The sequence below is a fragment of the Trichosurus vulpecula genome, chromosome 1 (genome assembly GCF_011100635.1).
Source record: "Trichosurus vulpecula isolate mTriVul1 chromosome 1, mTriVul1.pri, whole genome shotgun sequence".
Lineage (NCBI taxonomy): Eukaryota > Metazoa > Chordata > Mammalia > Diprotodontia > Phalangeridae > Trichosurus > Trichosurus vulpecula.
In genome coordinates, this window is record NC_050573.1 from 912413 (window position 1) to 1185000 (window position 272588).

Consider the following 272588-nt stretch of genomic DNA (forward strand, 5'->3'; position numbering starts at 1 on the left):
CTTTGTCTGGGGTTCTACTGACACGACCTGCTTTAGGGTGATTGTTTCCTCCACCCCCACCTGAATCCTTGAGAAACTTCCCAGTGACCCAGCTATTCCCCTAAGCTAACACTATTCGTTTTTCTGCATCCAAATGTCTCAGAAAAGATGCCAAGAAATGTTGCTTCCTCTTTCTCCTCCCACTGACTTCTCAGTCCCTAGCAATCTGGCTTCCAACCATACCACTCACTTGGAACCATGCAATCGGAGGTCATCAGTACCAACAACAGCTGAGAAAGCACATGTTGTCTGGTCCTCACAACAGCCCTAGGAGGTGCCCCTAGAAGCTTAATACCAGTGGATATTCCTGGACAGGGTAGAGTTGGCTGGGCAGAACTCAGTCTCTTCCTTTTCCTCCACGCTGCTGGTTAGGGAAGACACAGATGATCTTCTCAAATTTCACAATCCAAGAGAATGTTAGAGATACAATGCAATTTTAGAAATACAGAAACAATAAACTTCAGATGGCATAAATTGCATTTCCAGATTACCACATATAGAAATTATTCAACTTACTACTTTCGATATTCAAAAACCACTTCAAAATTAACAATTACATTAAATCAGAGAGAGATAATAATAATGTTGTGTCTAACGTACACCAGACGTTATGTTAAGCATTTTATGGTCATTATCATTTTGATCCCATAACAACCATCATTATTATTTTCCCTTTACAAATCAGGAAACACGTCAAACAGAGATAAAATACAGTTTTGCAATTGGAACAAAGGTGAGAAAAAAAGTAAACAACTATAAGCTACATACAGAATAAAACAGGAAATAATTAACAGAGTAGATGAACTGGGATTAAGAGGAGTTGGAAAAGCCTTCTTGTAGGAGGTGGGATTTTAGTTGGGACTTAAAGGAAGCCCGGGAGTTCAGTAGTCAAAGTGGAAGACATAAAGCATTCCAGTTATGAGGGCCAGACAGAGAGAATGCCAGGAGCCTAGACAAAGAAGTGTGAAGTTACCTACAGCAGAAGCTGATTTCACAGTGGTGACAATTCTGGGAGGCAGAGTTTAGGGAATGCTAACCAAAGTCCAAATCCATCTACCTCGCTCTTCCCCCACAACTGCAGAAGTTACTGAGCCTAAGGTGGTCTTGCAGCTGCTGGGGACAGAGTGGGCAGAATGCATAGGACCTGGATGACATTTCCAAGCTTTGCCAAAAAGGATGGCCTACAAAGGTATCCAGGGGGCACAGGACTGTCATGATACTGTCAGTCTGTGAATTTCTGTCCTTCTCCTCCTTTTCACCAGGTGGGGAAGGGTGATTTAAGTGTTCCCTGCAGTTCTCCTGCATTCTCTTGTTAAACCTGAAAATTTGGTTGAAGGAAACAACAGAGCTAGGTGATAGAAAAATCCATGTTGTTTATTATTTTCCCTTAAAGCATAGCAGAGCTAGCTTACTTGTACGTACAAGGAGTCAGAGTATAAACTCTGGCTGCCTAAACAAAGCAATGAGAAAACTTATATACGTTATTTCAGCAGAGCTAGCAAGCCTGTATGACCTCATTTTTATGACCCCCATGTATGTTAACCATGATACAACAAGAGGATTTTCCTTAATGGAATAGATTGTAAATACAACAAATTAGATAGTTGACAAAGTGTCAATTGGAATTACAACCCCAGGATCTCTGTGTTTAATTGGCCATTAACATTCCACAACATAGTATATGCCCATAAAATATTAAGATAAGGAAAAGTCACATAATTCAAGATAGTGTCTGGGGTCAAGGTTTTCACCCTTAATGGCCATGGACAGAGCAAGGAATGCTCCATCTGGATTTTGTTGATATAAGATAGAGATATCTCTGAGCTTACTCAGAGAACAAAGAGACTGTTAGGATCAGGCTTTTCTTCTGGTTAAGAAGTTCAGGCCCTGAGTCTTATTGAAATTACAAAAATGATATAAAATAGTATAATATTTTCCACACTCTTCTCCTAATCTGATCTGGGAGGAGAGGAGTTTGTTTTAGCTGCTCTAACTTTTACTGCAGCCCTGGCTCAGTCAGACACAGGACAACAATGGTGAAAGATCTCAATGATTGTGACTCAATTAAACTTCACCTTTTGCTCACATCTTAAAAACTTTTTGCACTTAAATCTAAGGGAAAATATTCCCTCTTAACTCTGCAGAGGGAGTGGGGAATGATGAGGGATCAGCATTGGGAGGGGGTTTCAGCAAGAGTGTGCTCCTGGAGTGATTTTACAGTCTCATGAGTTCTCTCTCAAAAATCCAACTAAAGTTTCCAATCTTTTAGTGATTACTCCCAGAATCTGCTAAAATGTTTCAGCTTGTGTGGGATGGATTTTACGAATCCAAAAATTAACAACAGAGGCATCTCAAGGTGAAAGTAGAAAGGAAAATTTATTACGATCCTGCAGGAAAGGGCAACCCGGACATTGAGAGGACTGGGGGTCCTCTCAGTGTCAGAGCACGCTGGACACAGAAAATTGGGGTGTTTATATAGGTCCCTAACCGCAATTCCCCCTCCCAACCTCCTTCCTCTCAGCTTGCAGACGTAAGCTTTGAGGGTACAATCTAGACGCGATAAATCTACCCAGGGACAATGGCAAGGAACAAACAGTATGGTTATTTTTACAAGCAGGTGACAGTCATAAACTTCCCACCATCCTTGTTTCATTCTACTATCAATCTCAAGGTAGTAATTCTGTCTTAAATGACAATGACGATTAAACAAACAGTTCGGTTATCGGTGACAGGCAGGAATTAGTTGTTAGTTACCTCATCTTCACATCTGTGGCTATGGCGGATATCCCCAGTATCCTTACACCTTGCCTCCCATCATTCTTATACCTAACTAATCTTGCACATCTATATTGCACCTGGCTTTTCGGCTTTTCATCCATTCTTCCCCAAATGGAGGTTCTCTTATCTTGGGGTCAATGTACAGGGGGTGAGTATCCTGTGTCTTATCCTTATCCTCAGAGAATTTTATGGTTGCTGACTTATTCACCTCAACCCTTCTTTCTTTCAGGCCTCTCGCCATTAGGTAAATACACAGGACCTGTTCTTAACCTCGAGGGCCTTATGGTCACTAGCTAGGCTTGTGGAAAGGAAAATATCTAAGTAGAGAAATGGGACTCACTATCCTACTTATTTCTATTTATCTAATTTGTTCCCTTTTATGAGAGGTCTTCACTCATCCCACACAGACCCTCCTCTTTTATTTGCTCAATGAAGACCTCTCACGCCGATCTTGATGTATTTTCTCCTAGAGCCTAATTAGCCTATTTAGGATATAAATTGGGGTTCTACACCCTCGGCTCCCATCTTGAGCCCAAGTAGCTGGTCTATAAGTTTGAATGATCCTTTCTGGGGTTCACTCATTACCCCTTTAAGTAAGTATGGGAAGGACTGATTGACACATTGATAAATCAAAGGGGCAGTCCCCTTTATCAATACAGATACAGATACCCAAAAGAAAATAATGATGCAATTGTCCCTTTAAGATTCAAAAAGTCTTTTCCTATACAGCTGTCTGGCATCATCAATGAAGTCCTCTGGCCCTTGGTATTTGTTCCACCCGTCTCCTGTCAGCATCTTCTTCTTCTTCTTGTCTTCTTGTAGGAACCAGCTTTCTTCCATTCACCTACAAAAGTTACCTCAACACAACTTTGAGTTATCATTTCTATAACCTTTTAGTCATGCCATGTTTCCTTGATGACATTTACAAAATAAACCACAAACCATTCCTTTAACATGACTAATTGTAACAAAACTTTAGACAAGCTTGATGTTAACCAAATAATATTCTCACAAGCACTTGATCTACTCCTTCTTTCTTCCAAGAAATTAAAAGACCCCAACTTCTACAAGACCTTATACAAGGCCCTTATAAACTACCCTTAATTTATATGGGACCACACACAGGAACACTAGTCCCAGTCCTATAGTAACCTAAGATGTTCCTTAATCAATTATTTTAATAAATCTGTTACTGTACTTACAAAACTTTCTGATTATAGAAATTTGCCACCAAGAGATTAGGAACTTATAGTCTAGTTTCCTGTCAACTCCAGGTAGAAGTTATGTCAAACTGCAAGCTGCATTAAGCCAGGCTCAAAGTCTGCCAAGCTTCAGCTAAGGGATCAAGTCAAGAGGGTCCCACCTCAGCATAGGCTGAACAGTTGCCCTCTTAACTTTACCATGAAATCATACCTGCAGTCCACGCCTGTCCTTCACAGGGCTGCTGCTGCATCATAGATCAGTGGCTCAGACAGCCTTCCTTGATATTCACACCTGGAGTTAGACTCAGAAAAACAGTCAGTTAACAGTCCCATTAAGTCTCTGAATGGCAAGTTTCAACAATCAGTTTCTTGAGGAACATCCTTAAAGTGAGCCTTAAGTAGCTTGCATGCATTTTCTCCCTTGTTCATAAAATCTTCCCATTAAGATTATAAGTTATTGTTCTAACACATTTGCATCAGTTTCCCAGACTCTTCTATTCTCCTCTAACTGTGCCTGATCTGAAAGAATGAGATATTCTTCAAGAACTGAATCATATAAATATGATAGGTTCAAATATTAACTTCATCTTTACATTTTGGACCATGGAATGAATTCAAATTCAAACAACCACATTTAACTTGTTCATCAATGCAAAAATATTCTACAACTTATCTCTCTTGAAGAGACTTACACATTGAAATTCTTTCTCCCAAACTGGAAATGTCTCTGATTTAATTCCAGTAATTAATTACACCATTTGTCTTAATACCCAATTGCTCTTACATGACCTTAAAACATTTAAGGGCCTTACTCCACATAGATACAGAGTAACTTTAAATCCCAACCTTAATCTATGGGATAATGATTCAACCTTACATTTTGTATCTTTATTTTACAAACTTCTAAATTATTCCCATTAATATTTTCAAAGAATATTATCTTTCATATGACTATACAAGAGCACCAATTTACCCAATCATTTGAAATTACTGGATAATTCTTACTTAATATAACTTAGTACAGTCACTCAAGTTTGGTTTTCCATTTTTGAAACTTCAGAGAATTTCAGTTTATATATATATCATCTGTTGTTTTCTATCCCTACCTAAACCTTGTACCTGGTATAAGAATCTTTTAAAAATGAGCTCATCTACCTTTTTAAACTATCAGACAAATACCTTAATAAAGGAGAAATAATCTTGCTTTTACCATTATCTTATACAATTTGTGCAAAAATCCAAATTTAAAATCTATTTATCAAAGCATAAACCAATAATATACATCTGTATATAATTCTTAGAGAAATCAATCTGATCCTGTTAATTTTCTCAAATTTTGCTTTCCTATTTAATTAGACATCTATCACATTACATCTTTGTCTAATCATCTCCTCCTTTTGTAGGATGTTATCTCCATATGATATTTATTTGGGGAAATATAGGTCAAAATTGTAAGCTATTCATTCTTGCATCCCATTGTAGTGACTCAGAGATATTCCAGTATCTATCTATTATCTAACAGATATAGCATTGTTTACAAAACTTCTTGATAACATAAATTTGCTATGAAAGAAAAGAGGGACAATGTCATATATCTTAACAGAAGGAAAGAACTTCCTTAGCTCTGTTTGATTCCAGGCATGAGTCACACCTGACAGACGATCACACAGTCACTAGATGCTGAAAGCAAGGCTTAGGAGTAGTTCTCAACCTGTAGTGCATGTCATTCTACTATTGGCTTTATGGCACCTGTCCCTGTAATCAGAGCTTAAAATAAGAGTAAATCGAAGTCCCATAGAATCTTAAATAGCAAATGAATGTCCTTCAGATAGTACTGTCCCAAATTTCATTGAGCTAATAATTATCATATCAATGTACATATCTTTTCTGTCTCCTAAAATACTTCCTCATATTTTCTCAACATAACAACTATGTAGGGGACAGGAAGGGCTTGAATAACTCCCATTTGTCCCCAAACCTTCTTACATGCCTTTTGTATTTCCAATCAAACCTTTATTTATCTTTTCCAAATCTCTCAAACCCATTATTCAGCTTTCCTTTAGGTTTCAACCATAAGACAAAATAGCTCATAAATTAGTACTTCTTACTGACATAACTGTCTATACTGGAATCCCATTCCAGCTTCCTATACAAAACAAAGAGGTTAATGACCAACCTCACAGGCTGATGGATTTATGTCCCTGCTTACTCATTCTGGAGGAAAGGGACACTTTTAGGAATTAAATCTTATACACATTGGTAAGCTCTAACTTGCTTAAAGTCACAAAAATACTTTTCATCCTGATGTTAAAAAGAATACTCACTAAACTTTTCTGAAGAAAATTATTTGGAAAGTTTTAAAATGATAACATCTCTGTTTTTTCTTTCCTTAAAGCAAATTAACCCTTAAACATTAGAATTCATTAACTAAGTTGGTGGAAGATGTCCTCATTCTCAAATATTTATACAGAATTCCTAGATATTATAAAGTTCCTTAGTTAAAAAGATGTTGCAATGTGGAGGACACTTAGTTTCTTAAGTTAAGAACATACCCAATTAAATTAGCCTTATCTTTGTTTCAGTTAAACCTCAATTTCAATTCTTAATATAACAACATCCAGATTATAAGAGGAATTGGTTTTTTTTTTTCTAACAACATAGGTCAAATCAAATCTGGAGTCATAATCACTAGTGTTAACATTTTAATTTCTAAGGCCCAATACTCTTAGCATTGTAAAGATTATAAAATCACATTTCTTAACAGTTTATAATGTATCCTGAATTGACTGAAATTGCAAGAGGAGATTCTTGTTTAAACAGGGCCTGTATAAATACTTGATCTATAGCAAAAACAATTTTAACTGAACTTCCTTTTAGATAAAGACAAACTTGGATTTCTTAGGTTATAGCAATTGTCCAGCTTCTTAACCTAATACAATTCTAAAAAATTTCAGATTATAGAAACATCAATCTTATTACCAACACATGGAGATTTAAAAGTAATATTACTTGCTCATAACCAGATATAACAGTTTCAAACTATCACATTTTTATCATACCCTTTTTAAAGACCAATTCATATACATGACAAAATTTAGACCTCACAAGGGTTTCTCAAATTTACAGCTTAAGAGAACTATAAAAATACAATTTAGAAATAAGGTGACTTCAATTACGTTTTCAGATTATCACATATAGAAATTATTAATCCAATTACTTCTGGTATTTATATATATTAATACGTTAATATATATAAATACATACATTAATACATCAATACCTTAAATATTAGCTTTAGCCAAATTAAAATGCCCCATGAATTTGAGAGAGGTATGGCCACGTCCCTTTGTGTGGCGGCAAGAACTTGGGGGCTTGAGAGGAGAGGTTCCTCTGCTTGCCTCCCCCCTTTTCCCAATCAGAGGAGGATAATCTCAAATTCCTTACCATTACTTTCTTCCCTTATCTGATCCAAGATGGGAATCTGCTAAAAGGTTTTAGCTGCTCTAACTTTTATCGCAGCCCTGGCTCGGTCAGAGACAGGACAACTAACTTTCACCTGGGTGAATTTCACTTCTGTGTTCACTCCTTAAAAACCTTCTTTATCCAATCAGGAGTAACACATTTCCCTTAAATCTGAGGGAAAAGTTTCCCACTCTCTTTCTTATTTCTCTCCACCCCAAACTTGGCCAGAACTTGGAATGGAGGGAAAAAGAAAGAGCACTTTTCCTACAACTTCCCAAAAGTTTCCAAAACTTTTACTCTCAAAACCTCTATTCACACTGTCCATGCAAATAGATTATATCTTCCTGACACTTCTCTTACTCTCTTTAATGAGTGACTGTTCAGTCTCTCAACCTGTTTCCTTTTCTCCCCAGCCTTCCAGGGACCTTTCTTTTGTTAATTACTTCCTTTTCAACTTCCCTTTTCCACCTAAAAATACTTTTCTCTCTCTTTCTCCCCCTCCCACTCTCTGATGCTGCCTGCTGCCACAGTCAGAGAGGAAGGGGAAAGAAAGGGCTGCACTCTTAGAGATAACACACTCTCTTCACACAGAAACACAGACAGATACAGAGAGAAATCCACAGAAAGAATCCAAAAGCTCGGGGGGGATTGCCAGACATCCCCAGATTCCTTTCTTTTCTCTTTTTCTATCCCAGCATCTCTAAGCCTACTCCCAGAGAGCTACCTTCAGGGATATTAGCTGTCTTACACTGTTCCTTTCTCAAGACTTCCCAAAGTCTTATCGGGGGGACAGGGACCCTACAGACACCAACTGTCTAGGTGCTCCCTCTCTCGTCCACCCCACCCCGGGGGACAGGGACTCTACAGACACCAACTGTCTAGTTTCTCCCTCTCTCGTCCCCTCCCGGTCACCCAAGGCCCCATTGCCCTGGGCCGTGTGCACACCACTTACGGACCGATCAGCAACCCAGCTTCCTCAGCTGTCTCTGCAGTCTCTGCAATCTTCGCTAGCACAATCAGGAGTTCCGTTCTATTTCGTCTCTACTTTCTCCGAGTTCCTCTCTTCGAGATCTTTTGTCCTGCCAGGAAGAGCTCTCCCCCAGCGAAACCCCAGGGCCTCCGGAAAAACGGAGTGGGTACCCTGCCCCCAGGGGTCGCGACGGGACAGCTTCCTCCCAGGCGAGGACTAAATCTCGGTGGGACCTCCAACTGTGTGGGATGGATTTTACGAATCCAAAAATTAACAACAGAGGCATCTCAAGGTGAAAGTAGAAAGGAAAATTTATTACGATCCTGCAGGAAAGGGCAACCCGGACATCGAGAGGACTGGGGGTCCTCTCAGTGTCAGAGCGCACTGGACACAGAAAATTGGGGTGTTTATATAGGTCCCTAACCGCAATTCCCCCTCCCAACCTCCTTCCTCTCAGCTTGCAGACGTAAGCTTTGAGGGTACAATCTGGACACGATAAATCTACCCAGGGACAATGGCAAGGAACAAACAGTATGGTTATTTTTACAAGCAGGAGACAGTCATAAACTTCCCACCATCCTTGTTTCATTCTACTATCAATCTCAAGGTAGTAAATCTGTCTTAAATGACAATGACGATTAAACAAACAGTTCGGTTATCGGTGACAGGCAGGAATTAGTTGTTAGTTACCTCATCTTCACATCTGTGGCTATGGTGGATATCCCCAGTATCCTTACACCTTGCCTCCCATCATTCTTATACCTAACTAATCTTGCACATCTATATTGCACCTGGCTTTTCGGCTTTTCATCCATTCTTCCCCAAATGGAGGTTCTCTTATCTTGGGGTCAATGTACAGGGGGTGAGTATCCTGTGTCTTATCCTTATCCTCAGAGAATTTTATGGTTGCTGACTTATTCACCTCAACCCTTCTTTCTTTCAGGCCTCTCGCCATTAGGTAAATACACAGGACCTGTTCTTAACCTCGGGGGCCTTATGGTCACTAGCTAGGCTTGTGGAAAGGAAAATATCTAAGTAGAGAAATGGGACTCACTATCCTACTTATTTCTATTTATCTAATTTGTTCCCTTTTATGAGAGGTCTTCACTCGTCCCACACAAGCTCTATTTTTTTTGTACATCCGGTTGGCCAGACCAGACATTACAAAAAAAGAGGCTCTGTTTCCCTAACTGCAGCCTTAGAGATCTCTGGCTGCCTGAGTTTCCGATTTTACCAAAGTATAGACATTTCACAGCACACGCTCTCACACAGACAATTAACAAACAATTAACAAAACAAATACACACTGGGCTCAGAGTTTAAACAACAGAAAATTAGAAGCTTCATGAACTGGCTATTAGCACCCCTATAGTCTTTGGGGAAGCCTTGGCATTCCTGATTTTTCTGACTTTCCATATCCTATCCCTTAGGAAGGGGGAAAGGGGAGATGGAGGAGTGTTATACCAGAAGCGAGTGAGACACACCACAGAGTATAAGTTTTAAGTGGAGAATTTATTAGCCGGCGGCCATTGGGGTACTGCACCACAGATCAATGGCCACGTTTGAAGCGACAGGGTAGTATATATAGGGAATTTACATGCCAGGTCACAGGATGGTCTGGGGGTACAGGAACAAAGGCCCTGACAGATCACAGGTAATCGTTAAGTGGGATAACCTTATCTATTGACATTCCTTGGAGGAGTCACAGAGCCCAGGGATGTTTGCTAGACTCCAAAAGGTCTGAGTCCACTCTTTAGTATGCAAAACTGGGGTTTGTAGTTAGGGGCTGGGGGCAGGGTTTTTTTTTTCTAGCAATAGCTGGCTACTTAAGTATCACAGGAGGACTAGGGCGGGTAAGGTGAGGAGTAAGGATAAAATGCATTTGTCCTCCCCATAATCAGAGCCTTTAAGGGAAGAAAGCAGGAATAGGGCAGAAGGCAAAAACAGAGCCCTTAAGGGAAAGGGGGAAAGGTGGGGGGAAGGAAGAGAGAAGGCAAGAGTAGCAGAACCGAGTTACCTCCCTCTCCTGTTAGAGTAGGTACTGGGAGGCAGAGGGGGAGCAGGTAACCTCGAAGTGCAGTTTTTCTCCCCCAGATCCAGGGCTTCCAAGGGAAAGAGGAGAGGGAGGGAATGAGGAATAGCGTGGAGGGAGTGGAGGACCGGTTGGACTTCTAATTCTAGTTTTTGATTGATCCATAGCCATTTTTTTCTTTTTCTCTTTTTTTTTTCTCTTTTTTTTTTTCCTCCAAAGGGGACCTAATTAATCCAAAGTGAGTGATTTAACTCGAGTTGGTCCCTGTTTTTTTTTTTTCTTAGATCTGGATCCTCAAAGGGGACCTAATTAATACAAAGCCAGCAATTTCACTCAAGTTGGTCCCTGTCCCTAAGGCTAGTTTAAAGGGAATTTTCGGACTTCAACCAATTTTGTGGGAGTCCTTTTCGGAAGCTGGGAGTGGAGACAACTTACCCCTGATCTTGTCAAGGCCAAAATTCCAGGAAAAATGAATCCTATGACGCCTGAAGTGTTGGCAAGGTTGGGCTGCATTGTCCCATTTCCATCATTTCCACCTGAAGTTCACAGCACCATAATTGTTAAACCTGAAAGTTTGTTGAAGGAAACAACAGGTAGGTGATAGGAAAATTCATATTGCTTATATTTATTCATTCATTCATTCCCTTTGTGGAAAATATTATACTATTTTATATCATTTTTAATTTCAAGTAGACCCAGAGCCTGATTTAATGAGTAACTGGATGAAGATCCAGGACCTGGGCTTCTTTGTTCTCTCTAAAAGTTTGCTCAGGCAATACCCTTACCTCTATCAACAAGGCCGGATCATTAAGGACATTACCCTAACCCCGAGAGAGATTACCTTGCTTAATATTCCACAGGTATATACTATGTTATGGAATGTAATGAGACACAGAGACGCTGGGCTGTAGTTTCAACTGACTTTTGTCAACATCCTTTACAACTCTATTCCATTAAGGAAAATCCTCTTCTTGTATCATGGTTAAATATACATGGGGGTCATAAAAATGAGGTCATACAGGCTTGCTAGCTCTGCTAAAATAATGTATATAAGTTTTCTCATTGCTTTGTTCAGCCAGCCAGAGTTTATACTCTGACTCCTTGTGTTGTACCAGAAGCGAGCGAGACACACCACAGAGTATAAGTTTTAAGTGGAGAATTTATTAGCCGGCGGCCATCGGGGTACGGCACCACAAATCAATGGCAAATGTGTTGGGGTGATAGCTTGGCTTATATAGGATATGGGGGTACAGAGTAGGGGGAAGAGGAACAAAGGTCCTGGCTGATCAAAAGATTCAGTCAGGTTATCGTACTAGTGGGATAATCTCATTTACATTCCTTGGTGGAGTCACAGAGTCCCAGGGATATCTCCCAGGAAGGGTCTGTCAAGTTATCTCTCAGTGGGATGGTCCTATCTATTGACATTCCAGGAAGGAACCAAGGAGTCTCAGGGATATCTGCTAGATAGGATCTGCCAGGTTATCTCTCAGTGGGATGGTCCTATCTATTGACATTCCAGGAAGGAGTCACCGGATCCTAGGGGGCTTGCTAAATGCCAAAGATATCTAAGTCCATACTTTCTGGGGGTACTTGTCAATAGCTAGGGGTTTCTCAGGGGTTCCTAATTTTCCTTGTATTACACTTGTACGTACAAGTAAGCTAGCTTCGCTATGCTTTAAGGGAAAATAATAAACAACATGGATTTTTCTATCACCTAGCTCTGTTGTTTCCTTCAACCAAATTTTCAGGTTTAACACCTTTAAACTTAGCGGATACATGCATGCATGGGGGCCAGACTAAGTCTGACTCCGATGCTCTATTTTTCTAATTGACTCTGTTTTGGATTCTCCACACCTTCTGGCTCTCCCTCGGACTGGAGGACTGGAGGGCTGAAGGCCAGGCACTAATCTCCTCACCAGGCCTTCCTTCAAAGGGAGCTCAGAACTTTGCCTGTAACTCTCCATTTCCCATCACCCACTCTGCTTGGCTTCTGCTCCACCAAACACCCTGCCTCTATCCTAGGTGCTCCTGTAGGAGCCTCCTTTTTCAGCTTCCTTTTGTGTCTGGTCTTCCCCCATTCAGTTGTAAGTTCCTTGAGGGCAGGACTGTCTTTCTCTTTCTTATTTGTATCCCCAGCACTTAGTGCAGTGCCTGGCATATACTTAGTACTTAACAAATGTCTATTGGATTGAGCTGAGTTGAGTTGAAAGATGTGAGACTGGAGGTCAAAAGAAAGGTCAGGGCAAGAATGGCAGATTTGAGAGTCATTAGCCGAAAGATGGGCATTCAGTCCATGGGAGCTGATCTCATTGTCTCCTAGAGGGAGAAGAGCAGAGGGCCCATGACAGAGCCTGAGGGACACACACATCCTTAGAAGGCCTGGTCTGGAAGAGGGTCCAGCAGTGGAGCCCAAGGGGGAGTAGTCAGAGAGGGAGGAGGAGGACCAGGAAATGTTAGGGGTGTTCCTGAAAACCCAGAGGGAGGAAAGTGTCCAGGAGGAGAGTGCCCAACAGTGTCCAAGGCTACAAAGAGGCCAAGGAGAATGAGGATGGGGAGAAAACCATGGGTTTGGGCAGCTAAGAGCAGTTTGGATGGAATGATTAAGTTGGAAGCTAGATTGTAAGGGGTTAAGAAAAGAGTGAGAGGAGAGACAGTGGAGGCACCAGTGTACTACATGGAGTGCTCAAAGAATTTAGCTACAAAAGAAGAGGCACAGGACACTAAATAGTGAGGATGGAAGGGTCAAGGGAGGAGTTCTGAGATTGAGGAAGATGTGGGCATGTTTGTAGGCAGTAGGGAAGGGTCAAATAGAGAGGAAGAGATTGAAGGCAGATGACAGAGAGGAGCAGACAGAGGGGACAGTATGTTGGAGGAGACAATGGAAGGGGATCCCCTGAGCAGGTGGAGGGGTGGCCTTGATCAGGAGTGAGGCCCCCTCATCATGGGACTCAGGGGTGAGGAAGACAAGCAGGGCAGAAGGCCCCTGATGATAAAAGCGGAGAAAGAGGTGGAAAGGAGGCTAAGGTTAGCGCTAGTTGCACAAAGGAGGTCACTGGGGGAGAGAGAACTTAATTTGAAAGTATTATGTGGAGAATGTGTGTAGCCAAGGGGGGGGGTGCTTCCTGACGCCTATCCCTGAACACCCTTTTCTCCCTCAATGGAATCCACATGGAATTCTTTGGAGGTGCAGCTCTACTGGGTGGGCCTTCCACTCCTGGGCCAGGCCCCTCTACTGCTGCTGACTCTGGGGAAGAAGAGGATACCAGCTGTTGCCTGGCAGCTCCTCAGTGCCCATGGGGGCTTAGTTCCTACTGGGTTAAGCTGCTCAGGTGCCACCCTGAAGCCTGTGCAGACTGCACAATGCCCACAAGGTGGCTGTCTGAGCATGGCCATCTCCCCTTTGCGGCTGAGCCACCTCCTGGCTCTGGGGGCTCCTGCTTCTGACTCCAGTTAATGGTGGGTGTGTTGGCAACCAAAAATGGGCTCCTTAGCACTTAGTCAACAAATGCCCTTGACTAGTTTGGCTTTTTCCCCTGAACTGAATACTGTTTGTATGTTGGACTGGAGTAAGCTTGTCGGCCCCTTCACCTTGCTTCCCTTGCTTAAGCTGATGGAAAGAACCTGTGCTTTCCCGGTCAACCCCTTCACCTTGCTTAAGCTGATGGAAAGAACCTGTGCTTTCCTGGTCAACCCCTTCACCTTGCTTAAGCAGATTGAAAGAACCTGTGCTTTCCCCGGCGTACCTTACACCCCCGCAGAAGCCGGATGGTTAAAAGCAACTCCCATTGGAGCCAGAGGCTGCTATAGCTACGGCCACAGCCACAGCTGAAGCAGGAGCTGCCAGTGGCAGAGCTGACCTACGGGAGGAAGCTGAACAAGGACTTCAGGCCAGTAGGTAATCTTTTTACCATAGAGGAGGAAGCATGATTTTGCTTTACGCAATCATGCTTCTCTGTAGCCTCCTGGTTACTCTTTCAAGGTGTACTTATTGGGCCTGGAAGCTTTTGATCAATATATCAAAATGGGGTTGCTGGTTCATGGGTTGGTTACTGTGGAGCCTAAATATATGTTTTGATTCTTCTGCCTTCTACTTTGAGAGTTTCTTATATCCGGCGGTTCCAAACCTTTCAGACATGTTTATGATCCTCTTTGAGATTATAAACTCTGCCCTCCTAATGCAGTGGGCCCTTTGTCTTCCAACCCACGTGGCCTTGAAATCCTTGCCCAAAGATCAGGAAAGAATAAGCACAAAAGAAATAGGGGCCATGAGGAGACTTTCAAAAAGGGGGAAAGAACCTCTTTGTACAAAAATGTTTCTAGCAGCTCTTTTTGTCGTTGCCAAGAATCAGAAGTTGAAGGGACACCTGTCCATTAGGGAATGGCCAAACAAATTGTGATGTCTTTGATCCAACAATATCACTTTTAGGTCTCTAGACCAAAGAGATCATCAAAAAGGGAAAAGGACTCACATGTAGAAAAATGTTTATAGCAGCTCTTTTTGTGGTGGCCAAGAATTGGAAAGTGAGGGGATGCCCATCCATTGGGCAATGGCTGAACAAGCTGTGGCACATGTATATTACATGTGAAATACTATTATGCTGTAAGAAATGGTGAGCAGGATGCTTTCAGAAAAACTGGGAAAGACTTAAATGAACTGATACAAAGGAAAGTGAGCAGAACCAGGAGAACATTGTATATAGTAACAGCAACATTGTAACAATGATCAACTATGAATGACTTAGATATTCTTAGATATTAGATACAATGATCCAAGACCATCCCAAAGGACCAGTGAGGAGACATGCTTTCCACCTCCAGAGAAAGAACTGATATTGTCCGAACACAGACTGAAGCTTGCTGTTTTTCTCTCTTTCTCTCTTTCTTCCTTCCTTCCCTCCTTCCTTCCCTCCTTCCTTCCCTCCTTCCTTCCCTCCTTCCTTCCCTCCTTCCTTCCCTCCTTCCTTCCCTCCTTCCTTCCCTCCTTCCTTCCCTCCTTCCTTCCCTCCTTTCTTCCTTCTTTTCTTCTTTCCTTTCTTGTCTTCTTGCACAAAATGACTAATATGGAAATGTTTTACATGATTGCACATGTATAACCTATATTAGATTGCTTATCATCTCAGAGAGAGGGGAGGAAGAGAGTGGAACTAGAATTTGGAACTCAAACTTTTTAAAAAGGAAAAATTGTTTTTATTTGTAATAGGGGGAAAATAGAATATTATTTAAAAAAGAGATAGTGGACTGCTTCTCCCTCCTCCCCAGCAGCTCAGATCAGTCCTGCCCCCTCCCCAAAAGAAGGCAAAGGGTTGAATGGGAGGGAAAGCCAAACCTTGGGACTCACGGTTAGTTTCTGGTCAGCTGCTCCTGAGGCATCAGCTAATAGCCCCAATAGCCAAGCAGGGAACTCTTCACCATCATAATGCCAGTTGTCTCAGCCATGAAGGTTTGGGAGCTGCCCTAAGACCAGTTTTCCATGCTGTTCTTTGGAGGCTAGGAGCAGATGGGGGATTGTCTGCTCAGGCTCCAAGGATGAGGATCTCTTCGGGCAGCCTGGCCATATCATAATCAAACTGCAGAGTCTGAGCCCTGGATGGGGTCCTCACCATGACTAGCTGGACCCAGGGTCAGCCATCTTCTGGCTCCCAATCTGTCAGCTGCCCCTTTCATGGTAGGACAGCTCTGATTAGAGTGGGAAGCTTTTCCTGAGTGAAGCCTAAATTGGCCAACTTTCCAGCCATCTTTTCCGCTTCTGGGACCAAACAGAAGTCTGATCTGCCTCTCGGTGGTTGTTCAGTTACTTTCAGTCACGTCTAACTCTGTTTCCTTGGCAGAGAAGCTGGAGTAGTTTGCCATCTCCTTCTGCAGCGCATTTTATAGATGAGGAAACTGGGGGCAGTAGGGTTAACTGACTCGCCAGGGTCACACAGGAACTGAGTGTCTGAGATTGTGTTGAACTTCCTGACTCCAGACCAGGTGCTCTCTGCTCACTATGGCGCCACCTCGTGGCCTGTCTCTCACATAACAGACTTTAAATACTTGAACACTATTATCCTGCCTCCCCATCCTTCTATTCTCTAGGCTAAACATGCCAGTTCTGTCGATCCTATCATGAACTCAAAGACATTCACCATCCTGACTGCCCTTCACTGGACACCCTCCAGTTTATGAACGTCCTTCCTAAACTGTGATGCCCCAAACTGACCAGAGATCCGAGGGCCAAGGACAGAGGACAGAGCATTCCCCTTCTCATTCCTGGAATGTGAGCCTTTCTTGCTACAGTCCAAGGTGACAGGGTTTTTTTGGCTTCCATATTGACCTGCTAGTTCTTGTTGAGCTTGTGGTCCACTCATACCCCTACATCCTTTTTGAGAAAACTGCTGTTATCCTTGTCTACCTCAACTTGTACTTGTAAAGGTGATCTTTTGTGCAAGAACTTGCATTTATCCATTTTAAATTTCACTTAATTAGACTGAGCCCAAAGCTCTAGCCCAGGGGTGGGGAACCTGTGGCTTCAAGGCCATACGTGGACCTCTAGGTCCTCCAGTACGGCCTTTGGACTAAGTCCAAGTTGTACAGACCAAATCCTTTTAGTTCAGTCAAAGGGCTACATTTGAGGACCTAGAGGGCCTTGAGACTGCAGGTTCCCCACCCCTGCATCTGTCAAGAGCCCTTTGGATCTGGACTCTGCCATCTAATCTGTCAGCTCTCTCTGCTCCCAGCTTTGGGTCATCTGCCAATGAGATGAGTATGCTCTTTACGCCTTCAGCCACATCATTGAGAACAGGCCAAACAGAGATCCCTGAAGTGCAGTGACCGCAGCGAACCATTAGCAGACATTCTGAGTTGGCCAGGTGATTGTCTGGTTTCCATCTTCCCTACGAGGATAGGGAGAGCATGCTGGTCAGGCACTTGGCTGAAACCTGGGTAAGCTCTAACCACACCCTCCTTCCTTCCCCTTCTCCCTAATTTAGTGATCCTGGCCAAAAGGAAGTGGGGTTGGTCTGGCCCCAGCTATCAGCCATAGAGAAGGCTGGCTCTGGGCAATCACTGCCTCCCTTTCTAGACATTTGGCAACCATCCCTTTATTCTCTGATCCTGACGCCCAAGGAGGATGCACTTTGGATACGTATTGAATGACAAGGTCAGCAATGACCAGGGAGTGACTGGGATGTTCCCATGACCGCTGCTCCCCAGATGAAGGTTTCAGGGCACGTGTGGTCATCCCATGTGACACGAGGCACCTCAGGGGCTCGCATGCAACCAGCCAGAGACCAACAGTCCCTACAAACAGGGACTCCCTTCTGGCCTTGACAAGCGAGAGTGACATATGTGATGTGCCCAGCAGGTGTGCTCAAGTCAGCCACCCAGTGGTCTCCTCAAGGTCTGTCATTCAGGCACCCAAGGTTCTCTCTGATCCTCCTGTGGCAGCCCACTCCCCAAGAGTTGGGTAAGAAAGAAAGGACCCCTCACTCCTTAATGCTACATCCTGAATTCTAGCCTCAAAGGTGAGAGAAAAATATTGTTCAAGAATACAAAAACCCAAGAAATCTCTGATTCTGCCCCTCCCTTGCCTCTGGGCTGCCAAGTTCAGGTCCCATCCCTCAAAGTCAGGTCAAGTCAACAAGCATTGATTAAGTACCTACTGTGTGTCAAGCACTGGGGAGACAGAGAAAGGAAAAACTAGCCCCTGCCTTTAAACGGATTGCAGTCTAATGGGGGAGACAGCCTATAAACAGCTGTGTCCATACAAGGGAGACTCAGGGTCAAGGGAAGGGGGTTTCCCAGGAGGAAGCATTAGCAGTGGGGGTGGGAGTGAGGGCAGCCTCCTGCAAGAGGTGGGATTGGAGCTAATTATAGCTATAATCCTATAAGAAGAGAAGACAGAGCCATTTGCACAGGACTCTCACTCTTGGTGGCATTTGGAGACTCCTGGGCAGCTGTAGCTAAGAAGCCCTCCAGCTCCTAAACCCGGATGCTGAGACTTTGTTAAACTCTGGTAACTATGTATTGGGATTTGAATCAGACAAGGTCTGTCTGTCAATGTTTGTACTTTGTATTTTGTTGTGAAGTTCAGGGTGCTGGCTTTTCCCCCTGAACTAAGTGAATGATATTTGTATGCAGGGTTAAAGTAAGCTTGTCAACCCCTTAACGTTGTTTTCCTTAGTAAAGCAGATCAAAAGAACCTGGGCTCTTGAAGCATGCTGGTAGCATTCTTGTTGCTGGGCTTGTGTTGGTCTTTCACCCCCCAAAACCACTGCTAGCCGGATTGTTGAAACACTTCTCTTCTTATAGCATTTCAGACATCATCAAACGTCATCTGAATAACCAGAATTTAGGCTCCTATGATTGGCTCTTGAGTTAGCACCTCCCCTTAGTACCCTGGGAGCTTCACACCGGCATAGGCTTAGCACCTAAGAGAGGTTTGGGCCTGGGGCTTAGCACCTAATAAGACTCAATGAAATACACTGAATTACTCAAAGGAAACAAAAGCCAAACTCTTCAAGGGCATTTGGTTGAACGAGAGCTAAGAGCCCATTTTGCTTACCAACACATAAGGAAAGCAAAATTAAGGGATTAACAATCTTATTTAATCCAACATATACATATAAACTCCCTTAGTTCAGGAGGAAAAGCCAGCAACCTGAACTTCAGAGCAAATACAAACAAGTTACAAACATACACAATGTAAATAGAGCAGATCACAATTCATAGGTACCAAGAAACCATCAACATCTGGGTTGAGGAGCTGGGAGGCTCTTAGATGGGCTGCCCAGAGTCCTGCGCCAACACTCCTGCAGGAGTGAGAACTTCAAGGGAGAATGCCAACCTCTGGGTTTATATATCTTGTTCAAGGTGACCTAAAAGTGTCACAAAAATGCAACTTAAACCCACATGGTCTTGTAATATCAGTTAAGTTGGGACTTTTTTTTTACTGTTTTAGAATGAAAAATTAATTGTCTTTGATTGAGCCTTACTAGGTGCAAAGCCCCAGGCCCAAACCCCTGTCTACTAGGTGCTAAGCCTATGTGGGCGTTAAGCCCTCAGGGTCCTAAGGGGAGTTGCTAAGACCAGAGCCAATAGTAGGAGCTTAAGTTCTGGTTGCTCAGATGACATTTGATGGTGGCTAAAGAGTGTATACAAAGAGAGAACAGAGCTGTTTGGGGCAGGGGGTATGCTCTCACTCTCAGAAAAGCAATGATGTGGAGACTCTGGGCAGCTGTATTTAAGAGCCCTCCAGCTTATGAACCCAGATGTTGATGCCTTCTTGTATAGCAGATCAAAAGGACCTGTGTCGGCAGCATTCTTGTTGTTGGGCTTGTGTTGGTCATTCACCCCTACAGCAGCTGCTAGCCGAAATGCTGAGACAGGTGTAAAAGCTTCTGATATCACAAACATGTCACTCAAACCCAAGTAAACCAGGCTTTCCCTTGAGGCAAGGAGGTCGTCAAGGACTCCTAATTTAATCAAGGAAACAAAGGCCAAACTCTTCAAAGACACCCCTACGTTATCTCACATTTTTTTTAGCCTTTCACCTTTGTGGCTAAAAGCATTGAAAGGGCTACCTACAATCAATGCCTCCACTTTCTCTCTTCCCTCTCTCTTCTTAATCCCTTGCAATATGGTTTCTGACTTCATCCTTCGAAATGTGCCCCCAAAAAGCCAGCGAGACCTGGATATAAATTTGGATGTGGATTTATTCAAGCGCACCACTGTTCGGAGTAAAGACTCAAATGGAACAGCCCGAGCAGGGGCAGGGACAGGGTACTTAAAGGGAAAGAACACAATTTGATTTCCGTGGAGATGGGAATAGAGATGGGAACACAAACAGTGGGACAAGCTGGGGCAGGATTATTTCCGTGGAGAAGGGAACACAAACGGTGGGGTCCATGGAAATGGGAGTACAAACAGTGGGGTGAGCTGGGGCAAGATGTAGAAACTTGAGGAGGGGCAGGGCGTAATATTCCCCACTTTTTTTTCAAAGTGTGTGTAACCAGAATGGCCTTTGTTTTCTTTGGGTGGCTCAGTTTACCTCATTGCGCCTTGCTGGGTCTGCTGCTCCTCTTCCGGGGCAGGAAGCCCAGAGACCATGCCAGGAAGCAGAGAACTTCCTGTGTGATGAGTCATGGGGCTGGCTGAGGGGAGGTGTTAACTCCAGAGCCATGCCCTATTGGGTGTTAATCTAGTCTACGCTAGGGGGAGGGGCCAACTCAAGAACAATCGGCCCTGGTCATTCAGGCAGCGCTTGATGATGTCAAAAACTCTATAAGAGGGGAGAGGACAGCTTGAAGAGCTCTCTTTCCTTTTCCAGTTGGCTTGGGAGCAGTGGTGAGTGTGACTCTGGGCCAGCCCTTGCCCTCGGGCTGAGCCCAGATGTTGGTAACTATGAATTGTATTGGGTCTGTCTGTTGATATTTGTAATTTGTTTGTATTTTGGTTTTGAGGTTCGGGGTGATGGTTCTTTTGCCCCGAACTAAATGAATGTTCTGAACCTCAGGGTGCTGGCTTTTTCCCCTGAAGTAAGTGAATGAATCTGCATTTGGTCTGTCTCTTGATGCTTGTCTGTATGCTCCCATGAACTAACTGAATGCTAACTGAATGCTGGCATTTTTCCCCTAAACTAAATGAATGTTGTCTGTATGCTAACTGAATGCTGGATTAAAGTAAGCTGGTCAACCCCTTTACCGTGCTCTCCTTGTTTAAGCAGATAAAAAGAACCTGTGCTTTCCCAGCAGCCTCCTGGGTGTTGGCTGTGGGGGGATCTTACACCCCCACAGAAGCTGCTAGCCGTATTCATAAAACAGTGTGTCAATTCCTTGACACATTCTCAGGGGATCTGTCACAAGAATCAGGGGGACTGGGATTTATTCTCTCCAAAATTATAAGTGGTCTCTTAGCTGTCGATGCCAATGGCTTTTTCTCCTTCTTCATTCTCCTTGACCTCTCTCCTCCTGGATACTTTCTTCTCTCTAGCCTTCTGGAGAACCTTCAACAAATTGAACATGGGGGTCGAGAGAGGGTGAGTGGTGGAGGAAGACAGCTCCATTGGATCTGGCAGCAGATCATTAGTCATCTGGAGGAACGAAAGACCAAGAACATCGAGGGAAGGCGGCCTAGCAGTACTAGTTACAAAGCAATTTGATAAGGAATAGAGAGATGGAGATACACACAGAAGCAAATGAGCAATATGACCTAGTGTTTTATAAACCCAAAAGCCTCAGATGTTGGGGCAGGAGTGCACTCTTTGGCAAAAACTGAGGGGAAAACTGGAAAGCAGTATGATGGAAAGCAAGCATAGATCAGCATCTCACACTATACACCAAGACAAGGTCCAGATGGGTGCATGATTTAGACATAAAGGCTGAGAGTACAAGCAAATTAGGATAGCAAGGAATAGTTTACCTGTCAGATCTGTGGAGAAGGGAAGAATTTATGACCAAACAAGAGATAGAACATTATGAAATGCAAAATGGATAATTTTGATTACATTAAATTAAAAGGGTTTTGCACAAACAAAGTCAGTGCAACCAAGATTAGAAGGGAAGCAGAAAGCTGGGAAACAATTTTTACAGCCAGTGTATCTGATAAAGGCCTCATTTCTAAAATATATAGAGAACTGAGTCAAATTTATAAGAATACAAGTCATTCCCCAAATGAGAAATGGTCAAAGGATATGAACAGGTAGTTTTCAGAGGAAGAAATTAAAGCTATCTATAGTCATATGAAAAAATGCTCTAAATCACTATTGATTAGAGAAATGCAAACTAAAACAACTCACCTATCAGACTGGCTAACATGACAAAACAGGAAAATGATAAATGTTGGAGAAGATGTGGGAAAATGGGAACACTAATGCATTGTTGGTGGAATTGTGAACAGATCCAACCATTCTGGAAAGCAATTTAGGACTATGCCCAAAGGGCTATAGAACTGTGCTTATCCTTTGACCCAGTGATACCATTTTAAGGTCTGAATCCCAAAGAGATCATAAAAATGGGAAAAGGACCCACATGTACAAAAATATTTATAGCACCTCTTTTTGTGGTCGCAAAGAATTGGAAGTTGAGGGAATGGCCATCCATTGCAGAATGGCTGAACAAGCTGTGGTATATGATGTTTCAACAATCCAGCTAGCAGCTGTTGTGCGGGTGTAAGACCAACCCAAGCCCAACAACAAGAACGCTACCAGCACGCTTCAAAAGCACAGGTTCTTTCGATCTGCTTAACTAAGGAAAGCTACGTTAAGGGGTTGACAAGCTTACTTTAACTCAGCATACAAATATCATTCACTTAGTTCAGGGGAAAAGACCAGCACACTGAACTTCAGAGCAAATTACAAACAAATTACAAACATCAACAGACAGACCTTGTCTGATCCAAATCCCAATTCATAGTTACCAGAGTTTAACAAAGTCTCAGCATCCGGGTTTAGGAGCTGGAGGGCTTCTTAGCTACAGCTGCCCAGGAGTCTCCACACACCACCAAGAGAGAGAGCCCTAAACAAATTACAAAAATCAACAGACAGACCAAATACAGATTCATAGTTACCAACATCTAGGTTCAGCCTGGGAGCTCAGAACAAGGGCTGGCCCAGAGTCACACACACCACCACTGCTGTGGGAAAGAGCTCCAAAGAAGAGAAGGCCAACCCCTGGTTTTATATCTTTTTCAGGGTCAGGGGTGAGTCACACATGTGACTCACCCACGTGACCTAAAATCCTCAAAAAAGGCAATTTAATCCCAAACCTATCACTCAAACTCATGTGTAAAACTAGGCCCTCCCCTGAGTTAGCCGCACCTTGGGCCCCACCTTAGTTACCAATCCACACCCACTAAGGTTTTACACCTAATAGGGGTTTGGGCCTGGGGCTTAGCACCTAGTAAGGCTCAATGAATTACTCAAAAAGGAACAAAAGCCAAACTATTCAAGGGCACTTGTTGAACTAAGTGCTAAGAGCCCATTTTGCATACCAACACATACGAATGTAATGAAATTCTATTGTTCCATGGGAAATGATGAGCAGGCCAGGAAAACCTGGAAAGACTTACATGAACTGATGCTGAGTGAAATGAGCAGAACCAGGAGAACATTGTACACAGTAACAGCCACAGTGTGTGAGGACCAACTTTGTTAGAATTAACTCTTCTCAGCAATACAAGGATTTAAGACCACTCCAAAAGACTCACGATGGAAAATGCCATCCATACCCAGAGCAAGAACTACAGATGGAAGCAGGCTAGTTTCTCTCTCTTTTTCTGTTGTGTTTTTTTCTTTCTTGTGGTTCTTCCCTTTGGTTCTGATTCTTCTTCACAACGTGACTAATGTGGAAATATGTTTAATAGGAATGTACATGTAGAGCCTATATCAGATTGCATGCCCTCTTGGGGAGAGGGGAGGGGAGGGAGGGAGGGGGGAAATTCGAACTCCAAATCTTATAAAAGTGAATGTTGAAAACTAAAAAGAAATAAAGAAATTAATGATTCTCTTCATACCCCCCCCCAAAAATAACCAAGAGGATTCAACATAAAACAATCAATTTCCATTTGAAGAAAGCATATGTAATAAATGCTACACATTGTTTTCAAAGCTGCCCAGTTTTTCTTTGCTTCCTTGCAGGTTTTTTTTTTTGGTTCTCTGCTGTGCACATTTTACTTTGCTTTTCTCTCCACCCCCACCCCCCCACAATTAACCTCAGCTATATAGACAGCTAGATGCACATATACGTAGATAACTATAAGCACACACACACTCATAGCATGCTGTAGCACGCTTATTTGCCCCCGTTCTCTGCTTCTCTGCAGGTGGATGGCACCTTACCTCCTGGGTCCAAGTCTTCCCCTGTTTTCTAAATCAACCAGCTCGTCATATCCTAGACCACAGCAGTATTCCAACCAAATCACACTGAGAGATTATCTAGAAAAGGGTTCTTCGCAGTTCTCTGCATTCCTTCTGTTCTTAGCTACATTGGTTTTGTTTATGCAAGAAAATTTTAATTTAAAATAATCAAAATGATCCATTTTCCCTTCCTCTTGCCTTCCGTAGAAGATCTGATAGGGCTCAGTCTCCTTCCTTTACATTTTTTCCCTTAGCTTCTTTAAATTCTTGACCTTTTGTTCTTCCAAATGCATTGAATAATAGAGCAGTTGGGTAAACTTGTCATTCTTATCATAACGGCTTTCCCTACCCCTAAACAGTAAATATTACCGTGGGCCGCCCTTCGGAGTTGGTTTTCAGAAGGGCCTCAGAGCTGGCAGGCGAGAGCGATGTGGGACCCTGGGTCGGAGGAGCCCAAGAGAGCGGACCCAGCTGGTCAAGGCCCTGCTCCATGGATCTACAAGCCCGGTCCCAGGGTCCCCCCGGGAGATGCTGCACCAGGAATGTCCCGGTGCCTGGGGCCAAGGAGCTGTCTTTGCCCCTAGGGAAAGGACAAGGGGGCGGACGCTCAGCCTCCCAGGGGCCCCGCCCCCTCGGCCAGGCCCCACCCCAACTCCTACAGCCCCAGCCTAGGCCGCTGTCACCTCCGGGCGGGCCCTGTCCTGGTCCCTCGAACCCCGCCATGCCCCGCGGAAGCCGCAGCACTGCCGCGCCTGCCCCATCGGGCAGGTGAGCCCCAGGGGCGGGGCGGGGAGCGGCCTGGGGGGAGGAAGGGCTCGGGGTTGGGCGGTCGCGGCAGCACAGCCAGGTCATGGTCAAGGTCATCGCTGCTGGGCGTGGTGGGGAGAAAGGGAGAGGGGTCGTCCCCTTCAACTTCCCTCCCTCCGCAGCCGCCTGATTCCCCCGACGGCCCCAGCTGCGGCCCCGGCCCACGCCCCGAGGAGCGGGCAGCCAGGCCTCCTGTCCCAGATGGCATCCACGGCGGCGGGCGTGGCCGTGGGCTCGGCTGTAGGCCACGTGGTGGGCAGTGCCCTGACCGGGGTCCTCAGCGGGGGCAGCAGCCCCCAGCCAGAGCCGACCCCCCGCCCGGCCCAGGTGAGTGTGAGGGAGCCTAGGCTGGGGCCCCCCAGAGGCGCTGGGTGGAGGGGTGGAGGAGGACGAGCCGCTGACCCGCCCCTCCATCCGGAAGAGGGGTGGTGCAGAGAGGGCAGGGAACCTGGCCCAAGGTCACACAACTGGCCCAGGCCAAAGGGGCCAAACCCGGTGCCCCTGGAGCATCCTTCTTGGTTCTGTTAGAGGCCAGTCCCAAGGCGGTGGGGGAGGAAGCAGCGAGAAGGGGGGGAGGGGAGGGTCTGCCTAATGACCCCCAGAGTGCCCCCTGTTTCTGCAGCAGTGTCTGAAAGGGGTGCCCAGGACAGCCACTGCTGCCACCGACTCTGGGCTTATGGGATCTCATCTGAGCCTCACCCAAACCCTGGGAGGTAGGGGCTATCGTGAAGCCCATTGTACAGCTGTGGGAACCGAGGCATAGAGAGACACAAACCGCCACCCCCCTCCCGCCCCAAACGCACACGCACTGGGGCTGGAAAGTACCCGAGCCAGGATTTGGCCTCCCAAGTCCGCTACGCCTCTTAAACCCTGGAGCAGCCCTCCTCTTTTTCAGATAGCAAAACTGAGGGAGGCCAGAGAAGGGCCACTGGGAGGCAGTGCAGGACCGGGCCAGGATTGCACCACAGCTCCTCAGTCCGGTGGTGAGCGCTGCAAAGCCCAGAAAGCCTGAGGTGCTGGAGGAACCAGGGGCCCCGCAAGGTCCCAACTCCCTCTAGGTGGCGCCATAGAGCGCCGGACTTGGAGTCCTCTAGACTCCTCTTCCTGAGTTCAAATTTGACACTTAGTAGCTATGTGACTGGGCAAGTCACTTCACCCTGTTGGCCTCAGTTTCCTCGTCTGTCAGAGGAAAGGGAAACTGCAAACCACTCCAGAAACGGGGTCACGGAGAGTCAGCCACGACTGAAAGCGCTCCCGCTCCAGGGCCCTTTTGGGGAGGGGGGAGCTGGCCAGAAGAGAAGCCACCTGCATGCCCCTGGGGAGCTGTCATGGAGGGGGCAAAGCGGGGGTAGCGGGGACGGGGCCAAGCCAACAAGCATTGATGAAGCACCTACTGTGTGCTGCACCCCGAGCTGGGTGCTGGGGAGGAAGGCAGAACACACACCCTGCTCCCAGTCTGAGGGGGAGGTGTGGAGGAGACCCAGGTAGAGAGGGCAGAAGGGCCTTAAGGGGAATGTGGAAAGGTGAAGCAAGGAGGTGGACTTGAGGAGGGTGAACAGCCTGGGCAAAGCCTGAGAGGTGGCACATGGAGGGACCTCTGAGCAGAGGCTGGGGAGTGGGGGAGGGCTGTCCACCGTCGGGGCTGTTGCTGGGGGGAGGGGCAGCTCCCTTCCCTCTCTGAGTTTGTCTCCCTGTGGCTCCCCAGGCCCCCCAGGCATCACCATCAGCCCCTTCAAGGCCCTGCTACTATGAAATCAAGCAGTTCCTGGACTGTTCTACCAGCCAGAATGAGCTGACCCTGTGTGAGGGCTTCAGTGAGGCCCTGAAGCAGTGTCAGCATAGCTATGGTGAGAAGGGAGAGGACTGGAGAGATGGGGCTAGGGGCGGGGGAGGAGATACAGGGCCTGGGCCTGGGCCTGTAGCTGGAGCTAAGGCTGGGGCTAGGCCTGGACCTGGGCTTGGGGTAGTACGGACAGGGGTGGCAAACCCTCAGCAGCCAGATGAAGATAGGGAGGTCAGCATGGCCCCAAAGCTCCCCCTCTCCTGCGGGCTCTTCTCCTCGCAGGCCTAACCACACTTCTGTGAAGCCAGACGCCGCAGCCCGCCGTGGGGGTCCCGCTCTGCCAACACCTCCATTGCCCATAGCAGGAGATCGGCTGACGGGAGTCAGTCTTCTTTGGAGATGTTCTTGGGAAGGACACTTGGGAAAGGGACTATGTCCAATTAAACAGGGGTCTCTTGTCCTTCATCTGTGTCTGGCTTTATCTGGCCCATCGAGGACCTCCTCACTGTGCTCACAGTCACCTTCAGGACCCCACCACAGGGCCCACATCAGGGGAGGGGCCCAGGGCCACCTGCTTCATGCCCTCTCAGGAGGCCGTCCTTGGAAAACACAAGCTGCTGCTCGCTGAGCTTTTTGGGAAGATGGCCATGGCTGGCCCAGCCTCCCTGACCAGGGCCTCACCATCCCCCACCCCAGCCCTCCCCACCATTCCTGAGTGCCATCTTTACCCTTTGAGTGGCTGTGGGTGCGGGGCTCCTCAGGCATAGCCCTGGACAGGGTGGGCACTCAGGCCCCAGGGGTAGGTACTACTATAAAGTCCTGTCCACTCCTGTGCCCCCCACATAGTGACAGCAGAATGGAGAGCAGCTTCAGAAAGCTGGGCCTTGGGCTGTCCTATGGGGGTCATTTTGGGGAGTCCTGGGGCTCACTGGCTCAGGGCCCTTTTGCGGCATGTGGCAAAATGAGCAGAGAGAAGTCTGAAACAATTCGTCGGGGTTGGCCCCATGCCTCACAGGCTCTGCCTCCTGTCTCTGCCCAAGCTGCCTGCCCACCTGGGGGCCACCCCCTGGCCAGAGGGTGGAGGTTGGCAGGTGGGGCCAAGGTCCCCGGAGGGACTGCCCGCTCTTTGCTCTGCTATGCCCTTATGAACTGATGGCTGCCCTCTGCTTCTCCTGGGTCTTCAGCCCTCCCCTGTTCCTACCTCCGAATCCCACCTAACTGGGACTTTCACTTCAGTCTGATCCATTTCAGCCAATGTTTATAAAGGACCCACCTCCCGTAGTGCACCATATTGGACACAACCACCAACCTGCCAGGGTCAGCTAAGGCAAGGTGATCGAAGATGGAAGGAGGGATGAGCGGAGGAATAGAGCTGTAAGGAGGAGGAAGCACTGGAGCTTAGAGAAGGGAAGAGGGAAGGGAGGGGGGGAGGGAGGAAAGGAAGGAAGGGAGGGAGGAAGGAGAGAGGGAGGAGGGAAGGGAGGAAGGGAGGGAAGAGGGAAGGAAGGAGGGAGGAAAGAACAAAGGGAGGGAGGGGAAGGAAAGGAGGGAGGGAGGAAAGAGGGAGGGAGGAAAGGAAGGAAGGGAGGGAGGAAGGAGATAGGGAGGAGGGAAGGAGGAAGGAAGGAAGGGAGGGAAGGAAGGAGGGAGGAAAGAACAAAGCGAGGGAGGAGAAGGAAAGGAGGGAGGGAGGGAAGAGAGAGGGAGAGAAGAAGGAAGAGAGGGAGGGAGGAGAAGGAAGGAAGGAAGGGAGGGAGGAGGGAAGGAAGGAGAGAGGGAGGAGGGTAGGAAGGAGAGGAGAGGCACAGACATGGGGCTGTGCTGTGAGCCTTGCTCTGAGAAGCCAGAGTCCTGGGTTCCAGAGCCACCCTGTTCCCACCTCACTAGGACTCAGAGGGTCTCACTGGGTGTCAAATGTTCCCCCTTGCTCTTAGGTAGTACCTCATTAAGGGCACAGTAGGATCCTAGCTTCAGAGGGTGGTCTCATCATTCCCTTCTCTGCCAGCCCCAATCTTCTCCCAGGTCCTTCCCACTTCAGCCAGGGGCTAGCTGGGCCCAGGCCTGGTGCCCAAGGGAGGAGGGGGTGAAGAACAGGGATTGTAGCCAGCCATCTGGGGGCCAGCCTCTGGTAGAAGGTGGTGAGCTTTGCACCCCGGGACAAGAGGCTCTCGAGGGACCCTCAGAGTTCTGCTTGCCCAACCCCCAGGCATCGAGATCAAAGGAGGAAGCCTGGAGAGGGCAGGGAATGGCCCAAGGTCACCCAGACCTAAATAAAGTAGCTGCCCTCTCAGGCCAGGACAGGCACTCTGCTTCTCCAGCCTCTACTCTACATGGGCCTTCCATGAGGGACTCCCCAGTGAACGGGCAGTGGGGGCAGCCTGAGGCCATGGCTAAGTCCAACCTAGGAGCTGAAATGGGGTGGGTACTGGGGGCTGGGAGGGCAGGTGGTGCCAGGGGTCAAGGGCAGGGGTGAGGCTAGGGCCAGCTCAGGATCATTCTGAGTCCTCACTGGGCCTGAGGCTAGGGCAAGACCGGGTGAGTCTGCCAGCGCCATCATTGGGGTCCAGGTGGCATCGAGCCTCTACTAAGACTCAGGCTTAGGGGTTCAGGGGTTCAGGGGCCAGAGTCCTCCTCAGGGCGGGTTTCTGCTCCGTCTGGGTCTGAAGACCACATGGAGTTTGGAGGCCCCAGCGGTTGAGGCTCGTCTGGGCCAGGACTCAGGGCTCCGTCAGGGGCTGCTCAGTCAGGACCAGGGCCTAGTTAGGCTGCCCAGGGCAGGGTTAGCCCGACATTTGGCAGCCACAGGGATTCAGAAGGCCCTCGGGAGTCATGTGGGGCAAAGATGGAGCCGAGAGGACTTGGTCCCATTGGCACAGCTGGTGAAACAGCAAAGTTGGGGCTTGTTCTAGGCTCTCCCTGCCCCCCACAAACTGGGCATCTCTTCCCCTGGGCTGCCTCCTTCTAAGGCACACTGGGCAGACACTCCCCTTTGCCCCAGGGTCCTCCTGGTCCCTCCCCACCCTGTGCCCTCACCTGTCCCATCTGGGACATCAGTCCAACTTCAGTTTCCCTTCCATGAATGGCCCAAGCCCCCAGCCCTGGCTTCTTTCTGGCTGGCACCTGCTGCTGCCTGGTTCCTGGCAAGAGGGCCCTATCTGGTGCCTGGGCACCTCTAGCTTCCTGGCTGCCAGGAGCTCAGGTCAGGTAGGAAGTGGCTGAGCCCAGGGCACAGCAGGGGCCCAGGTATGGGCTAGGGTAACTGGGGGGACATGCTAGCATTCTGGGACAAGCCAAGGTGGGGGGTGACCAGCAGGCCTTCTAAAGGGCCCAGTGTTTGCTCCTGGAAAGGGCAAAGGCCTGGAAGCCACAATGAAGCCCAGACATGGTGCCAGGCCTGGGTCCTGGTGCCAGTGGTGCCCACAATGACCCTCAGACACAGTGCCAGCCCCAGTCCTGGTGCCCATGATGACCTTCAGATGTGGTGCTAGGCCTGAATCCTGGTGCCCATGATCACCCTCAGAAGTGGTGCCCACAATGACCCTCAGACCTTGTGCCAGCCCCAGTCCTGGTGCCCACTATGACCCTCAGACATGGTGCCAGGCCTAGGTCCTGATGCCTATGATCACCCTCAGATATGGTGCCAGCCCCGGTCCCGGTGCCCCAATGACCTTCAGACATGGTGCCAGGCCTGGGATCTGGTGCCCATGATCACCCTCAGATATAATACCAGTGGTGCCCACAATGACCCTCAGACATGGTGCCAGCTCCAGGTCCTGAGGCCCATGATGACCTTCAGACGTGTCCTAGGCCCAGATCCTGTTGCCCCCAGTGACCCTTGGACATCGAGCAAGGCTTGGGTCCTTGAGGCCCATTCCGTTAAGGCCCAGAGAGTTCAGAGGAAGGAAGCTTCAGGACCCAGGGGAGACAAAGAGGGCTGAGGCCAGGCCTCCCTCCCTCCCTCTGGGTCCTGGTGGGGCTGCATTGAAGGGGGGGGGGGCCCAGTCTGGAAGATGGGTCCAACTCATTTATTGCCTGAATCAGCAGCTTGTGGCAGAAACAGAACCAGGGAGACCCTGCCCTGCCCTGCCCCTCATCCCTGTGATGAGTCCTCAGAGTCCACGAGTTCTAGGGCCCCTGCCCAGCCCAGCGGCTGCCCCTAGGCCTAGCTCAGTCAGTAACCAGCAGGCACACCCCCCTTGCGGGAGTCTGAGGCAGCCGCCCAACCGTCGGGGGTGCTCACGATTGCCTGAACCACAGCAATGAAGTCCTTGGTGGTCTGGGTATTGTGATTCCGGGCCCTGAGCTCAGGCCCCACAGCCTGGAACAGAGAAGGCCAGCTTGAGCCTGGCAGGATGAGGGCCCAGGCAGGTGCATCATGGATCCCCACCCCCACCCCCACCTCCCAACACACCCAATTCACAGAGGAGGACCTTGGGGCCAGGGTTGGAGGGAGGAGATGTGACCTGTCCCAGGCCCCCACCTGTCTTTGCCTGTCTGCCTGCCTGTCTTTGTCCTTGTCTCTCTCTCTGTCTCTTTGTCTCTCTGTGTGTCTCTGTCTCTCCTTCCTCTCTCTCTCTCCTCTCTCTCTCCCCATCTCTCTCTTCTTTGCCTGTCTCTCTCTGTCTCTTTCTCTCCACACCCCCCTCCCCTATCTTGAACGGTACCCAAGGGCTCTCTGGGGCCCAGCTGGACTTGGCAGGTCCCTCCCTCCCCTGCAGCGCCCCTTCCCTGACACACCTTTTCTAACTGCTCCTCCAGGGTCGTGGTGTTGGGAAGAAGCTGGTTGTGAAGCCGAGGCTCTTCCACAGCTCTCTTCACGTCGTAGCCGAACCAAAGGTGGCTGATGATGGCCTGGGGAGGGAGGGGCAAATGCAGGTGGAGGGGAGGCCTCAGGTCCAGGGCGCCTTACTGGGGGATGGCCACACAGGGGCTGCAGCGCATCGCTGCCTTGTGGGCTTCCCTAATTGGACACAATCTGACAGCGGTGCCCATGCAGGGTTCCAGGAGTGGTGAGTGGCCTCCCATCCCCCACCCATGGGCTGTCCTGGCGCCTGGTAGATGAGGACCATCTGGGGTCCATGGAGAGGGCCATCATTCCACCTCATCTTAGTAAGGACAGGAGGGGCCTGAGGGCTGCTCCCTGGAAGCGAGCTCGGTTCGGCCCCACGGGCACACCCAGGAGGAACGGTCAGGCTTCCCAGCCATTTGTCCCGTCCAGAAGTAGGAGGGCATGAGCTCCATGGGAGGCTTCCAAACAAACATGGGTTGTGTGCTTTCTCACTGCCTTTCCTCTTGGGAACCAGAGGCAGAGCCCAGGTCAGAGGAGGGCAGAGGCAGTGGGATGGCCTCTCACCTCCTGGTCCCACTACAGCTCCCTCGGGCTCCTTCGGCAGCACCCCCACCCCATCCCCGCCCCTGCTGCTGACCCCGGCCTACTTCAGACAAACCACTGACTGCGCACCTCATTATCGCAGGCCTCTGCAGAGAATTAAGCCCTGCTTTCCTCATCAAATCTCTGCAGATGGCTTCTGCCCTCTGGTGAGGCTGGGTCATCCCCAAATAAGCCGAGCTTAGCCTCTGTAGCTCTCTCCAAGGTGCTGATCCCCGGGGCCCACCACCACACTGAGCCTGAGCCATTTACTGCCACCGTTCCCATTTGGCTGAAGCATTCTGGGCCCATCCAACTGGATGCCCACCCCACCCCCTCTCTGCTTCCTCCTGAAAATCAGAGCAAGAAGCTTTGCCAAATGCTTGGCTAGAATCTGCACATCACTCCCCCCATCTCTCTGCCTCCAGGCCTGGCAGAAGAGGAAGCCCTGGGCGTGGGAAGGGCCTGAGAAGCACAGGGTAGGCATGTGCAGGAGGCATGGGAGGGCACAGGTAGGCTATGGGGCTTCCTGTAGCCTGAGCTCTATCGGCTCCCTTGGACACCAAGCCCTGCTGACCCTCACTCTCATACCCTCCGGTATCCAGTCCCACATTCTCTGTCTTCTGCACAGATCTGGCCACATCCCTCCTCTGCTCAAAACCTTTCGATGGCACCCTACTGCTGAGAGAGCCTGGCATTCAAGGCCCCATCTCAGGTCACTCCTTCCCACACTCCCGGCATTCCAGGGCACCTGGACCACCCCTGAGCTGTGGTGGTCAGGGACAGGGCCCCCTTCCTGCTTTTGTTGGGGCAAGTGGGGATAAGGAGCAGGATGGACAGGGGGCCACAAGCCCACACAGCGAGTCCCTGTCCAAGAATCCATCTGGGGTCGTGAATGTGGGGCTTCAAGGGAGCCAGGAATCACTCCCACACACCAGCCCCCACCTGCCTCACCCACTGCCAGGATTGCCTACCAAGGCTGTGGCTGTGGTGATCTGGGTGCCCCCGGATGCGCCAACCACCATCCTGGTCTTCTTGTGCTTGTCCACCACGATCGTGGGGCACATGGAAGAAAGAGGCTGTTTGCCTGCAGGCCACAGACATGCGGTACATGTCACAGACGTGGTCTCATGTGAATGCTGCACACGTCACAGAACTGTGACCACACATAGGTGTGTCCTGTATACATACATGCACACCCCCTCCTGTATGCACACACCCCTCACACTCACTCACCTGCACCCCAGACACATTCACATACACATGCACACCCTCATACTCACCTGCCCCTGCACCCCCCACACACACATACACATACACACCCTCATACTCGCCTGCCCCTGTACCCCCACACATGCCCTCACACTTACCTGCACCCACACCCCCCACACACATACACACACACAAAATCTCATACTCACCCACCCCTGCACCCCCCCCACATACACACACGTACACAAAACCTCACACTCACCTGCCCCTGCACCCCCACACACACATACACACACCCATGCACACCCTCACACTCACCTGCCCCTGCACCCCCACACACGCCCTCACACTCACCTGCACTCACACCCTCCCACACACATACCCGCCCCTACACCCCGCCCCCCCCCCCCACACACGCACCCTCAACCCAGTCAGACACTGACTCAGGACAAATCATTCCCCCTCTCCCTCCCTCCACCTCTTCCACCCAGGTCCCTAGCAGCCCCATCAGGCTGTTCTTGCTGCCTCCCTCCCTGTCCCACCCAGGGGCACCTGGTGTGATGAAGTTGGCTGGGGATGGGGGGAGCCCAAACTGGTTGATGATGTTGGGGGAGCTGAAGTCGTCCATCTCATCATTGAACACAATGCCACTGCTCTGGGACAGAATCTTGGAGCCAAAGCTTCAAAGGCAGCGGGGAAACAGAGAGGCTGCTGGGGGATGACCCAGCCCCGCACAACCCGCCGAGTCCTCGCCCAGCCTCAGCCCTGTCCTACAGAAGAGGCCCAGCCTAGCCCATGCCCATCCAAGCTGGGTCAGCCCAGGCCCCACAAAGGACTTACTTTAGGGCCCCACCCTGTGCCCAGCTCAGGCCCCCATAGATGACTTTGGGGCCCCAGCCTATTCTAGAGCAAGCCTCCCCACCATGGATGTCCCCAGCGCCTACTAGAGATTGATGGTGCTGGTAGCAGACACAGCAGAGCCATCCTCGGCCACCACGGACAGGTGAGACGTGCCCCCATCACTGGGTGTGAAGTACTCCGGCTCATAATACTCAGTCTCATGTGTCTGGTTGTCTGTGATCCGAGCCCGGAGCTGGTTGGCAAAGTACTCGGAGGTCATGTTCTGGATCACCTGCCGGAACGGTCCTGAAGTGAGGGGCAGGAAGGCCAGGCAACTGCCGGCAAGAGGCCAGAGACCAGGGAGCCACCCTCTGTCAACCAGAGGCCAGGGAGCCGCTGTTCTCTATCAGCCAGAGGCTGGGGAGCTGAGGCCAGGGAGCTGCTGCTCTCTATCAGCCAGGGGCCAGGGAACTGAGGCCAGGGAGCCACCCTCCATCAACCAGAAGCCAGGGAGGTGCTGCTCTCTATCAGCCAGAGGCAAGGAAGCCACTGCTTTCTATCAGCCAGAGGCGGCCAGGGAGCTGCCATCCATCTGCCAGCCCCTCATCAATGACACCCACCACAAGCTAGCCCATGGCTCAGCCTGAATAAAGAGAAGAAGGCAGGACAGCTCAGTGGTCAGCAGGGAAGGGCAAGCTGGCACGATGGATAGAGAGCTTGGCCCAGAGCCTGTTGTCAGCCTGGTGACCCTGAGGAAGTCACTGCCCTCTCAGTGGCTTGAAGATCTCTTGGCAACATCCCACCAGCTCCGAGGCTGGGGGAGGAAAGTACTTTGTGGACAGGAGCAACTTCAGCCTTCCCAGAGGCAGGAAGGCTCATGGCCAGGATGGCTCCACTGCACTCAGAGGCCCAGCTCTGCCACGGGTCAGCTTTAGAACCCACGCTCTCCCAGCCCCACGTGAGGGTGATGGGGGCAGGGGGAAGCCCCTGTGCTCCTGGGGCAGACCCTCCTCCCCTGTCCTGCTCCCCAACCTTCCACCTGGCTGTGCCCCAACCAAGTACCTTCCCTCCTTCGTCTCCAAGGTTGGGGCTGACCTCTCAGGCTGACACCCAACACCCTCCCCCAATCTCCTCCACCAGCCGTCGACCCTTTCACCATCTTGTTTCACATTCCAGTCAGACTGGCGGGGTAGCTGCTCCCTGAACTTGACCCTCCATCTCCCACCTCCATGCCTTTGCCCTGCCTGGGCTTCCCTCCTTCAACAGCAGGTACATCAGGTCCAAGCACCATCTACAGAACACATCATGTCCCTCCTCTCACATAAGCCACAGGACAACCCAGGGCTCAGTAAGGGTTGTGATTGACCCAAGGTCACACAGCCAGCTCCAGGAGCGGGATTCAAATCCTGGGTGCCCCCCCCCAGCCCTCCTAGGCCTCACTGCTGCTCTCCAGGGCTCCTCCCATCAGGGAGCCCAGGCATCTTACCCCAGACACATTCACAAACTTGGGGTCCCCCAGGAGCGTCCTCTTGGCATAGGCAAAGCGGAAAGCTTCCACAATGCGGTGGTAGGTCAGGCCCTTCTGCTCCAGCGTGCTCACACTTGCCTCTGAGAAGTTGTACCCTGGTCCAGGGAGAGGTGGCAAAGTTAGCTCAGGACAGGATGGCTATCCCCCATCTCCCCCGACATGGTGCCTGGGCCTGAGGAGGAGGAGGGGTCAGCCCTGACTGAGCCCCAGCCCATCCTGTGGGCCAGATGACTGGGTAGGAGAAGCTGCTGGCATCTGGGGCTCAGGGGTGGAGGGCCAGGGCAGGAGAGTGGTTGGCACGGCCTTGGTCGGCAGCCCTGGCAGCAGAAGGGGTGGGTGGGTCCAGGGTCTTTGCTGGTGGCTGGACTTCCCCTCCCCCACTCCATGCCCTACTCCCATGTGTGCAGAAGTCCTTCGCCTGGCCTGCCGCAGTCCCTCAGTGGGGCCAGTCCAGGATGGTGCTGGGTAGCAGGGGCTGCTCACCCTTGAGGATATTCAGGATGAGGCTAAGCACAGGGCCACTCAGGGGTGCACTGGGCGTGTAGACAATGTAGTCACCCAGGCTGAAGTTCAGGGGGTTCTCGATCACCTCAGCCCGGTAGCTGTTCAGGTCCTCCAGACTCAGGATCCCGCCTGGGCAGGGAACAGAGAAGCCACATCTCCATTGATGCCTACAGTTGTGAATCACCAGGGGGTTCTAGCAGCATTAGCCTAAAGGAGGTGAATGTATGTGTGTATGGGGGGGGGGTCATCTTCCAAGGATGGGGGGGAATCCCTTTTCTTCTTCTTAGCAAGCAGAGCTGTTCCAAAGAAGAATGGGCTGGATTGGAAGGCAGTGAGCTCCCCGTCCAGCAGAGTCTGCAGGATTGTCTGTGTGGGGTCCCAGGAGATCTCAGCATTGGGCAGGGAATTCAGACTGGGACATCTTGTCCAGCACATGCTGAGTAAAAACTCCCTCTTCAAAGTTTCTAAGTGCTCAGAGACCAGCCTCTTCAAGAGAGATCTCCGGGGAGGGTATGGCGGTGGCCACCACCTCTGGAGGTGGCTTCTTCCACTCTGGGATGACTCTGATGGGCGGCATCCAATCTCATTTGGCTTCTGCCCCAGCACCAAACTGAGCAGCCTGGTCCTTCCTCCACAGGGCAGCCCTTGAGGGGTGTGGTGACAGCTCTGCGCCCCCTGGGGGGGGGTCTTCTCTTTTCTAGACACCCTCCCATGCAGCATGGCCAGGAGGCCCTTCTCTGAACAGGCTGCAGCTCACCCCTGCCCTTCCTAACACTGAAGACCTGTTGTGTCTCTTGGCCTCGGAGGGATTCCTGGGAAACCCAAAGCCTTCCCTCAGGCCCCCGTAGAGTCCCTAACTCCTCGCCCACCTCAGCCTCACCTGCTGCCTGCACATCTCGGACAATCTGTTGGGCCAGACTCCCATTGTAGAAGGCGTCCGCCCCCTCCCAGGCCAGCGTCTCATAGGTCATCGCCAGCTGGGGCATCTTCACGATCTCGCCTTGTTGCAGTATCTTCCCATCCCGACAAAACACTCTGCTGTGATTTGAGGAGGTGGGAACAGAGGAAGATCGCCTGTTACCTTAGAAGGGGGATGGCAGCTACCCTGATTGTTAGTGCCAGCAAAGACAGTGGGCCCAAACCAGACACTGAAGAGATGCCCCCCAGCTTAGAGAGGGGCTGTCAGGGTAGATGGCTGGGACCCCAAGGCTCCTCCAGGAACCAGAGCTGGGGCTGGCAGAGGGGATTCAGCTGGAGAGACTGGCTACGGGGCGGGGGGGGGCTCAACCCAGGACCTTCCAAGGAGTCTCTAGCACCCAGGAGCCAGGGAGCCAGACAGCAGGGGCCGGGCTAGCTAGAAACCCCAACGTTCGATCTGGCAGCAGCCAGTAGCATTTCCCATGAGCAACTGTTAACAGCACCTTGAAAGGGCGGTGATAGGGCTTACCAGAGATCAGGGAGGCTCTCAATGGTCTCCCGCCTGTTGATCAGGGCGTTAGCCAGGCCCTTGCCCACCGGGAAGCCATAGCGGGCCAGCTGGATGCTGGGCTGGAACAGGCGGGACCAAGGCAGCTTTCCATGCCGCTGGTGGGCCAGCTCATAGCCACGGATCTCCCCGGGGACAGCCACGGACAGGCCTCCTGGGTTGGGAGGGGCAAACCAGAGCAGCATTCAAAGAGCCTTTAATACCAGGACAGCTGGATGGGGGGGGATGGGGACCAAAGCCATGAAAGTCTGGATCCCGCACCAGGCCGCCCCTGCAAGGGTGGCCCTCCTCCAGGATCCTCTCTCCTGGCTAGGTTTTTGGGACACCCCCAGGTTCTGTCCTGGCTCTCCTCCTTCCTCTCTGGCTGCTCCTTCTTGGGCTCTGTCCTCCTCCAGGCCAGGCCCTCTGTCCTTGGCTGTTCCCCAGGCTCCCAGCGACCCCCCCCCCCCACTCTCCTCCTCCCTCTCTGGCCAACTTCACTGGGTGACCTCCTCACCTCCCATGAATTGAATGACCTTCACCATGCCCCCACCTCTCTGCTGACCTCCATCTCCAATCTCCAGCTGCCTCGATGTCCGTCCAGTGGACACCTGATACCCAACATGTCCAAAACCAAACTTGTCCACTTTGCCACCAAGCCCTTCCATCTTCCAAACTTCCCTAGGACTGCCGAGGGCACCACCATCCCATCCTCCCAGTCAAACCAAGTCACCTGGCACCTATTATGTGCCAGGCACCATGCCAAGGCAAAAGACAGTCAGGTGCTCATAGTCTAATGGGGGAAGGGGCTAACAAGCTGGGAGATGGAGATAAGGGGAGAGAGAGAGAGAGAGAGAGAGAGAGAGAGAGAGCATTCCAGGCAGGGGGCACAGCAAGGAAAAATGCCTGGAGGCAGGAGATGGCTGGAGTATCTTGTGTGAGGATTAGCCAGGAGGCCAGGGCCACTGGGCCAGAGAGGATAAAGTAAAGAAGACTGGAAAGGGGCGGGGCCACAGGGAGGGGTCGAGGCTTTGAAGGCCAAGCAAAGGAGATTACAGTTCATCCAGAGGTGATGGAGAGCCACTGGAGATTACTGAGTGAGGGTGGGGAGCCCTATGGCCACCCCTCATTCTCTCACCTTGCCTCCCCCAGCTCCAAGCTGTTGCCAGTTATTTAGATGTAAACCTTGTTAACGTTTCTCCATTAAGCCCCCTCCTCTCCTCTGACCCTGCCCCAACCTGGTGCAGCCCCTCCTCCTCCCCCTCCCCCCCTACTGGGGGTGGGGTCTGCCTGCCCAGTCTCTCACCCCATCAGTCCACCCTCCATTCAGCACCAAAGGGATTTTCCTAAAGCACATGTCAGACCGCATCACCCCCTACTCAATAACCTCCTGGGGCTCCCTGTGGCCTCCAGAGTCAAATGCAAAATCCTCTGCATGGCGTTCAAAGCCCTCTCCTACCTTTTCAGCTGTTACTCCATTATTCCATTAGTGACCCTGTGAATGTTGCTGACATTGGATGCTCATGCCCCACCCCCACGCCTCTCCTAGGCCTCATAAAATCCTTAGTTTCGTTCAAGACTGCTCCAATGCCACTCTCTACACATGGCCTCTCCTGATGCCCCTTCTACTCACACCTTCTCTCCAAAATCCCTCTGCAAGGAAGGGAGCCCTCCACCCAATACTGGAGGCCCAGGAGGGGGTGTGGCTCGGTAGATATAACCCTGGACCCAGAGTTAAGAAGACCCGAGTTCAAATTCAGTTTGAGACTCTTACCAACTGTGTTTCTTCATCTGTAACATGGGGATAATAACAGCACCTACCTCTCCTCAAATGAGACACCTTAACAAACCTTAAAGCTCTCCAGAAATGCCTGCTACTATTCTTATCCTAATGATGTTTCTATGCCCTGACCTCGCACTCATGAACAGTAGCAGCAGGAGTACCAGCCCATGGGATCATTATGGAGGAGCCCCGCTCCCAGTGTAGCACCCCTTCTTGCCTACCCCTCCACAGGGGCTGCCACTCTCAGGGTTTGACAGTGAGCCTGTGGCTATCGCTCATGAGCTCCCACCAGCGTGCTTCCCACTAACAATAAGCTAGTAGATACAATTAGCTCTTAGCAAAGGCATTTAATAAGGCAGCAGAGGAAAAGCAGTAGCTATCAAACATTTCCCCCTAAACCTGGGGGTGCATTCTCCCACAGATACATATGATGTCCATGGGAAGGATGAGCTCAGACTAAAAGTACAACAGTGGTGAGTCACTTGTGTAGGAAACACATGTGGCAAAGGTTCTACAGAACCCGGAAACCTTTTTCCCTTTGTAGAATCTTCATGGCGGGCTCCCAGGCTCTGTTCCTCTCCAGAACTGGCTCTCTTCTCTGCTGTCAGGGTCCTAATCCAGAAAGCTACTTTGTCCCTCAAGTGACTGTCTCTCTGTATCCTTGTTCATCTAGAGCAGGGGGTCTTAACCTGGGTTCTGTGAAATTTTTTTTTTAAATGTCTGATTACATTTGGTGTCCTTTATAACTCTGTGTATTTTATTTTCTACATTTAAAAACGTGATTCTGAGAAGGGGTTCTTAGGTTTCACCAGAATGACTCCCAAGGGGTCTAGGACACAAAAAATGTAAAGGCCCCTGTGTGTGTCCCTGCTCCCCACTGGATACAGCAGCGCTCCTTCAAAGCCACCTGGCTGCCATGGGGTGGGAGAAGAAATGCCCTCTTCTTTCCCTTCCCCAACTCCTGCAGGGCCCCCATTCCCACTCAAGCTCAAAATTCATCTGAGTCCTAATTAGTCAAAGCTCTCTGAGACTCAGTCCCATAATGTCTGTCTTTGCTCAACCTTGTGGAAAATATTATACTATTTTATATCATTTCTAATTTCAACCAGACCCAGAGCCTGAATTAATGAGTAACTGGATGAAGATCCAGGACCTGGGCTTCTTTGTTCTCTCTAAAAGTTTGCTCAGGAAATACCCTTACCTCTGTCAGCAAGGCCAGATTAGACTGACCTAAGGACATTCTCACCCCTGTTAGCCATTAAGGGATGAGACCCTAATCCCAAGAGAGACTATCTTGCTTAATATTAACTGACCTTTGTCAACATTCCTTACAACCCTATTCCATTAAGGAAAATCCTCTTCTTGTATCATGGTTAAACATACATGGGGGTCATAAAAATGAGGTCATACAGGCTTGCTAGCTCTGCTAAAATAATGTATATAAGTTTTCTCATTGCTTTGTTCAGCCAGCCAGAGTTTATACTCTGACTCCTTGTACGTACAAGTAAGCTAGCTCCGCTATGCTTTAAGGGAAAATAATAAACAACATGGATTTTCGTATCACCTAGCTCTGTTGTTTCCTTCAACCAAACTTTCAGGTTTAACAACCTCATTCAAGGCCATAGACATATCTTTGGAGCTGCCCACCACAGGGTGGCATCCCAGGGCTGCTGTGACTACATTGCCTGAGCGGGGGCACAGAGGTGGAGGAATCCCTTCCAGACCCTTCTATATGGACAGAGCTCCTCAGTGTGTACACAGCAGGTGCTTAATGCATGCTCGTTCATTTGAACTGAGCTGAATGTAACTGGTAGGCACAGTTGGCATTTCTGGTGAATCACTGTCTTTGGTCTCTTTCATTCTGTTTCCTTCTTTGTACAAGGAATGGTCTCTGCTGGAGGGCCAGGAAGAGGATCATAGACCCAAAGGAAGAGGATGGAAAAACCAAAGGTGTCCATACAGAAGGGTTCAAGAGCTTCAAAGTCTCCACAGTGAGTATGTGTGTGCGGGTGTGTACTGTGGTGTACACTGTGTTCCTGTGAGTGTGTATGTGTGTGCATCTGTGTGTGTACATGTGGTATGAAGTGTGTTCCTGTGAGTGTGCACACGTGTGTGCATTTGTATGTGTGCACGTGTGAGTATGCATGGTGTACACTATGAGTGAGTGTGTACGTGTGTGCATCTGTGTGTGTACATGTGGTGTGCAGTGTGTTCCTGTGAGTGTGCAGTGTGTGCACTTGTGAGTGTGCGTGCACATACGTGGCATGCTGCTTTGTATGTGCACATATGTATCATGCATGTGCATGTACACATGTGCGCACATATATGTGCGGATCCCCTCGTGCTGGGAGCACAGACTTTGCTATCTGGGGTTCTCTTCGCCCTCAGCCTGACAATCCCTCTCGACTCAGGCCCCCTCTGCTGCTCTTGAGTTCTCCCTCCCCCCAGGACCCTGGGCACACCAGGACAGTCCATCCACACCACCTCACTCACCGCTCTGGGACTGCTCTGAGGTATTAAACATGTTGGCAAATGCGAGTCTTGGGGCCACCTCTCTGGCGTTGATGATTTCGGCTTTTCCTAGCAAGACGGAGCAGAGGGAGTTAGCCCTGGGGAAGCCCTTCTGTCCCAAGTGGCACCATCCTGTGCCTCATTTTCCCCATTTGTTAAGCAATGGGCCAGGCCTTCATCTGGAGATGCCCGCTGGTCTCCCGGAGCCGCCCCCTTCAAACTCACCGGTGCTGCTGTTGTAAATGGTGAAGAAGAGACCCCCGCCAATGCCCATGCTGTGTGCATTCATGAGCCCCACGCAGAGGAGAGCTGCAATGGCCCCATCCACCGCCGAGCCGCCTTCCTGCAGCGCATCCCTGCACAGCCGCCAGAGGACCGGGTCAGAGCCTGAACCCCACCCCCCCACCAGGCTCCCCCTCCTCACCAGCAAGCGCCCTCACCGCCCCCACCCCCACCCCAGGGAGCAGTGCAATGTCAGCACGAAAACAGGGGCAGAGACCCTTCAGGACCAGGGGCTCAAAACCAAACTCCCCCTAAAGGTGGGCAGCCCCAACCCCCAGCCTGACACTCGAGAGGCTAGAAGACCAGGCTCATGGGCCTGAGGGCAGACCTGGCACCATCTAGAAAGGCTCAGCCTGAGGGAGAGAGAGGCCACCCCGACACAGACCTGACATGTGGCCCCTGGACAATGCCCCAAGAGCCCCTGGCTCTGCCGGCAGAGGCTCCCGGGGGCGGCCGCGAGCTCATCTCCACACACGCTGCTCAGTGGGACAGGAGAGGGCCCCTGCCACCTCGGAATGCCAAGTAGCCATCGCTAGCCTCCAGAGCGCTTTCAGGTGGGCAAAGCCCAGGGAACTTCAACAACTCGGGGGCGGGGAGGGGGAGGGGCGATCAGCATCCTCATTTACAGGCGAGGAAGCTGAGGCAGACCGAAGTGGGCCGATTCGCCCAGAGTCACACAGCTAGTGCCTGCCGGCGACAGGATTCGAACTCGTGTCTTGCTGACTACGGGTGCCCCATTGCTTCCTAAGTTACAATGATGAAGCGCCCAGAGACAGACAAAGGGACAAAAGTGAGGAAGATCGCTCCGGGCGGAGTTTAACGAAGTCAAGCAGTCACCACAGCTTGGTGGCCACAAAAGGAGGCAATGGGCTTCCACCCGCCCCGCCCCCGTGGCTGCAGCAGCCAAGCCTACGAGCTCATCTGCCAAATGGTGGGGAGGGGGGCGGGGCTGGGGCGGGACTAAGGGAATCAGGAGTGTGATGGACAAGGAGTTCCGAGAAGCATGAGAAGATTGCTACGAATGGAGACAGAGCCGATAAGCAGTGACCGCCATGGGGATGCGGTCAGGGAGCGCCCAGGAGGTCCGGGGCAGCAGATCATGTTCCTTCCACCGCAGAGAGGTGGGGGGCTGCTGGAACAGAATGTGGCATACGCAGAGGGGGGTCACCACACTCAAAGTTGCAGCTTCTGCTCTTTTTTGTGAGGGCAGTTCAGTGGGGAGGAGCCCTCCCCATCCCACATGAGCTCTCAGTGCAGAATCGGGGTCTGGCCCTGCCTGTGGGGCTGATCATTCAGTAGCTGGGCACAGACCCAGCCAGGCAGCAAGAAAGAGGGAGGTCAGAGGGCAGCCTGGACCAGGCCCCCAGGTCTTGAGAGGATCTCCAGTGGAAGATCAGGGGGGCAGGATGAGAGGGTCCCTGGGTGAAAGGACCTGAATGAGCCTCAGCCTGCAGGGTCGGAAGGAGTGTGCACCTTAGGGAGCTCATGGATCCTTCCAAATACCATTAAGGGAGACCCACCGGACAATGGTGCTGCCCTCCAGGAGGGTTCACCTCCTCTGTTAGGGGACCTTGCACAGATTGGACCAGCCCCGGGGGCATGGCCATTCAGAAGGGCTCAGCCTCACCACCGGAGTAGAGATGCTTCCCACCCAGCCCAGGCCAGGCAGGTAGAGGGACAACCCCCTGGGCTCAGCCTTCTGGGAGGTGCAGCGCTGGACCTGAAAGACCTGGGCAGGTCACCCCACCTCTCTGAGCCTCAGCTTCTTCAATTGTAAAATGAGGTTGCTAGACCTGCCTCCTTGCCGCCCTGGCCATGGCAGCTCTCAGAGCTCACCTTCCACTCCCCAGAAGGGCAGCCACAGATTCAAGAGGGAGGCCCGTCTCAGGACGTCCCATGATGCCATGATCGCCAAAGCATCCCAAGGGCCCAGAACCACCTGGTTCTGCCACATACATGACACCAAGGATGGGATGGGCCATGTGTGGCCCCTGGACTCCTCTGCCTTCCTTCAGTGGAGCGTTAGAGGCCCCAGAGGAAGAAGCAAAACGTGCTGTGTGGACTCCATGGCAAAGTCCCAGGCAAATGTGCACAAGTCACCTGGGTATGAAGGGCTGCAATCTGATTCAGTAGAAGGAATGTCCACACAGGGGAGATCCCAGACCCAAGTTAATGTCCCCAGGAACATAGATGGAATGGCTGCTTCCTTTCAAAAGGACATTGCAGCAGGAATTTGGTTTGATCTGAGGCCACTAAACATAAACTCTCTGAGCCCAAGATCAGTTTCGCTTTTCCAGAAATTTGTATGCCTGGTGCCTACCAGAGCATTTGGCACACAGTTGGTGCTTAATAAATGCTTGCTGGTCTAGTGACTAATTTGGACCAAGATAGTAAATGATCCCAAAATGGTGAATCCAAAGCCCAAAGAGACAGAGAGAAACAGAAAGGGACAGAGGGATGGGAGAGAGGGACAGAGGGGGGACAGAGAGACAGAGGGATGGGAGAGAGGGACAGGGGTGGGACAGAGGGATGGGAGAGAGGGACAGAGGAGGGACAGAGGGGGGACAGAGAGAGAGACAGAGGGATGGGAGAGAGGGACCTGGGCCACAGAGAGAGAGACAGAGGGAGGGACAGAGAGACGGATGGGAGAGAGGGACAGAGGGGAGGACAGAGAGACAGAGGGATAGGAGAGAGGGACAGAGGCAGGGCAGAGAGAGAAATGGACAGAGGGATGGGAGAGAGGGACAGGGGGGACAGAGAAAGAGAAATGGACAGAGGGATGGGAGAGAGGGACAGAGGGGGGGCAGAGAGAGGGGGGTGTCAGACAGGGACAGACCAGGAGGGTCAGGCAAGGACAGCCCAGGGTGGGGGGGTGTCAGACAGACATAGACAGGCAGTCCTCCCAGCCCCAACCCCAGGCATCAGGAAGTAATGGGAGCCATGGGACCATCAGCTTGCCCAGAGTGGAGAGCCAAGAGCCCGCCCCAGCCCCCTACTCCACGTCCCCCAGTCACTGGCAGCCTCAGGAGATCCCAGCACCAGCTTCCAGGTGGGCCACAAGGTCATCTAGTCCACTGGCCCTTAGTGAGCTTCACATCAGGAGCCCAACCCCAAGGTATAATCATTGAGGAAGCCCATTCCACAGAAGAGAAAACTGAGGCAGCCCAGAGAGCAGGAAGGACTTGTCCAGAGGCCCCATTGAGTTTGCTTGGGCTGAGCATCAGCTCCTGTCAGTCTCTGCACTGATGCCAGGTGGTTCGATGAGCCGAGGCAGAGGAACGCGGAGGGGCCAGGGCCTGGCCTGGAGAGGGGCCGAGGCCCTGCTGGGAGAGGGGCTAGATGCCAGCCTGGAATCCCCAGGATGGGAAGCTGGCCCACAGCTGGGTGCAGGGGGACCTCGCCCAGCTGGCCTCAGGCTCACAGACTCACCTCCCAATCTCAGAGCACTTCTCAGCATCGGCTGCCACAACGGCTCCCCTGTAGATGTGGGAAGACTCTTGGCTGCCCCAAGGGTGCAGGCTGAGCCCCAGGATCAGGGCCACAGTGATAACAGCAATGACCAGGAGGACCAGCCCCACCACAAGCTTCTTCTTCATTGTTCTGGGGGGACATAGTGGGAAGCCGGGGCTGGGATCAGCAGAGGGGAGAGGGAGGACACGTGGCTGCCACCCTGGTCCTGCTGGGGTCAGGGTGGGGCTCTGGGCCTGGAGCCACAGGAGCATCCCCAAGTCAGGGAGAGCCCTTAGGAGGTGGGGCTGGAAGCAGCAGGGGAGGGGGGGCACAAGACAGGGGGCCCCCAGCCAGCCCCCCATGGGGGGACTTACCAGCAACTTGGGCCAAGCTCCAAGCCTGACTGGAAGTCTCAGGGTAGAGGGTTCAGAAAATTCAGCCCACACTGCCGCTGAGGGCTGAGAGCTTCTGACCACCTTTGTGCCCTGACTCAGCTCTGGAGACCCCCTGCTTGGCCCCTGAGGGCAGAATCCCGGGCGTACTGGGGTACCTGGTCCTGCAAAGACAGAGAGACAGCACTGGGTGGATGGAGCCCCCAGGCCTGCAGTGGGACGGGTGGGGATGGGGGGTATTCGTGAGCACCTGTCCCACACCCAGGTCCTTCCTTCCCCGAGGATATAGAGCCGTCCCCTCCCAGTTCCCAGAGAGGAGACAGACCTGGGCCCTGGGCCCCCAAGGCTTGCTGCCCCAGCACCCTCTCCCCACTCCCCATATGTCCTGACACCCCCCCCCCACTCGTGGCCTTCTCTGTCTGCCAGCAGCATCAAAGAAAGTTAGAGAGAAAAGAGCAGGCTGAAGCCCCGGAGGCTGGTGCTCTCCAGGGGCCCCTGCAGCTCTGTGGTAAGGCCCAGGGCACCTGGCCCATGAAGTGAGGGGCGGGGCCCCCACCTAGCAGAGAAGAGCATGTACCAGGGCACAGGGGCCAGGGAAGGGGAGGAGAGGACACCATGTGATGGCATGGATGGGGCTCCCTCTGGGAGGCTGGACCTGAGGTGAGAAACAGCCTGGGTGGTAGGAGCACCACTCTGGGACCACCAGGAGGGTGCTTGGGGGGGCCTCTTCATCCTGGAGCCTTCAGCACCCTCCCCCTTCCTCAGCCAACACCACACCTGGCAGCCCCACCCCCAACCTTTCTATGACAAAGAGATCACTCAAGGTCAGCAATCCCCTCCTGGGGCAGCGCTGACCCCCAGACTACCCCACCCCAGGCCAGATAATGCCCAGACTGACCACAGCCTTCCTCCCAGAGTAGGGTCGGCCAGCCGACCACTCCACAGGTGCAGATCTCAAGCAAGGGCAAGGTCAGCTGGAGCAGGCCAGGCATGATCTGGGCGTTGAGGAGCCTGACCGGGGGCCTGACTTCAGGGACCCACAGGGGAAAAAGCAGCTCTCCCCTGCTGGGCATTTAAAGCCAAGCCCCTTGCCAGCCTCCTTCACTTCACAGTCCAGCCACACTGACCTTGCTGTTCCGCATCCCTGACGCTCCATCTCCAGCCTCTGAACCTTTGTCCAGGCTGTCCCTCCTTCAGCTCCCAGAACCCCTCACTGGCTTCCCAGCTCACCTCCTGCCTGAGGCCTCTGATGCCTCCCCCACCTCCAGTTACGCTGTCCTCTCTGCATCTCTGGGTCTCCTTCTTCCCTTTCTGTTCACAAGTTGTTTGTCTGACCCTGGAGGGCTGGGGCTACTCCCTTAACCTTGGAGGGGGAGAGTAGGGGTCTAGACAGGCCATGATTCACTGGGCCTGAGGCCCAGGTCCCTCCTTCCCCAACAAAGATCGGTCCCATCAGCCCCTGGGGATAAGGGGATGGGGAGGCAGCCAAGCCTGCCCACTCCCACTGAGGCCCACGGGCACTTTACCCAGATGTCCAGCAGCCAGGGGTCTGGGTCTTTGCCCACCAATCTCTGCTTCTGTCTGGGGCACAGAATAGGAAAGCAACTTGACCCCCAGAGGAGGTGCCCTGGAGAAGAGAGGACTGGCCTCTGTGAAGAAGAGACCCCCAAGGCAGGACCAGGAGCAGCAAAAGCTGGGAGGGTACAGGAGGGCAGAAAGAGCTTTCTAAGGATGTCACAGGGTAGAAGGAGCTACTTCCAGAGGTGGTGAGCTCCCCGTTTTTGGAGGGATCCAAAGACAGGGGAGATGCCTCCTTGCTAGGGACTCCAGGGCCACTTGCATGGGGGGTTCAGGCAGGCCTCCAGGCTGAGTGCCTCCCACCCTGGGCAGCCCCATCTGTCATGGTGGGAAACATGAGGCTTGGGGCCCAGATCTCATACTGACTTTCCCTGGAGGCCCATGGCCTCTGGCCTCAGCTCCTTCATCTGCCCCTCCTCAATAGACTCCCTATTAATTCCAGATCCAACCCAAAACGGCTCTGGTCGCTCTTCAAAGTCCTTCCCAACTTGGGCCCCTCCAACCTTCCCAGCCCGGCATAATAACCTCACCTCATGCTTGCCAGAGTCTGTTCCTCTGGGCATAACCAGGCCTTTGCACTGACTGGTCCCTGTGCCCGGCATGCCCCGCCTCTTACAATCCCCAGCAGGCTCAGCTCGGGGCCATCTCAGATATGAAAAGTTTTCCAGTCCTCCCAGAAACGCCAGGCACTTGTGCTCCCCCTAAAACACTCTCCTGTATCCATGTTGTATGTTACTATGTGTGTTTAGGCATGCGCACACACACATACATCCGTGCTGTGTGTAAGCACGTTGAAGGCAGGGCCCTTTGGAACCTCGGGGCTCGAGCATCATCTGGCACACAGTAGGTGTTTAAGAGAGGCTGGTGGGTGGAAGGCTTGGCTGATGCCTTCTGCCTCTACACTCGAGGGTTTCAACAAGCCTGTGCATGTCTCCCCCTGGCAGGCAGGGCCCTGGTCCCCAGAGGAGATGCCACCCCCTCCCCTTCCTTCCAGGCTTCACCGATGAGCGTCAGGACCCCCGCACACCCAGCTCCAGCCCTGGCTTTGGCTTGGGGATCCAGTCTCTGCTTCCTGCTCAGGGCCACAGCCACACATTGGAAGGGGGGAGATCTGCCTCCCCCATCCCCCGCTCCAGATCACCCGCCCTGCCCCCACCCACCAGATGTTGCCAGGAGTGCAGCTGGGGCTCCCTGCAGACACACATCCTCCACCACTCCAGAAAGATCTAAGGAGGGAGGGGGAGGGGAAGGGGGGCTCAGGGAGCAAGCAGGCCACTTCCCTTTCCCACCCAAAGGTTTGGAGAAGGCTCTCAGGATAGAGTCCTTGGAGATGGGCACGGAGGCTCAGAGGCCAGTGACTGGCCCAGGAGCCTACAGCCAGGTCTCTTGCCTCCCAGCCCAGCTGAAACAACAGAGGCACTTACCCAGATCTTGGGAAGTAGGTGGGCTCGGGGCCACCCTGGGGACCCCCTTCCTCAGGGAGAGAACCTGGTCTGCTGCAGTCTGTGGAGAGGGAGGGGTGGGAGTGAACGGAGCATCACTTGGGGTGTAGCAGAGTGAGAGGAGCCAGGCCTGGCCCTGCAGAGAAGGAAGCCTGTCGCTTTGGGGAAGACTGAACCTCGTTGTCCCAGAGCCCAGCCCATAGGGGAGGGGAGGGACCCCAGGAGCTGGGAAAGGCTCCACAGGATATGGCCCAGTAGAGACTCAGCTAAGCCTCCTGGGGCCTGAACGTCCAGCCCAGAAGCATCCCCAAGGGGTCTGTCCGCTGCTCAGCCTCCAAGCTCACCCCAGGGGAGGAGTCAAAGGGAGAGGGGGCCGTTCTCAGTCCATACCGCCTGACTTCTGACACTCCAGGACACATACACATTCACGCTCTCCCAGCACTTTGTCTGAAATGCCCTCATTACACTCAGAGACACCTTAACCTCAGATCAGAGCCCCAGACCAGAGCCCTCGGGGAAAGGAAGCCAAGCCCCTGCTCAGCCCACCCTTGGGGCCTCAGAGATTGACCCAGGGGACATCCTGGCCTGTTGACCCCAAAATCTCCTTTGGGGCTCAGGCCATATGAATATCTCGCTTAGAGTTTCACAATATAAGTGCCTTCCTCAGAATGAAAGGTCACCTCAAAAAACAAAACCATAGGAACGCAGACAGATGGAGGACATCTTTCCCAACTCCAGCTAGGGGAACGATTGGAAGCAAGCAATGGGGGGTGGGGAGATGGGGAGAGGGAGAGGGAGAGAAGTGGGGAGAGAGAGATGGAGGGAGGGAGGGGGAGAGAGAGAGGGAGGGAGAAAGAGAGAGCGACAGAGAGACAGAGATGAGGGGGGAGAGGGAGAGAAGGGGAGGGAAGAGGAAGATGGAGGGAGAGAGAGGGTAGGGGAGAGAGAGATGGAGGGAGAGAGGGAGGGAGAGGGAGGAGGGGATGGGGAGAGAGATGGAGGGGGAGAGGGAGAGAGAGAAGGAGGGAGGGAGAGAGAGAAGGAAGGGGAGAGAGACAGAGACAGAGTGGGGGTAGAGGGGGGGGAAGGGGAGAGAAAGATGGAGGGGGAGGGGGGAGGAGGAGACAGGATGAAGGTGGGGTGGGGCTATCAATCCCAGGTCTGGAGTCAGGAGGACCTGAGTTCAAATCCAGTCTCAGGCACTTTCTAGGTGGGGTGACCCTGGGCAAATCACTTTATCCTGTTTGCGTTGGTTTGGTCATCTATAAAATGTGCTGGAGAAGGAAATGGCAAACCCTTCCAATATCCAACAGAGACACACCCAGGGTCACCCAGAAAGCCAGATTGGAACGCAAGTCTTCCTGGCTCCTGGCCCAGAGCGCTACCTCTTGATCTCTCCGAGGAGATGACAGAAGAGGCCATTTCGGTGACGTGACGGGGGAAAGCTTCTGTCCATCAAGTCAGTGCCGCCGAGAAAGGGCGGACTGTGACCTGGCAATGAATCTTTCCATCAGCTCTCTGACGAAGAGAATCGCTGATACCCAGATGGGGGAGAAACAACTGGCTAACATCCTGATCCCTTCCCCAAGGGCTCCTTGGTCATAGGGGAGGAGCAAACACCTCTCCCCAAAAGACCTGCCGCTAGTCCGTGCCAATGACGGAGGGTCTGAAGGACGCTAGGCGCACCAACGAGCCTCCCCCCACCTCTTCTCTCTCTCTCCTTCTCCTCCACCTCTCCTTCTTCCCCACCTTTCCCTCTTCCCCTCCCCTCTTTCCTCCTCCCCTCCCTTCCCCACCCTTCCCCTGCTCCCTCATCCCCTCTTTTTCAGTTCAGGCACCAACATAGCTTTCACTGATTTTGCTGAGCCACTTGCATCCAGTTTTCCTTTGTTAGAAGGGACAGTTTGCCTCCTGGGGGAGGCATTGGTGCAATCATTGGTAAAATAAAAGATGATCCAGATAAAGATGGTCCAGATATACAGACAGAGGGGGTCCTGATATAAGCCCTCCTGGCGCCTGCTGGATGACTGGGGAAGGACATGAGCCCCAGGTGGGTCGGCAGTCTTGGGTCCTTGCCAGAAGGCAAGACAGACAGGTGTGGGGTGAGGGCAGAGTGAGCAGCCTCCGGGTGCCCCTTGTCCTGGGCTCATCTATCACATGGGCTCATAGTGACAAAGCGCTCAGCCTGCACGGTGCCAGGCACAATATAGGTGCTTAATCAGTGCTCCTGGCCCGTCTATGGGCTCAGAGTGACAAAGCAGTCAGTCTGCACAGTGCCAGGCACACAGTAGGTGCTTAATCAATGCTCCCTTCCCCCATCAAACCTAGGAGCAGCTGGGGCTGCAGAGGCTGACCAGCGCCTCCCTTCCTGGTCCAAAGAAGGTGATGGATGGCCAAGCCCTGGGTCACCCAACAATCGATGAAGCTCTGAGGAAGGCCACGGAGATCTCTGACCTCCAATGGGCCCTCATCAGCATTCCCTTGCAAGCCAGAAGTTTCCCCTTGCCCCATCCTCTCAGCCTCTTTGCCTACCCCTCTGGCAGGCTCTATCTAAAGTCTGCCTCCTCCAGGAAGGCCAGCTCTGAGGGGAGGGAGCCAGGGATCCCCCCAGAACTTTGGGCTGCCCGGGCCTGGCCCTCCCCTGCTGACCAATGTTGTCTCTGGACTCCACAGAAGGAAAGGGTCTGCCTGGGGCGGGGCTAGGGTCAGCTTAGGCTGGAAGGCTCTGGAGAAGCCAGTGAGACCAACACTCAGGAGAGTCAGGATTTGAACTCTAGGAGTCCTCAGATCCTTGCTCTTTCACAGGAACAGGTTGGACTCAGTGCCCACTGAGGGCCCATTAAGCTCAGACTCTCGCCATTGCTTGGAGGCATAGGTCTCTCCTGCCCCTGCCTCCCACCTTGGGACCTCTCTGACTGACTTCCCTCCCCCCTCACTTCCTCCTCTTCCTCTTCACTGTCCTTTTGTGTACTTTGTTTTAGATTGGAAGCTCCTGAGGGCAGGGACTGTCTATTTTTTCGAATTCGTGTCTCCAATCCAGAACATCTTAGGCCCTTAATAAATGTGTGTTGAGCATCATCTATTGGCTTGGAGACAGCTCCAGAGCCTGACCCTGGCTTGAGGGCCCTGTTCTTGAGGAGGGACCACAAACCCAGAACAGGAAAGGCTGAAGGACACAATGGGAAACTGATCTGGAGGGGCAGAGGAAGCCAGTCAGTAGCATGGGCACGATTGAAAGCTGAGCCCCAGGAAGGTGACCATGCCCCCACCCTCCAAGCACTGAGAATGGGGACCACAGAGACTGAGGCCTCAGGAATCCTACGAATCTCAGCTCTTAAGAATGTTCTGGAAAGCCAAGGGGCAGCGGGCAGTAGGGGAGCTCCCAACAGCGGGCTGGACTCACCACCCCGAAAGTAGTGGGCATCACAAGAATGGATGCCACCCAGGAGAGGGATTGGCCCCAGGGCCTGGGGAGGGGAGGACTGCCAACTAGGTGGGGGCAGAGCTGCCACCCCACAAGGACACTAGGTACAGATAAGAGAGTACAAGATGCCAGGACACCCTGCTCCAAGTAGCAGCAGATGGCAGCCAGCTTGCTGGGGGACAGGCTGAGATAGTCTGGAAGATTCAGATCAACAGCCCTGGGGAACAAGAGGGCAGGAGGTAGGCAGGGTGAGGCGGGGTCAGCATAGCCGACAGGATGGGGGGTGCAGCTGGAGGGGTGCAGGGCAGGGCAGATGTGGTGGGACTGGCAGCCGCTGCCCTCCTGCCCAGCCAGTGCCAAGAGGAGCCTCGAGGCAGGAAAGAATGTGGGCTCAGTCAGTTCTGGACTTCCCAATCTGGATGCATCAAATCACTGTCCTCTGGACCTTGGGGGTCAAGGGAAGGGAGTGGGCAGAAGACCAGGCTTGCAGAGCCCCCGGCACACAGACTGCAAGTTTGGAGAGGGATGTCTACCTGTGCTGTCTTTTGGTGGGCCCAAAGGAAGCCGCCACCAGCTGGATGCTTGGCAAGATGTGGAGTCAACCACCAGGGCTCAGATGGGCTGGCTACCCCCAAGCATCCTTTGGAGTTGGCTATGGGGGTGGTTTCTTAGATGCTCAGGCACTCTTTGGGACTTCTGAGACCACTCACTAGGTGGGCCAAATAGTCACCAACATGACAGCCTACCACACAGTTGGGGCCAGCACTCTACAGGTTGGACTGGTGTCTGCCAGAGGTCCCTCCAACCCTGAGAGGGAAGCCTGTAGGGGTCAAGCCAGCTGGCAGACTGGACAAAATTCTGGGATTAAGTCCAAGACTGAGAGAAAGAAAGGCGCCTATCCATCACAACAGCCACAGCAGCTGGTGCCCTTCTGCCCAGGGAAGATAACTCTACCAGCTGAGGAGTCCAGGTGGAACAGCAAGATCCTCACTACCATGGCTAGGGATGGGGAGATATCTAGGAAAATGACTCTGACCCAAAGCAGAGAAGGCAGCAGAACCAGGAGGCCAAGACTCACAAACTGAAAATGGGGTCACAATGATCAAGCTGGGTTAGACGAGGAAATGAGCCTAACTTTCTCCTTGGCAGAGGTGGTGGTGGGGAGGGCTATGGCCTTGGACGGCACATGCTACTGAGCCATTGCCAGGGAGCACCACAGTGCCCAGAACCACTGGCCCTAGAGTCCCAAAGACCTAAGTTCATGTTTGACCTCAGGCATTCAACCAGCTGGGCAAACCCTGGATGGTCTTCTGTCTGCTTCAGTTTCCCCATCATTGTTGCTTGTCCTTTGTTTTCAAAGACATCATGAGGTGATGGCCCCTTTCTGCTCCAGAGTCTTCAAGGTCCAGTGCAGGACAAGAATCAAGCTGACTGGCTATGGCGCAGGATACAATGGATGACCTCAGTGTCTTCCACGTCTGACCAAGCTCTAAGTGCTCCACTGCGCCTGCTTCAGCCGCCTTCATGGCCATTCGACAAATTGTTCTCATCTTCCCATTCTGCCAGGGGAAGTCTTCACATCCCCGACCCACCAACAGATTTGAGGCCTGTGGGTTATGTTCCACCTGGTTTAGCTCGTCTGCCACAGTGGTTTACCAAGGGGTGGCTACTGTGCATGCTGCAGCTTCTTGGAGCCACAGGTGAGAGTCGAGTGAGAGGTGGACACCAAAGGTGGATAAGCAGCCCTCACCCAGGTGGCCACTTCCTTGAACATCTCATATACTCTATCCCTAAATTCATTTCCTCATCTATAAAATGTAAATCAATAATAGCACCTACCTCCCAGGGCTGTTGGGAGGTTCAAATGAGCTGTGCGTAAAGCACTAGAGAAAGGCCAGCTCTTTTTACTATCGAACTTTTTCCCCTCTCTCTTATTTACTCTTTGCTCCAAGGGAGGGCTCTCTGGGGTGAGGAAGCAGGGGAGTCTTGGGTGGAAAGGAAGGTGAGGTGAAATTTTCCAAAGAAATGTACAGAAGATGGGAACCAGGCAGGAATGGAGGATGAATAAATACAAAAATATGGCAAAGCTATGTACAAATAACCACTCCTTATCTATCTTGGACACCACAAACTGGAAGTCCAGTAAACCTCTCAAACTCAACATGTCCAAAACAGAACTCATTATCTTCCCCTCTAGAAACTCCCCCACTCCTACTTTCCCTCCTGCTGTGAAGGCCATTGCCATCCTTCCAGACTTTCAGGCTCCCAGTCTCAGGGTCATCCTGGACTCCTCACTCTCTCACCCTCATATCCAATATGGTGTCAAGGCCTGTTGATTTCACCTCTGCAGCATCTCTGGTCCATTTCACCTCTGCACCATCACTGGTGGATTTCACCTCTGCACCATCTCTTGTCAATTCTTTCCTTCCTTCCTTCCTTCCTTTTCTTCCTGCAGCACCTCTGGCCCATTTCACCTCTGCAGCATCTCTGGTCCATTTCTCCTGTGCAGCATCTCCAGTTCATTTCACCTCTGCACCATCTCCTGTCAACTTCTTTCTTTCTTTCTTTCTTTCGTCCTTCCTTCCTTCCTTCCTTCCTTCCTTCATTCCTTCCTTCCTTTCCTTTCTTGCCGCACCTCTGGCCCATTTCACCTCTGCAGCATCTCTGGTCCATTTCACCTCTGCACCATCTCTGGTGGATTTCACCTCTGCACCATCTCTTGTCAATTCTTTCCTTCCTTCCTTCCTTCCTTCCTTCCTTCCTTCCTTCCTTCCTTCCTTCCTTCCTTTTCTTCTTGCAGCATCTCTGGTCCATTTCTCCTGTGGAGCATCTCCGGTTCATTTCACCTCTGCACCATCTCCTGTCAACTTCTTTCTTTCTTTCTCTTTCTTTCTTTCTTTCTTTCTTTCTTCCTTCCTTCCTTCCTTTCCTTTCTTGCCGCACCTCTGGTCAATTTCACCTTTGTGGCATCTCTGGTCGATTTCACCTCTTCAACATCTGTTTCAACAATCCGGCTAGCAGCTGTCATGGGGGTGTAAAACCAACAACAACCAGCTCACAGAACGCTGCAAGCCCAGGTTCTTTTGATCTGCTTTACCAAATAGCTCTTACTATTGTCCCTGGTCTTAGCACATCCCTTCATCGGCCCCACCTGGAGCCCCACCTTAGTTACCAATTCACACCCACATAGGCGTAGCACCTAATAAGACTCAATCAAAGACACTGAATTAATCAAAGGAAACAAAGGCCAAACTCTTCAAGGGCACCTGGTTAAATAAGTGCTAAGAGCCCATCTTGATCCCCAATACATCATCTTAGATTTCACCTCTATAGCATCTCTCCAATATGCTTTCTCCCTTCTGACCCTACCCCAACCCTGGTGGACACCCTCATCACTTCATACCTGGACTGTTGCAATAGCCTGCCTTGAGTCTTTCCCTACTCCAGTCCATCTTCTGTGGAGCAGTCCAGATGATCTTGCTCAAATGCAGCAGTTCTAGATGCTTCAGGGGCTTTCCCCTTCCCTTTGGGACTGAATGCAGACTCCTGACTTAATGGCATATAAAGTCCTTCCTCACCTGGCCCCTTCCTACCTTTCCAAACATATTCCTCTAGCCTTCACACCATCTCTCTTCCAACCAAACTGGCCTTTCTGCTGTTCTGTTCTCAGAATATCACCTCCTGCCTCCATGTCTGAGACTCCATTTGGGGCCTCCCTAGTGGTTGACACCTCTCTCACCACCATCAGAGTCACTCGGCAAAGACTATTTCCTCAGTCAGGTCTAGAGGCAAAGCAGTGGGTGGAGGGGGAGGGGTTGGCCAGGGCTAATCTCACTCTGGCTTCGGTCTCTGCATCCCCACTCCCTAGCTTGCTGGCTGCACGGCATCCTATGGAGGAGGAGAGCAGGAAGCAGACCCTTACCCAAAAAGCCTTCTCTGTCTGCCCTTCCTCTAACTCCAAGCTGCCATGAATATGACAAAGTGGCGGGGGTGGGGGGAGGCAGAGGGAGTCAGTGGGAAAGAGGCTGAGCCATCCCAGCTCCTTACCCCCAGCACAGGAGGCCAGCACCTACAGACACGGCTGCAGTGCTGGCCCATAGGGTTCTATCTGATCTCCCAAGAGTCACTCCAGAGCCAAAGACAGAACCAGCTCTCTCCTTCCCCACACTGCACCTCCCACCAAAACTGCAAACTGATATTGTTCTCCCACATCCGGAAGCCCAGAGGCACCAAATGCCTTCCTCGGTGTTGCACAGCAATAGGGGGAGGGGTGGAAGAGGGTAGCTAAGGCTCTCTCCCAGGAAAAGTTCCATAAAATCAGAGAGCTTCCCCCTCCATGGAGCACTTCCCCTATAGGATGCCCTTCCCATGCTGGGGATCCCAGGGAGGAGAGCTCTATGTCAGACTCAGCTAAAGGGACCTCCTCCCTTTATAAATGAGGAGCAGGGTGGATGTTGTCCAAGGTCAGGGAGGCAGTAAGTGTCCAAAGCAGGATTTAAAACCGGATCCTACCAGGAAAGCTGAGGATTCCTTCCCAGGGAAAGGGAGCGAGGACATTCTGTACCCGGACTCCAACTCCGGGGGTGCTGGGGCTGTGATACACATCTGGGTGGCACCTGCAGGCAGGTGATGATTAAAGTAATGAGAGCTGGTGAGGTCACCAAGAACAGTCCCTGGTGGGAGTGGGGGCACACCACCCCTCCCCCCATGGAGTGGGCAGGACCTGGAGAAAGATCCAGCCTAGAAGCTGGAAAAGGGATCGTCAGAGAAATAGCAGGAGAGTCAGGAGCTGGACAAGGACAGTGAGAGAAAGAGAAGAGGAGCCAGGAAGGAGCCAGATCATTGAAGCCCAGACAAAACAGAAGCACTGGCCACTGCTTAGAGATCAAGAAGGGCCCAGGAGAGGCCCAAGGATTCACTGCCCACCAACGGGACTGGCTGGGAGAGAGCCTGGGCCCACTGCAGCCAGCTCAAGCCAGCTTTGACACAGAGGGCCAGGGGAGGGTCCACTGCGGTGCTTCCCCTGGAGCACATGTGGGTGGGGGCACTTTGCCAGGCAGCACCCCAGTGCCCCAATTACCCCTCATTAGAACTTGGAACATGCCCTCCATGAGTGAGAAGCCGGCAGAGCCTCTTCCTATACTGGCTGGGCCGCCAAAGCTCCTCACTGGCGCCAGGCTGGGGGCCCCAGATCTGCACCACCCTCCCCAGCAGCCCAAACTCCTGCCAAAGCCTTCTGTGTCTTGGCCATGCTCCTTGCTCCTGCCTCCTCACTAAGTGTGCCCCAAATCCCTCACTGACTGAGCCCCGCTGACTGTCTGTGAGCCCCCCATCCCCCTCTCTGAGTTCCCACTCCCCACTGATCCCCCATGCCCCTCACTGAGCCCTCATCCCCCTCACTGAGCCCCTATCCCCCTCACTGATCCCCATCTCCCTCACTGAGCCCCCATCCCCCTTACTGAGCCCCCATCCCCCTCACTGAACCCCCAATCCCTCGCTGACCCCTCCATCTCCTCACTGAGCCCCCATCCTCAGTTGGAGGAACTGAGCATGTTAGCCTGAAGAGAAGACTCAGATGTGAGAGGAAGCAGGCAGGAGGGTTGGGGAAGAATCCAAAGAGGCTTCCCTGAGGAGGAGGGACCAGCCGTGGTCATGCTTGACTCCAGCAGGCAGAGCCAGGACCTCCAAAGAGACGACTCTAGTTGGGCTTCCCAAAATGGAGCGGGCTGCCTGGGCTGGGGGTGGGCTCCCCCCACTGGGACCACATGGCCGTGGCTTGGATTATTGTAGACAAGCGGGCTCTTGATTTGTGGGCTGGGTGGCCCCGTTCACTCAGGCTCCTTCCACCTCTGCTGTTCTGGGACTCCATCATTCCTGCTTAGACTCTGAGGAATGTGATTTCAGCCCTCTGAAACCCAGGACCAGAGGACACCCAGAAGGTCCCCGAAAGAACTAGCCATGCTTTTCTCTCCGCCCTGCCCCCCACCTCATCCATATTCCTCTCCTGAGCTCTGCATTACCAAGAACACCACCATCTTCCCATTCACAGACTTCACTCTACCTGAGTGAGTGCTAGGGGGCGCCACAGTGGATAGGGTGATGAGCCTGGAGCCAGGAAGAACTGACTTGCTTCACATTTCCTAGCTGTGGGACCCGGTGCAAGTTACTTACCTGGGAAGTTTTCCTGCCTCAGTTTCTCAGCTGTAGAAATGGGGATCATAGCAGCACTGTTAGTCATTAATAGCACTATTCCCTAACGGCTTCCCCATCCCCACATCTAATTGAGTGCTGGGTCACATGACTCACATCCATCTCCTCCTCCGCACTCACTGGTCCCACCCTAGATCGGGCCCTAATTACCTCCATCCTGGAGCAGGTTTCCTGCGCCCAGTCTCTCCCTGCCCCTCCTAGCCAATCTCCTCATGGAGAGTGCTGCTCAGACCCAGATCCGACCTCTGCCCCAAGAAGAATATCCAGTCTCCTCTGTTTGGTTCTAAAGCCGTCTCTAAGCCCTCTCTCTTGCCCAGGCTGGTTACACATTACTTCTTTCACTTACACACACACACACACACACACACACACACACACACACACACACACGTCTCCACATTCCAGGGACATGGGCCTCCTTGATGGTCCTCGTATGAAGCCTTGTCTCCCACCTCCCAACCATCACCCCCACCATGGCTGGAGTGCCCTGCTTCCTCCCACCTATGCCTCTCAGAACCTCTCATTCAGGCTCAGCTCCCGGCCCTGCCCACCTGCCTTCCAGGGCCCCTGTGGCTTCACAGTCCTTAGGGCCCACCCCCCACTTCATATTTGTCTAGTACCTAGTGTCTCCTCCCCAAGGACACTCTCTCCTTCCTCAAGGCTGGATCAGGTGACGCAAGTCCCTTTCGGACCATAGGGAGGGGGCAGAGTGGATATGGTTGACTTAGGCTTTTGACTGAGTGTCTCCTACTGGTTTCAGCACCAGCTGGATGGCCGGACTCCAAGGGTCTCTGTTAATGGGTTCCTGTGGACAGGGCAAAAGGTCTCCAGGGGTGTTCCAGGGTCTGAGCTGTTTAACACACTGATCAGAGACTTGGATAAAAGCCCAGAGGTCACTTCCTCCCAGATTCAGTTTGCAAGAATCCTCCCTCATCCCCCAGCTACCAGTGCCTTACACTCTGAGACCCCAATCCATCCAAGGAACTGTCTGCCGTTCCTTGAGGGCAGGGCCTTCGGAGCTCAGCACAATGTCAGGCACACAGAAAGTATTTGATGAATGCTCAGGGACTGATTGATTGCGTGACAATCAGGATGGAAAAGGCTCTTGACAGGCTGGAGCCTTGAACTGGGTCCAAGAGATCGATGTCAGCCCCATGGCTGGGTCTGAACAAATCAGCTCCATAAAGATCACACTGGGGAGGCAAGGAGAGGCAACACGTGTTCTGAAAATGATCTTGGGGTCAGGGTGGAGTGTCAGCCCAAAAGCTTTGGCTTCTGGGACCAGGGAGGCACCTGGCTGGATGTCCTCAGCCCTGGTCAGCCCTCCTCTGGCTGTTTGGTTCTGACTGCCAGTCATTACTGAGCTGGCCACACTCCCTTCATCACTGGGCATGATCACTGAGGGTCTCCCAGGGCCCCAAGGAAAGTGGCCAGCACCTAGCAGGGGCCTAATATATGCCTGGGGTGAAACAGAGAGATGGTGACTCGCAATCACAGGAACTAAAGGTGTTTCTGAGGTCCATCCCACCTTGAAGGGTCTGGGCCCGAAGCTGGCAGGGGCCTGAAGTCCATGTGGCCCAGGGAGCCCATGGGAAATATTTTGGCAAATGAGTTAGGGGCAGGGTAAGACATTAACTCCAAGTGACCCATTAACACCTACGCAAGGGTGTGAACGTCCCTGCACAGTGCCCTCAGGAGCAGGGAAGGAGGGCAGAGGGCACCAGCCTCCCCAAAGGCTGGTTCATTCCCCCCTTCCACTCCCTCCCTAATCAGACTGTGATCATTAGTCCAGGACTTTGAGGTAAAAGGAGCTGTCTGTCCTGGAGCCTGGGGACAGGGGTGAGGTTGGGGGAGAGACAAAATCTACCCAACAGCATGTTCTCAGACAGAGACAGGATCTCCAAGCACTGGCCCCTGGCACTGACCACTACCCATAGACAGACCTTGACCTTGGACTGGTCGCTGCCCCTTCTCTATTCTGGGCAGTTTCAGTTTTCCCATAGATTACACCTGTAAGATCTCTCTCATCCCTCAGCCTACTCCAATTGCCAGTCTCCAACCCCTCACTCTCCTTCCTTCACAAGCTGGAATGCAGGGTTGGCCAATTCAGCTTCCTTTCTCCTCGGAACCCCTTGTCCTGCCTCCCACCGACAAACTTTGGCCAACTCCAAGCCTGGGTTACTTCCCCACCATGAACCTTAACTATTTCGACTCCTGCACTGAGGAAGTCCACTGCAGCCCAGTGGCCCCAAAGCTGCTCCTTTGGACAGCAGTGCCAAGACTTACCCCCATGCGCTCTGGCTTCCAGGATAGCTCAAAGGTCACTCTTCTCCTCCAGGTTACTCCTGGTGAGCCCTTTCTCAGTCCTCATCCTACTGCCCTCTATGCTGATTTTAGCCCCATCATCAACTTCCTTCATTCCTCCCCCATTTCCTTCCAGAGGCTATTGCCTCCTGGGCCTTCCTGGCCACTGCTCCTGCATGGTTTCCCTCCTTCCTCCCTGACAGCTCCTTCTCAGTCTCCTTTGCCTTCTGGCCTTCCTGCCCCTGCTTCCTCAGTGTGCTCATCCACAAGGCTCCATCCTGGGAGCTCCTTAGCCTTTCCTGGTGACCTCCTCCTCAGCTGCCACAGGCTCACCTCTCACCTCTCATTTCTATGCCCCTGACTCCCTCATTTCCTTATCCAGCCCTAGTCTCACCTGAGCTCCAGCCTTACATTGGCAACTGCCTGATGGACAGCTCCCTTTCCCTGGAGGTCCCAGCAGCATCTCAGGTGCCATACTCATTCTACTGAACCAGCATAAGCCAGGTACTAGTGAAAGAGATGGGGATATACAAAGCCAAAACAAAAAGAAGAAAAAGACAGTCCCCACCCTCCAGGAGCTTCCATTCTACTGGAGAAGTTTACAGTAGGCATTACCTTTCTGCCCAAAGTTGCCCCCACTTCTGCCCAAGACACCACCATCCTCTCCTTGAAATCTCAACCCCAGCTGGATGGTGCAGTGGACGAAGTGTTGGACCTGAAGCAAGGAAGACTTGAGTTCAAATTTGTCCCCAGACACTTACTAGCTGGGTCACTTCACTGTCACTGCCTCAGTTTCCTCATCTGTGAGGCTCAAATAAAAGTGTTTGTCTTAAAGTGCTTAGCACAGTGCCTGGCACATAATAGGCTTGAGCCCTCCCTCCCCATCCAGAAAGATTTCACATTCTGCTACCAGAAAAAGCAGAAACAAAAATTTGCAATATCAAGAGAAACAGAGAAAGTTAAGGTAATATTGTACTTAACCCACAGAAATTAACTAATATCAATTCTAAACAGATGTGCAACAGATGGAATTGTGCCTAATAAAACAAAAAAAAAACCTGAATTGCAAGAAAAAAGATAATAAAGCAATAACTGTTGGAGACTTTAATGTTCCTCTCTCAGAGTTGGACAAATTGAATAGAAAGTTAAATGAATAGGAAAATGTAGAGCTGAGCAAACATTGAAAAAGCTAGAAATCAATGACTTTGACAGGAGCCTGGGTCATACAACCAATGAGATGGTGTACTAGACATTTTCTCCAATCCCCATGACATCTCAAACCTCTCTATAACAGAAATTATGCACCAAAGATAAAGAAACTTCAGCTGTCTTCAGGGTCTAGGACACCCAGAACATAAAAGGTGGTTTACACCTACCCTGAGCTCACTCAACACCCCTTGGACCACCACCCACCACCCTATTTGCAGCAAGATTGTACTACCCCAGCCAGGGACCAACCCACAAGCTTGCAATAAAAACCAACAACACACCCTGGCCCCCTTCCCTCTTTTCAGGTCTGTGGAGAGTCAAGCTTCAGACTAGACAGAGTTCTGTGTTGCAAAAGATCTCACAGGAGAGTGAAGAAACAGAGGAAAAGAGCAGGTCATGTGTCTGGGTTTGAAATAGAGCTCAAGTGCCCCCTCCACCCAGGATTCGGAGACCTCAATTTTAAGAATCAAGAGAGGACCACCAGTTCAGCAGGACCTGACCTGCCAGTGCTGGGCCAGAAAAGTGAGGAACAGAAGGAGCAAGGCAGGCACTGATATTTAGGGGTAGGGGGAGAGTCTGTGCAACACCCCAGCAAGCCTGAGGAAAAGAGCCAAGCATCCAGTTGGAGCCAGTTCTGACCACCCAAAAGTCAGTTGGGGCAAAGGTCTAGGCTGGTGAACTGTTAGATGCCCAACATGGGAGAAAGCTGAGACACTTTGAGATCCAACTCACAGGGAAACCACCATCAGAGGGGAGAGAGTCAGGAAGTAAGCAAAAGAGGAAAATGAGATGGGGGGGAGGGGATAATGAAATTACCAAAGATCTCAGGAAGAAGAAATCTCAAAGACTTTGAACATCAACAGATAAATAAACAGGGAAAATATTAACAGCAGAAGGCATTGTGGCCTCCAGTTCTAGTGAATAAATTCATTGCTGTTCAGTCATGTCTGCCTCTTCTCGACTCCATGGGCCATAGCACACCAGGCCCTTCTGTCCTCCACAATCTCCCGTGGTGTGTCCAAGTTGATGTTCCTTGTTTCTGTGACACTATCTTCCATCTCATCCTCTGCCCTCCCCTTCTCCTTCTGCCTTCAATCTTTCCCAACATCAGGGTCTTTGCCAATGAGTCCCCTCTTCTCATCATGTCACCAAAGTATTTAAGCTTCTGCTTCAGTATTTATTTGATGTTCCAGTGAATAGCCTGAATTAATTTCTGTAAGTATTGACTGATTTGACCTCCTTGCTGTCCAAGGGACTCTCATAAGCCTTCTTTAGCACCACGATTCAAAAATATCGATCCTGCAACTTTCCTTACGATCCAACTCTCGCAGTCATACATTGCTACTGAAAAAACCATAGGTCTGATTATGTGGACCTTCATCAGCAAGGTGATGTCTTTGCTTTTGCTGTCCAGATTTGCCATAGCTTTCCTTCCAAGGAGCAAGCAACTTATAATTTCACAGCTTCGCCTGCCATCTGCAGTGATCTTTGAGCTGATGAATATAAAATCTAACACTGCTTCCATTTCTCCTCCCTCTATTTGTCAGGAAGTGAGGGTAGCAGCTTCTAAGATCTTAGTTTTTTTTTATTTTCTAACATTCATATTTAAAGTTTTGAGTTCCCTCCCTCCCCTCTCCCTCCCTGAGATGATAAGCAATCAGATATAAGAGATACATGTGCAATTATGTAAGACATTTCCATATTAGTGATTCTGTACAAGAAGACTCCAATAAAAGAAAAAATGAAAGAAAGTGAAAAATATCATTCTTCAGGTCTGTATTCAATCAATATCAGCTCTTTCTCTGAAAGTGGGTAATATGTCCTTTAGGATTGTCTTGGATACTTGTATGACTGGGAACAGCTAAGTCATTCATGGTTCTTCATCCAACAATATCACTGTTACTATGAACAACGTTCTCATTGTTCTGTTCGCTTCACTTTGCATCAGTTCATGCAAGTCTTTCCAGGTTTTTTGGAAAACATACTGCTTGTCATTCCGTACTGCACAATAATATTGCATTATATTCATATACCACGGTTTGTTCAGCCATTCCCCAATTGGTGGGTGTCCCTTTGATTTTCAATTGTTAGCCACCACAAAAAGAGCTACTACAAATATTTTCGTACAAATAGGTCCTTTCCCCTATTTTATCTTTTTTTTATATTAGGCTTCAAGCCAGCTGTTATGGCCTCCTCTTTTACCCTCACCAAGAGGCTTCTTAACTCCTCTTCCCTTTCTGCCCTCAGAGTGGTATCATCTGCATATCTGAGACTGTTGCTATTTCTCCCAGAAACCTTAATTCCAGCTTTTTGATTTGACCAGCTTGGCATTTCACATGGTGTATTCTGCATATAAGTTAAATAAGGTGACAATAGACAGCCTTGTCATACTCCTTTTCCAATCTTAAACCAATCAGTTGTTCCATGTTTGGTTCCAATTGTTGCTTCTTGACCCACATACAGGTTCCTCAAGAGACATGTAAGATGATCTGGTACTCCCATCTCTTTGAGGACTTGCCACATTTTGTTGTCATCCACACAATCAAAGGCTTTAGTGGAGTCAATGAAGCAGAAGTAGATGTTTTTTCTGGAACTCCCTTGTTTTCTCCATAATCTAGAGAATGCTGGCAATTTGGTCTTTAGTTCCTTTGCCTCTTTGAAAACCAGCCTGCTCCTCTGGGAATTCTCAGTTCACATACTGCTGAAGGCTAGACTGCAGAATCTTAAGCATAACCTTGCTGGTGTGTGAAATGAGTTTCATTGTTCAGTAATTTGAATATTCCTTGGCATTGCCCTTCTTCAGGATTGGGACATCACTGATCTTTTCCAATCCAGTGGCCACTGGTGAGTTATCCAAACTTGCTGGCATACTGAGTGCAATACTTTAACAGCTTCATCTTTTGGGGTTTTAAACAGCTCAGCTGGAATTCCATCACCTCCACTAGCCTTGCTGTCAGCAATGCTTCCTAAGGCCCACTTGACTTCATTCTCCTGGATGTCTGGTTCTAGATCGGTAACCACACCGTTGTGGTTATTGGGGATGTTAAGATCTTTCTTGTACAGTTCTTTTGTGTATTCTTGCCACTGTCCCTACCATTCTTGTCTTTTATCATGCCCATTTTGCTATGAAGTTTTTTTTCCCTTATTATCTCTAATTTTCTTGAAGAGATCTCTTCTCTTTCCCATTCTGTTGTTTTCTTCTATTTCTTTGCATTGCTCATTTCAGAAAACTTTCTTATCTCTCCTTGCTGTTCTAATACTTTCATTTTGTTATTTGAACCACTCCACTACAACAAGGCAGAGATCTCAGGACAGGGGGAGGTGGGGAACAAATTCAGGAATCTATGGAAAAATACGGAGAAGAAAAAGAGTGATCCATCTGTCTTTGGGACAGAAGACCCTGTGAAATGTGAGGGAACACAGCACCACAACACACTGATCCTGAGTGGCTTAAAGAGGAATGAGAATGAAGGGAGCAGAGTTTCTGGCCTACACAGCAGAAGCAATGAGTAAGACAGAAATACTGGTGTCTGCAATGGAGAGTGCCAAAGGCAAAACAATAGATTGGGAATTTAAATTCACAGAAGGGAAAGACGATCTAAGAAAAGAGAAGTAAAAGACAAGAACATTCAAAGAAAATATGCAAGCCAAATGTAGGGCTCCTGAAGACAGCTTGAGGATCACAGACCTCCCAGAACACAGAAGGACAAAAGACCTTCACACCATCATGAACAAAACATCAGAAGAGAGATGCCCAGAACTCCTGAACATAGAAAAGGAAATTCCAATGGCAAGAAATTTCCAGATGGCCTCCAGGATACAAAGTGATTAAATTTAAAAATTCAGTTCAAGAACAAGTTCTGAAAGCCGTCAGGAGAAGGATCTCCAAAGGCAGGAGAAAGCGCATTGGAACAGCGCAGAATGAGTTTGTGCCCACCAGAAAATGGAGGAGGAGATGGAGTAACGTGTTCTGAAGAGCAGCGGAGCTCAGCAGGCAGCCCAGTAACCAGGGAGAGACTTCTTCCTAAATGTACACTTGGAGACAGGGGTAAAGGTGGAGGTCAGATGGAGACCATGGTGAAGATCTGGGACTGGGGAATTATGGATGGAACCATGCGGCATCCTGCCTACAGGTGAATCAATGTTTTGGGGGACTAAGTTACAAAATGAGAGGGTACATGGAAGGAGGGAGACAAGCAGGCAGATGGAGGGGAGTATGATGTGTCTGGATCGAATCAAGGGATAGCAATAAGAGGAAGGTGATCCCTGTAGTCTCTCAGGAAGAGATAAGCCTCCAGGAGAAGAAAATCATGGGTGGAGGGGAGAGGCCTTGCTTTGGTGGTGGGAAGGGGTTCTACTAATGCGTCATTCTGTGGGTAGAAAGATGTTCTGTGAAGACAGATGAGGGTCCTTGGGTTAGGGAAATTTATTGCTTGAAAATTCTACTTGTCCTACCTTGGAAGGGGGTGGATGTTGGAACTCCTAGAGGCAACTGGGGGGTGCCAGGGCATGGACCCAGGGAGGAGATTTGGAGGCAAATCAGAAAGAAGGTAACCAGGAGCAGGGAATAGATCAGCGGTAGATTGAATAATCCAGAAATGGGAGAAGGGAAAGGGAGTTCTACCATGGGGCAGTGACCTCTCTGTTACTTGCAGAAATTGGCATTGTTCTGGAAGTGAGGGACAATGGAAAAGGGGAATCTGTAGGCAAACCCTACAAGGCAGTGGCAGAAACTGCCTAGAGGAGAGAGCCTAGAATGAGAGAGAGAACAGAGAGAGAGAGAATAAATAATAAAGAGAGTGAGAGAATGAGAGAAATCTTCTCTGGAAAGGGGCACAAAAATGAAATTTTAAAAGCTAATCACAGAATTAGTTGAAGGGGAGGAGAACGAGGAACCTATTAACTGAGAGGAAAAATAGGAGAAGAATTAAATAATGGGATAAAAGCAGAAAAGAAAAAGGAACTAATAAACAAAACTCCAAAGGAAAAGGGACCAAAAAATAGGAGGGGAAAATTAGAGGTGAAGGAAAGAGAGTAAGTGGGAGTAGGGCCATCACAAAAAACATGAAGCTAAAGTAACTGAAAAACTAGTACTGTGTTTATAGCAGAACGGGGGGGAGGGGATCATAATTTGAAAAAAAAAATCAACATTAGAGAAAAATGGAGGAAAACAGAAACCTAACTCTTACAACTTCAAATGTGAATGGTTTAAACAATCCAAGGGAAAAGTGTAACATTAACTAAGAAAGCAAAAACCCTACAGCCTGTTGCTTACAAGAAATACATTTAAAAATAAAGGCATGCACAAAATAAAACTGAGATGATGGGGGAAAAACTTATTATGCATCAAGTGAATCCAAAAAATTGTAATCATGCTATCTGGCAAAGCAAAAACAAGCATTAAAAAAATTAAAAGGGATAAACGAGAGAATTATATTATGCTGAAAGGAACCACAGACAACAAATTAATATTGGTAATAAACTTCTTTGATCCAAATGCCTTATAATCCAAATTCATAAATGAAACACTAACTGAGCTATAAGAAGATATAAACAGTGATGCAAAAATGATGGAAGACTGCAATATCCTTTTCTCAGTTTTGGATAAGTCTAACAAAAAGAGAAACAAAAGGGAAAATACGGAACTGAATGAATTGTGGGAGAAGCTAGAGTTAAAAGACTTATGCTATCTTCTAACTAGAGTTAAACAATTTACAGCATCTTCTAAATGACAGCAAAAGAATATTCATATTTTTCATAACCATATGGAACATTTACAAAAACTGACCATGTTTTATGGCAGAGAGATATAGCAAATAAATGTAAAAAGGCAGAACAACAAATATATCCTTTACAGACTATAATGTAATAAAAATAGCCATTGGTTCAGGGACCACAAACAAAAGATACAGAGCCAAATGGAAACTTAACAATGAAATCTTAAATAATGAGTGAGTCGAACAAATCATAGAAATGATGGATAATTATGTGAAAGAAAATTACAATGATGAAATAGCATGCCAAAATTTCTGGGAGGCAGCTAAAGCAATCCTCAGGGTAAAAAAAAAATCATATCCCTATGAACATACATTAACAAAATAGAAAAGGAGAGGATTAATGAACTGAACATTCATTTTTAAGAATTAGAAAGCCAAAAAATAAACATAAAACAAGCTCAAAGTAGGAGATATTAAAAATATGGAAGAGAAATAGGCAAATTGGAAAGAAAAATCACAGAAATGATAAACAAAACTAAAAGCTGGTTCTTTGAAAAGACCAATAAAAGTGTTAAACCTTTAGCTAATCTGATTAAAAAGAATGGAACAAAAGATAAAATCAATAAAATAGCAAATGAGCAATGTAAAATCATAACAAACCTGGAAAAAATAGAATAATCAGAATAATCACTTACATGCTAACAAAACTTAAAACATAAAAGAAATAGAAAAATACCTTAAAAAAATAAAATACCCAAACTGTGAGAAGACCAAATAGGTCTTAAATAACACAATCTCAGGAAGGGAAATAGATCTAGCTGCAAAGGGGGAAAAAATCTCCTGGTCTCCTGATTAACAGGAGAATTTTATCAAACTTTTTTTTTCTTTTTTGGAGGCATTCAGGGTTAAGTGACTTGCCCAGGGTCACACAGCTAGCAAGTGTCTAGGGGTGAATTTGAACTTAGGTCCTCCTGACTCCAGGCCTGTGTTCTATCCACTATACCACCTAGGTGCCTATTTCATCAAATTTTTAAAGTACCAGTAGTAAACAAATTATTCTCAAAAACTGAGAAAGCAATCACCCTGCCAGAATCCTTTAATGAGATAAATACAGTCCTAATACCTAAATCAGAGAAGATTAAAACATAAAAGGAAAACTATAGGCCAATATAATTAATGACAAAATTTTTAAACAAAATTGGGTAGAATGTAGAAATTTATTCATTATTAATTATGACTGAATGGAATTTATATCAAAGATGCAAGGATAGTTCAACCTTATGAAAACAATCAGCATAATTAATTATATTAAATATCGAAACATCTAAAACCAGATCATTATCAATAGATGAAGAAAAATCCTTTGACAAAGTACAGCACTATTTTATATTAAAAACACTGCAAAGTATAGACATAGACTATTTTTAATATCATAAAAAGCATCTATCTAAAAACAAAAGCAAGCATCATACACCATGGGTATACACTAAAATCTTATCTAATAAATACAGGAGTAAAGCAAGAATGTCCACTATCCCCACTATTATTTGATATAGTTATACTTACTAATTGTGTGACCCTGGCCAAATCACTTAACCTAGCTTGAAGTTTTCTCAACTGTAAAATGGGGAAAACAGCACCTACTTCATAGTGCAGTTGTAAGGATCAGGTAGATATTATTTGTAAAAAGTGCTTTGCAGAGTGACTGGCACATAGGAGGTGCTATATAAATGCTTATTCCCTCCTCTTCTCCTTTTGGAAATGCTAGCAACGATAAGACAAGAGAAAAAAATTAAAGACATGAAGACAGGCAAAGGGGAAATAAAATTATACCCCTTTGCTGATGATATGATGGTTTACTTGGAAAATCCCAGGAAATTAGCAAAGACACTAATTGAGACAATGGCTTCAGTGAAGTTGCAGGCTACAAAACCCCCCAAATCAACAGCATTTCTATATGATAACAAAACATAAAACGCAATAATAGAAAGGCAAGTCTCATTGCAAATAATAACAAAGTGCATGAAATATCCAGAGATCAACTTCCCAAAACACATGAAAGACTTGCATAGATTCAACTACAAAATGCTCCTTAACGAAATAAAGAACAACTTAAATAACTAGAGGAATATTCAGTGCTCATGGCAAGGCTGTGCCAATATAATAAAAGTTACAAAACTGTCTAAATTAATTTATACTTTTAATCCAATACCAATCAAATGACTAAAACTTTACAGATCTTGATAAAATAATAACAAAATTCATTTGGAAAAACAAAAGATCTAGACTATAAAGGGAAATGATGAAAAGAAGTGGGCATGAAGAGGAAATAGCACTTCCAGAGCTCAAACTCTATTATAAAACAGTAGTCATCAAAATCATTTGTAATTGTTGAAAGAACAGAGAGATAGATGAATGGAAGAGACAGGACAAGGGAGATTCAGAAACAACAGAACTCAATAACCCAGTCTTTGATAAAAACAGAAAGCATAAATCACCTAGAAAAAAAATCCTTATTTGTTAAAAACTTCTGGGAAAACTGGAAAGCAGTCTGGCAGAAATGAGACTTGGACCAACATTTCATATACACATTCCTCAATATATTCTAAATGGATATGTGACCTTAATATTAAAGGTCATACTATAAAAAATTAGAATAAAAACAGATCATGCACTTCTCCCAGCTATGGATAAGAGAGATTTTCCTAATCAAACAAAAGACAGAGACGATTACAAAAGATAAAGTAGATACCTTTCGTTATTTGAAACTGAAAAACTTCTAGACAGACAGCATTAACGTATCTAGGACAAGAGGGGAAGTGGCCAAAGGGGAAAGAAATCTTTGTGCCAGATTTTCCAAGAAAGAGAGGGTGTCATCCCCCACCCCCATATGTGGTTGGGAAGTCCTTCCTCCTCACAGCTGCCTTTTAAAATCCAGGATTCCCTTAGCCATGCCCCCATTTAGGGTTTCTTGACCAATATCCTGGAGGGATTTGCCATTTCCTTCTCCAGCTCATTTTAAAGGTGAGGAAACTGAGGCAAACAGGATTAAGCAATTTGCTCAGGGTCACCCAGCTAGTAAGTGGCTGAGGCTGGATTTGAACTCAGGAAGATGAGTCTTCCTGACTCTAGGCCTGGCGCTCTATCCACTGCAGCGCCCTCTAGCTGCCGCTTGATTGAATAAACAGCTTCCCCTAAGACCTAGATCTGGGACCTCCATCTCCTCTCTGAAGTCTTTCCCCAGATGCCCCTTCTTTCAAGAAACCCACCACTCTGGCTCAGGAGGAAGAACAGACTCATTGCTTGTTCTTCCCACTGCCTCCAGACCCTCCACTTGCACAGGGCTTCAACAACCCCTTCTCCTCCGGGGCTCTCTCCCTCCAGGTACATTCTCCCCGTCCTCTTTGGATCCTGGTCTTCACATCATTCTCCCTCTGTCTTCCTCCCCAACCTACAGTTTCCATGCTGATATCCCCTCCAACACCATCCTCACTGTACCTGACACACAGTTGATGCCTAATAAATATTTGTGACTGACTCATGATCTAGGACCTGTACCTTCCCTCCAGTCCAGCCACGTGCAGGGAGGGTCCTGCCCTCAATTTTGTCATTGCCCACAAATATTACTTGTCTGTAAGGCCCAACACATTCCTCTTTGTGACCACAGCTTCTGGTCTATTCAGCTTTCCGTGTCTCACTCCTAAACCCATCCTCACCACGGCTTCTGGTCCCTCCACCCCTCTCCCCTTGGTCAGCACTTCTGAACTTGAATGGCACACGACACCCAATGGCACTACTGGGGATCTTTTGGGCCCTCCATGCTGCCTGTTTTCTGCTTGACTCTCACAACGTTGTTCTAAGTTTCATCTTTTTCCCCTCAAGACACTAACACAACCCCTTCCATCCCCTGTGAGGTCAAGACCTCACCTCATCCTTTCGTAAGGGTAAGATTTCTACCACCACCTGGATTACTATAATCAGGGTAAGAGCATGAAGGAGGAACTTTCCATGCCAGTCTGGGAGTTGGTCGGCCCATCAGAGACAAGCCATTCTATCAGTATCAGCAGGCAACGGTGGGGGCAGGGGAGAGTAAGCCCAGAGAAGGGTGTTCTATTCTCCCACTCCCCACTATTGATCTTGTTATTGACAGAGAGATCCTGGACCAGTAGAAGACAATCCAGCCATGAGCAAAGATACACGTGGAGGACAAACATGAGTGCAGAGAGTGTGCTTCAGAGAGTGTGCCCTGTCATGGTGGAAAGGAGGCCATGTGCTCAAGAAGAAGCACATTCGGAATGATCCACCCGGCAGAGAGCTCCACCTAAGGGTAGCTGCTCAGCAACTCCATGGAGGAAGAAATGACTTCCAGGACCAGGAATTGTATGTTACCTCAGTGACCATGTATACACCACATGTGAGCCTCACTACCATCATACTTTGGTGCTGACCACATGGATTGACTTTAGGGTTGACTTTCCATGGATGCAACACGTATTTGTAAGAGAGTGCTCCCTATGCTTTGGGGGAGGGGGAGGATGTTGTTTACTGACTAGCCTTACTACACCATCTTGGTAAGTGCCTTTGCTAAAAGCTAATTGTCTACTGACTGATAGCTAGGAAGCACACACCAGTGGGGGCTTGTGAGCTACAGTGTCAGGAATGAAGTGCCACAGGGTTACTCCTAGAATCCTGAGAATAAGCAGACACACACACACACACACACACACACACACACACACATACACCCCTTAGGTATAAATTAAGAAGTAACTCCAGAGGGGCTGTTACACTTGACTGAAGTAAGGCCATCCATCTGGCCACCTCCTCCCTAGCTCCTCCACATGGTTTCCCATTCTTTCCCTTGCTTGATCCAGTCTCAGGGGATGAGGTGGCCTTTGTCTTAGCCAAGACTAGTCTCGATATCAGTGCCTCTCATCTCTACCAGGGCTTTGCCTCTTCTACCATTCCCTGTCCCCAGGCCCCCGCAGTTTTCAATCTCTTGTTATCCACTCTTTCCTCCTCTGCCACTCACAAACCACCCAGTCAGGGATTGATCTATTGAGCCCCTAGTCTGTGCCAGGTGCTGTGCTGGGTGCTGGGGATACAAAGAAGGAATGAACCTCTTTCTGACCTCCAGAAGCTTCCCTCTGCCACACCTAGGAGCCCTCCGCCCACCTCCAGCTGGGGCGCCAGAGCTCGTCTCCCCTTCAAAATCAGATCACTGCAGGAAGCCACATCCTAGCTCTTGCTTTCTATTGAATCAGGATTCTCTAGGCCTCGGCTGAAATAGCTCTCTCTCTCTCTCCGTCACTGGAAGAAAATGGCAAAGCACTCCAGCATCCTGGCTAAGAAAACCCCTTAAAACCTGGTCTCAAAGAGTCAGATGTGACCAAACCCATGCCTCCCCGCTCTCCTGGTTCTGCTCCTACTGATCTGCCCACACCTCCTCAGCTTCCTTTGCTGGCTCAGGAGCCACCCGACTGCCTCTTAACCACGAGCACCTCCTAAAGCTCTGTCCCGCCACCGTCTCTCTATGCTCCTCACTTGGTGACCCCGTTAGCTCTCATGGGCTCAATTGGCACCTCTATGCCGGTGACCCTTAGATAAAAGGATAGAGGATAGAGAGATGTGGGGGAAGGAGAGAGGAAGTAGGGACAAAGGAGAGGGGGAGGGAGGAAAAGAAAGAGGAGAAAAGAGAGCAAATGGGGAGGCAAGAGAAGAGAGAGGGGAGGGAAGATGAGGCAAGAGAGGAGGGGGAGAGAAGGGGAGGGAGGGAGGAAAAGAGGAGGGAGAAAAGGGGAGAGGGAGGGAAGGAAGAAGAGATGGGGAGAGAGAAGAGAGGAAGGAAAGGAGAGAAAGAGGGACAGTGAGAGGGCAAGAGAGGGAGGAAGAGAGGCAAACAGAGAGACAGAGAAGAGGAAGAGACAGAGAGAGGAGGGAGAGACAGGGAGACAAAGAGACAAAGACAAAGGCAGAGGCAGAGACAGGCAGAGACAGAGAGGATGAATGTGTAAGTTCTGACCGCAGACCAGGCACTGTGCTAATTGCCGAGGACACGTACCAGCAGGCAGGGGAGCTATGAAGGAAGAATAGAAGGGACGGGGAGCTGGCTGGGAGGCAGAGAAGTCTTAGGAGAGACGATGAATGGGCTACCCTGGTCTCCCTCACACTCTAGCCCCACAACCCCAATGACTTTCTGGGTATCTCCATATGAATGTCCCATGAGCATTTCAAATTCAATATATCCAAAACAGAACTCATGCTCTCATCCTTCCAGCCCATCCCACTAGCCCTCTTGGAAGGTCCAGGGCAGCCTGCCCTCAGGGCTCCCAGCTTTGTTCCCCTGGGTGCTATCACTTGGTGTAACCCAGCTGAGCATCAGTCTCTAGATGCACTGCACTTGGTCGGTCACTGCCAATGTCATCTTCCCAGTCAGACCACCGTCAATCTCCTGCTCCAGACGCTTCAATGGCTCACTATCGCAACCACGATCAAACCCAAATTTTTCTGCTTCTCACCTTTCCAGGCTGATTCCATATTTGCACTCTATTCCAGCACACCTCACCTAATGACAAGGATATTCTCTCTCTTCCTGGAACTCTGTACTTCCTTCAAGGCTCAGCTCAAGTGGGATTTCCTCCCAAAAACCTTTCCAGATCCCCTTCCACCCCCATCAGGTGTCTGGGAGTCCCTTTTTTATGTAGCATCCATTAATAGCGTTTATTAAGTAGCTACTATGTGCCAGCACTGGGCTAGGCTCCAGGGATACAAGGAAGATCAATTGACTCCTCTGCATTTGGCCTATCCTGCCCCCCCACACACATACAAACACACATATACACACAAACACACATAAATAAACATACAAATATACACAGACATACAAACATAAACACACACATATGCACACAAACACACAAATAAACACACAAACACGCAAATACACACAAACACACATACAGACACACAAACACGCAAATACACACAAACACACATACAGACACAGACACACACACACATGGCAGAATGTAAGCTTCTCAGAGGCAGGGAGTGCCTCTATCCCCATCCCGGAACAAGGCCAGACCCAAAGGGCTCATGGCGGGAGGGGAGGACATGACAGACGGGGAGCTTAATGAGCAATGAGGGGATGGCAAAGACTCTCTCTCTGTCCCCACATTGTCTCTTCTAGTCACTTCCTTGCTACATTCCAGGAATCTTGAATTTGGCTGTAGCCCCCAACTTGGCTACTTCCTTCCTGGACCATCCCTGCGCAGGATCTGGGCAGAGACACACACAGAGCCCCCAAATACCAGTGCACACAAGATACCCGGAGACACCCAGGTCCAACACCCCCCCCACACACACACACACACACACACAGCAGATTTCAGCAAAGTCCCCAGCTCCAGGCAGGGGTTTGCATGAGGTGGGGAAGGGGGAAGGTGAGGAGTGGCTGAGCCAGGCCCCCTCCAGGGCCCCCTCCCCAGTCTGGCCTGGCCAGTCCTTCATTCCTGAGGCTGCTGGTCATCAGAAACAACAGACTGTGAGGATCTTTCCAATGGAGCCCAGGCTAAGCACAGGTTCTCAGGGACAGGGCTCAACTCCTCCCTGGGGAAGGGACGAGGCGTCAGTCTCTCCTTCTGTCCTTTGAAAGGAGAGTGAGACAAATAGGAGGGGCCTAGGAGGGGCCCCTCACTGAGCTGAAGAAACCCAGCCGGGAGAAGAGAGGAGTGGAAAGACTGTTGAGCCACTTGCAGTAGCCCGAACCGCAGACTGGGGGAGGAGGCTGGGAAGGCTTGCCCCCAAGCAGCTGGGCTGGCCCAGCGTAAGCTTGGGAATGAGGCACTCAGGGCAGGCAAGACATGGGAGGGGAGGGGAGGGGAGGAGAAGGCAGAAAAGTCAGTAAGAAAGCTGCAAGGACCTATGGAGGGTCGGGGGCAGACACGTAGACCGGTGGGCTGGGGAGGGAAGGCCAGCCAGATGCCCGGAAGGCTGGGATGGCTGAGGGCGCACAGACACCGGTTCGGGTCCTTCGGTGGGAAGGGACGGACTGACCGACTAACCCGCTGCAGAAATGGACGCCCGGGGGACTGAATAAGGAGTGGGCGCCCAGCTAGGCTAGGGGCCCGGGAAGGGACCGACGCACCGAGGGAAGCAGAGAAGAGGAACCTTGTGACCGGCTGCAGGGAGGGGGCCCTTACCTAGGCCAGGCGCCGGGGGCTGGAAGTGACGGACTTAAGCACTAACCGCAGGGCTGGGGCTGGGACTGGGACAGGGGGCGCACAGACTGAGGCCCCGGGAAGGGACCGACGGACGGACGGACGGACAGGAGTCACCTGGGGCTGGCCGCTCACCGTCAGCACCAGGTGCACAGCCCTGGCGTTGCAGCGGAGAAGGTCCTGCCCTAGGCTAGCTCGCTCCCTGGATCCTGCTGGGGCTCCCACTGTGGCAGGCTCCCGTTTTCCGCCTGTCTAGCCTCTCCCGGTGACCGGCGGCCTGCCGGGCTGGATGCCCTCCTGTTCTCCGCCCTGGGGACCAAAGTGCTTCGACAGCTCCGCAGGGGACAGCCAGGTAGCGAGAGGGGCGGAGCGGGGTGGAGTCAGGCCGGCCCCGCCCTGGGGAAGGGGCGAGAAGGTGCTTTCCAGTCCAATGGGGCCCGGAGCGCCTCCTCCGCTTCTGGCTCCACTACTAACCGCCCCCCGCCCCCCGGGGTGATCCAGGACATGGGTGGGCCCCTCCGGGCCACCTGTTTCTTCCTCTGAGTTATGGTGTTTGCTTTGCCAAGGTGTCCCTCTGTGTCTGTAACTGCCTTCAAGGCCTATTCCAAGCTGCTTGTACTCTCACGGATCTTCCCTGACCTTCCCCTCCCCGCCTCCAGGCCCTAGCCAGCCTGCAGGAGAAGGCTGCCTTTCCCTTCCCCCCCCACCCCCAGTCTTGGCCCTGCCTTCGCTCCTCTTCATTCCTCCTTCCAGACATAACTTTGCAAAGATTGACCTGGTGCCATGGGAAGGGGCCTGCCTTTCAGCCTCCAGATGTGGGTTCTAGTGACCTTAGGCCATTTTGAGCCTCAGTTTTCATCTCTGTAAAATGGGCAGATGGACCCTAATGATCTGTCACCAAGGGTCCTCCTAATTCTGCTGTTCTGATGCAGGCCAGGGTGTTAAGGGCACTAGCGTTTGGGAGGGCAGCAGTCCCAGTCAGGGAGGGTTCCTGGGGTCTGAGGGCCAGTCAGAGTCCAGACCCTCGGGAGCAGGGATTCTTCACCTGGAGTCACTGAAACTGCTTTTCAAAATGTCTATTTTGGTAACTCTTCCAATATATTTGGTTTCCTTGGCAATCCTCTGGATTTGAAAACCTGATTCTCAGAGGGGGCCCTTGTAGGTCTCCCGAGTCCAGAGAAAAACCAAGTTTCCCAACACTGCCCTCTGCCACCCCACCCCCTCCAGGCTCCCAAAGGAAGGGAGGGAGGAGGGAGAAGGGAGAGGGAGCCCAGACCACCCTGAGGCCATCCCTTGGAGTCTGGCTGTGAGTAAGGAGGAAACAGGCCAGCTGCCCCACTGAGGCACTGTCCCAGCTCCATCCCAAGCACCCACATGGTCCCAGCTCCATTCCCAAGGGCCCACCTGGTCCCAGCTCCATCCCAAGGGCCTGCCTGGTGCCGGCTCCGTCCCAAGCGCCCATGTGAAGGACTCTGGCCAAGGCAGCGTCTCAGACTGGGCCCCAGGAAGCTGCCAGTCCTAGTCCCTGGAGGGAGGAGGTTGTGGGGAGGGAGTCACTGGGGGCGAGGTACCTGGGCGGCTGGGAAGGGACTTCAGAAAGGAGGAACCTGTGACTGCCAACTGGCCGCTTATCAGCCCAGGCACTTTCGAACAAACCCCCAGTCTATGCATTTTGCTCATTTTGCCCCAGGTTTGGCCTGAAAAGTGGCCAAACCAGCTTCCCCACTTCCCCCACAGGAAGGAAGGCCGAAGGTAGAGGAGGAGAAAGAGGAAGACCCAGCCCCAAGCCCTCAGGCCCCAGGACAGCCCATGGCCCCAGGGGTAGGCCTGGGGAGGGAGGAGATCCCTAAATGACTTCAAGCCAAGGACATGCCAGGGAGACAGATGTCCTCCCTGGGTCTGCGGTCCCACTCTGGGACCATTTGACAAAGAAAGCCTGGAGGCAGAACCCACCAGGGGTCAGCAGGTGTTCTGAAAAAGATCTGGGGTCCCGAGTGGTGCCAGGCACTTAGGTCAATGGTCTTCAGGGTCCGGCTTCCAGAGCCAAGCAGGTGGCATGCCTGCTGGGCTGCCCTTAGTCTGAGCACTCCTGGAAGGCAGGGCCTGGTTTGAGCTCAGCACATTCAGCACCTGGCACATTTGTCCGCTTTGGTGCCTGATGGCTGATGGAGTTACAATGTGCAGAGGCCCTTGCCAACCCTGAAGTGCCAGCTAGTATCATCCATATGGTCAGACCTTGTCAGGAAACCTGGGTTTAACCTCTAGGCACCCCAGTCTAGGGTGGACATTGGGAGGAAAGAGTGTGTCCAGAGGAGGGCGCTCAGGCAGGGGAAGGGCCTGGAAGCCACCTCCCTGAGCATCTCATCTGAGGGCCGTAACTGCAAGGGCCTGCCAAGGTCATCTGTCCCAACCTGCTTAGTGTACAAAGGGAGAAACTGAGGCCCCCAGAGGGAAGTGAAGGGCAGAGCTGGGATCTGAACAATGACAAAGAGGAAAACTGAGGCTATCAACAGGAAATGTGCTGAGCTCCCCTGCCTTCAGAAGATTCCAGCAGAGGCTAGACACCCCTGGACAACAGCAGGCAAGCTTTCAGCTCAAACATTCTGTAGTTTTGAACCCAAGCCTCGTGTCTGAGTAGTGGCTCTGGGTTCTTGTTTGGAGGGAGGTGCTAACCTAACCTGGATACCAGGGAACCAGACTGGTGATCAGAAAGACCTGGGTTCAGATCCTGCCACTGAAAGTTCTCAGAGCCCATGCAAGACACTCAAGGTAACTATGAATATGCTGGTTATGAGACAGCCATCATTCCACCCCACAGAAAAGGCAGAAAACCCCTCAGAATACTAACACTGGCCCCTAAACCTACAAGAGGGTCCCCTTTTGTCCCCTGAGGCCCACATTTCCCAGAGGCCAGCTGGCCTCCAGACTCCTAGTTCCCCCTCCCTACTCCGGGCTTTGGACTTCCCTTGGAAAGGGCTTCTCTGACCTCCCTCCTCCCGCCTCCTCCCCCAATAGCCTGGTGAGCCCCAAACATCCAAACTGCCTTCTAGTCCCACAGCTCTAATCTGGGTGAAATAGCAGGAATGGGGGTTTCTGGGGGGCCATGGTCTCCCTTGGAAGTATTGCAGGATAGACAGGCAACTTGCTCCCCCTGGAACTGCAAAGTCCAAACAACTCAAGAGAATAATGAAGGGCCACGCTTGGGTCTGTGCCTCCCTGTATTATGGGGCTAGACTCCCTTGGAGGGTCAGAAACAGAGACAAGGCCAAGCAGAGGGAGCCACCAAGGAGCTCCCTGCCTTCAGGGAGTTCACAGTCTGCCAGGGGAGACAACATGCAAACAGATCCACCTACAAGATCGAGCTGGAAGCTTGAGCCGCCTCAAGAGTGAGAAGTGGGGTGGCCGGAGAGAAGGCTCCATTCCCAGTCTTTTCTGGTTTGCGCCTTCCTCCTGCTGATCAGTTCCTTCCGGAGTCAGGCCAGCCTTCATTCCCCTCTCAACGCCATTCTTGGTCCCCAGACTTCCAGACTTGCTATCTCATCCTCAATGCCTGAAGCCCTCTCTCCTACTGCTGTTTCCAAAATCTCTGTATCTGCATCTAAAGGCTCCCTTGTCTCTCCTTGAGCCTCACATGGAGCCCTCTCCTTCCCCCACCTGCCATGAGAACCACACTAGCCACACTTCCTACTTCAAGCTCTCTTCTCGCTTCCTCCTCCCCTCACATGCCAATGGCATCTTTCCTCACTTTCTCCCCCTTTACTCCTGATGAAGAAGGGGTCCCTAACCTTGCCAAGGCAACCCTCAGGACTCTTGCTGCCAGGCCCCAGCTCTTCATCCTGAAGCCTCACTCCAGCCCTGAACTTCACACATTAGGGGTGCCCTCTAGCCTTAAGGCCTCCCCCAATAAAGTGATGGCTCCACCCAGACCCTCCATTTAAGGAGAGTGCCCAGGCCCACCAAGGTTCATTCATCTTTAGGCAGCACTCCAGACTTCTCCCCTGCCCCCCACATTTTGTCCCCCCACATGCCTTTGTATCTTCCTTTTATACCTTCCCCCACTAGAATATAAGCTCCTTGGGGGCAGGGCCCATGTCTCGTTTTGCTTGTGTTTGTATCCCCAGCTCCTAGCTAGTGCCCAGCACACAGGAAGCGCCTAATCAATGCTTGTTGGCTGACTCCCTCTAGCTTTGGGGGCCAGTTTTATGATCTTCCCTTGTGCCAAAGTCACTCTGCCAGTTGGATTTTACTTCTGGACCAGAGGTCATTTTTTCCCTCTGCTGCTGGTTTTAGAATCGATTTGTTTTCCAATCTCATCTATTGGGAGCCTTGTGGCCCACCCAAGCATCTATCTATGGTGACACTTGGTACGTGGTCCCCCCAGTGAGAATGCCCCGTGGTTTTTGACTTCTTTGATTGTCTGGGTTGTTACTCCAATGCTGTTTGCTAGGACTGCCTGGATGCTAGATTTGATTACATTGTTTAGTCAGCTGTGTGTTCTTGGGGAATTGGTTAAATATTGGCATCGTGGATGCGATCCTCCCATTATTATTGGCCAGATCTTCTTGCCACTTTAAAAGTATTGATGTGTCAATCAGGGCTTCCTGACACTTGGGAGAGGCCTGTGTATAGAGCTAAGGGTGCTGGGGAAGTCTGGGGAGATCAATGTCATTGAGTTAGGGGACACAAGGCTAGCCCACCTAGGAAGAATTAGGATCAGGTTGAGCCACTATGGATATGCCATGGGAATGCTCAGAACCACGGGAATATATCAGATAGGAAAAAGCTATTGGACTTGAGTTTGTGACACACACACCCCCTCAGCCCTCTGGGTGAGATGGAGGAAGGCTTTAATAAAATGGTGCCTCCAATGAGCCAAGGGAGCAAGGAAGGCTCACGCTTGATAAGCCATTTGGGTCCTCACCTGTTCGAGAGGTTAAGGAAAACCTGGGCCAGCTGCAGCAGACAGCCACCATGCTAGTGATAGGGAGGGAGGCTCTAGGGAGGTCATGGAGAGGATGTGTCCCCTGAGCCTGATGTCACTGTGGCATCAAGACAACAGCCCGATGTCAGGCTCCTTGGGTCACTGGAAAGCAGAGGGATGGACCCAGTTTCCCTGAGTCACACAGTGAAGGCTCTTCTCAGCATGAAGAAGAGAAGGGCCACTGGATGGAGCAGAAAAGCTTCCTCCAGCAGCACCACTCCTCGCACTCCATGCAAACTTTGTGGATGGTCTGAATGTGCAGGGCTTGAGTTGCAATACTCAGTATTCTGAACAGACTGTAATTGGTTCCAATTAGTGCTAACATTCCATTGCCACCCAAAGGGTCTGGACAAAGCAGGGACGGAATATCCATCAGCAGTGTCTTCCACAGCTACTTCCATGTATCTAAAGTACGGGTATTTTTTGTGACTGAATCCTCCAAAGCCAGCACCTCCTAGAAGAAGAAAAGAGATTTTCTTCAACTGTCTCTCTTGGAATGACTGGGACGCAGTGGCTGCTTGTGCTCCACTGTACAGGACATATTCCCAACTTTTACTTGCACCACTGCATGAGGTCCTATGATACCAGGTAGGGAAGAATTCACTAGAATTGCTGATGAGGCCTGGGCTGAACTCTGCCTGTGAATCCCAAGGGCCCACTCTCTTCTCCAATGCCTTTAGCCTGGGTGTGGATTTTTTTCTCCTCATTTGTAACAAAAGTCAAGTCAGTCTCTCTAGTTTTCCCCAAATGATGGTGTATGTGCATCAGGTCCAGGTCCTTTCCAAGGAGACCAGAGCTGTCCTTGGTACTCTCCATTCAGAAGCTTCTTTGTAATTTCTGTATCCCTATGGTTACTGTCCCACCTTATATCTGCCATGAGTCTGACGTGAGTTCCTGGACCATTTGTGTATGGCTTTCCAATGGGTTTGATGTGGATGCAAACAGTGCCCTAAGAGTTAAAATTAACATTAAGAGCTGACTTGGTGAAGCCTCTAGTTTATTCTCTAACCTGAAGGTGCCCTGGAGTCTCTCCCCCTTATCTTGAGTTACAATAAAACTTCCCTCTTATCCTGGACCTCCCTGCCCCCATCCTGGGTCATAGAATTTCCTTGTCTCCCTTATCCATCCTCATCTCTCATCCTTATCTTGCAAGACTTATCCTGTCCCTAAATCTCCAACCCCCAAAAGAAACCGTAAAATCATCCTACAGGCCGTATAGCTTTTTGTCTACACAAGTCTGGTTCCTTCCCTACATCAGAGCCTTTGTTTAGCTCCTTGCTAAATCTCAGATCTGTGTGCTTTTGCATCAATGAAGCTCCCAAGGGCTACAGAGAAGGTCTAAATTCACATTTGAACCTGCTCTCTCAACTCTGACTTTGTCGGGCTATTTTTTATGTCACTGAAAGTATCTGGAATTATCCTCTGTGTATCTCTATGGTATGGACCTCTGTCGGCTGGCATTTCACTTGCTCTTAAACCTACAGACTCTCTACCCATTTAATCTGAGAAGATGGAAACTGAGCAGCCAGAAGAAACCTTCCCCAGTACAGCAACCAATGGTGAATTTGGTAAGTGCCCTGCTGAAGATACAGAGGATAAGCAAGCCTTTAAAAAATCTAGACACACTGCCCAGATGGTTGAACTGCACATTTTGCTTCAAAACAAGAATACTGGAGCAGTGATAGAGAAAGGAGACAAAGATATTAAAGCACTTCGTACAGACTACAATGCCAAGGTTTCAGTCCCAGAGAGCAGTGGCCCCATATTGACTATCAGTGCAGATATTGAAACAATTGGAGAAATTCTGAAGAAAATCATCCCTACCTTGGAAGAGGGCTCGCAGTTGCCATCCCTCACTGCAACCAACCAGCTCCTGCTTGAATCTGATGCTGTAAAACACTTAAGTTGCCAGCACTATAAAGAAAATAACTCTGAATGTGGGTTAAGCCTGTTAGTTCACCAGTCTGGCAGGAGGAATTTCTGGGGTCAAAGGTGCTAAAATCAAAGAACTTCAGGAGGATGCTCAGACAACTATCAAGCTTTTCCAGGAATGCCTTCCTCATTTCACATAGAGTTGTTCTTACTGGTAGAAAGCCAGAGAGGGATGCGGATGCAGAAATAATCTTATATCTGATTCTCCCATCAAAGGACAGGCACAACCCTATGATCCCAGTTTCTATGATGAAATGTATGACTATGGTGGTTTCACAATAATGTTTGATGATTGACAGGGACACCTGTAGGATTTCCCATTCAAGGAAGAGGAGGCATCGATAGAATTGCCCCCTGGTCATGGTAGATGTCCTATGCCCCCATCTAGAAGAGATTATGATGACCTGAGCCCTCGAAAAGGATCCCCACCAATTCCTCCTGGACCTGTGGCAGGGGTGGTAGCAGAGCTTGAAATCTTCCTCTTCCTTCACCACCACCTGGAGGAGGAGATTTTAAGGTTTATGACAGAAGAGGAAGACCTGTTATGATGGCATGGTTGGTTTTAGTGCTGATGAAACTTGGGACTCTGTAATAGATACATGGAGTCCTTCTGAATGGCAGATGGCTTATGGACCACAGGGTGGTTCTAGATGCGATGATTCCTAAGCAGGGGTCTGCGGCTCATAAGGCGATCTCGGTGGGTCCATTATTACGGCACAAGTAACTATTCCCACAGATTTGGCTGGATCTATTATTGGCAATCAAACGAGAACATCACGAATCAGGAGCATCGATCAAAACTGCTGAGCCTTCGGGAGGATCCGAGGATCGAATCATTGGCATTACAGGAACACGGGACCCAATGCAGGATGATGCACGGTATTACTGCCACGCAGTGTGAAGCAGATGTTGAAGGTTCAAAGGCGAGGTCGGTCACTTTTCTTGTTTATGGCGCGAAGCAGCGTCCTGGAAAGTTTTCCTAAGACCAGTGAAGACCTGGAGGAATCCTGCATCTGTTTTTCAATGTGCTTCTGTTAGAAAGCCAAGCTTCAGAGATGTTCCACATTGGAGACGTTGTGAAACCTTCGCTGTTCAACGAATGAAATGTTTTAGCTCCTTACAGAGGGGGAGGGGGAGGGGGAGGGTGTGAAAACCTAACATTGCAATTTTGAAACAGCAGCAGAGAGAGAATTTTATTTTGTCCATTGTTGGTGGTAGAATAATAATAATAATTTCCCCTCCTGTAACTACTATGAACACCTTGCTTTGTGGTTACTGTAATTTGGGAGTGGGGAGGGGGAGAGGGGAGAGGGAGGGCAGGACAGGGGAGAAAGAGGATCAGCAGTCCAGGTGTCCCTGGCTGCCATTCAGAGCAGTGTGCACAATGTATGCTCTTTTGTAAGAAATGTTTTGTGACTTCTTAAATAAATTTAGTGAACCTAAAAATAAATAAACAAAATAAAAGTGTCTAGAAACTCTTCAATACTGGGTGGATTCCTCTTCAAGTTCCTGCTACTGCATATGAATATGGGAGGGGCACAAGGCACAGATTTTACAGACCTGAGACGGCAGCGGGGAGGGGGGTGTTGTCACCAAGAGGCGGAGGCTCGGGCTCATGGCGTGCAAAGAGCTGCAGATGCCGGTGCCTCCTTGGAGAACACAACTAAGAACAAAACTCTGGAATTCATCTGCCCAGAGACAGCAAGAACATAAGTCATAGATTGGTAGCAATGGCTACTCCACAGCTAACCCCAAACATACCCCACGAGGACCCAGAAAGCCTCCAATGTTGCTCAGGTATCGTGGGAGTTTTTCTCAGTGCATGGACTTCCTGCCAGGATTCATTCAGACCAAGGAGAGACTCGGGAAGTACGTTCCAAGTGATGTTGGCTCTGACTGACATTGAGCCGTTCAGCACAACACTTTGCCATCCCTCCAGGGGACCCACAACCAGCGACCAGAACAAAAATGGCAGTGGAGCCACAGTATGGCTTTGGGGGCCTGCCTCCAGTCCTACCAAGAATGATGCCACGGGCTTTACGCCTGCCTGCTGGTGTTTGGGCGTTGCCTTCCTATTGGATTGTGCTTTGGGGTCTCTGAGGACAGAGGAACTGCAGAGATTCGTGACCAGTGCATCTCTAAGTCCAGAGAGGGGGTATGAGAAGCTCATCACCTAGCTTCACCATCAGCTAGCAGAATGCAGAAAGAAATAGATGGCCATCCGGTGCTGGTGGTCCTTGTCAGGCCCTACTCTAAGGTAGCAGAGCCCAGATCTGACATCTTGGCATTTTCGGAACATGCAGGTCCCCAGCCAACGAAAGAGGCCGGGAAGCTTGCCGGTTGACAAAGTGGCACCTGAGAGTGGTGGGGGCCCAGGAAAGACAACTCTTCCCAACCACTTATTGCCAGCTGCTTGAGTTAGTTGGTCTCCCAGATGGGCAGGTTGAGATTGGGAGACGTCTGCCTCAATGGACTCTTTAGAGAAAAATCACCTTCCAGTCATATAAAGACCATGTGACAGATGGTGTGGCATGCCCCAGTAGTCATTCCAGGCAAGGGGAGACAGCTGAATGCGATCCTGCAGCCCAAGCAAGGCCTGCTCTTGGGGACAGACAATTTCCTCATCGCCACAACAGTAACAGTAGCTAACATTCATACGTGGTCACCATGTGCCCCACACTGTGCTGAGCGCTTGGTAGCTATTCTCTCATTTGACTCCATGCCACCTGGGAGGTAGGCCCTACTATGACTGCTGTTTTACAGTTGAGGAAAGTGAGGCAGACAGGGTGAAGTGATTTGGCTAGGGTCACACAGCTAGTAAGTGTCTGCAGCTGGATTTGAACTCAAGTCTTCCTGACTCCAGGCCCAGAATTCTGTGCCCTGTGGTCCCCCCTCCTCCTGCAGCTGCTCTTAGACAATGCTGCTGGCAGCCTGAGCCCTTTTCTATGGCAGACGGGAGTGGACAAGACCAGCCCCTCCCATCCACCAGCACAGGTGCATGGTCAGGGAGGCTTCCTAAGGGTGGGATGGTGTTTTCTCTTGCAACATGAGCCTTGGCTGGAGCCGCCGGGGTTGGCAGTCCCCTGTTCCCAAGTATGCCCCTGCCTCTTGGGTTTGCACTCTGGCTTTGCATAGAGTCCTGTTTGCTTGTTAACTGGCTGAGTTTTCTGTGTGGCCTCTCCTGGTGCTTTTCTACACCACCGTTTCTACACTATTTGCTGTTATTTTAGCCACAAATGTGCCACTGTGGAACATGCTTACATGTTCTGCATGTGACTTGACTTTGGGCCTATGGACTTTGGGAGTCCCTTGGGGGCTGGCTTTGGGTGCTGTACAAATACAGGCACCAGTCCTGGTGGAAGCTGATTTTGCAAGGCACTAAAAAATTCAAACCCTGGGGAGGAATGTCATCACTACAAGGTAAAGGCCACAAAGCTCAGTGGGACTGTAGCTCTTCCCAGTTGGGAAGAGAGAGACCTGAATCACAATTAGACCTGGTGTACATTTACCCTGGAGCCCTCCTCACTAAGGAGCAGGAGCCAGGAGAGAAACAAGCCCTCGGAGAGAGGAGCAAAAGAAGGCAAGCTCTTCCCTGCTGCTCCAGCCTCACTTCCATTTGTGCCTTTCTTAAGTTTACCCTGTTAGCATGCTTCCCAAATGTGATAGTATTTTTCCTAGTCACCTCTGACCCACTCTGTCCTTGTGTTGTCAGGCGACCCTTTGTTTATGGCAGGAGATGCAATGGGAGCCCCCCTGGAGACAAGGACCTTTCCTAGCACAGGGCTGGGAGGGAGCCCAACCCCCAACCCTTTCTCTGGGGGACACAAGCACAATCCGCTTCAAAACACTTCTTCTAAATGTAAAATCACCATGAATTCAGGCCTCAATCTGCCTCATGGACATGAGCCCATGTTCCACAAGGAAGGCTGGAGTAGGCCTCCTACTCCCAATATTGGGCCCCATATCTTCTGGTTTGGGAGCACCCTAGAGATTCTGGTCATGAATAAAGGCATCCCAGAAGCCCCACATAGGAAGGGGCCTGAACAAGAATTCTCATGTGTCCAGCAGCACCCCAGCCTCTGTTCTGAGCCCTCCAGGGAGGGAGAACTCCTACCTCCTCAGACTGCCCCTTCCATGCTGAGACAGCTGGAAGTTTTACGTGAGGTGTTGTATGTGAGGCATACAACAACTAGAACTGCAGGGCCACCCTTCAGGTACATCAAGACAGCCCCTACGTCCTCACATCCCCAGCCTCCTCTTCTGCAGGGCACCTTCAGCTTGGGCTCCCCTGCTCCCACCCTCCTGTGGACCCTTTCTAGCTCATCAGAATTACTCCTCAAATGGGGAGCAATGGGGGGAGCAAATGGGGAACTGAGCAAGCATCTGCCAGCTCCTACTCATAGCTGGGATATCAGGCCTCCTCCTCCTCCTCCCCTTCCTCCTCCTTCTCTTCCTCTTCCTCCTCCTTCCTCCTCCCTCCTCCTCTTCTTCCCTTCACTAGGACCTGGGCTTCTGCCCGACCAGCCCCAGAGCTTAGGCCTAAGCTGTCAGGGACCTGAGGTTTCCTGCCTCCTTGACTCCTGATGTAGCAGCTGCCTTCCTGCATTGTATCACCTGGAGGCCAGCCCTCTGGGGAGAAGCCTCCCTGAGCTCACTGTAGAATCTTCAGCCCCCTGCCAGCTGAGGCTGATCCTTGAATGACAGGCGCAGTCCATGCCTTGGCCTGGGCCAGAGATCTGACTTTCCACTGCCTTAGGCCTGTGGAACCCACCAGGTGGGGAAAGGAAGAGAGCCAGACTTGGTGGAGGCCCCACCCTGTTGACTCATGGGGTTTGTAGGTCCCTAAAGCCCCCACATCTTTTCAGGCAAGCTATGCCTCCACGTGCCACTGATTCACAAGCTACAGCCATGGATCTGAGAGTGGTGGAGGGGACAGGATTGGGGCCGCTGGCCCTGCAAGAGCACAACCCCAGCTCCCCAGCTCTCTCCCTGCCCCCTCCTCCATGCTTGCTGTCTATCTGGCAGCCAGGTCCATCTCCCTCAGCTCCATCCCCTGTCCGTCTCACTGGGCCCCTGAATGGACTAACCGCCTGCCTTACAGGATGATGCCAGCTGTAGCGCTGGGGCTGTCTAGTAAGGCAGTGAGCTGCCCATTCTTGGGAGTATCCTAGAGAGCTATCCAAGGAAGATGTCAGAAGCCTTGTAGAGGGAGATGCTCAATGTGATATCAGTCGGAAACTGGCAGTCAGGGAGGGGGAGAAGGGAGGAGGGGGAAGAGAAGGAAAAAGGGAAGAGAGGGAGAGAATGGGGAGGGGGGAGGGAGGGAAGGGACGGTAGAAGGGGAGGACAGTGAGAAAGAGGGAGACAGGGAGGGAGCACATTTAGGGCTCGGGGGCAGCCAGGGAAGGAAGCTCCCAGACTTCCACCCAAAGGTGGTGGAAGGCCCTAGGGGGTTTTGGCAGCAGGGGATAATTCCATGCAGTCTACCGAATGCTGGGGTTCAGCCAGGTTTGCTACTATGGGTGTTGCTAGATGGGTCAGTGCTTCTGCCAAAGAGGAGGGGGATGAGGGTTCTGAAGTCCAGAAGGCCCTTGGGTGCCTGGGTTCCATCCGACTCTATACACAACCTCCTTTCCTAAAAAGGCTGCCCAGGCAGTGCACCCTGTGGGTGTGGGTTTGGGCTCCCCAGGGTGGTCATGGAGACATGTCCCATCCCATCCGTCCTGTCCTGTCTGGGCCTGAAAGCTTGGACAGAGCAGATACTGAGGGGACTGAGCTAATTGCCAGGCTTAGCTGCCCATGGCAGAGGCCTGGCCTTCTGCACCCCAAGGGTGCCCCTCTGCCTCTGGTGCTGCAGCCAGGAGCCCGAGAAAAGCCCTGAACCTCATCTCTGTTGGCCTGGGGGCAGCAGTGTCAGGGAGGGGCCAGAGGGAGGGAGGGAATGGGGGAGAGGGGCAGGGGAGGGGGAGGGGAAAAGGGGAGAAGTAGGGGGAAGGGAGGGGGTGCCCAGAGTTCAGTACCAGGAGTCAGGAAAATCTGAGTTGAAATTCTCTCTTACTCGTGTCTCCCCGGGGCAAGTCAGTTAATCTGTCTGCCTCAGTTTCTTCATCTGTTACATGAGGATGTTAGACTTGGCGATATCTAAGGTGCCTTCCAGACCTACGTATATTATCCTGGCCCTTGCATGGCTGCCTGTTACAGGCAAAAAATCCCCAACCCCTCATTTATTAAGAAATTCCACTGCTCCAGCCTGACAGCCTCCCCAGCTTATTCCTTGGGAAAGTGGCCAGAACAAAGGTGAGGGCCTTCAGCTGCCTCCTAGAGGAACTTGCCCATGCCTCCCCTCTGCTCAGTATTTCCTATTTATCCTGTACAGGGCATGTTTGCATGTTGTGCCCCTGTGTGATTAGAAACTCCGTGAGGGCTTCTCTTTCTTCCTCCTAGTCTTGGTAATGTCAGCATTTAGGATAGTGCCTGGCACACAGTAGGTGCTTGATGGGCTGGCTGACCGACTCACTGTCCTCATCCTCTGATTGGCTGGTTCCTCCAGACCCTCTACTTTGAAGAGGCCTAGGATAGCCAGGCCACCCCACTCCACCATACTCTCTCTACCAGGCCCCCTTGCTGGGGGCACAAGCCCTCGTCTCCCACACAACTCTTTTCAGCTCCTCTTTTCTGTGTTGTCTCTCGAGTCTTGATTAGAAGCTCCATGAGGGCAGGGACTCTCTTCCTCCTTGTCTTGGTAATCCCAGCACTTTTATTTTGTTTATTTATTTTTAGGTTCACTGCAGAAATATTAACCAAAGCCACACCTGGAGGTTTGGTGTTGGGCAGCTGATGTGTCTTCAGTTGAACCTGGCATTCAAGGCCATTCACACACCCTCAGGCTTTGTTTCCTCCTGCTCCTCTTAGACCTCCCCAGACTCCTGCCATCTCGGTCTGTTTGTGAGTGATGCCAAACACATCCTGGGCGCTGTGATGTCCGGCCTTTACTAAGCCATTTTCCAAGCCAGGAGGACTCTGCTCCATCTCTGTGTTCCTTCAAGGCCCAGCCCAAGCCCTACCTTCTTCAAGATGCCTTCACTAACAATCCTACCCTCTGCTGACTTCTTCCTCCCATCCTCAGGTGGGTTACCCCAACCAGAGAGGCAGAACCATCAAGCTGTGGGCACTGGAAGGCAAGGACTGCTGTGGGTAGGGCCCTATGAAAGACACCAGTCTCTTTACCCACGGGGAGGTTTCCTGTAGACAGAAGGTCAAAGTCAGGGGTACCTAGGCTGGAGCTCTGGAAGGAGGAGAATGGTAGCTTTTCAGAGTCTGGTCATCCATGCCCACTCTCCTGCCTTGGGTGTGTCCCTAGGAAAGTCTTGTGCCTGGGGCTATGTGGTCTTGGGTACAGAGCTCACTGAAGGGCAGGGCTTGCCAGTAATGACTGTGGTTCACAAGGCTGGTGATGACTACCTCCTTAGTCATGCCTCCTGACTCCTCCCTTACTTAGGAATGCTCATAGGATGGTGGTAATCAGTGATCATAGGACCCTGGCCTCTTGTCTGTGTCAGTTATCTGTCCCTTTCACCATCCCCGCCCCCCCACCTCCCAACTCCACCCCAGAGCTGTGAAATCCACGATCTCTACCCTTCCTCTCACACGCCCTCTTCTTCCACTGCCCAAAGACTTGTAAAAAGCACAGGACCTTAGAGAATGTTTGCCTGATGGTTATGATCTCTGGCAGGTGTCTGAAAGTAACATCACTCAACGAGGTTGAAAGAAGGCCCTGTCATCTGCCTGGTCTCCCAATGGGAAGCATTACTGCCCGGTAACCCTTCCTTGTCACTCCCCCCTCTGACAAAGGCCCATGGCACCTTCTTAAAGGCCTTGCTCAGATCATGTCACTGCTTTGCTCACACACCATTGCCTATGAAACTTTTGGCATTCAGGGCTCTGGCTCCAACACTATCTCCTCCTCCCCACTCCTTCTTGTCTTGCCCCTCCCCTCTGGCACCTTTGCTCACATCACTCCCCTGATGGTTCCCCCTCCCTCCATTACCACTTATTTCCTTCCGTTACAGTCCAGGACAGAAGGCACAGATGAAGACCCATCGATCCACCCACCCTCCTCCTGGGCCACATACTGAAGGGATCTTTTTGTCCTCTAGCCCAGCCCTCTCTTTTGTACCTCAAACACAAATAGATATCTATCCTTGTCTGAATGTCTCAAGGAAACTCCTGGCAAGAAGGACAAGAACTGAGGGTCTTCCTTCCCCAGGAGGGCAGAGATCAGGGGATCTGCATGGAGTGGGTAAAGTCTATGCTCCTGCTACCCAGGCTCCCCTCCCCCAGAGAAGACGGCCAAAGAGTCAAGCACCCCAGCTTACCAGCATCCCAGGAGGACAGAACCAAAGATCTAGACATGGCCTTGGGACCTTCCCCCTCGATTCCTCCTACTCTCCTGCCTTCCCCATCACTGGAGAGGGTACTCTCTCCTCCCAGTGCCTCCTTCAGACTCGCAACTTAGAGCCATCCCGGGCTCCTCACTCCCTCACCCTCAATCTGGCACCAAGACCTGTCCATTGAACCTCTGCAACATCTCTCAGACATGCCTTCTTCTCTCCTTTGACCCTGCCCCCATCCTGGTGCAGGCTCTCATCACCTCAAAGAATGCCCCCTCCTCAACAAGTAGGTGTCCAGCCTCTGACTGAAGGCCTCAGAGGAGGTCTCGAGGGGCAGTCCCTCCCACACTGTGAAAAGGTTCTTCCTGACATCCATTCAGCCTCCTCTTGCCCCTGTCCTGTCGTCTGGAACCACAAGGACCAAAGCTAACCCAGCTGCCACATGGTGGTCCTTGAGATACTTGAAGGCACCTCTCAAGTTCTCCCCAAGCCTTCTCTTCTCCAGGTTAAACAAGCCTGGCTCTTTCAACTGATGTTCCCCGTCTCCTCCTCTGCTTTCCTCTCCAGCTCACCAAGGTCCAGCAGAAGCAGCTGTCTGTCCTCCAAATAAGTAATAAAATCCAGCCATGGTGCTGTCAAGTGATCCTGCCAAGTGGAAGGTATTTGTCATGCTGATAATAACCGAGATAACAATGGCCTTCCTGGAATATGGACAGAGGGAAGCCTCTCTGCTTCTGGGGACTCAGCAGGCACAAGGAAGCAGCCAGAAGGACCGATCAAGAAGTCCTGGCCAAGGACCTGAAGACCCAGGGGCACCAGGAGAGACAAAAGAAAAAAGCAGATTTAAGAAATGAACCCTGCTTGTTTCTAACCCCGCTGGCCAAGATGGTGTCTGAGAATGGCATTTGACTCTGGTCCACCCCTTTAAAAAGAAGCATGACAGGATCCTGGTCAGGGATGGAGTAGACCTAACAAGGACTGGTAAGAATGTCTTTGTTCTGCCAAGGCTTGGACTGGCTGTCTTGTGAGGGAGCCTGTGTTGTGAAAGACTCCGGACATTGTCATTCTTCCCAGTTCCAAAAGAGAGGAACTGGAGGGCCAGAGGGATGGGAGAGAGGAATAGGGGTGAGAGCTGGAGACAGAGAAACAGCAGTGACCGCAGACGGAGGGTGCTTTCCAGGAGACCAGCTCAGCTTGGAGCAGCCGATCCTTTTCCTTTCCCTGGCACACGCTGATGACGAGTTACTGAGCCGGTCCCTGAGACGGGGCAGAGACTGGAGGAGTCTGGTCTCTGCTTCTTCCTTTTGTTTGATGGCAGTTTGGGTCCGGCTGCAGGTTAATTACTAGGAGGTTCTTTGCTATTTTAAATTTTGCTTACTAATTATTTACTTCTTGAAATAAAGGCTTACTCAGTAAAGACAAGATCATTTTAATTAGTATCCTGAGTGTGTGTTTGTGCTGTTAATGAGCGTGATAGGAGGAGAGTGGAAATCTGTGTATGACTTGATACACTGAATTCAGCTGGCTGAGGGACTGCCCTCCTGGCTTGTCTGCCAATCAGTGGATTGCCTGGGGGCTCAGAGAACTGATGAATTTGATTTACAATCTGTATTTTATACTTTTAAAAAAAAAAAAAAAAGCTTTGTAGAGAAAGGAAGCCGGGCGGAACTGGGGCTTTTGTCCTAGGCTGAAACCCTGAAGTACTAATAAAATTATATCCAATCATACAGATCACTATGTACCAGAGGGAGCCCTTTCCATTTCCCTCCATGGGGACCTCACAAGAAGGTCAGGGCCAAGGCAGGCCCCTGGGGGTGGAATCAGCTGTGGCCAGTTCCACCCACTCCCCCCAAAGGGGCAGGGCATTGGGGTGGGGAGGACTTTGCATCTCAACTGTCCTCCAGAGCGACCTCTGCTGGCCTTCATACCCAAGAGCTCCATCCCTCAGAGATGACACGGGATAAGGAAGCAGGTGAGACCTCAGAAGTGCTCAGGAGAGAGCCCAGGAAGGACAGTCATTGGCAGCATCAATATTGGTAAAGCGCTTAGCACCGTCTCTACACAGACATACAACATCGGGTGGTGCATTAGGCCTGGAGTCAGGACAGTCTGAGTTCCAATCCAGCCTCAGACACTTACTAGACCCTGAGCAAGATACTCAAACCTGCGTGCCTCAGTTTCCTCATCTGTAAAATGAGCTGGAGAAGGAAATGGCAAACCAGTCCAGTATCTCTGCCAAGAAAACTCCAAATGGGGTCACAGAGAGCTGGACATGAATGAAGAAAGCCTGCACAACAACAAAACAACCATGGCTGACAACTGAGATGAACTAGACATCACAATGCATGGTCACCCTTTCACTTTGTACCTTTTTTTGAAGCCTGGTTGCCATGCTGCGGGTTAACTGTCCCTCCCAGCTTGGTGTCCTCTGCCCCTCCAAGCAGCAAGCCCTCTGAGAATTGGTGGGAAAAAACCCTGAGGCTGGCTGGACAGTGTTTCTCCCTTCCTCAAAAGGAACCCAAAAGGATGGGGGAGGGGGAGGGTAGTGGGGGATAGATCCATGGCCTTAGATGAGGTCATCACAAAGGCTCAAAGTGTTAGGGCCTTTCTTCTGTTTCTCCAGATTCGAGACCTTGAGGGTTGGAAGGAACCAACCAACCTCGTTGGCCTCAAATACCACCCACGTGCCAGAGGAATTCCCACTGTGACCCATCTGATGAGTGGTCATGCAGCCTCTACCTGGAGACTTCCCAGGAGGGGAAGGCCACCCCCTCTAGAGGCAGCAGCCTCTCCCACTGGGGAGGAAGCTTTTCCCATTAGCTAGCCTGGATCTGCCTTGTTACAGCTTCCCCCCAATACTCATGGTTCTGCCCCTGGGGCAGCCCTCCAGATACCTGAGTGCAGCCGTCATGTACCCGAGGAATCTCCTCTTCTCCAGCCCAAACATACCAGCTCAGTCACCCGATCCTCACTTGCCATGGACTGGAGGCCCTTCCCTGTGCTGGCAGCCCTTTTCTTGACACAGCAACTTCCCAAAGTCCTTCTTAAGCCATGGGCCCCCAAAAATGAAGACAGGATTCTAGATAAAGTCTAAGCAGGGTGAGGACAGAGGATCATGCCCTTCTTATTCCTGGCAGCCATGCCACATTAGTGACCATATTGAGATTACGATACAGTGAAATCTCAGATCCTTTTCAGAACAGCTTGCCTCCATCCAGATGTCCCCCATCTTACATTAGTGGAGCTTATTTTACACAGCCCGAGTGTACCAGACTTTACATTTACTCCTGCCAAATTTAATCTTACTCTTTTCAGCCAAAAGTCCAACCAGTCAAGAGCCTTTTGGATCCTGACCATCATACAGGGTGTTAACTATCCATCCCAGCTTGGTGTCATCTGCAAACTGGATGACTAAGCCCTCCAAATCATTGACAAAAGTGTTAAACAGCCTAGGGCCCAGCACTGCACCAATCCCTGGGGCCCTCCACTGGAAACCTCCCATATTATCTCCGAGGCCACATCTCCCAATTGTCTCCATGAAAATAATCTCAGATAAATCTAGTGATGAATCGTTAGGGGGAGAAGCCCAGTGGGGGGCTTGGGAGCTCATCTTCAGCAAGATAGCCACTCACAGGGATGACCTTAGAAGCCTGGAAGTAGTAAACACCACCTCCCTGGGGGAGCTGCCCAGCCAGAGTCAGCCCTGAGGAGGTGCTCCACCTACAACCCCACTGGGCAGCCCTAACCCTCAATGCACCCATCCTCCAGCCATCCTGAAGGTGGGGGAGGGGGAAGGATAGGCATTCATTAAGCGGCACTGTGCTAAGCACCTTACAAATATTATCTCACCAGAGCCTCACAACAACCCTGCCAGGCAGTGCCATTATCATCCCCATTTTGCAGACGAGGAAACTTGCCCAGGTCACCCAGCTAGGAGGTATCTGAGGCCAGATTGGAACTTGGGTCCTCCAGACCCCTGGCCCAATATTCTATCTCCTGCACCACTAGCTGTCTCCAGGTAGCTAAGAAGGCTCTTCAGAAAAGTGAAAGTGATCTTGTCTGAGGTCAGACCCACAGGCCCTGGGGGAGCTGCCTGGGCATGGTGGGCAGAGGGGGGCACACCTCTGGCACAGGCCAGCTGAGGCCAGACCCACAGGCCCTGGGGGAGCTACCTGGGCATGGTGGGCAGAGGGGGGCACACCTCTGGCACAGGCCAGCTGAGGTCAGACCCACAGGCCCTGGGGGAGCTGCCTGGGCATGGTGGGCAGAGGGGGGCACACCTCTGGCACAGGCCAGCTGAGGTCAGACCCACAGGCCCTGGGGGAGCTGCCTGGGCATGATGGGCAGAAGCAGGCACACCTCTCACACAGGCCCAGCTGGCCTATGACCAGGGCATCTATTGACTTCTCTCCGTCTATCCCATGTGACTGCTGGAGGCCATCCAAAGGTTGATGCCTGTCCCTCAGCAGATCTGTGATCCGAGCCCTCCAGGGAGTCAGAGGTTCTGAGTCTCCCTGGGTCCTCCAGGTCCTTTGCCCAGGGCATGGCTCTGCTCTCCTCAGTCCCTAGTGTTAATGGTTCACCAGGAGTTAATGTGTCACCCTTCTAGCTAACATATTGGAGAGGAATGCCCAGAGAGCCTCCCCCCAGGATGCTGGACTCCTCAGCCTGCTCCTGACACTCCCCCCAACAGCCATCTGCCCTGAGAGGTGACCTTCACATGCTCCAGGTTTCAGACCATAGGCCTCTGCTCAGAGCATCCCCCTCCCACCTCCCTCCAAAGAATCTGAGGATCTCAGGCCTGGGAGGGACCCCTGGGCCACATAACCTGACCCAGCTCTGGACAGGAAGAGGAGGTTCCTCACCTCAACACCCTCCCCAGAGACTCTGGGACAACCCTGGGGGGTGGGGGCATCTCCCCAACTGGAAATGCCAACTCCAGTCCTGACCAATTCCTCCAGCCTCAGTGCCATGTTGCACCTTGGTCTGCCCAGGAATACGCCCCCCCCAGAGACTTTCAGACCCCAGGAATGCCCCCCACCCCAGCTAACCCCTGCCAGTTGCTATGACTCATCCTCAGTGCACTGAACACAAAAGATGCCCCTGTACACTGTCCAGCCTAAATGAGCCTCCAATGAATCAGGCCAGTGTAGACCCCTGCATCATGCCTGGAGGTGGGCCAGCCTGGAGCAGACATTATTAAATGCCTACTGTATGCCAGGCACAGTGCCCTTAAGGCACTGTCACAGGAAACAAGGATTGACTATATGCACTAGGCCCTGTCCTGAGAGTGCTACAAACATGATCCTCACGACAACCCTAGGAAGGATGAGGAAACCAAGGCAGACCCAGGGTCTTACGGCTATTAAGTGTCTGAGGATTTGAATTCAGGTCTTCCTCCTGACTCCAGGCCCAGAACTCTCTCCACTGAGCCACTGAGGTTTCCCAGAGGAGGTGGGATTTTCGTGGAACTTGGAGGAAGCCTCTGGGAGTGGAGGAGGGAGAGCGGGCCAGGCCTGGAACCAAGGGACAGAGGGGCTCATTCACCAAGCAGCCAGGAGGCCGGGGCCACCAGATCGAAGGGCACGTGTCAGGGAGTGAGGTATGAGGAGACTGGGAAGGGAGGAAGGGGCAGGCTAGAAAGGGCTTCAAAGGCCAGCAAAGCATCTGTATCTACTCCTGGAGACCAAAGGGAACCCCCCGGAGCCTGCTGAGTCAGAGGTGGCTGGTGGCTGAATGGAGGATGGACTGGAGGGCAATGAGGAGGGACTGAGGCAGGCAGACCACCCCACAGCTACTGCCACAGTCCAGGCACGAGGGGGTGAAGCCCTGCCCCAGGACCCGGTCAGAAAAGGAAAGGGCGAAAAGTCCTCAACTTCAGCTCTGTGGAAGGTGGAAGCCCAGTCATGATGACCTGTTAACCACCCTCATTCAGATCCTGGACCTTTAACACAGACGCTGAGTCATAATTCAGATAACAGGGCAGGTGAAAACCATGGCGAGAAGGTCACGACTGGCTTGAGACTGCTTTGTGACCTCTACACGATCCTATTGATACTGGGTTAATGCCCAAGCTGAAAGGAGCAGAAATCCAAACTACCCACCAATCCATCAGCTCGATTCACTCTCTCATCCCTCCTGCCTTTGTCTGCTTTCTCTAACCACCACTGGGCTTTCCTGGGCACTTTTGGTGATCCCTCGAATGGTCTGGAGGCCACCCCAGATTGCCCGTTTGTATTTATATTGATTACATTCCAATAATAGTCTGAAGCTCCTTGGCATCAAGAACATCCAGCCAGGGGGATGCCTGACCTTACAGGGGCACATTGGAGAGATGCTGCAAAAGTGAATTCCACAGGCCTTGGCACCATTTTGAATCTGGGAGTGAGAGAGTGAGGAGCCCAGGATGATGCTGAGATGGGGAGCCTGAGGGGTGGGAGCATGGGACCATTCCATCAGAAGACTAAGTCACTAGTCCATGAGCTCCTGGGACAGGGACTGGCTGCTGCCTCTTTTTGGTATCCACAACACTTAGCACAGTGCCTGGCACATAGTAGGCATTTAATAAATACCAACTGACTGACTGACTGGTGTCCTCAACATTAATAGGGGAGGTAGGAAGAGGGAGTGTTTAGAGAAAAGAATGAGGTCAGTGTCGGACCTGCGAAGCTTCAGATGTCTCTGGGACGTCAGTGGGGGTCAGCAGAGAGGTCGAGGCTGGATAAGTCACTCCAAGAATCTTCAGCAGAAAGATGGCCACTAAATCCACGGTGATCTGATGAGATCACCCAGAGAAGCAGGGTGAGGGAGAACACCCCAACTAGCCCAAGATGCCCCCCAGGATGGCCACAGTGTGGTGTGATGAGACAGGATGATGGCACAGGTTTGAAGAAATCTTCCATCTGTCTGAGAGCATCATGGGGGCTTTGATTCACTGGATGCAGGGAACATCTTGTGAGCGCTTGGAGATCAAGTCATGCTTCTTGGGCTCCCCAGTAGGGTAACAAGCTAATTCAGAGTCAGTTGATGTAGTCGGAGAGGACTCCAAATGCAGGAGCTGATGGTTCCAGGTCCCTGTCAGGGAGGAGGGAGATGGGAGGAGGGAGGAAAGAGCACCCTCCCCCCACCCCCTGCCCTTATCCTCCTTCACCATGAAGAGATGCATGTAGTAGGAAATACCACATCCAGCTAGGAGTAGAGAGAGCCATGCCAAGGGCAAAGATAAGCCCTGAGAGGTCAATTGAGTTTTCCGAGTCATAATTAATCAGTTTATGACCTTGTAGACTTTGAAAAGTTGAAAGGCCTGAAGGTTCTGTCATGGAACCACGAGCAGCTCCCTCTGGAGCAGCAAAAGCTTCTGTACTGGGAGCTGGAGATAACGGACTTGTACTAAACACAAGGACAAACAGCTTCAGAATGCTAGGAGGAGCCCCCGAAAAACTACATCGAAGGGGCGGTTCATGAGGACTCCATGAAGGGAGAAGAGAACTTCCCTAATCAAGCACTGAGTCCCCTTGGCCACGTGGGCTTCCTCCTAAATGTGAGCCTCACTGTCATTCTACTATGGTTTGAACCCATGCTCCCCAGGAGCCTTGTGTGTGCAAGGGGAGAATGCTCTTCCAGTTTGGGGACACTATCCTGGAACCCCTCTTCTTGCTGTTCCTGCTTAGTAAGTACTCTTTCTAAAAGCTTATTGAGTCTGGCTTATAATCCATGGGAAGCACACTGGTGGGGGCTTGTGAATGATGATGCTAAAGAACCAGAGCCTTTTAGGGGTATGCCCAGAACCCAAGGGTGGCAGTAGTCAGCTGTCCTCCAAGGACTCAGCTACAAATACAATCAGAGAGTAGGGAGATGGTTGGGAGCAAGGAGGACCTCTGAACTTCTGGAGAGAACATGGATTATCAAGGTTGCCTTTTGGTTCGGGAAGCTTATTAACCAGGTCAGAGAGGAGGTGTTACCACTGTGCTTTTGGTCTGAGTAGGCCTTGCTCTAACAGGTGAGGGGCTGATTGCACATTTGTGGAGGGAAGGCCTCCTCGGAGGGGCCAGATGACTGTTCCTGACCTGCACCTCAAAGCCCTGCCAAGGGCTCTGCCAACTCCAAGTCTCCAATGATTGATCCAAGGCCTGAGCCTCAGGACTAACCTACCTGCCTCTGGCCTCCTCCTTGTTCCAAGCCAAGCCTAGTTTTCCCTCTCCATCTTCAACCATGCCCAGGGCCCCAGAGGTGCCACCAAGAGCCAAGGTCAAAGCTGATTGACTATGAAAGGCATCCTGTTTGGCCCCTGATTCAGATTCCAGGGCACTGAGGCAGGATGGCTGAAGGTCCCGTAGACAAGCAGTTTAGCCCCTCTGCCCTCTGCTTCTCCAAGAAGAGCCAGCCCCTTCCAGCCCTGGCCTCTTCAGCTTCATCAGGGGTCAAGGATCTCCCACCAGAAGCATGAAGACAAGTTAATGTTTAGAGAATGTGAAAGAATCTGATTTTTCAAAGGGCTTTGCTCCCTGTGCTGCCAGATTGACCTCATCAGTGCCCAGGGGGCATAGGTAGGAGGGTCACACAGTGGGACCCTGGTTTGGTTTCCTCTGGTGGCATTCAATTCCACCAGACTACCAAGTACTGGGCCTTGTGCTAGGCGCTGGGGGCACAAAGACACTGTCCCTTGTCTGAAGGAGGGGCCCAGGAAAGGCCTGATGGAGGATGGAGCACCCACACGGAGTCCGAAGGGGAGCCAGAATACCAGTAGGTGACCCTGAAAAGGGGAGACGGTCCCTGCCAGGAGGAGATTCTGTGCCAAGGCCTGGAAGGGCTACCACAGAGTACAGGGAATGGCCAGTCTGCCACATCAGCTCGAGGACTGAGTGAGTGATGCAGAGAGATGCAGGACCAGTCCAGAAAGGGAGGCAAGAGGCAGACTAGGAAGGGCTCTGCAGGACCAGCCCTGGACAGTGCTATGGAGAGCCACGGAAGAAGTTTCATGAGCAGGAGCTGAAATGGTCATGAGCGGCCTTGTCAGCATGTGAGGAAATTCACTCTGGCAGCTGAGTGGAGATAGATTAGAGAGAGTGGAGGCTTGGGGCAGAAGAATGGGGGAGATGGAGGGATGGGGATGGGGAGGGGGAAGGGAAGGGATGAGGGAGGGGGAGGGATAGGGGAGGGGGAAAGGGGGAGGGATGGGGAGGTGGGAGGGAGGGGAAGGGATGGGGAAGGGGAGGGATGGGGGGATAGAGGAGGGAGAGGGATAGGGAAGAGGGAGGGATGGGGGAGGAGAGGAGGTGGGGGAGGGATGGGGGTGGAGAAGAGATGGGGGAGGGATGGGGGAGGGGGAAAGAGAAGAGCTAAGGATGAGTTTGGAGCCTAGGTAGTTTGCAGGACGGTGGTGCCCGCCACAGAAGTGAGGGCCTTCGGGAGAGGGGAAGGTTGGGGAGGAGAGATGATGGGCCGGGGGCGGGGGGCACTGCCAGCTGTCCTTGTCCGTCTTATGCTGGGGGCGGCTATCCAAAGCCGGGAGAGAATCTGCGGGCATTTCCTGGCTCCCCCCTCTGAGGTCCAGCCCAGCGCTGCCCACCATCCAGGGCGTGGCTGCGACCACCACACTTACTAACCCGCTGAAGTCCCCTTCCACGTTCAGCCGGGGACCATTCCCCAGGCCACCTCCGCCACCCGCCTCCTCGGCCTAGGTCTGCCCATCCTGCCGCCCGCTCTAAGCCTGCCGGGCCCGGACCACAGCCCACACCTTCCCTTCTCCACACGATTGCCCCGAGCCACCGACTTGCCAAGTGGCCAGAGCCACGTCCTTCCCTCGCTCTGGCTCCGAGGGCCGCCCCCTCACCATCCCTTCCATCGCACACCCCAGAACGTTAGCTCTGGGCTCCCGCACCTAGAATTTGCCAACGCCCTTCTTTTCATTTTTCTGAAAGTCAGGACGTTCCCTGCTCCAGTCCTGCCGTCCCTCTCCTCTTCTCCGCGCCTTCGAATACCCGACGGACGGTGGCTCCTCCCGAGTCTCCTGCCCCAGGGAGCGCCTGCCTCCCGTTGTCTGCCTGGACACCAAAGGCATCTTCTTGAAGACCATCCCTCTCCGCTCAGCGAACCATTATGACTCCCTAGTACTTCCAGGACCAAGTACGACCTCCTCTATTTGCCTGAAAAGTCTGCACCAGCTGGGCTTCTGTTTATCCACTGTCATTCCTTGGTCATTACTCCCCGTCTCACTCAGAGATCTAACCAGAGGGGCCTTCCTGTTGTTTCTCTCCTTCCCCACCCTCTCCCTCCCTCCCCCTGTCCATCTCCTCTCCTCTCCTCTTCTCTCTCTCTCTTTCACACACCCCACACACACACACACCACAGACACACAGACCACCTTGCTTCCCATCTCTGTTCTTTTGCCTGTGCTGTTCCCTCCAGGTAAATTGGAAGCATGGGCTCAAGTCCCTCTCTTTAATATAGCTGCCATTTGGCAGGACTTGGGCTGGCCCTGGTATTTTTACCTCTGCCCACCTGAAGGCCTGGAAGGCAGGGACAGGGCGCCTCTGAAGCAGCTGCCATCAATGGGGCTGCCCCAAAGCTCCGGCCATGGACTCTAAGCAGGCACAATGGGAGCGTCCACAGCAGAAGGGGTTTCTATTGGGGAGCCTGGAGGGGACTGGATCTGAGGGGGGGCAAGGTAGTCCCTTGAGGAGAAGTCCCACCACAGGGGCTGCACCAGCCACCTCTCTGTCCTTTGAGATTAGCTCCTTAGTGAGTGTCCCAGTCTGTGCACATAGCCCTGCCCCTTTCTCTTCTGGACTCTCTATGCAGCCTCCTCCTCTTCTGTGGGGTGGGCACAGACCCCGTTGAGGGGCCTGCCTGAGGGTGTTCAGAGCGCATCCACACACACATCATCTGGAGGCAGGGACTCTGGGATGGCCAGGTGCCCAGGCCACCCCTGCTTCCTGCCTGCCCACCTGGACAAGGGCCCTGGACAGTCCAGACAGTAGCAGGGAGGCCCAGGCTTGCCTCCTGGCAGGCTGGCAGGGCGCTGGCCAAGGAGGAAGAAGACATGAGTTTCCTGAACCTTGTCCAAGTCCATGAACCTCTTAGGGGAGGCTCCTGCAGCCTCCTCCCCCCTTCCCCCAAGGTAGTTATGGATAGATAGCTGGCCCTGGTCCTGTGAAGGGGGCAGGGAGAAGAGGTAAGGCCAGCATCCTGACTGACAGGGAAGGAGGCTGGGAACCAAGATCCCCCAGGATAGGGCAGCTGCCTGCCTTGACCGTTCCTGACCCCAGGGAGCCACTCTACCCAGAATGCACCCCTCCCTCTCTGTCCAAACCACTGAGCCACTCTTCAAAGCTTAGCTCTTCTGCCACCGCCTCCAACAGCCCTCCGGGATTGCACCTAGTCTCCCTCTCAGGCAGTCAATTCCATGGTGCCTGGCTGCAGCGAGGGTGGAGAGGAGAGCAGGGGAGGGATTCTGGGTCCCTCTTCATCTATGTGTTCCTTGGGCCTCACCCAGACCAGGACTGAATGGGATTTGAAAGAGGTTGGGGGCCCACACACGACAAAGAGCTCTGGAGGGTTCTGGAGGCGAATCATACCCGCAGGGGCAGTGGACCGAGACCAAGGACAGCAGGAATGGAGGGGAGCCCAAGGCAAAGAGATGTGTGGGGGATAGTTAGATCAGGGACGTAGCCTGGGAGCCAGAGGGCCTGGCACAGGGTGGCTGCCCCAGGCCCCTTTCCTTCCCTGGAGTCCAGGCCACGCCTAAAAGAGAGCCAGGACAGCCAGCCCCTTTTCCAGGCTCCCTCCCCTCCCCTCAGGCCAGGTGACCAGGGCCCCAGCAGCAGCTTGGGTATGTAGGGGCGTTCTGGCCCCTGCCTCAGGGAGCCCCGCCTGGGAAGCCAGACAGTGTCCCTGGGCAGGTGTGGGCAATGCTCAGGGGTGATGACTGCCACACAGCCCTGGGTCTGCCTGGGCTGGCTCGGGAAGGTGGCTGGGCACCAGGCTGTTCACCTGCCCTGGACGAGTACCCGAAAGACACCTTCACCTACAGGCTGTGAGTCAGGTAAGGAGGCTGGCTGCCCTGGGCACCGATCCCTGGGGCACTCCACTAGAGACATGCTTCTCAGCTCCCACCAAAACATCTTATTCTGTCGCTGAGCCTTGTCTGGCCCCTCCACTGGGTGGACGGGGCTCAGCAGCACCACCTGCTGGAATCACCCAGAAGCTCAGGAAGGGCTCACGCCTAATGATGCAGGGTATCGACTCTGTTATTGTGGGGTCATCGATCAAGACCATTAAGGCCAACCCCCTCATTTTATAGATGCAGAAACCGAGGCGTGGGGCGCGTCAGTGACGTACCTATCATCACACGGCTAGTATGGTAAGGGACTGGGGTGGCATGGGTTCAAATGAATCCATGTCCAGTGCTCTGGCCACTGTCCCAGAATGCCATCATGTTTGTTGTATCCCTTACCAGGCATTCATTAAGCCCTTTATGTGTGCGCAGGATGCCCTCCCTCCTTTTCCCTCCATATGGCCCATGGTAACCTCTGTCCTCAGACAGGTACACTTGGACCTCCCAGCTCTGACATCCCCTGTTCTCAGGCCCCTCCCAGCTCTAACATCCCCTCTTCTAAGGCCCCTCTCAGTCCTGACATCCCTTATTCTGAGGCCCTCCCAGACCTGACATCCCCTGTTCTGAGCCCCTCCCAGCTCTAACATTCTCTGTTCTAGGCAACCCACTCACCCCAACTTTAGAGGAAACCTAGGCTTATGGCTAGGAAGCCATACAAGTGACAGCTAACAAGTGGGTGGCCTGGATCCACACTCATCAGCAATTTCCACTTCCCTCCCCAGGCTTCCTTCTGCAGGAGCCCCAGGCCGGTGCCAGAAGGGCCCAGCAGCCCTGGGCGGGCGACGGAGCCATGGGAGCTCAGGCATCACTGCCCCATTTGGTAGATGGGGGTTCACTTGCTAGAGAGAGCAGGAGCCAGGGCCAGGGCCCAGGTCTCTTGGTGCTCCTCCCTCACCCCCCTGCTCTGGAATGTCATCTGGGGAGAAGGGAAGCCAGGGTGAGCTTGCTGCTCAAGGCCACCTAGGAAGTCCCTGGGGTTCATCTTCACCTCCCTCCTTGGTACTGCTCCCTCTGCAGGTAGTGCAGGCTAGCCTCTGGGCAACCTGTGCCAGGAGCCATTCTAAGACAGGGCCCAGCACCCATGGGCTACCTTCAAACATGAACCCAAGCTGGAAAGTGCCCCCTTCCTCCAGAGGAGGAAACTGAAGTGCAGAGAAGGCAGGGCTTTGGCCACAGTCACAGCAGAGGGAAGAGGCAGGGAGAAGGTGGGGCCCTGGGCTGAGATGCCTGCCACAGGTGAGAACCCCCCTGAGTACCACCCTGAGAAGCCAGCTGATTTTATGGGAGCCAGTGCCAGGTCCTGGCAGGGTCCCAGGGGGCAGGAGGAGTGGAGAGGCAGGGTGACTGACTGTGTGTGTTGGCAGGAGGCAGCAGCAAAGTCTGGGCCCCATCTGGGCCTCCCCTGGTGTCCAGGCCTCAGCGTGTGGCTCAGCAATGAGCCCAGTGAGTCAACTCCAGGCCAGCCAGGCAGGCACCAGGGACGTGGCGGCGGCAGCAGCAGCGGAGGAGGGAACTCAGTGGGAAGAGATGGAAACAAAGGAACGGTCATGAGCCAGGCTGGAGGAGGGGGCAGGGAAGGAGGGGCTAGCTGGGACACAGAGGCTTTATTAACGACCCGGGGGGGGGGAGGGCTGAGGGGGAGGAGGCTGGCACCTCAGCCCGCTGCCGGGGCCCTGCCTCTTGTCCTCCCAGTCTCTCTGGGCCTCCATCCCTCCACAGAGGCAGCCAGGGCCTCCTAAGCTGGGGCTGTGAGCGCAGCTGGGGCCACTTACCAGGCTCTGAGGGGGAGAAGGCACCAGGCTCCAGCGAAACACAAGCCTCTTTCAGGTCTGTCCCGTACCTCCTGTGCCCACTGACCCCCTGCTGGGGAGGTGGCACCAGGGAGTCCCGCCCCCGCCTGGCTGAGCAGTGTCTCGAAATCTGGAAGGGGCAGAAGGCTCTCAAACCCAAGCAGACACTGGGGGCCTGGCAGAATCCCAAAGGGAGTCTCAGGGATGGCTGGGGGAGAGCTTCGTGCTCTAGACCTGGCAGGCCCAGCCTAGAGTGAACCTTCAGATGGCCAAAAGAATTGACCCACCATGTCAGCAGCCCCAAGGAGTCAGGGGTCCCAGGCTTGAGCCCCAGTAAGCCAGAGACAGGGAGCCAGAGGGCCCTAGAGAGTGAGGGACCTGTAGGCATGCCGCCAATGTCCCAGCATCCCTAAAGAGCCAGGGATCCCAGGCTTGAGCCCCCGCAGGCCAGAGACAGGGTGCCAGTCTCCCAGTGGCCCCAAAGAGCTGAGGCAGGGCAAGCCTGAGGCTAGGAGCCAGACTTGCAGCAACCAAAGGAGACTCAAGGTCCCAGACCTGAGCTCAAGCCAACTCATGGAATCACGGCATGATCAGGCCCAGCTGGCTGGCTCCCTGAAAAGACGGAGTGTCTTCTAGGAAGGTCAGTGATAAACAGGATGCGTTGTCCCCAGAAAGGCCTGGGAGGGATGGGGGTGGGGGAGAGGGGTGGCTTGGACGTGAGACTGATCTGCGAACCAGGCATTGCCTGCGGGGCGGAGGAAGGGGAGAAATCCAGTCTCAGAGCAGAAAGGCACCTAGACCCTTGTGGAGGGAGGTTCGATACCTCCCTGCCCCTGCCCAGGGCCTCCTTCCCCAGGTTGGACAGCCTGGCTTGTGGGCACACAGAGCCCCCTGGTGGGCAGCCAGCTGGCACAAGCCTCCAGAGTCAGCCTGGAGACAGGGAGTACAGCGTTTCCTTCCCTGCCAGGGGACAGCCCCACATTGGAGGTTCAGGGGCTGGCCCAGGGCCACACTGCAAGGAAGCACTGGATTCACAGGCTGGGGAAACAGCCCTTGGTGAAAGACATGAGGGTGTACAGGTGTGTTCTTGGGGACTCCTTGGGAGCTGGCGGGACTGGGGGGCTGCACCAGAACTCTCTTCACCTCCCAGGAGGGGACTCCATTCTCTGGCAGCTGGGCAGGGGAGGCCATTAAGCTCCCACCACCCCCCGAGGGCTGCCCAGGGGACTGGCAGCCCAGGTGTGGCCAAGGGCAGGCTGGCTGGCAGGACATTGGCCCAGAGGCGGCCCAAGCTAGGGCAGACTGCCGGCATATAGAGATCGGGGGGCATGGAAGGGGAGGGCCACTGAAACCCAGGGCCTGGCTGCCTTCTGAGATGAGCTGGCTTCATCAAGACGCTAAGCCTGTGAACCCCGGACACCCATGAGTCTCAGATCCTCAGAGACTTGGAGCAAAGTTCCAAGGCTTACTGTCACACACACAGTGTTAAACACTGGATTGGAGCCCAGACCCCACTTCCACAAGTGTTCAGCCAGCCTGCTTGCAGACCTCCAAGGACAGGGAGCTCACCACCTCCCCCACCCGCCTCTTGCACTCTGGACTTCCTGACATTCAGCAGCTCCTGCTCATTCCTCTGAGGCAGAGAACACGGCTGATGAGCCACCCACTCTTCTGTCATGACCCAGCAGAAGGAAGGAGCTGTCCATCCCCCTAGTGTCCAGGGCAGGCCAGCCTTGCTCCTGGTGATATGTTTCAGCTCTGCCGAAGCAGTCTCTGTGGTCCTGAGGGCAGGGCTCCCTCCTCCCTGGCCACCAGCCCCAATGGTGATTGGGGTTGGCTCTGGTGGAGGTCCTGGTCAGGAGAGAGGGTTGCCTTCAGGGGGGCAGCAGAAAGGCTAGATGTAGCACTGGACCTGGGATGCCACTGACCCCCCTCCCTGATCGCAGAGTACCCCCCAAGGGGAGATTCCCTCCCAATGCAGGCAGTTTCCATGGTGGGGCTTGGGCATCCTTTTTGGGGCGGGCGCTCTGCCCCCTCCCCCAGGCGTTTTCTCCTCTGTAACCCAGCTTCCCATCGTCTTTCTCAGCTGTTGACCCCCACTTCCTCCCCTGCACCCTCCACAGTCTGGCTTTCTGGCCTCTTCTCCTTGTCCTACTGTACTGGGTGACCTCACAGGCTGCCACAGATCCAGCAGCCGTCTCTGTGCTGATTGGATTCATCTGCCTGTCCTGACTCCAGGGCTGTGCCACCCAGGTGCCTGGCCTGCCCTGCCCACTCTGCCAAACTCCAGTCTCGCATCTCCAACTGGATGTCCAGCGGACACCTTACACTCAATGTGCCCCAAACAGACTTCATGACCTTTCCCCCATCAGCCTAGGGAAGCGGCCCCTCCCTATTCCCTCCAGCCCCCAACCTAGGTGTCACTGGATTCATTTCTCCCACACTCAGCCCTTTCTTGTTTGTCACTTTTTGCCCTGCCTTCCTCTCCAAAGCTCTCAGCACGGTGCCTGGCACCCCGCCACCCCTAATCTGGTATGCAGATCTGTGGACTCCACCTCCGCAGCGTCTCCCAAACGGGTCCCTGCACCGCACCAGGCCATCACCACCTCATGCTGCTGGGGTGAGAGTGAGGGGTCTGCCAGCTTCAGTCTCACCCCACTCCCCCACTCCAGTCCATCCCCCATTCAGCCACTGTCCTTAAGCCCAGATCTGATGATGTCACCCCCTACTCAATGCCTTCCATAGCTCCCTATTCCTCCAGGATCAAATAGAAGACCCTTCACAACCTGGTCCCCTCCTACCTTGCCAGTCTGCTCTTCTCCCCTCCCAATCACCACTGTGGGTCAGGCCCTAGGTTGTGGCCACAGAATCCCTCCTCCACATTGCTACTAGCTCAGACTCTTCCCCACCTCCACAACCATCTCCAGCAGCTTCCTGTTACCTCCAGGCACAATGAAACTTCCACCTTTCACCACCGGCTCCGTGAGAGCGATCCAGCCGACACAACATTCATCTCCCACCTCCAACTCTTTGCACCGGCTGTTGCCTGTGCCTGGAAGGCACCAACCCCCACTACCTCCACACTTCCTGGTCTCTTCAAGACACACTCCAGCACCATCTTCTGTATGAACCCTTTCTTGACCACTCCCCCTGCCCCCAACTACCCAGTTCTGATTCTGTGGGCAGTTACATGTCCTTGTGGTCTCCCTTACTGGAATCTCGGTTTCTGTGTTCATCAGCTGTGTCCCCAGTGCCCAGCGGTGGATGCCTGCTGACCTGATGAGCCTTAAGATCTTGTGAGCCCTTGCCCCAGAGTCAGACACAGCTTGGCAAGAACTCCATGCCCTTCTGTGAGAGCTTAGTGAGACTGAGCGGACCCTTCCCAGGGCTGCTCAGAGGCCCACGGCAGAACTGGTTAGACAGCTAGATGCCTTCTGGGAGTTGGACCCTGCATTGGACAAATGAGGAAGCCCAGAGAGGGGAAGGTCCTGGTCTAACATCCAGGGTTTAGGAACAGCTTCTCACAGTGTCAGCAGCACCCAAGGAAGTGCTGGGAGGGTAACTGCCCCTGCCACGTCCCCTACCACCCAAGGTCAGCCCCTCCTCCCCTCTCCCCTGGACTCTGGGCACCAGCCTTCATTCTGGTCTCCCTGCCTCCATCTCCCATCCATCCACTACATGGCTGCCAAAGGGATTTTCCTGACGTTTGGGTCTATTACCCCACGCTGCTTCCTCTGGCAGCCAACACAAACTCTCAAGCCCTGGAGTTCAAGGCCCAGCTTAGAAGGATGCTCAGACCCCCTAGCTGGCTAAAGGGGCCATTGTGGGAAGGTACCCTCTATCCCCCAGCAGCACCCCAAGGAAAGGGCAGGACCAGTGGAGGACAGTGGCCCACATAGGCTCAAGTACTCCAAAACACCTTTATTTGGCTAGTGAGCCTCCTGTCCCTCCCTCACCTAAAAAAGAGAGAACAAGCCTGAAGACTGAGCTCCAAGCCCTCAGATCAGACAGCAACAAATACAGAGTTCCGTTCCAGATGAGATTATCTTCGTTTCTGGAAAATATTGCCCCGGCCCATTCCACGTCCTCTTCCTCTGGCAGCCACTAGACAAGGGAACAGAAACCAGAAGTCAGGCCAGTCGTGGAGGTGCACCTGTGCAGGGTGGCCTCCCTTCCCTTGCCCCTCGGCCGGCCGGCTGGCTGCCTACTCACCCTGGGCCTTCAGAATGGCTGCCTTCCCTCGGCCGGCCCCAGAGCCTTGGTTTTTGTTTTTCATGCTTTTCAACATCGGGGCGTTCTTCAGCATGTCTGGCAAGATCAGGAAGCGGATTTTGCTCCCGCGGATGTAAACCTGCTCCAGCTGGGCGACTCGTCCATCTCTGTATGTGACTGTGATGTTTGACATCTGCAAGGGAGATCGGCGGCCAGTCAGGCTCCCTGCCTCCGAGGGTAGGCACTGGACTTCCGGCCTAGAGCAATGGACAGAGCGCAGGCCGCCGGCACAGCACGGGCACAAGGCGATGCTCCCTGCGCCAACAGGCCAGAGCCAGAGGGGAGCCTGGCAGAATGGCGCTGCCCTCCACAGTGATGGGGAAGGGAGGAGGGAGGAGGACTGGGGGCTGCTCATGAGGCATGACATCCAACTGCAATGACAACGGGTAACTGGCAGTGTGGGACAGTGGCCAAGAGGTCAGAGCTGGAGGAACAGATCTGAGAAGAGCTCACAGTGACCCTGAGAGTCACGAAGAGAGGCGGAGCCGGAGGGGATGCCTACACCGGCCTGGTGAGGCCCCTTCCAGCTCTGACGTGCCCACACCCCCAAAGAACGGGCACCGGGGCGTCCCTGCTTCCTTATCCTGGCACACTTCCCGTGAGGCTCCTGGGCTCCTCACTCTCTCTCACCCTCCCAGATCCAATGTGGCGCCAAGGCCCAACCATTTCACCTTGGAAGCACCTCTGCTCCAAGCTGCCCCTTCCTCTCCTCTGGCCCTGCCGCTCCACACCTGGACAGCTGATCTCCTCTCCAGCCCATCCTCTAGTGAGCTAGCGGAGGTCTGACCACAGCACTCCACTCACCCACTCTATAACCTCCAGGATCAGATACAAAATGCTTTTTGGCCTTCAGAGCCTTTGTAATTAGGCCTCTCCTGCCTTGGTACCTCACGCTTTCTGGGCTCCACGTGCTCTATGATCCAGCTGCAAACACTGTCCCTCAAACACAACGTTCCATCTCCCACCTCTGCACCTTTGCACTCACTGGCTGCCTCCATGCCTTCTCTGAGATGCTTGTGCCCATCCTCCCCTCCGAGGGGGCCCTTCCCCACCATACAGAGCTGCATACCTGTTGTCTCATCCCTCAGACTGGAAGCTCCCCAAGGGCCTGGCACAGAAATGAGCACTGCCTGCCTTCTGACCAGCCCCTCCCACTACGTTGTCAGGTCCTTCCACTTCTGCCCCCAAGAGTCCTGGCTCCGGGCTCGGCTGTCCAGCCCCCGCACCTGCAGGTTCCAGCCGTCCACCCTGACCCTGCAACCTCAGGATCACTTCCTCTTCCCATGAGACTTCTCTCCAGCCCCCACTACCACCTCCTCCAGGAAGCCTTCCCTGCTTCTTCCCACCAGGAGCACTGAGCCAAATCTGGCAGGTGACGCCGTGTGGGCCAGCCTCCGCGACCGTCAAATGGGATCCTAACAGCGCCTGCTCCAGGCCCACGGTGAGCCGATTAATACCCCTCGAGGGCTTTGTAAACTCAGAACCCTGACATGAATGTCATTACTGAGGAAACCTCCAAGGCCACCAGCCCCTGCACCTGTCCTGGTGCCTGCCTGCCTGGGGGGCCCGGCCCAGCACCGCCCCCTCCCACGGGGAGCACCCCTCAGTCTGTGCTGCCCAGCCCTGGGGCACAAAAGGGCGGGGGTGGGGGGAGAAGCGAGACTCAAACCTGGGTTGTCTGGCTCTCTACCCCCTAGGCCAGGCTGTCTGGGGGCTGAATTCCACCACCCCAAAACAGGACATTCACAGAGAGAACAATGATCATCCCTCTTCGCAGCATCAAGTTTGGAGACTCCAGCAGCCTCAAGGGAAGGTGAGCAAACAGGGCAGGGCCAAGGTCCAGCGGGGCTGAGGAGCCAGGCCAAGACCTGACCCGCCTCCCACCCCCCACCCCCCCACCCCCTGCCACGGGATGACCTCCTTGGCTATTGCTGCCAGTGGGATTTCTTTTCAAGTTTTCCCGCTGACCACAGCAACGCTCCCCACACGTGGCCTTGTGGTGTTAGGGGCCCTATCCCAACTCCTGGAAAGACACTGCCCAACCATGGCCCGGGTCCTGCCTCCCCACCCCCTTGTGCCTAGCGCAGGGCACCCGTCACCCACATCCCCCTCCGTACGTGAACGTCGCGGTGGGTCGGACTAAGGCTACGCCATCTTCCGCAAAGAAAACCCAACGGGGCCGTTGAGGCAGACACAAGGTACCTGGCAGTTCATGTTGTCCTCGGCCTCAATCAGCTTGCCGCGGTACACCTCCCCGGTGTTGGTTTCACACGTCACGATGTGTCCCTCCGCCTCGTGCAGGACCTTGATGGGGACGCCGATCGACATTCTGAGAGGAAGAAGCTGCGGGAACCAAACAGGAGAGCGCTGGTAAGGCTCTTCGGACCCCTCCCCACCCCCGCCCGTGGCACCAGGACGCCACTCAACCAGGCGGTGCAGCAGCGGGGCCTTCTCCACCTCTGGCAGCCTCCAGGACCCAAACCAGGTAGGGACAGCCCGGAAACCCTGCTGGTCCCCTCCAGTGCTTTGCACCACGGTCCGGGGCCTAGGGAAGGAAGCTGTCACACGGAGAAGACGAACAACCGAGGGCAATTCTGAGGGCCAGAGAGGGAAGAGGGGTCCAAGCCACCAGAGGTGCCCCCTCCCCACCCTGGGGAGGCATTCAGAGACATTTCTGGCCAAGAAGAAAAGACCTGTGTCTCCAGAGGGAGTGTCTTAGGGGAGCGCCCCTCTGCCCAAGGTCCAGGCAGCACCTCGGATAAGGAAGGGGAAGAGGAGGAATGGGCATTCATACAGCCCCTCCTAAACGGCAAGCACTGCACCAAGCAGGCACTTTGTAGACGCTGCCTCCGAGAAGCAGGTGCTGTCATCCCATCTTACAGAGAAGGAAACTGATTCAGAGCTGGTAACAGCTAGCAGGACTTGAACCCACTGATTAAGCACCTACTGTGTGCCAGGCACTGGGCTAAGAGCCGGGGATACAAAAAGACACTCCTAGCGTCGAGAAGCTTACAATCCAGGGAGCCATCAGCAGAGAGAGGGGGATGGGAAGGAGGGGGAGGGGGCTTTGTACCGGCACAGGAGCTTACTGAGTGGGGGGTGCCACGGATGGCCTGCACTTACGGAGACCTCTCTGGAGTCTGAGTGGAGGAAGGACTGGAGGGGACACTGAGGCAGGCAGGCCTTCCGCGGCCCCAGGGCCAAGGTCGGGGGCGGGGGCAGGAGCATTCGTTGAGGGAGTGGGGTCAAACTCTAAATTGGGGTGGGGGAGGGGACGGGGGAATGTGACTCCCTCCTGGGCGAGCACTGGAGACCCATAGCATGAAAAGGAGAGAGCAGCTCCCCCCGCTGCATTCCCGGAAGATGCCGCCGGGGCGAGGGAGGCCCTGCCAGGCAAAGGCGCGGTGGAGGGAGGCATGGCTTTGAACGCCGAGCCAGACCCTCTTGCTCACGCACTGCCCTCCTCTTCCACCTCCCCTCCCCGCCCCCCGGTTCCCATCCCCGCCCCGGGCCGCGCGGACCCCTCGGCCCCAGCCTCACCTGCAGCCCCGGTCCCGGCCCCGGTTCCGGCAGCGCGAACGTGCGACGAACAGCGGCAACCGAATGGCGGGTCTCGCGGTCCCAGCATGCACCGGGCCCGGAAGCGGGGAGCACACTTCCGGGGAGTACTCCGCCCCTAGCCGGCCCAGTGGGGCAGAGAGAAGAAACGAGAGACAATTCCAGGGGCGGGGCCTGAGGGCGGGGTCTGGGGCGCATGCGTGAGAAAGGGGGGGGACGACGGAGGACGGGAGGGGCGTGGCCTGAGGGCGGTGCTTCGCCCTGCGTACCGCGTCAACGGCGTGCTGTGCGTGCGCTCGCGCGTGCGCCGTGCGCGATTTCGCGTCCTGGGAGCGGCAGTGGCGGCGGCGGGGCCGGAGAAGGGCTGAGGAGCCGAGGCGGGGGCTGAGGCCCCGGGCAGGAGCGGATCGGGCCGGGGCCATGGCCGAGACGCCCCCACTGCCCGAGCCCCGGCCCGTCCGCCTGCAGGCGGCATGAGGGAAGAGGCCAAGGGAGCCGGGTCCGAGCCCGGTGAGGGCAACCGGGGAGACTGAGGCACGGGCAGGGGGAAGGGGAGGGGCATGAAGTGAACCCGATCTGACATCCGGGGAGACTGAGGCCCGGCCGTGGAAATCCCATTACGGGCTCCTAGACCGTTCTGACAGCCAGGGAGACTGAGGCACGGCCATGGGGATCCGCTCACGGGCTCCTAGACCGCTCTGACAGCCGGGGAGACTGAGGCACGGTCTTGGGCCCCACTTACGGGTCCTAGACCGTTCTGACAGCTGGGGAGACTGAGGTACGGCCGTGGGAGTACCCTTACGGGCTCCTAGCCTGCGCTGACCAAGGCTAAGAGCACTGAATGAGCACTTCCTGGATGGCCAGCCTGGGGCTTTTCGGGAAATCCGCAGACGAAGGGCCGGGGTCTCCTAGGACAGAGGAGCCCAAAGACTGGACAGAGGCGGGAGGGGAATATGAACTCCGGGCCCGGCTGAGGGTCCGAGGGCGGAGCCAGCACATTTGGATGGGTAGGGCGGGGCGGGGCCACTGCTGCCCCATTGCGGGGGTCCTCACCCCGCCCTCCTCCGATGCTCCTTGTCTGTCCCAGGCGACTTCGTGCAACTGAAGGTGCCAATCGTGCAGCAGCTGTACCACTGGGACTGCGGGCTGGCCTGCTCCAGGATGGTGCTCAGGTGAGGCGGGGTCCGGGCCGGTGTCCCCTCCCCGAGCGCCGGGATTGGCCAGTGACCCCTCTCCGAGCACCGGGATTGGCCGTCCTCCCACCCGGCACGTACCCTCTCCCCTCCCCTCCCCCCGAGCTCGGGGATTGATCGGTGCCCTACTCTAGCCAGCCCCAGTCCCTCCCTCAGTTCGATGATTGGCAGGTGACCCACACGGCCCCTCCCCCGTCCTTCCCTCAGAGCTCGTAATTGATCGGCGGCCCGCCCCTGTCTTGTCTCTTCCCCCCCGCCCCCCCCTCCAGAGCTCGGCGATTGGTTGGAGCCCCACTCGGGCCCTCCCCTGTCCCTCCCCCAGTTTAGTGATTGGCCGGCGGCCCCTCCCCGTCCTTCCCTCAGAGCTCGGTAATTGACCGGCGGCCCGCCCTTCTCGTGTCTCTTCCCCGCCTCCCCTTCCCTGAGCTCGGGGATTGGTCGGTGCCCCACTCGGGCTCTCCCTCAGGTCGGTGATTGGCCGGTAGCCCACCATCGCCCTCCCCCGCCCCAGGTACCTGAAACTCCTGGAGGACGACGCGGCGTTCGAGCAGGCGCTGCAGGAGCTGCAGCTCACCCGGAGCATCTGGACCATCGACCTGGCCTACCTGATGCGCCACTTCGGAGCCCGCCACCGGTTCTGCACGAGGACGCTGGGCGTGGACAAGGGCTACCGGAACCAGGTGGGCGGGAGGCCCCGCCCTCCCCGGCTGGGGGAAGGGCCCTGTGCCGGAGGGATGGGAGGATGAGCAGGCGCTGCTGCCCCCGCCGCACCCCTGGCAGGTCCGTGCCCACCGCAGCCTAAACGCCGCCTTCTCCACTCAGTCCTTCTACAGGAGACACTTCGACGCCGAGGAGAGCCGGGTGAACCAGCTGTTCGCACGGGCCTCGTCCTGCAAAGTGTTGGTGGAGAAGTGGTGAGGCCCCTCCCCTGCCCCCGGGCACCCCTGAGCCCCCCACCCCTTCCGGGACCAATGGAGAGGGTTGTGGGGGCCTGGGCCTTGCGTTGTTGTAGGGAAGACCTGGCTTCAGATGGTGCTGCCACCTTGGACAGTGCCAGGCTCTCCCAGGTCTAACTGGGAGGTTGGAAAGTGTTTATCCGAGTGTAGCCTCGATGTTTATTCTACAGATGGGGAAACTGAGGCTTGACCAGGCCACCCAGCTAGTAAGCGTCAGGGTCGGCTGGTGGCCAAGGAGCACCACCAGCACACACATGGCAAAGCTGGCACTCGCCAGCCCCCTTCTCTCAGAGACTGCTCTGGTGTCCCCCCAGCTCGGCCTCGAGAGCTCTGCCCTGAGCCCTCCTCAGCCAGCTTGCCCAGACACGACTCCAGGGCCCCAGCTGAGACCTGCTTAGAGCCGGTGATGCTCCCTGGGGGCCCTGGCATCTAACACTGTCTGCTGCTCTCTGGAATCTCGCTGTGGTCATATAGAAGTACTTCTTGGGCCTCTCCTCTGCTCCAAGCTTCCCTAGACGCATCCCCTTCCTCATTTCTTATAGCCCAGTACTACTCCATCACATCTATACCTCAGTTCCCCAGTTGATGGGCCTTGCCTCAGTTTCCAATTCTCTGCTACCACAAAAAGAGCTGTGATTAATATTTCTGTACAGGTGGGTCCTTTTCCTCTTGCTTTGATCTCCTTGGGGTAGAGACCTAGGAGTGAAAGCAGTGTTTCCTGCCTTTGGGGCATCATTCCAGATTGCTTTCCACACGGCTGGACTAGGCCTCACTCCCTCAGCCCCTCCCACACTGCTCATCTTTGGTCAGCTTTGCCCATCTGTAGGGCTGAAATGGAGCCTCAGCATTGGCTAATTGGCATTTCTCTAATTAACAGTGATTTAGAGCATTTTTTCACAAAGCCCTTAATGACTTGGATTATTCCATTGAAAACTGACCATTTATCAATTGGAGAAGGGCTCTCAGTTCCCTCCATGTAATCTTAGAAAAGAGATCTTTATCAGAACGCACTCAGAAGATTCCCCATTCTGCTGCCTCTCCTCTGGGCCCTTTGGGTTACTGGAATGAGCCTCGCCTGCCGGGCAGCTTCTGTCTGACGCCCTCCCAGGACCCTCCCTCACTTCCCCGGTCTCTGTCGTTGCTCTGGTCATGGCTGTAACTTTGTCCTCATTCCTCCAGGGCTGTGGTCAGGAGCTTCACAAACCTAAGGCCCAGCTGCCACTGCTATTAGTTCATCTTGTCTGCCCCCGCCCTGCTTTGTGCCCTCCACTGGCCCTCTGTGCCTTGGTCCAGACTGTCAATGTCAGATTCCTGGGGCACTCCACTGGAGACCACTTTCCACATTTTCATCCAATGTCCCTGACTGACCCTTCAGCCAGTTCAGAATTCATTTCATTGTATTCTCTAGTCCATGTGGGTCAGCTAGGTGGTGCCAGAATGCACAGAACCTGGGCCTGGAGTCCCAGGGGTCTTTGCACTCCCCCCTTTTCCTTCCTTATCCTTCACCTGTAGGTCACATGCTTTACTTCCGCAGCTCTAACCTTTGTCAAATGCGTCCTCTCCAAATCCAGTCTCTGGTCTCCTGCACAGTTCCCATGCCCTCCAGACCCTTTCTGTTCTTATCCTGTTCCTTCTCCCATGAGAACCAGAAATGTTCTCCTGCCCCCCTTCCCAAGGCTGGCCTCCCAGCTACCTCTTGAGAACTGTCTTCTCTGTTTCAGCATTGAAGCCCCTCTTCTTTGGTTTCACTTAGCTCTTCCATCTCCCTAATGCAGTGTACAGTGGGAGGACCACTCCTCCACTCCCTTCTCCTCCCCATCCTTGAAGGGAGGCCAGAGGACAGCAGAGCGCTCTCACTGTTTGCAGGGCACTGGAACGTTCTCTTACCTGTCTGTTGGCTGGGAATGGGACCCTCAGGCTTTTATACTTCTTGCTAGTGGCTTCCCGGAGAGCATGTCTTTTCTCCCTTCAGCTACCTGACACTCTGAGCTTGACTTCTCCCCCAGGGACCCTCCTGTGGCTTGTAGCCTTTTCTGTATGACCCCCTCAAGGGCTCCCACAATGGTGAGAGCTTCCTTGGAGTTTCAGCAGCTGTCTACACTCCATACTCGGAATGTGAGGTTTGCAGAGGAAGGCAAGCTTGGGAGGTCAGTAGAGAGCATTAGGGGGCCAATGTGCCTGGCCCCCTCCTGGGATGCTTAGTGGTTATGTGTATGCAGACTGCCAGGGCCTTGTGGTAGCACAGGAAAGAGCCTGCTCCATGTCCTGGGTACATCTCTTCCTCTCTCGGGGCTTCTGAATCTTTCTCCTCTGTCTGACAGTCAGTGAGCACTTACTAACCACTTCCTGGGGCTGGGGATACAAGTACAAAGAATCCAACAAGCCTTCCTCACAAGGGGCCCCCATGCTGACCAGGGAGACAGCCAAGCAACAGGACAAGGTAGAAGGGGCAATCTGGCTCCTACCACAGTGCCCTCTGACTCCTTCGCACAGCAGTGAGGGAAGAGGGGCTCAGGAAACAGAGGGGAGGGCATTCTAGGCCTGGGAAGCAGAGACCATCGTGTAAGAGGGAGGAGCCCATGTAGCTGGGTCAGAGTGGGGGCCAGGTAGTATAGTCGTCCTCCCGCATCGACTATCCCCATTACAGCTTTGATATATCACCAGGCAGCATAAGGAATTAAATGGGAATTTGAGGGGAGTTTCGCAGAAGCTGCTGACACACGAAGGCCAGCAAGCAGCACAGAAAAAAATTTGAAACTCAGAGATGCATAAAATCTATGGGTGGTGTTGTACAACATAAACATATTTTATCTTTTAATACTGTCAGAAATCAGACTTCTCTGGTACGAAGGGAGGGCCAAAGCATTTTTATGCAGATTTTCCAGAAGGGGGGGCGGGCATCACGCCTTCGGTCCCATGATGTGGAAAGGATAACTTGTAATGTCTAGGGAAACTAGAAAGCTAGATCAAGGCCAAGCTCTTGAAGGGCTTTAAAAGCTGAACAGAGGAGTTTCTATTTGAGTAGAAAAGCAATAGGAAGCCACTGTAGTTGGTTGAGGGGGCCAGGCACTTGGTCCAAGCTGCCCTGAAGGAAATTACCTGGGCAGCCATGTGAGGGGTGGATGTGAGGCAGAGGCTGTTGGCCCCTGGGGGGAGGGGATGAGGGCTGTGTGGCTGTGAGCAGAGGGCAGATTGAGTGCAAGAGATGATGGCATGGAGAGAAAGGTCACAAATTGTAAAGCTGTGGGGACAGCCCCTCAGGAGAGCCTCATAGCACATCCATCAACTTGCGTCTACTTGTCTTTAAGGTGTTAGTGAGCCATGGTCGCTGAGAAGGTCACAAAGTGAGAGTCTTGGGGTGATGTGTCTCTGGAGCTTGGATCTCAGGATGCCTTTACACTCTTTAATGTGATTGAGGACCCCCCTCCCAAAGAGCTTTTGTTTAGATTGATTATGCTTTTTGGTATTTACCATTAGAGACAGAAGTGTTTGTAGTAGTATTGTGAAAACAGATTTGACCTTGTGGACCCTCAGAAAGGGTCTTGGGGAGTCCCCAGACCACACTGTGAGAACTGCTAATGTAGAAGAGAAAAGGACCCAGGAGAGAACTTTAGTGGACAGAGGGGTGATGGTGACACCCATGGGTGGTGGGTAAAACCTAGATGAAGATCCATCAAAAGAGACTGAGAGGGAGCAGCCAGACAAGGAAGAAAACCAGGAGAGAATCCCAGAGAGGAGGATAGGCAGCTTCAGAGGAGGACCAGGAGAATGACCATGGAGAGCTGGCCCTGAGGCTGACTTGGATCATGGGCCACTTTGGAGGAGGAAGCTCCAGTTGAATGATGAGGTCGGAAACCAGATGGCAGAGTTAGGAAGAGAGGGAGAGGAGATGCCAAGAGTGGGAGGACTTGTCAAAGGTCTGGGCTGCAAAAGGAGAAAAAGGAGAGGCCCACAGCTTCAAGGGGATGCATGGGAAGACTTTTGAAAGATGGAGAATGGGCATGTTTGTGGACAGTAGCTGGAAGATGAGAGAGAAATGGTGGGGGATGAGCTGAAGGGTTTGCCTTGGCAAGGAGAAGGGCATCAGCCAATAAGTACCTACTCTGTGCCAAGCACTGTACTAAGTGCCAAGGATACAAAGGAAGGTAAAAGACAGCCACTGTCCTTGAAGAGCTCACAGTCCAATGGGGGAGATAACACAAACAGTTGTGTACATGCTAGGTATAAGCAGGATGAATTGGGGATAATTCCAGAGGAAAGGCCCTGTCCTTCAAAGGGGTGGGAGAAGGTATCCCTTAAAAGGTGGAATTTAAGCTAGGGCTTGAAGGAAGCCAGAGACCAAAATGAAGAGAGAGAGCATTCCAAGCATGGGGCACCTCCATAAAAAATGCCCAGAGCCAGGGGTGAAGGATCTTGTGTGAGGAGACTCAAGGAGGCCAGGGTACATGGGGCGGGGACAAGGAGTAAGGTATAATAAAACAGGAGAAGGGAGGGGGTGAGGCTATGAAGGGTATTGAAGGCCAGACAGGATTTTCTCTTTGATCTTGGAGGCCATAGAGATCCACTGGAGTTTTTTGAATGGGGTGGCAAGGAGAGGGGCTTTTACATGGTCAGTCCTGCACTTTAGGAAAATCACTGTTGGTTAAATGGAGGATGACTTGGAGTGGGGAGAGATCAAAGCAAGCAGACCGCCCCTGCCCCCAGCAGCTACTGCTGTAGTCCAGGCATGAGGTGAGGTTCAGTGCCAGGGTAAGAGAAGGTACCATGTTGGAGAGATGCTGTAGGTGAAATGGACCAAAGATGAAGGCAGCAGAGGTGAAAGGGACCAGAAATGCCTGGGGAGTGAAACTGGCAAGGGATGCAGCAAAGGGGGGGGGGGGGTGAAATAGACCATGTACTAGAGGTGAAATGGACCAGAAATGATGTAGAGGGGAAACAGACATGCTTTGGAAAAATATTGAATGTGGGGGTGAGAGACAGTGAGAAAGTCCAGGGTGACTCCCAGAAGAGGAATGAGAGGGGGGTACCCCCATGTGAAGGGGTTTTGGGGTAAATAGGAGCTCATCTAAGGGCATCACCCAGCTCAGATCCTCCATTTAAAGTCTGTGAAGAGTGCCAGAAGATTAGATTGTGGTTGAGTTAGAAGGCAGTCCTTGGGAGAGAGCGTGTGTTTGTTCCAAAGGTCAGAGCACACTAGCCCTGAGGGATTGGCTGGACTTAGGAACCCCAGTCACCATAGGGCACTTGTTGAAACTTGGCCCCAAAATGGGGATATTTAGCTTGGAAGAGCCAGGGGGGTAAGCAATGGAAGCTATCAATGAAAAGGTTCAAGCTGTCCTAAAGTGGAGCAGCCAGGCCAAGGAGGATGTGTCGCCTCAGTGCTTCCAGGTGTCAGAGCCCCACGATCTTAGCGCTCATGTGGCCCAGTGACCCTCATTTGCCAGAAAAGGCCAGTCAGTAAACATTTACTGTGGACACAAGAAAAGGCAAACAACAGTCGCTGCCCAGGAGGGGCCCATAATCCCATGGGAGAGATGACCAGGCTTCTGCTGCTCTGGGACCAAAGCCCTTCTGAAAGCTTGGCAGGGCTAGTGAGAGAAGCTCTAAGAGGCCCCCTCCCCCAGGGCCAGGGTTTCCCCAGGATTGAGCTCAGACTTCCCCTCCTCCAGCACCGTGACTGTCCGGGACATCCAGGAGCACTTGGCCCAGGGGCACGTGGCCATCGTCCTGGTCAATGCAGTCCTGCTCTTGTGTGACCTGTGCTCCAGCCCCGTCAAGTACTGCTGTTTCCTGCCCATTGGCCAGAAGTGCTTCTGCAGGGGTCCTGACTACCAGGGCCACTTCATCGTGCTGTGTGGCTACAACAGGGCCTCTGAGAGCATCTTCTACAACAACCCAGCCTACGCAGACCGTGAGTAGCTTCTGCCGAGCCTGCGTGAGCCCTGCTGGTGATGGGCAGCTCACTACATCAGTCAGGCAGGCCGAAGAGTGGTCAAGGGATCCTCAGAGAGGAGGTGGGCTGGGGAGTGAGTCTTAAGAAAGGCTTGTGGATGGAGGGGTTGGTTGGCCCATGTGACAGCACGGCTGCTGTGATGTTTCTTACACAGGCATGTGCAGCACCAGTGTGACCAACTTTGAGGAAGCCAGGACTAGTTATGGCACCGACGAGGATATACTTTTTGTCTACACTGACAGCTGACCTCAGGCCTGGCCAGCGCCCAAGCTGCTACTGCTGCTACTGCTAAACCTTCAGACCCCAGGTGTGGACAGGGAGCCCCTGGGCCCCAGGCTTTGTGCCCACACCCATGGCTGACCTCAGTGGCCAGCTAACTGCCCCAGCAATGCTGCTGCTGCTGCCCTCCTGGGGCTGCTGGCTACGGCCATCTGTGTGTGACAGAGCAGGCAGGGAGCCTACACAGATAGGAGCAGTCTCTGGCCAGCAAAAGGACCCTCTTCTGCTCAGATCCAATTTCATTAGGTCTCAAGCAGAGAAGCCCATCGGCTTCATCATGGCCAGACAGCACTTTGCTGTTTCTGTTGTGAGAGAACAGGCCCCATTCCCCAGCCTTCTGGTAGGGAGGGCCATGCCCCACCATGCCCCTTGTGCTCCACACAGTGACCAGCAGGCCCATCCGCCCACCATCTGTCTGCTTTTTACTTTGCCTTGTTTCCATCAGGGAGGAGGCCCTTGGGTGCCTCCACTCCACCGTGCCTGGTCTTGGGGATGCCTCTGGGAGAGGCTCCCCTACCCCCACCCCAGCACACACACACTGGACGTCTTGAGATAGAGGCCAGTGACCACTAGTTTAAACCAGCACATTGGGAGCAAAGAGGGGAGATCTCTTCTTGGCCAGTCCCTGCTGGGTTAGGTCAGAGGCCCCCAGCCCACACATTCTTCGCTTGCTTGAGGAGCCAGGGTTCTGCTCTGACTTGGGCTCAAGCCTAGCCTGGTGAGTTTCTGTGGGAGAGGGAGACAGAGATGCCCTAGGGTGTGGCCGGAAGGCAGGAAGCCTTGTTCCTGCCCTCTGGCCCTGAGACTTCCTTGTTGAGAGGAGACTTGGGTTACTGATCCAGACAGTAACACAGGACCAACTGGCCCCTCTGGGATGGCTGGGAGCCCTGTGCCTCCAGCTTCCTCTTCAGTCCTATACCCAGGGCCACTTAAGGTCTGGCTTTGGTGTGGCTGATTCCAAGGACCCCTTCAGGGATCTTCTGGTTGGTCCTTGGCTGACTAGGCTTACCAGGGTTATGGTGGCCTTTACTGCCCGGTGTCTGGAGCTGCCTACAGAGCAGCCAGCGTGGATGCTCAGCCCCTGACACCAGCCACCAGTGTGGCATCTTGTCCCGGAGCTCAAGTAGGCCCAGCAGCAGGGAGCCAAGACTCAGTGGGATCCCAGGGCATAGCTAAGGGGGATGTTGGGCCTCAGCCAGAGTGGGGTGGCTCCTGCCTGTGGGAAATCGAAGTCACAGGGAACGTGGGTCTGGGTGCCAGCTGCTGCATGAGGACCGAGGTATCTGTAGTGGGCAGTTCTCAGCCCCAGCAGCAGCTATGCAGAAAGGCCCAGACATGCTGTCCTGTCCCAGCAGGGGAGTGACCATCCTGTCAAAAGCTCAGAACGGTGGTCAGAGTGGGACAAAGGAGCAGGGGTCCTCTCCTGAGTGGTGAGCCTGCTGCTCTCAAACCCAGGCCAGTGGTTCAAAGGATGGTTAGTGCAGGCTAGGCAGGGAAGTGGGGCTGCAGGGATGCCTCTTGTGGGGATGGGGCTGCAATGAAATGGGTCCCTTTCAGAGGATCAGGAGCAAAACAAAACAGTTAATCAGGATGGGCCAAGTGAGACAGGCTCAGAGCAGTGTCCTCATGGCCAAATTCAAGGACGGGCAGAGGCCTTTGGAACCACCAGCCAGCAAACTCGTGTGCCTTTGTCCTGCCTCTGGGAGCTGGGTGGGGGGCACCTGTGCCAATGTGGAAGCCCGGCTGGCTGAATCCAAGGTGAGAAGCTTGTTCCCTATCCAGAGGAGTCGCTGACAGCCAGCTAGGACCATGGCTGGGTGACCCTGGAGAACTTGGGCCACACTGGAAACCTGCACTGCCCCATGTGCCACAGGGTGGGTTTTGTTTCCTCTGACCACAGGAAAGGGACATTTTACATGCAGAGAAGTTTTATACATAAATCTATTTTGTTTGTAATGAGCCATTCAATAAACACCACTGAAAACACCATTAAAAAACACACCTGATCAGCTTTAGCAGCTTTGAGTGAAAGGAGAGATGGTGAGAAGGAGGGAGGGAGAAAAGAAACAAGGAGATTAGGGAGAAAGAGGAAGATAGAAGAGGGAGGAAGGGGAGACAGAAGGAGGTAGGACGGGAGAGGGGCAAGTGGGAGGGGAGAGAAGGTGGGCGGGGAGGGGAGACGGGGAAGGTGGGAAGGGAGACAGGGAGGTGGGGGGAGGGGGAGAGAAGGAGGTGGGGGGAGGGCCTCTAGAGAAAAGTCAAGTTAGTTCTTGGAGTCAGTGATGCTCAAAGGCTTGGATTCTTTGCCTTAAATCATGGGAAGTTCTGAGGTGGAGAAGGAAGGAAGCGAAACTGGGGAGAAGCTCTGGAGGCAGGTTTTCAGTTCCCGTAGTCCCCAAATCAGCCCCAAGTGCATCCTGGGTGGGCACCAAGAACTCGGGGGAGTCCTCTGAGGCCTTGAGAGGTGAGAGAGCAGGGACCTGGGCGGGGGGTGGGGGTGGGGGTGGGGGTGAGCAGGAATCAGGCCCTCCTGGAGCAGAGACATGAGAGGAACCAGAGTTGCCAGGCATGGATCAGCAGGGAGCCGTTCCAGGGACAGGGGACAGCCAGTGCAAAGAAAGAAGAGTATGTGTCCTTAAGGCAATGGGGAGCTTTCGACATTTCTCTAGCAGGGGAGCGCCGTGGTCAGAACCGTCCCCGAGGCCATGACGCCAATTAAGAAGCCGCTGCAACAGTCCAGGTGAGAGACGATGAGGGCCTGCACCAGGGGGTCAGCGATCTTGTGAATGGAGCGAAAAGGACACAGACAAGGGAAGCATTGAGAACAAGCGGAGGTGAGATGTGCCAGCCGAGGAGGGCACGAGAAGGCTCCCTCACAAGGCCCCCAGACATACAAAGGCTGGATTGCTCCCCTCGCTCGCTCCCTGCCTCCTCCCATGTTGGAGACCTTCGGGCCACGGGCCCCTCCGACTGATGACGTCCTCAGATGCTCTGGGATGGGGCCACCCAAGGCTGCTCAGCCTGCTTGACATGATACCCCTAATCACACTCTCATCCAGCCTTCACCTCGCCATCTTTTCTGCCAGAACAGCAGGGGCATTGGTCAAATGTTTAACTAATATCTAGGGAAGCTGCTCGCCCAGGCTGCCAGACAAAGGAAATGCTTGGTCTGCCATGGCCCCCCTGACACTCTTCGTTGCTTCCTTTTCTAAGGGCTCACCGACCATCCTTTGGAGAAATGACTCAGGCGGACATCTGGGGAACAGGGAGTTCTGGACTGTAATGTGCAGATTTTTCCGCCAGGGGGAGCTCGAAAGCTTCTTGCAACCCACGGCCACTTTCAGAATCCTGCCACCATCCCTGGTAACCCCTGGTCCTTTGAAGTTCCTGCTTCTCAAATGGATGACACGATCCCGATCCTGGTGCTCATCCATCACCTCCAGGACATTCCCCCCGCCCCCAGCTCCTGCCGTCCGAAAAGACCATCCCCCATGAGGAAGCTCCCAGAACGCCCCAAAGTGCCCAGGCTCAGCTACACATGGGAACAGTCCTGGCCTTGACTTGGCCATCGCCCACTGGGACTCCGCTTGGGCTTGCTCATGGACCCTGAAGGTCTCTTCTTGGTCCTAATAGCCACCATCCTTTCCCTTCTGAAGCCAGCTATTCTCCACTGTGGCCGTCGGCCCCTTGGTTATCTCCCCTGCGGAGGCTCCACTCTCCTCCCCTCCCCCAGTGTTCCCTGGGTGTGCCAGCCCAGCTGCCTGCTGTGCCAGCCACCCCTCATCCTCATCGGTCACTTTTTGCCACCTTCTCACCTATACACAGGCTCCCGAAGGAAAATGGAGAAAAGAATCCTTTTCTACCCACTGGACCTCCCTCTCCCACCCTCCCCAGAGGCTCTTCAAACCTCCTCCTCCCACTCTCTAAGCAGAGAACTTGGCCACCCATTTTACAGAGCAATGGCGCCATTTGCCACAAGCCCCCTTTCCCCCCCCTTCCTCAGACGCCTTCTCCCCGCTCTCCTCCTTCCTCATCTCCCACAATGAGGTGGCCTCACTCCCAACCAAGGCCAACCCTGTCGAATCTTCGGTCGGCTCCTGGCTTCTTCCCTGCTGACTATAAATGCCCCCATGTCTGCTGATCCTGAAGAGACCCTGTCTTCCTCCTTCCATCTCTGCTCCACCCCCCACCCCCCCCCACCCCCGCCCAGCTCTTCTGCCATTCGATCCACTAGCATTTGTTCTGATTCCCCCCATGGAAGGCAGATGCTCCGCACTAGGGATGCAAAGACGGACGGGAAGGAAAAGGCCCTCCCCCAGGGAGCTGATGGTCTAAGTTGGGGCACAACCTTCCATGGCTCCATGATCTGATCCACCAAGGCAGATGGCAGCCCATGCCTTCCTGCCCATCTCCCCCATCACATTTAGCCTGGTGACCACCAGCCTAGGCTTGGGGACACATTTCAATTGTTATCCTTCAGTCTAAGGGTGAAAAGGCCCTTCCCTGGAGGAATGGTGCTTGGATAGACCAGGAAACTTGTCCACACCCCACAGGTCATCCATACATTACCAAGCTAGTTAGAATTAGATTTATCTATAGGTTGGAGCAAAATCTCCTACAAGGAATTATTTGGAGAGGGGAGGGAAAGAAGAGGCCTCAGCTAGGAATGGGTGGTGCCACTCTTCACAGAGCACTGGGCCTGGAGTTAGACCTGAGTTCAAATCTGGCCTCAGACATTTCCTACCTGTGTGACCCTGGGCAAGTCTCTTCATCTTGGTCTGGCTCGGGGTCTGCATCTACGCAGTGGCCCCTGTCTAGGTGGCTTCTCCCTTGGGGCTGAGTGATCCCTCTGCTACCTGAGGGCCTTTCAAACCTTCGAAGACAGCTCTATCCACACAGGCCCACACACATACACACACTTGCCTTCTCTTCTCCAGACTCCCTCAGGCCACAAGCATTGAGTATGCACTTACTGCATAGCAGACATTAGATGCTAAGAGTGAGATCCAAAGGCAGCTGACCTAACTGCAGAGGAGGTGAAGTCTGAGGAGGGCTCTCCCCTCCCTCTGGGCCCCTCTGCCCTTCCCACGGCTGTCGGGGAGATGGGGTCAGTCCTGGGCTTCGGGGTTTCAGAAGGGACTTGGAGCCCATGCCCCAGGAGGAAGAATTGGCTTGTGTAGCTGGACAAGAGAAGATTCAAGGGGTCATGGTGGCATCCTAAAAGGTTAGCCTGAGAGGGGAGGAAGCTGCAAAGAGGCTGTTGTGGGGGTGTAAGACCCACACAGCAGCTGCTAGCCAGATTGTTGAAACAAATGGCGTAGTCATGGTCAGGATCTGCCTTTAACAGGAAAGCATGGCATTTTGGGGTACTGGGTTGGTTGAATGTTTCCCTGTTTTTGGACTGCTCTTTGTACTTGGGGTGGCTATGGTTCTGTGCAGCCTCAGGAGCAACAAAGTCCTGAAGGAAAACAGGCAGGTGGAAGTGCTGGGCGTGGTTTCCCAGGGGCCCAGAGCAGGAGATAATCCCTTCTTCCCAGGGCTGAAGCTGATAAGCCTGGCCCAGGAGGACTGTGCTGAAAGGGTGAATGTCTTGAGATTATATTGTATATGGAGTTTTGAAACAGGAGTGGAGAATGGCCTTGGACACTTGGAGAATGGCCTTCCTACAGATTTGGCAGGAGGGGCTGGTGAGGAGAAAGAAGAAGCAGACAGCAGCTGCCAAAATATTGATCCAAGAGACTGCCTGCATGAGAACTTTGGAAAGGTGAGAGGAGTGAGCTGCCTTCCAGCTGACTTTGGTGAGGTGAGCACGAAGATGGGGAACCACCTACATCAGGATTCTGGAAGAAGCTAGGTGAGGCCAGCTGGAGTTGGAACCCACGAGCTTGGAGTCCAGCCCTGGAGCAAGATGGAAACTTTGCAGCAAGATGCTGAGTGTGCTTTTTCCCTGCCTTCCCCAGCCACAGCAGAGAACTTTGAGGTGAGCAAAAAGGTGGAGCATCACCTACATTGCAATCCAGATTCTGGCAGAAGCCAGGAGAGGCCAGCCAGAACTAGACAACCAGGAACCTAGGGGCTTGAAATTCAGCCCTGGGGCAAGATGGAAACTTTGCAGCAAGGCACTGAGTCTGCCTTTTTGGTCCCTTCAGCTTGCGCTGCTTGGGATCCAGGAGGGAGGCATGGTTTTGTTTTGGTTTTTTTTTTGTTGGAGTGGGGGAAGTGCCTTGGACCCCCAGGGACCCCACCCTGTTGGCTTTATTGCCCAGCAGACCCTCAGGACTTGGAAGCTGGGACTGGAACATAATGGGGAGAACATACCACAAAAGAACTTTGTTTGGACTCTTTATTTGAAATTGGGACTTTGGATGCCTGTGGAAGTGGAAGCCTGCAACAGCAGTTTGGAGAGGAGACATCCCCAAGAGAACTCTATTTGTTTGCTTGTTTGCTTTAAGACTTTACTAACTAAAGCATGCCCATACCTCAGGGTACTGGGGAAAAGCCTGCAATGGCAGGGTGATGCTCAAGAAGTACTTTATGAGCTAAAGAGATTAACTTGCTTTGACCTAGGGGTGGACATTTGAATTGTTAACAAGTATTTTGGGAATGACTGATTTGAAGAGATTATCTTGCTGGGACCTAGGGGTGGGTCATGTTTGTATTGTAAACAAATATTTGGGAATGTCACTGAAAGATATGTTTCATTTTGTTGCAAATTATATGTTTTAGTCTCCTGTGTAATTGGATCACAATGTATATTGGGTCAATGTATGTTCTAGGATACATGGCTGATTAGATTTTTGTATCCTAGAACAAGGGGTGGAGTGTGTTGGTAAGCAAAATGGGTTCTTAGCACTTAGTTCAACAAGTGCCCTTGAAAAGTTTGGTTTGTTTCCTTTGAGTAATTCAGTGTATTTCATTGAGCCTTACTAGGTGCTAAGCCCTAGGCCCAAACCCCTATTAGGTCTAAAACCTATGTGGGTGTGGATTGGTAACTAAGGTGGGGCCCAAAGTGGGGCTAACTCAGGGGAGGGTCTAGTTTACAAATGAGTTTGAGTGATAGGTTTGGGACATCAGAGGCTCTTAGACCACGTGGGTTTAAGTCACCTCTTTGTGACGATTTTAGGTCACGTGGGTGAGTCGCATGTGTGACTCACCCCTGACCCTGAAAAAGATACAAAACCAGGGGTTGGCCTTCTCTTCTTTGGAGGTCTTTCCCACAGCAGTGTTGGCATGTGTGACTCTGGGCCAGCCCTTGTTCTGAGCTCCCGGGCTGAACCTAGATGTTGGTAACTATGAATCTGTATTTGGTCTGTCTGTTGTTGTTTGTAATTTGTTTGTAATTTGCTCTGAAGTTCAGTGTGCTGGTCTCTTCCCCTGAACTAAGTGAATGATATTTGTATGCTGAATTAAAGTAAGCTTGTCAACCCCTTCATGTAGCTTTCCTTAGTTAAGCAGATCAAAAGAACCTGTGCTTTTGCAGCGTGCTTGTTGTTGGGGTTGTGTTAGTCTTACGTTGAAACGCACCATCCATCCCAGTGTGGAATTGGCTTTCCCCGGGAAGGGTAGCCCCATTCCCCAAGGTAGGGGTCTTCCTGCCAAAGTCAATGGGATGTCGTCTGGACCAGAGGCTAATATGGTCCCTTCTGACTCTCCAGTGCTGTGGTTTGGGGTTCCACACCAGCCCATTGTTTTTGAGCTTGTGGCCAACTAATCGCCCCCCCCCCATCCTCTTACAACAACTGCTGTCTCTCCACGCCTCCCCAGTCTGAGGCTGCCTTTTTTGTAACCAAGTGGAAGACTACATTTGTCCCTAATACATGAGAGGGGTCTGGTAGAAAACTGCTTGTCAGCTTGTCAGGGCGACTGGTTTGGGGTTATTGAGGCTTGTGAAGGGTTACTGGGCCAGCAGCCCACCCCCAGGTAGTTCCAGATAACAGTCCACTCTGGTCTGGCCTGGGTTTGGCAGTTCCCTATGGCTGTGCCATGCTCTGACCAGGGGCTTCCCAAAGGCCCCAGCCCAGTACCTTCTCAGGACCCTCCCAGGTTGGAGAGACCCAACCAGCTCACTGTGGACCACTCAGGAGACAGAGGCAGAAGGGATTACTGGCCCCACTTTGAGGATGACAGAGCAGCAGCCTGGGAGGTCCCAGCCAGAGGTGAGACTGGAACCCATCCCCTCCTGACTCTAGGTTGGGAACGGTGGCCTCCCCATGGTTTCCCATGGAGTCTTGGACCTGGGCAGACACTCTGCCTTTGTTTCTGAAGGTGTTTATTAGGCATCTACTGTATACAATAGCCAGGCTCTCCCGGAGCCTTTGCACATAGGCCAGCAGTGGGCCAGGAGTGAGGGCTTCTGTCTGGGGTTGGGATGGGGTAGGGTGAGGTCAGAGGACATCAGGCTCCTTTGGGCTCTCGCTGTCACCCCCAGCAGGAGGGGCAGCCCTTTGGGCTCTGCTACTAATACCCCCCAGGGGCTTCAGGCAGCCCTCGGCTGTGGTGAGAGGGGACCCAGGTCTGCCCTCCAGGCTGCCAGCCGGAGGGGGCTAAGGCTGTCCTGGAAGACAAATGTGGACAGAGGGGTGGAGATGATGGAGATGAGGTTCCTCTATCAGGCCTGGAGCCTGGAGACCTGCCCCCCCTGGGCTTCTACTCCTTAATGATGTGGGGCCTGTAGTCTGGCTGAGAAGCCTTGGCCAGCTGTTCCGCATACATCGAATATCGCCCAGTCATCTGAGGGGCACAACACAGGCTGCTCTCCCACTGTCCTGGCCTCCCCTCCCCCACACAGCTGACTCCCCCAGGGGAGTCCCCTCCTCCACCCAGCCCACTCCTTGGGGTAACCCCCTCCCACACCTAGCCTACTCCCCAGGGGTGCCCCCTCCACCAAAGGGCTGGCCTGAGCCTCCTCCCAGGGGATGTAGTGGGGGACACTCATGGTGCTGAGCTGGGCCTTCAGTCTAGGATACATGGCTGATTAGATTATGTATGAAGGGGATTTGTTCTGTGAAGTTTGGATTCAGTCCAAGGGCTGCACTTGAGGGCCTAGAGGGCATTGAGGCCACAGGTTCCTCCCCCTGGGTCCAGTCCTCCTCCCACCCCTCAGGATCCACTGCCCCCCATCAGCTCCTGTGGATGAACTGGCTTCCCCCAGTGCGGTGGAAGCTTCTCAAGAACAGGGCTGGTCTGATTTTCATGTATTTGTATTCCCAGGACCCTGCCTAGCACAGGGCCTGGCACACAGTAAATACCTGATCAGTGCCTGCTGCTCGCCCGCCCATGCCCAAGGGCCCAAGCCCCCAGCTTGGCCAGCCTGCAGAGTGACACCTTGGGCCAGTCACTACCTTCCATCTCTCATCTCCAGCTTGCCATGGACATGTGGCTCACTATCTTCCCCCAAACCCTCTCCCTCCTGGCTCCCCTTCCTTGTCTCCATTGGTCTGCCTGCCTCCACGTGGCCTCCAAATGGGGTTGGCCTGTCAGCAGCTCCCAATGGCCTCCAGGACCAGAAACAAAACCCTGCTTGGCATCCAAGGCGTTCTCATCGTGGCCCCATCCCAGCACGATCCCACAGTACCCCATTTGACAAACTTTATGGCAACCTTCATGTCTCCACTGCTCTCCCCCAGAATCTTTCTGCCCTGCCCTCCCCCCAGACCCCTGTGGGCCCACCCCTGGCAGCCTCCATGGGGCCAGCGCCAGACCTTAAAGTTCCAGATGTCACCCATCTGTCGGCAGAGGTTGAGGTCTAGCTCGGCCACCAGCAGCCCATCTCTGGTGCGGGACAGTCCCGGGGTCCGGCGGCCATCCGGGGCACTCACGTAGCTCGAGCCATAGAAATGACCGAAGTCACAGTGCGCTTCAGAGAGCAGCAGAAGCCAGGGCACCTCAGGGGGGCTGGTCCAGTGGGTACAGGGACAGGAGGGGGCTCCCAGGACCTGCCCCAGATACCCCCTAGCATGGGCACATGGGCGCCCAATTGCCTTCCAAAGGGCCTGCCCCTCCCCCAATCCCACTAGGGCCTGCCTGATGGCTGGGACACCTGCCGGACCCACACTGGCCCCTACCTGGCTTTCCATCCCCAGACGTGAACTCTCTGGGAAAGTGTTCCTGTGGAGGAGAAGGTGCTGAAAGGAGGAGCTGCCCAGCCCCACCTAGTCCTCAGACCCTACCCCCAGAGTCCTCAAGAGCCCCCACAGATCCCAGAGTCCTCAGAGCCCCCCACTGCTTCCACCCCCAGTCCTCAGAGCCCCCCCACTGCTCCCACCCCAAAGTCCTCAGAGTCCCCACAGCTGCCCAGTCCTGAGCCCCCCACTGCTTCCACCCCCAGTCCTCAGAGCCCTCTAGTGATGGGAAGCTCACCACCTCTGGGCCAGCCAGCTCCACAATGGAACAACTCTATTAGTACAAATCAGGGATGGTAACAGGGAGCCACAGAGGGTGTGTGAGCAGGGCAGGGAGGCAGGCAGAGCAGAGGAGGGGCCCCTGAAGCCTCCAAAAGGAAACGTTCCCCCCATGCACAGACAATCCAGCTATGGATCACACACACCACATCATATACATGTGCACACACCCAGACACACACACACATGCAAACATGTGCACACACTCAGATACACACATGCGCACTTGCACACAATGTGCATACAGCCAGCCACACACATACACACACGTGCGGACACCCAGACACACACATGTGTGCACATACCCAGACACACATGCACACACCCAGAGACGCATGCACACACGTGCAGACACCCAGACACACACACCATGCCACACACATGTGCACACACCCACATACACTCTTATACAACCCTACACACACACAAACACTCACACACACCACACATGCACATACATGCCTACTCTCATACAAACACATGCTCACACATGTGAACTCATACACACACCACACTCGTGTACACACCACACATACAAGCACACGTTCTTCTACAAACACACATGCTCACATATATGCACTCACACACACAGATGAATACCCTCCCGCACGTGTATCCACCATACATGTACACACACGTGTGCTCTCCTACGAACATACATCCCCACATGGAAGTGCTGCTCCTTACCACACCCACTCGATTGATGGCACAGGTGAAGCAGTGGTTAGCGATGGCGGCGTTTCTCGCCTCGATGGGCCACAGGCACTCACTGCGGAACACACGGGGGACAGAGGGAGAGCATTGTCCATGGGCAGGGCCCACCCTGGGTCCATCCCCATGATGCCCCACAGATCCCACCCCAGCCCTCCCGCTGTTCGGCTCTAACAAAGACCCTGCAGGCAGCTCCATCCAGACACCCCCCTGGCCTCTCATTAATCCCTGTTTCCAGCCCCTTCACCATCTAAGTAGCCATGGTGTAGAGGCCTCTGCTAGGCCCTGTGGTAAAGGCCAAAGGAAAACCAGTGCCCTCCCTCAAGGAGCTTAAACTCTACGGGGGAACAGGGGCACAGAGTGCCCAGAACAGAAAGTCATGGCCAGACTGGGGCAGAGGCAGTGGGGAACCACGGAGGTTTCTGGAGAGGGCAGGGGATAGGGGCACTGGAGGCCAGAGCCCAGTGATAAGGCTGTTCCCAGGGGCCTCCAGTCCTGAGGACTCAGAGGAGAAAGAAGCCACCCCAGGCAGCCCTCATTGCTGGGAAGACATCAGGCCCCAGGGGGCCTCTCTCTCCCTTCTCCCTTGCCCTTGGCAGTTTCTGGCCCTGCCCTCTGGGGCTAGCAGAGCCAAGCTGAGCCCTTCTACCCAGGACAGCCCATCTTCACCTGGCTTGGCCTCTAGGGCCCCCAGCTCACTGTTGCCCCAAAACAGGCAGGAGGAGGCAGATTCCAGGGACCTCCTTGCGCCAGGGGCCATGAAGGGAGAGGGCTAATCCCTACCCCTCCCTGACTTATCTTTCCAGGTATGTCTGGGCTGGCAGCTGAGCCACCCCTGTAAGCAGGCTGAGTGATGGGTGGAGGCAAGGCTGTCATCTTCCTCCCTGTGACAATGACAGACAGAAGCTGGCAGGCCCGGCTCCCACCCCCACACTGGAGGGGGCTGCAGTAGGCGGCTGGGAACATGGCGCATCCTCCCTGGAGCTCCGAGTTCACTGCTCTTCTCCACCCTCCCGCCCCCCACCCACCCACCAAGGCTGACAAAACTTTCCAGAAAGAGTTTGCTGGAAGCGCTCCCCACACGGCATCCTGGGGCATTCAGGAGGGGAGTCACTCTCCCCTGTTCCCTCTGACCCAAGGAGGAGAGGGGGGGTGGGGGTCCATTCCACCTGTGTTCTCAGTGCACCCAAGGGAGAAGGCCCAGCCTCAGGTCTTGGGGTGGCCATGCCCCGAGAAGTGAAGGGGGGAATACAGCACAGGCTCAGCTCTGGTCCCAGTCCAGCCCTTCACCCCGTTCCTCTCCAGGCCGGGAGTCAGCTCAGTGTGAATTTGGTGCTGGGACAGGGAAGCCGTGGCCTCTGGGTCCTTCCCAGCTCCCAGTGGTGAAGGTGGTAACTGACCAACTGGCTGACCAATGTTTATGTCCTTCTCTCTAGGCATCTTTCCATGTGGGACCCATCCATATCTCTGTGCGTGAGTGAATGTGTGATCCACGTCTCCATGTGTGACCCATCCACATATTTCCATGTGATCCATCCATCTATCTGTGTGTGATCCACCTCTCCATGTGAGATCTATCCGTGTCTCCACATGTGACCCATCTATCCACATGTGACCTATCCACGGCTCCACGTGTGACCCATCCACGTCTCCACATGTGACCCATCTATCCTCATGTGACCCATCCATCTATCCATGTGTGACCCATCTATCCACATGTGACCCATCCACGTCTCCACGTGTGACCCATCCATCTATCCATGTGTGACCCATCTATCCACATGTGACCCATCCACGGCTCTACGTGTGACCCATCCACGTCTCCATGTGTGACCCATCTATCCTCATGTGACCCATCCATCTATCCATGTGTGACCCATCTATCCTCATGTGAGCCATCCATCTATCCATGTGTTACCCATCTATCCACATGTGACCCATCCACGGCTCCACGTGTGACCCATCCACGTCTCCATGTGTGACCCATCTATCATCATGTGACCCATCCATCTATCCATGTGTGACCCATCTATCCACATGTGACCCATCTATCCACATGTGACCCATTCACAGCTCCACGTGTGACCCATCTATCCTCATGTGAGCCATCCATCTATCCATGTGTGACCCATCTCTCCACATGTGACCCATCCACGGCTCCACATGTGACCCATCCACGTCTCCACGTGTGACCCATCTATCCTCATGTGACCCATCCATCTATCCATGTGTGACCCATCTATCCACATGTGACTCATTCATCTATCCCTATGTGATCTATCCACGTCTCCATGTGTGACCCATCCACGTCTCCACATGCCATGCATCTGTGCATACATCCATCTTTTTTCTAAGAGTGGCCGTTGGTAGAACCCCTCCCCACAGGCCCCCTCCACAGACAGCCCAGCCTTCTCGCAACCCTCTTCTGCCTCCACTGGGCACCGAGGCCAGAGACCCAGGGCCCAGGGCCCCTCCCTACCTGAGCTCTCCAATGGTGGCTGAGGGGTTGAAGATGATCTCGGCCCCATTCAGGCTGTACATGAGCCAGTTGAGGGGGTGATGACGGCCATAGCAGATGTTCACGGCAATCCGCCCAAAGCATGTCTGGAACACGGGATGACCCAAGGTACCTTCCATGTAGTATGTGGCCTGAGGAAAAGGGTGCACCCTCAGTGAAGCCAGCTGCCCGGGACCTTCTCTTCTCTCCCCTCACCTCCCTCTCAGCTAGGGTCTCCCCCAAGAAATGCTGGCCACCCACAACCTGCTGTCACTGCTCCCCAAGTCTGGGCCTGAGAACCCAGCCCCCTTTCTCCTCAGTGCGGTTGGCCCCCAGGTGCTCACAACCACAATGACCTCCTCTCTCCTTAACCTTCAGCCTCTCCCAGTCTCCTGGCTGCTTCCAACACAGCTGCCATCTCCCCAGCCCTTCAAAAAAGACCTCATCTGGTCTCATTTGTCCAAGAATCCCCATGAGTTAGCATTCAGTGTCTCCCCCTTAGAAATGCTGTCTATACAGGCTCACTTCTCAGCCTTCTACAGTCTGGATTCTGATCTTCTCACTCAAGTGGACCTGCCCTCTAGGAGCAGCAGTGAGCTCTGATTGGCTGCTCAGGCCTCCTTCTTCCTATCCTCCTACCCTCTCCTCCTGGGCAGAGGGAGTTTTCCTCCCACCTCTCCTCCTCCCTCTCTGACCGCTAGATCCTTCTCAGGCTCCCCTGAGGGAGCCTCCTCCAGCCCAGAGCTTCTAACCATAGGCATCCCCCAGAACTCTGGCCTGGGCCCTCTGCCCCTCTCCCTCTGTCACACTGCTCTGGGTGACTGCATCAGCCCCCATGGATTGAATGACCTTCGCTGTGCCTCTACTTCTCTGCTGACCTCCACCTCGCACCTCCAGCTGCATCTCAGACGCCTCCAAAGGAATGCCTTACACCCAACGTGTCCAAAACAGAGCTCATCATCTTACCCCCGACCCTCCTCCCACCTTCCTTATTACTGCCAAGGGCACCCCCATCCTCCCAGGGCATCAGACCCTTCCCTCTCATCCCCTGGCACAGCCCCAGATTAGGGAATAGGCTGGGCAGAGTCCTATACCACAGTAACACAGCAACAGCTCCCCCTCCCAGGGCATTCCCACCTGGGTCCTGGGCATCGTCCCAGGCCTTGCCCCATTGGCTCAGGCTTGCTGGCATCCCCTGCCACTTGCCTCAGGGCCCCCTCTCCCTCATTGGCCCCTCCACCCCCGTCCCTGGGCCTCCCTCAGATTGCACTAGTCGCTGCCTCCAAGAATGCCTTCTGGCGCTCCTGACCTGCTGACCCTGAATTCCATCCCTGGCTCCTGTTGGCTGTCCATGCCCTTAGCCCAACAATCTAGTGCCCTCTGTACTGGGCAGACAAAAAGACCGGAGCACCTCACCCAGTCTGCGGCTACACAGGCAGAGTCTCTGCTGTGCTCAGCCCTGCCCAGCTGCTTTCCCACTAGCCTCCTCCCAAAGAGCTCCAAGGAGGAAGGGAGGGCTAGACTGGTGGTTCACAGACATTCTGGGATGCTGGGCCTTTGCTTCAGGGAAGAGCCTTGGCTCATCAAAGGAGCTTTTCCAAAGACCACATAGCCCACTTGCCTCCTACCATCCATTTCAGGGCCAGCTCAGTGTCCAGGGCTGCTGTCATATGTCAGTGCACACCCGCACACACACTTCTGCTGATAAATAACTAACCTGGTCAACAGACCTCCTTCTTCATCCACTTGATCTTTCCAGTGTGGATGGTCAAATCAAACTCCTTTGAGTGATGATCACAGATCTCTCCCAGGAGGCTCTTCAGTGCCCTGGGGCTTGATGCCAACAGCACTGTGTCCCCCACAGTCTGGAGCAGCTAGAGGACCTCCCCAGCCACAGGGAGAGAAGCAAGCCCGTTCTGGACCTAGGAGAATCTGTGCCAGACCTGGCCATCCTGTCCATACCTTCTTGGATGTCTGTGATCTGAGGGGCATCTCTGTTATAGCTTCCTAGGAACCCAGAATGATCTTGACTATGGGGGTGGGTAGGTGGCAGACCCCTGGTGGTCCAAGCTTCTCTAAAGGGGTTGTCACCAAAACAAATGCCTTTGCAAAATCAATGGGGAAGAGGCAGTGGAAGCTTCCAGGCCCTTGGTGTGGTCTCTGGGGTGCCCTACAGGGAGGGCATAGATGGCTCTCTTGAGGGTTTGACATGAATGGGATTGTGGGCACACAGATCAGCCACTGTCCATGCTCCCTCCTTCCTTGGTTCTTTCTGCACTGTGGGAACCTTCCCCTACTTCAGATACCGTAGAAGAGAAGCAGATCCCCCAGCCTCCTCCCACTGTGTCCCCTCAGTCTGATCCAGCTCCTTGTTCTCCGCCATCATTTTCTCTGGTCACCAGACCTTTGTGAAGTGCCTACTGTGTGCTGAGCTGCTTCCTCCATGAGCTCATCTGGGACTGATGGTGGAGCCCAAAGGGGCCAGTTCCACGGCCTTTGGGGTGAAGATGGTTTGTTTTACCAATCTTTGCAGATCTTTTCCATCTCTTTGTCTTCCTCCATCTTCATCCTTAAATGCCCTCAGCATGCTGTGCTCTGCAAGGCTTCTCACTAAGCTGTCTAAGCTGTTCTCACTCTCTCTGCTCCCAGCACCCTCCTCCCTTCTCAAATGTTTTATGAACATGCTGCTGCTGCCACCCAGCATTGCCCTCTGTGCTTCTTCTCTCCATCTGAGCCCGGCCAGCTGGTGGACTCTGGGAGTCTCCTGGGCATGGCCCTTCATGCCCACTGGCTCATGGTTGAGGTCTGCGTGTGGAGCCTTTCCCCGTCGGCTGTTTGCCTCGGTCAGGGGGCAATGTGCCCAACTGGATCATGCAAAACGGGCCGTTTCCTGGCACCTCCTCTCTGCCCCTCCCTGTAATTCCCCCTGCCTTGTTCTCCTGAGCATTGCTGTGACAAATCCACAGCATGATCAGAGGCCTGTACCCACATGCACAGACACTCGCCTCACAGAGGACTCCCATGCCATCGATGAGAACCAGCCCCCACTGAGGTGTGCAGAAGGCATTCAGGATGGAAGGCACGAGGTTTTCTGTTCCGCTCAGCCCGATGCTGAGCCTGTTGAGGTCTCCTGGAGCCTGACTTGTTCATCCAGAAGATTCTCTCTCCCCCTCAGCCTGCTGTCTGAGTCATTGCTACAAGTGTTAAGCATCCCAGAGCCCAGGTCCGAGCCCTGTGGCACTCCACTACAGACCTCCTGCCTCAGTGGCCTCGAAGAGCTACCATTTACACAGGGTTTGAAAGCTTCACCAGGAACTTTGCAAACATCTTATTTGATGCCCACGACAGTCCTGGGGGGGGAGATACTACTATGATCCGCATTTTACAGATGAGGAAACTAAGGCAGGCAGCAGGAACACCAAGCTAGGAAGTATCTGAGGCTGGATTTGAACTTGGGTCTTTCTGATTCCCAGGCCAGCGAGCGCTCTGGGCACCATGGAGCCACCTTGAATCTGACCAGCAAGGAGTTGTGAATGTAGCTGGTCATGTTATCATCTGGTTCACATCAGTCTTTTCGACAGGAAGAGCAGGAGGTCCCTTATGGGAGGAGCTTGAAGGGTGATGTGGGACAGGACAGCGCAGGGGCAGGTGGCAGCCTGGGATTCCTGGGGGGCACCAGCTCCCAAAGCAAGCCCGGGATTAGGGGACCCACCTGGGACTCCCCAGGGGCACCGGCTCCCAAGGCAAGCCTGGGGGCTCCATGCAAGGCTGGGCATCCTTGCCTGGTGGCAGCGGTGGCTGCAGCAGCATGGGCAAGGTTCAGGGCCAGGTGCAAGGAGCCCCAAACCTCAATGTTTATCAAACAGATCCAAGGAATGGCCTGGGATGGGACGAGCCCAGGGTCTCAGAGGTGGCCTCTCTGCACACAGTCGGAACAGGCCAGGACAATGACGGTATCAATAAGCAGGGAGCCACCCTCTGCTGCCCAGAGGCAGCGGCCTGCCACGGCATGGGCAACACCCCCCCCCACACACACACACAGATATTTGTTCCCTCTGCGATGGATGAGGAGGCAGGCCCAGAGGAGGGGATGGCCTGCCAAGTTCCCTGTGGTCTGGAGGGACCCCAACAAAGCCCACCCCCAGGGGGTGGCGAGGGAAGCGCCTCACCTCATTGAAGTCCCCCACCCGTGGGATGTGGTTCTTCCGAGTCTTGCCCAACACAGCCCCGGAGTTGGAAATGACCACCGCAGTGTTCCACAGGACGTCCCCGTGGGCCTCGTCACGCTCCAGGATGGGAGACACGACGACCATGTTGTGGGTCTTTGCCAGCTGCAAAAGGGAGACAGACCCTTGGGGATACTACCCAAATGGGCTTGGCCTGAGAGGGGTGCGCCGCCAGGGGGCCCTGTGGTGCCCAGAGTCTGGAAGATCTGGGCTCCAGGGAGAACTGGCAGTGAGAGGCTTCCTCCAGCTTGTCTTCCTTCCCCAGGTCTTCTCCCTGCTCCCTGCCATCTCCCTCCTGTTCCTGGGCCTGTGGCCGTGGGGCCCCAGGGGTGGCCCCCAGCCTCAGCTGGACCCCCTTTCCTCTGTCCCCGCACTGGACCTGGCCCTTGTGTCTCCCGACTTGTGTGTGTGTGTGTATGTGTGTATATGTGTTGTGAGTGTGCGTGTGTGTGTGTGTGTATATATGTGCGTGTGCATGTGTGAGTGTAAGTCTGAGTGTGTGCAAGTGTGTATGAGTGTGTAAGAGTGTAAGTTCGTGTATGTATATGTGTGTGAGCATGTGTATGTGTGTATATATGTGCGTGTGCGTGTGTGTGAGTTTGAGTGTGTGTATGTGTATGTATGTGTTGTGAGTGTGTATATGTGTATGTGTGAGTGCAAGTTTGAGTGTGTGCAAGTGTGTATGAGTGTGTAAGAGTGTAAGTTTGTGTATGTATATGTGTGTGAGCATGTGTATGTGTGTATATATGTGCGTGTGCGCGCGCAAGTGTGTGAGTGTGTAAGAGTGTGTGTATGTGTATGTATGTGTTGTGAGTGTGTATATGTGTATGTGTGAGTGTAAGTTTGAGTGTGTGCAAGTGTGTAAGAGTGTGTATGCATATGTGTGTATGTGTTATGAGTGTGAGTACATGTGTAAGTGTGTTCATGTGTGAGTGTGTAAGTTTGAGTGTGTGTGTGCAAGTGTGTATGAGTGTGTAAGTATGTGTGTGTGTGTGTGCCCTCTACCAGGGCACTGGGGGTGGGGGTCCTGTCCCATCTACCCCAGGGAGTCACTGCCCGAGGGCAGGAACCTGACCATCAGTCTTTCCCTCGCTGTGCTGGGTGTCGGGGCCTACTCCAGGGCCTGCTATGGCTTGGTCAAGAGGATTGGGCTATCCTGAGGTGCTGAAAGCCTGGTGGAGGCCCATGTCCTACCTTTTGGCAGAGCCTGGTAGTGGGACCATCCTCTGCAGACTCAGCAAATTCTGTCCAAGGAAGCTTCTCTCTTGTACAGAAAGCAAAGGGCATGGCTAGAAAGAGAAGAGGGAGGTGTCAGGGCCTGGGGGGCAGTGCTGCCTGGTGGGCCATGCCATTTGGTGGGCAGTGCCGCCTGGGGGTGGTGCCACCTGGTGGGCTGTGTTCAGGGCACACCGTGGGCTTCCTTGGAACCTGGGAGTTTGGGGGCAGGGCTGTGGTTATCGTCCTCATTCTGTGGAGGAGGATACAGGCTCAGAAAGATTTTGCCTCTCGGCAGGACTTGAATCCAGGTCCCATGCCTCCAAGGCCAGCATTCTTTCCTGTGCCCTCACTGATCCAACTAACATAAAAAGCTGGGCTGGTTTGTCTGGCCCTGTGGCCAAGGAAGAGACAGGTGGGCGGGCTGGGGCCTGCGGACCATGGGCACGCTCACTCCGGTGGCTCCAGACTTACCCAAGGTCACGCAGCTAACCAAAGGCCAGCCTCCATCCCTGCCTGCTGTCTGAGGGGCCGTCCCCCAGGCAGGACCCAGCTTCCAGCAGCAGGGCACCCAGGGAGGGAGGAAGGCGCTAGTGGATCGCTACAGCGCAGGAAACCGAAGCAGGCAGAGTGCCTTGCCCTAGTCATACACCTGGGAAGGGTCTGTCAGGCCCCCTAGCGGCCTCACTGGGAACTGGCCCTTCCTGACCTCAGCCCTAGTACTCTGTGCACTGCGGCGCCCCCTAGCGGCCTCACTGGGAACTGGCCCTTCCTGACCTCAGCCCTAGTACTCTGTGCACTGCGGCGCCCCCTAGCGGCCTCACTGGGAACTGGCCCTTCCTGACCTCAGGCCCGCACTCTGTGCAGCACCCCCTTGTGATCCCTTTCTGACTCCAGCACCCCTTCCCCGAGCACTCTGGCGCCCCACAGCGGCCTCTGTGAGTGGTGGGACCATTGGCACATTTATTCAGTACCTGCTCCCTACTGGCCCCGAGAGTTAAGGACCGGCTTCTTCCTCTAGGAGCACCCAGGCCACCCTCGCAGAGAATGCCCTGGCCCTAGCATGAGAACCCTATCTGCAGGGGACCACTATGAACCCCAGAAGACAGAGAGCTGGGAGGGAAAGAGCAGAGGGCTAGCCTTGGAGGCAGGAAGGGCTAGGGCTGAGCCTCGCTGGCTGGAGGACCACTCTGAGCCTTAGCTTTCTCATCTGGGGAAAGGGTGAACTATTGCTTGCACTGTCTCCCTCCCTGCAAACCTGGGGCCCAGGAATCCTTGCTCTGCCCCTTGGGCTTTGAGTGCTAAGGACCATAGGGTGGGGGAGGGGCAGGGACAGGGCTGGCGCCCGAGCCAGGGAGATCTCGAATGCCACTCACTCCATGCCTCCTGGAAGCAGACCACATTCACGCCGCACTGGGCAGCCACCTCCAGGATCTCCTCGATGCGTCCGTGCAGGGCACCCACCTGGGGGGACAGGCATTCATATTCATGGAACTCTTGAAACCTCGGATCCAGGGAGCTCCCCACCACCACCCAGCAGCTCCAAGCCTCAGCCTGGGTCCACAGGACCAAGATGCTTGGGCACCCAGCCTGAGGAGGCACCGGGTCCCTTCCCTGCTCAAGCCTTCCTCGCCAGCCCAGCCTTCCGATGACCTTCCCAGGCACTCTGCCAGCCCTGTGCCCTGGCCATTCCATTGGAAGCAAACTCTTGAGAGGCTCATCCCTGCTCTGCGACTGCATCTTCCCATGCCCTCTCCCACCTGCCAGGTTCCCCCGTGGCTCATGTCCTGTCTCCCGCTGCTTGGCCCAGAGAACAGCCTGAGCCCTCTCCCCTGGCACAGGCTCAGCAAAGGGGGTAACGTTGCTGCCCTGGCACTGAGAGGCTGGGCTCCAGGCCCCCCTGGGGTCCTCACGACTGTGGCTGGCTGTGTCCTAGGTGATCGAGAGGTTCAGATGGGGGCCAAGGGGCTGAGCACTCTGAACATCTCTCCCTGGTCCAGGGCAGAGCCCAGGCTACGGAGTTGGGGACCTGGCTTTGTTTCCTGCCGCTTGCCTCGTGGGCGACTTTGGGCCAGCCTCAGAAGCTGCCTCAGCCTCCTTTTTTGGGAGGTGTCGGTGCTGAGCTATGGCTTCGGAGGTTCCTTCTCTAAGTCTGTGACCTCATGCCCACATGGAGGTCCCCAAAGCGCTTCTCTGTGATGTTCTTAGATCTTCCCAACTGCCCTGGGAGGGAGGGTGGTGCATTATTCCCGTCTCACAGATGAGGAAGCTGAGGCAGGGAGAGCTGGAGGCACTTGCCCAGGGTCACACGACAAGGGTAGCCACTGCACTATCCAGCCGCCTTTACCCTATCAGCCCAGGGCCCCGGGGGAGGGCTGCTAAGGAGACTGAGCCCACATACCCCAGCTATAAGACTGAGAAGCCCATGTCTGGCAAGTCTGGAAAGAGCCACACTCTAGAAAGGGGACCTGGTGTAGAAATTGGGCCCATGGGGAAGAAGGCCCCAGGTGTAGACACCAGACATGAGAGAGATGGGCATAGACATGGGCATAGACACCAGGCCCAAGGGGAGGCTGGTGGGGAAGGCAGCCTGAATTGTAGACAGGGGCAGGGTGGGCAGGGGGGCATCTGGGAGTGTTTACATGTTGGAAATTGGGCTTGGTTGTTTGGACCTAACAGTGTGGCCTGTGTACATGTGGGGGAGTCAGCAGTTAAATGTGTACCAGCCCAGCCCCTCATGGCGGGGAGGCAGCCACTACCCATGACATTGCCCCCAGCTGTGCTAACAGGCTTTCTTTTGGTCAACACACGGCAGAGGGCACGTGGAGGCACATGCTCTGCCCCGCCCACCCAGCTGTTCCCTCAGGCTGAGCTCCTGGGCTGGCCCGGGCTTCCCGCCTGCCCACAGGAACAGCCAGATGTTGCCAAGAGGGCCAGCTCCACCCTGGGCCCCAGAGAGTCTGGTAAACAGCTACAGAGCACGGGGAGCCCCAGGCTGGCAGGGCTGCCTACCTGCTCAGACACCAGGGCATCTGGAGGAAGCCGGATCCGGTTCTGCACAAGTCCCACACGGACCAGCCTGGGTGGCCTCAGCTGCTCCTCGGAGGCCTCAAGGGCAAAGGCCAGCAGCTCAAAGTCCCCCTGAGCGGCAGCGGCCAGGGCACCAGGGGGCAGGTCCAGCTTTCTGAGGAGCAGAGGGAGGGCATGGATGGGCTCAGGAGGGCCTCTTCCTTGGAGCCTCAGTGTACCTGTCTGCAGCTGCCCTGTTCCAACAGGAGCATGTCATGCCTGGTGGCCAGCTTCCATCATTTCCACAAGAAACGAAGAGGATAAGAGATGGGAAAGCAGGGAGGCCAGAGGAGGAGCCAAGAGCTGCTGGGTACCCCCCTCCCACCCTCCACAGTGTTCCAACAGACCAGAAAGCATCCTGGCCTGGGGGCCTGGCCAGCAGGAATAGCCCATTATGGCTCCCTTCCAGTATAGCCTGAGATGCTGCTGTGGATAGAGCACCAGGCCTGGAGGCTGGAAGACCCAAGTACAGACACCTGAGGGGTGTATGACCCCAGGAAAGTCATTTAGTTTCCCTTTGCCTCAGTTTGCTCATCTGTAAAATGGAGACATCACTAGGACCAGGGTTGTCATGAGTACGAAATGAGATAATATTTGTAAAGTGCCTGGCACACAGTAAGCACCACATTATTTCTAGGATTGTCGGCCTGGTGGCAGTGGAGCCCCTTCTTGGGGCCCAACCCCAGCCCCCCACAAGGGCCCACTGCGGTTCACAGAGGGATCCCAATCTCTGCAAAGCCCAGGTTCTGTGGTCCAGCCCTCCTGTGCTACTGGATGTTCTCTCCTAGGTCTTCTCATCTTCCACCTCCACACATTTGCCTGGAAATATATTTCCCACTCCTACAATCATCTGGCTCCTCACCTGGGCCTCCTGGAATCCCCAGCACCCTTGGAGGTTCAGTCCAAGTGCCACCTCTTAGGGGCAGCCTTTCTAGCCTCTGCTGCCCACACCCAAAGGTGTTGGCCCTTTACCCCGCCCCCTCTCCCATTACTTTGTATTTTCTCTGCTTTTCCTTCTCTGTGTGCCTGCTGCCTCCCACCCCCCCCCCCACCTCCACCCCATGCAAGCTCTGAGGGCAGGGTCCATTCCTCAGTGGCCTGGGCAGGGGAGGGGCTGGCCCAGGGCTGCCTTGTGCTTGAGGGGAGCCCAACAGAAGCAGCTTTCCTTGGACTGAATGGAGCTGAGGTTTGGTTTCTTCTGCTGCTAAAGCCTGGCTCAGTAGGCCTAGCTACAGTGCTGGGCCTTGGGCCTGGGAGGCAGAAGTCCCTCCCTGACTAGCCCCCAGCCCGGCGGCAAGTCAGCCTCCTTCAGGTCAGGTCCGGCCTAGCCCGGGCCTGCGCCTGCAGGAGACAGCCTTCTGTCCAGCCCTTCTGGCTTCTGCCCCGCCAGGACAGGCCTGTCTGGTGCCCCTTTCTCAGCCCTTCCATTTGGGAACGCCATGGAGGAGCCGGAGAGGGTCTCCAGGGGGGCAGCAGGGCTGGGGAAGAGCCAGGAAGCTGTGACAGAGGAGGCCCAGATCAGGGACCTGGGGGAGGGCCGGTCCTGAGAAGAGAAGACTCAGGGGCTGCTGGGAAGCATTGGCTTGGCTGGAGGGTGCAGAGCCCGCTTTGGCAGAGAAGCTGGGCTGTGGTGGGAGGGGACTGAGGCCCCAGACAGAGCCCAGGGCCTCCAGCTGGGCTGTCAACTGGGAGGAAGGAGGGGAGGACTGGGGGCACCCTGGGGGTATCAGGGGCACAGCTGGCAGGGCCTCCATTGGCATCTCCATCCACTCTGCAGAGGCCCAGAGAAGCCTTGGGGCCCGTTTGCTATTGGCTTGCTATTGGGGACCAACAGAGCAGGGCAGCAGCCGAGGGCTGGGTCTTGGCCTAGGGCCTGCTTTGGAGAAATCTTCAAGACCCAGGGGTCCAGCAGGCGCTCAGAAGGAGCTGTGTGGTGCATGTGGGTGAGCCCGTGTTCACGTGTGTGTATGTGTACTCGTGTGTCCCAGTGTGCGGACCATCCTCACACCCACACGCACCCACACACATAGGTTTATATCTGTGAGAAGGCAGTGCTGGGCAGTAGGAGGGGAAGTCTAAGGCCCTGGGTTCAGATCCTGGCTCTGGCACTCAGTGCTTGAGGGACCTTGGGCATGTCCCCCCTCTCACAGTTGCCTTGGTGGCCTGGACAGGAGGAGTGGGATGGACCCCAGGAGCTCTCAGGGCCTAGCCAGTGGTGCTCTGTGGTGCGTGTACACACACTCACCTACACTCAGACACACGCACACATGCATTTGTCCACACATTCACATACACTCACGCACCCTTGTACTCATATACACCCTGCCCACCCTACCCACATTCACCCCTCACACACATTCTCACATACTCACATTCATCCACCCATTCACACAACCTCACACTCACATTTATACACCCATTCACACTCACGCACACACGCTCACACACATTCACACACCCATTCTTTCACACATTTATATACACTCACACAACCTCACACTCACATTTACACACTCACACACACACATATTCACCCTCACACATGCACACAATCACACACACTCACACACATAGTCATACAGGCACACATTCACCTTCACACACATGCATACTCACTCCTCCTCACACACCTGGTATCTCTCCCAAACAGGATTCGCCGGACATTCCTGAGGTCAGCCGGGGGCAGATTGTCCTCCAGGCTCCGCTCCAGCGATAAAAACTCGGGGTTCGCCATGGCCGCCGGACCTCTGCTGTCTGGCCAGAGAGGTGGCAGGCAGGCTGGCCACACTGCTGGAGCTCCTGGACCTTGGCCTGAGCTCTGACCCACCCCCAAGCCTGGCCTGTCAGAGCCTCAAAGGCCTAGTGGCCACCCCCAGGCAGCCCCACCCCCCAGCCCATGTGTCCTGGAAGCCTCCTTGTGCGAGCAAGCCAGGGTCACCTCCGAGACCCCCGGGTCGCACAGGGACTAACTTCAGGCCTGATAGTGCCAAAGCTGAGGCTTCTGCTGGGGGGGGCGAGCAGCCCTGAGGAAGCTAGCACTCTGTTCCTGACCTTCGGGGCCCTGGGCCAGGGCATTCAATCCCAAAAGGGCATACCAAATGTTATATTCTTATGTGGCAGCCTTTGTTCTGGGTGCTGGGGTCACAAAGACCAAAGTGAGGTAGACCCTGCCCCGTACCCTGGGCTGAATGGGGGTGGAGATCAGGAAATCAGGGCAGGTCAAGCTGAACTTTCCAGGGAGCCAAAGGGCCCAGGGGACAAAGAGCGTTGTAAGCAGGAGGCAGGAAAAGGAGGATCATGTACAGGAACCAGCCAACAGGCTGGCCTGGCAGACCCTGGAGAGAGACCTTGGGGCAGGTGACAACAGATCATCCCTGAGCTACCCTGGGCAGCGCTGAAAAGGCCGAGCACAAAGGCCTGCGAGCTTTGGCCTAAAGTCAGTCAATCCGCAAGCATTTCTTAGGCACCTACTGTATGCCATGCCCAATGCCAGGTGCTGGGGGTGTAATACAAAAGGTGGTTAGTCCCTGTCTTCAGGAAGCTTCCTTTCTATTAACAAGCATGCCTGGAACCCCCCGAGCAGGGGTGCAGTGACCTGGCACGTGGTACTTAATAAATGCTTGTGGACCAATGGTCAGACCTGCATGTTAGGGCAGTCCCTGAGGCAGCCGAGTGAAGGATGAACTGTCGTGCAGTAGAGCTGGGATATTTGAGGCAGGGGACCCCAAGCCACAGGCTATGGTGACGGACCAGGCAGGAGGGGGTAGGTGGTGTAGGGTGGGTAGGATCAGTAAGACTTGCCCAACAGGGTGCCCAGGATGCAGCCCTGGCCTCACCGTGAGCCTGGCTAGGAAAGAGGTTGGAGGGCTGGGCCCAGGAGCTCTTCTGGCTGCCCCCTCACACTGCTGACTTCTACTGATCCCTATTACCACTGCCCATGACCCCTCAAAAGATCTAAGCTTCCTAATAGTCAGTCTCCCCAAAGGGGAAGGAGTCGCCTTGAGAAGGGCCGCCCCTCCTTGGAGGTCTCCCGGCAGAAGCCAGATGGCTGCTCGGAGGGGGTGACTCCTTCCACCCTGGTGTGACAGGAGCCTGGCCAGAGATGGAGCACCCTATGAGGACTGTGCTGGAGCCGGCTTAGCAGGAAGAGCAGATGCTGAAATCTTCAGCTCAGAAACGAGCAACTCTACAAGTGACTGGATTTCTCGCTGTGTTGATCACCAAAGCTCAAGTCAGGGATGGATGGAGAAGGTACTTAAGAGCGTGCCATGGAGACTTTTTGGGAGAACCAGTTGTTAAGCATTTATCAGCACGGCCCGAGTGCATCCAACAAAGGTTGGCAAGAATGGATTTGCCAGGCACTTCCTTTGAGCCAACATGGGGAAAGGAGGGAGAGATACCTCCAAGAACAGTAGGCGAGACACAGGCCCATTTGGCCTCAGAGGGGTCCCTGAGACAGAAGTGGCCTTGGACCTCAGTTATTCTTCCACACAATGGGACACCTCTTATACTCTACTTCATACAGCAGAATTAAAGAAGGTGCTCCAAGGACAGCAAAACTAAGACCCCTCCAATGCCACTGAGGCCTGGAGGTGCTGCTGCCCCTAAAAGGCTCTGTGAGAGACACCAAGCTGCAAGGGCTGCAGGTGCTACCATCTTGGCATCAGCCCAGCTTGGCTTTCTGAGGCTGCCATCGCCTGCAGCTGGTGATGGCAGGGAGCCTTTGGCCTTGGCTCTGGGGGACCCTTTGTGGCGTCCCTGCTGCTCCTCAGGGGCTGCGATCCAGCCCAAGCTTTTGCTGATGGCCTGGGATGCTGAAGAGAGAAGTGGCCAGGTGGGTTGGGGCCCAGCTATAGGCATGGAATCAAAGCAAACAAGAAGGCCACAAGGAGGGCAACCTCCCAGAAGGGGGGTCACGCGGCTCCCAACCCTCAGGCACAGCTTCAGAAAATGAGAAGGGACCATTTGGAACCTTCCCAGCCTTGGCTCAGGGAAGTTTCACAACCCAAAACGTGAGGAAGGTGATGACACTTGCACAAACCAAGTCAATGTAGCTATAATAAGAAGAGAAACTGATGATTGGGAAGAAAAAGCATTTGCCACAAAAAAACCCCAAATGGGCATAAAACCCAAGATGCGCAGAGAATTGACACAAACATGCGGGGCCAAGGGCCATTCCCCACACGGAGAGTGGTCAAGGGAATCCAGATGAACACTGAACCACAAAGCCTGCAGAGGGCTCTGTCCCAGTGTGTCTGCAAGGCAAAGATGGAATTAGGGTTGGAGGGTCCAGCGGTGGCCACTGGGGCTTCAGGGAGCCAGGAGGGAGGCCTGAGCAGAGCTGGAGGGGAGGCCAGAAGAGGGAGGCTGGAGCGGGGGAGGGGTGGGAGAGAGACCCACACAACTTCCGGGCCCCATTCCTATCCAAATTCCTCCCCAGCAGCCAAGCACTTATCTCTCTTCTAGGAGAGTCCTGGGAAGGAAATTGGTGGGAGCCCAGGGGATGAGAGAGTCCCATCAGCGCTGGGTGGGGCAGCAGCCAAAAAGTTGTTGCCTTTGGCCCAGAGAGGCCAGCAGCGCCTGCCTGCACAGCAGAGACCCAGAGGGCTGCACTCATCTCAGCGGGGCTGGGGGCTGGGGAGAGGGGAGAGAAAGGGCTAGAGCTAGAAAAGAGTGGGGAGGTATGCTGGGTTTGAGATGCCTCTAGGACAGCCTGAGGCACATTCAGAAGCCAAGACTGAAGCTGGGGAGAGGCCAGAGCCCAGAGCAGAGCCCTGGGGCCCCCATGTAGCCATTTGCCTTCTCGGGGCTTCCTCAGTTTCCTCTCCTGTAAAATGAGAAGAATAGCCCCTCAAGAGGCCAATGCCCTCAGAGGGCTGAGCTGCTAAGATGAAGGCTGGCAGGTAAGGCTCCTGAGGGCCCTTCAGGCCCACAGAGTCGAGGGCTGTGACATTCCGTAGCTCCTACTTGCCCCTGGCCCTGGGAGAGGCCAGGCTGGCTGGCCAGCCATGGCGACTGGCTGCCAGGGAAAGAGGGAGGGAGGGAATGCCTTAGCTCTGGACATGAGCCCAGGCTGTCTAATGTACTGCCGAGGAAGGGTGGACCAGGGGACAGTCTGAAGCTGGGATGGAGAGAAGGGCAGCCCAAGAAGGTGGGGGAGAGAGCTCCCCCAGAGCCTAGGGCCTGGAGAGCTGCTCCATGATGGCCAAACTCACAAAACTCAGTCTCACATCCACCTGTGACCCCAAAGGAATCTAGAGTTGCCATGAGCTCAGCCAGCCTCCTTTGGAGGCCTCCAGGATGGGGCCTCCCCACCTCCAGAAGCACCCCCTGCCACCCTTCCAAATCGGCCTCTCTCTCATTTCCCCCTCCCTGCAGCTCCTGGCACCAACCTCGGGGCCAAACAGAATGGGACTGATCGCTTGCTAGACCGGGCCTCCCCCTCTCTAGGCTGGACCTCCCTAACTCCTCCAACCAATCCCATGAGGCAGGACTGTGTCTCTCTTATGCTCCTGGGACCCCCAGAGTTCTCTAAGCTAGAAGGGGCCATGTAGGCTTGCCGGACCCATCCTCCATGTGACAGGCAGTGAAACTGAGGCCCAGGGTAGGGAAGCTCCTCCCTGGCTGCCTGGTGGGCCCAGGACCTAGGTCAGCCATGAATATTTGGGCCAGGCCAGCTATACTTGGGGTGGACAGTGGTCTCTCCTTCCAGAGACATGCCTGCCCCCAGCCATTTCTACTGGTGAGCCTGGCTCTGGAGGGCAGGGTTGGGGCCTGGCAAGGGCTTCCCACCTGCTGGGAGTCCTGCCTCTCCTGGGGTCTACGAATCAGGTGAGGAAACTGAGACCCCCCCACCACCACGGAGGAGAAGGGGGGTGGTTACTGTGGGGCCAGAGTGGCTGGCCCTGTCCCAGGCCCCTACACAGCTATTCTTAGCTCCCTCTCACCCCCACCTTTGGCCTGCCTTGTTCTGGGCCAGGTCTGTGGCATGTTCTAATATGTGGTTCTCGAGGCCTATTGGGAAGTGGCCAGGAAGCAAAAGCCCCACCCAGCACAGGCCCCTGGACCGGCACCCTGTATTGGTAATTAAGGTGGGACTTTTTTACTGTTCTAGAATGCTAAATTAATTAAGTGTCTTTAATTAAGTCTTACTAAGTGCAAAGCTCTAGGCACACACTCTTGTGCTAACTAGGTGGAAAGCCCCAGGCTCACACCCTTTTGCTGATTAGGTTTGAATCCTTCAGCCCTGAACAGGGTATCAAAACTCAAAGGTTAACATTTTATCTGGGGCTCTCACTCAGTGGAAGAGTGTTGATGGGGAGTCTCTGGGCAGCCCCCGCCCCTGGCTTTGAATAAGCCCAGGTGTTTGATTTGGAGGCTCTCACTCATTGGAAGAGTGACTCTGGGCAAGCCATTGTAACTGCCCCCCGGCTTTGCTAACCCAGATGTTGGTTTGTATCTGGTCTGTTTATAATGTATGTTTGTAATTTGTATTTGCTCTGAAGTTCAGTTTGCTGGCTGTGTGTGTGTGTGTGTGTGTGTGTGTGTGTGTGTGTGTGTGTGTGTGTGTTGCATTAAAGTAAGATTGTTAACCCCTTTAACGTTGCTTTCCTTAATAAAGCAGATCAAAAGAACCTGTGTTAGCAGCCTTTCTGTGTGCTGGTTGTTGTTGGTTTTACGCAACCACAGCAGCTGCTAGCAAATTGTTACCACACACCCCCACCAGGAGCTGGGGCAGACAAGCTGGGGGATGGGACTAGTGAGGTGCCCTCCGGCCCTCTGGATGCTGCCTGCCCTGGGGGTGTGTGCCTGTGGGTGTACATGTGTGTGCTGTGTACACTGTGAGTGCATGTGGGTGTACGTGTGTGCTGTGTACACTGTGTGTGGGGGTGTACGTGTGTGTGCTGTGTACACTGTGTGTGGGGGTGTAGGTGTGTGTCCTGTGTACACCGTGAGTGTGTGGGGGTGTATTTGTGTGTGCTGTGTACACTGTGAGTGTGTGGGGGTGTACGTGTGTGTGTGCTGTACACACTGTGAGTGCGTGTGGGTATATGTGTGTGCCTATACATGCATGTACACAGTGTGAATGTGTGTACGTGTGCTGTTTGAGTGCATGCATGTGTGTATACATGTGCACTCTGCTCATGTGTGTATGCGTGAATGTATTGTAAGTGTGCAAGCTGTTTATAAGTATGCATGTGTGTATTGCACACGTGTGTGCGTGAATGTGTCATATGTGTGTACACTGCGTATTCGAGCATGTGCATGTGTATTATGCATGTGTGTGCACGTGTGTGTATGCGCATTGTGCGAGTGTGTGCATGCGTTGTGTGTAAGAGTATGTGTGTGCATGTATTGTGCGTGGGCATAGACAGAACCAGAGCCCCGAGTGGTGCCAGGGAGCCAGAAGAACCCTGTCTTCCAGCCCAGCCTGTGACAGTGCCTGGACTGACCCCAGTGCCCCCTGAGGCCATGCTCTGCCTCTGAGACGGGCAGAATTAGCTGTGTGTGTGCACTGGGGGCCTTGCAGGCGGGCGGGCGGGTGGGAGAATTTGGGACCAAAGTGGGCATCAGTGTCCCCTTGGGACACCTAAGGAGCCCAGGCGACTGGCCTCAGAGAGGGGCGGCACATGCCAAGGTCACAGAGGTAGGCAGATTCCAAGGCCTAGTCCCAGGCTGCCCCACCCTAGAACAGAGACTCCAGGTGACCAGTCCCAGGACACACAGTAGATCCCTCCGTCCAGAGTTCCCTAGAGCTGGGCCTGGGCCCATATCTGTCCCCCCAGCCCCTTCCAGGCTAGTGACATCCTGGCTACCAACCTCCTTCGGGAAGAAGAAGGGAGGGATGCAGGGTAAGACAGACAGAGTCAGGCAGTAAACACCGATTAGGCACCTAAGGTCCTGCTGTTTGGCATTCAAAGCCCTTCCTGACCTGGGCTCAGATGAGTTCCCAGACTGATTTCCCCTTCCTCCCCCTCCCTCTCCCTCCTCCTCCTCTTTCTTCTTCTTCTCTCCCTCCCTCCCCCTCCTCCTCCCCTTCCCTCTTCCTCTTCCTCTTCATCCTCCCCGTCCTCTTCCAAGGCTCCAGAACATTCAAACCAAACCCTGAGTTCTATGTTCCATTTCCCATCTCCATGCCTTTGCTCAAGCTGTGACCCATCCCTAATGCCTGCTGTCTCCTGGAGCCCCAGCTTTGTCCCCGTGTCAGCTCTGGCCTCTACAGCAGGTAAACATCTTCATCTCCCGTCCCTTGGTCTGATGCTTCCCCTTGGAATTACTTAGTATCTCTGTGTAGATACTTTGTATCTGCCTCCTGGCCTACCCACTTTCTCCTCTAATAGACTGGAAGCTCCAGGAGGGTAAGAGCTAATTCCTTTTTGTCTGGATCACTGTCCAGCACGTGCTGAAGGAGTGGACAGATGTGTGAATGCTTGTGGACCGAAAAGCGGGGAAAAGAATGGGGGGACAGCAGAGCTGGGCTCAAGTCTCAGAAGGCAGAGGGACCAGCCTTGTTCTGTTTGGCCCAGGGGGCTGGAATTGGGTTAGAGGCCCACTGAGGCTGGATATCAGGAAAGAGGGGGAAGGATTGCCTTGAGGGGTAGTGAGTTCCCCGTCCCTGGAGGTGTACAGGCAAAGGCTGGGCAATAGTGAAGATCCCTTTTGAGTCTGGATCAGACCATTCCTCCTCGGCACCTACCCAGATCAGACCCAGAGGGAGCCCCTGGCTAGGCTTGCCCCCAGCTCACACAGCCTCAGAGGTCCCTAGAACTCTGTGAGGGGCAGTGAAATGCACCCTGCCTCCCTGGCACCCTCTGCCCTCGGCCCGCTGGCCCAGGCTCGGGGTGGGGGCTGGGAGGGTGGCACGTGCAGACCATCAGGCCAGAGTCCTCCACTGGCAGTGTCCCCTGGCTCCCCCATGCCCATCCTGGCTGGCTGCTCTGCCAGCCATGTTTCCCAACACTTCCATGGGCCCCTTGCTTCTTTTCGAGTCAGGAAATGAGGGGCATGGCCTGCTAAGAGCTCTTGCCAGCTGTGGCTCCATGGGCCAAGCCCCCCTGTGTGTCTGCCTCCCCTGCTTCCTTTCCCAACCCCAGCCCAGGAAAGAGCCCCCAGGGGATGAGGCTTGCCCCAGCTCAGGCCCTGGGCCCACCCATATGCTAATGTTGACATAACCCTTCAGGTTGGCAAGGGGCCCTCCCCTGTGCAAAAGTGCCACCTGGGTCCCAGCTGTGATGGCTGGCACAGTCAGCCAGCCTGGCTCACCTCAAGCCATAAACCAGCCCTGGAGGTGTCCAGCATTATGGAGAGCTCACAAAAGCAGGGACCTCCAGTCTCCATTATACAGACAAAGAAACTGAGGCTGAAGAGGAGGAAATAACGGGACCAGGGGCACACAGCTAACAAGGGCCAGAAGTAAGATTCAAGCTCAGGCCTCTGGCAAGAGCTCAGGTCAGAGGGAATACTGTCCCGAGCCCAGCCTGGCATGGCCATGGACATTGGCATTGTCCAGATGCCCCCTGGGGGCCATTGTCCCCTTGCCCCTTTTCTCAGCTGAGGCCACCAAGGGACAGTGATGCTGCTGAGCTCTTGGGTGGCCTCGGGCCAGCCTCTGCCCCTCTCTGGGCCTCAGCTCCCCAGCCCCTGCTCTCCTTCCTCCCTCCGCAGCTGGGGAGGAAAATTTTAGCTACTTCCTTCCCTTGGGACAGTCCCTGCCATCTCTGGGCCTCATCTTCCCCCATGGAATAATGAGAGGGGCCGACAGTCTTCCACAAAGAGGAGGCGCTTCTCCTGGTTCAGGAGCCAGGCCACCTGCACAAGAGATTCCAGGCCAGCCTGACTCCTCTCTGCCCCTCCCCCCCACTCCCCTTCTCTCTCTCCCCTCTCCCGGCTCCTGCCTGCCTACGAACCGTCCTCCAAACTCCCTCCCGGAATCTCTGCGGCCCCTCACTGTCCTCCCGGCTCTCATCTGACCTTTGTAGCTAAGCTTCAGGAAAAAGGCGTCTACACGCGGGGCTTCCTTTCATCTCAGTGCTGTGTGTAGTCTGACTCCTGACCTCAGTCCACCAAAACTGGCCTCTCCAAAGTCACCAGTGGCCTCTTGGATGTCCAGTCTGATGGCCTTCTCTCCTTATCCTCCTCTGCTCTCTCCCTCTCCCCTCCCTTCCTCTCTGTCTCTCTCTGTTTCTGTCTCTCTCTCTCTCCTGTCTCTGCCTTCTCTCTCTCCTATGTCTCTCTGCTTCTCTGTCTGTCTCTGTGTCTGTCTCTCTTTGTGTTTCTCTCTCCCTGTCTCTCTCCTGTGTATCTCTCTCTCTATTTCTCTTTCCTGTGTCTCTGTGTCTGTTTCTGTCTCTCTCTCTCCCTCCCGACTTCTCTCTGTCTCTGTGTGTCTCTTTCCTGTGTCTCTCTCTGTCTCTCTCTCTCTCCTGTGTCTCTGTCTCTCTCTCTCCCTCCCCCCTCCCCTCCTCTCTCTGTGTCTCTCTGTTTCTCTCCTGTGTCTCTGTGTCTCTCTCTCCTCTCCCTCCCTCCCTGCTCCCCTCTCCTCTCTCTCCCCCCCTCCTCTCTCTGTCTCTATCTCTATGTATCTTTCTCTCTGTTTCTCTCCTGTGTTTCTCTCTCCTCTCCCTCTCTCCCCCTCCCTCCCTCTCTCTCTCTCCTGTCTCTCTCTCACTCCCCTCCTCTCTGTGTATCTCTATGTGTCTCTCTCCTGTGTGTGTCTCTCTGTTTCTCTCTCTCCTGTGTCTCTCTGTGTCATTTTCTCCTTCCCCCCCCCACCCCCAACCATTCCTTCTCTGTCTCCAGCCTCCTCCAGACCACACCCTGTAATGTTGTACCAGAATCGAGGGCCAGGCCAGGAATCCAGAATACCTGGGTCCAAATCCAGCCTCAGACACTTTAGTAGCTGTCCCTCAGTTTCCTTACATGCTAAATGCTGGTCTCTAAGGCCCTTCCCAGGCTCTGATCCTGGGGGGCATGCATGATGGGCTCTCAGAGTATGCTGGGCACTTTCCTCTGCTGATGTTCCCTTGGCTCTGCAGGGACCCTCTGGGCCCTCCCAATCCCAGCCTGCTTTTCCCAGCCATGGCACTTCTCCCAGACTGCAGAAGCCCCCAGGGAGTTCTAACCCTCCCAGCCTCGGCACCGGGCACCCTGGGGGGCCAGAGGAGTCCTCAGAGGGCCTGTGGGCAGTGCTGGGGATGGCAGAGAGAGGCAGCCCCCTCCCCCAGGCAGGCCTGCCAGCAGCCCCTAAGGGAGATGGATGTTTCAATGACTGGGCAGGAAGGACAGGCCGCCTAATGGGGTAATTGAATAATCCCAAGCCCCGGGGGCCTGAGAGGCCTCAGCTGTGAGCTTCGGACACAAATAGCCTGAGAAAACACAGGCCAGTCAGGCCAGGAAGGGGAGGGGGGCCAGGGCCGAGGGAGCTGAGGGGGGAGGGGCAGGAAGTCTCAGGGCTGGGGGAGAGGGGAGAGCTTGGCTTTCTAGGGCTCTTCCTCAGGCCCAAGGGCGAGGCCCCCCCAAATCTGCCTCCCGCACATCCACACCTAGAGGACTACATCCTTGTCCTCAGCCCTGAACACTAGAATGCCCAGTGGGCAGAGGCCAGGCAAGGCTACCAGCCTCCCTCCCAAGGAATCTACTTCTTGCCCCCCCTGCCCTCCCCTAGATGCTCAGTCTCAGGCTCTCCAAAAGTCACATGATGTCCATGGGGAAGATCTCAAAACCTAAGGGCTCCTAAGTCTCTCTCCACAGGTGGGGACACCTATCCCCACAGGTGGGCTGGCTCCTCAAGCATGGCTGGCCCCCAGAGAACAGCAGTCCTGGGTTCCAGAATGCTCTAATTAGGGGTGTAGCCTGACCCCCAATACACTGGGAAAGCTGGAGGCTAGCCATCCTGAGATGTCCCCACAGAGCTGGTGACTGCTGGGGTGGGAGGGGAGGGCAGAAGCCCTTCCTCCGCCCACCGAGGTTCCCCCATAGGTCACTGGCGGTTGGCCCACTGGCTTACTCCCTGGCACAATGCCAGCCAGTTTGCCTGACCAAGAAACAGGCATATTAGACCTCTGCCCCTGACATCTGCTGTCCCTAACACCAGGAGACTCTGGACAAGTCATTAGCCTTCTCTGGCACATTCCCCCAGGTCCCTCTTGCCTCACAGCTTGTCCTGGGGCAGCAGGTGCTTTGCCTTACCAGCCAGAAGGGCTGTCCCAAAGCCCTGGCCAGGATGCAGATACCCGAAGAGAGGGAACTCTAGGCTGGCTGGCCTCAGGGTACTAGGCTACAGCTCCCAGGGTTCCAAAATTACACTTGCCAGCATCTCCAGATCTGTGCAGTTGACTACATTCCCCCCATCTCACAGGAAAGAACCAGCAGAGATAACCAGGTGGGGGTGAGAAATGGGCCAAAGCAGTCCGATCTGGGCCAGTGGGAGCCAGGCCATTTGGGGTGGGAGGCTGGAGTCAATTCCTAACCTGGAAAGGGACTGAGCTCCCCGTGGCTTGAGGGAATACAGCCAGGGTGGGAGTGCTGGCGGGGGTGGGGCCCAAGCATACTGGAATGATGCCTGGCATCCTCCAGCTGGAGGTGGCTCTGGGACCCCCCCCCCCACCTTCTCCCTCCTCCTTCCCCCACCTGTGAGTGGGTGTCTTGGAGCAGCACAAAGAAAGATCAAAGCGTGACAGTCACTGACAACATTTTAACTGGAAAATTGCCTCCAATTGGGGGGTGGGGGGAGACTGGGCTTGTGGGCGGATGGAACCACGTGCCAGCCCCAGGCAGGGCCCAGCACTGGGGGAGGGGAAGCTGAAGAGGGGCTGCTGGCTAGGGTCCTGGACCCCAGAGGCCACTAACCCCTCAGAGCCACTGGCAGGAGGGGAGCCCTCAATTGCCCTCTCCCCTCTATGCCCTGCATTCTTGTAATGCCCCAAAAAAGAGACCCACAGAGCCAGAGAGCCCAAGAGTCCTGAGTAATCTCTTCCTGGTTCAGGCCCTGCTCACAGGGACTCTCCTTAAGGGGAGGCCACCAGTGAGGGCAGGGCAGCTGCCCAGCGCTGGGGTGGGGGAAGGAAGAGGAGGTTGGCTGGCCAGGGAGGCCCACTGCCTCCCCAGGTCTGCCTCCCTCTCCTCTCTTCTTCACCCTTTAGACTGGCTTCTGACCTCATCATTCCACTGAGACTAACCCTCTCCAAAGAGACAGAGGATCTCTTAGCTGCCAAACCCAACGGCCTTGTCTCCATCCTCAGCCTCCTTGGCCTCTGCAGCCTTGGACACTGGTGACCACTCCCTCCTCCTGGACACCCTCCTCTCTTTGGGTTCTCGGGATACCCTTCCCACTCCACACAACATATATACTCCCCTGGCTCTCCTCCTCCCTCCCTGGCTGCCCCTTCTCTATCTCTATCCCCATCCAAGCCAGGCCTGGCCCTCTGTCCTCAGGTGTCCCCCAGGCTCTGTCCTGGCTCTCCTCCTCCCTCTCTGGCTGTTCCTCCTCAGGCCCCCCTGCTGGATCCCCCTCTCCAGGCCATGCCCTCTGTCCTCATCCCTCTATCCCCCAGGGTTCTGTCCTGGACCCTCTGACTTTCTCCCTTTGTCCCACTGCTCTGGGTCATCTCATCAGCTCCCATGGTTTGAGTGACCTCATGCTGATGATTCTCAAATCTGCCTGGCCTGACCTCTCTCTGCTAACCTCCAGACATATCCAGCTGGACGTCTGTCCAGTGGGCATCTGAAACTCTACATGTTCGAAACGGAACTTGACCTTTTCCCCCCAACCCTCCCTGCCTCCTACCTTCCCTCTCCTGGTAGAGGCCTGCCTGACCCCTATCCTCTCAGGGCCATTCTGGACTCTTCGCTATCTCTCAGCCACCAGATCCAATGTGGTGCTGTGGCACGGTACCCAGCATAGCGCCTGCCACATAGTAAAGGCTTAATAACTGTTGTCTGACCAAGCCGTTAAAGGCCCCATGCTCACAGTCACAGTCGGCCTGAAGGCAGCTCACTCTGCAGCAGGACCAGGTGGGCCTTCCAGGTTCTCCCAACCCGCCCAGTGGGTCCTCAGGGTGCATTTCCAGGCCCTTATTCTGGCATGGAGGAAAGACCGTCAGGCGGGGAGTCAGGAGTCCTGGCTTCTGGCCCTGCTCCTCACCCTCGCCAGCTCTGTACCCTTGCGTCTACCCCAGGACCTCAGTTTCCCCTGTGGTATGGGGATCAGGCTGGCCATCCCAGCTCATCCAGCACTTAGCTGTGTGATTTCCCCCATTCAGGCCTTGGTGCCCCCCCCCCCACCGCCTCCCTCCTGCTTCCCAGAAGCATCTGGAGGACTTGGGAAGACAAAGGGTGTCGATGATCCCCAGCACCGGTGCCTGCCCCACACTTATCAGTGTTACTGTGGTCTCCTCCTCTTGGCCCCACAGCCATCCAAGAGCGCTTCACTGACTGGCCCTGTAGGAAGCGGGAAGCCCTGGAGGCTGGAGAGGGGGTCAGGGTTAAGGCTGGAGCCCAGAGAAGGGCCCAGGAGAGACCCAGCCCCTTGTATCCTAGGTGGGTGTTGGGATTAGCGGGGGAAATGCCGGGGCCCAGGGAATAGCTGCGGGAGGTCCTTGCTGATAGCCAGAGAGTGGCCGTGGCGTCCCCTGCTGTCCTTTGGCTGTGCCTTCTGTACCCCCTGGGTCTCAGCTCCCTAAGGAGGTAAGAGCCAAAACAAGCAACCCGGAGGGACTGCGTGGGGGGCTCCCACCTTCACACCCCAGGCTCAAGCAGCACAGCCCTGGGGACACAGGAAGTGACTTGTTTACTTGGGGGTCCTGTTTTTCTTACCCTGCCTCGATTTCCTCACCTGCAAAACGGGAGAATCCTAGAGCACCGACCTTTAGGCTCCAATGAGCTGAGATTCCTGAGGCGCTTGGCCCATGTTCACGCATGACAACGAGTCTGCGCATGGTGACTGTCACCCTCATTAAGGCTTTAGAACTAAGAAAGCCAGCCAGACTCCACTCTTCCTATGAGGAAGTGACTACACCACAGGCAGTCCAGGAGAAGTGGTGGCAAGGGGGGGGGTCTCCCTGGGGGGCCCACCCCAGGTAGCACCTGGCGCAGATTCTGGGCCCCACAGATGCCCAGCCAGCCAAAGTCATCGCGTTCACTCCGACCCCCATTTTTACAAATGAGGAAACTGATCCCCACAGAGACAAAGTGACTGGGCCCTGTCAAAGTCCCCTAGGCTGTGGTGATTGGCAGAAGCGGGAGGCGGAGGGTGGCTGGGAATTCTCTCTTTAGCTGCCCTCTCCATGGCAGAACAAGTCTGGAGAAGTGGGAGCCACACCACCTTTGGTGCAGGCTGCCATCAAGGAGGAAAGGCATGGCCCCTGCCTCCTAGGACGTTCCGAAAGCTTGTTGGGGTGACCATAGAGGAAAAGATGCCAGGGCTCTCCCGGGGACTCTGGGCTTCATCCCTGCCCCAGGGCTGCTGGAGAGCCCAGGCTCCAGAGGCAGGGGCACTGCCGGCAGGCTTGGGTTCAGTCTCTCCCTCTTCTAATGGCCATATGAGTTCAGAAGGGCTTTTAGGACCCCCAGGACTTCTGTCACGATGGCAGGGGGGCCCTCCAGGACAGGAGGGCCATGGAAGGTTGGGCCAACGGCTCCACAGCCCCCTTCCCTGAGGGCCCCAAAGCCCAGGACTAGGATATCAGAGAAGGGCTGTCTGCCCACCAAGGGCTGGGGCTGCTGGTTCTGCCCCTGGCCCTGGCACCTTTCTCAGAATGCCGTGAACATGGCAGCTAGGATGGGGCAGACAGTGGGGGCTCTGGGGCACCTCCCAGTGAGCAAGGGCGCATGGCAGCCAAGCTGGGGCCAGACACAGTACCACAAGGTCACACAGTCCCATTTAATTCTGTCTAAACAAACATTACCTACTAAAACAGATAGAAGTCCCCAAGGAGCTGGTCAGCCCCCAACTACACAGACCCAGGGCCAGCCTGGCCTCCCCATGCACTCCCCTGCCCACCCCTGCCCACTCCCTCCCAGCCCCCTCTGCCTGAGGGCCACCTCTGCAGCAGAACCAGGGGCATCCAGGAGGGCAGCCAAGAGCCAGAAAACCCCCCTGAGGGTCCTCCTCCTGTCTACCTCCCTGCTCCCTGCTACCCAGGCCCACTCTGGGTCACTGAGGCAGGACACAGATTGGTGGTGGCTCAGGAGGCCAGCCTGAGGAAGATCCCCCAGTCCCATGCCGGGCACCCCCCATCCAGGCCAGACCCATTCCCGGGATGCAGAGCCACTTCTCCGACCACCAGACGGTCAAAGATCCTTTTTCAGTGAATTCCACCGCCAATATCAGGAGATGCCGGCTGCTGGGGTCCCCTCCAGGCCAGGGCTTGTAGGATGCGACCCGGGGAGCTCGAGGCTCAGGAGCTCCACGTCCTGGCAGCCACGCCCATCTCTCGAGCCACCGCCTTCCGGCTCCAGGGAGGCGGCCGCCCTGCCCAGGCGGGGCGTGCTGCCATCGGCCCAGATGCCAGCGCCGTGCCCGTTGAGCCGGAGGCTGATGCGCTCCTGCCCGTGGCTGCAGTCCCGGCTGTGCGGGGTGGATGCCCGGGCAACGTGGCTGCGGAGGATCTTACGGAAAGTGTGTCGGAATTCGCGGATGCGGTAGGCGTAGATGAGGGGGTTCACCACGGAGTTGGTGTGGGACAGGACGATGGCCAGGTACATGAGCCAGGGCGGCGCGTGCGGGCACTCCTCGCAGAAGAGGGTGAAACAGTTGATGATGTGCAGGGGCAGCCAGCAGATAGCGAAGAGGCCCACGATGATGGCCAGCGACTTGGCCGCGTGCACCTCCTTCTGCAGCGTGGAGCGCGAGCGCTCGCCCGCCACCGGCTTGCTCTCCATCTGCTTCAGCTGGCGCCGGGCCGCCATGAAGATGCGCAGGTAGATGGCCAGCATGAGCAACAGGGGCAGCAGAACGCACGCAAAGAAGTTGTAGTACACCATGTAGTCCATGGGGACCACCGCCTCGAAGAGGCACGGCATCTGGCCCACGCCGCAGTGTGGGGGCTCGGAGCTATTACCCGCCACGGCCACCTCCACGCACTGGCTCCAGCCCAGCATGGGCGTCAGGCCGATGATGAAGGACAACACCCAGCAGATGGCGATGATGCCCTTGGCCCGCGTGCCCGTTACCAGGCCGTTGTACCTGGGGAAGGAAGAAGAGGAGGTCACCATCCCTGGGGAGGGAGGGAGCAGGGGGACGGGGAGGCGCCTGGCCTGAATCCTTCCCTTTGGGCCTCCGTTTCCTCTGCCGAGTCAGCCGTAAACCCTAGGCTTTGGACAATCGGCTTCTCGAGGGCAAAGATCGCCTCTGCTTCCGTTTGGGATGCCTGGCCCACACACACAGCTTCCCCAAGCACACATCTTGTCTGCATTGATTCAATCCACTGTCTGATGTTGCCTGGCCTGGTGCCGGGTTCAGGGGAAACAGACAACACAAGCGCGACGGACCCTGCCTTCAGGGAGCTGACATTCTCCTTCTGGACCCAAGGGAACATGTATCCCGGGAATACAGCAGCAAAATCCGGCCCAAGTCAGGAAGGGGTCACTGTGACTAAAGATTCTGAGCCATAAGTGAGGAGGGAGGGCACGCTAGGCTAGGGGCACAGCCTGGACAAAGGTGAGAGGGTGGGGGAAAGCCCCCAGGCCAGCTAGGGTCCATCATCCATGACCACGGTGGTCTGAAGAAAGCAGAATGCCTCTCAGGGCCTGGGGAAAGGCCAGTTAAAGGCCTCCTTACTTGGGCCAGTCAAGGGAGGGGATTGGGAGGCCAGGAACGGGGCTGGAACCAAACACTCACCAACTGCCACTGCCTTCCCAGATCATACCCTCCTTGACACACTTCCCTCAGGATGGGGTTTCTGGGAGCAATAGCCCCAGTTTCCACAGGACTGGAAATTTTCCCAGTCTTTTCTACTCTGAGATAAATATGACCCAGAGAGAGCAAGAGGCTGGCCAGTATCACACACAGCAGGCTAATGGCTAGCTAGGGCTTGCCCCCAAGGTTACACTGAGAAGTGCATGCTCAGCCTGGTGCTGGATGGGCAGGGCTGGGGCTGGGGAACCCTTGGCTGTGCCTATGGGCTGGCCCAGCACTTGATGCCTGAAAGACAGGGGCAAGGTCTCTGGCCACAGGCTGCTTGTTCTCCTGAGCAGGGCCCAGGCCTCACTCCCTTTTGGCTGCTGAGAAATATGTCCTGACTGGCTGCAAACCCCCCAAACCCAGCGACCCAAAGGCCCACAGCTGAGAAGAAGCTCCAGGAGGGATGGAGGGGTAGGGGGTTCCAGAATGGCCGAGGTTCTTCCTCTCCAGCAGCTGAACGACCCACCAGTTTACAGGGCACTCAGCAGGCCAGTCCTTGTGGAAGACTCACAGCCTCTATCACAGGTCCCTCTTCCAAGTCTGTCCAGTGGGCTGACTGCCAGGGCCACAACAACCCGCCCCTGGGGAGACGCAGGAGGAAGGGGGCGGGGGGGGGGGCAAGTCCATGGCCAACAGTAGGCTTGCCAAGGATCCTTCCCACCTGCTCTTGCCTTGCTGAGGTGGAGGGAAGGAGCGCTGGCTTTGAAATCAACAAAAGCCCAAGCTGTGGTTCTAGGCCTATCACTTACTAGGCGGATAACTGTAAGACACTGGCCCTCTTTGTAAAATGAACATATAACGCGGCCTACACAGCTGGCAGGAATATCAGAAAGCTGAGTGTCTGGGAGGTACATGGCAGCTCTGCAGTCCTCTCTGTGCCTCCCAGGACCCCTTGGTGCCCTATGGAGCTCAGTCCTCAGCCCAGACTAAACCGCAACCTCAGGGTCTGGAAGAATTGGCAGATGGGATCTCTGTGGCCATCAGGGACAGATGAGAAAGGTGCCAAACTCTGGTGGTAAAGTAGTTGTGGGGGATTATGTGTGGGTCAGGGTGGACTAGAGGCCACTGGGGTCCCTGTCAGATCTCCACTTCCGTAGCTCTGGCTAAGGCTAGAAGACTAGCCTGATTTTTTTTAAGGGGAAGAGAACAGAGTTTGAACTCTAGGCCAGTGACCTTGGCTTTGACTCCTAGGAAAACTCTACAGCGGCTCATTAAAGAGATGGCTGGTGAACATCTAGAAAAGGCAGGCATGACTTGCAAAGAGCCAGCCTGGCTGGCTCAGCAAGCATGGGTTATGCCAGACTTAACCCATTTTCTTGTTGGCCGGAACGATTAACCTAGCAGATGGGGCAAATGCTGTGGTAGTTTAACTCAATTTTAGCAAAACTTTAGCTGAAGCATCAATTCCTGTTCTTGGGGAGAAGATAGAGAGATGTGGAGTAGCTGGTAATATGAGGATTCTGAATTGTTTGGATGGCCAGACTCAGGGTGCTCGTTAATAGTTCAGTGTCAGTGGGGCAAGAGGTCTCTGATGATGTACCCTGGGGCTCTGGGCTTGGCACAACGCTGCTGAACGTTTGAATCAATGGCTTGGATGGTATGTTTAGCCAGCTTGCAGACGACACTGACCTGGGAGAGATAGTTAAACACTGGATGACAGAATCAGGATCCAAAGGGATCCCAAGAGGCTAGAGCATCAGACTAAGTCAAATAGGATGAATTAGGTGGAGATAGGTGTAAAGCCTTACAATTGGGTCCAAAAGATGAACTTCTCAAGTGTAAGATGAGCTCAGGTCTGGTTAGGCAGACAGCAATTTGTCTGAAAAAACTAATCGAGGGGTTTGAGGGGACAGGAAGTGGAGCCCACAGTGGGATGTGGCAGCCCCCAAAGCTGCCGGCCCTGGGCCCTATTCAGAGGCGCAGAGCTTCCTGGAACAGAGTGTCCATCCCACCGTCCTCCCTGGCCCTGCCTTCTTTGGGGCCCAGGGGGTCCTTTCTGGGCACTACAGCTTAAGAAGGATGCCAGTCAGTTGGAGAGTGTCCAGAGGAAGGCAGCCAGGCTGGGGACGGGCCTTGTGGAGGACAGCATGAGAGGATCAGTTGAAGTGGATAATATTTAGTCTAGGGTCCCATAAGAGCTGTGTTCAAGTGTTTGAAGGCCCATTGGGAGTGGGGGGATTCACCTTGTTCTGACTGGCCCCAGAGGGCAGACCCAGGAGCGGTTGGGGGAAGGCACAAAGAGACCAGTGTACACTCTGTGTCAGTAAGGGCTTCCTATTCACATCCCTGTGAGGAACAGGCTGTCCCCAGGAGGTGGTGATTGCCCCTCCCTGGAGGGCTTCAGGCAAGGGGCTGGCACTTGCTGCCTGTAGACTCATCCTGTGCACTAAAGATCCCGTAGGCTTTTGAGCTCCCCTCCTTCTTGATCCTGAAGTTCTGTGAGTCTGGGATTCTCTGCCCGGCCCCTGGTCCTAGCCTTAGCCCAGCCCTGGGAGGGAGCCCAGCTCTGACCACCCAAGCTCCTGTGGGAGAGCAGGGGGCAGCACCATTGCAGGGGAAGCTTGGCCCAAAGCCTCGGTTCAGGATCAGCCGTCAGGCAGCCCCAGCTTACAAAGCGGGTCCCAGGCCAGCTGGAGCTCTGGAGCCAGCAGGCAGCAGGCAGAGGCACTCACCTGAGGGGAATGCGGATGGCGATGTAGCGGTCGATGGCGATGGCCAACAGGCTGAAGATGGAGCTCTGAGTGAGGACCAGCACAAAGCAAGCGATGAAGAGGCAGCCGTGAAAGGCCGCACAGAAGCCGGTGCTGATGGTGATGGCGAAGGGGATGGCCAGCACCCCCACGGCGATGTCGGCTGCCGCCAGGGACACCACAAAGTAGTTGGTGACATTCTGCAGGTTGGTGTTCATCGATACGGCCCAGCACACCAGCACGTTGCCCAAGACTGCCAGCACCGCGATGACCACCTCCACCACGATGTAGACGGCATCCCAGGAGATGGAGAGAGCCATGGCACCAGGAGGAGTGGGAGGGCAGGCTCAGAGAGACCAAGGGCCGGGCCAGCTCCGGGTCCATAGCTGCAGCCCCAGCGCCAGGGGCGTCACGGGCTGGGGTCTAGGGAGGGCAGAGGCTCTGGGGGGCTCTGGCCTGCCCTGAGGCCCCAGATCCCCTAGGCCACTCCCCAGCACCCAGGGACTGCCTTAAGGAGGGGGGAAGGGCTTTCCTCGCCTCAGAGGCCCCCCCAAGGTGCTGCAGATACCTCTCTCACTCACATGGCCTTGGCTCCAGGAGAAGAGACTGCCTCATGCACGGGCAGCGCTCCTCTACCTCGGAGTGACCTCGGAACCTAGGAAACAAGATGCCCCCATGAAACTCAGAACCACAGCGGGGGCACGTGGGGAGGGGCAAGGCTAAGCAAAGTTGTTCCCCAGCCCCACCTGTGCCAACGGGAGGCAGCCCCATGGCTCAGCTGGATGGGCCTCATACACCCTGGGAGACATAAAAGGGATGGATGGATCACAAGTAGGGGAAATCTGATGACCCGCCCACTCAAGGGATGGACTCCTCAGCCCAGCTGGGTACTGCCTCAAGGGGCCTCCAGGTATCACAAGGGCAGGCAGCCTGGAAATTCAAAGCAAATTCATCGTCCTTCACTGAAGGTCTCCTTCCCCCATTCAGGAGGCTCCTTCCTGACAGCGTGTCCCTCTCTCCCCAGCCCCACTCCACCAATCCTTCAAGGCAACGCTGAACATTGGAGAGTCTCCGAGAAAGCTGGCAGCTCTAGAGATGATCAAGCCAAGCCCCCTGCCCTCCCTCAAAGAGGTTTCTCTTGTCCCCATTTCAGAGGAGCTGACTAGGGGCTGCCCCAGAGGTCCACTGGCCAGTAAGTGGGAGTCAAGGAGGGACTAGAAGCAGGTGGCTCACTTCCTTCTGTCAGGCCCTGGCTGGTTGTCTCCTCCTGGCCCCTCCAGCCCCCCACAGATCATGACTTCTGGACTGACTGAGGAGTCCGGGGTGCTGTCCGGTGCACTCTGGGACGTTGGGCACTCACCCTCTGTAAAGCCAGGTGGAGGGGTGAATCAACAGCATCTCAGAAGGCATCTAATCCCTCCCCAGCAAGGCCTAGGAACTGGCCATCACCACTGGAATTGGGTCCCAGGCCATGTTTTTCCCCTGGGGGACACCCCAGTGCCAGCGGGGAGGGGGGCTATAATACAGGTGAGGATGCTCTGTGAGGTCTACAGCCAAGCTGAAGGCTCCTGGGATGGAGTGTGTGAAGGGGCCTGTGGAAACAGGTGGGAACAGCACCCCACACCCCCTATGCCCCGCTCCCACCTATGGAGGAGGTCATCAGAGCCTTGCCTTGCCACAGGGCACAGACCCGTTCTAGCCAGCGTCCTCATCCACTTGCCTGCATAAGACCCCAAACTGGCTTGTGCCTTCCTAGCTGGGTGACTCTAGGCAAGTCGCCTCATTTTTGTCTGCCTCAGTTTCCTCAACTTCAAAATGGTATCCCCATAATAGCACCTTCCTCTCAGGGTTATTGTGAGGACCAAAGTATTTGTCATTTGTAAAGTGCCTGGCACACAGTAGGTGCTTAATAAATTCTGCTTTCTTCCCCTCTCCTCCCTGATCACCGTAAGTAAGAATGAGGTCCCACACTGAGGGAACTGCTCAGAATCAGGAAGCACCTTCACATGCCAGAGTCTAGACCTCCTAGAGGAGACAAATCTCAGAGCGGAGGCTCCATCCTGGGATAAGGGTCACTGCCTTTGTAGCTAAGAGCGCAGAAATACCCAGCAAAGGCACAGGGGGATGGGGCGGGGGGGGGGGGGGGGAGACCAACACTGCCCACCAAAGAGGAAGCCGAGGGAGAAAAGAGAATTGGTCCAACAGAGCCACCATGCCCTGTGATGAGCCAGCTCAAAGGAAGAGCAACCTGCCCTGCCGGCTCAGCAGCTAGTGCCTGGATTCTTCCTGGCCCAGGCCAGCTCCTGAGTGACCTACTCAGGCCACCCAAGTCCACACCCCACAAGGAATAAGCCTAGCTAAGCTGCCCATCTCACAGAGACAATATGCCCTGAGGGGAACCAGCCCCTACCGGCAGTAGAGAAGCTCATTCTTCATCAACACCAACACACGCTCCTGCCAGAGAAATAAAAGACTTTGAGCCCCTGGTGCTCCAGCACAGCAAGCTGCCTTGGCCACACTTCTCTGTGTGTGCCAGCACACTCCTCACCACCATTATCCTCTAAATCCACACCCACTCCTCTCCCCTGGGCTCTGTGGACTTTGCAGGAGTGTGCACCCCAGGCTTGTGGGGGAAATACTCTGGAATTACTGCTCCTGCTGTGCCATTTGAATAAATGCTTTTTTCCCCAAAAGCTAATTGAGTCCTCTGGTTCATTGTCAAGGGGAGGCACACTGATGGGGGCTCTGTAAATTACAAAGGTAGCAACTGCCCCTTTGTGGACCCTACCTGCCAGTGCCAGTAGGAGTTAGGGGAGCAAGCCCCTGGTGGAGGGAACCTCAGAACCTCTACAGGAAGTGAGCTGCCAGGGGAGGAGGGTGGGAGGTGACAATTACATCCAACAGGAGGGAAGGAGGAGGAAGGCAGCTCTGCTCTCTGCACTGAGGGTCTGTATATCCCCAGCTCCTGAAAGAGCGGGAGCTCACTCACTATCCTCCCCCAATGGGACAGGAGCCCTGAGCATACTCCATTCCCTTCTCCTCCTCCTCCTCCTCTCCCCTCCCCTTTCTCCCTCCTCCCTTTCCTTCTCCTACTCCCCTCCCCCTTTTCCCTTCTCCATCTCCCCTCTTCCCTTCCCCCTCTCCCCTTTCTCCCCCTCCTCTTCTTTCCCCTCTCCACCTCTCTCCTTCCTCCTCTATCCCTTCTCCCCTCCCCCTTCACTTCCTTCCCCTTGTTCCCCACCTCCCCCTCCAGCAATTGTCCAGGAGCCCTGCCTCCCCCCACCCTCTGTGTCGGTTTGCACGTGTTTCCCTGCATTCCCCTTATCCGCAGCTCTGGAGCGGGCAGAGCTGGGCGCACTGGTGCTTTCCTTCAGCCTTGCTGGCTGAGAGGATCCAGCAGGCTCAGGCTGCCCCTACTCCTGGAGCAGCTAATGGTGGCATTTCAGGCTGCCCTTGAGGGGCCGAGGGGCTGAGGAAGTCCCCCCACTGGCCTAAAACTGGACTGGGGAGACTGCGGGGGATGGCGGGGCGGGGCGGGGGGAATGCTCTCCTCCTGAGAAGGCAGAATGGAGTCCTGTCAGACCTGTGTGGCCAGCATCCTGTCCACTAGCCCTTGTGGGAAGGAAGCCCAGGATCAGCAGAACCTCCGAGGCCCTGTGGTTGCAGTGGTCACCCAGCCTCAGTGCTCATCTGCGGCCACACCCTCCATGCAGCCCCCCTCCTCCCTGCCGGCTCTGTGGCCCCTAGGCCGACTAGGAGACCCCAGCAGCCGGTGCTCCAACCTGTTTGATCTCCCCTCCCCCCACCGCCTTCTCCCTTTTCAACATCATATTCCTCTCAGTCCCCCCCAAAACCCCATCTATGGCCGCCAGCCCCACGGGGAACAAACCCGCCTTCACCTGTAGCCTGGCCCTCTCCTGGTTCTCCCACCCCGGCTGCACCTTCACTGGGCCTTGCTCCCCTTTGCCCCTCCCAGGCCCTCACCCCACCCTCTCGCAGCCACCTCTCCCCCTTGGAGGCACTGGGTTCACCTGGACCAGCTGCTCCAGAGCCTGGTAGCCGCTGTCTGCTAACTTCCAGGGCACCCCAGGACCCTCCCCTCTGAGCCTGGCTCCCGGTCTGTCTGCCCTCCTCTCTCCTCCCTGCTTCCCTCCCCTCCCGGCCTCCCACCCTCATGCTAAGGCACTTCAACACACTCATCTCACAGTTCCTCAGCCCACCCCACCCCCCAACCACACACAAGCAATTAGTGACAGCTGCCAAGGCGTCAGTTTCCTCTCCTGTCAAGTGGGTAGGAAGTGGACTGGGTAAGTTCTGGTCCTGCTTCTGCTCTCATGTCCCACCCAAGCTGGGTCCCTCCACCCCTCTTCTGCCTGACACCCTTTAAGAACAGCAATCCCATCCCCCCAGATCTCCCCAGGGAGGCCTTTCACTCCCCTTCCCCTTCTGGGGGCCAAGTTCAGGAAGGAAGCTCCATATCCCCAACTCCAGAGTGTGCCCTCCTTGGCTCTTCTCCAGCCTGACTTCCCCCATCAGGCTTTACTGCCTTGGATTGTGAGGAGAGAACAAGTGTCTCATGCCCTCAAGCCCAAAGCCCAGTGGGAGAGGCAGCCCCTCCTAGCATCCTGAGGAGTCCAGCCCAAGATGAGGACTCTCAGCCCCAGCCAACAGCGGCCTGCCTGCCCAGAGCACTCCCGTTAACCGGAACATATGAGATGGTGCCCGTGGTAAGAGGGGCTGCAACAGGGGCAGACCTCAAATGTGGAACAGCTAGGGTAACTTGGAGGAAAAACCCTGGTCTAGGAGCTCTAATCCTGGCCAGGATATTGACCCTGGTCCCCAGGACCCCTGAGAAGCCCCAGCTAGAGCCCTGGCCTGGACCTTGGTCCAGACAACTTAAAGAACCTGGAATGCCAGACCCAAGGGCTGGGACTAGTAACCCTTACCCCACAACACTTCATCTTGGGCATCTGGAAGTGGGGAGAGGCAGTGTGAAGGACGTGGGGCTCCCTGACCAGAAGTAAGTCCCTCATAATCCTAATGTTTTGCCCTGTCCTGGGGAGGCAGGCGTGGGGTAGAGGGCAGCCTGGTTGCTACCAAGGCCCTGGTAAGCTTTCCCTCAGGAATTAATCCCTGAATCATGTGCGGCTGGTTAGGAGAGGAAATTGAGTCTGAACAAGGGGCCGTTTCCCAGGTGAGCAACCTCGGCTGGTGCTCCAGGGAGGCTTGAAGCATGATAAGGGGGAACAGACGCAGTCCCATAAACATGCAGCCAAGTCAACAGAGGCGGCTCCGGGCCCTTTCATTAAGATGCTCGCTCCTGCCAGCCCCAGCACAGCGGGCTGTCTGTCACCACTGAACCACCAAGAGCTCCAGTCGGGGCAGGGACAGCCCCAGGAGAACAGCGAAAACTCTGGGGTCTCATGGGCTCCTCCCAATGGCTACAGAAAAGGGCACTAACACTCAGCACCTCGCTCGGTGCCATGGCGAGTTTGGGTCTGGGCTTGGAAGGGGAGCTGCGCCCCGGCCCGGGGCCCCTGCCTGGTTCTGGGCTCTTGGCTCCAGGAGCCGGTGCCCCTGGAAGGCTGGCTCTGCTTTGGCCTGTCCATTCTCTGCCCCTTCACTTGTCCTGCTTCCTTCACAATCCAGAACCGCTGAAACCCTTCCCTCACAGAAACCCTATGTGTGGGGCTGGTGAAGCAGGAATAGTTGCCCCTACTCTATGAAGGAGGTAACTGAGGCTCCCCTATGTTCCTCCCTGCCCCCCCATTAGCTCAGGACAGGAATCACAAAGGGTAGGATGGGAAGCCGAATGGAGGGGCCCAGACCCACGGGCAGGATGTAGGGGGAGGGTGGGAAACAGACACAAGAGACAGCAGTGTCGCGGACAACATCGGGCCTGTCTGGCCCTGGCGACTTCCTGCCTGGGTCTAGAAAGGTGGGTCAGGTTGCTGCCCAAAAGTCTGAAGCCTTGCACATGCTCTCCAGGCAGGAGCCAGGATGGTGGAAGCCTGGGCCCATCGCTCAATGCCTCACTGACTGGCTGTCTTCCTCAGGACCCAGGGAGGAGAGTTCTCTACTTCCCCCAGGTGTGTCCTTCTGGGTGAATGAGGGGCTCCTGGCCCTGAAGAGGATCCCCCGCAGCTCAGTTATCCCTCCCAGCATGTCTGTCCCCCAATTTAACCTCAAAGCTGGCTCTCATCCCAGTCTTTTGCCTACCCAAGGCATTAGCTGGGGCCCTTCCCACATCCTCCAATCATCCCAGGAGGACCCTCAGGAAGCCATCCAACTCTCCTATCCATTTCACAGAGGAGGCCACCAAGGCCAGGTAACCAGCCCACTTCTGACACTCATAAGCGCTGTGACTCTGAGACAGTCACCTGCTGTCTCTGAACGTTCCTCAGTTCTCAAAGCTCCTCTTAAAGGAGCCCTGCAGCAAACAGCTCATGCCTGCTGGAGCCCCTGCCCACATGACTGATAAGAAGCTAAGGTGCTGAGCTGAAGGGCATGGCTCTTAGGTAAAGGGGGGCAGTCACTAATCAGGGATGCCCCTACCCTAAATGCACACTCCTACTTCTCCCAGACACTGAGGCCATGTAATAGAACTGACCTTTGCTCCCTCCCCCACACATAGCAGTCACCCTTTCATCTGACCGCAGAGGGTGAGAGTTTCTGGCGGGGTTAACCCAACCCTAACTCTTCCCCTGTCCCTCTGCCCAGCAAGTCACCTCACCCACCCCCATACAACCTTTTCTCTGTTCTCTGTTCTCTGTTCTCTGCCTCTCCAACCCCTTCCAAACATACTTGAGTTTCTCCAGTACTAGAATAACCTTCCTAGCCACTTTCACTCTCAGCCATCCCCTCCCCAGCTCCTCTAGTCCCAATACAATCCAATTCCTCCTTTTCTCCACCCAACATTTGAAAAGTTCCTCCTATCTGTAGGAAAGGGTCTGTAGGGTCAGGAAATAGACTGAGCAGACTGATCCAGAGAGCACCTACTATGTGCTAGGCACTGTGCTAAGTGCTTTTAAAATATTATCTTATTTTATCGGAATCAAATAAGCTTGTCAGGAAAGAAAGGGTTGGATGAGCCACTGGTGAACTATGAGAGAGGGGTCCCCAAAGTGAAGCTGCTGAGAATGGGCACTGCCATCCTAGGCTCTCAGGCTCCCAACGTAGGAGTCATCCTGGCTCCTCACTCTCTCTCACCCCCCAGATCCAATATGGTGACAAGGCCTGTCCATTTCACCTCAGCCACTTCTCTTGTCCCTTTCACCTCTGCTACATCTATTTCACTTCTGCTCCATCTCTTGTCTGTTTCACCTGTTCAGCATCCCTGCTTCACTTCTGCTCCATCTCTTGTCTGTTTCACCTCTTCAGCATCCCTGCTTCACTTCTGCTCCATCTCTTGTCTGTTTCACCTCTTCAGCATCCCTGCTTCACTTCTGCTCCATCTCTTGTCTGTTTCACCTCTTCAGCATCCCTGCTTCACTTCTGCTACATCTCTTGTCTGGTTCACCTCTGACATATCTCTTGCTGCTCTTGCCCTTTTACAGCATCTCTCCCAATAGGTCTCTTCTCTCCCCTGACTCTGTCGCCAACCTGATGCAGCCCCTTATCACCTCACACCTAGGCTGCTGCAATAGCTGCTGGGGTGGGGGGGGTGGGCTACCTGCCTCTGGCCTCTCCCCCTTCCAGTCTATCCTTCATTCTGCTTCCAAAGTGATTTCCCTAATGCACAGGTCTGACCACGCTACTCCCCTACTTAATAACCTCCAGTGGCTCCCTATGGTCTCCAGGAGCAAATAGAGGTGCCCCCATTCCCTTCCACTTTCAAATCCTTCACAACCTGGTGCCAACCTGTCTTTCCAGCAGATCACACTTTGCTCCCCTTTTCCTCAAAGGCTTCCTTCCTAGCCACCCTTATCCAGTAAGATAAAATGCCACAGGGCTCAATGCACAGGCTTATACTTCTCAAGAGCATGGGAGAGGTCTAGTTAGATGGCAACTCCCCTGCATAAGATCTGGGAGTCTGAGGAGACCACAAGCTCAGTAGGAGACAGTAGAATGTGATAAAACCCAATGCAATCTCGGGCAGCATGGGGAGGGACCGAGTTTCCAGGCCTAGGGAGAGAACAGGAGGTCTGGCAATCAGAGTAGTGAAGGGTCTGGAGTCAGGATGCACTGAAGGGATGTTTCACCTGGAGAGGACTGAAGGGATAGGTGCATGGGTGAGGAAGATCCATGATGGCTTTGCTCAGGTACCAAAGGACTGTGCTGAGAAGGAAGGATTAGCCTCACTCTGCTTGGCCCCAGGAGAAGCCCCTCCACTGATGCTGTTCCTCCAAACCTCCCCAGAGGCCTCCTGGTCACCACCATGGCTTCCTTCAGTCTGAAATTTCCCCCCTTGTCTGTAGTGCTGCTGTCAGCCACCCCTTTACCTGATCCTCTCCTCCCTCTGCTTCAGACCCCCTCCCCTCCTGCCTCTCTGTGCTTTCCCATCTCCCTAATATGCCCCACATTCTCTTCCTTATCCCTTGACCTTGTCACCCCAAGCCTCTGTCTGAGGCCTCTCCTCTTCCCTCTCTGCCCACAGCAGATCCCCATCCCTAGCCTTGACCTCTCTCTCGAGCTCCAGGCCCACACTACTGGCTGTCGGCTGAACCCTCGCCACCCCATCCCACTGCCTGCTCCAAATGAGCCTGCTTCCCTTCCCCTTCCCCCTCCAAACTCCCTCCCCTGCCTCTCTCCATCTTCTGCATTCTCCCTCTGGGCTGGCTGACTCTGATTGTGGCCTCTTCCTCCTTTCCAGCCTTTGTTCCCACTGCTTCCTATGCCTCTGAGGTCCCCCACACTCTCCTCACTTGCTGGGTTCCTGCCACTTCACCCTGAGCTGCCCCATGGACCAAGTGGTCGGAACCCAAATCCTTCTCAGGCCTTCGCTGGCAGCTTATGGGCTGCTGTCAGGGACTATGGCTACACTCTTGCGAAGGAAGTCCCTGAATCCTGCCGGACACTGGCCACCCGCCTCCCTCTTCTGCCTGAATTCTGTCCTGGCCCCCTTAGAATCCAACTTCCTGCTCCCATTTCTGGACAAAAAGCTCCCCTCTTCCCAAGGGAACTGACTTGTTCTGTCTGTTCTGTTCATTCACCTATCTCTCCATCACAGGAGCCTGGGACACCCCTCCCAGACCTTGGCACAGGAGCGTTCACAGCCGCTGGGTCAGGGGGAGCATTTGGAAGGGGCTGCCTGGGACTTCTTGGCCAGCCCAGGAGAGGCAGGAGCCCAGGCCCAGGCCCAGACTAGCTTCCTCACTCCCACCTTCTTCTAGTCTGTCATCTGGAAATGAATTGAGGGAGAGGAAGGGGCAGGGAGGGGAAGGCCTAAGCACACAGCAGGGTGGTCAGGCTAAGCCTCCTTGATCACTCCATGTCTAGCCAGGGGCTTGGGAGCTTGACTGCCCCTGCCATTGACATTGAGCAGATCAGTGAGGAAGCAGACCCTTCAAGGTCTGGGCTGCCCAGTTGATCTAGCAAGGCATGAAGGAATTTGGGAACCAACCAGTCACACCCTGACAACCTAAAGAGAAGGACACTGAGACTCAGGCTGAAGATGGCGGTGAGCCTCCCAACTCCTCAGCCAAAAGAGTCCAAAGGGGGGGGGGCGCCAGGGAGCAAACGTAGCTCCAGCTGAGAAAAGGGCTCTGCTCCCTCCCTCTCTTCCCTCTAAAATACCTGCTGCTTTTGTTCAGCAGAATTGCACTGAAGTACAGAGAGGCTGGGGAGTGGGGTGGGGGGGGGGGCTAGGGGAGGATCCCAAAGAAGTGGGAAAGGGGGTGGGAGGCAGGAGGGGCGCACTCTGTCTGTCCTTCCTGACCCCTGCCTCTCCCAGATGGTCCCAGCCTACCTGGGGTCCAGAGGCAAGGATCCTAGGTTCCAGTGAGTGCCCGGCTCGCGCTCTCTCTCTCTCTCTCTCTCTCTCTCTCTCTCTCTCTCTCTCTCTCTCTCTCACACACACACACACACACACACACACACAGAGCTCCCAAGGCTAGGCTCCACTCCCCCAGGGCCACCTTCTCATATCTCTGGGGGGGCCTCAGTTTCCTTCTTAGGAAAAAGGGGATAATGTGGACCCATTAGATCGCGTGAAAATGGTTGGGAGAGGGGGTCCAGGGTTTGAAAGGTCAGGATGCTTGCCTGCCCTTCCCCATCTCTCTTCAGAGTCCTTGCAAGCCAGGCTACGCACCCCCGCCGGGGGATTAGGTGGAGCTCCCTACCTCTCCAGAGCCGCTGCTGCCACCATTAGCTCCGAGCCCCCATATTCCCACTCAATGCCCTCCCACCCGCCCCTGCATCTTGGAGCTCCATTGTGGGAAGCCTCCTTCCAGGGAGCCCTCCGACCCAGGAGCTCCTAAAAGGTACGGGAAGAGGACAGAGGGAGGACGGCAGGGCGGAGGAAGCACAGAGATGCCCAGGCAGGAGTGACACTGGCCGTTTCCAGGATACCCAGGGCTAGCTCCGGGGGTAAGACAGAACCCTCTGCCGGGAGATCGAGCGGTCCGGAACCTCTGGTCCAGCGCACCTGCCCCCAACCCCAGCTCTCTTTGCCTTGTGGGTGGGACGGCTAGGGAGGCGGCAGCGATCAGGGGTCTCCTGCCCCAAGGAGGGCCTGGGGGTCTGCGGCCAGATCCCTCCCCCCCAAGACCCCAAGTATAAACCGTCGGGGGAGTCCTCCAGCCCCCCGGCCATCCTGGCGGGTCTCCTCGGTCCAGAGGTCCTTCACTCAGTCCCCGCCGCCCCGTACTCCAGACGGCCCGGCTCCCGCTGCTGGGAGGCAGCCTGGGAAACCCCGAGCAGTCCGTCCGCTGGTGGCCGGAGGCTCCCCACTCCACGAGTCGTCGCAGCCCCCCGTGAGGCAGGGCGGGGGGGCAGGATAGGACCGGGTGCCTATCCGCCCCATCCCCCCTCACCCTTCCCCGCCCGGGCCCCATAGCCCGTCCCATCCAGCAGCCCGCCCCGTCTGTCCGGCAGTCAGTCCGGTCTCCGCTCCCTGAGGCTGCTGGACGGGGAGGGCGATGGGACCGAGAGGCTCTGGCCCTGGTGGCCCATTCCCAGCCCCTGCCCCTTAGTGCACTGACCTGAGCCGGGGGCCTCCTCCTCCGTCCCCGCAGCCGCCTCTGCCCGTGCCCGCGCCCGCTTCCTCCTCCCGGTCCCCGGCAGCCCTAGCCACAGCTGCCGCGCCCGGAGCGGAGCCCGCGCTGCCCTCGGGCGCCCCCTGCAGACCCCGGTCCGAGCTGCACCTCGCCCCGCCCCGGGCCCCGCCCCAGGACCCCCCCCCCCCCCATTTATCTCGCCGGGGCTTCAGGCTCCGGGCTCCAGGCTCTGAAAGCTGCTCTCCAGCTCCCCCTTTGGGAATCCCGGAGGGCGGGGCAGCAAAGTCTGGCCGGGCTCGGGACGCTAGGGGATCTTCCTCCAAGGCTGGGTCCGCCTCTCTCTAGACCTCCCAAAGCTCCCCAGCGACTCGGCCTGGGACCTGCCAGTTGAGCCGGTGGAAGGAGATTCGCATCCTCACTTAACAGCGGGGGAAACCGAGGCACAGAGGAAGGGACTGGTTGGAGCTGCGCCGGACTTTAGGGGATGCCGGGCGCTCGATTCCCCACTCCCGCGGCAGTGCCACGCCAGGGCGGGGCCGAACTGCCCCATTTGCTCATTCATTCTTTCGTTCGTTCGTCCACTGCCTCTTCCACTGGAGAAACGTTAGGGCGCGCTTGGGAGGGCGGTAGGGACGGGAGAAGGGGGCGCTGGCGAGAGTGCCTGTCGGAATTAGGGATTGGACATCATGGGAGTCTCACTCTTCTCCTTTTTCGGACCCTGGGCGAAGGGGGCTGCCCTGATCCGAGAAAGAGAAGAGAGGGTGGCCCCAGGCCCCTCCCTTTCCACGCCTCCGCCCCCCAACCTGCCCCTACTCCCCAGCCAGGTCTAGAATACCCACGGGCTGGACAGGGACCCTGCGCGTGAGATGGTGGAGAGAAGAGAAGGCTTCCCACGTCCCCGCAGGGGGAGAGCAGAGGGAGGGGGAAGACGGCTGCCTTGGGACCCACGAGGGGCCGGCCGGGAGCTCTGAGGTCCGCCTCCGCCCAGGCCCGGTTGGCAGCGCCGGACTGTGTCCTGGAGGATTGCTCCTGGCTGCAGCCGAATCTGTTTGTTGCCCTGGGGCTCACAGGAATAACAGCATCCATAACTGACCTTTAGGTGGCGCTCTAACGTTCGCAAAGCACTTGGCATATGGCATCCATTGGATCTTCACAACGCTGCTATCTTTATCCCCATTTTACAGAGGAGGAAAATGAAGGCGACAGAGATTAAGTGACTTGCTCACAGTCACAGCCAGGACATGTCTGGTTCTCCTGATTCCTGGCCTGCCTCTCTACAAAGGCACCAATTAGCAGCTCTCCCTCCCTCCCTCCCTCCCTCCATCTGGGCATCCTTCCATGCACCCCGCCGCCCATTCATCTGACCAGCCGTCCCTCTCCCTCCATCCTTCTCTCCAGCCATCTCTCTAAACATTCACCCTTTCCTCCCCCCATCCATCCATCTCGTCCCTATCCATCCAACCACCCATATAGCCAGCCCCCATACCCACCACCCTTCCTCTATAGCCCTCCATTCATCCTTCCTTCCACACATCTATCCATCCATTCACCCACCCATCAGTCCATGGATCCATCCCTCCCTCCACCCGTCGTTCACCTATCCATCCATCTCACCAGAAGGACAGTCAAACTTCCCTTCCCTCCTTTTGAGGAATTCATTTCCTTATATCTACCCATTCCTTCCTCTATCTATATACGTGACCACCCATCAACCGACAATTAAATATTACATCCCTACTGTGTACTCACATATGTTGAGGGCACAATGACAAAAGGTTCTTACTCCCAGATAGCTGCCCTTCCTTCCCTGGAAACCTGTGTCTGGATGTTGTTTTTCAGTCATGCCTGACTTTTCATGACCCCATTTGGAGTTTTCTTGGCCAAGATACTGGAGAGGTTTGCATTTCCTTCTCCAGCTTATTTGACTGATGAGGAAACTGAGGCAAACAAGGTGAAGTGATTTGCCCAGGGGCATACAGCTGGTAAGTGTCTGAGGCCAGATCTGAACTCAGATATTCTTGATTCCAGCCCAATGCTCTATCCACTGGTCCACTCATGTGCAAATATGAATAGAAACAAAATAAATCCAGGCACATTGGGGAGGGAAGGTACCAACAACTGGAGAATCAGGAAAGGCTTCACGTAGAGTGAGGTTCTTGAGTTGAGCTTCAAAGGAAGCTAGGGGTTCTCAGGTGAAAATGAGGAGTGAGATCCTTCGAGACATTGAGGACAGCCTTGATGAGTTGTGTGTGATTTTCTATTTGATCCAGGGGGCAACGAGGAGCCACTGGAGTTTATTGAGTAGGAGAGTGACATGGTCGATACTTCAATTTGGGAAAATCACTTTGGTGGCTGGTTGGAAGATGAACTGGAGTGAAGAGAGACTTGAGGCAGGCAGACCTATGAGCAGCTACTGCAGTAGTCCATCCATGAGGAGATAAGGAGTTGCACCAGGGTTGGGGCAGAGTCAGAGGAGAGATGGGAGCAGTTTGGAGAGATGCTGCAAAGGTGAAATGGACCAGAGATGTGGGGGGGGGGGTGAAATGGACCAGAAATGTAGCAGAGGTGAAATGGACAGGCCTTGGCACCATAATGGATTTTGGGGGTGAGAGATAGTGAGGAGACCAGGATGACTCCTAGGTTGGGAGCCTGAGGAATGGAGAGGATGGGGATGCCTTCAAAGGTCATAGGGAAGGTAGGTAGGGGGAAGATAATGAATTCTATTTGGACTCCGAGTTTAAGATGTGTGGTGGACATCCAGTTGAGATGTCTGAGAGACAGCTGGAGATAGGAGATGGGAGATCACAGAGAGGCTGGGGCTGGATCAGCTTTGAGAATTTCTTGTATGAAGATGGTAACTGAGCCCATGGGATCTGAGGAGATACAGCAGAGATAATACACAGGAAACAGAGTGGAGGGCCCAAGACTGCACCCTGACGATAGCCACCACTTAGGAGGGTGACTTGCTTGGTGCACAGTGAGATTCTTGACCATACCTTGCACTCTTGTAGTATCTTGGAATCTCATAAGAGCCCTTGGAGATAGACAGGGCAGGACAGGGTATGTTCCCACTTTGAAGACGAAGAAAAGACCGAAGGCCAAAAATGGGAAATGAGCAGCCCCAGGCACCCCCTTTCCTCCCTCCTACAGTCAGCAGAGGACAGGACCACCCCCCCCACACCTAGTCTGGATTCTTTTCCACAGGGAGAAAAAAGTCCAACCCAGGGCAGCTGAATCTTTTTTAATGGTGCCCTCCAACATGGGCTATAGGCTTCCTCAATCCTGAAATACCCTCTGGTCACACCATGCCTGACAAGATGTCCCCTCACCCCCATCTCAGAACCCAGGCCAAGCCTGAGCCACCTAGCTGTTACGATCAGCCACCTGCCACTGCTTATCCTCTTCCAAATCTCTGAACAACATCCAAACCTGTATTTCCAGCCCTGACCTCTCTCCAGCTGACATTTCCCTCCCTGAGGCTTGCCTCCAAGGTGCTCAAACACTTTGTGTCCAACTAGGTTGAGTACCTCTTCTCCCCAGCCCACTCCCAGAACAACACCTCCCCACTTCTGTCCAGGGCCCTTCATTCCCCACCAGCCTCTCCGATGCCAGGTGCAGAGCCCCCCTTGAATGACCTTTGCCAAGCAGACAGGCCAGTACCCTGGCCTCCTGTTTGGCCTCCTGGTCTCTGGCCTTCAGGCTCTCTCCTGTGTGGGTTGCCATGCAGGTACACCACTGCCCATGTAAGGTTCTAGCCCCTACCCCATGTAGTCTTCGATCCAGAGGCTCTGGCCTCCTTCCGTCTCCTCCATCTCTTGGCTTCCTTCAAGTGTTTAGCTTAAATCCCACCTTGTACGGGAAGCCTTCCCCAATCCCCCTTAATGCTAGAGCTTTCCCACTATGAATCAACTCCAGCTTATCCTGTCTACACCTTGCCTGTACATAGTCTGCATGTTGTGTCCTTCATTACATTGTAAGCTCCTTGAGGCCAGAGACTATCTTTTACCTTTGTTTGTATCCCCAGCACTCAGCACTGTGCCTTGAACACAGAAGGCTCTTAATGAATGCTTGTTGGCAGCTGTTTCTCTCCCTCTCTCCCACTTGAGCTTCATCCTGCCCACTTCCCAGGACTGGATAGGAAGGGGCTCAAGGCGTCCTCTAGCACCATCTGCCCTAAGGTTAGCCAGAGTGCCCAGGCAATCTCTGCACTCCTTCCAGTCCCCTTCAGTGGTCTCCAAAGAGGGGGGTGGCCACCGTCTGGGAGCACTGTCAGAAGGACAAAGTATTTCCTATGTCCTGGTCACACCAGTAAGGTAATAAGAATCAGGCATGCGTGACTCCTGTGGATCCTCTCCAGGGCATCCTTCTTAAACTGTGGTGCCCAGCACGGAGCCCCAGGCGCTCTGCTCACTCCCAAGCTCTGCCGCAGCTGACTTCTGCCAGCTCATTCCCGCCTTATGGCATGAGGGGGCTCCAGCAGCTCTGAGCCCCTTTGAGGGTCTGTCACCCAGACCCCTGGAGGCCTGGGCTGTTGGCAGCTGGTGGGGGGCGGTGGCTGTGGGGCTGCCTCCTGGACACTCCGTACTGACTTTGTACCAGCTGAGCCCCGTCCTCGGAACACCTCCGACTCCTGGCTTCCCGGCTGATACTCGGCTCAGTAAGGGACTCAGGGACCTCCTACAGAAAGCCTTTCTCTAGCTCAGCCCACCTGCCACCACTGCTGGTGCCTTCCCCTGGAAGCATCGATCCTGTAAATTCCCAGCACTGTCTGCATGTTGCCTTCTCCGTTAGACTGGCAGCTCCCTGAGGGAGTGGATCATGCTTCTGCTTGTCATTATATCCTTAGCACACAGATGGTGCCTGGAACACAGAAGGTGCTTAATAAATGTTTCTAGTTGCCTAATTTCCTGATGAAGGGTGCTCCCTGCCTCCCACCACAGTTGGGAGATTCAGGGTCTTCCAGAATGAGATATACAGGTTTGAACATATCCAGTGGTGTCGGAGGAGGGGGGTGTGTTTTGTGAATTTTTTACAAAGGATTGGTTTTTCTTTCTTTCTGTGGGGGGGGAGGGAGGGAGTGGTATGGGAAGAAAAGAGAGAATAGGGGTAGAGTTGGGAAGAGAGATAGAGAGAGAGAGAGAGAGAGAGAGAGAGTGTGAGTGAGAGAGGGGGGGGAGAGAGAGAGAGAGAGAGAGAGAGAGAGAGAGAGAGAGAGAGAAAGAGAGGGAGAGGAGGAAGAAGAGAGAGAGAAAAAAAGAGAAGGGGTGGGGAGGGAGGGAGCCCTGCCAGGCAGGGCAGGGCTGCTGCATCTCTGGAATTTCTGATATACAATAAAGGGATAGCCAGGTGTCCATCAGAGTTTCAGGGACAACCTTTGGCTTTCTGTTAGGCTTTGTCTACGAGATGCCCATTTTATTTGGTGTTGGCTAAGTCCATAACAATCATTAAGAGTGATGTTGGGGTTGGGGCTTCAGGAGGAAGGACCCCTCCCTCCTCCAAACCTGGCTGGAACCTGGCTTTCCCCAAGCTTCCCCACGTGTTTATTTGGAATGCCCCCACCAGGGATGGGGCAAGTGGTCACTACTCAGTAGAAAAGCCTTCCTCAGCCTGACTCCCTCTGGCCGGAGGGAAAAGGCCTGGAGATAAGGGCTTAGTCCTACTTTGGGGATCAGGTTCCCAAAATAGGAGACGTTTGAAGTGAGAGGCGCTTAGAGGCCTTTCAGGGCAATCTTGCTGACAGGGACTTGTCCAGCCTCTGCTTGGGCCCTCCTGGTCACAGGGGACTCACTACCTCACCAGGCTGGAACAACCCATTCCTCGGCCGGACAACTCTGTGTAGAAGGGAAGTGAAGGTAGCCACAGGTCAGCAGAGTCTGGTCAGCTCCTCACCTGTAAAGACAGTGGGTGCTTGGAAAGCCAGAGGCAGGCCGGGAAAGGGGACCCAGGCAAATGTGTGTCTTGTGCTGTTATTCTGCTAAAATTGATGTCAGATTTTTAATGAATGTCATTTATTTGGAGAAAACGTGGGAGGACCTCAGAGGTATTGTGTGTAAACGGGAATAAAAAAGCCTAGCATTTACATCGTGGTTTCTCATTTGGTCCTCACAACAACCTCAGAAAACAGGTGCTGTGACTATCCCCACTTTGCAGATGTGAGAACTGAGGTAGACAGAAGTCAAGGTCACCCAGCTGGGAAATGTCTGAGGCAGGTTTTGAACTCTGGTCTTCCTGACTCCAGCCCCAGTGCTCTAACTACTGTCTTGCCCTCTAGAGCCTCCACGGATGATGGTTTCTCCCTCTGTTCTGGGGGTCAGTGAGGTAGGGTATGGAAAGCACCCTGCTATTGTTGTGATCACCTTCCCGCTCCGAGACATGCACCTTTCAGAAGATTAACTGAGGAAGAATCCCACTGAGGAGAAGTGACAGGCCCGAGATCAGAGATGAAGCCCTGTCAAGATCTGGGTCATCATCTGCCTCTATATCCATGTTGGTCACATGGTCCTGCCAGTGGTGGGAGCTCAGGTGCTGTGCCCACACAATCTCTGAAGACAGACTGAAGGAGAGACATCAGCCCCTGCCCCTACCCAGACCTGGTAGGACGGGTAGGACCCTGTGAGCTTCCGAGGGTTCAGAGCTGTTACAGCTGACTGTCTCCACTGGGGTCCTAGCAGCATCCTTGGATCAGCTGATGAGGCCACCAGTGCTGGAGGTCCAGAACAGATTGGAGAGTGAAGAGGATCCCAGGAGTGAAGCTACACCGTGTCTAAGGGAACGTCTTGAGCCCCTGATGAAGAAGACGAAAGCTGTCCAAGGACCCCAAGGTGGGAATCTTCCCTTTGCCTCATGCGCTCCCCAGCTGGCACCTGCTTGCCCCTGAACTACTTATGGGAGGATGTTTGGTGCCAATTGCTGTTATTGCAAAGCCTCAGTAAACACCTTTTCTAAAAGCTACTTAAAATCATTCTCAACGGATAATCCTAGGGGTAGGAGAAGGAACCCATGGGTGGAGGCTCAAGTCAACAGTATTAGAGAATCTCCTCCAGATCTTCAGGGGTCACCCTGGAACCTTAGGGGAAAATGGAATCTCACATGTGGCCTACATCCTAATTAGAGCGAGTTTTAAAACATGGATGAAATGAGGACTGGAACTGACCTCTGAGGGCCTAGGGTGGGCATTCCCACCTTCCAGGGACCCAGGATGCTGGTGGTGCTGCCCTAAGGGCCCTTCCCTTGGCAGGACCTTGGGCTCTCTTCTGGGCTAGGGGTTGCAGGGCAGCTTAAGGGGATCCTGCCTGGCTGGTGCAACTTTACTCCACCTGTTGTCTGTCTCCAGGAAGCCCTTACCCTGCCCTGGCTTCTTGTGTATGGACTCAGGACCACAAAACCAATCAATAATTGTAAAAAATCTGAAAATATTTCCAACATTCCCCGCTTATGGAGCCCCACGTCTGCAGAGGAGTGCGGGGAGGTATCTTTTCCTTCTTCCTGGGGGCAAGGCTTCTTCTCTATAACTTTGCAACTTTTATTTTGGATTGATTGGTTGGTTGGGGGGGCAGGGTTTCCATGGACATTGGCGAAGTCATGATGCATGTTGTTTTCCTGGTTCTGCTGACTTCCCAGTTCACAGTGATCTCTCCATGCTTCTCTGTATTCATCACATGCACCAATTCTTACTATGCAGTCCATCCCATTCCTGCTCCATTCCCCAACTGACGGGTGTCTATTTTGTTTTCAATTCTTTGTTGTCACAAAAAATGCCACTATAAATATTTTGGTATATATGAGGACTTTTCTTTCTTATCAGTGGCCTCTTTGGGATACAGGCCCAGTGATGGATTTTCTAGTTCAAAAAAACAAGGACATTGAGATTACTTTATTTACATCATTCCAAACTGTTTTCAAAAGGGCTGACCCACCAACAATGTATTAATGTGCCTGCTTTCTGCAACTTGTCGACATTGATTAATCCCATATTGTCATCTTCGCCAATTTGCAACTGGGAGCATTTGTCATATGGCTGTTAGCAGTTTTCAATTTTTAAAAAAGATCATTGCTTATTTATTTTTAGCATTCTTTTTAAAAATGAATTTTGAGTTCCAACTTCTCTCCTTCTCTACAGCCACTCCCTCACCCACTGAGAAGGCAAGCAACATGTCAATTATACATGTGAAATCATGCAAAACATATTTCTGTATTAGCCATGTTGCAGAAGAAAACTCAGGCAAAAAAGAATAAAACAAGAAAAATAAAGTTAAAAGAAGTATGCTTCAATCTGTACTCTGAATTCATCTATTTAGATATCCACTGCTCTCTGGAGGTAGACTTTTTCATCATGGGTCTTTTGGGATTGTCTTGAATCATCATCTTGATCAGAGTTGCTAAGTCATTCACAGTTGACCATCACACAATGTTGGTGATACTGTGTACAATATTCTCCTGGTTCTGCTCACTTCACTTTGCATCAGTTCAGGTAAGTCTTCCCAGGGTTTTCTGAAACTATCCTGCCTGTCATTCCTTATATCACAATAATATTGCAACACAATAACCTACCACAAGTTGTTTAGCCATTCCTCAATTGATGGGCACCCCCTTGATTTCTAGTTCTTTGCCACCACAAAAAGAGCTGCTACAAATATCTTTGGTACAAATGGATACTTTTCCATTAATTTGGGGGATACAGACCTGGTAGTGGCTATTACTGTTTATCATACTTGCAGGGCACCAAAATGACACCACTATGTTGGGGTAAAGGTAGAGGGTGTCCAACTGTGGCTGCTCAGACCAACACAAATTCAGAACATTCCACCAGGTACAATATCTAAAGGAATATTTGAAGTGGAGACTTATCTAAATTTGCACATCTCACATTTCTTTTGAGCTACTGCCATTCTGCTTCGCACCTTCTTTGATGTGGGCACGCCATACTGAGCGGTCCTGTGCCAGTGTCTCCCCGTGTCTCACAATTGATTCCAAAGTTCAGAAAGACCTTGAAAGTATCATTGTATCATTTCTTCTGACCTCCACGTGAGCACTTGCCTTGTGTGAGTAAAAGTGGGTGATTTAGGCATGAATTGGATTTAAGTGAGGCAGAGTTGCATGAAGTGGTTGGCTTCACTCTATCTTCCTAAGTCATCAAAATCCAGTGAGAAGACAAAAGTCAGGACAATTGATGATGGCCCAAGATACAGTGGATGACCTTGGCATCTTTCACATCTCACCAAGCTCTAAGTGCTCCACAGCGCCTGCTTCAGCCACCTTCATGACTATTGGAACAAATTGTTCTCACCTGCCCATTCTGTCAGGGGTAGTCTTCACACACTGGGGGTAGACATCCTCCTAACTCACCAACAGGTTTGAGGTCCATTGGTTACCCTCAACGCGGTTAAGTTCATCTGCAAGACGGTTTTACCTGGGTTGTGGCCACTGAGGGTGCTCCAGCTTCTTGGATCCACAGGTAAGTGTTGGGAGACAGGTGGACATCAAAGGTGGACGAGCAGCCCTCACACCAGAGGTTCTAGTCCTCCCCAAACACTCCATGCACAGGTGGATAGCCCTTTGTGCATTGTTCCAAATTATTCTCCAGAAAGGCTGGGGCAGTTCACAATTTCACCAACAGTGCATTAGAGTCCCAACTTCCTCACATCCCCTCCAACATTTGTCATTTTCCTTTCTGTCATATTAGCTAATCCAATACATGTGAGGTGGTACCTCAGAGTTGTTTGAATTTCCATTTCGCCAATCAATAGTGATTTAGAGCATTTTTTCATATGATTGTAGATAGCTTTGATCTCTTCTGAAAACTGCCTGTTCATATTGTTTGACCATTTATCAACTGGGGCATGGCTCTTATTTTTATAAAGTTGGCTAAGCTCCCTATATATTTGATAAATAAGGCCATTATCAGGGAGAAACTTGCTGTAAAATTTTTCCTCTGGTTTCCTGTTTTCCTTCTCATGTTGGCTGCATTAGTTTTGTTTCTGCAAAAGCTTTTTAATTTCAGGTAATCAACAATTTTCTGATTTGCACACTGTGATCCTCTCTGTCTCTTGTTTGGTCATAAATTCTTCCCTTATTCATAAACCTGATCTGTAAATCTTTCCATTTTCGTCTAATTCGCCCATGGTGTCACCCTTCATGTCTCAATCATGTATCCATTTTGATCTTATCTTGGTATATGGTGTCAGATGTTGGTCCATACCTAGTTTCTGCCAAACTATTTTCTAGTTTTCCCAGTAGTTTTTGTGAAAGAGTGAGTTTTTATCCCGAAAGCTGGGGTCTTTGGGCTTATCAAACACTAGATTGCTGTGGTCAGTTACTACTGTGTATTGCATACCTTATGTATTCCAGTGAGCCAGTACCAGATTGCTCTGAGGATTACGCCTTTATAATACAGTTTGAGCTCTGGTATGGCTAGGACATCTTCCTTCATGTTTTTTGGTTGATTCCCTGAATATTCTTGACATTTTGTTCTGCTAGATGAATTTTGTTACTATTTTTTTCTTACCTCTATAAAATAATTTTTGGTAGTTTGATTGGTATGGCACTAAATAAGTAAATTAATTTTGATAGAATGATCATTTTTATTATATTGGTTTGGCCTACCCATGAGCAACTAATACTTCTCCAGCTGTTTAGATCTGAATTCATTTGGGTGAAAATTGTTTAATTGTGTTCCTATAGTTCCTGGGTTTGTCTTGGCAGGCAGACTCCCAAGTATTTTATGTTGTCTGCAGTTATTTTCAATGGAATTTCTCTTTCTATCTCTTGCTGTTGGATTTTATAGGTAATATATAGCAATGCTGATGATGTATGGGCTTATTTTATATCTTGCAACTTCGCTAAAGTTGTTCATTGTTTTGACCAGTTTTTCAGTTGATTCTCTAAGGTTATCGGCAAAGAGTGATAGTTTTGTTTCCTAGTTGCCTATTTTTGTTCCTTAGTTTTTTTTCTTGTCTTATTGCTGTCACTAGTATTTCCAATATAACAGAATAATAGAGGTGATAATGCACATCCTTGTTTCACCTCTGATCTTACTGGGAAGGCTTCTTCCCCTTTACAGATAATGTTTGATGATGCTTTTAGATGGATACTACTTATCATTTAAGGTAAGCTCCCTTCATTCCTACACTCTCTAGAGTTTTTAATAGGAATGGGTGCTTTATTTTGTTAAAGGCTTTTTCTGCATCTATTGAGAAAAGCATACGATTTCTGTTGCTTTTGTTACTGATATGGCCAATTCTGCTGATGGTTTTCCTAATATTGAAGCAGCCCTGCATTTCTGGTATAATTCCCAGCCGGTCAGGGTGGAGGATCCTTCCAATATGTTGCACTTATTTTATTTAAAATCCTGCATCAATATTCATTATGGAAATTGGTCTATAATTTTCTTTCTCTGTTTTGGTTCTTCCTAGCTTAGGTACTGACACCATATTTGTGTCATAAAAGGAATTTGGTAGGGCTCCTTTACTTACTTTTTTTCAAATAGCTTATATCGTATTGGAATTAATTGTTATTTAACTGTTTGGCAAATTTCTTTGTAAATCCATCTGGGAGTTTTTCCCCAGGGAACTCATTTATGGCTCCTTAATTTGAGTATTTTTAAAAATTAAGTGTTAGATAAAATTAAGCACTATTTACAGAATAAAACTTACATGCTTTGCAATATTTTATATCTATATTACATAATAGAAAATATGTAGCATATGAAATTATAAAAATTAAGTATTAAGAATTTCAGTATCCTATTTTCTCTCCTGTTAATCTAGGAAATTTATAATTTTCTAAGTATACATCCATTTCATTTGGATCAGTAGTTTTATTGGCACATCATTTCATTTTCATTGGTGCTACATTTGCTCTTTTCATTCTTGAACAAACGAACCAAAGGTTTATTTATTTTAGTCATTTTTTTTCATAAAATCTGTTTAATAGTTCAACGTTTCTTTACTTTTAATTTTATCAATTTCTCCTCTGATTTTCAGTATTCTTCTTTCAGTATTTAATTGGGGATTTTTCATTTGTTCTTTTCTAGCTTTTATTTTTAATTTCTACTAAAACCCAGACCTGACTTCTGCCCCAAGAAGAATACCCAGTCTCCTTTGTTTAGTAGTAAAACCATCTATAAGCCCTTGCTTTTACCTTCCCACACTGGTTACACATTACTTCTTTCACATACATCTTCACATTTCAGGAAAACGGGCCTCCTTGATGGTCCCCAACCATTGCCCCCACCATGGCAGAAGTGTCGTTTCCTGCCCACCTCTGCCTCTCAGAACCCCTCGTTCAGGCTCAGCTCCCAGCCCTGCCCACCTGCCTGCCAGGGGCCCTGTGGTTTCATCATCCTTAGTGCCCACTCCTCACTCTATACCTGTAGAGTACCTACTGCCTCCTCCTTCCAGGTTAGACTCTTGCCTTCCTCAAGGCTGGGTCAAGAGATTCAAGTCCCTTTTGGACCAGAAGGATTGCTCACTTGGGGAGGAGGATTACAGATGGGAAGGGGGCCACAGCGATACAGTTTTCTTAGGCTTTGGAAAGGCTTTTGACCAAGTGTCTCCTACTGGTTTCAGCACCAGCTGGATGGCCAGATTCCACGAGTATCTGTTAATAGGTTAATGTGGATTAAAATGGTATCAAGGTCAACTACCATACTTACTGTCAATTATTTAACTTGAAAAGGCTACAATCCAAGACTGAAGCGGAGGGAGAGTTGGCACACGACTCTTTGTTTGCAGTGGATTGTGCGCTACTCAATGCAGCCTCTGAAGCTGAGACGCAACAAAGTATGGCTCAATACTCTGCTGCCTGTGCTCATTCTGGCCTAACAATTAACACCGAGAGGACACGGGCGCTCCATCGGCCACCGCCACACCATCCGTACGGGGAGCCCTCGGTCGCAGCACATGGAGAGGCAGTGAATGCTGTGGGTACGTTCACTTACCCTTGGCAGCGCACTTCCCAGGGACGGCCGCACAGACGATGAGGTCGGTGCACGCATTGACAGAGCTAACTTCAGTGTTTAAGTACGGGAGAGAAGAGGCATCAGGCTGACCACCGAACCGAAGGTCTACAGAGCCATCGCTGCATGCCTGGGAAACCTGGACCGTCTACCAGGGCCATGCCAGGAAACTGAATGGCTTCCGTTTGAATTGTCTTAGGAAGATTCTGCCGATCACCCGGCAGGATGAGGTGCCAGACGCTGAGGTCCTCCCTCGAACTAAGCTGCCGAGCATTCCAACTACCGCTGAGCACGCAGCTCTGTGGAGCCGGCCATCTTGTTCCGATGCAAAACATGCACTTGCCAAAAAGACCATCTAACTCACACAAGGCAAGGACTCACAGGGTGGTCAGAGGAAGTGATACAAGGATACTCTCAAGGTCTCTCTGAAAAACTTTAGAATCAGGAGTGAGACATGGGAGACCCTGGCACAGCACGGTGTGCCCTCCTCTATAAGGGAAGCAGAAGTGCAACAGCTCCAAACGTTCATGTGGGCCCAACCTGTGGTAGCGCATTCCAAGCCCATATTGGTCTGATCAGCCACAGTCAGACACACTGAACCATGACCCCAACACAGTGATATAGGGATGTCATTTTGGTCCTCTTCCAGAATGAAGCACAACAATGAACTAACCAACTATCTTTAATTCCATGCCCAATTCATTGATCTGCTCTCTCTCTCTCTCTCTCTCTCTCTCTCTCTCTCTCTCTCCCCCCCCCCCGTCTCTGTGTCTCTGTCTCTGTCTCTCTCTCTCTCTCCCTCCATCTCTCTCTCTCTGTCTCTCTCTCTCCTTTTTAATAATGTAAGCATTTAGAGCTACAGATTCCCCCCTAATACTGCTTTGGCTGTATCCCATAAATATTAGTATTCATTGGGAGCCAGGATGGTGGAGTAAAGGCAGGGACTTGCCTGAGCTCTCCCAAATTCCTCTCCAAATGCCTCAAAATGAATTCTAAAGTGGCAAAACCGAAAAAAGACAGAGTGAAATAATTTCCCAGCCCAAGAAGTTCAGCAGAAAGGTCTGTCTCACTGGGGTGAGAGTAGAATCTAATCCAGTACAGGCCCCACCCTAGCAAGCCAGCAGCAGGCCTTAGGGGTAACTGAATCAGTGGCAGCTCTAAGCCCACAGATGGTAGGGGTGTCAGAAGATTAAAGGGGATGCTTTACTGGCACTGGAAGCAGGACTTGGCTGCATCGCCCATAGGGACCTCCACATTTTCCATGGGCCGCTCGAGGCCTGATCTGCAGATAAGCGAGGAATCTGTGACCCAATAAAAGATGAGAATGCTACAAGATGTAAAACGGATAATTTGGTTTATTCTTCATGTCCATTGTCTCAGTCGCCTCTGACTCTCCCCTTTGGGGTCTTCTTGGCAGAGACACTGGAACGATTTGCCATTTCCTTCTCCAGCGCATTTTATAGATGAGGAAGCTGAGGCCCACAAAGCTACATATCTGAAGCTAGTTTGAACTCTGGAAGAAGAGTCTTCTGCACCCCAGGCTAAGCGCTCTATGCATCATGGCGCCACCTAGCTGCCCCAAGGGGAGGACTTAGAACAGCCTACAAAGGATAGAATGTCAGAGCTGGGAGCAATGTCAGAGCCCAGAACCTCAGAACTAGTTGGGAGGGAGAACAGAGGGACCCCCATATTACAGAGACTGAATCCCCAGGTATCAGGGCCCTGTATCCCCCGACCCAGGCATGGGTTATTTGGCAGAATTGAGGCAGGCTCAGAAAGTGTCATGGACATGCTGTTGCTGACCTTGGGACAGGAAGCCCAAGACCTCAGGCCCTGACACACTAGACACCGCCCCGGGAAAATCATCTTGGCAGGGCGGAAGGTTGCAGCCATGATGCTCAATGGATGCCCGGGCTCTCCCGGCTTCCCGCTTTCCCCTGTTCCAGCACCGGGTCCTAGGGAGAGGAGTTGGGCTTTCCTGATGGTTTTCCCTCCTGCCTCTTTGCTGGATCCTCCAAACGCTCTCCCCTTTCTTCTCCATGATCCTTCTTGGTCATCACATCAGCGCTCATGGATTCGGTATCACCCTGACACCCACCCCCCGCCCTCATCTCTCTCCTGAGCTGGTCTGCAGGCAGCTCCCTGCTGGACAGCTCCACTTCGGTGGGGTCCAGAGGCATTTCCAAATCCAGTCATCCTCTTTCCCCATAGGCTTCTCACACCTCCATCCAGCCCCACTACACTGGGACACCTCTCTTTGTTAACCAACCTTAGCTGGCTTCTATCCTTGGGGCTGAGCCAAATAGCCCCCACTCTGAAGCTTATGGTTTGGCAGGAAAACATGTGCACACAAATACTCTATCAATTAATCAATAAACATTTATTAAACATCTGCTATGTGCCAGGTGGCACTGGGGATAGAAAAAGAGGCAGAGGCCAGTCTCTGCCCTCAAGAAGCTCGGTCTCATGGGAGAGACAACATGCAAACAAATACATACCAGGCAAGCTCAGCACAGGGCAAAGAAGAGATAACAAACGGAGGGAAGAACTCAGAATTAAGAGGAGCTGGAAAAGGCTTCCTGCAGAAGGTGGAGGTTAGTGGTCAAGGTGGAGGAAGGAGGGTTCCAGAAATGGGGACAGCCAGAGAGAATGGCTGGAGCTGAGACACAGAGGGTCTTGTTCCGGGACAGCCAGGAGGCAGATGTCACTGGATCAAAAAGGATCTGGGGGGAATGAGGTGAAAGAAGCCAGGAAAGCTAGGAGGGAGCTAGCTGTGATGAAGGGTTTTGAATGCCAAACAGAGCATTTTGTATTTGATCCTGAAGACAACAGGTAGCCACTGGAGTTTACTGAGGAGGGGGTGACACAGTCACACCTGCATTTTAGAAAAATCACTTTGGTCACTGAATGGAGGATGCATGGGGGGAGACTGAGGCAGACAGCAGCTCCCCCCCTTCCCTCCCATCAGCAGTTACTGCAAGTCTGGTGGAGCGGGGGAGGAGGGCCTGTACGTGTTAGAGGGAGAAGGGCCATGTTTGGGACCCTGTTGCGGAAAGAAGCTGGAGGCAGGCAGGCAGGCAGACGGACCTACCATCAGAGGAAGGCAGAAGGTGATAAGGGCCTGACACATAAAGACAGTGGCTGCAAAGTTAGAAATAAGATATGGCAACCCCTTTTTATATCAGATTTTGCAAAAGTCAGTAGTTATTGGCAGGTTGTGCCTCCCATTAACTGTGAGCTCCTTGAAGGTAGGGAGCTCAGTGTCCATCACTCAGTCAGCGCTTACTTCAACACCTGCTGGCTGATGACTGATTTATGTACCTGGGCTTGAAGGAGGCTGGTATGTGTGGGCGTGCATGTGTGCATGCCAGTGTTTGTGTGTATATGTGTGTTATCGTACGGACAAAACCTGTGCTGCATTCAATGCACTGTTAGCCTTGGTGCTTGCACAGGAGCCCTTTTACTTTCTCTGTGGAGTCAGAGACATGACTGATTTTTTGATGCTCTCAGTGGAGACCCTGGATGGGGGCACAAACTAGAGTATGATGAAAGACCCTAGCTTGCGCCATGGGTTACTCAGCTCCTGGCCTGTTCCACCCCGCAATGGACTGTTAGCTCCTTGATCTGGGGGCCTCAAATCTTCCTGGCTTGTTGTTGGCACTTAACAAACATCCCAGCTCCTCTCGAGCGAGGCAGAGCCCAGGGGCCTCCTGCCCTTCCCAACCAGATTTCTCCTCTGAGCTGTGTGCCATCCCCACGGGGCTCCAGCAGGAGGTGAGCCCCTTGTCCCAGTCAGACCCAGGGTTCCTGCCTGAGGGAGTCAGGGGCCATGCTGTGAAGGGCTCCCACTGCTTGTTTTCCATGAAAGGCTGTCCCCTTTTCTTCTGTGAGACTGGGCAGCCTTGACTCTCTTCTCTCTGACCACTTCCTCCTCTCTGACCCACAAAAGGGAGGCCCAGACATTGGGCTCTCCCTTGTCCACAGGCCTGAGCATGGAGGACCAGTGTGGTTTCCCCAGACCTGGTGTGGTTGGCCCTCTTCCCTCACTCCCCTCCTCCACGGGGGAGCCACCCCTCTATCTCCAAGCTCTTCTGCTGTGGCCCAGCCCCTAGATCCTCCTCTGCTTCCACAGCTTACTATCAGCTCAGGAGCACCACATCCTGGGGCTGAGAGGAAGTGGTTCAGCCTCTCCTAGGAGCCAGCAAGCTTGATTCCACTCCACGGAGAACTGAACATGACTGCCCACTCCACCCCTGCCTCATCCCCAGGGGCTCCTCAACCTCTGCCATGGGCACTCACCTCCCCCACCATGCCTTTTGGGGCAGCTGAGATCTTTTCCCAGCTCTGCCTGCTGAGACCAAGCAAAAAAAGCAAAAACCTCTCTTCCTGCTGTCAGTTTGTCCTTGGTGCTCAGAGGGCCCAAACGACATCATGGTGTCGGGGTCAAAGTAGTGTGTCCAACTGTGGCTGGTCAGATCAACACGAATGTTTAGAGCGGAAATGTCTCTGAATTTGCTCATCTCATGTTTCTTTGAACTACTGCAATTCTGCTTTGCTCCTAGAGCCCAATGCCTTTTCTGATGTGGGCATGCCATGCTGGAATTCCCTACTACCCTGGCCATTTCCCGCTGCCTCTTTCGTGCCAGAGAGGAAGAGGGGCTGGGGAGGATTCCCAGGAGTCATCACCGTGAAGGCAAGTGGGGTGATCTCTCTCCTGATCCTGGCTGGACTGCTGGGAAAACACTGGGAATCCTGGGGGGACCATCACACTGCAGGCCAGCCAGGATGAGGCTGCAGCTGCCCCAGGATTGGATGGACCCGAGCAGCAACTTCATTCAAACCCTTCCTCTGGCTTCAAGGCTGTACTTTCAATTATAGACGGTAAGTCAAATGCACTTTGGGTCCCTTTACAAAACCATTGTTGTTCAGTCACGTACAACTCCCAGTCCCATTTGGGGTTTTCTTGGCAGATAGTGGAGTGGTTTGCCATTTCTTCCTCCAGCTCATTTTACAAATGAGGAAACTGAGGCAAACAGTGTTAAGCAGCTTACCTAGGGTCACACAGTTGGTTGAATACCTGAGGTCAGGCCCAGAACTCCGTTCACTTCACCACCTCACTGCCTTACTTTTGGGAGGGAGGTCTTTTTACATAAACAACCTTAATGGGTGTGGGGATGCATGGCAGGCAATCAACCATCTTTATATTTTTATATTCACAACCCTAGACTAAGCACCTACAGCCAGACCCCAGCAGAGAAGGGGAGGCCAGGGCAGAGGGAGGTACCAGGGACCTAGGAAATTGTCTGGCCTGGAGATGCCCCACAGGCCCTGCCCTTAACAGACTCATGTCTCCTGGCCCAAGTGACCAGTACCCTCAGCTCTAAAATACCCTGAGCTACCTGCAAGATCAGAGAACTAGGGCCACCTAAAGCTACCAAGTCACATTTCCTCTTGTATTAAGGAGCTTTGTGGCTTCCTGGACAAGTACCATTTCTGTTTTTTGGACTTGTTTGTGTATGAAAACATTTGTGTTTGATTTTCTAGTTCACAATAAAAGATTAAAAAAAATGATGGAGAATGAGGGACTGGAAGCATTAAATGTTCTGATTTTCAAGAAAGTCAGTCAATAAACATTTATTAAGCACCTACTATGTGCAGGACTGTGCTAAGTACTAAGGCAAAGGACAGTCCCTGCCCTCCAGGAGTTCACAATCCAATAGCAGAGACAACATGCAAACAAATATATACAAAACAAACTGTACAGAACAAACAGGAAATAATGAACAGAGGGAAGGCACTAGAATTAAGTGGGGTTGAGGAAGGCTTCCTGTAGGTGAGATTTTAGTTGGGACTTAAGAAGCCAGGAAGGTTAGTAGACAGAAAAGAGGAGGCAGAGCAGGGGGACAACCAGAGAAAGTGACCAGAGCCAAAAGAGATGTAGGGTCTTGTTCATTGAACAGCCAGGAAGCCAGTGTCACTGGATTGAAGAATATGTGTTGGGGAGTAAAGTATAAAAAGACTGGGAAGGGAGGGGGCTGGGTTATGAAAGGCTTTGAATGCCAAACTGAGTATTATTGTTGGTCCTGGAGGCCACAGGGTGCCCCTAGAGTTTATTGAGTAGGGGGTGAACATGGTCAGAATTGTGCTTTACAGAGATCACTTTAGTGGCTGAATGGAAGATGGCCTGGAGGAGGTAGAGACTTGAGCCAGGCAGCTCCCTGAGCAATGACTCCCACAATGCAGGCATGAGGTGATGGGGGCTTGCACCGGGCTTGGGGAGATGTAGCAGAGGTGAAATGGACCAGAGATGGTGCAACTGACCGCAGATGGTGCAGAGGTGAAATGGACGAGAGATGGTGCAACTGACCGCAGATGGTGCAGAGGTGAAATGGACCAGAGATGGTGCAACTGACCGCAGATGATGCAGAGGTGAAATGGACCAGAGATGGTGCAACTGACCGCAGATGGTGCAGAGGTGAAATGGACCAGAGATGGTGCAACTGACCGCAGATGGTGCAGAGGTGAAATGGACAGGTCTTGGCACCACATGGGATTAGCCTGGGGATTGACTGTGAGGAGCCTAAGATGACCCCCAGTGTGACAGCCTGAGAGAATGGATGGGGACGCCCCTGACAATGACAGGGATGACAGGAGTGGGGGAAGAGGGTTTTTTGGGAAAGATAAATGAGCAGTTTTGGACACCCTGAGTTTGTCTACTAGACATGCAGTTAGAGATGTCTGAGAGGCAAATGGAGATATGAGGCTGTAAATCAGCAGAGAGGTTGGGGCAGGAAAGACAGATTTGAGAATAAGCAGAGATCGTAATTAAATCCATGGGAGCTGACAACAATCGCCACAGTGAAGTACGTTAGAGGGAGAAGAGCAGAGGGTTCAGGACAGTGACCTGAGGGACACCCATGATTAAAGAGCCTGGTCTGGAGGAGGGTTCAGCAAAGAAAGGGAGAAAAAATGGCCAGAGAAATTCAAAGAAAACCAGGAGAGAGGGGTTCCTCGAAAAACCTAGATAGAAGAGAGGATCAAGAAGGAAACATTGATCACCAGTGTCAAGAGTCTGCAGAGAGGTCAAGAAGAATGAGGACTGAGAAAAGGCCATTGGAAAGAGGAGGGGGGGGAAGGGGGGAGTAGGGAGGGGGAGCGGGGGGGGGGGCGGGGAGGGAGAGGGAGGAGAGATACAGAGACAGACACAGAGTATATGGGTGTGTGTTTTGCCTTCCCCAGTAGAAAGCAACCTCCTTGAGACCAGGGCTGCCTCACTTGTTCCTTTATAAGTCCGTGATAACATTTAAGAGGGATAAACATGAGGCCTTGCCCTTGCGCTCAATGAAACACCATCATGGAATCCCAATGGTGCTGAGGAGGAAGTTCTCAGCCTCGGTCAGCTCTCACGGGAGGACGGCTTGTAGGCACCTTGGTTAAAGAAGACCATGTCCAGAGGAGGCAGCGATGATAGGCAAGGACCCAAGGGCCACTGTCTTCAGGCATTCCCAGAACTTCCCATTAGAGGGGTTCTCAGCAGCCACAGAATGGCCCTACACGTGACAAACTTTAACTCTTGATGGTATACCTCAGGGCTGTCCAAACGCAGCCCCGCAGTGTGATTTATGTGGCAGCCTACAAGCACAGAATTTACATAAATGCTTTAGCAAAGAAGGCCAAGCTACCGCAGAGCTCTCACTAAAATGGCAAATCAAAATATATATTGTCTATTGTTTCCATAAAAAGCTAAGGGTAAACGGCCCTGGTACGCCTGATAAGGTGCCACCCAGCCTCTCCCAGAGAACCTCCAAAGCCAGGCTTCCCTGGTCTTCTTCAAAGGTCAAGGAGGTTACTCTGTAGAATTCAGTCCTGGGCACAGAGCTGGCAAGACCTGATTCAAACTCAGCCCATGCCCTCTTTAAGCCTCAGTCTCTTCACCTGTCAAACGGAGCTTCCATAGGGAGGCCAAAGCCTCAAAGGTAGTCAACTGCCTCCTATTATTGTTACTGTGGAGGAGCAATGGGGGCAAAGTGATGAGGCTCAACGGATGCTGCTGGGGGTGAGACTGGTGTCGGGACAGACTTCCAAGCATGGACAAAAGTGTGGTGGTGGGAGATGACCTGCCAAGTATGCCAGTGTGGCTACAACCCACTTGGGAAAGGCTTTCATGACTGAACTGATCTGAGAAAGGGCACAATGGGAAGGGGACAGAACCCGGACACTGGAAGGAAATACAGGGAAAGAATTAACATGGTCCAACATTATGTGCGGGGCAAAAACAAAGTTATCCCCAACTGGGAACATGCAACACGGGCAGGAAGGACTGGTCTGAAGGGAGACCCAAGGGACCCAAGGATGGACAGGCCAGTGGGGGATGAGAAGAGGTCAGCTTGTGCCCCAATCATTGGGCAGGGGGTGGAGGTGGGGTGCTGCACATCTGAGGATGGGCCAGGGCAATGCCCAGAGCAAGCCCTAAAATGTCTAAGCAATGGGTGAGTGAATGCAGGAATGAAAGGCAACCAGCTCACCCCTAAAGTGTGTAACCGTTTAATACATTCAGAAAGTTAACAGAACAAAATAAAAAAGGACAGTCTGTCAGGAGAAGCTTCTCTGTGGTTGGAAACCCCCGTGGCCCACCCAGGAACCGTGGCTGTGGCCCTCGTGGGAGAGGGGTGCAGGCAGCCCATGGCAAGGGCCCCAAGGCTGGTCATTTCTGACTGGCCCAGCCCATAAGTAAGCCCTGGAGGGTGAACATTCCTCTGTCAGTGGAACACAGCAGTTGTTCAAGGTGATCGGAGCTGGAGCCAGAGCGCATCTGATTTGGGGAGCCAGGGGAGCCTGAATCAGGTCATGTGGGCCCAGGTCCTGGTACCAAGAGCACGCACCATCCATCATGCACGCACCATCCGTCACACACGCACGCACGCACAGTGTCTCTCTCTCTGGGTAGAAGCCTCCTTCCTTCCTTTGCTGGACATCACAGACACATGTTGGCCAGGGGGTTCCTTCATGAAGAGCAGGCCAGGGCTCTGAGATCTCAGGCTGGCTTGGGTGGCCCACACCAGAAGGGAGGCCCTTGCTCAAATGTTTCTGAGGTGGGTAGGCGCAGGCACACAGCTTGTGGGCTCTGGCCAGCCAACATCTCTGGTGCAAGGCCGGTCCTCAAGGGAGCCAGTAGAGCGTGGCTCAGCCTCCAAGGAGAGAGCAAAGGCACTTTCTTGAGCTCAGGCCCAGGAGGGGTGAGCCTCCAGCGATCCCACTCAGAGCACCAGGAAGGCTGGGTTTTCCCTTGTCTTCCTTCCTTTCCATCTAATCCTTGGATCCGACACCAGGCCGTGGGAGCTTTATCGTTATTAAAACGCTACTGAACTTTGGTAGGAGTAAAGCACGGGCTGATGTCAGGGCCAGTTTTTGGGGGTTGTGCATCACGGAAAATGTTTTTCATTCATCGATCACACCCTTTTATTTCCATGGCAACCAAGCCAAGGTAAGCAGGTGAGTGCGTGAGCTCAGGCCCTGCATGGCACGCCCCCCCTTCCTGGGGTCCTTCCTGAGGATCCAGTCTGCAGGGAAAGGCACGGCTGGCTCTTGGTCCAGCCAGGGCCTAGCAAGGACCCTGGGCTGGCCAGTGAAAGGCACCCGCGTGTCCCGCGGGGACCCCCGGCCAGCGGCATCAAGTCTCAAAGTATTTGTAAATGGCTGTCACGTACTGCATGACGTTCTGCCAGTCTGGACGCTCAGTCCGCACCATCTCACTGATATTCTGCCATAGAAGAGACAAGATGGGTCAGCAGGACTCACGCCCAGCCCAGTGTGGCCCCTGTGACTGGGGCCCAATCCAGGCCTCGAATGCAGCAGTGACGGCTCCATCGAGCAGCCCCGACCTCGGCAGCTCAGCAGCCGAGGAGGACAAGCAGGACAGCTCTAAAAAAAGGGTCTTCCTACTGTAAGAAGACCACCCGAGGGAAGGAAGGGCTAAGCCCGTCAGGGCCAGCGCTGGTGTGCAGGACAGAGGTCTGGGGTCACAGGCTAGCAAGGGCAAGCTCCAAAGCAGCTCCCTCATCCCAAGGCTCCCACTTTACTGAAGAGGAAGCAGAGGTAGGGGCTGGGGCGCCACACCTCCCGCCCCTCCCCCCCCCCCCACAGTTCTCTCAGCTTAAGTCCAGATTTCAGAGGTTCCCAGAACCATTTCTATTGTGAACCAAGACAATGGGTGGGCTGAACCTGAGCAAAGAGAAAAGCCTATTTTTAAATCAGGGCCTAAATTGTATGGAAATGCCGCCCACTCCCCTTGGACGCTTTCCCCTTCAATTGCTGGAAATGGAGCTTCAGCAGCCCTCCTGCGGGCTCCCACCTGGGGGCTCCCTAAGCACTTACCAGGGTGGATTTAATGCCGACACTTTCTGCTGCCTGGAAGGCCAGGGAGAAATTCCTTCTCTGTAAATAAACCAAGCCTGGTCAACCAAAGAAGGGGGAGCCCAGACTGGGGGCAGGGGGCAGAATGGGGGTGCTCCCTGTGCCAAGCCCCTCCTTCCATACCTTGTCTTGGCTGCTCAGCTCTTGGTAGGGGATGTGGGCCGGCAGGTAGGTGTGCAGGAGGGCGCAGAAGGCCAGGCCGTCATTCCAGCTGCTGCTGAAGTTGGTAATGTCGATGTTCTGGGGGACAGATGCAGGCAGAGGCGTTAAGAGACACAGGCCCAGGCACTGACGCCAGGCAGGGTCTCCGCCTCCTCCCTGGGCTCCAGGAAGCTTCTCTAAAGCCACAGAGGGCAGAGTACAGCTGCTTAGAAAGAGGTCACTGCTTCGACCTATCCCTCCCTTCCCCCCCCTCCCCGAAGAGATCCAGAACCACCCCAGGATGCGGCACCCTAAACTCATTTCCCTTAAGTCTAAACATTCCCCACGCAATCACAAGAGTTTACATGATGCACTTGAGGGATTCTGGTCAGAAAGGGAACCCAGAACAGTCTGGGTATGGCCAGTGGGAAGCTAATGACTCCTGGGGGCTGCCTGTCCCACTCGTGGACAGCTTCCTGGCCCTGCCCTTGAGGGCCCTTCAGCTGCCCCCAAGCCCAGCCATCCAGATCCCCCAAGTCTCTTCTCCATGCTCTTCCTGTTCTGGTCACCCTCCTGGGTGGTGAACCAACATCCTTGTTACCCTGTGGTAGCCTCAGCAAGCCCAAGGCCACGAGCTTGTGGGTCACTGGGACTCCCAGATGTTGTTCAGACACACTGCTGTTTAATCAGGGCCCCCCACCACACTGCACCTGTGAAGTGGCCCTGTTAAATAAAGCTCTCACAAGACAGATAGGAGCCTGAGAAGGTGGGGTGGGGCTACCACGGGCAGGGAGGAGCCTGGCATGAGGGTCTGTCAGTGAAGCACCCTCTCCCCCGAACTCCCTGCATTGAGTCTGAAGCCACTTTCATTTGTGGGTTTTCTTTTTTTTTTTTTTGAAGGGGGGAAGGCAGGGCAATTGGGGTAAAGTAATTTGCCCAAGGTCATACAGCTAGTAAGTGTGTCGAGTGTCTGAGGGTGGATTTGAACTCAGGTCCTCCTGACTCCAGGGCTGGTGCTCTGCTCACTGCGCCACCTGGCTGCCCTCTGAAGCCTCTTTCATGCAGGGACTCATGACTTGACTTTACCTTCCTGCCTTCAGAGGAGCTGTTTGTGATCAAAGCCCCGAACAATGGCCCAGCACAGGCCGGGAGCAGACCCTCAATCCACCTGATAACTCTATAATCATTAGACTCTATCTTCTCCATGAGCTCACACTGACCAAATGTGCGGCTAAAATCCAGGTCAACTCCATAGCATTCTCTTCCATTCTCACCGTTCTAACAGCCCTGACAAGAAAGAGCTAAAGCCAGTCTAGGGCGACCTCTTGGCTCCTTGAAATCACCCCTGCCCACCTCTCCTATTTTCCATGGTCTCTCAGGTATGGCCAATAGGGGCTCACCCATCCTCTTGGCCACCGCCAGGGCAGAGGGCAAACACGAATGCCTCCGCCGTCCTCCGGCTGCAGCACGAGGGCTGAAGGGCCTCAAATACTGGGAGGGCTGCCCTCATCAGCTCACTCCCAGGTGTGAGACAGTCCCTGCCCCCTCCCCCCAACCTCATTCCCTTCTTCCTGAGGGAAGGTCCCTCAGGTGTCCTGCTGTGCCCAGCCACACTGCTCAGTGCCTCCCAGGAAGCAGCAATCAGGGTAGTCAGCGACAGTGGTCAGAGGTCAGTCTGCCTCCCGAGGCACATCCTCAGCCTCTAAGACAGCGCTCCTCCAACGTGGTGACTGGTCCCAACTATGTCCTCTGAGCACCAACCATCGCTACAGAGGGAGTGCTGGCCAGCATCTCTAGGCCTTCCTCTAACCCTCCCCCCTCCCATGCCAGCCTCGCCCAGGGACTCTGGGGTCTCTCTTCCCAAAACGACACAAATGATCTCACCCCACCCCACCCATGGAGGGCGAGCCCATCTCTCCTTCACCTGTATCTTGTCCCCCTCCCCGTGAGAACAGAAACTCCTCAAGAGCAGGGATGATGTGGCCACACAGCACAGGGGCAGCCAGGGCCGCAAGTTCAAATCCAGCCTCAGAGACTTCCCAGATGGGTGACCCTGGGCAGGTCACTGAACCTTAGTGTCCTCACCAGTAAAAAGGAGATAACGGGACCCACCCCAGGGTTGTTGTGAGGTGCTCCTTGGAAAGCCCTGGGCCTGGTGGCGCTCAAACAGTTATCACCATCAGCCCAGGGGCTGGCTCACAAGGCTCCACTGCAAAGGAGAAAGTCTCTGGCTTCAAGATGGGCCTCCCTCCCACCAGAGACACCGACTCCTGTCCCCGAAGGCCATGCGATAGAGCAATTCTCTATTTCCTGCCCTGCCCCAGTCTGCCTCCTGTGTGCAGCCGCTCCCCTCCCCCCAGGCCAGCCCCTGGCCCTTGGCCCCTGGGCCCCAGCTTGAGAAGCCTACATGCTCAGAGTCATAGTGCCTTTAGCCAGCCCTGGAGGAAGCTGCTTCTCCACCCTCATGGGCCTAGCCAGGAGGAACCCCCACTAGCTAAAGACCTGGGGTCCAAACACCCACAGGAAGCTGCTCCTGCCCATCCCAAGATGGGTCCTCCTGGAGAAGCTCAAGTCTGGCCTTGGCTCTGGGTCACTGGCAGTGGCTGGGCAGCTGGGAGGCCGAGGCAGCCTAGAGAGGTTGGGCTGTCCCCTGACTGGCTCCTTCACCGGGACGCCTCACACTTCTGCCTCCCCTTCTCCCCGCAGCTGAGAAGGGCTGCCCAGAAAGCCAACACCTCCTGTATCCAAAGCATTCTGGACCAGTCAGCTGGGAGGGAGCCTGGGTCCATTCAAACCCCCCAACAAAGACCAGCAGAGAAAAGAAAGGAATCTGTTCTGGAGCGAAGGTGACCCGAGGAGTGGATCCCTGTGGAGGAGAGGAACAAACCAACCTCCCATCCCCCCACCAGGGAACAGCACCCTCCTAGGCTGGGCTAGGCTCCCCAGCATCTCCAAGCTAGGCAGGCCTCAAAGGAACAGAGTTCAGTCCCCATGGCACCTAGCTGAATGGGGACAGAGATGGAGATTCTCTTCTGTGACTGAAGGTGAGATCTTGACCCGCTGGACCCCCAGCCAGCATTAGAACGGGTTTCTGAAGCCTGGCTGAGCAGCAGCAGAGGGGGCCCACCAGGCCTCCCTTCTGGGGTGATGGTGGAGGGCGGCCAGGCCCCACCCAGAGGGCAGCCCACCCTTCCCTCTCTCCATCTCCTCCGGCGGACTGTGACCACTCCTGGCACAGAGCAGGCACAGGTCAATGCTACCTGACAGACTGGCCGTGCTGGACACTCCCACACTCCCTTCCTGCAGGATCTTCACAAGATGCTGTTATGGTGGGGAACAGGGATGTGCGCAGAGGACAGATGAGGTCATGGAGGTTTAGGGAGGCGACACCCAGGTAGAATCTGGGGACCTGCCAGCTGGGAATTCAACCCCTAAGTGGCCAAAGAAAAGGATAAGGCCTCCGCAGCCCCACTCTGTTCCCCACAGCACCTCCTGGGCCTCCTGACTAATCGCCCACCAAGGGGCCTGCTGGTGCATCATAAGGACAGGCGCTTCACCAGCTGTACCAGTCACTGTGTTGGGGGCTCACTAAGGGACTCTTCCAAGGGAGCCACAGCCTCCCAGCTCACTGTGGGAGTCCCTCACTTGAGTCGCAGTCTCTTCCTCATTAATTTACCAATAGCACCCCCTCCCACCAGTCTAGAGACCCTGTTTCCTGGCCCCTGTCATTCCTGTGCCCCGTACTCATCATGTGTCATGGGCACAGGGCCAAATTCTCAGAAGATGGGGAGATAGGCCACCCAAAGCCTTCTAGTTTGAAGTTTAATTAGGACAATTAAACGTCGCCACCCTTTGGGCCCCCAAAGAACCAGCTCTTAAACAGCTACCAGGCACAGGTCAAAGGAGGCAACTCCCATTCCCACCAACACTTGATGGGGACAAGGACCCCAATGGGGCTGGTTTAGGCAGAAAGGCCTCTACAACCAAAAACAGCACCCTCCATCCACTCTCTAGGGCTGAAGAGAAACCACCAAGAAAATGAAAGTCAGGACTCAGAGTTTCCATGTCTACCACACCCCCATGGGAGGCAGGCTTTTCTTTCCCCTGCGGCTAGAGGGCACCAGAGGGCACAGAGCCCCGGGACTGCAGTCAGTGGGCCCTGAGTTCAAATCCAGCCTCAGGTCCATTTCCTCAACTATAAGATGGGGATCCTAACAGCACCTGCCCCCAGGGTCGCTGTGAGCACTTAGCCCAGTGCCCAGCATACAGTAGGTGCTCTATAAGTGGCTATTTCTAGCCCGGTGCCCAGCATACAGTAGGTGCTCTATAAATGGCTGAGGAAAGTCAATGAATCATCCATCTCTGGCAACCAAGGACAGAGAGAATCAGACCACTTGTCAACCAGAGGTCACCAAGACCCTGCCCCTCGGCAGACGGGCCCTGGAGCTCTAGGAGGAATTAGCCTAAGCACCCACCCCAAGGCCCTCTGAGGGTACTGCCAGAGGCAGCCCGGGCAGCCCCCCCCACCTCCAAGATCTGGTGCTGCTGCGAGCCGAGGCCTAGCTCCAGGGGGCACAGGGCAGAACACAGACAACAACACCCATCTGTGCCCAGCTGAGGGCCCTCTGATCTTGTATCCACTAGGCCACACCAGAGGAGTGGGGTGTTTGGACCTGGATCTCCAAGGAGAAGAAAGATGGGACTGGACTAAGTGAGGGCTTATATGTAAGGGAGAAGGTGTCAGAGGGAGAGGGAGTGAGCAGCCCATGAATGCTCAAGGCACACAGGGCACTGAAGGGTACGACTCCAGCCCAGCCCCAAGGGAAGGGAACCAAATAATGCCAATATTAAATAAATTATCTGGAATAAAAGGCAGAGGAGGAGCGCTACTAAACTCCTTTTGATGGGCGCTTGCGCTTGGACCCTAACTCTAACAGCCTCCACTTGGGTGCCTGTGCCTGAGCCCCAATTCCAAAACCACATCCAGTTCTAAAACACATTTTGTCCTAGGCAGTTTCTCTCTAGCTAAAGGGCAGCATGCCCCAGCTTATCTCTGCTCCTTCCTCAGTAAGCAGCTGTGCCTATCTATAGATTGACTCCCGGATGCTGATAATTGATTGTACACTGAGTCATGACCATATTTGCTACTTACTGACCTTTCTAATACGCATCCTAGACATAGTATTTTGTCTAACAAGACATTAGATGAGAAGCTACATAGAGATTCCTCTTTAGCCCCAACTGATAGTTAACTTAGAGATGTTTCACAGTCAAAACCACACCCCCTAGTAACCCCCACCCTGGGCTAGTTCCTAGTGAACTCTGGGTAATTCGCCTGCACAGTAGATAGAAAAAGTGCATGTTCCTTTAAGAACTTACCACCCCTTAACCACTCCCTAATCCCACCCAAAACACCTAATTGACGTTTGACCCCCAAATCTCGTATTTAAGCTCTCCCTGCACCCCTCTAAGGTTGCAGGTTCCCTAAGAACTCTTGCCTGCTGTAAAGTGTAATAAATCTTTGCCACTTTGACTTAAAGAATGCTTGAGATCATGAATTCATCCCAGACGACCTTGCCCTGGGAACTTTGGTTTGGGATTCCTACATCCTTGGGTTTCTTTTCTCCCTCAACACTTTTAGGACATAACTTTGGTGCTGATACCTAAACCAGGAACCAAAACAAAGAAAACCAGAGACATAGTTCTCTAATGGATATTGATGCAAAAATCCCAAATAAAATACTAGTCAGGAGATTACGGCAATATAACACAAAGATCATACACTGACCAGCTGGGGTTCAGTATTAGGAAAACCATCAACATGACTGACCACATCAATAAAAAAAACAGCAGAAATGATATGATCATCTCAACAGATGCAGAAAAAGCATTTGACAAAATACAACACCCTTTCCCATTAAAAATATATTAGAGAATATAGCTATGAAGGAAGGGCTCCTTAAAATGATAAGAAGTACCTACCTAAACCCATCAGCAAGCATTACCTATAATGGGGAAAAACGAGAGGCCTTCCCCATAGATCAGGAGTGAAACAAGGATGCTCATTTTCACCAACATTATTCAATACTGTCCTAAAAATGCTAACAATAGAAATTAAAAAAGAAATGGAAGAAATCAAAATGGACAACGAGGATATAAAACTATCTTTTTGCAGATGATATGAGGATATACTTGGAAAATCCTAGAGATTCAACTATACTTAGTTGAAACATTAGTAATTTTAGCACAGTAGCAGAATATAAAATAAACACACACAAATCATCAAGACTTCTACACATCACCAACAAAGCCCTGGGAGAACAGCTAGTAAGAGACATTTCATTTAAAATAACCACAGACAATATAAAATACCTGGGAGTATGCCTGCCAGGACAAACCCAAGTACTATATGAACATAATTATAAAACACTTTTTACGCACCTAAAGTCAGATTTAAATAATTGAAGACATATTCATTGTTCATGGGTGGGATGAGTCAATATAACAAAAATAACAATTCTACCAAAACTAATCTATTTATTCAGTGCCATCCCAATTAAAATACCAAAAACATATTTTATTGAGCTAGAAAAAAAGGACAACAAAATTCATTTCGAGGAAGAAAAGGTCAAGAATATCAAAGGAATTAATGAAAAAAAAAAACCAAAATATAAAGGAAGGAGGTTTAGCAGTACCAGATTTTAAACTATATAATAAGGCAATATTTATCAAAACTATCTGGTACTGGCTAAGAAATAGAAAGTCAGATCAGTGGAACAGAATACTCATACAATACACAGTAGAAAATGATTATAATAATCTTGTGTTTGAAGAATGTTAAGATATAAGCTTCGGGGATAAGATTACTATTTGGCAAAAATTATTAGGAAAACGGGAAAGCAGTTTGGCAGAAACTAGGTATAGGCCAGTATCTTACACAATTTACCAAGATAAGGTCAAAATGGATACATGACCTAGACATAAAGGAAGAGAGCACAAGTAATTAGAAGAACATGAAGCATATTACCTATCAGACTGCAATACTAATTAAGGTGGGACTTTTTTCCTGTTTTAGAATGCTAAATTAATTGTCTTTGATTGAGTCTAACTAGGTGCTAAACCCCAAGCCCAAACCCCTAATTACTAGGTGCTAAGCCCATGTGGGAGTGAAGCCCCCAGGGCCCTAAGGGGAGGTTGCTAAGACCAGAGCCGATAGTAGGTGCCTAAGTTCTGGTGGCTCAGATGATGTTTGATGACGTCTAAAGACCGTATAAAAAGAGAGAACGGAGCTGTTTTGTTTGGGGCTCTGAGCCACTAGAGGAGTGGCGCTGGGCCAGCCGTTGTTAAGAGCTCCCTGACTTGTGAACCCAGATGTTGATGCTTTTTGGTAACTATGAATTGTGATTTGGTCTGTTTATATTGTGTATGTTTGTAATTTGTATTTGCTCTGAGGTTCAGGTTGCTGGCTTTTCCTCCTGAACTAAGTGAGTTTATATATATATATATATATATATATATGTATATTTTATATGTTGGATTAAAGTAAGATTGTTAACCCCTTAACGTTGCTTTCCTTAGTAAAGCAGATCAAAAGAACCTGTGCTGGCAGCATCCTTGCTGCTGGTCTCATCAGGTCTTACACCCCACAGCAGCTGCTAGCTGAATTATTGCAACACAGAATTATGGACAGGAGAAGCATTTATTAATAAACAAGAGACAGAGAATATGATGATATTTAAAATGGATGATTTTGATCACATTAAAATTAAAAGTTTTTAAATAAAATAAATGTAGCCAAGATTATGAGGAAAACAGAAAATGGGGGGGGGGATTTTATAGCTAATTTCTAAGATGAAGGCCTCATGTCTCAAATACATAGAGAACTGAGTCAAATCTATAAGAATATGAGTCATTCCCCAATTGATAAATGGTCAAAGGATACGTACAGGCAATTTTTGGAAGACAGCAAGGATATGTAGTCTTATGAAAAAATGCTCTAAATAACTGATTAAGAGAAATTCAAATTGAAACAACCCTGAGGTACCACCTCACACCTACCAGAATGATGAAAATGACAAATGTTGGAGAGGATGTGGCAACATTAAGACACTAATACACTGTTGGCGGAGCTGTGAACTGACCCAAACATTTTGGAGAACAATCTGGAATTATGTCCAAAAAGTTACAAAACTGTGTATACCCTTTGATGCAGCAATACCACTATTAAGTCTGTTTCCCAAGGTGATCAGAGAAAAAGGAAAAGAACCTGTATCCCAAAATGTTTACAGCAGCTCTCTTTGTGGCGACCAAGAACTGGAGGTCAAGGAGAGGCCCATCAATTGGGGAATGGCTGAAAGAGTTGTGTCTGATTATCGTGGAATACTAACATGTTGTAAGGAACGAGGAGTGGGGCGGTTTCAGAAAACTATGGACAGACTTGCACATCATGAAGAGTGAAAGGAGCAGGAGTAATAAACACTTGAAAAGAGGGCCCCAGGACGGCACCCATCCCCCACGCACGGCCCACCATCTCTCTGGCCTGCCTCCTGGATACCCCGTGTCTGCCAGAGACACTGCCCTTCTTCCTCTACGTCACTCAAATCTGTAAAAGCCACCTTCCTTCCCCCCAGTCTCGGAGTCACCCCTTCAGAGAAGCAAGTTACTTCCCACTTGGTCCTGTCATCATCTTCAGAGCAAAATGATTTCCCTAAAGCCCATGGTGGACCACATCACTCCCCCTGCTGCCTCTGAGATCAAATTTATTTTTCTAACTTAATTTAATTTAATGCTCCACTGTGGCTTTCTACCATAGGCTCCTTGGTCTGGTCCCAGCCTTCAAGGAGCTGGAATTCCACTCCAATCGGGGGCACGAGCACACAGGAGGCTGGCGTGGGCTTCTCCCCAAGTGGACAGGGATGTTCCAGAGAAGGAGAGGAGAGCCAGGCCACGACATGCTGCCCCTTCCCTCCCCCACCTCTACTCCAGGCTGGAGCCACCGTCAGGCCCTCAAAGGGACCTCGGAGGTCACCGAATCCAAACCGATGGGGAAACTGACGCCCAAAGCGGTGACGTGGCCTCCCAATTAGCCTCCATTACCTCCTAACAAAGACTATTATCTGAGGGCTGCTGGTAAATGTTTAACAGCTGGCTCTCTGTGCACAGGACACCCTTGGAAGTTAAATTTCAGTATCAGCATTTTCTCCATCACGTTCTTAAGGCCAGACAACGTTGATACGATTAAGCCCCCATCAGCAGCATCTGCCAATGGCCGAGGTTTAAATGCTGTAAAGGCGAGCAAAGTGGGATTTTTTTACTGTTTTTTTTCCCTTTTTTTAGAGGGCTTCTCAGCACTGGAGCCATCAAGTGCCTCTGCCTGAGCCTTGCTTGGTTTGCAGGAAGGCCCACACTCTTTTGCTAGTTAGGTCAGGAGAGGTGTAAAGCTCTCTGACCCTCAAGAAGTGTCTATGTACTCAGGTTAGCATTTTGCTTGGGGCTCACTTGCTGGAAGAGCGTTGGTGTGGAGACTCTGGGTAGCCCTTAAGGCTACGTTGGTGCTGCTGTCTCTGGTAACTGCGTATGTATGCACTGCTATGTCAGACAGCTAGAAGTCTGTTGATTTGGGTTATTTTGCTCAGTCTGTAATTTCTGTGTGTGTTTTCTCTGAAGTTCAGGGTATGTTCAATTAAAGTGAGATTGTAAACCCCTTCAAGTTGCCTTCCTTAGAAAAGCAGCCCTCCTGTGTGCTGGTGTCATTGGCATGACACCCCCACAGCAGCTACATGCTCACACTGAAAATTTAACAACCGGCTCACTCCAGCACACTCTGGCTAGTGCCTACATTCCCAGCCCTTCCCACCATGACTGCCCCACGACCATCTCTTCTTTGGACAGTCAACCTCTATGCAGGCCAAGAAGTGATAACTACTGCAACCACCTAACTCTGTAAGTAAGCTGGAGTCACGGCGGAGGCGAGGAGATGACAGGAACAATCACAAGGTCAAACTCCACTGCCTAGGACTGAGGAGAATCCCCTGGGATGGAGCCCCCGGGTCATGAAATGCCGACCGGCCAAAGCTCACTCCCCAGCACGGACGGACTGAAGCCGCTCGGTTGACGGCTGCAGGCTGAGCCAGCCTCTGACTCTGGGCCAGTTCCCATCTGCTGATGCCCAATCTGCACTGGCCTCTCTGGGACTCCCTCCCCACTTGTCCCTGGCTCTGCACCAGGAGGAAGGAATCCAGTGCCACTCCTCCCCCAGAATGGCAAGAGAGCCTGGGTCCAAAGTCTGGCTAAAATGTAGGCCAGCTCTATGCCCAGCAGTGCCCTCCCGTGTGGCACCTGGCCTCCAAGCTCCTTCCTGCGCCCTGGCGCAAACCTCACCTGGTAGCCTTCAGTCTTCTTCTGGCACCACTTCAGCAGGGCGTTCCTCTTGGACCCTCCATATTCTCGGGCCAGGGCCGACAGGGGGTCCTTCCGCTCCTCCCTGGGGGACAACAGAGGGAACCGTCATTCAAAAGTGTATGGACTTTCTGGGACCTCTGGAGAGAGCTGGAGCTACTGACTGTGAGCGCAGTGGGCAGCAGCAATGGTGGCCTGTGGGCCCCGATAGCAAGGGATGCCCACCCTGGACCCCACTTTCTGGGGATGCCCGCTCTGGGCCCCACCGGCAAGAGACACCCACTCTGGGCCCCACTTTCTGAGGACACCTGCCTCAGGCCCCATGGGGGACATCCACTCCCAGTCCTCCCAACTCACACATGTGGAAAGGAGAGCACTCTACAAAGTCCAGAGCTGCCTGCAGGGCCGAGGTGGGGGTGGGGTGCAGGTGATGGGGGCAGGGGCTGTACCTGATGCGGCTGCGGGCCGTTGGGGTGACGGATGCTGTTGGGGAGGGATGAGAGAGCTGAGGGGATGTGGGGCCAATCGCCATCAGAGAGGCTGCGGAAGGGCCGTCGGGCTTGATTTCTTCACTACTTCGGCGAGAAGATGCTGAACAGGAAAGAGAAAGTCAATCACCCCCTACATCATTTCTGGCAGCTGGGCCTTTGCCCCATCGCTCCCTCTTCCTCTTCTGTGAGGATGGAAACCCCATGGCGCAGTGTCACCAGCCCTGTGCCACAGCCACCACCTCAGTGGTGTTTGTCCTAACCAGTGTCACAGTCGCAGTGGGCGACTCTGTGGGCAACTCCCACAATTTTAGGCAATTGACGGGGAAGTGCCCTGGGGGTTCACAGAAATGACTTGGAAATCACCCAACCTGGCAGAGGAAGAGTCTGAATTCCAGGAGGGCCGGGCCCCATCCAGGGCCCCAAGAGTGGGTGCTGCAGTGGGCTCAGGGCTGGTCCTGGGGTCAAGAGGACCTGAGTTCAAATCTGGCCTCGGACACTTCCTGGCTGCTTGCTCAGTTTCCTCAGCCCAGGGTTGTGGGGAGGATCAGAGGAGATATTTGCAAAGGACATAGTAGGTGCTTCATAAATGCCCGTTCCCTCCTGCCTCCTCCTCTGGTGGTTCCTGTTACCTGCGATAGACTTGGCGCCCTCCATGGCTGGGACCCTCAGCAGTGGTGCTGGCCTGCTACCTGACCCCGTGCGTAACAAACGCTCTGCAGGAAGAAGGACAAAGCCAGCAGGCTCATGTTTACCAGCTCAGGGACGAGCAGGGGGCTCCAAGAGGAGAGGAGGGCCCCCACCCACAGCCCCTCCATCCCACCTCCACACTTTTGTTTATCAGGGGCACCCTCCGCCCATGCCTATTTCTCCTGTCCACTTTCCCAACTGCCTCCCCTGCTCTTGCCTGGAGGTAAGAGGCCAGAATGTCGGCCGCTCACCCCCCGCAGGACCCAGGCCTCCGCGCTCAGAGGAAGGAAAGGTCCCAGACTGTGGAAGAGCAGGGGCTGACCCACAAGTGGCCATCCTCCCACGCTAGGCCAGGCCTGGGGTGACATGCTGGACAAGATGGCCTTGGAGGCAGAGTCCCAACTCCTGAGCAAGGAGAGCTGAGGTCTGGGGGATGGGTCTTCAGGCAGAAGCAATCGCTCTCGCCTATTGGGGGGTAAGGGGGGTCTCCCTCATCTTACCCACCCCAGACCGGAAGAGAGGGGGGTGCCCCTCGATGCCTCACAACGAGGCCTGGCTGGCAGCTCTGAGGGCTGAGCACTGGGGACCCGGACACCCCAGGACAGGCCCTGCCATCAGGGGAGGGCAGTGAGAGCCCCCTGGGAGACGCTGGTCAGGCCAGGCCAACGTGCAACCACGCCTCCACTGCAGCTAGCACTTTTAGAGTGCCAGCCAGGGCCCAGCACAGGGTCAAGGGCTCTGATCCTCACCACAACCCAGGAGGCAGGTGCTATTACCCTGCCTGTGTGACTCTGTGCCCTGTGGCTCGCCTCTGCCTGGGAGCCCAGAGCCTACCCCTGACTGAGCCGAACAGGAGGGGTCCAACGACGTAGCTCATGCCCCGCGAGCTTACCTTGGCAAGGGAGATCTCCGTAGTTTGGCCTCTTGTCCGACAGGGTGGGCAGGGGCTTGGTGGTGGACAAGGAGCCGCCCATGGAGTGCCGCTGAAATGACCAAATGGACACAAGTCACTGTCTGACCGGGTCCAGTTTGGTGGACACTCTGCCTTCTCCCCCTGCACCCCAACATCTCCAATTGGAGGTGACTGCACCAGACACAGAATCAGCCTTCAGCCCCTCACAAGCACACACAAGCACGCACATGTGCATACACACACATCACATGTGTACACCCTCTGGGCCAACTCCCTGAGGAAGGACTGGAATTTCATCCTGAAGACTTAACTCTGAAAGAGCTGGCAGACCGCCTTGCCTAGGCCAAAAGAGCCAGGGTGACCAGGAGAGCACAGTCCCCTGGCCCCTCATTGTCTCAGTGTTCCCCTCTGTAAAACGGGCATCCAGGATGGGCAAAGGCCTGGAGTCAGAGGACATGAGAGCTGGCTTTGACCTAGCTTGGCCCTGGAGGGCAGAACTGGGGGCATAGGGGGGAAGGGAGCTGCAAAGAGGGAGAGTGAGGCTGGCCGTCCTAACAGGAGGCTTCTCTTCCCTGAAAGCCTACCTCCACACCCCTTGGATCTTGCCAAGGCTACACACTCTGCAAGGGCAGGGTCCCTCCTGGCGACCCCCTTCTGTTCCCCACCAGAGGCCTAGCACGGGGCTCTGAACCCAGCAGGGTTACCATCCTGTCCCACAAGGAGCTCCCCAGATCCCTACCCTCAATGCAAGCTGAGGCCTACAGGGAAGATGATGCTGAAGGGCAGGTCTCTGGTCACCCTCTTGCTCTCTGCCTGTCCACTGCCCCACCCTATCACACTGGCTGCCAAGGGTACCCGAGAACAAGAGGACAGGAGGAGACAGGTCTTTCAGGGCATGCCCACCACCAGACCTAAGAAACCAGAGAGACTGCCAGCCCTGATGCACGAAGCGTGCCCCTGCTTTCATTTACACCCTAGAAAAGGTGGGGAGGCATGACCTTGGGGCACCTACCTGCATTGGGGAGACAGCAGCTGCTGGAGGGGTCTTCATGGGACTTGGACTCAGCGGGGTTCGAGGCATTGCAGTGGCTGGGGTTGGGGTTGGTCCTGTCAGAGATGAGAAAGGAACGTTGTCAGGGCCTAAGTGAGATGCCCAGAGAAGGTCTAACCTGGCCCAGTTTCCCCAAGCATGCTGAAGGGAGCCAAGGGCACTCAGATACCAGGGCTACCCACCCCAAAGACAGTCTTTGGTGGGGCCCCCCCCCACCGCCCCTTGGCCAGGGCCCCCCTGACTACAGCCCCCTGAACCCTACACCAGCCATGGCCTCTGGGCCCCTCCCAGGTCCCACCCCCGCCACAGCCCCCAGGGACCCTTGGCCAGAGCCCCCCCACCACAGCCCCCGGGCCCCTCAGCCATACAGCCCCCAGACCCCACCCCAGCTCAGTCTTCTCTCTTGGCTCCACTGATGCTCATGACCCCATGTCATCACCTTGAGAAGCACTGTCAAAAGACTTGATGAGGGTCTTCACTGTCGGGGTGGGCTCGGAGGATGCAGACGACCTCCTGCTCAGGCCCATGCCCTGGCGTAAGGCAGCCAGGTCTCTCTCCACTGTGTTCATGTAGTTGTAGACACGGCCCCGCTCCTCTTCTTGCCTGCAAACAACAGAGGCAGGGGGGTATCTACACTGGCCCAGGACGTCTAACTGGTCTGAGCCTGACTCCCCTGAGCCTGGGCAGCCTCGAACACACTCTTGGAAAGCCACCATTCCTAACACAGGGCAGTGGTGGGCAGCCCGGCTCCAAGGGCCAATGGCTTCTGAGGCCCTTGCCAGAAGCCTGACAACTGACTGCCCGACCAGCTGACCTCTGCCCTGATGGTGTGGGCCCTCCTAGCCACCCACTCCACAGCTGGCCTTGGCATCCAACAAAGCCCAGTCTTTCCCTCAAGGAGCTCCTGCTCTAACAGTGAGAGATTGGAAAATTGAGTGAAGACTTCCCCGCCCTGCAGCCTTTCCCCTCAGGGAGATTGTTTTGGCTTCAGCACTCACCTCCCCCTACCTCATCACCATCACCTCCTCCCCACATCCTCACCTCCTTACCACATCTCTTCCTCATCACCTTCTCCTCACTTCTACTCAACTCCCCCCACCTCATCGCCATGTCTCCTCCTCTTCACTTCTCACCTCGTCACCTCCCACCTCGTCACTTCCTTGTCATCTATTCCTCCTTTCATCTCCTCACCTCATCACATCACCTCCTCACTTCTCACCTCCTCATGACCTCCCCCCTACCTCATCACTTCCTTATCACCTCCTTAGGACCCTTAGTCATCTGTCCCCTCTGCTCAGAGGTTTGGAGGGAGGAACTCAGGATCATGATTTCCAGCCCTTTCTTCCTTTCTTCCTAATGCAGGGTAGGGGGTGGAGGGTGGGGGCCATTTTCCCCCTTTCCAAGGTAGGCTCCTTGAGGGCAGGGGCTTTCTCTTATTTCTATACCAGAACTACTGGTCATTCAGGCCAACCATAGCTGGCTACTCATTAAGCTCCAGGGGCTCCCTCAACCTCCTGGAGCAAACACAGGGCTCTGTCTGGCCTTAAAAGCCCTTCCTGACCTGGTCCCTCCTCTCTTCCCCATCTTACACTCTGACTCTCCAGCACATCCTCTTCTATCCAGAGACCTGGGACTCTCTCTCTCAGCTCCAGGCTCTCTGGCTGTCCCCCTCCCTGGAATGCTCTCCCGCTTCCCCTCACCCTGGCTTCTTTCATGTCCCAACTAAAATCCCACCTCCTCCAGGAAGTCTTCCCCAACCCCTCCAAATTCCAGGGCCTCCTCCCTAAGGGCAGGGCCTGGCTTTTATTGTTTTTGCCCTCCTTTGTAGCCCCAGGGCCTGCCTTGGGCAGGAACCCCAAGAAGCTGCTTGCAGAGAGAGGGGGCATCCCAGAGAGGAATTCAGAAGGAGGAATGGGCACCATCTCTCTTCGGGGCCTCCATTTCAAGACCTTCCCTCTGCCAGCTGCCCACGCAGGGTTAGGGAAGATGGGAGGAGAGCTGGAACCCCAAGGAATGGCCCACCAAAGCAGGGACAGAGGAGCCCTGAGGGCTTTTTCCTGTCCTTCCAGCCACCACCATCAAGGCACAATTTTCCCATATGTTGGCTAGCCCCTGCCTGTCCAGGCCATGCCCAGTGCCTTCCCTCTGAACACCCCAGACTCTGCGCCTGCCCACCAGAACCTACTTTCTGGACTTTATTTCCTCCAGCTCCTTGCTGAGTTTCTCATTCTTCTCCTGGGCCTCCTGGAGGCGGCGCTTCAGATCCCCGACCTCCTCCTGAGCCTCGGATTTGATGTCGTTGGCTATGACCACAGCCGTCTGCAGGTCCGCCTGAAACTGCCGCCACTCCGCTGACTCCTCCTGGAGGCAAAAGGGTACATGGTCACAGAGGAACCCAGCTGGCCCTGAATGTCCCCTCTGGGGTCCCTCCACAGGTAGCAGAACACACCCTCCCCTCCATCATCATCTCATAGAGCTAGCTCCTTCTTCTAACTGTCCTGACACCCAGGCTCCTCCCTACCAGTGAGGAGGCAAAGGCTCCTTCCTACCCGCAGCCTTCGATGAAGTGTCTTGACCTCTCTGTCCATGTCATGCTTCTGGTCCTGGAGTTTTTTGACAGTGTCTGCAGAGACAAGGTGACAGCTTCACCTGATGCGGAATGGTGACACACACACAAGAAGCCCATGCCATCAGGCCAATGGCCCAGCAAAGCTTCCTGGCAGAAGAGGCCAGGTACTCATGAACACTTTGAAGGGGTCCCCTGAGATGGTCCTTTTGAGTAGCCATACTTTCCAGAAAGACTGGACCCAGAGCATGTGGGAGATCTTGAATGTATCAAGGATGAAGACCCCCCCACTATGCTGACATCATGTGTTGTTTGTACCCCAAAATAAGAGTCATGACAGTGTACTGGCAGTCAAAATAGGCTCTTAGCACTTAATTCAACCAAGTGCCCTTGAAGAGTTTGGCCTTGATTAAATTAGGAGTCCTTGATGATCTCCCTACCTCAAGGGAAAGCCTAATTTACATGGGTTTGAGTGACATGGTCGTGACATCAGAGGCTTTTAGACCACATGGGTTTAAGTCGCATTTTTGTGACAATTTTAAGTCATATGGGTGAGTCGCATGTGTGACTCACCCTTGACCCTGAAAAAGATATAAAACCAGAGGTTGGCTTTCTCTTTTTCCAGAGCTCTGACCCACAGCAGTTGTGGTGCTCATGACTCTGACCCAGCCATTGTTATGAGCTCCCTGGCTGAACTCAGATGTTGGTAACTATGAATTGTATTTGGTCTGTCGATGTTTGTAATTTGTTTGTATTTGCTCTGAAGTTCAGGGTGCTGGCTTTTTCCCCTGAACTAAGTGAATGGTATCTGTATGCTGGATTAAAGATTGTCAACCCCTTAACGTTGCTTTCCTTGGTAAAGCAGATCAAAAGAACCTGGGCTTGCAGCGTTCTGTGAGCTGGTTGTTGTTGGTTTTCCACTCCCATAGCAGCTGCTAGGCTGATTGTTGAAACAGTCAGGCAGCAGCCACTCTATGCCAGAGTGGCCAAGTGCTCAGGCAGCTAGGGCCCATGTTTATGAGCAGACCCTCCTATCTTCATGGTCTAGCACAGGGCTGTCCAAAATGCAGCCTGCAGTGCAATTTATGTGGCCCGCCTACAAGCATAGAAATTCACCTAAAAGCCGAGCTACCGCAGAGCTCTCACTAAAACGGTAAATCAAACTATATCGTCTACTGTTTCAATAAAAACCTAAGGTTGGACAGCCCTGGTCTAGCAGTTCCCAAGGGAAAAGAATGGGGCTTCTGTCACCTAAATTATTCATGATTTCTCCTCCTCTCTGCCGCAATTTCATAAATGAGCTTCTGTTTGGGTTGTGAACCCTGGAGCTTGCTTAGGGTTCCACAGGCACAGTCATTTCTCTTGTAATAAAGCTAGCTGCAAGGCCGTGCCTCAAAGAAACACACAGCAAGGCCAAGGAACCTCCTATTTTTACTTATTACTTTTTTTAAAAGGCCTATTGTCCTTGTGGGTTACCCAGGAATAAAACCTACACCTTCTAAACAGCTATTTCTCCAGTAAATCATAGATACAGGGCCTGCTTCTGGGATGGGTGGCATGAAGTGGCCTTTGAGGTTGTTCTTACCTTTGAAATTCTTTTAAACACAAACATACATGAATGTACACACATGTGCATACACACAGAACCTTCATGTGACTGCCTGTGGAAGAGGTACAAAGCATTGCAGAATCTCACAGATGAAAGGGGCCCCCATCCTCCTCTCCCTCTCATCCTGTCCCCCACCCTGATCTGGTGCCATGGCCTGTCAGTTTCACCTCTGCAGCACCTCTGGTCTATTTCACCTCTGCAGCACCTCCGGTCTATTTCACCTCTGCAGCATCTCTGGTCGATTGCATCTTTGCAGCATCTCTTCAATACACCGCCCCACCCTGGCACCATTGTTATCTCCAACTTGGTACAGACCCCCATCTCCTCATACCTAGACTATGACAATAGCCACTGGGGGATCTACCTACCTCAGTCTCTCCCCCGCTTCAGTCCATCCTTCTCTAAAGCATAGGTCTGACCATGTCATGCCCCTACTCAATAACCTCCAGTGGCTCCACTGCATCCAAGATCACATACAAAATGTTCTCTTAACCCAGACCCCTCCTCTCCTTCCAGTCTTCTTACACTTTACTTTCCCATATCGTCTTCCATCCATCTACTACAGCCTCCTGGCTGTTCCTCAAACAAAACCTTCCATCTCTTGGCTCTGGCATTTTTCCTGGGTCCCCCCTGATGCCCCATGCCTGGAATACTCTTCCTCCTCCACTCCAACTACTGACCTCCCTGGCTTCAACTCCCAAGTAACATCCCACCTCCTACCTGGCCTTCCCTAACTTCTCTAAATTTCAGTGCCTTCTTCCCGCTAATTTTGTTCTATTTACCGTATACATAATTTGCTTTGTATGTATTTGTTTGCTTGTTGTCCCCCCATTATACTGTGAGGTCCTTGGAGGCAGTAACTGTCTTGTGCCTCTTTTTAATAACCACAATGCTTAGCACAGTGCCTGGCACTTTATAGTGTTCACATAGTAGGCACTTAATAAGTGTTCAATGAATTGAGTGAATTGGTCCAATCCACACCTAATAAAAAGATTTCCCCTCTACTGTATACCTGCTGAGAGGTCATCCAGCCTTTATCAGAAGACCTCTGGCAAGGAGAAGCCCACCACTTCTTGAAGTAGTCTGTTCCACAATGAGACGGATATCAACTTCCCCCACTGCTCCTCATCCTGCCCTCTGGAGCTAAGCAGAGTAAGGCAAATGGAACAGCTGTCTTTGCACAGCTGGAAGGAAAACCATATCCCCCTTCATCTTCTCAAGGCTAAAGCTTTCCAGTTTCCCCAAGTGATCCTCAAATGTCCTGAACTTAAAGCCCTTCCCTACTTGGCATGCAATCTCTGGACAATAACCAGCTCATCAACATCCTTCCATGGCAAGGCCAACAGAACATCAGCAGCCCCAGCGCCTCCCATGAGGCCAAAGGCCAACAGAACACTGGTGGCCATGGCACCTCCCAGGTGATTCTACTGCCAGGCAACAATACATATTAAAAAATGTTTGCTTCTTGAATTCTGGGCCTTTGAAGAAAGGCTGTCCCTCCTCACTCACCTGACATTGCTTACTTTTGACTACCTAGTCAGTCAATAAATATTTATTAAGTATCTCCTGGGTACCAAAGGCACTGGGGATAAGAAAAGAAGGAAAAGACAATCCCTGCCCTCAAGGGGTTCACAATCTAATGAGAGAGACCACTAAATATGTACAGGATAGACAATGAGAGAAGGAAAACACTGGAATGAAGAGGGGTTGGGGAAGGCTTCCTACAGAAGGTGGAATTTTAGTTGGGACTTGAAGGAAGCCAGGGTCGTCAGGAGCAGAGAAGGGAGAACATTCCAGGCTTGGGAGGGGGAGCAGTCGGAGAGAATGCCCCAAGCAGAAAGATGGACCAGGAGGCCAGTGTCACTGGACAGAAAAGAACAGAAAAGGGGGTGAGGTCTAAGAAGGCTGGATGGGCTTTGAAGGTCAAACAGAGCATTGGGTATTTGATCCTGGAGGCCACAGGGAGCCCTAGAGTTTACTGAGTGGGGAGGGGCGACATGGGCAGACCTGCACTTTGGGTGCTGAATGGGAGATGGCCTGGAGGCAGGCAGACCCTCCCGGGTTACATGCACCTGCACCACATGTTAGCCCCAAGCTACTGATCATTTGGGCACATTTTCAGCAGATTCTTTAGAGGTGCCAATGTCCAGTCCCCCTTGACTCCTGAGCGAGCGCTCCCATAGTCTTCAGAAGGAAGAGTCATGCCCATGTCTGGGCCTGAGGGATAAGTATCATAGAATTCACCAAGGAAGGATGTATTGACCTCACCACCAACAGGTCAGTCCTGTCCTCACTGGGACTCTGCAGAATCTCTGTCAAAGCCGGCTTTCCGGCACAATCCTGACTCCCCCTGTAGATACTTGGCAGGAGGGGAGCCTCCTGGGGCATCTTGCCTTCTCTACCTGACTCGGTGCATTGTAGGCTGAGTCAGATGCGTTCTGTCTACTGGGGAAGGAGCAGAGGCTCCCCTGGTCCTGCCACCACCGGCTGAGTGGCATCTCCAGGACTGTAACGGGGAGCCCAGAGAAGGGCCTGCACGATCCTGTTACTGCTTCACTTGTAAGGTCCTTGTGGGCGACTCCTTCTGGAGCGCACCTTGGCTGACAGCTCTGACTGCCAATGAGCAAGCCCCTCCTGTAGGAAGTTACTGTAACAGCTCACATCTACACAGCATTGTAAGATTCGCAAAGCGCTTTACAGCTATCATCTCAATGGATCCTCATAACCACCCTGGGAGGGAGGTGCTACTTTGATGTCCATTTTATAGCTGGGGAAACTGAGGCAGGCGGGTCAGGTGACTTGCCCAAGGTCCCAGAGCTAGGGAATGCCTGAGGCTGGATTCAAACTCAGTCTTGCTAACTCAGGTGGCGCCCTCTAGCCACCTGACTAGACGTTGCTGGGAATATTCCTCCCTCCACTCATCAGGGTCAATCCCTTGTTTTAATAAGCCACACCGGAGGTTCTTTGCTAACTCTGCCGACTCTGATCTCCCATGCCCGTGGCCCAAGAGTTGACAGCTTCCTCAGGAAGGACTGCCCCAACACAGGAGAACCCTCTCCTCCTGCTGACAGAGATTCACTCTATCGTCATGCCCACTCCTGCTTCGGCAGCCAGTCTGCGCTCCTTCTGTGTCCATTCTTACCAGGTTCTTCCTAAGCATTCTCTCTCTGCTTCTCCTCTCCAACCAGCCACTGGCCAGCGCCCCAGCCCGCCTTCACAGCAGGCAGGTTGAGTCAGAGCAGACCCCACTCCCCTTGGAGTTTGTTCACGTGTTGGCCACTGGACAGGGATGTGCCCCGGGCCAAGCACCACAGTTCAGGTATTGGCTTCACACTACTGCCCACAGCCACCATGTGGAGGTACTGGGGAGGGGGATGATGTCAGCAGCGGACACACACGCACAGCTATTTTCTCAGTCAAGCTGACCCAAGAAGGGTCCTGGCCGACCGCAGAGTAGCGTGAGGAAGGAAGCCAAGGAACGATACAGAGCCGTCAGTGAGGTGCCCAACTTGTGGAATGTTTGGTCTCCGGGGCAGGGAAGCCAAGCTGCCGAGGACATGCGGCCAAGCGGTGCTGACCACCTCCTCGGCAGCGTGGCCACGGAGGGCTGCCTGGTGCTTAAGTGGGAGAGCAATGACCAGATCCCATCTGGAAGGGACCTGCATCCATGCTGACACACACTGACCTGCCTGGTGAAAGTAAGCAAGGCAGCTAAAGCCACTCGTATCCACATCACGGGAGGGCAAGACCTGGGACCTGTCCTCACCTCCGCCCCTAACGGGGGCCCCTTCAAAGCAGAGAATGGCTCTCGGGGCCGTTGTAAAACTTCCCAGCATGTGCCCACAGAAGACTGGGACCCTGATCCCACTTGCCCTACCCTGGGCCTCACTCAGTCAATGCCCCTGTCCTAGGATCCCTTTCTTCTCTCAACCCAAGACTTCTCCCTGTCCAGCTGACAACCATGCATTGCCAGACCTCGGCCCCATGTGGCTGCCACCATGGACCTCCTTCACTCTTCTCTATCCTCTTCCCCTCAGAACTCCCAGCACCATCCCCCTTCTCCTCTACCTCTTCCCCCCAGTCTCTCCTGGCTCTCCTCCCACTTGTGTGACCGTTCCCCTTCTCTGTCTCCTGGGCTGGATCCTCCTCCAGGTCACGCTCACTAACTGTGGGGGCCCCCATGGCTGGGTCCTCTCCCCCGTTGACCTCATTAAGCAGATGACACTCAGATCTATGCTATGGGCCTCTCCCCCACCTTCAATCTTGCATCACCAAACTACACCTGTCTAATACAAAACCTGAACCCTCCCCTCTTCTGCTGAGGTCCGCCCCAAGCACTGTCCAATCAGCTGCCAGATGCTGCTTCTCTCCAGTCACAGGCTGCATTACCTCTTCTCTAGTCTCCCCCTGACACACTCAGCTACTGTTGCCAAGTACAGAGATCTGACCATGCTGCTCCCGAATCAACTCCACTGGGTCCATGTTTTTCTGGGGGAAAAGCGACCCTCCTGCTAAGCTTTTCAAGACATTCCACCTCATCCCAAACAATCTTCCCAGGCTCAATGGCCTCTCCTTCCCACAGTCTGCAATCCAGCCAAATTGCCCTCCTCTTGGCTCCTTTCAATCCACACTTCATTTCCCACCTCCAGACCTTTGTCTCCACTACCTGACACACGTTCCTTCTCACTTCCACCTCCTAGAGTCCCTCTCTTCTCAAAAGTCTCCATCTTCTATATAAAGCTTCTCCTGATTCCCCCCACCCACCTGTTTGTGCTGTTATTCTGTCCACACTTTCAAAGAGGAGGCAGAACTGGACCCTGGGGCTGTCCTGAGACCAGCAGCCATCATGACTATTCCTCCTGCCACTCCGAACATCACCCAGGCCCAGAGGAATGGCTGGGCAGGCCTTGGGGGCAGGGCCTTCTGTTCCCTCAAACAAGGAAAAGCTGCCCCCCCCCCCCTGCCCCCGCTGGCCCTACTCCCTCCCTAGTGCCCAGGGAGCCAGCCACACCTCTGTGGCTCCACAGGAGGCCAGAGTAGGGAGCCTGAGACAGCATCTCCAAGGCTGCACATTCTCTGCCCTCTGCATGGGTCCCTGCCTGCCCCTGCAGCCCCCACTTCTCCAGTCTTCCAACATTTTATATCACCCTTCCCACATCTTCCATAAATCAGTGACACTGGCCTCCTGGCTGTTCCTCATCTCCACCTCCAAGTGCTTGGCTAAGAATAGCCCAGGGAGGCAGGTCCCAAGCCAGGCTCTCACCCCCACGGCATCACCTTCACTCTCCTTATCACCCTCCCTGGACTCTTCCAAGGACCTCCTGCTGACATGGCCAAAGGAACACTCCTGAGAAACAAGTCTGCCCAGGACACTGTCCCCTGAAGCACTTGCTGGCTTCCCATTACCTCTTCCTGCCCACCAGTCCCCTTTCTCCATAGGCTGCCAGCAATGCCACCTCCGATGGCCAAGCCTTCTCATTTAGTCTGTCTTTGTCTCTACCACCCGTGTGCCCAGTGGGCATCACACAAACACCTGGATTTGGTCACCCCAATTACTGCACCTCACCAGCTGGGCCCAGGCCCAAGAGGAAGCTTCTCTAGCCCTTCTCACATGGAGGGTCCCTGAAGCCCTCATCTGCTGGCTGCTGAAATGACAACAGGGTGGAGGTCTCCCTCGGGTGCCCTTGGAGCATGCGCCCAGTGATGCAGGAGTAGCAGCTGAGCTGCCCTGGAGTGCCTGGAGCAAAGGCACACATTTCTAGTCCATCTTCTCACAGAACCTCAGAGTGTGAAGGAAGGTACCTCGGGAGCTATACCCACTGCTTACAGCATCCCAGCCTGTGCTTGGAGGGCTCCGAGAATGGGAGCTCACCAGTGAACTCAGGGACAATGCTCCCTGTGAGCGACCTCTGCCTGACTTCAAGCCTCCGTTCGGGCCTCCAAGGGAGAGAGAGGATCTTCTCTTTTCTAGGCTAACATCACTACTTCCTTAACCTTGCCCCTGCAGTCCTCCTCAGGGCAGCCTCTAGCTTATCCAAGTCCTTCCTAAGCTGTGGGGCCTAGAGCCTTAGGGCCCAATGTTCCGGATCTTTCCTAATCCTGGAAGCTCAGCCACTGGCTCACACAGCAAAAGATCACATCAGCCTTTTGGCGCCAGCATCCCACAGCTGACTCAAAAGAGCTAAGCACAGATCCCTGTGGCATTCCAATGGAGACCTCCAAACAGTATGAAATCCATCTGACTGGATTGGCACTTAATCCCCATCTCTCCATCTTTTCCGCAACAAAATGCTTAGGGGGTTTTAGCCTCTTTGCATGTCATGGATCCTTTGGGCAGACTAGGGAATACTATAGATCCCTTCTAAAAATGTTTTCAAATGTATAATAAAGGATTACAAAGAAAAATAGTTATGTTGAAATAGTTATAAAATTCTTTTTTAAATGTTCACAGGACCCAGACTGATAACCAGGCCTCCCCACCCTAGTCTAAGGAAACTCTCAATCAATCAAGTATTTACTAAGAGCCAACACAGAAAGACAAAAAAAAAAAAAAAACACTGCCTGCCCACAAGCAGCTGACATTCTACCAGGGAAGGCAATATGTTTCTAAATCATCTGGAAAGCATGGAAATGAGAGATCCCAGGGAAGGAAGAGCAAGAGGGTCAGTCTGGATGGGCTGTCGGGATGGCATGGGTGGTACCCTAGAACAAGGCAGGAAAGCAGTCAGGGTGAGCTTGGGAAGCCTTTGGACACCAAATCCCACCTACAGCAGCCCTACTCTTCACTGCTAGTCATCCTGTCAGAATAGGCAATGGGTCTAGCGTGACCCGTGCTTGCTGAGCCAGGCAGGCTGGCTCTTGGCAGTCACCACCACCCTCAGTAGAGGTTCGCTAACCATCTAGTTAATAAGCCACTGGAAAAGTCAAGGTCACCAGCCTACAGACCACAGGTTCTGTTCCCTTCCCTGTTCTGAAAAGCAAGCCATTTACACTCTTCCAATGTTGGGGGGCCAGGATCTTGTCACTGACAACAGTTAGGCAGGGCCATGCACTAGCTCTTTCCAGACCTCAGAGTGTCATGCACCTGGGCCAGGGGAGAGCTCCGTGCTCTCTTCCTCACCAATCCTGGGCAGCACCTCCCCAGCTGCATTATTTTGTTTGGCGAATGAGGCCCACTGCTCTCTCACCGAACAGGTGGCCACACAAGCATCACACATCTCACTTGACAAAGGAACAAAGTGAAATGAATCAGCTTGTCCAAGTTCATACAGTTAAGTGTCAGAGCCAGGACTGAAACAGGCAGGGTGGTACAGTGGGCAGAGCACTGGCCTTGGAGCCAAGAAGACAGGTTCTGATCCCAGCTGAACACTCACTGAGTGATGCCGGGAGGGTCACCCAACCACAGCCGGTTTCCACCTCTGTGAGATAGGAACCTCTGTACCACCTGCCTCCCAGGGGAATCATGAGACTCCCACAAGGGCAGGGCTATCACATGTTCTGCCAACCTCAACGTGACACACACATGAAACCAGGGCCATGTGCCCATGCCCACTTGCTGCTCTGAGCCCCTGATCCTGGGCTCTGGATACCCCAGTTTTCTGGTCAATGTGTACATCAGACAACCCTCGAGTGGGGAGATCTTAAGCCACCCAGTCTGGCCCTAATCGCCCAGAAAAAGGATATGGCTGGCCTGAAGTCACCCAGCCCAGGGATGGCAAGGCCAGGCCTAGAAGGCCAAAGTGTGGACTCCTTAGCTCAGGCATCCTGAATGATTGTCACAGCTAGGCTAAACACAGGAAGTTCTATCTTCCTTCTTAAGCTAGATTTGGTCCATGCACTCACAGAACCCACTTCTAATCTTCATTCATTAGTCTGTGGTGTGCAAACACAAGACCTAAGTTTCTTCGGGGACCCCCTGTGACCCCCTTCTCTCTCCAGAGACTTCAGGGTTCATGCCACAGAACCACGCAATGCCCGCTGGCCTGGCAGAGTCTGCAGGCAGCTGACAGGAGCCCAGGATGCTCCCTGGCTGGCTGCTCCTTCTTTTCAGCCTTGATAAGCACCATGGAGGCAGACATCTGAGCAGACACCTGCACCCCAGGAGAGGGAGTCAAAGACAAGCACCATCTCTCAAGGCCCTCTGCCTGGGCATGAAGGCCCTTCCAATCCTGACAGCTTCCAGAAAAGCAGCTTTGATGATGTCTTCTAATCCCTGGGGCCACAAGGGGGCGTCACAGTGCCCAGAACGCTGGCCCTAGGGGCTGGAAGGGCTAACTCCTTGTGTGGCCACCAGGCGGTGCACGGGGCAAAGACGACCAGGTCAGGGCTTACACCCCGGCTGGGTGACCCTAGGTGAGTCAAACAGTCTGTCTCAGTTTCCTGAACTGAAAAATGAGGGAATATAACAACGGCACAGTCCTCCTAAGGGTGCTGTGAGATCCAATGAGAGAATGACAGACTGCTCGACCTAGTGCTCAATAAACCCTGCTCCCGCTACCACTTTTGGAGTTGTCTGGTGAGACCAGCAAGCGCTCTCAGACCCAAAGGAGACAGGAAGACCCCGGCTCACCCACAGCTGACACACCAAGAACACTCTGCCCCTCGGCTGAGGGACCAGCTGGGCCCGTGGGGATGGGGATCCCCAGGATGCCCCAAACACTGGCCCCAGCCCTCAGGGAGGAGGAGGAAGGTGGGCCAAGGCGGCAGGCAAGGTCCCCTCCCACCCCAAGACTCCTGTGACCCCCACGATCCCTGCAACCCCCACAATCCTCGTGACCTCCATGATCCTCGTGACCTCCACGATCCTCGTGACCTCCACAATCCCAATGACTTCCATGATCCCTGCAATACCCGCAATCCATGACCCTATGATCCCCATGACCTCCACAATCCTTGTGACCCCCACAATCCTTATGACTTCCATGATCCCTGTGACTCCTGCAGTCCTCACAATCCATGACCCTACGATCCCCATGAGCTCCATTACCCCCACAACCCCCATAATCCTCATGACCTCCATGATCCCCACAATCCCCGTGACCCCCACAATGCCTGACTTCAATGATCCCATGACCCCCCTGCAGTCCCCACAATCCTCATGATGCCCACAATCCCTATGACTTCCATGATCCCTGTGACCTCTGCAGTCCTCACAATCCATGACCCTATGATCCCCATGAGCTTACCATGACCCCCACAATCCCCACAATCCTTGTGACCTCCATAATCCCCATGACCCCTGCAATCCCCACAATCCATGAACCTATGATCCCCTTGAGCTCCATGACCCCCACAATCCCCATGACCACCACACCTCCAAGACTGCCCCCAGCACATGGGCACTCACTCTCCAAGTCGGAGATGACAAGGTTGTCGTGGAGTTTCACAGCTCGGTGCTGTTCCACCTCATCCTCCAGCTCAAAGATGGTCTCCTTCATGTCACCTCGCTCTGTCTCTTTCTCTTCCAGCTCAGAACGCAGCTTCTCTAAGGCCATGTTCAGCTCTCCCATCTTCTTCTGGGCCTCTTCTTGGAAGCCTCCATACTCCTCCTGGACCTACAGCCAAGAAAAGCAGGGAGGAAGAGGACCGGGGCCCACAAGAGTGACCCCTCTGCAGAATGAGGATCTAGGGGATTCCTTTCTGACATCCCCATCCTGAGGGCCAAGGTTGCAGCCTGAAGGGAGCAAACAGGTGCCAAGAAAAACAAGGAAAGTCCGGTCACTGGGGATCTGCTCATCAGGCTTGAGAGAAGGCCCTCTGAGGAAGGAGACTGGCCTGTCAAAGCAGGACATTTCTGCCATCAGGCCCCACCCCTCCAGTGCTGCCCCCTCATAGAGGAGGGGCCCTGGCAGCCCACCTGGCTGGAGCACCCTAGCACTGTCTCAGCAGACCCTAGGGAGGGCCTGCACCAGCAGCTTATTCTGGACCCAAACACTGTGTGTCACAGAGTTCAGAGGGCCAATTACTCAGAAGTGAAGGTGACAGAAAAATCAAGGGTAGAGCATGCCCAACCCCCCCCCCCCCAGGCCCAGTGGGAGCTGAGCAGTCAGCCTGAGACCCAGGGTGGGCAGGGCAGAGTGATTGCCAGAGCACTAGTGAAATGAGGAGTCCAGGGGAACATTGCCAAGAGCCTGCTGGCTCCAGAGCCCGGACCACGCCCTCCAACCACAGACATCCCTCAGAGCTCTATCCCCTCTTCTCTCTACACTCCTTCACTTGGGAACTTCATCACCTCCCTTGGATTCAATTATCATCTTTATGCTGATTCTCAAATCTCCCCATCGTGCCTCAACCTCTCTGCTGACTTCCATTCTCACATTTCCAACTGCCTTTCAGACACCTCAAACCAGATGTCCTGTAGACATCGAAAACACAGTATGTCCAGAACAGAACTCATTATCTCCCCACCAAACTCTCCCTGCTCCACCTTCCCTATTGCTGTCAAGTGCAACACCCCTTCTCCAGTTCCTCAGGCTCTCCACATAGAAGTCACTCTGGTCTCCTCACTCTCCCCCTCCCCCTCCCCCTCCCCCTCCCCCAAGCCAAGCAATTGCCAGGAACTGTCTACTAGATATTGGCAGCATCTCTGGTCCATTTCACCTCTGGTCCATTTCACCTCTGGTCAATTTCACCTCTGCTGCATCTCTGGTCCATTTCACCTCCACACCATCTCTGGTCCATTTCACCTCCACCTCTGCAGCACTTCTTCAGTATGCACCTTTATCTTCTCTGACAATGCCCCCATCCTGGTACAGACTCTAATCACCTGACACCTGGTCTACTGTAAAATCTGCTGGGGGGCAGGAGGGGTCTGCCTGCCTCAAATCTCTTTCCCTCTCCAGTCCATCCTCCATTCAGTCTCCAAAATGATCTCCCTAAACCACAGGTCTGACCACATCAGTCAATAAACTCCAGTGGCTCCCTATCACCTCCAGAATCAAATACAAAATGCTGTTTGACATTCAAAGCCCTTCTTAACCTGCCCCTCCTACCTTTTCAGTCTTAGGACATCTCATTCCCTTCCCCCCACCACACACACCCTCTTTCACCCAGTGACACTGACCTCCCGGCTGTGTCCATCTCACAGTTTCAGGCATTCTGTGTGGCTGTCTCCCGACATGGGACACTCTCCCTCCTTAACTCTGACCACTGACTGACCACCCTGGCTTCTTTTACGTCCCAACTAAAACCCCACCTTCCACAGGAAGCCTTCCCAGGGCCTTCCCTCCATTAATTATTTCTTTTTATCCTCTATAAAGCTTGTTTCAAATCTACCTGTCTGCATGTTGTCTCTCCCATTAGACAGTGAGCTTCTTTGTCTTTTGCCGCCTTCTGTATTCCCAGCACCTAGCACAAAAGCCTGGAACACAGTAGGTTCTCAATCCCTTCTGCCACCATTGCCATCTGTCCCTTTGAGCACCTCATGGGTCAGCCTCTGACCCTGTCTCCCATCTCCCTCCAGGCTGCTGCCTACCTTGGCAATGGTGTCCTGCAGACGGGCAACATCGGCCCGGGCATGGTTCAGGTCCTCCTGCAGGCTGCTAGCCAGAGCTTCAGCCTTGTCCTTTTCCAAGCGCACGCCATCCAGGAGGTCCTGGATGTCTGACTTGTCCCCTGCACTGTGGAGGGAGTAGAGCTCGGCCACGCGTTGCTTCTCACTCTCAAGTTGGGCGCGCAAGCGTCCCAGCTCCACCTGGTCTCCAGCCACAGTGGCCTGATGTTGCTCAAGGGCAGTGGCCAGGGAGGCACTGTTCTTCTGCTCAGCCTCCAGGGCGCGCTCCATGTGGAGGTTGCGCTCCTTGAGGGCACCAATGAGCTCCTGCGCGTCCTTGTTGTCTTGCTCAGCCATCTGCAGGGCAGCGCTAAGGTGCTGCTGCACACCCAGCAGCTGCTCACGCTCAAAACGCGCGCTCTCTGCCAGCTCAAGGAAGCGCTGCTCGAGCTCCAGGTAGCGGCCGCTCTTGACATCCTCATCGAGCACATAGGCGATGTGGTGCTCATCAAGCAGCGAGCGCAGGTACTCAAGCTGACGGCCCAAGAGTTCAAGGCGCTCACTCTGCTGGCACAGTGACTGCAGCAGCAGCAGCCGCTCCTCGCCCAGGCGCTCGTTCTCGCCTCCCAGCTCCTGCGAGATCTGCTGCAGGTCGGCCAGCTCCTGCAGCGTGGCCTGCAGCTCCTCGGACGTGCTGTGCTGGTTCTCCTCCATCTGCTGCAGACGCTCCGTCAGACACGCCACTGAGGCCGCCTCGCCTTGCTCCCGCGTTCCCCGCCGCTGCCGACCACGGCTCCGCAGGCCCTCGGCCTCTGAACACGAGGATGAGGCCGACGGGGAGCGTGAGGAGCCCCGCGCATCCAAGGCATCATCGCTCGACGTTAGTGGCTGGTACACCTCACTGCACTCGCTGTCCAGGTTGTCCAGGGACGCGCTCTGCGGGCGGCCCATGGGCACCGGCTCATCTGGGCTCAGCAGGTCCTCCAGGGAGCCCTGAGCTGAGCCCTCGGCCGACGAGGCCAGCGTGCCCCCGCCACCGTCGCTGGGACTGCCACTCGCCACTACCGCTGGTGCCAATGCCGCTGGTGCCACCATGTCTGGGCTCATGGACTGGCAGCCAAACAGCTTCTCAGGCTGGTCAAGCCCCTGCTCCAGTGAGAAGCCCAGGGCATTCAAGCGGTCCTTAAGCATCCGGTTTTCATTCTTCAGTTGGTTGAGTTTCTGGTGGACAGTGGCATTCTGGTCCTGGAGCTGCAGTAAGGTGGACTCCACGTGGGCTGCGCCCTCCAGGGGCTCCTCCCGCAGCCCCAGCTGCCCCCGCATGTCCCGCAGCTCGTTCTGCAGGCGGAGGATCTCCACGTCCTTGGCCTTGGCCAGCCCCAGCAGGTCCTGCACCTTGGCCTCCAGGGCCGCCTTGTCGCTTATCTGGTTGTCTGACTTGGACTTGCTCATGCGCACATCAGTCTCGGCGCCTCCGCGGCTACGGGAGCGCTTGGTCAGTGCCAACGTGGGGTCGCTGGGGCCCTGACCTGTGGCAGGCACCCTCTTGCTCAAGCTCAGACGGGACCGCTCACGCAGCCGTTCACGCGTGGAGTTGGATTCTTTGCTCCCAGCAGATGTGTTTCTTTTGGAGCTTGTCCCTGTGGGATACAGAAAAAACAAGCCTTCACCCCATGTCGTGACCCGGATGCCCCCTGACTCAAAGGAGTGATGTGGCCTTTGGTGTGTGACTCCTTCCCCCACAGGACAATGGGGGAAACTATGGAAGCCCTGAAGAGTGAAGGAATCCATCTGCTGTGTCTCCCAGCTTCCAAAGACAGGCCCTATGTGCACTCGCGGGTCGGGGAACTGGCACAGCCTTGCCTCAGGGGGCCGTTCAGGGAGGAGACCGCAGGGCATCAGGAACAGTCGTGGGCAAGGCTCAGCAGGGAGCAGAGGCTCCTGCAGCTGGACCATGCAGAAAGTGCTGAGCTTCTTCACTTCCCTCCTGTGGGACTGATGGGAGGCACCGAGCTCCCCACCAGGCCCAAACCAAGGGTCCTCGAAAGAAGCCAGACCCCAAGCCCACCTGGAGCAGGGGGAGGAGTTCTGGGAGGACTCAAAACTGCATCCCTTCCTGGGGCTGGGGCCAAGGGAGGGAATGTTTGCTTCTGTCCCGCCAAGGGCTATCAATGGGCCTTGATGTGGCCTTACTTTCGCTGACTACAAGGAAGAGAACAAAACTCAAAGGAGACTCAGCTGAGCAGGACAGAAGCAGTTGTCTGGAAAGATACGGAGCTTTAGGAACACAGCTGAGGCTGGGGACCAAGACAGCTGCGTCTACACTGCAAGCCTAAGACCAGTCAGGTCCTGCTAAGCTCCCAAGGAAGGTCAGAAGGCCAGCCTCACTGATGGCACAGACCAGCACCTGTCAGTGCCCAGGGGGAAGGGCAGAGAGAGGACAGGGTCTCATCCAGCCTGCCCTCAGGATGCGGCCTGCCTCAAGGGCTTTCCTCACCTTCCCAGGGAAAGGCCTCAGACAATCTGGAATCCAACCCTCGATTACTGGGAGTGCCTCCCATCAGGCCGGGGTTGGACTGGACTCCCAGGCCAGAGGGAACCAGCGTATCTTCATAAATAAGGGAATGATGAAGGACATGCTCTTTGGGGGAGGCCTATCTGGTAGCCACGAGTTGACTGGACTGAAGGGAGTGAAGAGAAGACCAGTGAGGAAGCCAGGAGAGGCAAGGGAGGGCCACAGGGGCCAGGCCTGGGCTAGGGATAAGGGAAAGAAGCCCAAGGAAGGAATCCTCCCGAGATGACTCAGCACCCAGTAGACAAGGGGAAGGAGAAATGACAAGCCTGTGCGCTCTCCCCAATGGACAGACCCTCCATCTGCTCACAGAAGGCCCTTTGTGGAAGAAGAAAGGGCAGAGCTGGCCAACAAGGGTAAACCCCCAGGGATGAGGAAGGGAGCACAAAACAGAGTGGGGTGGAATGAGACAAGAGGCCTGGGCGTGCCAGGATGGAGATCCCGGAAGGGGCTCCAGGGCCAAACCCCTCCTGAGGGTCATCTGAGAAGCACGGGAAGGTGGCCAGGGAACAAGGGAGTGATGGGAAGACGGAGAGAGTGCTGGGCCATGGCGAGCCCCCAGAGTCCAGACCAGGTGAGAGGACTCCAGAACCTTCTAAAGCAGAAGCTGGTGCACAGAGCGGGCTGTGACCAGCACTCAGTGCCCAGGAGTGCAGGAGGCAAAGACAAAAGCCAGGGGAGCCCAGTGCTTAGGGTAGGAGCTTCCCCAGAGAATTCAACCCAAAGGCACTCAGGAGTTAGGGGAGGGCACAGTCTAGCAAGCGTCCAGAGGCAGGAAAGGGACTCAGCTGTGGGCTGCGATGCCAAGTAGAGTGGGCATTGGATGCGGGAGGAACATCAGTGGAGCTGAGGGCCTGAATGGGGAGACCAGGCAAGGCGAGGCTGAAGAGCTGGATGAAGGGAAGGCAGGCCAAGAAAATGGACGGTCTGGGGGCCCAAGCTCTGGGGGAGACCTGCCTCTCCAAGCACCAAGATGAAGGCCCAAACTCCTCTTCTGTGTGCCCCCAACCAAACAAAGAGAAGCCCGCTGGCTGCCACACCTAGTCACTGGGGCTGCACATGGCACACACCAGGGACCATCACCAGCAGGGCCAAAGGAAGAAAGGAGAGAGGCCACAAGATGGGAAGAGGCGGATGCGCTCAGGACCTGTGCTGGGCTTGGCCTTGCTCTCCACAGTGCTCACAGCAAGAACGCTGGAGGCCGAGGCCGCCACCGGGCACGTCTTCTTCCCTTTCATGCTGTTTGTCCCTGCTGCCCCTCCAGCCACGCCAGCCAAGAGGTCATCGTTGCTTTTGGCCTGTGAGAGAGAACAAACAAATAACAGCGGGGTATGGAAATGCCCCCCCTGGCACTTGGTGCTGATGAGGGGTAGGGAACAAGTCTTGTGGCTGCTCAGCCTGTTTCCACATCTGGGAACCAGCCCTAACGCCCCATGACCCACCCCTCAGGTGTCCATGGAGCAGCAGCCCCAGAGCGCTAACAAGAAAAAGGCCTGTCTATGGCAGGATCCCGAAAACCCATGCCCAGCACACAATGAAGGTGTATGGCGTGGAGTACTTGGGACCAGGCTCAGGGCACCAAGCCAGAGAAGGAAGCCCGGGACACTGTCCTGCTCCCTGGAGAACTAGTCGGGGAGGCGAAGGAAGGGGAAGAATTAGGGCTAGCGGTCACCCCAGGGAGGCAGCCTGGGAAAGGCCTGATTACCGCTGGCCTATCTTGGGTAGTTTCAAAGGCTCTTAACACAGGTCAGGGCTCCCCCTCCCTCTCCTCCTCAACCCTTGTCCTGACCTCAGGGGATCCCATTGCATCCCATCTCCTCTAAGCAGCGAGGACGCCTTCCGTTCTCCCCCCTCTTCAGTCTCTCCCTGTCCACCAGCCTATTTCCCACAGCCTACAAACGTGCCCAGAGCTCCTCCACCTCAAAGATACCTTACCTGGTCCTGCCACTCCCTCCAATTGTCCTTTCTCTTCTGCCCTTAACTGCAGCTACACTCCTCCAAGAAGTATCTACAGCAGCACCTTCACTTCCTACACCCCCTCTCATCTTAACCCCTTATAGTCCAGCTTCCAACCAAAGCCCCAGTGACCTCTTAGCCAATGGCCTCTACTCCTTCCCCTCCCTGCAGCCTTGGACACCCTCCTGAACACTTGGGACACCCCCAGCTCCCCTCCTTCTCTGGCTCCATCCTCCTCCAGACCAGGCCCTCACACCATGGGTGGTCCCCCAGGCCTCTGTCCAGGGCCCTCTGCCCTCCCAGCCCAGTCCCTCAGGGTCCCAACATAGGAACGCCTGGCACACAGTAAACGCTTCATGTAGGTTAGCAATTACTATGATGACTCACTTTTCAATGCAATATGCATCCTTGGAGGTCCTCCACCTCAAAGCCAAGGACCCCGGGCAGTGGGGACCCACCTCAAACCAGGCCTCAGAAACATCAACTAGAAAAGGACATGCCCCCACCCCACCTCCAATCACTCCTGAGAGACAGACACATGGACCGGCCCAGAAGACAATTCTCCAAACCAGAGGCACAGACACCTTACAAGAAGGAAGGTGAATCAGTGTCCCCCACTAGCCCAGCAGTCCGCTCCCATCCCCACTGAGGGTGCCCATCACAGCCCCCTCCTACCAAACGGGAAGTGCCAGCAGCCCAGAGGCCCTGGCCGCCCAGCCCACGTCCCGTTCCAGTCACAGTCGGCTCCACAGGCCCACAGCCAGAGGGAAGGTGTCCTTGGCTCCTGGGGGGCCCCTGGAATGAGGGCCTAGTCAGGCTTCCTCCTGAAGCCTTCCCCACTAAGAGGAGCTTCTTCACTGGTCAGGGGCACCCTAAAAGGAGCTCAGGTACTAGGCCTGCCTCTGACCCTGCGGAGAACCAAGGTGCTCATGCGGCCAGACCACAGCAGAGCCACAAGGCTTCCGACCACATCCAGCGAGATAGCAAACACATGCACACACCACTCTGGGTAGAAGGAAAGAACTGGAAACAAAGCGGGCAGGGCCAAGAGGGCCTGTCCACGGGAAGGGCAGCAAGGTGGCCCCCAGCTCCTCTGTGCTGACCCAGGAGATGCACCCCGAGAGTCCTCCTGCCCAGCCGGGCATAGCCAGCAACACAGAGGTGTGAGGACCAGGTGGCTGGAGAGGCCTTGGGTGCAGGCAGGTCACAAGAACAGGGCCTCCCACCCCCCAGCTCTAGGCCACATGGCCAGGAAGGCCTGAGGAGGGGCCTGAGCCTGGATGGACACTGGACAGGGTCCCCCAGGGGCAGATCAGGCTCCAGACGGACCACACCAGAGGGCAACTAGCCCACAGGCCCACTGCTCAGATACAAGGCCAGAGCAGAGCTCAAACCAAGGGCTACCATCTGACCAGTCTGTGGGCTATCCCTGAGACTCTGAAATGACACAAGTCCCAACGCCCAAGAAAGCAGCAGCCGCAGCCATTGCCTTAGTCAGGACCAAGTCCAGAGTCAAGAGGGGGCATGGTAGAAGGGCTGCCACCCAAAGGAATCCCCTGATGGCAGCAGGGGCCATCCTCCACCCTTAGCACAGGGCTCAGCTGACAGGACGCCAGAACAAATGCTTCCTCCATTCCTTCGTAAAGGGTACATGTGGGGCCAGAGTCACTTGGGACACATGCACAGGAGGGGAACCATCTACAAGGTGACCGGAGCAAACAGAAGGCTAGAGAGGTGACCCCCCCAAGGGAGGACAAATGGCCTCCAAGGGAGAAGCCCCATCAGACAGAGGTGGCCTTGGAGTAGACCTGAGGGGAACAGGAAAGGGAGAAAAGGGGGACCCTGGAGGGGGGAAACAGACTCTGGAGCGGGGAAGGAAGACCCTGGGGAGAGGGAGAGGAGGGGGATGGGGGGGGAGAAACTGGAGGGGGGTTGGGGCCATCTCCACTGGCTGGTTCTGGGGAGTCCGAGGACAGGCTGCCTGGCCGTGGGCCCCAGCTGATGGAGCCTGGTCCTGGAGGGTGATGGAACAGGGATGTGGGGGAGGGCCTGCACAGTCCCCAACAAGCCCAGTTGAGCCAAGCAGGGGAGGGAGCAGGAGCCGGAGGCAGTCTATACCAGAAGCCCGCTGAGGACAAGCCTTGTGACTGCCAGGGAGAGGCCAGAGGGAGACAGACCTTTCTGGGCAGGATCAGGTGGGAAGGGTTTGTGTGACCCAGTGTCTGCTCAGGAGCCTGTCTGGATTTAATTTTTTTTAAAGAAACAAAGCCGTCGACCTCCAACGGCGCAGCCCCTGAAATGAGGGCCCAAGAAGCTCCGATGGAAATGCAGACAGTGCTGTGACGCTGAGGACGGGGCCTGAAAAGCTCACAGAGCCCTCCCTTCAGCCCCTCAGGGATCCAGAGACTCCTGGCTGCCCCTTGCACCCGTGTGCTCCCCTCGGCCCTCTGCCTGGAAAGGGCAGAGGTTGAACATCGGAGAGCTCCTCCCAGGCCCTGCGGACCCCTATCCCAGGCTGTAAGCCCCTCTCCAACACATCCCTACCCCCTAAGCCCAGCGCCTGGCCTGGCACACAAACACATCCACCTTACAGAGGAGGGAACTGAGACACAGAGACACACAAACACCAATAATAACAGTCAGCACTTCTACAAGAGTTTGAAGTATGTAAAGCACTTTGCAAATAGGACCTCATTTGGAAACTGAGGCAGGCAGCAACAGCGAGTGAGTGTCTGAGGACAGAAGCTGGGGCAGGACCACATCCTCCCCTCTGCTGCACACCCCCACTACCTTGGTTAACGAGGCTGTGCTGGGCTTGGGAAGCTTGCCTCCCGTCTGGCCGTCTGGCTTGCTCTTAACTGTCCCCGGCGGTTTGGGTGCTGACACCGTCGTCCTGCTCACTTTCTTCATTCTGGGCTTCCTTGGGGTAATGCATTGACAGGCAAATCTGAGGGGAGAAGCAGGAGGTCACACGGCGGCAGACGAGGGGGCCGAGGCAAGCCCCGGACAGGTGGACCAGGGAACGGACCAGGGGGTCCTGTGACCTCGGGACGGCCCCTCAGGCCAAGGCACACCCTGGACACACGGACCAGGGGACTGCCCCACGGGCTAGGGGACAGCTCCGCTAGGTGCTTCCTATGACCTTGGGAAAGGCTTCTCCCAGAAAACATGGAAGAAAACATGGGGGAATACTTCCAATATGAAACACATGTCCAGCTATTCCTCTCTGGGTGTCACTAACTAGAAATGTGGGCTCAACCCACACTCTAGACCAAAATGTACCAGACCCACCCCCCCCACAAACCCTCCCGGGCACATCTCTTCACTGCAGCCTGCCGGACACAGTGCCTGGCACCTGGGAGGTGCAGTAAACCCTTCTCTTCTGAACTCCAGGGTATCCCCAGGGAGGCCTTCCCACTCCTGGCCCTCAGCACATAGCTTGGCACATGCTAAGGGCTTTCTGCAGAGTAAGCACCTGGCACAGGCTTCTGACTCACCGACTACAAGAAAGGGTAAGTCAGGGGCAGCTAGGTGGCACAGTGAGTAGAGCACCGGCCCTGGAGTCAGGAGGATCTGAGTTCAAATCCAGCCTCAGACACTTGGCACATTTACTAGCTGTATGACCTTGGGTAAGTCACTTAACCCCAATTGCCCTGCCTTCCACCCCTCCCCCCCCAAAAAAGAAAGGGTAAGTATGCCAAGGAAACCCCAGTCTCTATTTTCAGCAGGGCCACATGCCTGACACCCCCTAGTTATCTGGCAGCCTGGGTACCTCCAGCCAGTTGGACTCTTGGGACTGGGCGTGGCAGAGGCAAGAGCCCTAACAAACAGGTGGTTCCCAGGGGCGCCCCTCTGGAGGGTCCTGCTGCATCAGACCAGGCAGTCATGGGCAGGGACACAGCCTCCATCCAACTTTCCCCTCCGGTCTGGCCTAATGAGGGCATCGCTGAGGCCCCCGGTACATCTCCAGCAGCATGTCCAACATGTTTCACATCTGAAGGTGCATGTTCTAAGGCTTACCTTACTCAGTCTGCCCAGCACGGATCCAAGTATGTTTCCAATCCCAATAGGTGGAGGCCTTTTCAGTCTGGGAAGAACTGCTTTGGACACCATAAGCCAAAGGTAGGAGAGCCAAGATGGCACCAATCTCACCTTGCAAGGACTCTCAGAGAATATGCCTGCCCCAGATGGTCCCCACGTCCCTGAGGACCTCAGGGGGTCCCCCAGCCCAAGGTGGCCCTCCCAGCCTGTGCCTAAAGATCTCAGGAACAGGGCCCACCCTGCTCTGATCAGGAAGATTCCAATGCCAGGGGGCCAAAGCTGCCCTCTCTGTGGGCAGAAAAGCATGGGCTTGGGGTGCTCTCCTCCAAGGGTACTAACCCACGAGTACTGATTAGAGCCCCCAATGTGGGCTTGCCTGGCAAGCACCTTCTGAGTGTTGGTGACAAAGAGCCTTGAAGGGGTTCTCGCTAGGCCCCAACTGGCCTCTACCTGGAGGCGGCAACAGCCCCCATCACCAGCCCTGCGAGGCCAGTGAGCCCAAGCTGGGGGCCCACGGTGCTCTTAATGCTGTTGCCGTCCCTCTGGGCAGTATCTCAGGCTAGCCTGCCTATGGCTCATCTGCCCACTCGCTGTGTCTTCCATTAGACTGGGCACTCCTTGAGGGCCTGGCACACAGTCAGCTCTTCATAAATGCTTACTGACTGAGGGGGAAGGCCTGTGGCATCCAAGAGCCACTAAACATCCAGAAGAAGATGGATGGATTTGATGCAGCCCAGCCTTGGCCATGCTCCTCAGGCTTCTCTGATGGGCCCGAAGGTGCTGCTCCTTCCTTGTGCCTGGAATGGCCACTGGTCCAGTTCCCTGCCTTGGCCCCTGGCATCCTGCCAGCAAGAGCCTGAGGCCACTTCTGACCCCAGGCCTTACTGCAGCACCTCTCCCCTAGGCTCTCCTCAGGTGTCATGCCCTTACCTGAGGGTGCTCTGCCCAAAGGAAGGTCTGTTCTGCTGGCCATAGGCGGCCTAGTTGTCTTGGGCTTCACTGGCTAGACGTCATTCTCAAAGACCAGACCTTAAACCCAATTCCCTTTGGATCTCATTGATAGGACATTGATAGGTCCTGGCCCCAGATGGCTCTGGATAAGAAAGTGAGGCTAGTGACCTTGCGCAGCCCTCCCTCACTCAAACCCAAGCCATCTACAAGTCCTGTCATCGTTCCTCTGAAAATGAAGGACAAACCAATACCCACGGGTCACCTCCCCTGGGAGCCCTGTGACACCCCTGAGATATCAACACTGCAAACCCGCAGGGTCCAAGCTGGCATCACACGTGCCCCTTCCATCAGGCCCTCCACTTGGCGGTGGCCCAGCTTCCCAACCTCTCCCCAAGTCAGCCCAGACCCATGAAGCCCGCTCAGCCCTCAGATTGTGTCACCTTCCCCTTGGCTCTGCTCCCCTGAAGGCTGGGCAGAACACCCTCCCCCAATCTAGGGGCCCACCAAAAGCTCCAGATCAGAGGACAGGCCTGGGCTGCCAAAAAAAGCCAGTTTCCAAAATGCTCATGAGCCCATGATTAGATTTCAAATACAATCAAAAAATGCAGGACCCTTTGCCAAGGTTTTCTAAAGGCCATTTCGCAAGCTGGTGGTTGTTTTTTTCCCTGCAAAGGAACCAGATGAGCTGGCGAGCGGGCTGAAAGGCCCACCATCCAGGCTCGTTCAGCGGCCACTTTTTATGTGTTTAGAAGAATCATGGACTCCCGTGGCCCATCAGAGACACGAGGCAAGGCAGGCGAGGGAGGATCGGCTTTTTTAAACCAAAATACATGGACAATAAACCGAAGATTCAAAAATACCCTTCACCTTCTGGCGAGGGCTAAGCAGAGCTGACAGGGACGGGAGCACACTGTCTGCTGCCTTTCTTTGTTCCCCCAGCCCAGCTCAGCACAGTGCCGGGTACATTGGGAGCGCCACTGCTGCCCAGCTGACTGAGTCTACACAGACAGATGGTCTACACAGGAACACCTTCCTCCGCACACAGTAGGCCCTTTCTTACCAAACACGTTCTGACCCATGAGTGGACGCACAGACCTGTTCCACTAAATCTAGGTGTACCCCTCCCCCTTTGCTCCTTCCTCACCGCAGAGAGAGACCACGCTGGTGCCCCTCACCCCACCGACCTGACTGGCCTTCCCTAGGGGCCATCTCTGCTGACCTTTGGGACAAATTCTGTTTGTGAAAGTTCTTGTTGTTCGGCTTTCTTGGGTGGACCGTACAAATGGCTTGTCTGCCCCACCCCCCGTCTCCTCATCTCATTCCGCAGGCCTCTGCCTTCGATTTAATTCACCCTTATTTTCTCAGAGAATCCCGTCAGCATGAGATTCTTCTCTAGGAATAAAAGGGTCAAGAATCACGACGGAAGTCCTGACCAAAGGGGGGATGGCCCAGAGGTTCCATCCCAGATCTCAGAACACACAGATTACAAAACAAATCCATTCTACGGAAATAAACCAGTGCAGGGTGGGGTCACCAAAATCACTGAAATCTGACCTCAACAATAAAGGCCAACCACTCGGGCCATTCAGGGGCCAGGAGCCACATGACATGTGACCACAGAGAGCTCAAGATGCCAGCCATGGGGGAAGGCTTCAGTGCTGGACAAAAACTGCTGGGAACACCACACAGCAGGTTGGTCAAAATGAAGCAAGGAGCCCCCCCACACACACCCCACCAAGAACATCCAGATAGACACTGGACCTGGGGATCAAAGGTCAGGGATGAAGTGGCCTGCCCCATCCATGGACAGGGGAACCTCAGAGGGAAAAGTCTAAGTCAAAAGGTTTTGCACAAACATATCCAACGTGGGCAAGATTGTACGGGGAACCACCAACAGGGAATCCTGGCAGTGCCTTTCGGAGAAGCAGACCCCTCCTCCTCAGGATGGCAGACACCACCTAAGGGGCTGGGGACTTTGGGGAATGTTCCCATGCCCTGGGTGCCTGGGCAGATGAGCCCACTCCCCACAAATCATAGGCCACACACACACAAACATACACAGATCACTCCCATACACACACACACACACACACACACACACACGCGCGCGCGAGAACACAGCCATAGGTGTAACAAGCCGTCCTCAATCCACGGCAGAACAAGCAGGCAGGCAGGAAGCGCTTCATGGGCCCCTCCACAATCCCCTGCACCCCACACCATCAGCCAAGAAGGGGGGAGGAGGGAGGGAGGGAGCCCCCAGGGCAGCCCCACTGCCTGCTGCCCCAGCCCATCCCCCAAGTCCCCTCCCAGACAGAAAAGGGAGGGAGGGGAGGCCCAGAACTCTCTCCTGCATGGCCCCTCTCCCACTCCTCCTTCTGCCAGCCCAGAAGGCCAGTAGTTGGCCCTGGTCCCTCCACTGACCAGGTGTACCAGGCCAGTGCAGATGGGGGGGACCCAGCCAAGACCCATCAGAGAGGGGTGGGAGGGGGATGTGGGAGGAGGCCCCCAGGAGGGGTCTGTGGGGGATCCAGTGCAGGTGGTCAGCCTTAGATCGGAGAGGGGAGAGCCCCCCACCCAGGGGGAGGTGACAACCCCCAGACCAGGGTCAGAGCCATGTGAGAAGGGGTGGGAGGCAGAAGCACAGGCCCGTGGGGGATGAGGGGGCCTCAGCACAAACCAAGAGGTGCAGACAAAGGCCCAGTTCTGGGGAGAGGTCACCCCCACCCCAAGAAGCGCTGCAGACATGATCCCCCACCCCGGGGTGGGCTTGTGGAAGGGTGAGAGGGAGAGCCATGTGGAAACTGCAGGAAAAAGCGCTTATCCCAAACTGGATCCAAGAAGGATACCACCTTCCCACCCCACAGCACCCGCCATAACTGTCCTCCAGGGCGAGGCCGTCCCCCAGGCTGCCTGATGGCCATCCTGACTTTCTGAGTGACCATTCTCCTTTTGGGTCTATCCCCTTCCTGGGCCGTCCTCACTGGTCGTCCTCAGGATCCATCCTCACTATCCATCTGTCCGTCCTTACTGTCTGCCCGTCCTCACTGCCCGTCCATCCTCACTGTCCGTCCCTGTCTTAACTGTCTGTCCATCCTCACCGTCCGTCCGTCTTCACTGTCTGTCCATCCTCACCATCTGCCCGTTCTCACTGCCCGTCCATCCTCACTGTCCGTCCCTCTGTCTTCACTGTCCATCTGTCTTCACTGTCCACCCTCACTGTCCGTCCCTCTGTCTTCACTGTCCATCCTCACTGCCCGTCCATCCTCACTATCCATCCCTCTGTCTTCACTGTCCATCTGTCTTCACTGTCCATCCTCACTGCCCATCCATCCTCACTATCCGTCCCTCTGTCTTCACTGTCCATCTGTCTTCACTGTCCATCCTCACTGTCCGTCCCTCTGTCTTCACTGTCCATCTGTCTTCACCATCCATGCTCACTGTCCGTCCCTCTGTCTTCACTGTCCCTCTGTCTTCACTGTCCATCCTCACTGTCCATCCCTCTGTCTTCACTGTCCATCTGTCTTCACTGTCCATCTGTCTTCACTGTCCATCCTCACTGTCCGTCCCTCTGTCTTCACTGTCCATCTGTCTTCACTGTCCATCCTCACTGCCCGTCCATCCTCACTGTCCGTCCCTCTGTCTTCACTGTCCATCTGTCTTCACTGTCCATCCTCACTGTCCGTCCCTCTGTCTTCACTGTCCATCTGTCTTCACTGTCCATCCTCACTGTCCGTCCCTCTGTCTTCACTGTCCATCTGTCTTCACTGTCCATCCTCACTATCCATCCCTCTGTCTTCACTGTCCATCTGTCTTCACTGTCCATCCTCACTGCCCGTCCATCCTCACTGTCCGTCCCTCTGTCTTCACTGTCCATCTGTCTTCACTGTCCATCCTCACTGTCCGTCCCTCTGTCTTCACTGTCCATCTGTCTTCACTGTCCATCCTCACTGCCCGTCCATCCACACTGTCCGTCCCTCTGTCTTCACTGTCCATCTGTCTTCACTGTCCATCCTCACTGTCCGTCCCTCTGTCTTCACTGTCCATCCTCACTGCCCATCCCGTCCTCACTGCCCTCAGGTCTGGACGCAGTGCCGGGTCCCGCGGGGCTCAGGGGGGCGGGGGGTCCTCAGCTGACCGCAAAGTGGGCCCCAGCCCCGGCTCTCCCCAGGGGGAGATCTCCCCACTCTACAGATAGAGAAACTGAGAGCCCAGAGAGCTGGGGGCGGGGAGCACTGAATGCCAAGGCCAGCCGACCCAGCCCACGGGGGTAGGGGTGGGGGGGGGCTCCAGGCCAGGGGTCTGGCAAGGCGGCGCGCGGGGTGCGCGGGCAAAGGCGCCGCGGCCGGAGAGGAGCCCCTCCCCATTCCCTCCCCCTCCCTCCCCCATGAATGCCCCCCTCCCCCCGCCCCTCCTCACCTCAGGTCGCCTCCTTCCTCTCCTCCTCCTCCAGGCCGCCGCCGCCGAGGGCGCGGTGTCGGGGCGCGGCGCGGGCGGCGGCCTCCCCTCGGACTGGACCGGAACTGGACCCCGCGACTGTGCGGGCGAAGGAGGGCTCGAGGCGAGGGGCGCGCGCGGGGCCCGCGAGGACGCCAGGGCGCAGGCGCAGGGCCCGCGGGGACGCGCCTCAGCCGGTGAAGGAGGCGCGCATGCGCAAGGTGACGCGCTAGGGCTGCCACCGCCGCACAGCTGCGCAGCTACCCAAAGCCTGAGCAGGGAGATGGCGGGGGCGCGGCCTAGTTCACGCGCATGCACCTCAGGACCTTCCGTACAGAGCCCTTCTGATACGCATGCGCCTCACCTCCCCGACCCACGTAGGGGGAGGGGCCTACTGGTATGCGTGGGGGTCTTTTGGCCTAGTTCTGGGAACCCTGCTGGCAGCTGATTATTGGAATGATTCCAGCAGATGTGGGAGCGATCCTGGGGATGACCCCGCCCCCAGGCCCCGGCCTAATTCCCCACCCTCCATCCCCTCCTTTACTTGATCCCCCGCCCCCTTCCTCCCCCTCCACCTGCACCCCCATCCCCCCTCCTTCCTCCATGACCCTGCCTCCTCCCATCCCCTCCTTTATCTGGCCCCGCCCCACCTTGTTCAGGTGCTCTCCCTTCAGCCCCGCCCCGCCCCATCCTGACTCCAAGGGTGATCTTGGTGCCCCAGCCGCCAACCCCGGTGCCTTCCTCTCTGCTCCCGTGCGTTCCCATGGCTGCCCTTGCATCCTCGCCCCTCCCCTCCTCATGCAGAGTCCTTTCCCCAAATCTCTCGCCTCCCTCCTGGTCTCATCCACACTGGACCCTCATTAACTGCTCTGGGGCTCCTCACTTTGATCAGCAGGGTTGTTAAGACCCCCTGCCCCGCCCCCATTACCTGCTCATCCTAAGCCTCCAGCCTCGCTGGTGTTTGTCCTTTGTTCTCAGAGGACAGTGACACCTGGGAGGTGATGCGTGACTCCCAGCTGACTTTGATTTCAGTGAGGGAGGCTGTGTGGGTCCCCAGGCTCCCTCGGCTGCCCTCCCAGCCCCCAAAAGGCAGGACATTAATGACAGAGACTTGGTCCATGCCCCACCAAAGGCCCCACATCTCTTCATGAACCTTCTGTTAAGGAGGTCAGAGGACCAAAGACTCAGCCAGTAGGTTGCTAGGGACTGAGGCTTGCAGCTCCTCACACTTATGCCCTTCCTAAGAAAACTGACCCAGGAATGCATGGTGGGTGGGCATGGATGTTGGGAGCCAGGGAGGGGAGCCTGGCAGCTTGGCATCCAGGCTTATGCTGGTCCATGAATTCTGGGGGTGACTCCCCCAAAAGGGAAGCTGAGGACACATAAATGTTTGGTGACCAGAGGGACCCTGGGCCCTTCCTGCTGCGGGAGGCTGGTGCTGGAGTCCAGGGCTGATGGCCTGGCAGAGTCCCTGGGGCAGGCGCTCGGGTCCAAATGAAGGGTGGGAGCCGTGACCGAGCCAGCCACCAGGCTGAGCTGCCTCTACCACCACCTCATCCTCCCCTCCCAGCTGCCAGGTCCTTCTGCCTTCTGCCTGCCCCACCAGCATTAAATCCATGTCTCCCAATCCTTGTCAGGCTGCTTGCCATCTTGGGACAGCCAGGAGGATTTGGAAAGAGGGAAAGAGCCCAAGTATCACTGTCCAACAAGCCTGTCCTCAGACATGGCTGGCTGCCTCCCAAGCAAGCAAGGGCAGTGGGGCAGGAGATTTAACAGCTGCTGGCTGCCCAGGCCAGCCCTCGAGGTCTTTGTGGCCCTAGTCTGGGCACAGCCGTCAGAGGCCTAGGCATGCCAGGGCAGCCCCAGGAGCAGGCCCTGGGTTGGAGGCCCAGCCCTGGCCTTTGAGGGCTCCCACAGCATGGCCCACATCTGAGTCTCAGCTTCCTCCTACACTCTTTCTAGGGCTTTTCCAAAGCCAAATGAAGGTCCTTAGGGCTGGGCCTGGCAGGCAGGAGCACCCCCTAGCTGCCCAGGGTTAACCCTGAGGAAGGTATGTAGGAGAAGAGACTGGGTCTCCCCAAGGGAAGACCCAGGTCCTGCTTCAGGGACACATGGGCTCAGGGAGGCCTAGTTGAGGGCCAGGGCCCGAGGGAGACATGGGAGGCCTAGGCTATCACAGTCACAGGGGTTCCCCCAATACAGTAGAGAGGGGACAGGAGGGGAGAGGAGAGGAAAGGGGGAGGGGATTAGAAAGCAGGGAAGGAGAAGGGATTGGAGAGGAGTGTAGGGAAGAGGTTTGGCGAAGGGGGAGGGAAGGGGAGAGGAGGGAGGGAATTGGAGAGGAGGGAAAGCAGGAGGGGAGGGGAATGGAGAGGAAGAGGGAGGGAAATGGAGAGGAGGGGAGGGGATTAGAGAAGAGAGGAAGGGAAAGAGCAGGGAGGGGACTGGAGGGGAGAGCAAGGAGAGAGGGAAAAAGATTGCAGGAAGGGGAAAAGGTAGAGACAGAGAGAAAGAGAAGACAAGGGGAAGGAACTTGTAAAGGCAAGCAGGGTGGGACTTTTTGCTGTTTTTTCTCTTAGAGTGCTTCTCAGCACTAAGGCAATCAAGTGCCTTGGATTGAGTCTTGCCTTTGTTTCATTCAAAAGTCTTTGATTAGGGGCCAGCTAGGTGGCGCAGTGAGTAGAGCACAGGCCCTGGAGTCAGGAGGACCTGAGTTCAAATGCAGCCTCAGACACTTGACACATGTACTACCCGTGTGACCTTGGGCAAGGCACTTAACCCCAATTGCCCTGCCAAAAAAAACCAAACAAAAAAAGTCTTTGATTGAATCCAGAGTCTTTGATGACCTGCTTAAGTCACAAGAAAGCCAAAATCAGATAAATTTGAGTCACATGGTTGTGATACCCTCTGACCCTGAAGAAGTGTATATATACTTTGAGGTTAGCATTTTGCTTTGGGGCTCACTCGTTGGAAGAGTGTTTGTTCGACTTGGCCAGACGAGACTCTGAGTAGCTGTTAAGTATCCCTTGAAAATCCAGGTGTTGGTGCTTCTCTCTCTGGTAACTATGTATGTATTGCTGTGAACATCTAGACGGTTGGAAGCTGTGTCTGCTGATTTGCATTATTTGCTCTGTTTATATAATTTTTGTTTGTGTTTTCTCTGAAGTTCAGGGTGTTGACTTTTTCCCCTGAACTAAGTGAATGATATTTCTATGTTCGATTAAAGTGAGATTGTAAACCCCTTAAAATTGCTTTCCTTAGAAAAGCAGACCAAAGAATCTGTGCAAGCAGCCCTCCTGTATGCTGGTGTTATTAGTCTTACACCTCCACAGTAGCTGCTAGTAATGTTGTTACAAAACTGTCTCTCAGTTTACCTTAATTTTCAAATGTTACACAAGAAAGGGAAGGGCCCGGAATTAGGAGGGGTTGGGGAGAAAGTGAAAAAAAAATTTTTGATTCATTTATTTCTAGTTTTCAACATTCATTTCCATAAGATTTTGAATTTTAAATTTTCTCCCCCCTTCCCAAGACAGCATGCAATCTGATATAGGCCCTACTTATACAGTCATATTAAACATGTTTTCACATTAGTCCTGATGTAAAGAAGAATTAGAACTAATGGGAGGAAACGTGAGATAGAAGAAACAAAACAAAACAATAAAAGAAAAGGAGAGTACATAGTCTGCTTCCATCTGCATTCAGACTCCAAAGTTCTTTCTCTGGATTTGGATAGCCTTTTCCATTGTGAGTCTTTTGGAGTTGTCTTAGATCCTTGCATTGCTGAGAAGAGCTAAGTCTATCAAAGTCAGTCATCACACAATTGGCTGTTACTGTGTACAATGTTCTCCTGGTTCTGATCACTCAGCATCAGTTCATATAAGTCTTTACAGGTTTTTCTGAAGTCCGCCTGCTCATCATTTCTTATAGCGCAACAGTATTCCATAACATTCACATACCACAACTTGTTCAGCCATTCCCCCATTGATAGACATCCCCCCAATTTCTAATTCTTTGCAACCACAAAAAGAGCTGCTATGAATATTTTTGTACATATGGGTAGAAAGTTAGATTTTAGCTGTAACTTAGAAGAAGCCTGGGAGGTCAGTAGTTGGAATGAAGGAAAGAGAACATTCCAGGCAGGGGGACAGCCAGAGGCAATGCCCAGGAGCAGAGAGATGGAGGGGCTTGTTGGTGCAACAGCCAGGAGGCCAGGGTCTCTGGCTGGAAGAGGATGTGGTGGGGAGTCAGGGTGTAAGAGGAAGGTAGAAGGGGGCAGTTCATGAAGAGCTTTGAATGACAGAGACTTTCATAGTTGCTCCAGAAGGGTAAAGGGAGCCCCTGGAGCTTATTGAGTGGGGGAAATCACTTTGGTCACTGAATGGAGGATGGATTTGAATGGGGAGAGACTTGAGGCAGGCTGACCCCACTGCCCTCAGTAGCTATTGCCATTGTCCTGGTGTGGGAGGGTCTACCTCAGGAGGGTAGCAGTGTCAGAGGAGAAGAGGGAGCTTTCCCAGAGATGTTGCAGGGGGTGAAATGACAAGAGATGCTGCAGAGGTGAAATGGACCAGAGATGCTGCAGAGGTGAAATGGACCAGAGATGCTGCAGAGGTGAAATGGACCAGAGATGGTGCAGAGGTGAAATGGACCAGAGATGCTGCAGAGGTGAAATGGACCAGAGATGGTGCAGAGGTGAAATGACAAGAGATGTAGCAGAGGGGAAATGGACCAGCCATGGTGCAGAGGTGAAATGACAAGAGATGTAGCAGAGGGGAAATGGACCAGAGATGGTTCAAAGGTGAAATGGACCAGAGGTGTTACAAAAATGACATCAACAGGCCTTGGCATTAGATATTGGATGTGGGAGGTGAGAGAATGAGGAGCCCAGAATGACTCCAAGGGCATGAGCCTGGGGGACTGGGAGGATGGGGGTGCCTTCTACAGTAATAGGGAAGGTAGGAGTTGGGGAGGGTTTAGGGAGAAAGATAACAAGTTCTGTTTTGGACAATTGAGTTTAAGATGTCTATTGGACATGTCTAAAAGGCCAATTGTAAAATGGGATAATAACAGCACCTCCCTCCCAGAGCTGTTGTGAGAGTCAAATGAGATAATATGTGTAAAGCGCTTAAACAGTGCCTGACATTGTCATTGCTTATTATTAGTATCATTATTGTTTATTAATACTATTATTACTACAGACAGTGTTAGACGCTGCAGGGAAGTCAGGGAGAATGAGGACTGAGAAGAGGCCATTGGGTTTGGCCACTAAAAAACCACTTTGGAGATAGCGGTTTCAGGGGAAGGAGGAGGTCAGCAGTTAGATTGTAAGGGGTTAAGAAGAGAGTGGGGGGGGGGGGGCAGGAGGAGAGAAAGAGTAGAGGCACAGATTGTAGGTGGCCTTTTCAAGGAGTTTGACCACAAAGGGTCAAGTGAGGCTATTTTCAGTATGGAAGGGACATGGGCATATCTGGAGGTAGGAGGGAAGGAGCCAGTAGAGAGGGAGAGACTGAAGATGAAGAGGGGGTGACAGAGAGAGTGATCTGCTGGAGAAGGGATGGGAAGTGCTTAATGTTTCTTTACTGACTTACCCAACCTTCCTCCACCACACTTTCCAGGCAGGAACCATAAAACTGAATTTTATTGACATTTCAGAAAGGACCTTTACCATACAAAAAGGTAAACCCAGCGAACCCTCTTTGGTGCTACTTTTTCCCAGCTACCCGCCTCCTTTCACCAGCTGATCTGGGACCCCTGGGCTCTCTGACTGCCCAGGTACCTGATGGAAACCCAGCTCAGACAGAGACCTGAGGAGTGAGTGTCCCCAGAGTCAGGCTCAGCCTTTGGACACCAGAGACTGTACCAGAGTAGAAATGCGAGTCCTTGAGGGTGTAGGGAAACTTTCCATTTTTTATTTCCTATTATTAATTTTTATGATGCCATTCCTCCTGGAACACTTTGGCTAACCACAACCTGTTTTCTGCTAACATTAACCTCAGCTGGCTAAAGCCTAACTGGTGGAATACGAAGGGAACTTTGGGACATTCCTCAGACCAGAAGCCACAGGGGAGCTGGAGCTGCCCCTTTGTGAAGGCATTCCCTGGGTTCTGCCTTGGCAGTTCACCATGAGGTTTGTGCATCTCCTCTGCCCTCAGCCCATGATGAACCCTCTGAATGTAGCTGAATCTGTAACCGGACTTGGTTTGCCTACAGAGTGTTTGTTCGATGAGCTTTGTTTCCTGATTGTGATTCTGTTTAACTAAGTTGGTTCTTTAGGCCTGAGAAGATAGGCCAGACTGCTGTATGTCAACAATGATTTCTCTCACATAATTTGTGTATGACAAGCCTTGTTAGAATCCCAATCTTGGCTCAGGGTCATTTTCTGCTTGGCCCAGTCACTCCCGGGTTTTACCTCCAGGATTTCTGCATTATGGTAGGATTACTGGCCAGCAGTGATGTACCACATGAGAAATTTCTCCCACACCATGACCCAGGATTCTTTCATTTTTTGCCTTTTCCTCTCCAGAGCCTGGCACAGGGCTTGGCATATAGTTGGTGCTTAATAATTGCTTGTTAAATGATTGACTAACGCAAAGACTGCCCTTCACCAAAGCCCATTTGCATTCCTAAGTTCTGGACCTTTCCTTTCTGGGGTGTGGGAGGGAGGTGGCCACAAAATACAGGAAGTCATGGGGCTCAGAGAATCCAAGGCTCTCCATGCATCTGTTATTGCTTTCAGGCCCCCACCCCTCCAAAGCGTCCTCATTGCCCTCCAGTGGCCTCTCGCCATCTGCTTCACCCCTTCCTGAAATACGGTCGATTCGGCCATCCGGTTCGGATCTGAACAGAGCAGAGGACCCAGACTGGACTGTCACCTCCCTGTTCCCTGGCCAAGGCCTCCCTCCAGAATTTAGCATGAGAGACCCATTCGTGCCCACCCCACCTGCTGGCCAGCCCCGAAGCCTTCTGCCCCCATCCACTCTTTATTTGTCCAGTGGGTTTGTACACCCAGGGATGCTGACAGGGCTTTGCCAGTCCCTTGTGGGGTTCCTGTGGCCTCTGGCTTTGGTGCCTGTAAGCTTAAGCAAAGTGGATTTTTGTTAGTATTTTTGGGAGTTTGGTTTCCAGGATCCATGGCCATAACAATCTCTCATCCCCAGGTGTTAGATATGAGTTCTATGGTTCAAAACATCTCTACCACAGCCCATGTAGATTGTTAGGGCCAAGTGTCACTTGTTTAGATTGTAAATCTCAGGACCCTGGAGGGGTGGAGTGTAAGTATAAAGCAGGGGCACTGGTCAGTGAGTGGGGAACCTTTAGGGTTGAAATGCACAACTGTGTGTGCCTTCATCGGCCCCCATCAAGGCTTGGAGGGAATCTGTGTTTGCCTCGACTGCCCCCACTGAGGCTTGAGGGGATTTAGGGGATGCACAAGTTGTGCCATCTGGATCGGCCCCATTGAGACATAGGGGGAGTTGCCCCCACTTCTCGACAGCCCATTCAAGAAGGGTGATTAGGGAATGCTGTAGGAGGTTGTGCTCAGGAACCCTTGTGAGCAGGTTAGATGGAATAAAGTCTGCATCGTCTAATTAAAGTAGGATTGTTAACCCTTTCTGAGCTGTCTTTCCTTTATAAAAGCACATCAAAGAACCTGGGCTAGCAGGCCATCCTGGGTGTGCTAGGGTGCTTGCTAATACAGCTCCCTTTGAACATCTGCAGGCTGTCATGGGGAGTGGCCTAGAAGAGCCTGAACCCTGGAATGAGGCAGCTGCAGGCCCTCTGGTCCCCATCCTTCCCACTCCATTATCCTCTTCTCCTAGTGTCTGATACATAACATTCCTGAAGAATTCCTGGCTAACCCCAGTGAAAAGCCCCCTCCCACTTCACCCAGTGCTCAGGAGACCTCCCCTGGCCTCGGTATGGGTGCTTGGGATGAAGCAGGGGTTCTGAGGAGCTCTGTCCAACTCCAGGAGAAACGTGGTAGCCTTGGACTGGACACTGTGTGAGGCTGGACCAACCACTTCCCACTCTGGGCCTGTTACTTCAGACATGGGGAAAAGGGTTGGACCTGAGCATTCCGGAAGTCTCCTACCAGCGGGCCATCATGTAATGCCAAGAGCCAACTGGGGGTGCTCATGATTGGTTCTGGCTGTTTCTAAAATCTGAATTGCACTGACCCTTCTTCCAGCTCCAACCTGATGTTACCCCTTCTCTAGCTCCTCCTCCAGACCAGGCCCTCCCACCATGGGTGTCCCTCACAGCTCTGGTCCTGGGACTGCTCTGGGTGACCTCATCAGCCCCTACAAGTTGAATGACCTTTGCTATGCCCCGATCTCTCTGCTGACCCCCATCTCACATCTCTAGCTGCCTCTCAGACATCTCCAACTGGAATCCAGTGGACACCTTACCCTCAATGGGTCCAAAACAGAGCTCATGACCTTCCCCCAAAACACTCCCCCCTCAGCCTTCCCTATAACTGTCGAGGGACCCTCAGGCTCCCAGCCTTGAGGTCATCCTGGACTCCTCACTCTCTCTCACCTCCCAGACCCAGTAAGATGCCCAGGCCTGTCCTCGAATTCGCATCCTTCCCTTCCTCGATGCAGCCCCCACCCAAGTGTAGGCCCCTCCTCCCTTTATGCCTCCATTACTGAGATTGCCATGGGGACTGGGGGTGTCTGCCTCAGTCTTTCCTCTCTCCCCAATCTGGTCTATCGTCCCTTCAGATACCCAAAGCCCAGGTCTGACCATGCCACACTGTACTCAGTAACCTGCAGTGGCTGGCTCCCTGTGGCCTGCAGGAATAAATGCAAAATGCTCTACTTGGCCTTCAAAGCCCTTCCTAACAGCCCCTCCTCCAGTCCCAGCCTCCTGCCCCTGGGCTCCCGCTGCCTTCCCAGGAAGCCTCTCCTGGCCCCCCTCGTCCCTTCCCTCCTTTGACCGTCTCCAATTGACCTGTTTCCAGCCACTTGTGTGTGAGTCGTGGCCTCCACTGGCCTCTGAGCTCCCTGAGGCCAGGGATACTTTTTCTCCATATCCCTGGCACTTAGCACTCTCCTTGGCACAGGGTAGATGCTTCATAAATGCTTGCTGACTGCCTGACAAATGTAGAAGCTACCAATGTCCTTCTTGGTTTCCAGGCCTGTCCTTGGGGCAGCCTCCTGAGCCAGGGGCCAACCTGAGGGGCCTGGAGAGGGCTTCTGGGAAATTTGGCCAAGGTCCCTCTTATACTGAAGCCAACTGTGCATGAGAGCAGTGGGAACCTCCCCTGGCCAAGCAGCCTCTGCTTCTCCAAACCTAAGGTCTTTGGGGAGACCCCTCCTCCCCAGGCTGAGGAGCCTCCAGGTAGCTTGGGGGTGGCAGTGGTGGTGAAGGCCACTGTTGGGTTAGTGACTGAGATCTTCAAGGCCCAGGACTGGAAATAGGATGACTAAGCCTAGCTGAGCTGGGGAAGAGGCTTGGCCATGCCTTGACGGCCACAGAAAGAACAGGAGGGCTGGGGTGGGCTGTTGCCTGGGGAGGGCAGGCCCTCCTGCACCCATCCCCAAGGCAGGGAATAAACCTCCATGAAGGCCTGCAGCCTTTCCCTCTGGGCTCAGGAAGGCCTGTCCCTTCAGTTGTTCATCTTTGTTTCAAAAGTTAGCTTTCTCTCTTAAGCCTATGACTGCAATAAGTCACATGACCCAGAGGCATTGGGGGTCTGGGTGGATGTGGTTGGGAACCCATTTAAGAGAAGGTCTCAGGAAAGATGTAAAAGCAGTGTTTGCCAGGGGGCTGTTTCTGGTGGGGGGCTCAGAGCATGTACTGGCTCACACACACTCTCTCCTCCCTCTCTCTCCACCCCCCTCTTTGTCTCTCTTCTCTCTCTTCTGTCACTGTCTCTCTTCCCCTCGTGTATCCAAATCTCTCTCCAGTTTGTCTATCTGTAACTAAAACTCTTTGTAGGCCACCTTAGTGCTTACCTTCAGCTAATTGTGTTTATTGCCTATTAGAGTCAAGCCCACTAGTGGGGGCTGCTGAGCTCTAGTTTTAGGGGTGTGAGTCCACACACACATATACGCACAAACATACAAACATACACATGGACACATACTGATGTCTGCTTGTCAAACTTCATATTCATGTACTTAGGGGTAAGGGTCACCCCAAGCCCACCAGTAACAGAAGGCCTAGACCCTCATGGAAGGATGGTGATTCTCATCCTGTTCAAATGTTGTGCCCCAAGGATTTCACTGAGTCTCTTTCTTTGTACAAGACCCTGGGGGACAGCCCTGGGAAGAACATCGGGGGTCTCCCTGTCACTGGGGGCATAGCCAGACTTGGGAATATGGGCAAAGGGGCTCCAGGTGCCCTGGCTGGCTTGCCAGGGCAGCAAATCGTTTGACTGAGGAATGGCGGAGGGGCTCTGCCTCCCCATCTCCCCTCCCCAGCTTTGCTGATATGATCACAGACAGTATGGGGTAGATGCTAATAGGGTATCAGGGGTTCGACTCCACCCCCATGCCACCTTTCTCTGGCCAGAATCGAAGGAGTCCTTGGCCCCCACGCTGCTGGCCAGCCACACAAGCACAATCCTGGGACATTCAAGGCAGGGGAAGTTTTGTGGGGTGTGATGCCCCCACTTCTGCATGAGGGCCCAGTAGCAATCTTTCTCCTTTGCCCCTCCCTCCACCCTGCCACAAGCTGGGGCATTCTGCAACAGAACTCCCCCTCCAGGAGGAGATCCACCTCTGCAGGGAGTGGGCAGCGGGGGCCTCACAGAGCATGAGCCCTGGCAACAAAAAAGAGAGCCAAGTCTTTGGGCCAGCCATCTGGTCCCCTGTGGCCTCCCCCACTGATTGGAGGGCTACCCCATTTAAGGAGGCCATCAGGGCCAGCCAGTCACAGTCCTCTCCAGACTGCACACTGTGCTGCCTTTACCCAGCCCTCAGGGCTGGCCTCCCCTCCCCCCCCCTTTAGAATGGAAGTTCTGGGAAGGCAGGGACTGTTTGCACTTCACTTGTATTGGTATTTAGTGCTTAGCATTGCACCTTAGTAATGTTTCAAGAAGGACTGGCAGCCCTTGCTCACTGAGGGCCCAGCTGAGGATGCCCCACCCAGCAGAAGTGCTAAAGGCCTGCACTGCCCTGGCCCCTGGCCTTCCTAGCTCACTAGCAGGGCTTGTCCTCCCTTTCCCCAGGGAATATATTTGTGGGGTGGTGCACCTCAGAGCTGCTAGAGGCAGGTAGGGTTAGGCTTCTTACTCACGCGTAAATGCCTTTGCCTTGAGCTAATAACTACAGCTACTGGCTGACTGTAAAGGAGAAGGTCACCAGTGGGGGCTCCTGAGCTCCAGTCTGAGGAGCATGAGGCCACCGCCTGCCCTTAAAACCAAATGTCAGCCCTTCTGGGGGATCCAACCCCAAGTTTGGGGCATCACCTCTGGAGGCGAGTGCTATAATGATCATAGCTCCCATCTGCCTGGGGTGCTAAGCTCCACAGGCAGAGCCTGTAGGGTAGGAAAGACAGGCTCCAAGGGGTCCCATGGCATCCCAGGCGGGATGTCCTACTGTCCCATAACAATAGTGGGCTTGAGCAAGAGATGTAAAGAGAGGGCCTGGGGTCTGGCTGGAGGGGCAGGATGGCCTTGTGTCCAGGGGAGGCATCGCATGGCACAGTGCCTGGCACACAGTAGGCACTTAATTGTTGTGTTTGTCCTTCGCTTTCGAAGACGACCATGACATCAGGGAGATGATGACATGACCTGCAGGTGACTGATTTGAGTGAGAGAGGGCTGTGCGAGGTTTTCCTCCAGAGCCATGTGGGTCCAGTGACCAGACATTCATCAGGATGACTGCTGGAGATAACCCAGGATGCAAAGTGAGACCCTGGCCTTTTAGGCTGAGGCCTTTTCAGGTTCTCACTCTGAGTGAGGTAACACCCATTCAGTGAATAGGCTTTGGTAAGAAGTGAGTCAAAACTCAAAGAAATCAAGCTGGGAGGGGAAGACCCTCAGGGTTCCTGGCCAAAAGACAATCAGTGACTATTTACACTAAATACTAAATAGGCCCTTAATAAATGTTTATTGACTGACTAAGATACAGTGGATGGGAGAGCAGGCACATACTTACTCCCTCACCCACCCATTGGGACAGTGTGAGCTTGACAGGAAAGCTCTTGCTTCACATCCTTGCCAGCTGGGTGGCCTCAGAGAAGCCTCTTAAGCTCTCTGGGCCTTCACATGGTTCCCTACCCCACCCCCCAGAAGTGGAAGGTCTCAGCAGAAAGCAGGGTCAGGTGACAATAACCACCCCCTCCCACTGTCCAGGCAGGGGACCCAGAGTGGGTAGGAAGGGAAGCCTGGGGTGGGGAGGCTGCTGGCTCCCTTCTGCCTTCCCCCCCTCCCGCCCACCACCTCACAGGAGCAGGCTCCAAAGCGGATGAGCTGCCCAGAGAGAAACCACAAAGACCATCACAGCCCCCATCATGGCCACCTGCCAACTGATAGTGCTGGTGAGAGAGACCAGACCTCCAGGCCCCAAATCAAAGATCCTCCTGGCAGAGCTCAGGGGTCACCTTGTCCAAGGAACAGGATACCCCCACACTTCTGGGTACAGGGAGGTACCTGGAGGCCTCTGAGATGGGGAGCTCACTACCTACAAAGCTGGCTCTTTGGGGACAGGTCCTGGGAAGGAGGCCCTTTCTGGTCCATGCCTGGTGTCTTTCTCGGGGGTCCCTGGGATGGCAGAAGAGCAAAATCGGCTGGACAATAAGGGGGCATGTGGCCCCCGAGCTAGTCATGCACAGATGCACAATAAAATCTGTGGTTTAATATTCAACATTCCACGTCCTATATAAATAAGAACAAAGTAGGGCAGGAATGGGCACTGGCACATTGCTGCCCAGTTTCTACAAGCCGTCAGAGAAGAAAAGATGAGGAGGGCAGGTGAGGCGTTGGCTGTCAGCAGGAGGGGGTGGAGGTGAGTGTGGAGGTAAAGGAAGGTGAGGGCAGGGCTGGTGTGGAGGTGAGGGCAGGGCCAGTGTGGAGGTGAGGGCAGGGTGAGGGAAGGGCCAGTGGGGAGGGGAAGGCAGGACCAGTGTGGAGGTGAGGGCAGGTGAGGACAGGGCCAGTGAGGAGGGGAGGGCAGGTGAGGGCAGGGCCAGTGTGGAGGTTAGGGCAGGTGAGGGCAGGGCCAGTGTGGAGGTGAGGGCAGGGCGGCCGCCAGGGAGCCAAGGCCAGGATGGCCAGGATGAGAAGGTGCCCAGGGAGGGGCTTCCTGCCCCAGCTGGGCCAAGGCAGCAAAGGTCAGAAAGCAGGGAGAGGCCAGTCACCTACTTCCTAGAGAAGGCCCTGCTCCCAGACTCCCAGGCCTCTTCTCAGCATAGGGTGGACCCCAAAGAGGGCACAGGAGACTGAGAGGGCTTGAGATTCAAGTATCAGAGTCTCTTCAGACACAAGGCGAGAACAAGGAGTCAGTTGGCAAGCAGAGGCCGCTGAGGGTGCACTGGCCACAGGGGTGGTGCTGGCGGCAGTGACTAAGGAAGGAGAAATCTGGTCTTGGCAGAGAAGGCCAGGAGATGAGTATGTGATGGGCCCACAGCACGAGTGAGTGGTGCTGGCGGGACCTTGGGCCACCTGGCCCTCCAGCAGATCCCGGCCAGCCCAAAGACAAGGTGGGAGAGGGAGAAGCACGAGAGGTGGTCTCAGGGTCAGGAGTCCTCCTGGGCCAGGGAAGTGGTTGTGGGCTCCCGACCTGTTCTTCCTGCCTCCCTGAGGACCCTGGGTGTCCTCTCTGGGGAGGGCTGGGAGGCCCCCTCAGCTCTGCGCTCAAACCCTTCCCAAGGGACAAGAAAGGGGGGCGAGGCCTTGGGGCATCCAAAGCGAGGAGCCGGCCGCCCCTTGCGGCCCCTGCAGCCTCCCACCTCCAGCCTCCTGTCTCCAGCCCAGGGTCTCATCTGCCTCAGCTCCCAGGGCCCGAGGGGCTCACTGTGTGGCCTCTGGCCAGCACTCCCAGTCTCCTGCTGCAGAGTCAGGCAATCAGACTTCGGTGGAAAAAAGGATGCTCTGTCTCTTGGTGTCCGGAGCTGGGAGCGTCTCCAGCTGTAGAAAATAGAGCAGCACCTGGACCTGTGGAGGAAGAGGGGGAGGAAGGCAGGCAGGGAGAGTGGGGGCAGGGAGGAAGGAGAAGAAGGGAGGAGAGAGAGGAGGGGAGGGAGGAGGGGGAAGGGGGAAGAGGAGGAAGGAGGAGGGGAGGAGAGGGAGGAAAGGAAGGGAGGAAGAAGAAGAGGAGAGAGGAGGGGGAAGATGAAGAGGCAAGTCTCTGAGGACTAGCCTGCGGGCACAGACCAGCTCCCTGCGAACCCTGGGAGTGTGAGCAGAGTACCAGGGCTGAGGGGCACCCGAGGCACTAGCCCACTCCCCTGGCTGAGCCCAGGACTGGGAGGAGGAGACAGAAATTGTTGGCTCAGCCAGGCTGCTCTCTGGCTCTGGTCCCTGGGGGAAACAAACTCCCCTTGGAGACTCCCCGGGTGCCCAGCCCCACCCCGCCGCCTGGCGGGCACCCCCCATACCTGAGCCATGACTTCCAGGGACCAGCTGTCGGCCATGGTGATGGGCTGGCTCGGGGTTGGGGGGACCTTGCTTTCCTTCTCTGAAGGTCTCAGAAGGGTCGGGCCGAAGACCGTGGCCAGGTTGTGGAGGGACATCTTGTTGACCGTCTCCTTCTCGGCCACCCTGGGGGCACAGGAAGGCAGGTGAGGGCAACGCCCCAGGGGCAGAAGTCCAGCCGTGTCTGTGCTGGGCCTGGGGAGGGCGCCCCGGGCTCCAGTCTGGAAGGGGAGGCCACTGCCTTAGCCGGTACCTTTTCAAATGGTCCAGAAGGAAGAGAAAGGTGAGGAGGCTGGGCTCAGGGAGGGACAGCAGCAGGTTCAGCATACAACTCTCTTTGGCCACGGGGTCCGAAAGTGCTACAGAAAAAGCCGGAAAAAGAGACGTCAGGGCCACCTCGGAGGGAGGTCTCCAGTGGGCTGCCACGGGGCTCCATCCTCGGACTTTCCTAACTGTTTAAGGCTTCGCTCAGTGTTGGGGATGAAGACATAGGCAGTCTGCAGCTGGGAGAGCCAACCTCGGCCAGCCAGCCGTCTAGACAGGCTGAAAGGACAGGCCAAATTCAAAAAGAAAGGATCCGTCGCTTCACTTCACATCTTTCCCTTGTGTTTAGCAATCTCCACTCCACGTGGGAGGGCTGGGGGGATGGCAGATCCTCTGAAAGAGGTCAGAAAAGGGGCCCGAAGGGAGCCCCCAGTGTGACCCAGCATTAGGAAAGTGAAGGGGGCCTGTCCTGCCATGTGGCAGCCTTCCAAGGGCCTGGACCCCCAAAGGGCACAGACCCTCCTGAAGAGCCCAGACCCCCCCCATGAAGGGCACAGCCCCCCCGAAGGGCTGGGCTCCACACACTGGCTGGGGAGGGAGAAGGAGGCAAAAACAGTGTGTTCAGGACATCCCTCCTGGCATGAGCCAGGCTGCCCCAGGAGCCCCAGAGGTCTCTGGGCAGAGGCCAGGAAAGCCTGAGATCAGGAGTCCTCCTGAGAAAATGCCTCCCTGCGTGGGCCTGGCACCCCGCCTGCAGCCAACTTGGGGCCTGATTTGCTGCAGAGCACCTGCACGGGAGCCCCTGGGGTGTGTACAGCAGGGGGTGGGGGGACCTACCGATGCCCTCTGCAAAGCTGGGATAGAGCTCATCTGTGAAGAGGGGCTCGGGCAGTTCTCGGAAGTACAGCTTGAGCGTCCCCGCTATTGCGTTAACGTCCATCTCACTCATCATGACAGACACGTCTTTATTATCTGAAAACAAAGAGCGGAAGCAGGATCTGGGTGATTTTGGGGGGGTCCCCATGAGGCTGGATGTTTCTCCTCATCCACTCCCACCAAGGCCTTGCTGGAGCCCAGCACAGGCCCAGTCCGGGTTTTTCCACCAACATTGACAATCAAGGCTCTGCAACACTGTAACTCTGCACTGAGCCCTGACGTGCCCCATCAGCCCAGTGACTAGAGGCCTGGGAACAGGGCTGGCACGTAGGCTGAGCTTGGCAGCTGGGAAAAGGCTCTGGGCCCGAGCCCGCTGGGGAGGAAAGCCTCCAGACCAGCCCCCAGGGCAGTACTGGGGAGCATCTTGGCCATGGGATGAGAGGTTCTCCAGGGTTTGGGTCCCTGTGCCCCTTCCAGGGTTCCCGCCCACAGACCTCACTCCTTCCCGAGCTCCTCTCTAATCGCCAGGCACATCCGGCAGCAGAGACACAGCTCTCTGGTCTCCTGGCCTGACCCCAAAGCCTCCACTCTGACCTAGCACCATACCCACACCCTAATAACGTGGACCTCCCTCTGTATAGGGGTCAAGACAAAGTCTCCTGAACCCAATGCAAACTGGGGAAAGTGGAGGGGATGTGCCGGGGCACAGGGCTCAGCTGCAGCCACTGCCCAGGGCAGGGGAGGAAGTGAGGAGTGAGCCACCAAGGCCAGGTTACAGACCCTTGTGGTCTTGGCTGTGCTTGTGTTACTATGAGGGCTGGCACGAAGCTGTGAGGGTGGCAGTCACCCACCGTACTGCCACTGCTCCGAGCAGGTATAGACACCCTCTCCCCCACCCAGTGAAGCCCCTTCTTCACACTCTTCCTGGGGACCCCAAGCATGAAGCCAGTGACTCTGGAAGGGCTCCGGGCAATCCCCTGCCTGGGAACCTCAGCAGACATGTCCCTCCCACGTTAGGCAAGTGCATTCTATGATTCTAAACTGCCTCCATCTCACGGGGGACACAAACCCTCAAATAAGCCTGGCTCTAGGTGGGGTCCCGCTGGCATCCCCTGGACTGGCTAAAGGGGACCAGCATCAGGGCCAGGCCTCCCCTGACCCCCCTCCCCCAGCAGGGCCTCTGAGGACTCACTGACGTCGAAGGCGGCCTTCAAGGCCTGGATGTCGGTGGCCACACCCGACACACGGTAGATGCCCACTTCCTCCATTCCCCGGCGCTCAATCTCTTCTACGCACTGGCGTACAATGTAAGGCACCTTGGATCTCTCCCTCCTGCAAGGGACAAGTACGCCATTTGGGCGAAGGGGCCAGGAGGAGTGGGAATGGCCATTGCGGTCCTTTTTGGCCCTGCCAGGCCTACCTGCCGGCCCCCAGACCCAGCGCAACCTCACAGTGTATGCGGTAGTACACACCCGGCAGCCCCTACTCCTCCACCTCCGTTGGAGGCAGGGAGGGCATTTTCTCAACTCTGAGGAGGCTGGCATGTTCCTGTGGTCAGTCAGTGGACTGACTGACAAGCCCAATGTGGGAGTCCAACCTCTCCCCATCCCATGCTCTGCCCCACCTTCAGGGCTTCCCTCCTGCTATTTCCAGACAATTCTGGCAAGCTCAGATCTGGCAAGGTCCATTCTGTGCTCAACCATGTGCTGTGGCTGCCTGTTAACCACCGAGACAAGCATTAGCTCTGTTCCTTGGCATTCAAAGCCTTCTTACCTCCCCTTGTTCAGTCACAGAGGCAGAGGCAGGCCCAGAACAGGCATTAGGAGCCATTGAGGCCAACACTCCCACTGAATAGTTAAGGAACCTGAGGCACAGTGAGATTAAGTGACTCCCCCAGAACCACAGAGAAAGCAAGTGTCTAAAGGGGGATTTGAACCCAACTCCAAGCCCAGGGGTCTCTCTGAGCCCCTGAACACTCTGCAGAGGCCCCATCACTGAACCAACCCGTCTAAGGCGCTGGCTGCCATCCCACTCTGCCCTGTCTGCGGCTCCGCCACAGCGGGGTCCTCCCTTCCCTCCTGCCCTCCCTCTTCAGCTTGCTCTGGGCGCAGGGCCTCCCTGTGGTCCTGGCAGCATCTCCCTGCGCCCCTGGGGTCCGGTGCTCAGATCCTGCCAGATGCGCCCAGCCAGCCCTCGTGTCCTGAGGGGCCTGGATGCTCTCAGGGCATCTCCAGTTCACCCTGTCCACTTGCTAGACTTGTCCTGCATCCTGTTTACTGAATGATCATTGCCCTGACCACACAATCTGCCAGCGCCCGCTGCCAGAACCCCTTCGGGAGCTCGCCCCTTCCCGCACAGTGGGGCCTTGGCTGTGTCTGGGGAAGATGCCCCAATGCCTCTCCTTTCTCAGCAGTCCTAACTGGGCTCATGGCCACAGAGGGGAGTGAGGAAGGGCAGGAAGAGTTGGGGTCCCGGGGAGAGCCATCCCTGAAGGAACAGGAAGCTCTTCCAGGAAGGGGATACCAGGCCATGGATAGAAGGGTCCCGGAGGAGCCAGCACCCAAGACACATTCACTGAGAAAGGGTCTGGGCCCTTCTGGGAGGCCCAGCCAAGAGCCAGGCCAAAGCCAGAGCCCCCAGGGCACCCACCCCATCCCAGAGCAGAGCCCCCAGAGAACCCACTCCATCTGGGAGCTGGAGCCCCCAGCCCCCGTGCTCATTCTTTCAGCAGGGACACATGCCACTCACTTGGTGACGACGCCAATCTTGACCCCAAAGACACCAGTCTGCTTGCGGGAAGGCATCCTTTTCAAACTGAATTCTCGGCTGGTGAACTTCACAGACAGCTTCACCTCGATCTACATGGGGCAGGAGGCAGAGGTTAGGGGTCAGCCCTGCCATGGCCCGGACCCCTGCCCCCGCTCCCCCTCTCCCCTCACACTTACACCATTCATGGTAACGAGGGCCCGTTGCCAATCTTTGTCCTGGAGGGCCTGGGGGTCCAGCTGAAAGACAAGCAGCAGCCTGAAGTGACCTGGCCATCTGGGCCCCCCCTGCCGGCCCGGACCTCAGGGCTCAGGCCAGCGGTGAGGAAGGGAGCTGGAGGCCTAAATCTCCAGAGCTTCCAGGGGCAAGGGAAACCCAGGTCAGTGCCCATCTCTAACAAGGCAGCCCAGGAGCCTTGGCCCAGCTCCCAGGGCTGTGAGCTCTGGGAGTGGGGAAGGCTCTCCCTGAAGTGCACAGACCATAACCCTGAAACACAGGAGCACCTGAGGAAGGCCTTGGCATCAGGCCCAAAGGTGGGCATGCCCAGCATAGCCACAGCAAGATGGGTCCCCAGTGCCAGCCACAGTCACACAGGTGGGAGGCTGGGCAACACCTGGGCCTTTAACCCTGGCACATCTTCTGCAGCCAAGGTCTCCAAGCTCAGTGTGGGCTGGTGAGGGCCCCTGAGGAGGAAGCCTCTCCCCCAAATTCTCCGGAATTCCTGCTCAGGCAGGGCTGTGAGGCGGGGCTTCTGGGAAGGGCCTCAGTCATGCCCTGCGTGGTGTGTGTCTAGAAGGGAGAAGCCAGGGCCCAGTAGTCACTGGGAGCACAGGAGGCCACAGCCCCCAGGGAAGGTAGAGGCCCTCAGAGACCATCTCAATCAGCCCTTCCATGTCACAGATGAGGGAATGGAAGCCCAGGAGGTTTCACCCATGGTCCCAGAGGTGGCAAGAACCAGAGGCAGCTGCCCTGGCCCGTGGGCCGAGACTCTGTCCACTGCCCCATTCTGGGGGCAATGCACAGGGCTTGGCACTCTGAGGTCATGGCCACCTTCCCTCAGGTTTTCTCTGCCAGCCTCCTTCATCCCCACGTTGGCACCTGCTGGTCCCAACAAGAAGGATCCAAGCCAGAGGTCAGGCTTTCCCTGCCCAACCATCCCACCCTCCTTCATGCTACAGACCGCCCTGCTCCGGTCCCCAGAGGAGGCCTTCAGAGCCCCGTGGCCCAGCCGGACCATCCCTTAGCACCGGCTTGGGCTGCCTCCCACGGGACCCACCACTGTGAGAGAAGTGGGAGCCTGTGAGGCTCCCAGAGGCAAGACTGGGGGTCAAGGAAAGAAGCTTTCCTCCACAGCGAGAGCTTCCTAATATGGGCTCACCACAAAGGGGCTGAACTCCCCATTGCTCCGTGTATTCAACTGGAGGCCCCAGAGTGGGGAGTTGGCCCAGAGGACCTCCAGGGGCCTTTCTCAGGGCAGGATGCAACTGGGATGGTGCCCCTCATGAAGTGGGATCTTCTACAAGCAAACACTAACTGCCCCCTTGAGAGCACCCCCAGCCTGGCCCTGGGCACACTAACCTTGCCCCTGCACATTCGGTGGCAGAGGTGGGTCCACAGGGTCCTGCCCTGACCCCGCCAGCTCCGGCAGAGCCCCAGCATGGCAGCAGGGATGGTGGGCACCTCCTTCATCCTCGCCCCCGGGGCGCTGGGAACCCAGGCAGTAAGCTGCAGCAGGGCAGTGCAGAGCGCTGGTGCGGCCAGCTTTTAGTCTGCTGTCTCAGGAAGGCCCCGCCCTCACTCCAGACCAGGCCTCCCTCTCTTCCTGTGCATCTGTTCCTCCCCACAGCTGACAGGTTACGGGAACGTGTATCAGGATGCTATTTGTTGTCCAAAATAGGACCTGATCCATTTCCTTTCTAAAGGGCCTGGCTTCCATTCCAGGGAATGCCAAGTAACATTTTCCATCTCGGTCTCATCATGGCCAAGATCTGCTGTGCAGGGTCGGAAGGGGCCTCGGAGGAGGCCAGACCCCACCCCACCCGGCTCCCTTCTGGCCCCCTTCCACATAGGGTGCTCCTTGGCAGACGGGGAGCTCACTACCCCTGGATCACTTTGGGCAAGCCCTGACCTAGCTCCTGCTCCTGCCCCCAGGGACCTGGAGGCTGGGCTGGGGCCAACGTTTGGTTCCAGGGCCTTTCCTCTGCCCCTGATCTCCCGCTTGGTGGAGGTGGAGATGTCTGTTTGCATGTTGTCTGCCCCATCAGGCTGAGCTCCTGGAGGACAGGGATGGACTTTTGTACCCCCAGCACTTAGCCTAGTGCCTGGTATGCACAAGGCACTTAATAAATGTTGATGGCTTGATTGAAAGCCCAGCCTCCATGTTACTAAGTATGTCCGCAGCTCGGGAGTCACATCTCCCCCACCTAGCCCCTGGCTGCTGTCTGGCACTGAGACCGAGGGCAGGCACGGGCACTCCCAGCCATGCCAGCCAAAGGGCTTCCCAGGAAGGACTCTGGAGGAGAGGGCCAGACAGGAGGAACAAACAACAAATTCCCGGCTGAGGGAAGCCCAGGGGCTTCCTGGGACTGAGTGGTCAGTGGGAGGAGTGAGGGTGGGCTCCCCATGGGAGGGGGGTAGTTGGCTTGGGCCAAGCAAGGCCCCTGGAGGGCACATGGGGCCAGAGTCTTCCCCAGACCCCAGCCCTGGCGAAGTCAGAGAGCAGGCTCCCACACACTGCTAGGGCCCTGCACAAGGAGGCCCTGCCCATGGGGGTCCTGTCCTGGCGGCCCTGCCCATGGAGGCCCTGCACATGGGGGCCCTATCCTGGTGGCCCTGCCCACGGGGGCCCTGCCCTGGCGGCCCTGCCCACAGGGGCCCTGTCCTGGCAGCCCTGTCCTGGCCACCCTGTCCACGGAGGCCCTGCCCATGGAGGCACTGCCCTGGCAGCCCTGTCCACGGAGGCCCTGCCCACGGGGGCCCTGCCCTGGCAGCCCTGTCCATGGAGGCCCAGGCTCTATTGGGGCAGGGGGACTGGAGCATGAGCAGGTATCAAAGGTCATGCAGAGGGACCTCAGGGCCTCCCCAACACAGCAGACAGGGTGGCTCTTCCCTGCTGGCTCTTCCCATTCCACACCCAAGGGACTGACTTTGTAGAATCCTGGCCTCCCTGAACTGTCCTGGAGGTCTGGCCCAATGCCAAAGGAATCCTTCCCAGCCTCTCTAACACCTAAATGGGGGTCAGCTGGCCACCACCCAGAGACTTCCCTCCAAGGACAGGGAGCTCATCCCCTCCTGGGGTGGAATGATCTCCTGCTTCCTAACATCCACCCTCAATCAGCCTCCCAGCCCTGCCCCCACCCCACAGGCCTAGCAAACAGAGGCTCATTAACACACTGGGGGGGGACGGACATGACTGACTGACGGATTTGGACCCTGGCTTCCCGCATTAGTTACCCAGCAGGACGTGGATGGGACAGAGGCCCCTAGGTCCACAGCCCCTTCCACAGGGCACTCCCCACCATGGGACTGATGTAGGAAGGCTAGTGCTGCCACGCTTTGGAGGCTGAGGAAGGGGACCTTCCACCCACGCCAGGGCCAAAACAACAAAGAACTCATGGCAAACAGGCTGGTGTGCCCTCCCTGGCCAGGCCAGCCTGGGGGATTCCATTCCCCCTTCCCACTAGGTCACTTCCTCTGTCAACAAACACTGCTCCAGCAGCCCTGGTTTCCATGGGCGTTGGCCCTGGTGACCCCTATCCAGGCAGCAGGTGATTCACTCTCTGCCGGGAAACAACTGGGGGGAGCAGGGGGATGGCAGGCGCTGCAGGCCCAGCTTGGCGCTGCTGGGTCTCTGCCTGGGAGACCAAGCAGGACTGCACAGGTCTACGTGTGTCTGAGGACAGGGACACAGATGGGGCAGACCCAGCTGCTGTGAAATGGAGAAGCCTGATTTGGGGGGGCTTCGACGGTGGATCCTCCTCCTTCCTGCCATGCTCCCGAAACATCAGTAGCTCCCTACTCCCTCGAGGAGACAGACACACAGCCCTCGCTCTGCTCTGAAAACCCTGCTCAGTCCATCCCTGGCCAACCCTTCCCCAAATGGAATCTACTGCACTCCTGGCCCAAACTGCTGGCTGTGCCAGCCATTAGGAGCTGGACTGGAATTCTCCCTGCTCTCCTGGCTTCCCTTGAGGCCCAGCTTTGGGGGCACCCCCCCACCCCCCCCCACCCCACCCCCTGCCGCTAGACACCCCCAGGCTGTCACTGCTCCCCCCAGCAGCCCCAGGCTGTTACCTCCTCCCACTGCCCCAGTCTCAGGTGGTCATCAACCTCCTCCCTCAGCCCCAGGCTGTCACTGCCCCACCCCTCCTCGCCCCAGGCTGTCATGGTCCCCCCCCCCCCCCCCCCACTGCAATCACCAATGCTGTCTTCCCTCAGGAGATGCACTTCCCTGTTTCCCCTCTGGGCAGCCTCAGGGGTCCCACTATAATAAATATAAAAATGATGACATAAACAAGAAATGCAGGGCAGCCTGTCCCTCCTCTCTCCTTAGCTGCTGGCTTCTTCCTCACCCCCTACAAACATGCCCAGGTCCCCCCTCCTTGACCTTGACAGGGACCCCACTGTTTGCACAAGCTGCTGTGCTAACATCACCAAGCTAGGAGGCCACCAAGGAAGCCAAGGAGGGTTAAGGGCCACATCCAAAGTCACTGAAGAAGTGGCAGAGCAGGGATTCGAACTCAGTACTCTTTCTACTGGACCACACTGCCTCCAACAGACTTCCTGCTTTGCACTCTCAAGGAGAGCAGGTACCTGCTAGCCTCTGGCTCTGGGCCCTGTGGCTTTGAGAGGACAGCTCCCAGAAGGAGCTCTTCACGGTCATCCCCACCAGCTTTCCGCAAGACTTCTTCACTGACCTTCCTGCCTCTCTTAACCCTGCCAGGCCCCCCTTCCTCTGGATGCTCACTTTCCTCAGCCTTCCCAGGTCTCCCCCTCCAATGACCACCCTCCCCAAGCCTGCATGCCCCCCAGGCTCTGCCACAGACACCCTCCTCTCTACCCCTTATTCCTCAGTGATCTCGTCCACTCCAATCACGTTCCATCGGTGATCCTACACGGGTGGCTCACAGATCGACGTATTTGGCTCTCACAAATTCGGGTCCCACATCACTACCTGCCTGCTCCTGCCCCACGCCAGGGCCCCACCAACCTTCCAGTGTACCCTCGGTCATCCTCGACCCTTTCCGTCCCTCCCAGTCAGGCAACTCTGTCTCCATGGCAATGCCCATACACTCCCTTCCCGCACGCTGAGGAGGCCAAAGGGTCTAAAAAATTCTTCAGCAGCAAACACACCATCTTCTTGCTACGCGGCCAAGGCCATGTGGGTATAGAATGTACAGACTGAATTCTAGAGAAAAGAGCGCCAGGGAAGCAACAGAACTGCGTCCTCGAGGAAGGAAAACCAGATGAAAGAGAAATCCAACCAAGCAAAGCTGTCTCAAGGGCACAAAGGAGACCACAAGTGAGGGAGAACCCGAACAGATCTGCAAAGACTCCCCTAGCCAGACATTCTCTCCAGCCAGGACCGTGGAACTGCCCCCCTAGACCTCAACTAGCACGGTCCTGGACACGCTTACAGACAGGAGACAAGAAAAGGGAGGGGAAAGCGAAGCAGCCCCGCTAAGCCGAGGACAGGCAAAGGACATCTGGGTTGGACATCGGGTGGCCCTGTGGGGTCTGCCCTCATGGCACGGGAAAAGGGAAGATCAACCTAGATCCTGTCTACAAAAATCAGCCCCTGTCCACAAGGATGCAGACCCTGTCTGTGAGGATCCAGACCCTGCCCAGAGTGATCCAGATCCCGTCCAGAGTGATCTAGACCCGGTCCAGAATGATACAGATGCTGTCTGCAAAGGATCAAGACCCTGTCCAGAGTGATCCAGATCCTGTCCAAGAGGGTCCAGACCCTGTCCGTGGAGATCCAGACCCTGTCTATGGAGATTCAGACCCCATCCAGAGTGATCTAGACCCTGTCCAGAATGATGCAGATCCTATCTGCAAAGGATCGAGACCCTGTCCAGAATGATACAGATCTTGTCAAAGAGGGTCCAGACCCTGTCCGTGAAGATCCAGACCCTGTCCAGAGCAATCCAGATCCTATCTGTGGAGAACCAGACCCTGTCCGCGGAGATCCAGATCCTGTCTGCAAGAATCCAGACCCCGTCCAAGAGGTTCCAGATCCGGTCCAAGAGTGTCCAGACCCTGTCTGTGGAGATCCAGGCCCTGTCTGTGAGGATCCAGACCTTGTCCATGGAGATCCAGGCCCTGTTCACGAGGATCCAGACCTGTCCAGAGTGACCTAGACCCTGTCCAGAGCGATCCAGATCCTATCCATGCTCCTGCTCCCAGTCAGCTCTGAGCCCAGTCCACCACCTGAGGCAGATACAAGGCCCTCTGGGCTCTATGTGTACCAACTACAAGAAAGCATTCAGGATGATGGCCCACCTTGAAACCAGTGGACAAGGTGCCCTCCAAGCATACGCCACCACTATACAAGGGTCACTGAATGACAGAACAAACACCACTGCTCAATCAGTCACTTTCGGGTCCCTAACTTCTAACAAACAAGCAGATGCCTACTGTCTGCACCTCCCTCCCATGGGGGAGACCCAGTGCTGAGTCCAAGGGCAGGATGAAATCCCTGGGGATGAGAGGCCCTCCAAGGGAATCATGTGCTGAATGCCTCCAGCCCTAGACCATTGCAGGACCTTCTGAATGGGAGCAAGCATCACCTAGAAGAGTTCAGCCAGACCATCCACACAGAAACAACCAAGTGGATGAACGATGCCAACTGAACAACTCCAAAGTGCAGTTGGATGGATGGTCCACGGAGCTCATCCCTCAAGCAGCAGACTGGAGTCTGGTTTGGATTGCCTTGGAGGGATGGCACCCTTCTCTTTAGGGCACAGACCCTTCTCTTTACTCCCACATTGTCGCAATCTTTTGCCAGGTTTCAAGTCAGAGGACCAGTCTTCCCAAACCCAGAGGCCATAGAGAGGAGTGAGGAAGGCACAGACAGGGCAAAACGCACAGTTAAACAGGAGATGTGGCCTAGAAGACATCGTGAGAACCACGTGTGGCCGAAAAAGAAAAAGATGGGTCAGTCGAGTAACCAGAGGGAGGAAGAGAGCCAGCACACAGGCCATGGGCTTCATGGGTGCCTGGGAATGCCAAGAGAATGGAGTGAGGCCCAGGGGCCATGAAGAGAATCCACGATGGACGTGGCTGAGGGACTAAGAGGAAAGACCGGCATGGACACGGCAGACCCCAAGTCCACAACGCTCAAGAGCTCCACTTCTTGGAAGAGCAGCAGAGCAGTGGAGAGGAACACGGCCCGTGGGGTGGCAGAACACAGCCCACTGGGGAGAGGAACACGGCCCACAGGAGGGGTAGAGAAATGTGGCCAATGGCTGAGGAGCAGAACGTGGCCCATGGGAGGGGGAAGGCAGCCCACTGGTTGGGGAGGGGAATGTGGCCCATGAGAGGGGGAGAGGAACGCGGCCCATGGGAGGGGAACACGGCCCATCCACAGTAGCTCCCCTAGCCAGAGCATCCCCGAAGCCCTGCACACGCAGTTGGCAGGCCGACCACAAATGGAGGCGATGAGGACAATCCTAGAGGATTGCAGGCAGGCGCAAATGGAGAGGGAGGGGAGGCGATGCCCAGAACCAGTGCAAGCAGAGAAGGAATTGAGAGTGGGAGGAAGCAGCCCTGGGGATGTGAAGGGGGAGACCAGGGAAGGAGGGGAGGGCAGGAGGGCAGGCTCTGTGGCTGGTGGACCGCACCCCCAGTGCCCAGGAGGGGACAGCACTAGACACAAGGAGACCCCAAGCCCTGCTCAGACCCGCCAGGGGAATGTGGCCATTGGGCCGCATCTCTCCCCTTTGCCTGGACCGGTGGGAGAAGGGTGGCACGTTCCAGGACAGAAGGCTTTTCTCTCTTTTGGAGTAATGGCGGGGAGGGGGAAGACATGACTACCCAGCACTCTCGGACCCTCCGCCTACAGGCAGCTCCTCAGGCACTGTCCCGCTCCAGAATCCCCCAGGGTGAGATGGCCAGATGGATGCGTCCGTCCCCCACAAGCCTGATGAAGGGGTGCCCACCAAGCTGGGCCTGCTGGTGGCATGCCAAGCCTGGCTGTACTCCCGGCAACGAAGCAGAGGCAGCAGCAGAGGCGGAGGAGGGGTGAGGCTGGCATCCTCCCCACCCAGGTGGGGCCTTATCCCCCGGCCTCACCTGCAGCTGGCCTTTGCCCATCATCCGGTCACTGGTCTCGCCGTCATCTTTGCTGAGCTTGGTCTTATGGTGACATTTCTCATAGCACAGGATCCGGAGGGTCTGGGAACCCTCTAACTCGATCTCAAACTCCTACGGCCCCAAGGCAGGGAGAGAAGGAAAAGCCTGGCATGGGCCACGGACCCCACAGAGGACCAGGGGCTCAGCCTCTGCCCAGGGCAGCAGCCTAGCCTCACCTGCCCTGCCCGGCTCCTGAGAGCAGGAGGGGATTGCAGCCGGCATGAGGTGGGCTGAGTGCGGACCCCCTCTTCCCCACCTCCCCCTCCCCTTCCATGCCTTCCCCTCTTCCCCTACTCTTCCCCCTCCTCCCTTCCCTCTTCCCCCTCCCCTTCCATGCCTTTTCCTTTCCCCTCCCTCTTCCCCCTCTTCCCCCTTCGCCCCTCCCTCCCTCTTCCCCCTCCTCACCCTCCCCTTCCATGCCTCACTCTTCCCCCCTCCCTCCCTCTTCCCCCTCCTCCTCCTCTCCCTCCATGCCTCCCCCTCCCCCCTTCTCCTTCCTCCCTATCCTCCTCCTCACCTCGTTCCAGTTGGGCTCAGTTGTGTCCCTATAGACTCGAGTCTTGGCTTTGTTCACAAAGTACCCAAAGGAATCCACTTCCAATGTGCAGTAGAGATCTGAGGAGAGCACAGGGTGCCAAATGGTCAGGCACCCGTGGGGCATCCTGAGGCCTTTCCCCAGGTTCATTCAGGGCAGCGGGGTTAAAGCTGAGAAAGACCCTGGCCTGGGGGAGCAGATCTCAGCCCTCACCTGGAGTCACATGACTTCACACCAGGACTGGTTGTCCAGCCTCTGGTTGGAGACCCCTGGGGATGGGAAGCTCATTACCTCTCACGGCATATCATGGAACAGCTCTCAAGGAGACAAGGTTCCCTCTGACACTGAGCCAGAATTGGCTGCTCTGTGGTTGGTTGCCCCCCCTCCCTTGCCACTGGTCCTGGCCTCAGTCCCCAGGCCAGCCCGTCACCGCTCCCATAGGCCAACATTCCAATGTAAAATCGGGTTCTATGTGGTGGCTCATGGGCCCCAAGGCCGGAGTGTGGCCCTGGACATGGAGAGTGATAGCAGCAAATGCTCACAAAGCAACTGAAGGTCTGCAAAGCACTTGGCAAATGGTATTTTGGGGGAAAGAGAGGCTCAGTTATCTAGACCCCCACTGGAGCCCCCTCTCTAGACCTCACAAGGATGGGGGGGCTCTAGTTATCCAGACCCCCGCTGGAGCCCCCTCGCTCTGCCAAAGACTCAGCAGCTTGGCGAGCTGAAGACGCCCTGGCTTCCCTTCATCATCATTTCACTCTTCCCAAGGTGGAGGAACCAACCAGGGAGGAAATAAGCCCTTGGACCCGAGCCTAGAACCCAGGACAGGAAGGACAGGAAATCTGGGCCAGGTCTGAGCTTCCTGGGGGAGACCGAAAGCCAGGGCTCAGGGCCTGGCAGGGCAGGAGAGATCCAGACCCGACTGGCCACGGGGGCCACATCAAATCACTGCTGGGCTCTCTGCTTCTCCCTATAAACAGCGCCTGCTTCCCTTTGCAGCTGGTCTAGGCAGAGCCTGGGTCCGACATGGCCAGGGGGCACCAGCCTCACGCTGGACAATTGTTCTTCTGGGGTTTTCTCCACATGGCACTCCCCTAAGGGTCACCCCCAGCCCAGATTCCCCCACTCTCTTCCTCCCTCTCTGGCTGCTCCTCCTCAGGCTTCATCCCCGTCCAGGTCAGTCCCTCTGTCCCTGGCTGTCCCACAGGCTCCCCTGCTCTCCTCCTCCCTCTCTGGCCGCTCCTCCTCCGCTCCTCTGCTGGACCCTCCTTCTGGCCACACCCTCTTGTCCCCCAGGATTGTGTCCTGGGCCCTCTGCCCTCCCCCCTCTGTCCCACTGCTCTGGGTAGTCTCATTAGCACCCATGGACTGAATGATCTCTGCCGATGACTCTGAAATCCACACATCCTGCCCGACGTCTCTGCTGCCCTCAGTCTCACATCTCAAACCGGATGTCCAATAGACTTCTCCAACCCAGTATGTCCCAGACAGACCTCGTTCGTTACCTTGGCTGTCCTGGGCCGTCCATCTTCTAAACTTGCTCATGACTATGGAGGCCCCCCCATTCTCCCAGGCTCTCATGCTCCCAGCCTTGGGGTCATCCTGGGCTCCTGCCTCTCTCTCATCCCCCAGATCCAACAGGTGTCACAGCCTATCAGTGTCACCTCTCCCTTGCCCCTGTTCCCAGCCCAGTGCAGACCCTCATTCCCTTGCGCCTGGACCTTGCCGATCGCTACTGGGGGCTGCCTGCCTCGGTCTCTCCCCCTCCACTCGGCCTCCAAAGTCTGACTGTGGCACTCCCCTCCTGATACATCAGGCCTCCAGGAGCCGACTCGAAGCTCTCCATTTGCTGCCCAAAGCCCCCTCCTCCCTTCCCTGGTGGACTTTGTGTCCTCTGGGTTTGAACTAAGCTGTCC

General features: G+C 54.0%; 8 protein-coding genes and 1 pseudogene across 19 annotated transcripts in view; 3 read left to right on the top strand and 6 right to left on the bottom strand.

Moving 5' to 3' along the window:
- Window positions 1-24789: 24789 nt before the first annotated feature.
- Window positions 24790-27369, top strand: CHCHD10 (coiled-coil-helix-coiled-coil-helix domain containing 10). 2 transcript variants are annotated; one of them, XM_036736250.1, is made up of 4 exons: window positions 24790-25082; window positions 25244-25448; window positions 26827-26968; window positions 27187-27369. In XM_036736250.1, exons 1-4 carry the CDS (start codon window positions 24805-24807, stop codon window positions 27204-27206), a joined length of 645 nt encoding a protein of 214 aa, XP_036592145.1. In that variant the 5' UTR covers window positions 24790-24804; the 3' UTR covers window positions 27207-27369. The 2 variants fall into 2 exon arrangements, with proteins under 2 accessions (XP_036592145.1, XP_036592153.1); XM_036736258.1 differs by lacking the exon at window positions 27187-27369 and adding an exon at window positions 26017-26104 and having other exon boundaries at window positions 26827-26962.
- A 3539-nt stretch (window positions 27370-30908) lies between these two features.
- LOC118834700 (glutathione hydrolase 1 proenzyme-like) lies at window positions 30909-76679 on the bottom strand. 4 transcript variants are annotated; one of them, XM_036742142.1, is made up of 16 exons: window positions 76478-76679; window positions 49242-49320; window positions 48978-49043; window positions 46222-46403; window positions 45827-45997; window positions 42341-42471; window positions 42098-42184; window positions 37804-37996; window positions 37237-37394; window positions 36336-36485; window positions 35811-35947; window positions 34429-34616; window positions 34037-34164; window positions 33247-33359; window positions 31642-31755; window positions 30909-31222 (listed from the first exon to the last, which is right to left on the bottom strand). In XM_036742142.1, exons 5-16 carry the CDS (start codon window positions 45991-45993, stop codon window positions 31076-31078), a joined length of 1713 nt encoding a protein of 570 aa, XP_036598037.1. In that variant the 5' UTR covers window positions 45994-45997; window positions 46222-46403; window positions 48978-49043; window positions 49242-49320; window positions 76478-76679; the 3' UTR covers window positions 30909-31075. The 4 variants fall into 4 exon arrangements, with proteins under 4 accessions (XP_036598037.1, XP_036598034.1, XP_036598035.1 ...); XM_036742139.1 differs by lacking the exon at window positions 48978-49043; XM_036742140.1 differs by lacking the exon at window positions 48978-49043 and having other exon boundaries at window positions 76325-76679.
- Window positions 76680-82818: 6139 nt separating this feature from the next.
- LOC118831662 lies at window positions 82819-84156 on the top strand (annotated as a pseudogene).
- Window positions 84157-109451: 25295 nt separating this feature from the next.
- On the bottom strand, window positions 109452-113503 carry SNRPD3 (small nuclear ribonucleoprotein D3 polypeptide). The gene is made up of 4 exons (XM_036759825.1): window positions 113363-113503; window positions 112025-112165; window positions 109763-109955; window positions 109452-109654 (listed from the first exon to the last, which is right to left on the bottom strand). Exons 2-4 carry the CDS (start codon window positions 112148-112150, stop codon window positions 109593-109595), a joined length of 381 nt encoding a protein of 126 aa, XP_036615720.1. The 5' UTR covers window positions 112151-112165; window positions 113363-113503; the 3' UTR covers window positions 109452-109592.
- A 158-nt stretch (window positions 113504-113661) lies between these two features.
- GUCD1 (guanylyl cyclase domain containing 1) lies at window positions 113662-125962 on the top strand. 5 transcript variants are annotated; one of them, XR_005010473.1, is made up of 8 exons: window positions 113683-113890; window positions 114468-114552; window positions 115085-115253; window positions 115396-115487; window positions 121199-121440; window positions 121637-121789; window positions 124431-124595; window positions 124975-125962. XR_005010473.1 is itself a non-coding variant. In XM_036759837.1 (6 exons), the coding sequence occupies exons 1-6, from the start codon at window positions 113854-113856 to the stop codon at window positions 121726-121728; spliced, it is 717 nt and encodes a 238-aa protein (XP_036615732.1). In that variant the 5' UTR covers window positions 113662-113853; the 3' UTR covers window positions 121729-123760. The 5 variants fall into 5 exon arrangements, 1 of the variants encoding a protein (XP_036615732.1); XR_005010475.1 differs by lacking the exon at window positions 124431-124595; XR_005010472.1 differs by lacking the exon at window positions 124975-125962 and having other exon boundaries at window positions 124431-124963.
- A 4051-nt stretch (window positions 125963-130013) lies between these two features.
- Window positions 130014-146683, bottom strand: UPB1 (beta-ureidopropionase 1). Its single transcript, XM_036740820.1, has 10 exons — window positions 146510-146683; window positions 143823-143994; window positions 142187-142274; window positions 140790-140884; window positions 139539-139700; window positions 135352-135521; window positions 132849-132930; window positions 131826-131868; window positions 131463-131617; window positions 130014-130491 (listed from the first exon to the last, which is right to left on the bottom strand). Exons 1-10 carry the CDS (start codon window positions 146611-146613, stop codon window positions 130408-130410), a joined length of 1155 nt encoding a protein of 384 aa, XP_036596715.1. The 5' UTR covers window positions 146614-146683; the 3' UTR covers window positions 130014-130407.
- A 14237-nt stretch (window positions 146684-160920) lies between these two features.
- ADORA2A (adenosine A2a receptor) lies at window positions 160921-165806 on the bottom strand. The gene is made up of 2 exons (XM_036740822.1): window positions 165453-165806; window positions 160921-162063 (listed from the first exon to the last, which is right to left on the bottom strand). Exons 1-2 carry the CDS (start codon window positions 165788-165790, stop codon window positions 161205-161207), a joined length of 1197 nt encoding a protein of 398 aa, XP_036596717.1. The 5' UTR covers window positions 165791-165806; the 3' UTR covers window positions 160921-161204.
- Window positions 165807-198109: 32303 nt separating this feature from the next.
- On the bottom strand, window positions 198110-243488 carry SPECC1L (sperm antigen with calponin homology and coiled-coil domains 1 like). 2 transcript variants are annotated; one of them, XM_036764260.1, is made up of 17 exons: window positions 238841-238977; window positions 237890-237969; window positions 236660-236816; window positions 233061-233211; window positions 229324-230981; window positions 227197-227404; window positions 216225-216298; window positions 215861-216036; window positions 214115-214278; window positions 213637-213731; window positions 212604-212694; window positions 211654-211737; window positions 210983-211124; window positions 210516-210618; window positions 200118-200234; window positions 199956-200015; window positions 198110-199341 (listed from the first exon to the last, which is right to left on the bottom strand). In XM_036764260.1, exons 3-17 carry the CDS (start codon window positions 236777-236779, stop codon window positions 199252-199254), a joined length of 3333 nt encoding a protein of 1110 aa, XP_036620155.1. In that variant the 5' UTR covers window positions 236780-236816; window positions 237890-237969; window positions 238841-238977; the 3' UTR covers window positions 198110-199251. The 2 variants fall into 2 exon arrangements, with proteins under 2 accessions (XP_036620155.1, XP_036620144.1); XM_036764249.1 differs by lacking the exons at window positions 237890-237969; window positions 238841-238977 and adding an exon at window positions 243278-243488.
- A 12136-nt stretch (window positions 243489-255624) lies between these two features.
- BCR (BCR activator of RhoGEF and GTPase) overlaps window positions 255625-272588 on the bottom strand; it is a 69980-nt gene continuing 53016 nt past the window's right edge. Inside the window, exons 16-24 of one of the 3 annotated variants that reach the window (XM_036738622.1) lie at window positions 270655-270752; window positions 270078-270209; window positions 261962-262021; window positions 261765-261874; window positions 260209-260348; window positions 258978-259112; window positions 258130-258235; window positions 257840-258002; window positions 255625-257369 (exon numbers count right to left, since the gene is read on the bottom strand). In XM_036738622.1, the coding sequence (XP_036594517.1) occupies window positions 257307-257369; window positions 257840-258002; window positions 258130-258235; window positions 258978-259112; window positions 260209-260348; window positions 261765-261874; window positions 261962-262021; window positions 270078-270209; window positions 270655-270752 (1007 nt within the window). In that variant the 3' untranslated portion in view covers window positions 255625-257306. Of the gene's footprint in view, window positions 257397-257839; window positions 258003-258129; window positions 258236-258977; window positions 259113-260208; window positions 260349-261764; window positions 261875-261961; window positions 262022-270077; window positions 270210-270654; window positions 270753-272588 lie in introns of all 3 variants that reach the window. The other 2 variants (XM_036738614.1, XM_036738632.1) reach the window with 2 other exon arrangements.

Excerpts from the sequence above, each read along its gene's own strand:
- LOC118834700 (XM_036742139.1), bottom strand. The coding sequence starts at position 45,993 with ATGAAGAAGAAGCTTGTGGTGGGGCTGGTCCTCCTGGTCATTGCTGTT. Across the intron at positions 37,997-42,097 it reads CTCAGAGCAGTCCCAGAGCG|GAGGCCTGTCCGTGGCTGTC; the intron begins GTGAGTGAGGTG and ends CTCCCAACCCAG. Across the intron at positions 36,486-37,236 it reads CCGAGATGTGCAGGCAGCAG|GCGGGATCCTGAGTCTGGAG; the intron begins GTGAGGCTGAGG and ends TTCCCTGCCCAG.
- GUCD1 (XM_036759837.1), top strand. The coding sequence starts at position 113,854 with ATGAGGGAAGAGGCCAAGGGAGCCGGGTCCGAGCCCG. Across the intron at positions 115,254-115,395 it reads ACAAGGGCTACCGGAACCAG|TCCTTCTACAGGAGACACTT; the intron begins GTGGGCGGGAGG and ends TTCTCCACTCAG. Across the intron at positions 115,488-121,198 it reads AAAGTGTTGGTGGAGAAGTG|CACCGTGACTGTCCGGGACA; the intron begins GTGAGGCCCCTC and ends CCCCTCCTCCAG.
- ADORA2A (XM_036740822.1), bottom strand. The coding sequence starts at position 165,790 with ATGGCTCTCTCCATCTCCTGGGATGCCGTCTACATCGTGGTGGAGGTG. Across the intron at positions 162,064-165,452 it reads GCCATCCGCATTCCCCTCAG|GTACAACGGCCTGGTAACGG; the intron begins GTGAGTGCCTCT and ends TTCCTTCCCCAG.
- CHCHD10 (XM_036736250.1), top strand. The coding sequence starts at position 24,805 with ATGGATCTACAAGCCCGGTCCCAGGGTCCCCCCGGGAGATGCTGCACC. Across the intron at positions 25,083-25,243 it reads GCGCCTGCCCCATCGGGCAG|CCGCCTGATTCCCCCGACGG; the intron begins GTGAGCCCCAGG and ends CTCCCTCCGCAG. Across the intron at positions 25,449-26,826 it reads CGACCCCCCGCCCGGCCCAG|GCCCCCCAGGCATCACCATC; the intron begins GTGAGTGTGAGG and ends GTGGCTCCCCAG.
- UPB1 (XM_036740820.1), bottom strand. The coding sequence starts at position 146,613 with ATGGCGAACCCCGAGTTTTTATCGCTGGAGCGGAGCCTGGAGGACAAT. Across the intron at positions 142,275-143,822 it reads ATGCCCTGGTGTCTGAGCAG|GTGGGTGCCCTGCACGGACG; the intron begins GTAGGCAGCCCT and ends CTGTCCCCCCAG. Across the intron at positions 135,522-139,538 it reads GGGTGGGGGACTTCAATGAG|GCCACATACTACATGGAAGG; the intron begins GTGAGGCGCTTC and ends CCTTTTCCTCAG.
- SPECC1L (XM_036764249.1), bottom strand. The coding sequence starts at position 236,779 with ATGAAGAAAGTGAGCAGGACGACGGTGTCAGCACCCAAACCGCCGGGG. Across the intron at positions 233,212-236,659 it reads GCACAGCCTCGTTAACCAAG|GCCAAAAGCAACGATGACCT; the intron begins GTAGTGGGGGTG and ends TCTCTCTCACAG. Across the intron at positions 211,738-212,603 it reads CGGAGATCTCCCTTGCCAAG|AGCGTTTGTTACGCACGGGG; the intron begins GTAAGCTCGCGG and ends TTCTTCCTGCAG.
- SNRPD3 (XM_036759825.1), bottom strand. The coding sequence starts at position 112,150 with ATGTCGATCGGCGTCCCCATCAAGGTCCTGCACGAGGCGGAGGGACAC. Across the intron at positions 109,956-112,024 it reads AGGACAACATGAACTGCCAG|ATGTCAAACATCACAGTCAC; the intron begins GTACCTTGTGTC and ends TCTCCCTTGCAG. Across the intron at positions 109,655-109,762 it reads AGCCATTCTGAAGGCCCAGG|TGGCTGCCAGAGGAAGAGGA; the intron begins GTGAGTAGGCAG and ends TCCCTTGTCTAG.